The following is a 280,567-nucleotide window of genomic DNA, read 5'->3' as shown; positions in this document are numbered from 1 at the left end:
TGTTCATAGGCTTGAGACCACTTGACTACTGGGGACTCCTTGTGGAAATCATCAGTTTTATCAACATTTATGAAGTGTATCCTGGCTACCTAGTAGTGTTATGAGCATAGGGATACAGCAGTAGTCAAAGCAATGTCCTTGCCCTTAGGGATTTTTTATTGTGATAGACATGGGGTTGGAGAAGCCAGGGTAGATTCTGAGAACAAGAGTTAGGGTGTCCAAGATACATTCACTATAGTAAGTAAATACCGTCTATAATAAACCATATGCCACTTGTGTAAGTGCCAAGGACCTTTAATAGTCATATTATGAACTGCCTATTTTTCTTTTTGGAGCATTACGGATTGAACCCAGGGTCTTGTGTACACTAAGCAAGCCCTCTACCACTAAGCTACATTCCCAGACCTTAGGATGAATTACTTTTAAAAAGAGGATTTATTTGATAAATAAATTTGTACAGATTAAATTTCAAGTATAATTTACATAAATATTACTTCTCAATGAAGATAACTTTTATAAGGTAGAATCAAATGCATTTAATAAAAATAGAAGCTTTTTGGCACCATCATAAATATCTGGGATAATCAACGTAGAAGAAAGTTGTTGTTTCGTTTTGTTTTGTTTTTACAGTTTTGGAGGTTTCTGTCCATGATTGATGGGTCCTGTTGATTTGGGTGCATGGTGGCACTTCATGGCTGGAGCAGGTGGCAGAACACAACTGCTGTCTTTGTGGTCAGGATGTGAAAAAGTGCAAGAGACCAGAGTCTCATGATCTCCTTGATCTGAAGACCTCTCACTAGGCCCACCTCTTAAAGGTTCTACCACCTCCCAGTAGTGCCACTCTGAGGATCAGGCCCCTGATAGATGCAGAACATTCTAGACCAAAACCATAGGAATTGAGCACCACAAAAAAAAAATAAATTAGGGAGATATTAAACTTGGCTGTAAAAAACCCCCATAAGATCAGAGCATTTCCAGATAGACTGGGTGGTTAGTGGGGAATGGAAAGCAAAGAGGGGTAGGAGGGCATACCTGCTTGTAGGAGGCACTTGATGATCAACCTTTTAGGTGATGGGCAGAGAGGCAGGGAGGCTTCAAAGTGGGGTGGGCAGTGTGCAGGTGTTCATCTGAGACATCCTTGAAGGGTTTCCAGGAAGGCTCCACAGGTAACCTCAGAGAAGACGTACGTTTTCCTGGTAAAGTAGTGCTCTTGTGTACATCTGGAGAGATGGTGGCACATCAGCTGGTGTTGAATCTCAGTTTCAGCATGAGGGGCCAAAATGATGAGCTTCACATTCAGACCTGGATGGAAATTTTTCTTAGGAAAGGCATTTAATTATCCCAAGTCTTTGTTTCATCATCTATGAATTCAAGAATAGAATCAATCTCTTAAAGTTATAAGAAGGCATCTCTTTTTTCTTTAAAACTTCCAATCATTTGTTTTGTTCTCAGATAGGGAATTGGACAAAACTTGGCCATCTCTATTTCCCACCATGCCAGCTGAGGCAGAATGATAGGTGCACTCATTTGGTGTACTCAACAGCATCATGGTGCTGGTTGTTGGCTAGTAGCTCAGTTGGAACTTGTCTAGGGCTTTGGTTCCTCTTCATGTGGGCCTCCACACTGCTGCTTGAGCTTCCATACATCATGGTCTCCAAGAGCAAGTGTCTCAAGCAAAGTCAAGTCTGTCTATCTATCTATCTATCTATCTATCTATCTATCTATCTATCTCTATCAAATATCTATCTACCTCTCTGATTCCCCCTCATTCCACCTCCTTTTCTCTTACTCCCCCTGGCTTGACCATATAACCAATACAATTCTCTGAGTTCCTAGTCATTTAGCTTTTATGAACACATTCCTCCCCCTTCTGATATCCAACCTGGCATTAGTCTGTTCTCAGCTTCCTGCTCTGGCTGACATCTTTCTTGACTCCCTCAGTCTTGATTTCTGGTATTTATCTTTGGCTTGTCTCCAGTGTCAGCTTTCACATATTGGGTAGTAGTTTGATTTCCTCCTTCACCCATGATTCTTTGGAACTGATCTAGTTTACTTTCTGGTTTTACTCCACACACTCTTCTTTCCAGCAAGTAGTTTCTGCTGGGTATTTGCTTTCATTTTGCAGCACTTATGTGGGGCAGGAGCTTGCAAACAACAACAACAAAACAGTTGGGTAGTTGTAAGTAACAGTACCAGAAGGATCAAGGATTCGGGTGCACTTGTCAATATGTTGGGCAAGACATTTACACTTTTAGCCTTGATTTTTTTTTTCATTTTAAAATGGGTCCCAGGTGTACTTGGACAGGAGGGATGACTTCTAATGTTCTATAACACCGTAAAATAACTATGGTTCACAACACTTAATTGTATGTTTTGAGCAGAGAGGATTTTGAATGTTCCCAACACAAAAGATGATCAACCTTTGAGGTGATGGGCGTGCCAGCTGGCCTGATCATCAGACCAGGGTATGCATTACATACATGTATTGAAATACCATACAGTACCCCCCACAAATATGTAGAATTATATGCCAATTGAAAATTTAAAAACAAGCAAAACTCCCCAATACTAACAATTATAACAAAAAAAAATGAAGAATACAATCCACTTGATGTGCTGTTATGAGGGCTGAAGGAGATAGTTCATGCTATGAGCCTAGTTGGAGGTCAGTGAGTATTCATTTCCTCCTCGTTTGCCCTCTCCTCCTGGCACATGGAAGAGCCAAGTGCTGCCTCCTAAGCAGGTTGTTCTTGTCAATGCTGTCTGCATCGAGGGGACTTGCTGGGGTGAAAGTGGTGGAGGTGGCAAAGGTGTGGTCAAGGCTAAGCACAGGGATGCTGGGGTGCCACTCAGCAGAGCCCATAGGGTGTGGGTGTGGGTCTGATAGCCATCTAGGACTCCAAGTCAAGGTTGCAGACCTGGAAGTGGATGTGGCCATGACAGCACTAAGGCTGGACCCCTGCAAAGCAGGATGTGAGCAGAGCCCCTGCATCCTGGCTGATGAGGAGCTGAGTTGCTTCAAGCATCACTGGGAGCCCTGCAGCAGCGTCAGGGTGCATAGATAAGAGGGTTCAGCTGGTTCCTCCTTAAGATCAATTGGGGCATCAAGTTTGTTGTTGTAGGTTGTGAGGGACTCGGAGGGGAGAGGAAGTTCTCAGTCCTCCAGTTGGTGACCTTGGTAAAAGAGCTAGCGGGGATATGATTTGTAAGATTAAGAGAAACAAAGTCAGGGACAGCTCTTGGTCCAGGCTCCATTCTTCTTTAAAAGCTTCTACAAATGTTTGTCTTGTACGTCTCACTGTAAGACTCAGGCAATAAAGGCAAGCAAAAATAGAAAATCAACATTACCTGTATTTAAATGCGGATTCATATGCAGACAGTGAAACTCCACAGCATGTTCGACCACAAGATTGGGATCCTGATTAGAATAAATTTTACTCCATGTATGTATAACTTGTCACAATGCACTCTAGGGTCATGTGTATCCAAAAAGAACAAATTTAAAAAGATATAAAATTTAAAAGATGGTTCACAGCTTTCCTTCCTTTCATCTGCACATATGCCTACATAGGATTTCAGTATATGAATTTACTTAATTATTCATAATTAATTAATTTTTAAAATTTACTTTTTGTGTACCATTTGTTTAACCGACTCTCCATTTTGAACATCACATTTCCAGGTTTTAAACATTCCAAAATATGACTCTTAATTATTCTTGGGTCTGAATCTTAAGGCACATCCCTGGTCATTTTCTTAGAATAAGTTCACAGAATTAGAATAGCTCTGAAGGCATTTGACATCAAGTGACAAAACACCATCCGCATGTTTGGACTAATTTATATTCCCTTCAGCAAAGTGTGAAGCTGTCAGTTTCTTGATGCTCAGACCACCAGTTAATTTTATTAAGAGTTTTTCTCCCCAAATTTTGAGTGAAAAATAGCATGGATTTGTTATGGATGAATTGTGCTTTACCAGAATTCATATGTCAAAGCTGAACCCTGGATGTGACTATAGGTGGAAATGGGACCCTTGAGGAGGAAATAAAAATTAAATGAGGCCGTGAGGCCAGAGCCCTGATCGGAGAGGGCTTGTGAGAAGAGGAAGAGAAACCAGAGTGCTCTGTCCCTCTTCTTATTTCTGTCTCTGACTCTATCTCTCCATGCCTGGGGAAAGGCCATGTGAGAAGGTGGCTGACTGCAGGCCAGGAGGCAGGCCCTCAGTGGAACCCACCCATGCTGGCAATTCGATCTTGGATTTCCAACCTCAGAACTATGAGAAACAAGTACTGTTGTTTGAGCCATCCACTTGTGTTGCGGTATTTTTGTTATGACAGCTTGGGCTGACTAATACACACTTTGTTTTACTTGCATCCCTTTGTATGTTCATTATGTTCTGGATACAGGTCATATTTACTTATGATCACCTCATTGTAATAAAGGCCTAAGTTCAATGCTTCTGGGAAGCAATGGAAACTTTTACGAGGTGGGGTGCAGTGGGAGGTTTTGGGGGCATACTGTTGCAGGAGGTTCTGAGACACCAGCCCCCTCCTCTTCCTTTCTTTTTTATGCTACCTGGGATCTGGCAGTCTTTCTCTGCCACGTGCTCCCACCATGATGGGCTGTCTTGCAACTAGCCCCAAAGCATCAGGACCAATCAGTCATGATCTAAAACCTCCAAAACTGTGAGCTGATGATCTCAGTTCACTCTTCCTCCTGTTCTTCATCATAAATGATGCTGCCTGCCATCTGTCTCAGCATGTTTAGGAGCATGAAAAAGAGCAAGTTCTAGAGGTATCTGGCCAGTACCTGGCCCTGAAGTTTCCCTCTAGAACTGCTTCTCAACCTGCAGAGAATAACACACAAGAGTCCTCTCTGAATGCTGCAACCACCACACAAGTCCAAGTGCTTATGGTGAACTTAGACTGACCCGATGGGGAGAGAAAAACTCGGGTTTAGGGTTTTCAAGTGGATATTTATTTAAACTGCATTTTCGTTAAGCAGAGAGTGAGTTCACAATCATCGAGTGAATGATTTCAATTTAGAAAACTCATTAAAACTGTGTTGACAGTAATGCAATTCAGGCGTGAATCCAGCCTGCTGCATCTGCAGGTGACCAGTGTTCCTGCAGGCAGAAGCCACACAGAGGCCTGGCCCTGTGCCACTGTCCTCATTGGACACCCTGCTGACAGCAATTGAAAAATGCCCTCCCTCCCTGCTGGACTGCTCCATGGGGTGGTCGTGACATTGGAGCTGGAGTCACCTGCCTGCAGAGCCATGCCGGGAACCTCAGGCCACGCACTGGCCTGTGGCCAGGCAATTCTCTCCTCTCTCTGGGGCCTGCTGCTCTCATCTGTAAATAACTTGGCCTAGGAAGGGGAGAGAACGAAAGAGGACTCAGGACCTGGCCTTGTGCTCTCCCTGGCTCTGGGCTCATCCTCCTGAGACTGTCTCTGATGACACTTTGATAACACTATGTCTAGAAATCACATTTTTTCCCCTTGAGATTTAAGACTCAACACATACATGCACATGTGTACTTGGGTGCTCACAGACAAGCACACACACACATACACACACTCACAGGTGTGTACACACATCCACTCACCCACATACATGCTCACACAAGAACAGCAACATCAGACCTGAGACCCAGATTCTGATTTAACTGATTGGAGTTGGGTCCTGGGGAATATTTTTTTTTGTAATGGAGCATGCACACAGATAAACCCCTCAACACCATGAGTGTCACAGCAGACACCCCATCAAATGCAGCATGGTTTTGCATTATTCACAGATGTTTCTCACGATGGATTGGTCGGAGAAACCTAAGAATGACACAAGTCTGGCTTTGGTGGTAGCTGCCTCCCAGGAACCCACTTGGTTGTGTGCATGTTGGATTAAATTCCTACTGTCTGGATTTACTGCTGCTTACAACATAGAACACAGCCAGGCCTATACCATCCCTGGGTCCCCACTTTCCTACTGTCCCCAAGGCTTTCTCCAATGGGCTCACCAATGGGGAGCACTGGAGAATGGGAGACAGGTGAGGGGATCAGGATACCATAACCTGGCTGGGTCCCTCTGCTGCTGGCCACTTCTCTCTTTTTAAGGGCAGTCCTTTTTATAAGACCCCTCTTCTTGGGCCCAGAGGGGTTCAAAGCTGCACTGTGATGACCCCAGGATGTTTTGCACCAGTCCCTGTGGTTTCCCTAGGCCATATTTTTTGCACACTCTCTTTATTAGACCCTCCTCCAATCACCTTCACGGAAGACTTCTCATCCACTTTATGCTGGGATTCTGACCCATAAGATTGACTGAAGTGAATGACGCAGTTGTCCTTGTCCCTGAGACCCACTGTGGACTGCATGTCCCAGAGGAATCTGCATGCAAGCTGGACAACCCTGCTCATGGTGCCAGTGGTAGGATGAGGCAGTGTTTTGATCTTGTGCAGGAAAGATAATCAACATAGAGAAGGTGCTTATTTTGAAACGCATGGGGAATAATTTTTTAAATGTGGTACCCAAAAGGGAAAGCCAGAGGAGAAAAGCTCAGAACCATTGTATGAATGAACACACACACACACACACGTGAACACACACACGTAACAGCGCTACAACACAGCAACACATCTAAGCCTAAGACACACTCCTTCAGGAGGTGTGTGCAGTAGGCAATAGAGAAAGAAACAGACAGGCAGGCAGCTCTGAGCAGGACAGCAACACAGAACAAGAGAAGCTTCTTCAAACAGATGCTGATCAGACCCTACACATTAAAGAGTATGACAAATTCAATGCACTTTGCTTAGAGGTTCAAAACATGCATTTTATGAAGATATGCTAGGTGCTGTTTTGTGGTAGTCTGTCAATCACAGAATGCCTGTATGATGTTCTTACAGAATACCTCTTCCGATATTTTCATTGTCTTTGTGTTTTTGCAAGAGGCTCAATTTTGCCCAAAGAACCTGGAACTGATTCCTTCCACTCTGTGTCATGGCAAAACATGTGTCACCATGGTTTCCTAAAACAAAATTTCAATTAGCAGATGGAGCTACAGAGAGGAAAGTGTCTTATTGGTGCAGAAATTTGGAACAGGATTAAAGCTAAAATAAACACATTTCAAAAAGTCCTACCATTTAGAATTACAATGAATAGCTGCCAACAGCATGGTGGTATATTAGTTATTGTGTTAAACATTCTTAATTGATATGTATCTTATAAAAATTAGCAAAGTCAGTACTGAAGTTTAGCTTACAATATGTTTTATGTTAGTCAATAATATTTTTAAACTTAAGAGAATGTTGGATGGAGGTAGATAAAATGCAGGAATTTATTTAGAATTCACTGTGGATGATTATAAACCATTGGAACATTTTGAAAATGTTGAAATGAATCAATGGAGATAATCTAAATTGTCACCAGAATTTCAATTATTTTATCTTGTAAACTATTTTAAGCATTCAGAAATTACAAGGTGAGACTGATAGTCTATGAGTGGTTTGTTATCATTCTGTCCTCCCAGAGCAAAATATCATTTTAGCTGAACACATGCCTATTTAGAATGAGGACTCTATTTCCCCGCTTCCCTTGCAGCTACACATGGTCATGTGACCAACCATGCAGGCCAGGGTGCTTCACCTTTTTGGAGGCTTCCTTAAGTTCTGCCAACCTGCACCTTCTTTATTCACTTCTCCTCTTTGGTCTCATGTTGGTGGGTGTTGCTCAAGCTTCTGGGTTTGGTTTCTCTGTGAGGACAATCCATTTCTACCTAGAGTAAGCAGAAACTATCTTGCGTCTGCTTGCCATTTGCAGAGGTTCTCAATTCTAACCACTGCAAATTCCTTCGTCCACTCCATAGGGTTGAGAATATAAAGGAACAGCTGGTGTTCTTAACAAGTTCTCCCAGGAGAATATGATTAATATTGCAGTTCTGAGTGACAATGGTGAAACTCAGATACCCAGGGTTCTGGAAAAAAAAAAAAATACCTGGTCCCAGCCCAAGGTTCTGTGAGACCTGAGAGAGGCAGACAGATCCAGGATTGCACAGGGTGCGATTTACTGGGGAGACTCATGGAAAGAAGTGAGTCCTGGGTGTGAGCAAGACAAGTGGGTCCCTGTGATTTGCATCAGAAGGACAGGGCTTATAAAGTACCCAGGACAAAAGTGATTTCATCCAAACTTGAATGTGGCTGGTTTATCTTAAGCGAATAACATCAGGCACATTTCTGGTGCTGATGTCAACCAGGATCTGGTTGGTTGTGAAGCTCCAGGTATCACTCCAGTGGTTTTGCTGACTTATAGGTTTCTAGGAGAACAGGTTCAACACTCCTCAGGAGCACACATGTTGGTTACAGCGTAAGGTGGCTGGGTCAGGTGGATCTTGACTGCTGCATCCCTGGCCTGGTAGCCCACTCTCCCACTGTCTCGGTCACCCACTAGGAATGGGAAGGAGCATGACTATGGGGCTGGGTTGAAGAATTGGGTAGGAAGCCACTAGCTCACAGTTCAGGCAGTCATGTTTGGGGTCAGGATTGGTGAACAAGATGAAAACCTGTGTCACAATGACTCTGCTGGGAAAAGGGGTCTCTCGCATTCGATGGGGTCTGTTGACATCTGCCTCTGATTCTCCGCAATTTTGCAGCCACATTTCGCACATCCCAGGCTGATCCCTTCCAGTGCCCTCCTGCCAGCACAGGCTGTGGCCACTCATTCAGTGGGGTAAGCCAAAATCCCAGGGCTCACCCTTGATCCTGCCTTGACTCCAAATCCCTCCTCCTTCACATCATGACTCCCCTGAAACAGTTGCCTTCTCTCATTTACAGACTCAGGACTGGACCAGGGTACCCCAAATCGCTGACCTGGGCACTGGCCTCCTGCAGGAACCAACCTGCATCCTCTCTTGTTCATCTCTGACCTGTCTCCACACATTACACAGTGACCACATCACTTCCTGCTCAACAGCCTCTAGAGACTTCCTCTTACCACCAAGATCTGCACCCCTCAGCATCCACAAGGCCTTGCCTGGCTTGTCCCGTGGACCTCTCTGGGATCCCTTGGCTCTACTTTCTCTTCCTCTCTACTTTTCAGCCACACTGGCCCTTTTCAGTTCTGCCTGTGCCTCAGGTCCCCGCCACTAGGGCTTTGCGTGAGTTTTTCCCTCTTCTGGTAACCCTCCTCTCCCTACGTTCAGAGCATCCAAGTCTCATGTCCCATATCACTTCTTCAAGGACCCTGGTCAGTCTCTCCTAATGAGGTTATTTTAATCAATAGAATGATTAAATAAATTCCCCACCCCGTCTCCTATCATATCTACCTACCTATCATCAACTGACCTTCCTACCTAGCTGTCATCTACTTATCGGCTATCTAGACTCTATGTATTTATCACCCATCATTTACCTATCATGTCAGTCATCTATCTTTCATCTCATATCACCTAACTATTTCTACCATCTACCTACCTATTTATCGTTATCACTAGCTTTAAAACAGATCCCAATGTAAAGATTAGCAGACTCATAGAAGAGGAAAAACCTCTCACCTCTTCTTCAACTGAATCCTTAACCTGACTCTTCTTTCCTTTCTGGCCACAACCTTACCTTGTACCTCTCTTAGATTCACATTATAAAGTCCATAGGAAATACTCTTATAAGCTTGGTCTCCATGTCTGGTCTCCATGTCTGGTATGTATGTATTGGTACCAGGGATTGAACTCAGGGACACTCAACCCCAGAGCCACATCCCCAGCCCTATTTTGTATTTTATTTAGAGACAGGGTCTCACTGAGTTGCTTAGCACCTCGCTTTTGCTGAGGTTGGCTTTGAACTTGAGATCCTCCTGCCTCAGCCTCCAGAGCTGCTGGGAGTACAGGTGTGCACCACCATGCCTGGTGGTCTCCATTTTTTAACTCCTGTTGTCTGTGGAACCAGTGCAATCTGCCTTCATTTAGGTCACCGAGGAGCATTCACATACCCCAATCCTGGAATCCATTCTTGATTCTCGTAGAACCACTTGAAAGTATATACTATTTTCTCCTCCCCTTTTGCCTCCTGTTCCAGGAATACTCCCCCAAATCCTAGACCTTGGAGTGCCCAATAAATTCAGGGTTTAGATTTTGTTTTCTTTTCTGTCCACTTTCAGGAGTTGATCTTCTTATGATTTTAAATACTGCACAGTCTGATCATTCCCAAATGTTCATGCCTAGTCTTTCCTTCTCCCTTTAGATTTTGACATGCAAAATGCACATCTCAAATTGCAACACAGAGCGTGGATGGATGGGGGTTTTGTCTCGCAAATTTTTAGAATGAAATCTGTGGAAACAAGGGAGAAAGCACACAATAACAAGATTCATTAGAGTGATAGAAAGAAAGTGGAGCTCCAGGAGAGGAAAGGGTCCCAGCAGAGGGTTGCCAACGGGTGGGTGGCTGTTGTCTAGGAGCTCCATGCTCTGTTGATGAGGAACTAACTAGTCTTTCATTAGAAGGTCCCTCTGTCTCAATGGAAAGCATACAATTTTAATTTCTTCTTCCCATAATGGGATGGCTTAATATCTTTGTTGACCTGAGTTTGTTCCTTAAAACAAAAGCACCGCTTGTGTTAAAAATAACTCTTTGAAGTTGACTAAGGTGAGGGTTAGGGAACCCAAGCATGAGTGGAACTTTCAGTTAGGCAGCCAAAAACAAAGAACGAATTTTAGCCTAGGGTTTCAATCTGGGGTGGTGGGACCCCCTTCTCTGGGGTCCCTGTTTCTATCTGCCTACATAAAACCTATCCTTTGCCTCAGTGTGGGAGCAGCTCATAGAAATTCCACACACTGAAACTCCAATGCAGCCAACATCAGGTGAGGAACTAGAACTTGACCAGCTCCCCAAGACCCACGGACCCCTTTGCAGTTGTTAATCTCATCGAGTTAACACTCTCCCAACTTCTGACAGCAATACTTCTGCCTGTTTTTAAATTCTGTGCCAGTAGAATCATGCAGGGTGTATTGTTTGGAGGGTCTCAAGTCATTGGCTTTTATCAGAGTCCCACTGGGCTTAAGCTAACTGTTCCCATTTGACCAGAATTGAGGTGGGTACCTGGCTCATGGATCTTTGATTTTTAAAACTGGTAAGATCCTGGACAGATGGCACGAATAAGTCTCCCAAGGCTTGAACCAGTCGACCATGTGTTCAAGTGTGAGACAAGAAATGCCATTAGAATCACAGGTGGCGAGTTGGATTTACCCCGCAACTCTGTCTAGATTATTTCCCTATCACACTCGGCTCTCGGAGAACATGAGGCTGAGGGCTTTGGTATTTGCTTGTGCAGATGTAGGCACTTCTGAGAAAGCTTCTGTTAGTCAGTTTTTCATCACTGTGACCAAAATACCTGACATAAACAACTCAAAGGAGGAAAGATTTATTTTGGCTCACGGTTTCAGGCATTTTTCAGGCCATGGTCAGCGGACTCCGCGTCTTTGTGCTTGAGGTGAGACAGGCTCTTCAGATGCAGGGACTAATGGCGTGGGACCTAACGTTGGCGTGGGACCTAACGTTGGCATGGACAATGATGAGCTCCTGTCTCAAAACCCAGAGGGCCAGGGAGCCCCAGCTGCCCCCACTCCATGTCCTCTCCCTGCAGTGTTCCAGGGAGAGGTGTGAGTCAAAGCATGTCCCCTTCTCAGTGATATTTTCCATCTTTGGAAAAAAGATTTCTTCTAATCAAGTACATTATGGGATTCAGGCTTTCAATGACAAACATTATTATTCTGTAGACACCTTTTTTAATTCCTGCCCTTGAAAGGGATGAATATAGTTCTTGCAGGACCCTAGTTAGTGTCTTGAGAGGAATGCTACAAAAACTGTGACTAACTCCTTCCTGTAAAAAAATAATAATAAAGAGGTGACGCAGAGACAAGGTGCAGAGGCAGGGAAGGTGGCAGAGTGGCCCTTTGTCCAAGCGGCCACGTTTATCTATACCAATAAGTCACATTAGGTCGTTAGTACCGTAACCACACTATTGTTTAGAGTATCAGTTAAGTTGCTTATTCTGCAGTTACATTTCACAGTTACAATATGCAATGTCAGGAGCTTTGTGCAGCTCTCAAGAAAGTCCATTGTCTGAAGTTACTGTTAGGTGGGCAGCTCCAGGAGCACGGGATCTTGGTGAAACATTGTAGTTTTTAAGCAAAAAGTTCCTTTATTCCCAGGAGTTATGTGCCTAAGATTAAGGTCGAAGCTGATAAGACTCTAGCATGGAGGGCATTACCATGGCAACCAGGCATCCTATGCCTTTGCCCAGAAACTGTCCCAGGCTCCAAGTATGTCACAGCCATGAAGTTATCAAGGACCCCAATCCCAGACACAGAACCCCTATACCTTCCCCCCTGGCTTCATGTCTCACAGTGTCTCTGGCATGTGCTCCTGTTGTGATTCCATCTGCCATGATGTAATGGAGCCAGGTGGGCCCTGGCCAGAGCCAGTGCCATGCTGTTTGGAGCTTCAGACTCCCAAACTATGAGATAATAAATTTCTTTACTTCAAAGTACCCAGCCTCAGGTATATTTTTACAGCCATGGAAAATGACAAATACACTGTAATTTAACGTGTCATGAATAATTTTTTTAACACTGGTTGCTATCAGGTTAGATGGATCATTGTCTTAGTCCGTTTTGTGCTGCTATGACTGAGCAAGTTATGAAGAACGGATATTTATTCCTTATAGTTCTAGAAGCTGAGAAGTGCAAGGTGGAGGGGTTCACATCTGAAAAGGAACCCCTAGCTGTGTCACCCCATGGCAGAAGGTGGAAGGGCAAGAGAGCATGCCAGGCAGAGAGACTGGAGACAGGAAGTGTGAGTGCAAGGGAGAGCCAACCCACTTTTATAACCAGCTCATTCCCCCATAATAATGTCTATCCACCCACCACGACAAAACACCTCTATTTGGTCCCATCTCCCAATACTTTTGCATTGGGGATGAAGTTTCCAAACTATGAACTTTGGGGGATACATTGAAACTATAGAAATCTTGAACCCAATTGCCTTCTCATAAACTTTAACACATCCATCCACTGAGGAAGCCCAGATGCAGCTAGGAGCCCCTCTGCCAATCCTTCTGCCAATCACTCTTGTTCTTTTCACTTGTTGGGTGGGAGGTGGTGGATCCATTCTTGCTTTCAGATCTTAAGCTTGTGCTCCCATGGTGAAATGGTTTATTCAGCTAGTGTGCAGTGACCTAGCTTGTAAACTATGGAGATCCGTGAATATGCATGTGTTACTAAAGATTAGCAGTGAGTATAAAATAATAGAAGTTGAAATCCCTATATTAAAAGTCCGTGACTGAGACTTAAAACATCAGTCTGGGAGAGTGTTACTTATGTTGTGGGTCTTTTACGCATCCGCACAGGGAGTTCCTTTGACAACTGGGTCTGTTCCTTTAAGTGGATAGAACAGGAGGACTGAGTCTATGGAGATGATTTTATGTATTTAGATTTTTACTCTTTGGGGTTAGTATTCTATTTAGTGTTTCTGTATTCTTTGTTTTAATTATCTAAAAAAGTTTTCTGGCTGGATAAAGTAGGAGACAAATAAAAGCAGATGTGTTAGGGTGGGGAAAGTAGTCCCTAGCTGTCTCTGGCCTTCTTGGTCTAGCCTCTTAAGAGAGAAGAGCAGGACCCAGCAAGTGAAGGTCCCCAAATGCCTCCTGGAGAGTGCACCATGTGCCACTGCCCGTGTTTAGTTCTCTAGCCCTGTTTGTAACTGAATGTGATCTATTTTTCAGTGATTGCTTCAGAACTTACATAATCAAGCTACTGACGTTCGAAGTAGGCATTAGGAAAACTGCGTTTTTTATTTTAATAATTTTTCCTGATTTGCCAAGACATTTTCAGAACCGGCTGCTTTCTTTTTCTGTTTCCTCCTCTCCTTCTCTCTTCCTTCCTCACTTATTGACTATTTACTAAGTGTTGAACAAAGCATATAAAATGAACATGATTTGATTTTTCACCTCGATTAGGTCGCATTTCCCTGTTATGGGGTCAAACAACGGTCTGGATGTCACCCATGGAGGTGTTTTTAGTGGATCGACATATAAGTCAGGGGACTTGGAGGGAAGCAAGTTATCCTCTGTAATATGGCTGGCCCTCATCCAATCAGTGGAAGGCTTAAGAAAAAGACTGATCAACCCTGAGAAGGAGGGAAGTCTGCCTCCAGAAAGCCTTTGGATTTGAACAGCAGCACCAACACTTCCCTGGGTCTCCAGCCTGCCCTGCAGATTTTGGATTTCTCAGCTCCATCATCAGGAGAGCCGATTCCTTAAAATAAATCCCCTGTTCGTCTCTGTGTCAATTTTGGTCTCTGTCTCACGCATATACTATTCGTCTGTTTCTCTGGAGAATCATGAGTAATAAAATGAGTGAATTCAGTTTCATTAAGAAGTATCTTTCAGGGCTGGGGATGTGGCTCAAGCGGTAGCGTGTTCGCCTCGCATGCGTGCGGCCCAGGTTCTAGCCTCAGCACCACATACAAACAGAGATGTTGTGTCCGCCGAAAACTAAAAAATAAATATTTTAAAAAAAAAAAGAAGTATCTTTCATCTGGAACTACCCTGGACTCTTCATATGTACATGCAGCCAGGGAACAGTGTGATGGATCCATAGTGGACATGTGCAGAGGACCGTGGGAGCCCCTGTCTAGAAGTGACTGTGCTGGCTTCAGTGAGAGAGAGCTTCTAGACAAAGGCAGTGACTCAGCTTTGGTTCTGAGTTGGTGCTTGTGTCATAGAGGAGCAGTAGTTGTAAGGATACCAATAGGAAAAGAAGAACTGAAACTAGCAGTATTTGCTGATGACATGATTCTATACTTAGAGGATCCAAAAAATTCCACCAGAAAACTTCTAGAATTAATAAATGAATCCAGCAAAGTAGCAGGATATAAAATCAATATCCATAAATCAAATGCACTTTTATTTATCAGTGATGAATCCTCTGAAAGAGAAATTAGGAAAACTACCCCATTCAGAATAGCCTCAAAATAAAATAAAATAAAATAAAAACCTTGGGAATCAATTTAACAAAAAAAGTGAAAGACCTCTACAATGAAAACTACAGAACTCTAAAGAAAGAAATTGAAGAAGACCTTAGAAGATGGAAAGATCTCCCATGCTCTTGGATAAACAGAATCAACATTGTCAAAATGGCCACACTACCCAAAGTGCTATACAGATTCAATGAGATTCCAATTAAAATCTCAATGTCATTCCTTATAGAAATAGAAAGAGCAACCATGAAAGTCATTTGGAAAAATAAGAGACCCAGAATAGCCAAAGCAATCCTTAGCAAAAAGAGTGAAGCAGGAGGCATCACAATACCAGAACTTAAACTGTACTACAGAGCTATAGTGGCAAAAATGGCATGATATTGGCACCAAAATAGACCAATGGTAGGCCAATGGAAGACACAGAACCCACATAAATGCAGTTATATCATACTCGACAAAGTTGCCAAAAACATACATTGGAGAAAAGAGAGCCTCTTCAACAAATGATGCTGGGAAAACTGGAAATCTATATGCAGCAAAATGAAACTAAACTCCTATCTTTCACCATGCACAAAACTCAACTTAAAGTGGATCAAGGACCCAGAAATTAGTCCAGAGACCCTATGCCTGCCTAATAGAAGAGAAAGTAGCCCCAAATCTTCATCTTGTCGGATTAGGCCCCTACTTCCTTAACAAGACTCCTAAAGCTCAAGAAATAAAATCAAGAAGTAATAAATGGGATGGATTCAAACTAAAAAGCTTCTTCTCAGCAAAAGAAACAATCAGTGAAGTAAAGAGACAGCCTACATCTTGGGAGCAAATATTTGCCACACACACATCAGAGAGAGCACTACCTCCTGGATATATAAAGAACTCAAAAAACTTAACACAAAAAAACAAGCAATCCAATCAATAAATGGGCTAAGGAACTGAAAAGACACTTCTCAAAAGAAGATATACAATTGACCAATAAATATATGAAAAATGTTCAACATCTCTAGTAATTAGAGAAATGCAAATCAAAATTACTCTAAGATTCTCACTCCAGTCAAAATGGCAGCTATTAAGATTACAAACAGCAATAAGTGTTGGTGAGGATGTGGGGGAAAAGGTACACTCTTACATTGCTGGTGGGACTGCAAATTGGTGCAACCAATCTGGAAAGCAGTATGGAATTTCCTCAGAAAACCGGGAATGGCACCACCATTTGACCCAGCTATCCCACTCCTAGATCTATACCCAAAGGACTTAAAATCAGCACACTACAGGGACACAGCCACATCATTGTTTACAGCAGCACAATAGCTAAACTGTGGAGCCAACCGGGATGCCCTTCAATAGATAAATGGAAAAAGAAACTGTGGTATATATACATAATGGAATATTACTCAGCATTAAAAGGGAATATAATTATGGCATTTGCAGGTAAATGGATGGAGTTGAAGAATATAATGCTAAGCGAATTAAGCCAATCTCAAAAAACCAGGGACCAAATGTTTTCTCTGATAAGTGGATGCTAATCCATAATGAGGTGGCATGGGATGAGTGGAGAAAAACTGGATGGAGCAAAGAAGAGGCGGGGGAAGGGGGTAGGAAAAACTGTGGAGTGAGGCAGACATAATTAGCCTAGGTACATATATGATTGCACGAGTGGTGTGTCTGTACTTCATGTACAACCTGAGAAGTGAAAAATTCTGCTCCACTTGTGTGCAATGAATCGAAGAGCTTTCTGCTGTCATGTATAACTGATTAGAACTAATAAATAAATAAGTAAAAGCACCAGTTGTGACCCTTACTTAGAAGTGAAGGATATTGTTGAGAGGACCCAGGGGACTAGTAGAGGGTGAAAGAAAATTGCTCAGCTCACAGAAGCCAGGAAGCAGAGAGACATAGAAAACAGAAGTGCATCCATGAGGATCCAGGGGCAAGGGTCCACCTTCAGTGACCTTCCTCCAACATGCCCCACCTGCCTACAGTTACCACCCAGTAGCAGACGGTGGCATTGCTTGGTGCACAGGAGCTTAGCACAACCAGTGGTGAAAGTTGGATGGTGCATTCAGAGTCAACCAACCTGTCAATCCTGACCCTCTAGTGTCTGTGATCTTTTACAAATGAACTTACTCTAGCTGGAGTGAATCCAGGATAAAACAGGCAATAGGCTGAGTTCTTGGGAAGCACAGCAGGCGTGGCCTAGTGCTACATAGAACAAGCCACGGTTGGCAGAACCACCCACCCGAGTTACAGGCCCTGCCCTGGGATAGATCCTGACCTCTCTCCCAGTCGTCCCTTCCTGGACACATCTGCACCATCTTGGTCACCTGTATCTTTCTTCTGTCAAGCATTCTGCACTTTGTAGAGGGAAGAGTGTGGGAAAAGCTGACAGGGGCTGTGTTAGCTTTTTAACACTGTGACGAAAACATCTGACAATAGCAACTTGGAGGAGGAAAAGTTTATTTGGGGTTCAGGGTTTCAGAGATCTTTGTCTGTGGCCAGCTGATTTCATTGCTTTGGGCTTGAGGTGAAGTAGAGCATCATGGTGGAAGGGCATGGTGCAAGAAAATTGCTCAGCTCACAGAAGCCAGGAAGCAGAGAGACACAGAAAACAGAAGTGCATCCATGAGGATCCAGGGACAAGGGCCCACCTTCAGTGACCTTCCTCCAACCATGCCCCACCTGCCTACAGTTACCACCCAGTAGTCCATCCAGCAACCAGTGGATTAGTGGATTAATCCAGTGAATGTATTAACCAACTGATTCCATCAGGGCCCTAATCATTGCCTAAAATCCCTACCTCTGAGTTTTCCAGTTGGCAATAAAGCTTTTGAAGAGCTTGTGAGGGGACACAGCAGATCCAAGCCATAACAGAGACTGTCCACAGGATATGTGTGTGGCCTTCTTCACCCTAACTCAGTGAGAGCCAAGGCCACAGCCATCATCCCACAGCCTCTTTTTAGGTCTCGCTCAATATACAAACCCTGCAAATGCTGCTCAGCACAAGTTCTGATTATAGGAGGAGGTTCAATTTGCAAAGATAAGTACCTTAGGCTCATTGTTGTGTACCTGCTGAGTGTGCTCCAACCCAGCGTGATACCTGCAGACTGTGTTGAGGAGGGATTCCAGAACACCCAAGGGAGACTCTCATTAGACATTACACTTCCTGCCAAATACAGCAGAAAGAGATGCTATTAAAGCACAGAAAACTTTTGTTCCTAATTCTAAGCCACTTTATCTCCATTGATTATAAGTTCTTATTTTTTCATAATGTAAAATTTGAACACTACATAATTCTAGTGATTTAGCTATCACTAGAGAATTGTTTCTGTGAATGCATGAGTTCATCTATTTTTTTAATATATATATTTTTAGTTGTAGATGGACACAATACCTTTATTTTTTTATTTTTATGTGGTTCTGAGGATCACACCCAGTGCCTTACATGTGCCAGGCAAGTGCTCTACCACTGAGCTACAGCTACAGCTTCATCTATTTTTATGTCTAGGTGCTCCAGGGTTTATTTATTTGGTGAAAAGACTCTTTATACTTAGGTAGCATCATATCCCAGTATAATTTTGATGTCACAGATTTGTGTTCCCTTAGAGTAGATATCTGCCTGATCTTCCTTCTGGAAATGGACCCCCAGTCTATCCCAGGGAATACTGGGCAGGGGAGTTACTCACATGCCCCTACCTTCCCAGGTGTGACTCGAGGCCTCAACTGGCCACACTGAGTTATCTTCAGGGAATAATGTGGCTGTTGGCAAAGGGAGAGTTTTTATCTTCTATCTGGAGGCTATTAATTCTAAACAACAGGAAACTGCACTTGTCCCTGGCCATCTGTGCTCACAAGTAGAGAGAACTGGCCTGAAATGAAGGTGATAGAGTGAGTAGCTGATCTGAAGATGTCTGATGACATCATTTGAACCCCTGCAGCCAGCCATACCTGACATAACCCCATGCCAGTGTAAGCCAGTGAATTACTTCCATTCTTCTTTACTTAGGCTAGTTGTTTTTATTACTATTAAATTTTAAAAATGTTGAATTGTGGTAAAATGCACACAGCATAAAATTTACCATCTTAGCCATTTTTAAGCATGGCATAGTACATTTGACATTGTACATTCACCAACATCTATCTCCACAACTCTTTTCATCTTGCAAAACTGACACTCTGCATCGGTTATAGTTTAGACATGTGGCTTCCTCAAAAAACTCACATGTGAGACAAAGGCAGGAATGTTCAGAGGTCATATGGGAAGAGCTGTAATCAAATCAGTAGATTCATCCATTGATGGATTAACAATTTGAAAGAACTACTGTACTGGGTGGTAAGGTAGGCAGGTAGGGTATGCTAGAGGAAGTAGGTCACTGGGGGTGTGCCTTGAGATTTACATTTTGTCCCTGGTGAACTGAGCTCTCTCTGTTTCCTGGCTGTCATGACCTGAGGTTCCTCCACCATACCCTTCTACCTTACCCCAGGGCCCAGAGTTATAGAATTGGCCGACCATGGACAGAACCTATGAAACTGTGAACCAAAATAAACATTTAAGTTTATTTTGCAAATAATGCTGCTACAAATATAGTGTCTATTGTTAAACCTTAAAATTCTGAGATTATTGTAGATTTGCATACAGCTGTGAGAAATAATATAGAAAGATCCTGTGCCTTTTCTACACGGTTTTTCTCAATGGTAACATCTTGGCAAAACCGTAGAACCATATCACAGCCAGGAGATGGACACTGATAGAACGCCCTTATCTTACTGAGATTCACCTAGTGTTATTCGGACTGTTTTGTGTGTGTGTATGTGTTCAGTCCTGTGCAAGTTCATCACCAGCCGTGAACAGTTCTATCACCATCAGGAATCCTGTGATCCCCTGCCCCACCCATCTCCCTCCACCCACTGTCCTCAGTGCCCAGCAACCACTAATCTGGTCTCCATGGCTATAATTTTCTCATTTCAGGAATGTTATACAAGTGAAAACATACAGGAGATAATCTCTTGGTGTCAACTTTTTCATTTAGCATAATTCTCTGGACATTCATCCAAGTAGCTGCTTTTTAAAAAATTTTTTTTAAAAATTTTTTTAAAAATTTTTTTTTAAAAAATTATGTAGTATCCCATGGTATACCACATATTGCCACAGTTTAAATTACTCATTTAATGACCCCTGAACTTTTTCTGGATTTTGGCTATTACTAATGAAGCTTTTATAAATATTGATTATAAATATTAATGTGCAGGTTTTGTGGATATATTTCTCTGAGATACATGTTCAAGTATACAAGTTGTGGGTCATATGGTAATTGCATGTTTATCTTTGTAAGAAACTGGTTACCAAGGTTTTCTGTTATTTAATATCCCAACTGGCAACAAATAAGTAACCCAGTTTCTTTTTTTTTTAGATTGAAATCGATTGCATTCTTTTTTTTTTTAATTTGTTCTAATTAGTCATACATGGCAGTAGAGTTCTATTTTTGACACATCATGCATAAATGACACATAAATTCTTATTCTTCTGGTTGTACATGATGTGGAATTACACCAGTGATGTAGTCATATATGCACATAGGGTAATAATGTCCAATTCATTCTACTGTGCTTCCTACCCCCATATCCCCTCCCCTCTGCCTAATCCTTACTGTGAATTAGCCTCTGTATATCAGAGAAAACATTCAGCCTCTGATTTTGGGGGATTGGCTTATTTGGCTTAGCATGATATTCTCCAGCTCCATCCATTTTCCTGAAAATGCCATAATTTCATTCTTCTTTGAGGCTGAGTAATATTCCATTGTGTATACATAACACATTTTCTTCATCCATTCATCTGTGGAAGGGCACCTAGGTTGGTTCCATAGTTTGGCTATTGCGAATCCAGCTGCTATAAACATTAATGTGGCTGCAAAGGGAACCAGCTTCTCTGCATCCTTGACACAGTTTGGTGTTATCAATAGTTTTAAGTTGCTCTGATAATGTTTCTTTTTCCCTCCCTCTTTTCCAAATTCTTCTCCACACTCCTCGTCTCTCTCTGGAGGTTTCCTCCTTCTGGAAGAATAGAGGAGTAGGGGAAAGGGAAATAAGATAAAGGGGAGACTGAAGTAGTAGGCTTGACAATTAGCATGTGGAGGAATTAAAATTGCTGTCCAACGTACAGATCATCCCTGGGAGGGAACTTAAGGAACTGGGAGGAGTCGGTGCCCTGGGGAGAGACACTGGGGGATGGGTACATGGATGGATTCGTGATTGAGTCAACCTTTGTGATGTGCTACTTAGTTGTAAAAATATCTGTCTCTCTTTTGTCTCTGTCTTAACAAAAGCAGAATACAGCTTCCAAACAAGTATATAAAAAAAGAATTTGAAGAAAATGTCACCAATGTAACAGAAGGTGGGGTGAACAGAAAACCACATCAAAGATATGTGTATGTGTGTGTGTATACACACATGTATATATACATGTATATGTACAAATACATATATCTGTAATCATAACAAATAAAAATAGGTTAAATGAATCCAACAAAAGACAGAAATTTTCATTCGGAATAAATAAAAATCAACCAGGATCTATGGCTTATGATAGAGACACCTAGAACATAAGCCACAAATATTGACAGTGATGTGAGACAAACTTTTTATGTTAGTAAACAAAAGAAAGGTGATATAGCTATATAAATTTCAAATTAAGTAAACAGTGTAGGGGAAAAATCTTGAGGACTAATAAAAGTTGTATTAGTTAGTTTTCTGTCACTGTGATGAAGCACCTGAGGTAATCAACTTAAAAGGAGGAAAGGTTTATTTTTGTTCAGGGTTTCAGAGGTTTCAGCCCATGGTCACTTGGCCTTGTTGCTTTGGGCCAAGTGGCACAGTACCTCATGGTGGGAGCCTGTGGCAGAAGAGGCCTGTTTACTTCATGATTGGGTGTGAAAGAGAAGGGAAGAGAGGAGCCAGGGTTCTGATAGCCCCTGTAGGGGCCTGGTCTCAATGACTGGAAGACTTCCTACGAGGCCCTGCTTCCTAAAAGTTCTGCCACCTCCCAACAGTGCCTTTAACACATGGGCCTTCAGAAGACCCCTACCCAAGCCAAGGCAAGGGTCATTACTTAATGAACAAGGGACCCTTTATCAGGAAGATTTTCCTAAAACTGTATGACCTAACAACTCCCCTTTGGCTTATCTAAATATACAAAGACAGTGGCAGATTTTAACAAGTCTCTTTCATGAATGGATGTATCCATTAGACAGACATTTAGTCAAGACACAAAATATTTGAAAATCAAAAAAACTGAAAGTAAAGCACATCCTTAGAGCCCCGCATCAAATAAATAATAAGTGCTAACATTTGCAGAGTGCTCCCTGTGAGCTAGGAACCGTTCTAAGCTCACAGGGTTAGCTCACGTTGACCCATGAAGAGGAAACTGAGGCAGGGGAAGGTGAACAATTAACCCAGGGTTGCTCAGCCAGTAAGTGGCAGTGCTGGTGTCTGAGCCATCTGTCTCTGGAACACAGCCCTTTCTGCTCGTCCAGAGGTCAGCGAACTTCTTCTACCACATAGTATCCTAGGCTTTGCAGACTGTGGTCCCCGACACACTGTTCAACAATGCAGCCATAGGAAATACGTAAAAGAAATGACCTGATGTGTTGCAGGAAAACTTTTTTCACAAACCTAAGGAGTTGGCTGTGATTGGCTCGTGAGCTGTAGTCCAGTCCCTGCACTAGACTGTGTGATCTGTTGTACCGTGTCTTCAGCCTTTGCAAAACAGTTCCAAAAATTGAGAACATGTGGACACGCCCTTAATCCCAACAGCTCAGGAGGCTGAGGCAGGAGGATCTCGAGTTCAAAGCCAGCCTCAGCAACTTAGCGAGGTGCTAACCATCTCAGTAAGACCCAGTCTCTAACACACACACACACACACACACACAAAAGGCTGGGGATGTGGCTCAGTGGTTAAGTGCCCCTGGGTTCAATCCCTATTAGAAAGAAAGGAAGGAAGAAAGAATGAATGAATTTCAGTTGGCCTACAAATGATTAAGAAATTATGTCCATATTGAAAAGTCTTCCCACCACTTTTAAATTTCACCCTCCACCCAGGGAGAGATAATCTTATGAGTGGGCATTATTACCATTAAGGAACAGCCAGTTCCTATTTTTTTGGAAACGGTTTTGGAGAATTCAAAATGAACTACTGTTCCCTAAATCATGGGGTTGGTATACAATCATTTTCTTTAAAAGATATAAAAACTTGGCTGTTGTGAATATTGCTGCTATAAACAGTGATGTGCCTGTATCTCTGCAGTATGCTGATTTTACTTATTTTGGCTAGTTCTGAAACCAGTCCAGGTGCCTGTCAGCAGATGAACGGATAGAGAAAATGGGATGCATACATACACAATGGAACTCTACTCAGCCGTAAAGGAGAATGGAACGTGGCATTTGCAGGTAAATGGATGGAACTGGAGACGATCAATCATGCCAAGTGAAATAAACCAGACTCAGAAAGCCAAGGGTCAAATGTTTTCTGTCCTTTGCAGACACTTGAGCAAAATAAGGGGGATAAAAGAAAAAAGGAGGACCCTGTGGAAAACAGAACCAAAATCAGTGGAGCAGAGGAAGGGGATGAAGAGGAAAGGGAAGAGAGAGGGAAGGGGGTGGGGGATGGAGAAGAAAATGCACCAAATCATGCTGTGTACATACACGAACAGACCACAGTGCATTTCACCCTGATGTGTATCAATAAAACATGAATTTTAAAAACCATACATAAAGAGCAGGAATACCAGTAGTGTAGGCGAAGGGGAAACAGGGACTGGACTACAGCTCACGAGCCAATCACAGCCAACTCCTTAGGTTTGTGAAAAAAGTCTTCCTGCAACACATCACGTCATTTCTTTTACGTATTTCAGACTGAAGAAAGAGACAGACAGATCCAGGATAACACCCAGCACAATTTACTATGGGACTAACTGACAGAAGTATGGTCCTGAGAGGCCAGGCCAACTAGATCCCTGTTATTTGGGTCAAAAGTAGAGGCATATATATTGGCCAAGACAAAAGTGAATTTATGAGCTAGGCCTCATGGTGCCGACCTGTAATCCCAGCTACTTGAGAGGCTGAGGCAGGAGGATCTCAAGTTTGAGGCCAGCCTTAGCAACTTAGCCAGACACTATCTTAAAATTTTAAAAAAGGTTAGCAATGTGGCTCACTGATCAGACACTTGTCATGTGAGGTCCCTTGAGTTCAGTTCCCAGTACCAACAGGGAAAAAGGTAACTTGCTCCAAGTCCAAATATACCAGGTTTATGTCAAGCTAATATTGAAGAGTCCGGCACATTCTGGTGCTAATGGTGTCCAGGCTCTAGTCACAAAGCGCCATATAGCTCTCCAACATTTTGTCTATTTACAGTATGCTGGGAAACTATGCGGGGAACCAACTAGGCAAGAATGGCGGTTACACTGGAGTCAGCTGCAATCAGGTCAAGCTGGAGCCCTACATTCCTCACATGGCAGGTAGCAGCCGGGAGCAGGCTCCCTCATGACTTTTCTCAGGGCATTGATCCCATGCATGAGCCTCTACCCTCCTACCTCATCTAATCCTAAATGTCTCTTAAAGGTCCCACCTCCTTATACCATCCCATTGGGAGACAAGAGTATCAACATATGTGTTTGGGGAATATACAGACATCCAGTGTATAAAAGCACTTATCCGAGAAGAGCAGGTGTTTGGCAGACACCCGTCCCAGAGAAGACAAAGCCATTTTGCAGTTGTTTCCATGGTGGGGTTGGGGAGTGGGGGGTGGGGGGTCCTTTCTTCAGCTAAGTCCAGAGAGATCAGAAAGAGCCAATAGACACGGAGAAATCAGCCAACAAGCAAGAAAGAAAAAAGGACAGCAGTTCTCCCTGCAGCCCAGGGCAGGGAGAGAGGATAGGGCTAACAGAATGAGACCATGTTGACCACGGAAAATGACCATAAGATTATTTTTTAACTTGGGAGTGGCCAGCAAGTTTGGGGCTTGTTAGATCAGGGACAGTGTTGACTATCCCCACCGAATAAATATGTAAACAGAAAACAGGAACGCTGCATTTTTGTTCATCACACTGGTTGTGCTAGCTGTGTGTGTTTTACAGCCCTGTGCGGCACATGCATTCTAATGGGGTCTCTAATACCCAACACACAAAGGCATTGTGAGAGGCTTTTACTATCTATTTAAGGCTGGCTAAGTAAAGCACAGCAGGGACTACTTGAACGGGATTTTTCCTCTGACAATTCTCTATTACTACTATCTATACATATACGCAGAGTGTTTTTATTTTCATATGACATTGCACATGTGTTGTGAGGAGATGACAGTTGCCATTTCTCATTATATTGTGGGAAGGGGAAGTACTGGGGGATATCGGAGGCTCCCCAGGGAGAGCCCAGAGTAGATGTCCTCAGGGAGGGAAAAAGCAATTTGCAGGAGGCCCCCGAGGAGGTAAGAGAGGAAGACAGGGAGAACAGTGATCCAGGTGAGCTTCAGGAGAGACAGCATCTTCTCTGGAGGCCAAACACTGAGTGGCAAACCTCAAGCTGGAGGGAGGGCAGTTCCAAAAGCCCAGAGCAAGGAGCAGGATCCAGGGCTTGCAAGCCAGACCACCTAAAAGTAAACTTCAGATGGTGGAAAGAAGTTTAGTGGTATTGTCCATCTATCCTTCCCGATTTGTCCCTCTCTTTTGGGGTCCCCACTTTCTGCCTCTGGGAATTTTTTTTTTTTTTTGGTGCCAGAAATTGAACCCAGGGACAGTCAACCACTGAGCCACATCTCCAGCCCTTTTTTATATTTTATTAGAGAGAGGGTCTCATTGAGTTTCTTAGAGCCTCGCTAAATTGCTGAGGCTAACCTTGAACTTGTGATCCTCCTGCCTCAGCCATTCAAGCCGCTGGGACTACAGGTTGAAAAAAATTTTTTCAACATTCACCCACTCAATTTTGTGACACATTATTGATACGTGTTGATATTTTCTCAACCATTGAATATTTGCATAACAGGTACTTAAGGTGCTTAACATCAATGAAATTCTTGGTTCCAGATCTTCCTAGGGCAACAATGGAGTGTTCCAAATCACATCACCAATAAGTAAAACATGGAAACTCGTGTCTGTGGAAGGAAAAGGTTGGTGGAAGAGTTTGCATCTTTAATCTCTCATCTTGTAGGAAATCCAAAGAAAGGACGCCAAGCCAAATATGACAAAGATTCTACAGATTCCCACAAGCTTCACCTGTGACAGATTCCGTCCTCTATATTTACTGTCCATTGAAAATTCTGCTTTAAACTCGGAGCAGGCCTGTAATCCCAGTGGCTAGGGAGGCTGAGGCTGAGTTCAAAGTCAGCCTCAGCAATGGCAAGGGTCTAAGCAACTCGGTGAGACCCAGTCTCTAAATAAAATACAAACTAGGGCTCTGGGTGTGGCTCAATGGCCAAATGCTCCTGAGTTCAATCCCTAGTGCCAAAAAATAAAAATTCTGCTTTAGCCAAGTGCGGTGGCCCGCACCTGTAATCCAGCCAACTGGGAGGCTGAGGCAGGAGAAAGCCAAGTTCAAAGCCAACCTCAGCAAGGCCCTAAGCCACTTAGCAAGACTCTGTCACAAAACAGAAAATAAAAAGGGCTAGACATGTGTCTAAGTGGTTACTGGGTTCAATCCCCAGTACCCAGTGGGGGGGTGGGGGGTGGATTCGTGAGAAAGACCACCGTGAAAAGTGGGCCCATTTTTCCCAGGAGGAACATTAAGAATGGAAGCGCATTTACAACTTCAGAAGTGAATTCCCTCCCCAACCTTGCCCTTTCTTTCATCTATAATAATAATAATAATAATAATGAATTAATGAAGCAAGCCGATTTCGATTCATGCCTGTGGTTGGTGTGCTGTATGGCCTGGACTCCTCGGTCGCCGGAGAGACCTCAACTGAGGACCTTAGTCTCTTTGGAGACGCTCTCACCACAGATGACGGGTCGGATTTCGCTATGTCACAATTCCTGCCCTGTCGCGTCAGCAGCGCCGACGTTTCCCTGGGGAAGCGGTGAAACCGCTCGTCGGCACCCTGGGGTGGCGTGCTCCCCGGGCTCCGGGGGTGTCTGTGGCTTTGGGCGACGGGGAGCCGCGCTCTGCCTCTTCGCGGCGGATCTGCTGCTGCGCGCTGCGCGCTGCGTGCGCCCTGCGCTCCCCGCGGCCCCCGGCGCCTGCAGCGACACGTGCGCCCAGCCTCCGCCGCCCGCCGCGCGTCCCCCGGGGAGGATCCCGCAGCGAGGAGCAGTCACGACTCGGCGGAGGAGCCCCACGCAGGTCAGGCTCCACTTCCTTAACAACCCGAGACCAGCCACGCCAGGAGCCCGGAGTCCAAGTGACACCCCCGCGCCACGAAATGACAAAGACGGGCGGCCAATCGGAATCACTGAAGAGTCGGACGAGCCCGTTTGGGCGAAATTAAAATGGATCTCATCCTCATGCTAATGAGAACTTGGAAGCGATCCTGCTGCCACAACTCAGAGCCTGCTTTGGGCGGTGACAGGAGCAGGGACATTTCCAGAAGACCAGGGGGTCCTGGGGAGGAAGCAGTCAGATCTTCCCCCTGAACCCGGCTGAATTGGCCGCCGTGGGGGGCGGGGGGGAGCAACGATTCGAAGCACAGACCTAGAAAAGGGCTTTTTGAAAAACTGCTGCTTTTTCCAAAATGTAATTAGTATACGAGAACCAATGTGCGTATCCGCCTAAGACGCAGCACTGCTAGGGGCGGATTGAACCGTTCAAATTCCTTGCAAGTAATTCAACTATTTTGCATCCTCGAGTTTCTTTTAATGAAGTTAGTGAAACCATATTCGACAATGACTTAAAAAAATAGATGTTTTAAGAATGTAAAGATGTATGTGTAATGGAACTGTTTGAATGTAGTGCCATGAATACCTTTTTTGAATCATTTGTAATTTCAAATAATCTCATTTTGATTCTGAGGTCAGTTTTGCTGGTTTGGCTAAGAAGAAAATAAGTAATATATTAAAAGTGTCATTTATATATATAGGTAACTATGAAAAACCACATAGTCTGTTAAGATGAGAGGTTTGCTAATATGATTTTCCTTGCCCGACAAGGAAATCTATTAAGTATCAATCTCTAGTGGATGGAAATCTTCATTATTCCTTCATAATTTTTGACTTTTTTTTTAGCATGTTCACAACATGAGAGGGTTTTTCAGTTCTTCCAATCACAAACATCTTTTAAATAAGAAAATAAATATTTTCTTAAATGTGGCTAAAACATTTTAATGGCTAAGTAGATTACAGAAAATGTTTTAATTTCAACTTGAATGACAGACTCTAAAATTAGCTGACTCTGGTTTTCTAGAACTGGCCCTATTGGTCCTGCTGCTCTGGTGATTCCCTGTGTGTTTCCAGAGAATCTTTCCTTCCAGGTAATCAGGACATCACAAAGAAGTAGAACCAAAGCATTATGACACATCTTTTAATTATTTATTTGTAAGCTATTAATAATTTTTAAATATTTGCCCTTGGGAGATTGGTTTAGATCTCATGTATAGTACTTTTAGAAAATTATCTGAAAATGCTAAATATTCTTTTGTGTGTTGGATATTATAGACTCTTAAACTGGGCTGCTGTACATGTTTATAAAATATACCTAAGCACAACAGGTGTAAATGTGATTTCATTTTGTTTTTTCATTCTCTAGGAATATTCTCAGTAGGGGATGTTCCTCCAGACCTTGTGAGGAGTTTAAGTGCAGGATTACATTTTGTTTTATGAATCAATAACATTCCTTTTGGTCGTATTCCACAGCATGGATGTATCACAACACTGCACATTGAAAGACATGTGGGTAGTTTCCTGTTTTAGATTAAACAAAAACAGTTATGTTTCACTATCACCCTTCCTTCTGTCCTACCCAGCCTCTGATAACCACTGGTCAAAATTATAGTTAGACAGTAGGAAAAAGTTCTAGTGTTCTGTCACATGGGAGGGTGGCCGTAGTAACAATAATGCCTTGTATATTTCAGAATAACTATAAGCTTCTGGATATTCTCACCACAAAGAAACGATCAATGTTTGAGATGATGGATATGTAAAGTCATCCTGATTTGATCATTACACAGTATATACAAGTATCAAAACATCACACCATAAATAGGTACAATTATGTACTGTAAACTTTTAAAAGATTTATCTTCAAATAGCAAAACAAAACATACTGCTATGAACATTTATGTACAAGCGTCCACATAAAAATGTTTTCACTTGCTAAAAGCATGACAATCCAATTGATTTTTTTTTTCAAAATTATTTGTTTCCTTCATTTTCTCTGTTGTTTTCAATTTCATGAATTTCATGTTTCCTGTTTTCTGTCTTTTTGTAACAGGGATTTAGAGGCTGTTTTGGTTAAAACCACCGACTTTTCACCCAGGACATGGGATGTTTTATGGGTAGCTAAAAACAGGATAAAATCTTAGCATCTCTGTTTTCATATCACATGACTCATTTCATACCATAAACGTAGGGTCAGATTCTTGCCCAGATCTATGTAGCTATGTCTCCCTCTACTGAAGTCACCTTAGGTTCCAGGAACAACAGGTCTGATGGAGAACCATCTAGTGACAAATTAGAAATGACTTCCCAGAGAGCAGCAGCAACTTTCTCATCACCATCAGGACCCCATCTGACCAATCCTGACATAGTGATCAGACCATGGGCTGACCAAGTTTGGTGGCTATGTGAGTCCCCAACCCTTACTCTATAACCCTGAGACCATTGTTAGCCCCATAGAGAAACAGACTTGCAGTCACCAGACTACTGTTTTTCTCCCCTGTATGACCACACAGAATAAATTAATTTCTTGCCATCATCCCATTTTTCTCTCCAACTGGCTTTTTTGGGAGGGATGTTCAGACCTGGTTCACTGGGACCCCAGAGTCAGGCCCCTAACCTAGGACTCTGGTTATACTTTTACTAGTTCCTCAAGGGTTAGAATCAAGATATTTTATTTCTGACCGTCTGTATTTTCTAATGAAACCCTCTAGTCATATATTTTTTTTTAAAGAGAGAGGGAGAGAGAGAGAGAGAGAGAGAGAAAGAATTTTAATATTTATTTTTTAGTTATCGGCGGACACAACATCTTTGTATGTGGTGCTGAGGATCGAACCCGGGCCGCACGCATGCCAGGCGAGCGCACCACCGCTTGAGCCACATCCCAGCCCCCTCTAGTCATATTAATATAACTCTTGGCTCTGTGTTGGTTCCACAAATTTGACACATGACTTTATTTTGTCTTTCCGTTGTCTCTGTAAGAATTTATTCAGCAGGGGATGTTCCTCAGGACCAAGCAAGGAATAAGTGTCCAGAATTACCTGAGATGATTTATTTTCATTCAATTGTCTGTGTGTATTGTGTGTTTATTTTAAGACTTCTTCTTTGCCCCATGACTAGTTAAAGTGCATTTTAAAGTTATAAGTGTTCAGAGATTTTACTGGGCCTTTTTGTTGTTGTTGTTGTTAATAATTTCTAGTTTGATTCCATTCTGATCCAAGAATACATTCAGTGTGATTTTAATTCTTTTAAACTTTAAGGTTTGTTTTTTGACTGTGGATATATCTATCCTAGTGAATCTTTCCTGGGTACTTGAAAAGAACGAAAGTTCTACTTTAGTTGGGTATTCTGTAGTTTCATTTACATCCTGTTTGATGGGGTTGTTCACCTTTTCTGTATTCTTGCTAATATTTTGTCTAGCAATTCTAGAAATTGCTACGAATGGGGTATTAGTCCCCAGCTGTACTTATAAGTTCTTTCCTCTCCATCAGTATGTGCTTTATGTGTTTTGAAACTCAGTTGTCTGGTGCACACACGTTTAAGACTACCATGCTTTCTTGGTGTACTGATCCTTTACATTGTCTGAAGCTCCTCTTGCTCCATAGTAATGTTTTTTGCTCTGAAGTGTTGTCTGATATTAATATATTTATTTTTTTCTTTTTTAAAAATTGATTTGTATATCTTTGCCCACTTTTTGTTGTTGTAACTGAATACCACAGGGTAATTTAAGATCAAAGGATTGATGGTACAGCTCATGCAACTCATCATTCTGGAGGCTGGGAAGTCCAAGACGTTAGCACTGGCACCTTCTCAGCATCTGCTGAGGGCCTTCTTTCTGCATCATGGCATGTGGAGGGGGTCACAGGGCGAGACCAACAAAGCTGGTAAATTCAGGTTAGTTGACAATTCTTTTGTTTCAAAACTTGAGCCGGGTGCGGTGGCACAGGGCCTGTAATCCCAGCAGCTGGGGAGGCAGAAGCAGGAGGATCATGAGTTCAAAACCAGCTTCAGCAAAACTGAGGCACTAAGCAACTCAGTGAGACCCTGACTCTAAATAAAATACAGAATAGGGCTGGGGATGTGGCTCGGTGGTCGAGTGCCCCTGAGTTCAATCCCCGTTAAAACTTGAAACTTTTGTTCATCTCCTTTAAGCCTAGTAGTTTTTTATGAGAATACTACTGTCCTCTATAGATAATACATCATTTCTTTCTGGCTGTTGTTGATATTATTTACTTTTCTTTCATTTTCAAGCCTATGATGTGTTTTGATATAATTTTATTGACTGTCAAATTTAGATTTTGCTCAACTTCTTGAAGTGCAAGTGTATGTCTTTTGCCAAATTTAGGATGCCATCAGGCATCATTTCTTTGAATACTTTTTCATATTCTTTCTTGAGACTTCAATAATGTTAAACGTATTTTGTACACACAAACACACACACACACACACACACACACACTGCCTCATAGATCACTGAAGCTCTGTTCCTATTTTGAGTATATTTTATCTCTGCTGTTCAGGTTGAGTAAATTCTATTGATCTGTCCTCATGTTCATTGATTCTATCTTGTCATCTCTGCTCTACAATTGAGTCCATCCAGTGAGTTTTAAAGAAATGAACTATTGTATTTTTCAGTCATAGTAATGCCCACTAGATTATTTTTGTAGCTTCTATTTCTTTGCTGAGATTTCCTATTGTTTAAAATTAGCTTCAAGATAACTTGTAATTATCATCCGTGGTTCTTGGTATAATGAATCATTTTCATTTGGGTGGGGACATTTCGGTTCTTAGACTGGAGACTCTCGATCCCATGCAAAGCCCTTTCTTCTCACACACAGTTGCCCTGTTTGATTTTACTGTGGGGGTTCTTCCTACTTTCCTGGTCTGTAGTTCCGATGGCAATTTTGCCCTCAGAATTGGATTCTAGTTTAGGTCACCTTTTGGTGGTGTTGGGACTCTCACACCATCCCTGCCCTTGTCACCTGTAGGGGAAGAAGCCCCTCCATGATCTGCCTGGTATGCTGGGCCACTTTCTGAGGTCAGAGTGGACTCTCCTGGGCCTGGGTCTCCTTCTCCCACTGGCTGGAGAGTCAGCAGATGCTGGGCCGCAGAGGGATGGTCCCAAACACTTCTGCTGTGGTGGTGGAACAGGTGGGGCTTTGAAGCTACCTCTGGGTATAGATCAGCCAACAAGGCCAGGGGGGGGTCTCTTCAGGGGGTTTCCGTTAAGTCTCTGTTGGGTTTGTCCTTTCCTGGACCTTTAACCAGAAAGAGAGAAAAAGGTCTATCTTTATCTTGCATTTGGTTATCTTTTTATGCCTGTTTGTTTTGTTTTGGTTTTATCTATACTGGTGTTGGTGTTTCATCATTGGGAGCAGAATACCTGATGAAAACAACTTGGAGGAGGGAGAGTTTATGGGGGCTCACAGTTCCAGAGGCCTCAGTCCATGGCTGACTGGCGTCATTGCTCTGGGCTTGAGGGAGGCAGCACATCATGGTGAAAGGGCACAGTGAAGGAGAGCTGTCATCTCACGGCAGCCAGGAGGCTGGACAGGAGGGGCTGGGCTAGAGGAGCCCTTCCAGAGCACCCCCTCAGTGACCTCCCTTATCCAGCGAGGTCCCACCCACCGCAGTCCATTCGGTTATCAGTGTATTAATCCAGCAATTGGATCCATCCCCTAAGGAGGGCAGAACCCTCATCACGGCCTACAGTCCCTGACTCTGGGCTTTGTCACCCTGAGGGCTGGGCTTTCAACACAGGCTTGAGGGGACATTCCAGATGCAGGCTTCAGGCCTCTCCAGCACTCAGTCTGGGACACACGGAGGGAGCAAGCAAGCCCAGGGAATTTACCAGATTACCCTTCCTCGGGTCTATAGGTCCATAATGAGTCGCTTTCCTCCTCTTAGGCCAGCTTCAACCAGGCTGTATAACTGAGAAGGGAATTCATGGCCCTGAGGGAGGGAAGGATATTGTGTGAGTGGACAAGAAAGGGTCATCTGCAGACCCAGAAAAAGGCCAACAAGTCAGCAAGCTTTAGGGAGAAGTGGAGGGGGAAAGGACTTGTCACCTGTAGGGGAAGAAGCCTCCTCCATGATCTGCCTGTGGGAGGCATGATGGAGCCAGAGTCCAGGGCTTCCTTGAGCAGACAGAGGCTAAGTTTCCCCAGCAACAGGACCCTCCCTTCCCTCCCCTCCAGCTGTGAATTAGGATCTGAAAAGCTACACACAGATGAAGTAGCTGAGCAAAGAGCCTGCCCGCATCTGAGTCCGCCTCTCAGAGAAGGGCCAGGGATGCAGCCATCCAGGACGGTGCTGATACCGGGAAACTTGAGGACACAAGATGGGAGCCTGGAGGAACCTGCTCGGCTCCGCTGACTTTGGCGGGGACACAGCCTGGGTTTGTGCTGCCACCTGGCCTGGTTCATTTCACGCTGCATGTCCTCATTTATGGAAGAGATGCAGCTGAGGCAGGCCACCTGACCACAACTGCTATCCTAGCCAGTGGCAGACGAGGATGCCTTCTGCTACCACACCTATCCTCACCTGGACAGTGACACAGGAAAGAGAAACAGAAATCCTGTGCCTACACCCTGAGCACTGTTGTGTTCTGTTTGTACGGGCAGACCTCAGGCCATCCTCCCAAGCATATTGTCTCCAAATGCAGAGAAGTCCAGCCTGGGCAGTTGGTGGGTGTCTCAGACTACATGATTGAAGGCAAGGGAGCAGTCAGAGGCTGCAAGATGATGAGATCTTGCCAGGGTTCCTCCAAGGGAAAGGTGGAAAATACTGCTGCACAGCAATGTTCAGGTGTAACCTACAAAATTCTGTGACATCAGAGAACATTTAAAGAGAAAGTCCTCAAAGACAAGGAAAGAGGAAAACCAATGACTCATGTCTGAAACATTTCCTTCCATTATATGGCCTTTGCAGGGAGCAGGAGGTAAATGAATAAAATGTATCCATTTCCTCTGCTGAAAATATGATAAGTCAAAAAAATGGGATAAATCAATAATGATTCATATTCATGAGGACCTTGGAACCAATTAAGAAGTCCATGTGTCCAGTTAGTTTGAGAATGTAGACTCTACTCACCAAAGATACTGCCTGGGTGTGAAGGACAGAAGGGCCCAGGGTCATTTTGGGGGGTCAGGGAGGAGTTCCTGTTGGCCATTCTCAAAGTCCTACTTAAACTTTGGGTTTTTGTGCTGTGAACCCAGTCCTGAGCAATCGGAAAACCCACCTTCTGGCCCCGGTGATTGGCTTAGAGTCTGGCTTGTCACCCATATGAGACCAATTATCATCTTCCCTGGGAATGTAGCTCAGAAAAACCCCTCCCTTCCTCTGGCAGGTAAGAACCAAAAGGACTCACGGGAGTCGGGAGTTAATGGGGTGTCTTGCTGCCGTGTTGAGAAGACCAGCCTCAGGATGGGGCCAGGAAAAATAGTGGGAGTGAGAGTAAGGTCACCACTGAACACCTGCATCTAGGTGTGCCCCTTAAAACAAGCTGGTTTGAATTGGGTTTCTGTCACTTATTACTGAATGAGCTCAGGCTAGGAATGATGGTGCACCCCTGAAATCCCAGTGACTCGGGGCCCGAGGCAGAAGGATCACAAGTTTGATCCTTCTTGTCATGTATCTTAAATAGTGTTACGGATCACAAGTTTGATCCTTCTCCATCAACATCCTTCATAGAAGTGAGTGATCTGTGAACCCAGAAAAGAGCTCTCACCAGGACCTGACCACGCTGGCATTTGACCTTGAGCTTCAAGTCTCCAGAATGCTGAGAACTAACTGCGGTGTATGTCCCCGGTGTGCTACAAGCCCTGGCAGCCTGTGACATGCAACTTAGGGAAGTCCCAAGAATGAGAACTGGACTCTTATATTCTTGATATGCAAAGTCCTTCACTTGAGGAAACAGTCCTGCACTTTAGAGAGGAGGCTTCCTTCCGAGGACATTGGACTCAGGGTGGTGTGACTCAGGCCCTTTCTAGTGACCATTCCCTTCCATTCCATCCCCTTGTGCTGTGGCTCCTGCAGAGACGGAGGAGATGGCAGGCAGGAGCCAGCATCACCGAGAGAGAGAGGGAAAGGAAAGAACGAGGCCAGTGTGCAGTCTGTGACGTCCATCAAATGATGATGCCCATGGGCTCCAGGGATGTGAACAGCCCAGGGGAGAAGGGCTGCCTTCCAGAAGTCCTGTCTTCTTCCCACACTGGAGGAGCTTGTCCGAATCACCTGAGCTCCCAGTGTGCTTTTGGCCACGGAGTGTACGGGAACATGCCATGTCCTGGGTTTGCTCTCCACTTCCCTCGAGGAGACATCTCCCATGGAGAAATACAGTCATTGAGTGTCTACCCCATTGCTTGGGATAGAGCAGAGCCTGGCAGACCTTTTGGTAAAGAGGCAGATAGTGAATACTTTAGGCTTTGTGCAGTCGTTCAATTCAGCCGCTCTCACGTGGGCAGTACACAAATGAGATGTAAAAAAAAAAATGGGCAACGCTATGTGTCAATCAAACTTTGTTAATCTGAACTTTCTATGATTGTCATGTATCTTAAATAGTGTTACGGTCTGGATGTGGAATGCCCCCCAAAACTCATGCATTGAAAGCTTGGTCTCCAAGGTAGCAATGTCCAGAGGTGGGCCCTTGGGTAAATGGTTGGATCAGGAGGACTCTGCGCTCATCAGAGATTAATCTGTTGATAGCCAAATGGACTTATGGAAGAAGATGGTAATGGTGGACAGGTGGGGTATGATGGGAAAAAGCAGGTCACAGGGAACAAGGCCCAGGGGACTATATCTTGTCCCTGGCCTTTTCTGTTTCTCTCTCTCTCTAGCTCTAGCTTTCCCTCTGCTTCCTGGCTGTCTGGAGATGAGCCATGCCCTTCCTTTCACCTTGCCCTTCCGCCATTATGTCCTACCTTGCCTTGGACCTGGAGCCAACTGACCGGGGACTGAAACCTCTGAAACCGACCCAAAATCCACCTTTTCTCCTCTTACTTGTTCTTATCAGATATTTTGGTCACAATGACAAAAAGCTGACTGACACAAATGGAATTCTTTTGATTTTTTCCCCCGGCTATTTAAAAGTGAAAACCACTGTTTCACCGCCAAGTTCATGACATTTCTGAGACTTTTCTTAGTTTTCATCATTTCCTCCAAGTTGCCTGCTCCTGTTGGTTTCTATTCCGTGAGAGGCTTTCCCCCAGATGCCTTTTGGCACTGGTTATGGCTCACTCTGAAGAAAGCGCCACTGATAAGATGATCGGGGCTCTAGGTCTTGGTCTAGGGCATTGCGTATGGTGCCACATGAGAACTCAGAGAGCTTTGTGGGGGAATCCCCAATGTCAGCATCAGTCTTGGCCAGTTTTCTGCTACTATAACAAAATACCTCTAAAGAGAAAAGTCTTGTTTTGGCTCATGGTTTGAGGTTTCGGACCATGAAGTTAGCCCCGTTGCTTTTGGGAGTATGATGAGGCTGCACATGTAGATTAAGATATACTCAGAAAAACCCATTTGGCTCTACCACAGAGCAAACTTTGGGAAAAGACTCTATGCCTTCCTACTAATCTCCTTCCTAGCATCGGGTCCACTGATAGACCCAACCTGATCTTTTCTTAAAATTGGGAGCCATCTCGCCACAAAGCCATGAAAAGATAATTTCGGCTTTACTATAAATTACTGCAAATTCTGAACCTGCTTGCAATGCCTGCCCGTGCCTTGAACTCACCCATGCCTGGCTCTCTGACCAGATAGCAGCCCTCTCTGAAACTTTAGTGACACCTCATAAATATTAGCCTTCCCTGGCCAGACAACGACCCTCTCTGAGGCTCTAATGGTCCTCATAAATTCTGATGTTGGGGCCAGCAAAAAATGTAAACTACCGTTAGTGTGATGCTTGTCAGAGTTCTGTTATCTGTAACCCCCCTTTGTGTAACTTTCTGGGCTATAAAGCTGGGCTGAAGGAAATCGACTGCTGCTGTCTTGTTCCCATGGTTTTGGGAGGGAGAGGCAGCCCGGCCGGTCAAAATAATAAGCTTGCTTTAATTTGATTTTAATTGGAGTCAGTGGTCTTTTCTTTCGTCCTGGTCTAACACCACCTGAGTACTAAGTGCTCAATCTCTTCCACACTGAGGATGAGTCTTGGGGTAGTCTTCCTCCAAAGCCTTGCCCTCTTCCCCAGTAGAATCTAAATCCAATCAGATGCAGGAACCTCAGAAAATGACATAGAAGTGTGTGTATGTGGTATGTGTTTGTGTGTGTGTGAATGATTCATGTATGTTTGGTGTGCTTATGGCATGTGTGTGTGTGTGATATGGGGGATGTATTGTGAAGTTTTCTGTGTGTGCTATATACAGATGATATGTGTGATATGTGTATGTATTGTACGTGTATATGTGTGCATTTGTGTGTGTGTGTGGTACACAATGAGTGAGGTGTGTAAGTGGGTGTGCATTTGTGTATGTTGACACAGTTATGCATGTGGGCACATGACACCACCTCTGGACTTAGGAGGTGATTGTGATTTGGGGCCATCACTTTTTTGGAGAAGGAAGGAGAAGTCATTTGAACTTGGAACCATTGGATGATCAAAGCTCGGTGAGCTGTTGATATTGTTTCCACTGCAGTTGTGTGCATCACAGGTAGAAACAGAGCCTCAGCATCACACCTCTGTAGTGTGTCTCACCATCCGGGAGTGTACTGGTCCTCTGGCAGCTAATCTTAAGGAAGGGGTCACCTGGAGATGGGGATCTATCTCCCTTAAAGCTGCTAAGTTCGAATTTGAACTCCAACCACCTAAGTCTACCGCTTTGTCCCCACACATCAGGGGCAGTTTCCTCACTCAGTACACCTTCGGGTAGGGTGTCCACTGCCCTTTCAGCTTGTGAGAATTCTGTGAAGCATTCCATGAGGGCTGAGGGACTTGGCAGACTTTCCATGGGGTTGTGCTTGGCAGAGAGTTTCTGTTTTTGGTTTTATTTTCAGGGCTGGTGACAGAGCAGCTCATGAGTCTATGAAAGGGATGAGTCCCAAGATCCATGCAGCCTGATGTGGGGCGGCCATGACACCCTCTCTACAGTCTGCATCCTCTCACTAGGACATGGCCAGCTGCAATCCTGGGTCCAGGAAGCTCCAGTCCTCGGGTCTTTGGTTGAGAAAGTTGTCCTCCCAGAGATCAGCAGTGTGAGGGAGGGGAGGCTGGGCATGCAGGGCCTCCGCAGTCACGAAGCACCCGAGACAGCCAGGGCTCAGCAAGCCAGATGCAGATAGTGGACCCCCAAGCCCGTGGCTTTGCCTTTTGCCTTCCGGGGACTTGTCTGTGGGACAGGTTCCCACAGTAACACACTGACCATATTTTCCTTCCACAAATTAAAAGACCAGATAATTAATTAAAAGGGAAATACTCAGGAAATTCATTTTCCCTCCTGCCTGCGTTCAGTTTTCATTTTGCAGGTGTATGGGTACGAGTGCACTTTGAATCTGGGCAAACTCTTTCTGAGGGAAACTGGAAAATGACCACCCAGAACTGGACAAGACTTAGCAGAGAAGGAAGGTCAGGAGTGGTGATAAAATTGTCAACTCTATCAGGCAGATTCATTGAGCTGCATGAAAATCAGAGGAGCCTTGGAGGGTCCCCTGCACTGGGGAGTTTCAGGCACGCTGGGTTGGTTAGTCACTGTTATTGTTTAGATGTGAGGTTCCCCCCCAAAGCTCATGTGTGAGACAAGAAGAGGTGAAATGATTGGGTTATAAGAACCTTAACCCAATCAGCACATTATTCCCAGATAGGGATTAACTTGGTAGTAACTGTAGGCGGGGGGGGGGGGGGGGTATGGTGGAGGAGGTGGGTCCCTGGGGCTGTGCCTTTGAGGTACATATTTTGTCCTGGTTGAGCAGAGCTCTCTCTGCTTCCTGGTGCAATGATGTTCTGAGTCACTTTCCTCCACCACACTCTTCCGCCATGATGTTCTGCCTGGCCTGAGGCCCAGGCCAATGGAGTCGGCCATCTATGGTCTGAGACCTCTGAAACCGTGAGCCCCCAAATAAACTTTTCCTCCTCTACATTTTTCTGGTCAGGTCTTTTGGTCACAGCAATGAAAAGGCTGATTAAAACAGTCACCCACTGGACGAATGCCTTGACCAAGTCAGAGCTTTGTTCTTCCCCAGATTTTCCAAGGACCCCATGGTGTAGGTATGCAGGAATGGGTCCCCAGGCAGCAGGGAACAGGGTGGAAGGAACAAATGCCCAAGAGGTAGAGTTCATCCTGACCCATCTGAGGTCCAGTACTTACATCTACCTGGACATTCCTTGTGTGTCTCTGGCTTGCCCAGCCTGTGGGAGCCACCTGTCCTGAGCTCTTCAGTTGCACCCCCTGGCTCAGGAACGGGCTCTCTGATAAAGAGGTGCCCATCTTTGAGTACTGCAGTCTGATGGCTCTCTCTCCTGTCACTCAGGGGGTGATAGAGGGTTGGAGGTGTAGCCAACATGGCTGTTCCAGGGCATGAGTGAACACAGCAGCCAGCACTGGTAAACCATTTCCCAACTCAGCAATCTCCCCCATACCATTAGCAAAGAGTTTTCCTTTTCTTATTTTTTTTCCATTTTTTCTTGCATAGTTGTAGGTGAACAGCATGCCTCTATTTATTTATGTGATACTGAGGATAGAACCCAGTGCCTCCCTCACACATGCTACGCAAGTATCACTGAGCTACACCCCGGCCCCCTCCTTTTCTTATTTTTTATTTTATTTATTTGTTTGTTTGGTTGGTTTTGGCCTCAGAAAACCACCTTGGTACCTCCAGGAATATTCTTTCTCATCACATGCAGTCAGGGGTCATACAGAATCAGGAATCAGGAAACGGGCTAGTTTAAGGAATTGTTATTTACATCAACAAAACATGTCCCCAGCACATCAATGAAAGTTGGCTTGGTGGAAGATTCTGGATTCCAATCAGGATTTCTGATGAGCTGTTACAATCTTCTTGCCAGAATATGATTTCAGAGACATTGAAAGGGAGACTTCAAAAATATTTTGATTTGCTTCATTTGGGGCTTTCTAAACATTTACTGTTTAAAATCTTTGCGATTAATGATTCAAAATGCTGTTTATTGCTGACAACTTATGTTTGGTGTATACTTGCCATTTATAAATGTTCAACAAACCAGTCTCATGTGGCATCTTAATAATGTTTGTAATTGCTGTTATTGTTTTTGTCTTATGATCCTAGTGTCTAAGTAACGAGGGGGATAGTGGAAGGTCTTCAAGGAAGATCGATGCAATTGTAAGTGCACAAAAAGTCAGAGGAGAACTAGGGAAGGGTATGTCCTTCTCCCTCCTACATGGAAAACCTCTTACAGTTTCTGGTGGATTCATTGTGAATAGATGGAGGAAAATAGTCCTAAATTAAATCTAAATATTCCAGCCAACCCTGCCTCTCAGCCTAACACCATCTCCAAGCTGCAGATAACACACTGATGTACTTATGGGGTCCCCCTTAGCAACAGAGTTGCCATGGAAACACATTGTGAGTCTCTGAGAGGAAGCAAAAGAGAGCAGGCAGGAGGAGTTCACAGGCATTTCTCATTGAAATAATGACAGTCGTTCTCAGTGTGCTTAAGAAATGAATACACCATGAATTTTTAAAATTATTTTTCGAAGCGTGTTTCTGACAGTCTTACATCCAAAGAGTTTAGCTCAAATGTTTACCATTTTAAATCTCAATCATATTGTATTTTTTGCAAAGCATTTTGGAAGCTCTTGGCGGCCAATTTTTGTTTTTTTTTTTTTTTCTGGGATGTAAGGAGTCCTGTGCATTTAAATGTTTATCCACATAAAAATCCCACCGAGGGGGGACTGGTTATGTATGTGTGAGGCAGAAAGACTGGGTGTGGCAACTGTTTTTTAGCAAGTTCATCAAACTGCAAGTAATGATATTCACCTGTAATCCCAGGTACTTGGGAGACTGGTGGGGTGGGGGAGGGGTCACAAGTTCAAAGACAAGCCTGGGCAATGTAGCAAGAGCCTATTGCAAAAAACATAAACAGCTTCACCACAAATTTGATAGAATTTTCTGTTAACTGTGTATCTTCTGTGCTTTGGTCAATTACCATGCATAATGATTTTTTTCTTTTATTTTTGGTTGATCAATTTATCCAGCATAGGTAGCTCCTATCAGTGCTATAACTTCTGAATGTCTTGTCATGTAGGAAATTCTAGGGCCACTATGGGAGATTTTGTGTATATTTAGAGAACATCAGGTGCTTGTCTATATTTGAACTAAAATAATAATAACATGCACTTAGCGAGTTATTCCTAATATTCTGCAATGGGCACGTATTTTTATTTTAAAAGTAGCCTCTAATTCTGGAGAAAAATGTTGACTTCTTCCTGGGAGAGTTTTTTGTCAATGTATTTTTAAAAGTATGAGGATTCCCAGAAATCTCACCTCTGAAGAATAGAACACCAATAAGATTTTGGCATTCTTCCTGGAGTCCTGATTCTAACCTTTTGTGTTGTTTGGCTGGTTGGTTTGGGGTTTTTTTGTTTGTTAGTTTTATTATTTTTGGTGTTCTATGTTAGTCAGCTTTCCGTGGCTATCACAAATAACTGAGAAAATCCATTTCAGGAAAGAAAGGTTTACTTTATTTGGCTACAGCCAGGTTCAGAGGGCACTGCTTTTGCTGTAATCAATTACTTTGGCTCATGGTTTCAGAAGTCTCAGTCCACAGTTGGCTGGGTGTGTGGTGAAGCAGAACATCATAGTGTCAAGAGCATGTGGCAGAGGCCCCTGCTCATCTCATTGCATCCAGGAAGCAAGGAGATGGAGCAAGAGGAAGGGACCAGGGACAAGAAATGCCCTTCAATGAGGTGCTACCTCCTACCATTTCCATCACCTCCCAATAGTTCCTTCAGCTATGAATCTGTGGATGGATGAACCCACTAATGGAGTTAGAGCCTTCAATCATTTCCCAAACCCCCACATCTGAACAGTGCTGCGTTGGAGACTCTTATGGGTTAGATACGAGGTGTACCCCTAAAGTTCATGAGACAAAGCAAAAATGTTCAGAGGTGAAATGGTTCCCTTATGAGCTGTAACCTAATAGCTGGATTCATCCATTTGCTGGATTAATAATTTGAAAGGATTACTGGTGGGAACTGTAGTAGGGAGGGCATGGCTGGAGAAATAGGTCACTAGGGGCGTGGCCTTGGGAGTTACATTTTTTGTTCCTGGCTCCTCTCTGTCTCCTTCCATGGGCTGAGCAGCTTTCTCTGCCACACCCTCTGCCATGATGTCCTATCTCACCGCAGGCCCAGAACAATGGAGCTGGCTGATGGCCAGGGGACAAAAACCTCTAAAATTGTGAGCCAGAATAAACTTCCCCTTCTCTAATTTTTTTTTGTCAGGTATTTTGTCACAGCAACGAAAAGCTGACAAGCACAGGGATCAAGCCTTCAACACGTGAGCTGTTAGGGGACATTCCAAACCCAAACCATACATCTACTGTCTTGGTGCCCCAAAGAGGCAGGGCACCAAAGAGAGCAGGAAACAGTTTTATTTGGCTGCAGCCAGGTTCAGAGGGCACCACTTTTGCTGTAATCAATTAATCCCCTGAACCCCGAGTTCAGGTAGTTTCAGAACTTTATAGCCAGCGTGTAAGGGTAGGGGCTCAGAAGCTCCCAGTCTGCAGAAGTTCACATAAAGCAGCTCTTCCTTTCGCTGTTCTGGGCAAGTTAACCCTTCAAGGACAGCACCTGAGAAGGGGAGAGCTGCTCCTCCCCTTTCTTTCCTCCCCTGCCAGCTGTTACCATGGAGCCCAGTGGGTAACTTCTCTCATCTTAGAAATTATCTCTGTGAAGCTCCACCTCAAGGCAGAGGCCTTGTTAAAGGACTTGTCTTTTTGTTTTTAATCCCACTTTACATTTGCAAACACACTTCTACAAACTATGATCCTGGATAAATGTTTGTGAAATACTAGTAAAGGGGAGTCCAGCACCTGGAGTGCTGATTTCTTCCAGGCCAGTGGCCAAGTAAAATAGAGCAACAGGAAAACAGGAAGTTTACCTACACTGAACTCTTTTGTAGACTCTTCTGCTGACAGTCCTAAATCAACGATGGTGAAGATTTCTGGAGAAGCTTAGTGAAGATTTTCTGTGGAGGAGGGGGTGCCACCACACTACTTCTCTGCAGGGTCCTTTCAATAGCATCCTTATTTGGACAATTGCGGCCCTGCTTCTGTCTTCCACTCAGCATCTCCATCTGGGGGTCCAAGGGACGCTCAGACCCTCTCCCTCCAGATGTGCCCCCCTCCCTGCTTCCTTCCTGTTGGTGCACAGAACACCTACCCACACAGGCACTCATAGAGACATGATGGGGCAGCCCGGATGCCTTCCTTTTGGGCAAAACATCTAAGTCAATATGGACTTGTGAATAAGTAGAGGTAAGAATGTTCTAGAGTTGGGGGGCACATGGAGATGACTGTCGGTTCCTCTTCACAGGGCAAACTTCCTGCTCCGGCCTGAAGCCCTTAGTGCAGGCATGTTCGGGTCCACCCATCTTCTTGGCCCTCAAGTCACACATGCCAAGAACCCAGAAAATAGAAAGAGGTCTAGCCTTTTCTGTACTTTTTTTAGAATATTGCTATCTTTTATATCGACTTTCTCCTTGAAGAAAGAGAAAAGAAAGTCTGCAGTCCTCACTTTAAATTTAATGCAAGGGATATGGCTGTGGTTTGAATAGCGTGCATCTCCTCTGAGACTCATGTTGAGATTTCATAATTATTAGGAGATTTTAAGAGTGGGACAGGTAAAATGTTTAAGGGGTGATTAGGACTCTGCCCTCGTGCATGAATTAATCAGGAGATTAACAGATTAATGTATAAAAGAGGTTCTGCTACAGAAGCCATTTTTAAATACCCATGCTCCCTTGTAATGTATCCCACTGTCATAGATAGATAGATAGATAGATAGCATGCCCCCTGTTTCCACCTTTCCCTGCACCACCTTGGAACCCTGCCCCTCTACCTTGAACCCAAATTATGAGCCACAATAAAACATTTTTCTTTATAGCTTACAGAAAACAGACTAAGACAGACCTGAGCATTCAAAAAATCAAACTGAAATTTCTAGTTTTCCTAAAGGCAGAGGAAGGCCAATGAATTCATGTATATTTTAAGGATTGGGACATGAGATTAAATAATGTGGTCATTATCCATCACTTTGTAACTTACAAAGCACTTTGGATTCATTGTTCTGATTCAGAAAAAAAAATAGCTTTCGGGGAATGGGTTTGTGATTTTCATTTTATAAGTAAAGATAAAGTTTGGAACAGTGAAGAAATGGGAGGAGCCCACCTGGGGAGTGGCAGGTGGGCAGTGGGGTGCCGGTAAATGTGGTAACCAGCTTTCCGGGAAACAAACAAACCCTGATGGGTAGCGTTTGCCAGTTTCTGGAATGTAAATGTTCCCCCAGGACCAACTTCAACTACTAATTTAACATGAAGCTTGCAAAACACCTGTGAATTCAACAACTGGTTCTTGTGAGCTGGAGAAGTGCCCGCCATTGCTGGGCAAGGAATTTGAGTCTGTGGTGGTCCCTCGACACCTCACTGCCAAAGAGAAGGCAGGAGCAATGGGGAGGTGTTTACAATGCACAGGAAAATTGGCATGAAATGCAACACTGCTTGGGTCGGCATTTCTGGAGCTTTGGGGGCTTCCTTCCACTTGTGTTCTAAGGCCGCAGAGTGGTTCATTTATTCGAGTTGTGTGGACCCTCCCTTGAGAGTTGCTGATGACCCTTTTGCTGTCACTGCGGGGGTGGACTTTGGTTTCTGTCAAGTGCAGCTGTATTGCCCACATTTCTAGGAGCCCGCTTGCAGCCTGGGAGGGGGAGGAAAATGGCTGGACCCCTTAGGAGGCATTGGGGCGGGTTTTCTGTCTGCACAGAGCCACTATCTATCCATGTTTGGGTTTGGGGACACTGTGGTGAGCATGTTGCTAGGGAAACAGCCAGCGGAAGGGGGGCCATGGGAGTCGTCATTCAGAGATGCAGAAGCTGAGGATAGCTGCACGTCCTGTGGTCAGCAGGGCCTCTGCCGCGGTGATGCAAAAGGTGAGGGACTCACTGCTGGGATCTCAATGTCCCTGCTGCATGGACGAGATGAGGCTGTTCTGGATGTTTCACCAGGGAAGGTTCAGATCCTTTCCAAGAGAAATTCAGTACACCACTTCCTCGGGGCTTTGACCCTTCGGGTGGTATTTTGGTAGTGTAAAGTCATTGTCAGTCCCATTCAGGCCACTTTAGGAAGAACATAGAGGTGGTCAATCACTTGCGTTTATGCTTCTGGTTAACCTGAGCCCAAGATCTGGCTTCCTGACTACACCCTACACATCTGCTTCTTTTTTCTTTCTTTCTCCCTTTTTTTTTTGGAACTGGAGATTGAACCAGGAGCCACATCCCCAGCCTTTTTTACTTTTGTATTTTTTGAGACAAGGTCTCTCTAAGTTGCTTAAAGGTCTCACTAAGTTGCTGAGGCTAGCTTTTCAAAGCTGGGGTCCTCCTGCCTCAGCCTCCTGAGCCACTGGGATTATACACACGTGCCACGGCTCCCTGTTGCTTCTTTTGTTTTTGTTGTTTGTTTTGGGGTCTTTTTTTTAAAGATTTTTTTAAGTATTTTTCGTTGTAGACAGTCAAATGCCTTTATTTTATTTAATTTATTTATTTAATGTGCTGCTGAGGATTGAACCCAGTGCCTCATACATGCTAGGCAAGTGCTCTACCACCGATCCACAACTCCAGCTTCTTTTGAGGGAAAAAAAAATTTTTTTTTAGGTGTTCCCTCTATCAATTAACTGGTTTCATCCCCCAAAACCTAAAGTAAATTGAAAATACCACAAGCTGAAAATGCACTCAGTATACCCAGCCTCCGGAATTTCACGAATAGCCTGATACACATGCTCGGCACAAGCAGCCTATAGTTGGGCAAAGTCACCTCACATAAATCCTCGTTTACAGTAAAGTGTTGGTGCTCTCCTATAGTTTATTGAATGCTATACCAAAAGCAAAAAGCATAATGATTGTGTGGAGATTCTTTTACACAGTCATAAATTGGGGCCATCTGCGTACCTATATCACACACTTCAGTCAACAGTGGGCCTCACATGTGACAATGGTCCCATTAGAGCAAAATGGAGCTGACAGATTCCTACCATGGCTGGGCATGCTGGCACAGGCCTGTAATCCCAGCAGCTCAGGAGGATGGCGAGTTCAAAGCCAGCCTCAGCAACTTAGCCAGTCCCTAAGCAACTTAGGGAGACCCTGTCTCTAAAAATACTTTTTAAAAGGGCTGGGGATGTGGCTCAGTGGTTAAGCACCCCTGGTTTCAATCCCTGGTACCAAAAAAGGAAAAAAGAAATCCTACCATTTGGTGACATCTGGCTGTTGAGACGTCATAGTGCTCCACCCAGCCCGGTGTGTCTATGGTGATGCTGCTACAACAAGCCTACCGTGCTGCCAGTTGAATGAAAGCCCAGCACGTCCAACTGTGTAGAGTCCGTAATGCTCAATAATGACCATGAACAACTGTTACATCTTGGGTTTATTGTGTCTCTTCATCACATCATGTTCTCTCATTTTTTATTTAATCTCATCTTGTGCTGTCCGTCACGGCTCTAGGGGCTGTAGAGAAATTTATTATGAGAACTGGCTCGTGTGCTTCTGAAAACTAAAAAGTGCCACAATATGCTACCCATAAATGGAAGACTAAGAAAAGCTGGTGGTATAGTTCCAGGCCATCCAAAGGCCCAAGAACTAAGAGTCTGGGCAGGAGTAGATGGATGTCCCATTACGGGACATCCAACTAGAATAATTACGGTCAATGCAACTAGAAGAAGCTCATTGCTCTGAATGACTCCAACTAATCATATCAAAGGTGATTGTTAATGTATGTATGCTGAAGCAAAACTGCACTGTCCTCTGAGAAATATAAACAGCAGGGACATATTCCTGGAACATGAAGCATCTCCCATTGTTCCTTGGACTGTACTTGGAAGATGATTATTTAAGGAGCCAATCCAGGTCATCCAGAGGAGGGTTACTTGGAAGTGAAGATATTTCTAGTGCAAACTTGCCGTACTAGGTAGTATCCTGTGTGCTTTCCCAAAGAATCAGCACTTATAAGAGGCATAAAAACAAGTTTCAGGTCAGTGAGTTTCTGTTCCTGACCTGGGCCACCAGGAAAGTTTAAAGTTAAGTGGCATTTGGAGTGAGGTGTCTGGGGACCCTGACTGCACAGGAAAAAGAAAGCACACTTTTGCTCTCCACCCTTTCACAAAGTTGGTCCAAGTTAGGAACCCAAGGACAAGTTGAGGGACAGGCCCCAGGGCAGGTCTGAATACCAACCGCAGACCTCTTGTTGTGACTCCTCCCTGAACTTGGCTTGTTTCTGCCTAATTTCCTTACTCTCTTCCCCTGGCTCAGATTTTTGAGACAGAGCATTATGATTAGCTACTGGATATCGGGAAGCCTTTGGATGGGTTCCCTGTGATCCAATCAACTATTGCCAGGTTGGGGGTTAGGTCTGAAGACTGGAATGAGCAGCTGTCTCCTACTAGAGCTGCTGCTCCTAGGTAACTTACCTGCTCGATTCCCAGTGTCCTTAAGATAGGCCTGAGCTCCTGCACACAGTTTGCAAGGTCCTTCTAGACCTGTTTGCTGCCCAGGCATTGACCAAGTCACACGTACCATCCAGGGATGGCAACTAACGTGCAGGGCCCAGGGCAAAGTGAAAATGCTGAGCACCGTGTTCAAAAATGCAGGAAAATGAGGGAGTAATGGCACGCTGAAGGTTTCGCTCATCTTCTGTGCTTCCTTCCCACCCTCTGCCCTCAAATTTTTTTTTACTATTTAATACTTTTTACTATTTACTGTTGTTCTTAAGAAAAAAATAAGGGCTGGGGATGTGGCTCAAGCGGTAGCGCCCTCGCCTGGTGTGCGCGCTCGCCTGGCGTGCGTGCGGCCTGGGTTCGATCCTCAGCACCACATACAAACAAAGATGTTGTGTCCGCCGAAAACTAAAAAAAGAATAAATATTAAAAATTCTCTCTCTCCCTCTCTCTCTCTCTCTTTTAAAAAAAAAGAAAAAAATAAGTAAAATTTAAATTGTCATCAGCTTTATCGCTCATCTTTTTACTGTGCAATGCTAGTTTTACATGCATATACCAGAGCCTTTCATTTGTACACAAAATCATGGAAACGCACAGCTAGCCGGTGTTTCCTGGCCAGAGGGAAAGCACAGTGAGGCTCCGGGAGGTTGGAAGTGGGGTGGAGGGGATCCCCTGACACAGTTCAGGGCACACTCTCCTGGCCCACATACTCCAACCTGGAACTCAGGGTGTGCTGGCACTGCCACAGCTTGAGGACTACTGGTTCTATGCTGGGAAGCTGTGGACTGATACCTTGAGCCCCAGGGGGGGCAGATCTGAGGAAGTAGAGTCAGGCAACTCCTCTTCTCCTGGGACTACTCCTGGATACAGAAAATGACAAACCCTAGAATAGTGTGGCCTGGGAGAGGGAATGAGGAAGAAGGCAATACATTGATTCTTTCCCAATATATTATTTCCCAATGACAAGACAGACCCTGGGAAGGAGATATCCATGAAGTTGGAATGATATCCTTGGGAAGAGGCCAAAGCAGTGATCCTTCCCCAGACCCTCCATCTGGCTCAGTAAAGACAAATCCCAGATACTGACCACCAACTCCAGATGCCTTCCATCTTGGCCAGTAAAACAGATCCCAAATTCCTGAATGCCCAAACTGACATGCTCATTAATTAAGTCAACTCTCAGAGTACCCTAGGTAAGCACAGACTCCCCCTTTTGCCAGTGGCTCATTTTCCACCAGGAAAGTGGGTCCATCAGAGGGGGGACTCTGCTCCTGAAGAAAGGCTTTTGCTGATCCTTGAAGTCTACACCCTGCTCAGTCCTTTTGTGCTAACTGTCTGGATCTCTTCCTAACTGGATGAGAGTCTCATCCCATCCCAGAGGTGATCCTCAGCTGACTGCCCACTGGTGTGAGGTGGTACAGCCAGACTGCAGTTGTGTGGCCTACAATGCCTCACCCAAGAGGCTGCAGGGCACACCCACCAGTGCCCAGGCTCCTGTGAGGTGGTCAGATGTGAATGGCGGGAATGCCGGGTTAAGAGAATAATAAGATCCCAGAATGTGGATGGGAGAGATGGGACAGATCCAGCCCAGCATTGGGAGACCAAGAAGCAAGCGGTCCAGACCCCCTGGGGAGAGAGAAGGAGGTGGTAAGATAGGAATTTGGGGGGACAGAAAAGGAAAGGTAGACTGAGTCTTAAAACATAAGCTCCCAGGAGCCCCTGGAATGCAGGAAACAAGCATTCCCAAACCACCCAGCCTCTGCCCTTGGCCCTGGGTTACCCTGGTTACCCTTCGAAGGTAACCTGGGGGCAATATTCAAGTACCAGAAAAATAAAATTGTGTAACTCTGCCCTGACTCCACCCCTAGTTCAGCCCCTAGCAACTATCCCTCTAGAGATGTTAACAGCCTCCCTCACCAAACATGTATTCACCTAATGCTGAACATCACCTTTTTTACAGCCAGTTTTTCCAAGGCATTTTGGAATCTTCCTCAAAATGTAAATCAAATCATCACTCACTAAGATTAAGCATTCATGGGGGTAAACAAATAAAATACAATGTTACCACCCCACACCAAAGGGTTGCTCTCTCTCCCTCTGGAGTGAGATGGCCTGCATTCTCCTTTGAATGTGTGGTCTTTTTTTTTTTTGTGCCACTGGGATTATACTCAGGGGTGTTTCTCTTACACCGAGTTATATTCAGCCTTTTTTTTTCTTTTTTTGATACAAATTCTCACTAAATTGCCAAGGCTGGCCTAGAACATGGGACCCTCCTGTGTAACTCTTTCAAGTTACATGTTTTCCCCAAAAGCTTCTCACCCCCAAGATGGCCAGCATTCTCCCACGAACATGAATTTCTTACTTTACCCAAAAAGAACATCTCTCCCTTGAGATAGGCTGCATTCTTCCTTGAAATGTGTATCCACTTTCCTAAATAAATCTGCCTGACTGGTGCATGCTGTGATTCTTTTTCTATCACAAAGGGCAAGGACCTCTCTTGCACTGAGACCAGATTCCCCTTTCCAGAGCTGGGGCCTTCTGGGAAACTGAGGCAGCCCTCAAACCCCAATTCTTGTTATCAAGTCAGAAAGATTTCAGACATGTTGCTAAAAACAACAGGAATGAGTTTATTGAAGGGACAAGAGAAGGGAAAGGGGACACTCTCAAGAGAGAGACTGGGTCCTCTCAGAGAGGACAAGGACAGTGGACAGTGTGCCTCTCCTGCTCCAGTTTTATTGGGGATCCCTGAGAAGTCTCCAGAGTCCCACCCAGGTCCACCTCTTGACTTCCGACTGACAGCAAGATGACATCCGACATCAGAGTCTCCCCCTCAGGGTAACTTCTGCTTATCAACATTCCTTGCATGCCTCCTGCAGAAAACAGGTAGTTTGCTGAGAAATGTGACCTCGCTTGTCCACCTAGGCCAGGCAGGGCCGCAGCAAAGTGCCTTGGGGAAAGAAAGCCTGTGGAGTCCGCACAGTGGTTCCTTATCATAGAATTATTCTCTTAACCTGGCATTCCGGCCATTCACATCTGTCTGTCCCCTGTCACAGACGCTCCCCTGGTTCAGGCAGGACAGCTTAGGGACCCTAGTTCCAGGCCCCGCCACCACAATCCAATCAGCAGAACTGACAGGAGCCTGAGGACCTCTCTCCTTCATCCTGTCCTGTTGCATTATGGGAGGGGCTAAGTTCCCTGAACTGTAAACAAGATCCTGTTTTCAAAATATTGCCCAACCATTGGGGGAGCTTGTGCAGAGACCCCAAGTTCCACTTACGGTAACCTAAGAAGGAAAAGCCTCTAACAACCACACATGTTACTTGCATCTAATGTCAAACCCGAGAAAGAGCATTCGGCATATGTGCAATAGGCATTATGGGCAAGGCGCAGGAGTCTGTCAATCACCCCCTCGTTTGAAATAATCCACCGCTAACAAAAAACCCCTTCAAGGCCAAGAAAGAACTCAGAAGCGAATTTAAGCCCAGATCCCTGTGAGGCTGCAGGCAGGTAGGTCTCGGTCATGGTCTTTCCTCCAAGAAACTCTCTTTTTTTGTTTTTTTATTAGTTGCTCATGACAATACAATGATCTTGACATATCATACATTTGAATCAAATGGGGTATAATTTCTCATTTTTCCAAGTGTACAGGTTGCAGAATCACTTTGGTTATACAGACACGTATATACATACAGCAATACTAGTGTCTATTTTATTCTGCTTCTCTTTGTCTTGATGAATCCTTCTCACTGTGTGTGCTCTGCCTGCCACCTAGGTCCCACGACTCTGGTGACAGTGGTGCCATGTGAATTAAGACCCCAGGTCCCAAGGACGGCTTTATGGTCTCATCACCTTCACTCACAAAAAGACAAAGATAAAAATAAACATTTCAAGATGAGGCCCATGGAACATGAAAACTCCAAACATGGACCTTTCTGAGATGGGCCTTTGCTGCAGCTCTGGGTACAGCCCAGGAGGCTGGCTCAGTGGTAACAATGTCCACTTTATGCTTGAAGATAGCCCTTGCTGCTCTGCCTCTGTGACTTATTTTTAAAATGGACCTGTTTCTTTCTCTTCTCTCTCCCTGCTCCTCCCTAATCTCTGGCTCTCCCTAATTTTAGGGGAAACAGGATTACTTTTCTTCCCCAACCCAGGCTGACTTATCTGTCCCTGAGCACACACCCACCATAGGAACAAAGTCATCCAGACCTAGTGGATGGCACCAGGAGATCTCACAGTTGACTATGTCCCAAATTAACAAGTAAATTACAACTCCAACAGAGAATATAGCCCTGAGTCACCTCTTTAAAAGCCCCCTGTTCCTGCTGATGGGTAGACTCACCGCCTCAGGGATAGGAGTCCCCTTGGTTTCTCCTTTGCTGGCAAAGCAATAAGCCTTCTTTTTCCTTTTTCTCAAAACCATGTCCTCATTATTGGATTGACATGGGGGATAAGAGCTGAGATTTCAGCAATAGTGAGAACAGATTTTAATCAGTAATAACAATTTCAATAGAGAAAAGAGAACTGACTCAACATGGATTTGTAGACGTGAAGAGGTCTCCTAAAGGAACCAGGAGGGAACAGGGAATGGGAGAAACAGGACCTCAGCAGGGTCAGGAGCATGAAATTTAAAAAGCAGGAAAGGGAGTCGGCCCATGTGAAACCTATCTAGATTTGCTCCAAACACTTAGAGACGTTAGCCTCTGCTGTCTGCACCCGCCCCCGCCAAGGCTTGGAGACAAACACTCTGCCCTTAGGCTTGGTTGAAACTACAGTCAAGTATTTTTAGAGCCTTGAGTTATCTCAGGCCAGCACTTTAGTAGTGGTTAGGCCCATCTTCAAGGTGAGGCCTTCAGTTGTTAGAACTGGTTAGTGTAATCCCCAGGATACATAAAGAACTCAAAATATTTAACACCAAAAACAAACAAACAAACAAATAATCCATAAGTGGGCTAAATAACTGAACAGACACTTCCAGAAGAAAATATACAATTGATCTATAGACATATTAAAAAAAATTCAACATCTCTAGTAATTAGAGAAATGCAAATCAAAACTACTCTTAAGATTTCATCTCACTTTAGTCAGAATGATAATTATCAAGAATACAAGCAGTAATAACTGTTGGCAAGGATGTGGGGGAAAAGGCACACTCACACATTGCTGATGGGACTGCAAATTGGTACAACCAATCTGGAAAGAAATATGGAGATTCCTTGGAAAACTCGGAATGGAACCACCATTTGACCCAGCTATCCCAAAGACTTAAAATCAGTATACTATACTAATGCAGCCACATCAATGTTTATAGCAGTTCAATTCACAATAGCTAAACTGTGGAGCCAACCTAGGTGCCCTTCAATAGATGAATGTAAAAGACACTGTGGTGTATATACACAATGGAATATTACTCATTATTGAAAGGGAATAAAATTGGCAATTGCAGTTAAATAGATGGAGTTGAAGAATATCATGCTAAGCAAAGTAAGCCAATCTCAAAAAACCAGAGGTCAAATGTTTTCTCTGATAAGTGGATGCTAATCCATAATGGGAGGGGGTGAGTGGAGGAAATTTGGATGGGGCAAAGGAAGGGGGGGGGGGCAAATGGGTAGGAAAAAAGAGTGGAATGAGACAGACATCATTAGCCTAAGGGGATTATGGAAGGAACTTTGGATTGGGCAGAGGGGAGTGAAGGGAGGAGAGGGGTATAGGAGTGGGAAGGATGATAGAATGAAACAGATATTACCTATGTACATGTATGATTGATTGCATGAATGGTGCAACTCTGCATCGTGTACAGCCAGAGGAATGAGAAGTTGTGCTCCATTTGTGTACAATGAGTTGAAATGCATTTTGCTGTCATGTATAACTAATTAGAATAAATTTTTAAAAACTGGTTAGTATTTGTTCAATTCCTCCTAGAATTCTGAGAAGAGCCTGCCTAGACCTTGGTCAAGGAGCATGTGTTATCTCAAAGCACATGCCTTTCTGTCTGCTTTGAAGAATCCCCATCCAAATTTTCTTCTACTCAATTTCAATGAGGCTTCCTTCAGAGGGTATGTCCTGACCCATTTTAGGCTGGATTAAGGTTCTTGGAATCCCTATGAGATAGGGATTTGGGGTTATAGGGAAAGAAACATTGAGTCTCAAAAGAAGTGTCTCAAAAGAACCACCTGAATGCAGGAAAAAAAAATGCACCCATAGAATACAAAGCAAGCAAATCACGAGCAGTCATGCCCTTGACCCATGCCCTTGACCCATGCTCTTGCCTGCAAAAAAGTAGCATGATAGCAATGAATGAGCCCTGAAAACATCCCATGAATTTGCATTACTCCTCCCTGGCTCCACCTCCTGTCCAGCCCCCAGCTACTGTGCCTCTGCAAATATTACCACCCCAGACCAGGGAGATGCTTCTCACTTTCTAGACAGCCTACATTCTCCCTTGAATGTGCCTCTGCTTTCCTAAATTAATACTGGTCTCGGACTGGTGTGTGCTGAAATTCTTTTTTTTTTTTTTTTTGTAATTTCACGTTTATTTATTTATTTGTTTGTTTACTTATTTTCATCACATGCATCAAGGACTCCAGCTGTCCTGAGTTGAGAACACCTCTCCAGGAACTGCTCAGACCTCTAGTGACCCCTAGGTGTAACTGCTGTTTCCTGAGTTCCCTATGAGCCTCTTCCTCCCTGTATGCCCAGCGTGCAACTGGCCCATGGAACATCCTGTAAGAACTTGCCGCATGAATGAACGAATGAATGAGGGTATCGAGGACGAAGGGGCAAAGGAATGTGCCCTTGTGGCCAGAATGTTCTGCCAGCATCTGGTAGTGCATACAGGAGCATGAATCTAGAGATGCCTTTGTTTTTTACATTCTAGAATTCTGGGGTCCACATCCTTCTCTGGCTGGACCATGACCCACAGAAATAAATTATCAAAAGGGTTTTTTTCCTTGAATGGTCTGATGAAAAGGGATGGTATTAGTTAAGAGGAATATTTAATTTTTTTGGTAAATTAGGAAGATCTAGACATTCTCTAATCATATAGGAAGAATCAAAGCACATTTATGTCAAAATGATAACAAAATAAAGCATCAACAACTTAGATTTTGTGGAGGTATTTTGACGTTTTGTTCAATCTTCATAACTTTCAATCTTAATAACTTTCTATCATGAAAAATTTTAAACACAAAAAGACAGAGTAATATGATAATATCACATATAGGCTATAACGTCATGTTACTATCATTGAGATTTCTCCCTTATCAATATTTTACCAATCTAATTTCTTAAACCCCAAACTTTGTTTTCCTGGAGCGTCTTCAAGGGAGTCTCATATTTGGAGTCAATTTACTTAGAAACATTTCAAAATAAAGCTCTAATAAGACAACTGACTAACAGTCTAGTCCTGTGACTAGATGCTTCATACTTCTGGAAGTGCCCCTTAAACATGGAGATATGCAGGTCCTTAGCTCTACCTGGGGAGTTTTCCAGTCCCACTCTTCATCCCTTCCAGCAATACGCAATCTTCCCTGTGACTGGGACTCAACATTTGGCTCAGAGGCCTGGTCAGCCTTGATTTGGTTGAACCTGTCCTGCCTTCTTGAGGCCTCTGCTGGGCCTGACCTGGCCCCTGCCAATACAGTTGCCCCTCCCTGCTCTTTCTCACTGTCTCTTTCTCTCCTAAAGTCCTTGGTGCTCTGTGAAACCCCTCTGCAGGTACGCACCAGCTGCAGTGCCCTTACTGACTTTCCTGGGTGTGCCAGACTCTCTGTGGATATTTCCACACACATAGTGCACGGCCTGTGCAGTACAGAGGCAAAGAGGTCAGAATCCTGTGACATTTCAGAGGGAACTAAGATGGGCATATTCACTAGTGCAAGGTTCCCTGGGCCAGCACCTCCTCCTCCTGTAGGAAGCAGCACAGATACTCAAAGTGAAGAATGTGCATCCTTCTTTATACCTATGCTGTGTACTGCATACCCATTCACCTGCGGATGGACGCTTGGGTTGTGTCCACACTTCAGCAGAGACGAGTAATGGTCTGGTGAATGTGAGTGTGTGCATATCTTTTTGAGTTCCTTCATTCACTTCTTTTGGATATGTATCAAGAAGTGGAGGGCTGGGGTTGGGCTCAGTGCTAGAGCACTCGCCTAGCACATGTGAGGCCCTGGGTTTGATCCTCAGCACCACAGAAAGATAAATAAATAAAGGTATTGTGTCCATCTATAACTAAAAAAAAAAAATTAAACAGTGGAATTGCTGGGTCACCTGGTAATTTTGTGTTTAATTTTTGGACAAACCATCATGCTTTTCATAGCCACTGAATCATTCTGCATTCCCAACTGCGGGGTTCTGGGTCCTCCCCAACACTTATTTTCTGGACAGATTGATAGATAGATAGATGGATAGATATCTCAGTCATCCTGAGGAGTGTGAGGTGGAATCTCATTGTGGGTTTTGCTTTGTATTTACCTAATGATGATTAGCATTAAACAACTTTTCATGTGTTTATGAGCCATTACTACATTTTTGGAAAAATAACTTTGCCTATTTTAAGATCAGATTGTTGTGGGTGTGTGTGTGTACGCACGCACAGGTGGTTGAACCCAGGGGCACTTAACCACTGAGCCACATGCCCGTCCCTTTTTATTTTTATTTTGAGACAGGGTCTTGCTAAGTGACTTAGAACCTCAGTAAGTTGCTGAGTCTGGCCTCAAACTTGTGATCCTCCCACCTCAGCCTCCCAAGTTGCTGAGATTACAGGTGTGTGCCACCATGCCTGGCTAAAATCAGATTGCTTTTGTCGTTGTTGAGTTGTAGGTGTTTCCTTATATAGTATAAATATTAATATTTTACAAGATATCTGATTTGAAAATATTCTCTCTCATTCTATGTGCCATTTTACTGTGTTGATTGTGTCTTTTGATTAACCAAAATTTTTCATTGGGAGGAGTCCAGTTTGTCTACTTTTCTCTTTGGTTGTCTGGATGTTTAATTTAACATCCAGGAAAACAATTGCCAAATCCAATGTCTTGCAGGTTTTTTCAAACATAACTCTTCTATTCTAAGAGTTATGCCTTATGTTTAGGTTTTTGATCCATTTGGAGCTAAATTTTGTATTCTGCATATTGGTTTGTGTATTTTACTATAGACGGTAACTTCATAAAAAGTAGGTTTAAGTCTAGGGTTGCAGCTCAGTGATAGAGCATTTCTTTAGCATGTATAAGATCTTGGGTTCAAATCCCAGCACCACAAAAATATATTTTTTATATTAAAAAAAAAATAAGGGGCTGGGGTTGTGGCTCCGTGGTAGAGTGCTTGCCTTGCATGTGTGAGGCACTGGGTTCGATCCTCAGCACCATGTAAAAATAAAGAAAAAGATATAAAAGTAAAATAAAATAAGAAGAGGTTTATTTTGGTTCATGGTTCTGAAGGCTGAGGCCCCAGGTTGAGGGGCTGCATCTGGCGATGATCATCTTACTAGCAAAGTTCCAAGGTGACACAGCAGCACATGGTAAGAGACAGCAGGTAAACATGTATAGGTCCTCTGGTACCTCTCCCTCCACCCCTCCTTATAAAGCCACCAAAATTCGATCCTGGGGGCTCCGCCCTGATGGCTTTATCTAATCGTAATCAACCGCAGACACCCTGCCTCTAAATGTTAGAATAAATGTTCACCCTCTTAACACCTCAAGATGGAGATTAAATTTCCCTGCATGAACTCTTGGGTGACACTCCCAAACAGTATCCAAACCATAGCATGGTGTGAGGTAGGGGTCAACGTCATGCCTTTGCATGTGGATATCCAGATTTCTCAACACCACTTGTTGAAAAAGTTGCGTTTTTCTCCTTTTGTGGAACTATTTCTGAGCTCCCTATTTTATTCCATCCATTTTTCTTTAGGCTAGTTCAGCACTTTTTAAAAATTGTTCTTTTTAGCTATGCATGGCTCATGCAGCACTTTTTATTACTATAGCTTTGTATTATGTTTTCAAATCAGAAGGTGTGAGATCTCTCACTTTGGGGTTCTTTTTCAACATTGTTTTGGCTCTCGGGTCCCTTGATATCCTGTTTGAGTCTAAGGAAGGGGTTTTTCTGTTTCTGCAAAGCCAAAAACTGAAACAACACAATTCCCCCTTTGAAAACAAAAACAAACAAACAAACAAAAAAATGGCCAGATACAGTAGCCAACACCTGTACTCTCAGCAACCTGAGAGGCTGAGGCAGGAGGATGGCAAGTTTGAGGCCAACCTCAGCAATTTAGTGAGGCCCTTAGCAACTCAGCAACACCATGTCTCAAAATTTAAAAAAAAAAAAAAATTTAAAAGGGCTGGTTTTGTGCCTCAGTAGTTAAATGCCCTTTGATTCAACCTGTGGGACTCCACACACACACACACCAAAAACAAAGAATCAAAAATAGCACTGAGAGCTTGGATAAGAATTACATTCAATGTGTAGTTCACGCTGGGTAACATTAACATCTTAACAATATTGCTTCCAATCGATGCACACAGATTTCTTTCCAGTATTTGTGTCTTCATTTCTTTCAGTGACACCTTGTAGTTTTCGGTGTACAATGCTCTCACCTCCTTGGTTAACCCAACTCCTAAGTATTTTATTCTATTTCAATGCTGTCTTGAATGGAATCAGTTTCTTAATATCCTTTCTGAATGGTTCATTGTCAGTTTCCTCATCTTACACCTTATACTCAAATCTGCCAGAAACCTAAATGGAAGAGTTAAAATTATCAAAACTCTTAGAAGAAAATATGGGGAGAAACCATGGAACATGCCTGTAATCACAGTGGCTCGGGAGGCTGAGGCAAGAGGATCTCAAGTTCAAAGCCAGCCTCAGCAACAGCAAGGCACTAAGCAACTCAGTGAGGTCCTGACTCTTAATAAATTACAAAATAGGGCTGGGGATGTGGCTCAATGGTCGAGTGCCCCTGAGTTCAATCCCTGGTACCAAAAAAAAAAAAAAAAAAAAAAAACATGATCATAACATTACATTGGTTTTGGCAAAAGTTTCTTGAATGTAAAACCAAATGTACAGGCCACAAAGAAAAAATGGATAGGGCTGGGGTTGTGGCTCTGTGGTAGAGCGCTTGCCTAATATGTGCGAGGCCCTGGGTTCGATTCTCAGCACCACATAAAAATAAATAAATAAAATAAAGGTATTTTTTTAAAAAAGAAGAAATAGATAAATTGAATTTTGTCAAATTTAAAAATATTGAGGCCCTGAAAGTCACAATCAACAGAGAAAAGTCAGCTCACAGAACAGGAAAAAAGTATTTATAAATCACATGTCTGATAAGGGTTAGTATTCAGACGGCATAAGGTACTCCAACAACTCAACAACAGCAAAACCACAGAGTTTAAAAGGGGCCATGGGCTTGAACGGACGTTTCTTCCAAGCAGATACAAATGGCAGTAAACACACGGAAATGTGCTCCATGTCGCTAAAAATCAGGGATGTGTAAATCAAAACCTCAGTGAGATAAGAAGGGCCACTCTAGCATCCTGTGTGTGTGGGGTGGGGGGAGACAGAAAGACACCATGTATGTCCCTGGAACCATAATCCCAGTAACGTGGCCAAGTCAAGGGAGACCGGAGAGCAGACCTGGGTCAGGAATGTCCCAATAAACTCGGACGCTGACCTTCTCCTGCCTCTTCTGGGAACCAGGCCATCTTGGTATGATCTGGAGAGAGCTGGGCTTTGACATGAGTATCAGGACAGCTGCTCCTTGGGATTCGCATCCTACAAGTAGCAAAGCAGCTGATGCTGGCCATGCCCCTGGTTCTGAAGCCTGATTGATAAACGCCTTTCCCCAGAGGGGTCAGAGAGCCCAGGAAAGGGAAGTGCCTGTCCAGGACAGAGGTGGACAGGGACAGGAGGCACCGCTGTCTTGCAAGGTGCAGGCGACTCTGCCTGGAGCCGAGGTGAACCTGTCCAGCCCGCCGCCCGTCCCCGTCACACGCTTCCCTAAACCCTGTGTCACGCATCCCAGCTCCAGATGTCCTCCTTGATCTCTTGACGACCTCTCCCACTGTCTGGAACAACGGGATGGCAGATGGTTCAGCCACTATCAATGGAAGGAAGGAAGGATAGAAGAGAGGAAGATCAAGAACGACAACATCAAGTGTTCATGAAAATATGGAGACACTAGGACCTTTGTAGATGGCGAAGGTGAAGGCAAGATGGTGCGACCACTGCGGAGGGCGATTTCTCAAGTCATCACAGGATTCTGTAAGTGCCCTTCTGAACACACACCTGAATGTACGGAAAGCAGGGACGCAGAGGGAGACGCGTGCATCCGTGCTCAGAGCGGCACTGCTCCCAAAGGCCAAAAGGTGGCCCCAAATATCCATCAGCAGAAGACTTCCTTAAAGGAAGTTTTGACATGCTTACAGGGTGGCTGAGCCTTGAAGACAACTTTCCAAGTGGAATAAATAGTTACAAAAAGGCAGATTTCGTGTGATTCCACATGTATGAAGGACCTGGAGTCGTCAAATTCAGACACATAAAGTAAAACGGTGATTTCCAGAAATTGGGGCAAGGAAGGAATGGAGAGTTATTCTTTAGTTGGTCAAGAGTCTCCAAAGTTCTGGAGATGGATCGTGAGGATGGTTGCAGAACAATGTGAACATGCTTTAATGCCACTGAACTATACTCCAAAAAAATGGTTAAATTGGTCAATTTTATATTCTGTAACTTTTACCACATTTTAAAAAACAATCAAAGCAAACAACAAAAAAAGAAGACGAATTTCTGAAGCATTCACTCCTCCAGGGACTCAGGAGGCTGAGGTAGGAGGATCTCAAGTGTGAGGCCAGCCTCAGCAATTTAGCAAGATCCTGTCTCAAAAGAAAAATATTAACAAGATAGTATCTCCACATAAAGAATAAGGAGGACTAGGGATGTAGATCAGTGGTAAAGTACCCCTAGGTTCAGTCCCCAGTATAAAAAAAAAAAAAAAAAAAAAAAAAAAAAACTTGGTTCCACCTCTACTCCTGTTCCAGGTGCCAGGAAACATCTGTTTCCCTTGCTGGTTTCTGTTGCTTGCAATTAAAGTAATTGTAAACCAGGCACATATACCTTCCTGTAATCCCAGTTACTCAGGAGGCTAAGGCAGAAGGATTGCAAATTCAGGATCAGCCTCAGCAACTTACTGAAATCCTCAGCAACTTAACAAGACCCTGTCTCAAAAGAAAAGAAAAATTAAAAAGAACTGGGGATGTAGCTCACTGACCAAAAGCCCCTGGGTTCAAGCCCCAGTACCAAAAATAAATAAATAAAGTGATTCTAAGATCCCTACTGAGATCCTAAGGATTTGAGACTGTGGCCTGGCTTCAGCTTTCAAATAATGAAGAATAGATAAATATTAAGGAGGGAAAAAAGATTGTCATTTTTATAAGCTCATCTCTGCTAGACATCTTACACACTGCCTATATACCAGTTCTTTTTATATATAGTGAATTGGTTGATTCAAGGGTGTAAGATAAGAGATAAGTTCATCCAAATTTTCTAGCATGCCAAAAATGCTTTCTCCCCAGAAAACTAGCTGCTCGAGCGTGACAGTAACAGGGAGATGAGGCTTGGGAAAACATTTCAGCACATCTGCAAGTTGGCACCACCTGAACCTTTCTCAGTAACCATGGTAACTACTGATATGTGGGTAAAAGTGAAACAAAGGCATTGACTTTTAATGCCTGTATAGCTAGTTTAATCAGTCTTTGCCTGAGCACCAGATAGTTTTGCAAAAGGAAAAGGAAAGAGGGAGGGGAGGGAGGGAGGGAGGGAGGGAGGGAGGGAGGGCTGAATCATAGAGTTTCAACGAGGCCCTATGAGTTGCAACCCGAATCTGAAGCTGTGGGTAATTAAAACTAATGTGCGTCAACCTTGAACCAATCAATAATGTGGACTCCGAAGTTTACAAAAACAAAGAATTTTTTTTTTAATATTTATTTATTTTAGCTTTCGGCGGACACAACATCTTTGTCTGTCTGTGGTGCTGAGGATGGAACCCGGGCCGCACGCATGCCAGGCGAGCGCGCTGCCGCTTGAGCCACATCCCCAGCCCCAAAAACAAAGAATTTTTAAGGAAACACTAACTCAAATAGAATGTCGATGAGGATGAGCACGCTATAAAGGAGACCAACCTGAAGTTACGCAATAGATGAAAGCTGTGTTTTAACCTTAAAATGTTTGTCTAACTAATACTGTGAACTCGGAAGTAATAAAAAATTGAGATTTTTATAAAAATAATATCTCAAAGCCCAATATCCTCTACCCTGAAAAGCAATTGCTTCAAGATGCAACAGACAGTTCTAAGGTACTGGAAACATTCTAGTTTCTAAACTGAACGGCAGGAGTTACATCTGGATGTGGTTTGTCCCCCACAGGCTGAAGTCCCTAGGTGGCGCCAAGGGAAGGGAAGTAGACCAGGTAATTCCAAACTCATCAGTGGATTAATGCTGGTCTCATGGACTGGGTTGGGTGTCCCAGAAGTGGCTTAGTTCCTGAGACATTGTATTGTTATAAAAAGATTAAGCCTGGTCCCTCAGAATCTCTTTCTTCCTGCCTTATCATATACATTCCCACCTTTAGGATACCATCTGCCATGTGGCCCTCACCAGAGCCAAGCAGATGCCAGCACCATGCTCTTGAACTTCCAGAACTGTGAGTTAATTAAAACCTCTTTTTTTATATAAAGTACCCAGACTCAGGTGTTTTGTTATAGCAACACAGAATAGATGAAAATAGTATCTTTTGTCTTTTTGATCATGGCCATCTTAACATATGAGTTGATAGCTCTATGGTTTTCATTTGGATTTCTCTCATGTTGAGCACTTTTCATCAATCTGTTGGTCATTTGTATGCCTTCTTGGAAAAATGTCTATTTATTTAGGCCCTTTGCTATTTGTAATCCCTTTTTTGCTATTAAATTAGTTGAGTTCCTTATATATTTGAATATTGCCCTTTATCAGATTTATGATTTGAAAAAAAAAATGTTTCCCGTTCTATAGGTTGTCTTCTCATCCTGTTGGTGGGTTTCTTTTGCAGTGTAGACATTTGTTGTTTAAAACAATTTATTTGACTATTTTTGCTTTTGTTGCCTTAATTTTTAGGGGTTAAATCCAAAGAAATGATTGCCCAGACCAATGTCATAAAACATGTTCTCTAGGTTTTCTTCCAACAGCTTCACAGTGACAGGTCTTGTGTTTAAATCATTAATTCATTTTTGGTTTATTTTTGCAAACAACCTGAGATAAGGGTCCAGTTTCCTTCTCCTGCTTAAGTGCCTCCACTTTTCCCAGCACCACTTACTGAATGAGACTCTCCCTTCCCCACTGCATGTTCTTGAACTCCCTGCTGAAGGTTGCTTGACTGTAAATGCATGGATGTTTTTTGGTCCATGTAGCATTTTTTAATTTATTTTTAAATGCATCTTTGAGCTCTCTCGTCTGTCCTGTTGGTCTGTATGTCTGTTTCTATTCCAGTACCATATTGTTTCTGCTACTGTAGTTTTATTCTTGCTCAAGATCGCAGTGATTATCCAGGATCTTTTATGGCTTCGTGTGAATTTTAGTATTTTTTTAATCTCTGTGAAAAAAATGTCACTGGAATGTTGAGAATGATTGCCTTGTGTCCATATTACCACTTGGGAAGTATGGCTATTTTATCTGTACTAATTCTTTCAATCATGAGCACAGAACATCTTTCTATTTATTTGTGTCTTCTTCAATCATTAACATCAATGATTTGTAGTTTTCAGAATACAAATCTTGCACCTCCTTGGTTAAATTCATTCCTAAATATTTTGTTCCTTTTGATGCTATTATAAATGGGATTGTTGTCAGATAGTTTGTTGTAACTGCCTGGAAACACTACTAATTTTTTTTTGTGTGTGTATTGATTTTCTGTTCTGCAACTTTACTGAATTAATTTTCTTGGTGGACTCTTTAGTGTCGCTGATCACGTCATCTGCAAATAGAGAAAATTTTGCTTCTTTCTGATTCACATGTTTTTTATTTCTTCTCGTCGAATAATTGCCCCGGCTAAGACTTCTTATCCTATGTTGAATGACAGCAGGAAGGGCGACTCCTGGCCTTGTTTCTGATCATAGAGAAAAAGCTTTCAGCTCTTCACTACTGTGTGGATACGCAGCTGTGGGCTTGTCATGTAAGGCTCATGCTGTATTGAGCTACCATCCTTTGACACCTAATTTGCTGAGAGACTTTTTACCATTAAAGATGTTGAATTTTCAGACACTTCTCAGATGGTGATATACAATCAATCAACAAATATATGAAAAATGTTCATCCTCACTAGCAATTAGAGAAATGCAAATCAAAACACCTCTAAGATAACATCTCACTCCAGTCAGAATGGCAGCTATTATGAAGACAACAATAAGTGTTGGCAAGGATGTGGAGGAAAAGGCACACTCATACATTGCTGGTGGGTCTGCAAATTGGTGCAGCCAATTTGGAAAGCAATATGGAAATTCCTTGGAAAATTTAGAATGGAACCACCATTTGACCCAGCTATCCCTCTCCTCAGTCTAATACCCAAAGGACTTAAAAACAGCATACTACAGGGACACAGCCACATCAATGTTTATAGCAGCACAGTTCACAATAGCTAAACTGTGGAACCAACCTAGATGCCCTTCAGTAGATGAATGGACTAAAATATGTGGCATATATACACAATGGAATATTACTCAGCAATAAAAGAGAATAAAATCATGGCATTTGCAGGTAAATGGATGGAGTTAGAGAAGATAATGCTAAGTGAAGTTAGCCAATCCCCCAAATAACCAAATGCTGAACGTTTTCTTTGGTATAAGGAGACTGATTCATAGTGGGATAGGAGAGCGAGCATGAGAGGAATAGACGAACTCTAGATAGGGTAGAGGGGTGGGAGGCGATGGGAGGGGGCATGGGGTAAATAATGATGGTGGAATATGATGATCATTATTATCCAAAGTACATGTATGAAGACATGAATTAGTGTGAATATACTTTGTATACAACCAGAGATATGAAAAATTGCCCTCTATATGTGTAATAAGAATTATAATGCATTTCACTGTCAATATAAATTTTTAAAAAAGATGTTGAATTTTGTCAATTGCATTTTCTACATCTATTGAGATGACCATATGCTATTTATCCTTCTTTCTGTTCATGTGGTGTACCACCTTCCCTGATGTGTGTGTGTTTTGAACCATGCCTGCAACCCAGGGATAAACTCTGCTTAATCACGGTGTACAATCCTTTTAACACGCTGTATTCATCCTGCTAGCATTTCATTGTGAGATTTTTGCATCCTTTCTCTTCAAAGATGTTGGCCTTTAATTTTCTTTTCTTGTAGCCTCTTTGTCTGGCTTTGGTATCTGGGTAACGCCAACTTCATAAAATAAGTTTGGAAACGTTCCCTCCTCTTCAACTGTTTGGAGGAGTTTGAGAAGAATTGGAAATAATTCTTCTTTAATGTTTGTAACATTCACCAAAAAAGCCATCCAGGCCTGGACTTTTCTTTGTCAGGGGGTCTTTGATTAGGAATTCAATCTCCTTAGTCATTATGGGTCTGTTTGGATTTTCTATTTCTATATAATTCAGTCTTGGGAGGTCATACGCTTCCAGGAATTCACTCACTTCATCTCAGTTGTGTGATTTTGGGGCATATAATCGTTCATAGCAGTCTCTTAAGAGCGTCTGTCTTTCTGTGGTATGGGTCGTGATGTTTCCTCTTTCATTTATAATCACATTTCTTATGGAAATCCTTTTTTCTTAATCTAGCTAATGTGTCCGTTTTATTGATGTTTTCTCTGACTTGGTTGTTTTTGTTCTAGTCTTTATTTCTTTCCTGTGATAGCTTAGCTTGTTCTTGTCTTTCTGGTTACATGAAGAGTAAGATCAGGTTGTTTATTTGAGATATTCCCTTTTTCTTAGTGTAGACATTATCACTGGTAACTTTCCTCTTAGAACTTCTTTTGCTGCATCCCATACATTTTGGTATACTCAGGAATTATTTCTGTTTGTCTTGTGATTTTTTTTTTTTTTTTTTGCTGTACTGGGAATTGAACCCAGGGGTACGCTATCCCTGAGATACATTCCCCAGGCCTTTGTTTTATTATTTATCCTAATTTGTCATATGTAATAGCAGAATGCATTTCAATTCATATCACACATATAGAGCACAATTTTTCATGTCTCTGGTTGTTCATGAAGTAGAGTCACACCATTTGTGCCTTCATACATGTACTTAGGGTAATGATGTCCATCTCATTCCACCATCTTTCCTACCCCCATGCCCCCCTCCCCTCCCCTCTCTCCTCTTTGCCCAATCTAAAGTTCATCTATTCCTCCTGTGCTCCCCCCTCCATCCCCATTATGAATCAGCATCCTTATATCAGAGAAAACATTCGGTATTTGGTTTTTTTTTTTTTTTTTTTTTGGATTGGCTAACTTCACTTAGTATATCTTCTCTAACTCCACTCATTTACCTGCAAATGCCATGATTTTATTCTCTTTTATTGCTGAGTAATAGTCCATTGTGTATATATGCCACATTTTTTTTATCCATTCATCCAACTGAAGGGCATCTAGGTTGGTTCCACAGTTTAGCTACTGTGAATTGTGCTGCTATAAACATTGATGTGGCTGTGTCCCTGTAGTGTGCTGTTTTTAAGTACTTTGGGTATAGCCTGTGGAGAGGGATAGCTGGGTCAAATGGTGGTTCCATTTCCAGATTTCCAAGGAATCTCCATACAGCTTTCCATATGGGCTGCACCAATTTGCAGTCCCACCAGTGAGGTATGAGTGTGCCTTTTCCCCCACATCCTTGCCAACACTTATTATTGTTTGTATTCTTAATGAACTGCCATTCTGACTGGAATGAGATGAAATTTTTTTGATACAGCCTCACTAAGCACAGGCTGACCTTGAACTTGCAATCCTCCTGCCCCAGACTGCTGAATAACTAGGATAATAGGAATGTACATGCCTTTATTTCCCTTTTGATTTCTTCTTTGACTCATATTTTGTTCGGGAGTATGTTACTTCTCATATATATTTTTTTTAATTTTCACTTTCTCCCTTTTATTTATTTCTAATTTCATATTATAATCAGAAAAGATACTTGATTTCAATCTTCTTAAATTGGCTAACAACAACATTCTATTAATTTCTGGACTAACACATGATGTCTCCTACAGAATGCTGTGTGTGCCTGAGAAGAAGATGGACCCTATAGCTAAAGTGGGAGATTCTGTGTGTGTGTTGGGCTCACTTGGTCCAGTGTGTTAGTCAAGTGCGCTGTTTCACTATTGATTTTCTGTCTTGATGATCTCACCATTGTTTTTTTTTATATTTATTTATTTTTTTAATTTTGGGCTGACACAACATCTTTGTTTGTATGTGGTGCTGAGGATCGAACCTGGGCCGCACGCATGCCAGGCGAGCGCGCTACCGCTTGAGCCACATCCCCAGCCCGGATCTCACCATTGTTGAAAGTGAGGTATTGAAGTCCCCTACCATGACTGTTTTGTTATTTTCTCCTTAGATTCTGTCAATGTTAACTTTATGTATTTATGGACCCTGATGGCAGGAGCATACATATTTACAATTGTCATGCCCTCTTGAAAACTGGTCCCTTTGTCATTACATAAAAGCCTTTTCTGTGTCTTGTACCAGTTTCTGACTTAAAGTCCATTTTGTCTGAGGCAAGTATAGCTCCTCCTGTTCCCTTTTGTTCCGTTTTGCGCGGAATGTCCTTCTCCACCCCTTGGCTTTCACCCTATGTGCGTCCTTGAGTCTTTTGTGGATTGTATGTTGTTGAATCTTGTTGTTTTTCATTCTATGTCATTAGATTGGATCATTTAATCTATTTTGTTAGAGTCTGTAAACAAGTCTGGATGGCGCCTGGCAAAATGCCAGAGGGAGTGGTTTGTGAAGTAACGCCAGCGAGCCATTGGCCATTAAGTGTGGAGATTCCTTATTGGTTGACTGATGTATCTAGTTTATGCTAATTAGATAAGCTGTGTGGAAGGTATAAATACTGCTCCTGTCCTGCAATAAACGGCTCCTACTCCTGCTGTATCAATCTACACAAGTTATTCGTCACCCCCTGGGTTATTTTGCTGCAGCCGGACTGCAGCACTATTTAAAGTGATCACTGATAGGTAAAGACTTACTACTGCCACTTTGTTGATTATTTTGTTTCTCTTTGCTCTTTCCCTGCCCGGACCCCACCTCGGTGCTGGGGATCCGACTCAGGCGTTAATTGCATACAACACCCTCAGCCCTTTCCCCCCACTCTTTATGTGCTCATTGGTGATTCAGTGGGGCTTTTTTCTTTTGCCTTTCTATTTTTCCAACAGTAGTATTTGGTTCTTTGTATCTTTCATGTGTCTACCACAGGGTTCTCCTTATGTTTACCACGAGACTTATGTAAAGCATGACAATCTATGGCAAGCTGATAACTTAATTTCAATGGCATACTCTGCCCTTTACTTCTCCCCATACCTACAATGTATCTTATTGTTTTCATAACTTACATCTTCTCATATTGTGTATCCATAAATAGTTCTGCCTTTTAACTTTTTAAGATATTTTATCAGTTATTGATGGACCCTTATTTATTTGTTTGTTTACATGCGGTGCTGAGGATCGAACCCAGTGCCTCACATATGCTAGGCAAGCACTCTACCCCTGAGCCACAACCCCAGCCCCTGTTTTTTTTAACTTTGATGCTAACATTGAAAGTGACTTATGTAATCATCATCGCAGCGTGAAAATCCTCTGAACTGGAATATCAATTTACTTTTACCCATGAGATTTAGATTTTCAAATCTCATGTTCCTAAGTTATCATCCTTCCATCTCCACTTGAAAAACTCCTTAGTGTTTTCCATAATGTAAGTGTAATGATGATGGATTCCCTGGGTTATTTTTCTGGGGAAGTCTTTATCTCTTGTTCATTTCTGAATGATACTTTTCTGGATGTAGAATTCTTGGTTGAAAGGATTTGTTTTTTGTTTTTTATTTTGTACCGTTTTGAACATATTACCCCCACTCTCTCCTGACCTGCAGGTTTGGCTGAGAAATCTGCTGAGAGCCTCATGGAGATTCCCTTTTCTGCAATAGGATCTTTTTCTTCGGATGCCTGGGAAGTTCTCTTGGTCTTTGCCTTTGAGGATTTGATTATAATAGATCTTGATATAATTTTTTTTTAGTTGAACTTATTCAAAGAGCTTTGAGCTTCCTGGATCTAGATGTCTCTGGTCCTTCTCCTCATGATTAGGGAGTTTCAGCTATTATTTCTTTAAGTTGTCTTTCTTCCTCCTTCTCTTCCTCTTTTCTTTGTGGAGCTTGTGCAATGCATACATTTGTTCATGTGCTGATGTCTCACAAATCTTATAGTCTTTTTTCACTCGTTTTCATTCAGTTCTTTCCCCCTCTGACTGGTTAATTTCAAATGGCCTTTCTTCAAGTTCATAGACTCATTCTTCTATTTGGTCAAGTCTGCTGTTGAAGCTCCCTTTTGCTGTTTGAAGTTTTAGTTATCCTATTCTTCAGCTCCAGAATTTCTGTTTGGGTCCAGATTTTTTTTTTTCCTAAACTAGAAACTGAATCGAGCACCTGTATATGCTAGGCAAGCACTAGACCACGGAACTATAGCCTCAGCCCTTTTTAAATTTTTATTTTATAAGACAGGGTCTCACTAAACTTCCAGGTTGCCCTTGAACTTGAAATCCTCCTGCCTCCGTCTCCTGAAAATCTGGGATTATAGATATGTGCCCCAACACCCACTTTTTGATTCTTTTTCTTTTTCTTTCTCTTGGTTGAACTTCCAATTTTGTTTGCACATTATTTTCATTGTGTTCTCTATTTGTGTTCCCCTATAGCTCACTGAGCTTCTTTAAAGCCATTATTTTGAATTATTGGAAGGCCATTCACAATCTCCACTTCTTTGGAGTTTATTTATTGGAGACATTACTGTGTTTCTTTGGTGACATAAGGTTTCCTTAACTTTTTTTGTTTCCTAAAGTCTTGCTATCTTCACACTTGAGACAGGAGACACATCTCCTCTATTCGTTATTGATTGACTTTGGAAGAGAAAGACCTCTGCTAATTAGTTCAGCCAGGCATTCTGGGTGTCTCTCTGTATATCTACCCCCTCCACATCTCTTGTGTCCTCTTGGGGAAAAAGCTCAATCTCACAAAAGCAGGCCAAGTGCTTAGAGACTCCTGATTATTTTCCCTGTGGCAGTGCTCTGAAGTGCTGGAGGTTAATTGTCTTCCCCAGTCCTGTGGAGCTGAGCTGTTTGTCCACATGTGCTTCTGTATCATCTGGAGGGATGCTCAGAAAACCCCAGCTACTGGGGATTGCAGAGGCAGGGGGGCACATCTGGGCTGTTTCAGGGGGGTCGGCAGGGGATGCATTCTGTAAAGTTTGGGGGTGGCTCTTGATGGAGTTTGCAAGATGGTCATAGAACCCAAGTCCCTTTGTCAAGTGAAAGAAATCACTGGCTTGTCACTGAGTAGTGCCATTGAGGTGAGTTCATGTAGGTCAAGTGCACCTGTTCATCTTCCCCTCTTTAATGGGTCTGTTCTCGGATTTTTTTTCTCTAGTGGGGTCCTGAGGCCTCTCCCCTGAACTCCCAGGCTCCCACAGAGGTACTCTTGTCCAGGGATAGTTGCCAAAATCAGTGTCTGTGGGAGGCTAGGGGCTCAGGTCGCCTGTTGTGTCAAACGCTAACATCATGCCTCAGTGTGCTGGTTTGTGAAGGATGAACCTAACACTCTCCTTTTTCCTTTTGCTCTAATATTCTTCCTTGAATTTTCATTTTTATTTTGGTTTTGAGTTTCACATGCACCCACTTTACACAGCCAAGTTATTAGAAAATCAAATAATAAAAGACTTTTCTTTTCATCCAGCATACTTTGTTTTTATAAGAAAATAAGAAACGTATTTATTATAACAAAATAAACATTCCAGGCTGGGTTCCGTGGTGCAGTCTTGTAATCCCAGCGGCTCCGGAGGCTGAGGCAGGAGGATCATGAGTTCAAAGGCAGCCTCTGCAATGGTGAAGCACTAAGCAACTCAGGGAGACCCTGTCTCTAAATACAATACAGAATAGGGCTGGGGATGTGGCTCAGTGGTAGAGCGCTCACCTAACACGTGTGAGGCTCTGGGTTTGATCCTCAGCACCACATATAAATAAATAAATAAATAAATGTATTGTGTCCAACTACAACTAAAAAATATATATATTTTTTTAAAAAGATAGGCCTGGGGATGTGGCTCAGTGGTCAAGTGCCCTTGAGTTCAACCCCAGTACCCAAATAAATAAATAGTCCATTCTCTGAAGTTCTTCTGTTGATTTGGCTACTTAATAAGCCACTAACACAAAATCTGAAATAATTCTAATTATGATAAGTTAAAACGATGTTGTATCTTATTAGAAATTGATAATAGGTGCATATGATGATTCAAGGTACTTATCCCTAAAAAGGGCATATAGTTTCCCACTAAATATCCTCACTACTGGATTAAAGAAAGATATCTTCTTCTTGTTTCACTTTTCCGGCTGTCTCCTAGTATTTCTTCTAAACATCTTATTTACTACCTTAAAAGAGTTATCAATGAGAAAAGCCAACTTAGAACTTTTCCAGTTAGCTTCTCTTATGTGTGGCTTCATCCCCTGAGGGCACCTGATCATCTTCTACCACACCCAGCCTACTCCTTGCACCCTACAGCAGGTGATAGGCTGGATTGATCTGGCCAGACCTGCTTCTGCCAATGGTGAAATTATTAGGAATCCTGTGAGCCTATTGCTGAGCAGCTGGTGACTTGGAATCTGATAATTGGGGAGTATCAGAAATCAGCAAATGTTACTAGGGCTTCTTCCACCTCTCCAGAGCGGGTTGTTAAATGTGGATTTAGGACAGAATTGCCTACAAACCTACAGAAGGAGAAATGCTATCGCTAAAGCTTGTAAACCTTGGGAGCAGCAAGCCCTCTTGTGGCTGTTGTCGGAAGTGCAGAGGCTGAGAGGGTGAGATCAAGATTTCTCCCACCCTTTATATAAGGCGTTCGAATAACAGTACTGATTGTTGTGGTTCAATGTCACCTGACTCTGGCCAGGTTTTCCTCAAACCACCCAAGGAACACCACTAAGATGTCATTCTCAAGAGCTGTAAATATCTTCTTAGTATAATTTTCTTTGTGTATATGTAGCAGACTTATTTCTTTTGAAGACCAGCCATCTTTTTTTGTGGTTCACTGGGACATGTCCTCAGGAAAGGTGACATGTCCCAAAATTGTCTAGGTCCCTTAGCCGTACAGTTAAGCCATGTGAGAAATGCAAACTGCATACTGAAACACAAACCACATCAGGACACCTTCCTCTGCAATTGTTTCCTGTCAGATCTAAAATAAGGTCCAAACTGCTCACCAAGACCCTGGGCCTTGGGCAGTCTAGTTCCTGCCAGATCTTGGGCTCTTCTTCCCCTGGTTGACCCCTTTCTGTTTTTCAGGTGTCGGCTCAGAGTAGGGCTTTTTCTGGGCATCTGTTCTAAACCCATGTCCACCCACACATCTGTGCATTGATCACGTCAGCAGGCTGGACTTCTTCAGACCCCTTATCTCCACCTGAAGCTGCCCTGTTTGGAAGCTCCGTATGGACAAGGCCCATCTGTCTTACTCATAGTGCTTTTCCCACAGCAGAACTCTGGGATGAGCAGATGTCTAGAGTCAAAACAATTGAGAATCCTGAACCCATCTGCCTTCCCACCACAGGTCTCATCCTGGCGTAGGGTGACCAACTTCACCCATTTCCTTGGTAAGTCCTTGTTGTGACACTGAACATCACCATCCTTGGCGATTCCACAGCCCCAGGAAGAACCAAAAGGTTGCCATCCTAGTCCGTTTTCTGTTGCTATAACAGAATACATGTGACTGGTTAATTTATAAAGGAAAGAGGTTTGTTGGAGTTTACAGATCTAGAAGTCCAGGAGCTGGCATCTGCTTGGCTTCTGGTGAGGACCTTACACTGCTCCATAGAAGGGCAAGCAGGCCCGAGCACAGAGGGGAGCAAGAAAGAGCCAAGGAGAGCCAAGCTCACTAGGTAACAACCCACTCTCTGGGTAACTACTGCAGTCCCACCAGAGGGAGAGCTCATTCACAAGGAAAGGCATCAACCCATTCATGAGGGCTCCTCCCAGGGACCCAAACTCTTCCAAAGGCCCCCCCACAACACTACTGCATGGAGGAAATAACCTCAACATGAGTCTTGATGGGGACAACAGTACCCAGTGGCAGCTGGTCACCTTGGAACTAGTCACCTAGAATTACCATGTGGAATGATTTTGAAAAATACCTTAAGGGGCATTAAATTTTTTAAAAAATATCAAGAGTAGGGCTGGGAATGTAGCTCAGTTGGGAGAGTGCATCCCTCACCCTCTGGGGTGGATTATTTGAATCATCAGAGTCAAACTGTCTTAGCACATTCATCTGTGTTAGTCTTAGAACTTCAAACATATGCAACACACTGTTTCCTTAAAAAGGATCAGATGGCACATTTTGCAGGTAATGTTTTTAATATTAAATGTCTTTTCAGAAATAATGTGTTACAAATACCATATGCATGACTCATTGCTAGTAAGGTTAGGAACTGCCCACATGAAGTCACTTGGATTTCTAAAATAAGTCTATTCATATGTTTCGTTTACATGTTCCTGATTTCAAAAAAAAAAATCAAAAATTGAGTTTTCCTTGTTTTATTGGCAAACCTTTCTATTTCTCCTTGAACTTGAAGGGAAACAGTCATCCAGAGAAGTCATCCCACTAACACTGGCTGAGCCATCCAAGATGTCTAAATTAGGAGATATGAGGTAGACCCTGGTTTGCATTTGTCAGAATGATTCAATGAAGGAACAAAACATATCAAAAGATGAGTTTTAAATCTCTTTAGTTAATTAAAATGCAACCACGTGTTATGTGAAACTATCCTTGGTGTGCAGAAGAACTGTGTTCTCTGTCTTGATGCTAAATACATGTTGGGGGCCAGCCAACCACTTCTGGTTGCTGTATTGTCTCATTGGCCAGAAGACAGCTGACAAGAGAGACACCAAGGCCACCAGCCATCCCACCTGCTCTTTCCAATCCCCATTCCCACCCTTGTCAGAGTTCCCACCTGTCCTCTGAAATCACGGAGAGCCAGCAGGGACAAGGTCACAGCTTCCCTGTGCAAGTTCCTGTAATCCATGCTGATGACTAGTGTTGGAGAGGGAACCTGTGGGTCTCCTTATTTCTCATCCGAAACACTGTTGACTACATTCAAAGACCAACAGGGAATCTGCAAGACAGAGGTCTTGAATCCAAATCCGTGATGTCACCCACCTGGTTCACACCCATGGCACTCCTGAAAGTGTGATTCAATGAATACACACCCCAAAGTCATGGGGGTGCTTATTAAACATACAGGTTCCTGTGTTCTACTAGATCAGAATCCCTGGGGCTGTGGGGTAGGAACTTGCATTTCTAACAAATTCTTTGATAGTTTTATTCTGTGTCAGGGTTGAGCCTCAGTGATCCTCTCCTGGATTTGAACACATTCCCCAAATTTCATGTATTGGAAATTTAAACCCCGATGCAGCAGTGTTGGAAATGGGCCCCAGCAGGAGGTATCTGGGTCATGAAGGTCCTGCCCTCATAAATGGATTGATGTCACGTAAAAAGAGATGGCGGGAAGGGCTCATCTTTTGCTCTTCTACCATGTGAGGAACAGAGTCACATCTCTGGCCCTTCCTTCCACCATCTGTCGCATGAAGACACAACAAGAAGGCCCTCAGGCAATGGCCATGACTTTATCTTGGACTTCAGATCCTCTAGAACTCTGTTTTTCATAAATTACCCAGTTTAGATGTCCTCTTTCACCACTTATACTCAACATAGTCCTTGAGACTGTAGCCAGAGCAATCAGACAGATGAAAGGAATTAAAGGACAGAATAGGAAAAGGAGAACTCAAACTTATCACTATTTGCTGAGGACATGATTCTGGATCTAAAAGATCCAAAAAACTCCACCAGAGAACTTCTACAATTAATAAGTGAATTCAGCAAAGTAGCAGGATATAAAATTAACCCTCATAAATCAAATGCATTTCTATACATCAGTGATGAATCCTCTGAAAGAGAAATTGGAAAAACTACCCCATTCACAATCGCCTCAATAAGATAAAATAAAATAAAATAAAATAAGATCTCTATAACGAAAACTACAGAACATGAAAGAAAGAAATTAAAGAAGACCTAAGAAGACGGAAAGATCTCCTAAGTTCTTGGATAGGCAGAATTAATATTGGCAAATTGACCATACTACCAAAAGCACTACACAGATTTAATGCAATTCCTATTAAAATCCCAATGACATTCCTCATAGAAATGGAAAAAGTAAATGTGAAATTCATTTAGAAAAATAAGAGAACCAGAATAGCCAAAGCGATCCTTAGCAAGAAGAGTGAAGCAGGAGGCATCACAATACCAGACCTTAAGCTATACTGCAGAGCTATAGTAACAAAACAGCATGGTATTGGCACCAAAATTGACATGTAGACCAATGGTACAGAATAGACAACGGAGAAAAACCCACATAAATACAGTTATCTCATACTAGACAAAGGTGCCAAAGACATACATTGGAGAAAAGATAACCTCTTCAACAAATGGTGCTAGAAGAACTGGAAATCCATATGCAGTAAAATTAAATTAAATTCCCATCTCTCACCCTGCACAAAACTCAATTCAGAGTAGATCAAGGACCGAGCAATTAAACCAAAGACCCTGCACCTAACAGAAGAAAAAGTAGGCCCACATCTTCATTATGTTGACTTAGGACCTGACTTTCTTAACAAGACTCATATAGCACAAGAAATAAAATCAAGAATCAATAAATAGGATGGATCCAAACTAAAAAGTTTCTTCTCAGCAAAGAAAAGACTTAATTACCTACAAGACAACCTACAGTTTGGGAGAAAATCTTTACCACATGCATATCAGATAGAACAAAGATAGAAAATCTTTACCACATGCACATCAGATAATATATATATATATATATTTAATTTATAACATTAAATGTTTATAATCTCCAGGATATATAAAGAACTCAAAAAATTCAACACCAAAAGAATAAATAACCCAATCAATAAACTGGCTGAAGAACTGAGCAGACACTTCACAGAAGAAGACATACAACTGATCAACAAATATATGAAAAAATGTTCAACATGTCCAGTAATTAGAGAAATGCAAATCAAAACTACTCTTGAGATTTCATCTCACTCTAATCTGAAGGGTAATTATCAAGAATACAAGCAACAATAACTGTTGGCAAAGATGTGGGGGGAAAGATACACTTGCATTGCTGATGGGACTGCAAATTAGTGCAATCACTATGGAAAGCTGTATGGAGATTCCTCAGAAAACTTGGAATGGAACCACTATTTGACTCAGCTATCACACTCCTAGGTCTATACCCAAAGGACTTTAAATTGGCATATTACAGTGACACAGCCACATCAATGTTTATAGCAGCTCAATTCATGATAGCTAAACAATGGGAACAACCAAGATGTCCTTCAATAGATGAACAGATAAAGAAACTGTGGAATATATGTTCAATGGAATATTACACAGCCTTAAAGAAGAATGAAATTATGGCATTTGCAGGTAAGTGGATGGAGCTGGAGAATATCATGCTAAGTGAAATAAGCCAATCCCCCCAAACCAAAAGCCAAATGTATTCCCTCATAAGTGGATGCTGATTCTTAACAGGGGGACGGGCAAGGAAAGAATGGAAGAACTTTGGATTGGGCAGAGGGGAATAAGAAGAGGGGAAGGGGGCATGGAGTGGGAAAAATGGTAGAATGAGACAGACATTATTATCCTATGTACATGAATGATTGCACAAATGGTGTGACTCTGCATTGTGTACAGCCAGAGAAATGTGAAGTTGTGTTCTATTTGTATAAAATGTGTTGATGATGCAGCCTGCTGTCAGGTAAACTAATTAGAACAAATAATTTTAAAAACTTACCCAGTCTTGGGTATTTTCTTATAGTAGCACAAAACAGACCCAAACATCCTTGGTCTTTTGAGCAGGACTAACTCTCAGACTCCTTCTCCCCTCTGGAGACATCTTTTCAGGAGATTTCCTGTCCCAGTCTTGCCAATGGCAAAGCCCCTTCTCAACAGCCTTCTCTTTGGGGAAAAAAAAAAATTCATGAGCCCTGAGGATTTGAAATTAGGTGCCCATGAAAGTGCCTCGCCGGCCTCATCTCCTGCAAAGCAAAGAATGACCTGCAGGGAATGACCTGCGTAAGTCTGTCCTCTGAAGGACTTCACCTGACTTCTTGCTTTCACTTGATTTTGAGGAAGCCAGACCTCGGGTTTGCCTTTTGCTTGAAGCTCTGACAGGCTATGAGCTACTGGTCAGGTGCAGAGGGGAGTGAGGGGAAAGATACGCTGTATTATACCTGATAAATGGGGGTGGGGGGGAGGAATATTCCCTCATTCCCCAGTGAAACACAACCCAAAATGACATCTAGCAATCGCATCCAGAGGTGAAATGGGACCCAATTGGAGATTACAGACTGGATTGTGTTCCTAACAAACTGGATACTTGGTTGTGGCCAGGTGAGTCTTATCAATGAGTCTTACTATGTTTGTGTGCACAAGGTACCAAAAAAATTTTTTTCATAATTGGTTGCTGTGTTAGCTTTCCATAGCTGTGACAAAATACCTGAGGAAAATAACATAGAGAAAGGAAGATTTATTTTGGCTCAGAGTTTCAGAGGTTTCAGTCCGTGGTGGGCTGATCCATCACTGTGGACCTACAGTGAGGCAGACGTCAAAGCAGAAGAACATGGTAAAGAAAATTGCCTAACTCCTGGCAGCCAGAAAGCAGAGAATGAGAGGAAGGGGCTAGGTACAAACTACAGTCCCCCGGGCCACACCCTCAAGGACCTACTGGTTTCCCTAGTTCTCACTGTTGTAGTTTCTCACCTCCCAAGAGTCCACTCAGCTATCAGTGGATTCATCCACTGATGAGGTCACAGTCCAGTCACTTCCCACAGCCTGATCTCTGAACACGACTGCCCTGGGAACCAAGCCCTCGACCCATGAGTCCGTGGAGGACACTTCATGTCCAAACCCAGTCCACGTCATTGTTAAGTGTCTCTGTGGCAGACAACAGTAGGTTTGGTCTGTGTCCCTGATTCCTGGCACAGAGCTCCTCAGACCCTGGAGCTCCCTGGGTGTCATGGGTTAGATATTAGGTATCTCCCAAAATCTCGAGTGTGAGACCATGAAAGAAGGTTTAGAGCCGAAATGATTGAGTTGTACGAGGTTTACGATCAGTGCATTCACCCCCGATGGGATTACTGTGGTGCAACGTACAGGTCGGGGTGGCTGCTAGGTCCCTGGGGGTGGGTGTCCTTGCTGAGCAGAGCTCTCCCTGCTTCCTGGCCCTAGGCCCCGCTGCTTCCCTTCACCACCCCTCTGACCAGGATGTCATCTTCTGCCTCATCTCAGGCCCCAGGGAATGGGGTCGGCCGTCTGTGGACTGAGACCTCTGAAACCGTGACCCCGTAAAGGAACCTTTCCTTCCCTAATTGTTCTTGTCGGGTCCTTTGGTCCTAGCATCAAAAAAAATGTGACTGAAACACTGAGTGACTGCCTTCTTATTCACAATAAGCCATTTCCTACTATACCCGAGTTTATGCTAATGAGTTGATTTACAGTGGGGTCCCTAGCTGTCCTCAAGATAGGACTGATTACTTACCCACTGACTTCCCAGAGACTGAGGGACAGGTAGAGGGGGTTGTAAGAATTCCTGAAAGGTCTGTAATGCCAGCTACTCGGGAGGCTGAGGCAGGAGGATCACAAGTTTGAGGCCAATCTTGGCCCTTGGCAAGATCCTTGTCTCCCAATAAAAAGTAAAAAAAAGGGCGGGGGATGTAGCTCAGTGGATTCAATCTCTACTACCAAACAACTCTTGAAGGATAGTGGGTGGGCTTCTGGGTGGGACGGTGAACTCACAGAGGTGCTAGAAGGGTGGCGCACCCTCAGAGGTGGTGAGAGTCCTGTGCCACGCACCCACCCCATTCATTTCCTTTCCTATACATTTCTCTTCCCCTGGGCCATTCCTGAGTTCTAGGCTTTCTAAGAAACCAGTGAACATTAGTTGAAGGTCTCTCTGAGATCTGTGAGCAGTTTAGCAAATTATGAACCCCGAAGAGAAGGTTGTGAGAACCCCAAAATTTTTAGTCATCCTGGCAGAAGTATGGGCACTCTGGGCACCCCTTTGTGGCTTGCATCACCAGGAGGGGGACAGTCTTGGGAGACTGAGTCCTTAACCTGTAGGATCTGTGATAATTCCTATAGTGTCAGAATTTAATTGAATTGTTGAACACCAGTTTGGAGAACTGGAGAATTGGTGTTGGAAAATATAGTTGTCTCTTGATACCCAAGTGGATGGATCCCCCGCTCCCAACACACAGGCAGGATGAAAAATCTGGGAATCCTAAGTCCCTTATATAAAAGGCACAATATTTGCATGTAACCTAGACACATCCTCCTGTACCCTTTAAAACATCTCTAGACAACTACAATACAATACCTAACTCCGTCAAATACTACATAAAGGGCTATTGTTCTATTTTGTTGAGGGAATGGTGACAAGGAAATTAAAAACCTGCATAGGTTCAGTACAGATGCAGTTTCTTTCAAAATATTTTCCATCCAAGGTGAATTGAACCTGTGGTTTCAGAACCCACTGGTACAGAGGGCTGAGTGTTGGGGGGGGGGGAGAAATCCCTCACACATTCCTAGAGGGAGGGACTTCAGATTTGCATTCAAATTGAGGACTGGTATGCTTGGATTCTGGGCCTGTCCCTTGTGATTTAGCCACATATCCCTGCCCCTAGAGTCTTCTGGCCACCAGACCTTGAGCTTTGGTCTTTCCAATGACCTGACCATTGGGAGGACCAGGGTAAAAGACTAAAGAGCCCTGACAGTGGCTTTTCCCCTTGCCTTCTACCTTTGCCCCTTGACCCCTTGAACTCTCCTCTCCTTCCCATGACCCGAGGCTAGCCAATAAGTCACCAGGTGAGGAAAAGCAGAAAAACAAGGTCATGTTGCTTAATCATGGGAATTCTGAGAAATGGCCATTAGGTGACTTCCCTATCATGTGAGCACCAGAGAGTGAACTTGCACAAACAGAAATCACTGTGATGGTACTAGGTGACGTGATCTTATGGGACCACCATCGTATGTGTGATCTGAGATTGACAAAAAGTGTGATCGATGATGACTGTGTCCAGATGGGATTGTTATCAGGGTTGTACAAGGGCAGAGACGTAGTTCCGTGTTAGAGCACACGCCTTACATGGGTGAGGCCCTGAGTTCAATCCCCAGCACCACATATGCATGCACACACACACACACATACACACGCACAAATATTGTACCAAACAATATCACACTCCCACTGGGCCACCCTTCCTGAAGGTTCTGTTATCTCCCAGTAGCACTAAAGCTGGGACCACGCCTTCAAAACACGGAACCCTGGGGGACATTCAACATCCAAATCATCACAAAGTCTTCAACCTCTGTTGGGTCTCTTGACTCATTTCCTTTTACACCAGAAAGCTCTGGCCATCTGGGTTTGCAGGCTAAGTGGATGCTGAGATTTTCTATTCAAACTGAAGCTACCTAGAGAACTTTCTCCCTTTTCTATTGTCCTCAAACCCACCTAAAATAGATACAAAGCTTCAGTGATTCATGGCTTCACACCAGGCTCCTTTATTTTTCTTTTACAATGTTCACTTGGCCCCGGGGCTGGCCCCCTGGGGCCCTGTGTGTGGGTTGGGCAGCATGGCAGGTACCCTAAACAATCCCCTGACTTTTAGATGGTGACTCATGCTTTCAGGAACCTGCCAGACCCATTTCAATGTCGACCACCTTCACCTGATGCTGCAGTGTTCCAGGAACAACTGACTGCGTGGACAGGTCAATCGACTGGACCCGATTAACAAGGGGTAGCTGGACCACTCGGATCCATGATCAGAGGGGACGTCCACACTCATCATAGGTATATGTATGCATGCCTTTATTCTGATGTTTTAAAATACTTTCCTCTACGTTTTATGCCAGGATTTCTGACATTTGAGATAAATGATTAGAATGTAACCAGCTGCAAGTTGGCACCTTGAAGGCAGAACTTCTGGTGAGGACATCCACCTAAACAGCAATGTCATCCCTACCCCAAATCAGGCTTGCCCTTCTTGGTCTACTGCCCTTAAAAATCACGTCAGTCACGGGGCTGGGGTTGGCTCAGTGGTGCAGAGCTTGCCTGGCACCCGTGGGGCACTGGGTTCGATCCTCAGCACCACATTAAAAAAAAAAATGAAATGGACATACGGTGTCCACCTACAACTAAAAAATAAATATTAAAAAAAATCATGTTAGTCAAAGTAGACTTGAAATTTCTCGCTTTTCTCATCCTGATCATGTAGTTTATAAACACTCGTGCACACATGCACATACACACTAACGCACATGTGACCCGTGCACACACACCAGACGGTTTGAATCAAGTTTGAATCCTGGTTGCTCAGTTGAATGGCAGGGGAGGTCAGAGCAGGTGATGATATTTGACTTTGTCCACACAGGGAACAACTTCCCAAGCTAAAGAAGCCCAGGGGAGGTACTATAATTCGGATCTGAAGTGTCCCCCAACGTCCCACGGGTAAAAGCTTGGTCCTCAGACTGAGGTACTATTCAGAGGTGGCAAAAACCTTTAAGAGGTGGGGCCCAGTGAGAGAATATTAGTCCATGTTGGTCATGCCCCTGGCTATTGGAATGCTGGGTCCTTCCTCTTTTTGCCTTCCAACTGCAATGAGGTGATTAGTTTTCCCCAACACCTGCTCCCCGCCATGACAGGATGCCCTCCCACACACCCAAAAGCAACCAAGCCAACCAATCATGGACTGAAAGCAGGAGCCACAATAAAACTTTTCTCCTTATAAGCTGATCATCTCAGGCATTTGTTACAGTGACAGAAAGCTGACTAACCCCAGAGAGGTACACAAGGGGGACTTTGAGACTCAGGGTTCTCCAGAAGTTCCACCTGGCCCCAGAGAATGCCAATTTCAGGAACTCACCCTTTGTAGTCAGAGCTGAAACACTCACTTCCAAACCCTGGAGAGATAATGAGGTCAACTTGCACTTTAAGAACCTGCCAGATCAATCTCTGAGATTGGTTTTTCAGAGATGTCAAGGCCAAAGTTTGGCAAGGAATCTTTGGGGACACCAAGGAAAGTCCCTGAGATTTACTTTATGTCTCACAGGAGAATTGAGATTCACAGTGTTTTTGTTTTTGTTTTCTTACTGGGAATCAGCTCTCAGTAGAAAACAATCACAGACTCCAGTGATCCCCCAGTTCCCATCTCCTTTAAGTGGCCTGTAAAGCAATTAACTGGGACCTAGAGCTCTCCCCGCAGAAGTCTCAGAGCCCCAGGCAACCGTAGGCAATAAGTGGACTAACTAGCTTAATCGTGAACATCTCAAGCCCAGAATGAAATCAGAATCTCATCTCACAGCCCATCTCCCCACCTTGGTCAGGAAATTCTGACCATCGTGTACTTCCTTCAGGGTGCCATTAGCTGGTAACCCAAGCCTGGCCAAGTTCAAAACTCATCACTGTTGGGGTACGCACACTATTAAAGAGAAAAGTAGAATTCAAGAGCAAGAACCAGGGCAGCTCAGGGGTCCTGGGAAAGGAGAGCCTGTGGCCCGTTTCCTTGGGACACTACCGTTGGGAGACTCGGCTTCAGTTACCATCAGCCCTGAATTTGCTCAGTTGGTGCCATATTCCCCTGCAGTGGCTAAAGGTCAGGTGGGTTAGGTGGCCAATGGGACTCCCATAGGCACCTCTCCAAAAGAACGGATGCTCTCAAGGCCAAAAGGAAAGGCGGCGTCCAGGAGAGGGCCATTCCAGGGTGAATAGAAAGTAAAAAGGAGGGGAGAGAAGGCGATGAGGTCAGTGGGGGGAGAGGGAGGCAGAACTAAGGAAGCTTCGTGGAGACGCGTGGGAAGTGCCACACAGGAAGTGGTACGGAGCTGGGGACTTCCAAGAAGCCAAGGTAGCCTGAAGACGCCCCTTCAAACCCCTGTTCTTGTGATCAAGTCAGAAAGATTTCAGACATGTCGCCCCGACATGTCGCTCGGTCACGGGTGAGTTTTACTGAAGGGAGAGTGGGTCCTCTCGCAGAGAAGGTCAGCGTGCCTCCCCTGCACTCCAGTTGTATTGGGGACCCCAGAGAAGTTTCCAGAGAGTCCCATCTTGACTTTTGACTGACAGCAGGGTGACATCAGACTTTCAAGTCCCCACGGCCATGACAATTCTATGTCACCTTGGTCCATTGTGAGTCGTTCTAATTGGATTCTTAATCGTTTTCACAGGTTTTATGATTAGGAGGAATTATCCTCATCTTTCCGAATATGGTCTGAGAAAAGGGTCACAGAATTCTCTCCCCTCAAAGTAACTTGGGTTCCTCTCAGCAGTGTTATTTCTCGCCTGCATTTCCTAGCAGATAACAGATAATTTGCTAAGGAATGTGACAGATCCTGTCCACTTAGGCCAGGCAGGGTGGCAGGTCAATTGCTTTTTGCAAAGAAAGCATGTGGGAGTCAGTAGAGCAGGCCCATTTTATAGAATTATTCTCTTAACCTTGTGTTCCCACCATCCCCATCTGTCTGTCCCCGAACAGAAAGGAAATTTTGGACCAACATAATCCTCAAAGACAGGCACAGCGGTGCATTCCTGTGATGGAGATAGATGTCAGAGACTCAGGAGGCTGAGGCAAGAGGATCACAAGTTTGAGGTCAGCCTGAGGCAATTTAGTGAGATGCTGTCTCAAAATAAAAAATAAAAGGGGCTGGGGATGTAGCTCACTGGTACAGCACTAGCCTAGGCTAGCATGGGTGAGGCTTGGGGTTCATCCTCAGCACAGGAAAGAAAGAGAGAGAGAGAGGGAGAGAGAGGAGAAATAGAAGAAAGAACAATGACCCCGAAGCCATGTGCAACAGTCCTCAATAAACTACAAAGATGGTGATCAAAGGAGTTGTGTTCAAGTTCACATCCCCCAGATGGTGTCCAGGTTGAAGGTGAAGCATCGGCTTCGGTTCCCCTAGCCTCCGCCAGTCACAGCATTCCTTAAAGTTTCCTTGGTCACTCGTTGAAATAAGGAATGTTCTGCAAAGGACACAAAAGCATGAAGAAAGAGCCTAGAAATGGAGGAAAATCTTTGCCAGTTATTCTTCTGTCTGGGGATTAATAACCTGAACTCAAAAAACACCAGAAAAATGAATAACCCCTCACTCAATGGGAAAAAGATCTAAATATTTTTCAGGGAAAAAAAATATTACAAATGGTCAACAAATACACGAAAAAGTGTTTAGCATCCTTAGCCATGAGGGAGGTGCCCATCAAAACTTCACTAGATTTCATCTCCCCCCAGTCGGAATGGCAGCCTTCAAGAATACAAATAATGACAATTGCTGGCACGGATGTGTTGGAAAGGGAACACTTACACTTGGTTGGTGAGACTGCAAATTAGTACAACCACTTCTGCAAGCAGTGTGGAAATTCTGCAAAACACTAAGAATGGAATCCCCTTATGACCCGGCTATCCCAGTCCTTGGTATTTATCCAAAAGATCTAAAATCACATTCTGTAGTGATATAGGCACACCAATTCACAATGGGCATGTTATGCAATCAGCCCACATGCTTGTCAACAGATGAATGGATAAAGAAAATGAGGTATGCAGCCGGGCCGGTGGCACACACCTGTAATCCCAGCGGCTCAGGAGGCTGAGGCAGGAGGAGTTCAAAGCCAGCCTCTGCAACAGCGAGGCACTAAGCAATTAAATAAGACCCTGTCTCTAAATAAAAATACAAAATAGGGCTGGGGATGTGGCTCAGTGGTCGAGTGCCCCTGAGTTCAAGCCCAGGTACCAAAAAGAAAGAAAGAAAGACGTGCATGTAGGAATTTATAGCGATGCATTCCGATTTTATATTTAACTGTAATGTACCAACTAAAAAATAAATAAATAAATAAATAGAAGGAAGACCAATAGTGTAGAGCAAAAATATTGGGAAGAGGATAGTACTGAGGACTGAAATGGAAAAAAGTATGTCATATGTATTTATGAATGTCAAAGTTAACTCCGCTATTATGTATAACTACAAGGCACTTAAAACAAACATTAAAAGAAAAGGAAAAAATAAGGACTCCAAAGTGGGTGTCCAGCCAAGGAAAAGTAGTATGTCGAGAAGGGTTATTAGGAGTGATATTTTAATATTTAATTTTATTTAATATCTAATTTTATGGAATTAGATATTAAATATCTAAATTTATGGAATTATTCCACATTTTACCCACTGTTCCTGGCTTTTGATTTCCTCATTGGCTAGCACAGTAAGGACGTTTTTTTCTTTAAGTATTTGGCCTTTCCTCTTTGGTTCCTGAAACACCTTTAGAAAAGCCTCAGACCATAAAACAGAGTTTTTTTTATGATGTACAACAAACACTTTCAAATACACCTGAGTTTATGTTAATGAAGTGATTTTTGGAAAATTTCCAGATAACCACTAACAGAGGTTTGGTTGCTAGAGGAACCAGTTTTTGCTCAGAAGGATGGAAGTTTGGGGTCCACCTCCCAATCTCTGGGGTCCCTGGAGGATATGAAGGTTAAAATCACCAATGGCCAGTGACTTGATCAATCGTGGTTATGTTATGAAGCTTCCATGAAAACCCCAATAGCTTCTAAGCAGCTATTGACCCCCATGCCCACATTAACATGGGACTGACTTGTAGATGAAGCCCCCCTAAATGGGATGGCCACCAGGACAGTTCCAGAGAGGACCAACTAAAGTCAAAAACTCCATCACCACGTGAATCACCACCTGATTGGCAGAGTCCAGGGGTGGTCCCCAGCTCTCCTGGAAAACATGCCACAGTAATCAATCTGGGGACACTATCACCTTTGTCCCTCTCTGCTCAGAACTGGCCCCCTCTCCCTCCAGAGAATGCTCTCTGCTTGAGCCTCCCTTGGCTTTAATTTTACTTTCACCTCACTTTCTCTTCTAATAAAGTCCTCCTGCACGGCTTTTTGGTGTCTGACTTTAAATTTCCTTTCTTGGAAACACAAGAAACGAGGTTTAGAATTTCTGCTCCTTGCTTTTCCGTGACAGAGGGGTCTTAGCAGATACAGAAACGAGTGGACCTTTCTGTCATATGGACTAGTGATTTCTTATGAAAATATTCCAAAGAAGTGGGGAGATTTGGGGAGCTCTGACTTCAAGTAGAAAAACAGGAAGTGCGGCAGAATTGTTCAGCTGCTGGCCATGACGGGAGTCATGGACACAAACCCACACGCACTTGACCCTGGCCAACAAGGCCAGGCGGTGGCTGAAGGCTGGACCCTGGTTTTCTGCCTCCCAGTGTTCCGGGTGGAACTCCTACTCCCTCGCTGCTCAGGCAAGAGGCTGGACTCCACAAATACTTAACTACTCAAATTGGCAGGAAAATAGGTTTTATTCAAAGTCAGCATTGCAAGAAGATAAAAGAAACTTCTATGTTTCCAATTTCCATCTTTGGAGGCTGTGGGGCCAGGAAAGCTTTTAAGAGAAGAGGCAGCCTGCAAAGAGGGACAAAAGGCAGGAGATTTACATATGCAGAGTTAGTTAGCTGGTGCTGGACAGGGCCAGGGGCATCTCCATTCCAACTGCCTGGGCCTCCCTCAGCCAGGCAGGGGCAGAAAAGCAGCTATCAGGAAACTGTTTTTGATTTCTCTCTGTTTCACCAGGAGAGTACATACAGGTGAAACTTCCCAAACCTATACCAGTTTCAAGGTAGGATACATTATAGTAACACGATTTTTATGAAACCATGCTTGATTTTATAATTCATACTAATTTGGGAAAGTGTCTTACTTTGAAATAATTTCATATTTACAAAAAAGTTAGAAAAAATGGTACAAAGAATTCCCCTGTCTCCTTTACCCTAGATTCACCAATATTTCACATTCTGCCATGTTTACCACGTTATTTTCTCTTTCCAACCCCTCCCCCCTCCTTATATACTCACACGAGACAGAATGCCCCTGTTGTTAGGAAATACGCTGCATGTATACATAGATAGTGATAAATACACACGTAATGAAGTGGGCCAGAGGAGGCTGGACACCGAGGAATTTTCAAGAAACAGATTTATTGACAGAGGGCTATTGCCCAAACATTCTCTGGACAAAGATTTTGGAAATTCTTTGAACTATATACCCTGTGGGAGGAGGGGCTTGGAGGTTTACATGACAAAGGTGCTTTTTGTTCCATTTTTTTCTTTAGACTAGAAAGAGTTGTTGTTTTTTTTTCCCCTGACAATCTGACATTTACAAAAAAGAGGAAACTACCAACCACAATGCCCTTCTGTAGAAGTTTTTGTTGATAAAAAGCTTTCTGACAGGGTAAGAAAGATGGTGAAGTGAGACAGACATGATTACCCTAGGTTGGTGTATGATTGCACCAATGGTGTGACGCTACTTTGTGTACAACCTGAGAAGTTAAAAATTGTGCTTCATTTGTGTATAATGAATCGAAGAGCATTCTGCTGTCATGTATAACTGATTAGAACAAATAAATAATTTTTTTTAAAAAAAGCCTATTATCTAAAAAAAAATAAATAAAAAGCTTTCTGACATGCTAAGAGGAATTTATATGCTCACAAATATGGTGGGGGTTTCTGCTTAATTATGGTAAGGGTCTTGGGTGGGGGACTCTGGCCTGCTTCAGTAATATCCAAGTGCCGTGTAATAATGCCTAAGTATTTTGAATCACTTGAAAGTGGGTTACAGACACGATCTGCCTTTACCCTGTGACCAAAGGGAGTAATTTCCTAAGATCAGGGACATTCTTTTACCTAACCACAGTAGACTTTTCAAAAGAGAAAAGTTAACATTGACACAGAACTTTGCCTACTCTACCACACTTTCAATGTCTCAGATCTCCTTGAGAGCAATTTTTCTTTTTCCTGGCACTTCTGAACACACATGAATGTTACGTCCCTTTGGTGTCCTTTAATCTAGACCCTTCTTTGTCCTCAGTCTTTGTCTTTCATGTCCTTGACATTTTAAATATTACCATTTATCTTCTCCGTTACCCCTTCACTTGTTTGATGTTTCCTCAAGATTAGATTCATGGTATGCATTTTTGGTTGGAATATGGCTGGAGATGTGGGTAACCGATCTCAGGTTCTATACACATCTAAAGGTGCAGGATTTTCATTTGCTCCATATAATATTAATTTTGATTATATATTAATTTTGATAACATGGTTAGGGTGTTTTTCAGTTTCTCCTCTTTATTTTATTTTTTGATCCCAGGGGTTGAACTCAGAGGCACTTGACCACTAAGCCACATCCCCAGCCCTATTTTGCATTTTTTTAGAGACAGGGTCTCACTGAGTTGCTTAGCGCCTCATTTTTGCTGAGTCTGGCTTTGAACTCAGAATCCTCCAGTAATCCTGAGCTGCTGGGATTACAGGTGTGTGCCACTGTACCATGCTAGTTTCTCCTCTTTATAATTATGTTTTTTTTTTCTCTTTGTAGTTTATACACTGTGCCAAGAATTGTCACACATTTTACCAAACTATCAGAACAGGATTTTTAAACATATATCTTTCTGCAACATCTTGGCAAACAAAAATTACCTCCTTAAATATTTAACAGAGTGAGAAATGTGGTGTGCCTCCGTGGTAGAGTGCTTGTCTAACAAGCAAGAAGCCCTGGGTCAAAACCCCAGCACTACCAAAATAAAATAAATGAAATGAATAACAGAATCAGAGGTGGAGACATTGTATCCAAGTTGCAGATTACTAAGGACACAGTTCTGTAGCTCTGCCTTTCCAACGTCTTGCGAAGTTCCAATAAATGAAAGATTCCTTGTTCCTCCTCCTCGGATCTGACGAACTTCAGGTGCCACTTTAGGCGGACAGATACATGAAGATGGTGAGAACACAAGGTTAAGAGATTAATTCTATACCATGAACCCACTATACTGACTACCTACTACTACCTATTGCTTTTTTTTGCCAAAAAGCAATCTGCATGGCCTGAGGGGACAGGATATGTCACCTTCCTGGACAAACTGAGAAACTGAGGCAGGGGTGAAGGTCTGGCAATCAGTGTAGATAATGAATGGTGGGATGCAGAGAGGATGAAGACTGGTTTTCATTGGTTATCAAACAGAGAAGACAACGGGATGCTATCAGTTAACCTCCTCCCTAAGCCTTAGGCACTTACATGGAGAAGAAAGAGAAGGTGGGGGTTCTGGGGTCTATAAAAGAGCAAGACACACCCACTCCCAGGGACACCCCACTCTGGGCCTCCTTCTCTTTGGAGAAGTCTATTGCTATCTTTTTTCTTAAATAAAACTTGCTTTCCACGTTGACCCGGAGGTTTCCAGGGTATTTGATGTTCAATAACCCAGGGAACAAATACCTGTCTCTGATCTCCAAGACTGTGTCATTACCAACTCGTGATACCAGCACAATGGAGAATATTTTTCTTTATTTTTTTAAGGGTTTTCAAATAGAAAAGGAATTCTAAAAGAAAAGAAAAATAATTTGTAATCTGAGTGATTCTTCACTAGGTATTTGATATCACAAAGAAATGACCAGCATTCATGGAAAGGATGCTGTGTGAAGGACTCTATGAAGCACTGGTATTCATTATTTTTACCTAATCTTCACAATTCTGTAAAGAAAGAACAAGCTCAGTGAAGTTCCAGACTGTGTCCAGGGTCACAGGGCTTGTGAGCCCACAAATGGTTCCAGAGCTGTGTGTCGGAAAACCCACGCCCTGGCTATGCGTGATATGCCAGTGGGATCCATGCCTGGAAATTAGTTTTTAAATGATTAGCTTGCAACTCATTTTTCTTTTTCTTTTTTTTTTTTATTGGTTGTTCAAAACATTACAAAGCTCTTGACATATCATATTTCATACATTAGATTCAAGTGGGTTATGAACTCCCATTTTTACCCCAAATACAGATTGCAGAATCACATCGGTTACACATCCACATTTTTACATAATGCCCTATTAGTGACTGTTGTATTCTGCTACCTTTCCTATCCTCTACTATCCCCCCTCCCCTCCCATCTTCTCTCTCTACCCCATCTACTGTAATTCATTTCTCTCCTTGTTTATTTTCCCATTCCCCTCACAACCTCTTATATGTAATTTTGTATAACAATGAGGGTCTCCTTCCATTTCCATGCAATTTCCCTTTTCTCTCCCTTTCCCTCCCACCTCATGTCTCTGCTTAATGTTAATCTTTTCCTCCTGCTCTTCCTCCCTGCTCTGTTCTTAGTTGCTCTCATTATATCAAAGAAGACATTTGGCATTTGTTTTTTAGGGATTGCCTAGCTTCACTTAGCATAATCTGCTCTAGTGCCATCCATTTCCCTGCAAATTCCATGATTTTGTCATTTTTTAGTGCTGCGTAATACTCCATGGTGTATAAATGCCACATTTTTTTTATCCATTCATCTATTGAAGGACATCTGGGTTGGTTCCACAGTCTAGCTATTGTGAATTGTGCTGCTATGAACATCAATGTGGCAGTATCCCTGTAGTACGTTCTTTTAAGGTCTTCAGGGAATAGTCCGAGAAGGGCAATAGCTGGGTCAAATGGTGGTTCCATTCCCAGCTTTCCCAGGAATCTCCATACTGCTTTCCAAACTGGCAGCACCAATTTGCAGTCCCACCCGCAATGTACAAGAGTACCCTTTTCCCCACATCCTCGCCAGCACTTGTTGTTGTTTGACTTCATAATGGCTGCCAATCTTACTGGAGTGAGATGGTATCTTAGGGTGGTTTTGATTTGCATTTCTCTGACTGCTAGAGATGGTGAGCATTTTTTCATGTACTTGTTGATTGATTGTATGTCCTCCTCTGAGAAGTGTCTGTTCAGGTCCTTGGCCCATTTGTTGATTGGGTTATTTGTTATCTTATTGTCTAATTTTTTGAGTTCTTTGTATACTCTGGATATTAGGGCTCTATCTGAAGTGTGAGGAGTAAAAATTTGTTCCCATGATGTAGGCTCCCTATTTACCTCTCTTATTGTTTCTCTTGCTGAGAAAAAACTTTTTAGTTTAAGTAAGTCCCATTTGTTGATTCTTGTTATTAACTTTTGTGCTATAGGTGTCCTATTAAGGAATTTGGAGCCCGACCCCACAATATGTAGATCGGAGCCAACTTTTTCTTCTATCAGACGCAGAGTCTCTGATTTGATATCAAGCTCCTTGATCCATTTTGAGTTAACTTTTGTGCATGGCGAGAGGAGGGGATTCAGTTTCATTTTGTTGCATATGGATTTCCAGTTTTCCCAACACCATTTGTTGAAGATGCTATCCTTCCTCCATTGCATGCTTTTAGCCCCTTTATCAAATATAACATAGTTGTAACTTTGTGGATTAGTCTCTGTGTCCTCTATTCTGTACCATTGGTCCACCCGCCTGTTTTGGTACCAGTACCATGCTGTTTTTGTTACTATTGCTCTGTAATATAGTTTGAAGTCTGGTATCGCTATACCGCCTGATTCACACTTCCTGCTTAGAATTGCTTTGGCTATTCTGGGTCTTTTATTTTTCCATATGAATTTCATGACTGCTTTATCTATTTCTACAAGAAATGCCGTTGGGATTTTGATTGGCATTGCATTAAACCTATAGAGAACTTTTGGTAATATCGCCATTTTGATGATGTTAGTTCTGCCTATCCATGAACAGGGTATATTTTTCCATCTTCTAAGATCTTCTTCTACTTCTCTCTTTAGGGTTCTGTAATTTTCATTGTATAAATCTTTCACCTCTTTTGTTAGGTTGATTCCCAAGTATTTTATTTTTTTTTGAGGATATTGTGAATGGAGTGTTTTTCCTCATTTCCGTTTCAGAAGTTTTGTCGCGGGGCTGGGGATGTGGCTCAAGCAGTAGCGCGCTCGCCTGGCATGCGTGCGGCCCGGGTTCAATCCTCAGCACCACATACAAACAAAGATGTTGTGTCCGCCGAGAACTAAAAAATAAATATTTAAAAAAAAAAAAAAAAAAAAGAAGTTTTGTCGCTGATACACAGAAATGCCTTTGATTTATGCGTGTTGATTTTATATCCTGCCACTTTGCTGAATTCATTTATTAGTTCTAGTAGTTTTTTTTGTAGACCCTTTTGGGTCTCCTAGGTATAGAATCATGTCATCTGAAAATAGTGATAATTTAAGTTCTTCTTTTCCTATTTTTATGCCTTTAATTTCTTTCGTCTGTCTAATTGCTCTGGCCAATGTTTCAAGAACTATATTGAATAGAAGTGGTGATAGAGGGCATCCCTGTCTTGTTCCAGATTTTAGAGGGAATGCCTTCAATTTTTCTCCATTCAGAATGATGCGAGCCTGAGGCTTAGCATAGATAGCTTTTACTATGTCGAGGTAAGTTCCTGTTATCCCTAGTTTTTCTAATGTTTTGAACATAAAGGGGTGCTGTACTTTGTCAAATGCTTTTTCTGTGTCTATCGAGATGATCATATGGTTCTTATCTTTAAGTCTATTGATGTGGTGAATAACATTTATTGATTTCCGTATATTGAACCATCCTTGCTTCCCAGGGATGAATCCTACTTGATCATGGTGCACAATTTTTTTGATATGTTTTTGTATCCGATTCGCCAGAATTTTATTGAGGATTTTTGCATCTAGGTTCATTAGAGATATTGGTCTGTAGTTTTCTTTCTTTGAGGTGTCTTTGTCTGGTTTCAGAATCAGGGTGATATTGGCCTCATAGAATGAATTTGGAAGAGCTCCCTCTTTTTCTATTTCCTGAAATAACTAATTGTCTTCTGTATTTCTGTAGCATCTGTTGTGATATTGCCTTTTTCATCCCGTATGTTAGTAATTTGAGTTCTCTCTCTTCTTCTCTTCGTTAGCATGGCTAAGGGTCTGTCGATCTTATTTATTTTTTCGAAGAACCAACTTTTAGTTTTGTCAATTTTTTCAATAGTTTCTTTTGTTTCAATTTCGTTGATTTCCACTCTGATTTTAATTATTTCTTGCCTTCTACTACATTTGCTGTTGTTTTGCTCTTCCTTTTCTAGGGCTTTGAGATGAAGTGTGAGCTCATTTATTTGTTGGTTTTTTCTTTTTTTGAGGAATGACCTCCAGGCAATGAATTTCCCTCTTAAAACTGCTTTCATTGTGTCCCATAGATTCCGATATGTTGTGTCTGTATTTTCATTTATCTCTAAGAATTTTTTGATTTCCTCCTTTATGTCTTCTGTAACCCATTGATCATTCAGTAACATATTGTACATTTTCCATGTGATGTAGGATTTTTCCTTCCTTCTTTTGTCATTGATTTCCAGTTTCATTCCATTATGATCAGATAAAATGCATGGTATTATCTCCACCCCTTTATATTTACTGAGGGTTGCCCTATGGCATAATATATGGTCTATTTTTGAGAAGGATCCATGTGCTGCTGAGAAAAAAGTATATCCACTTGATGATGGTTGATATATTCTATATATGTCAGTTAAGTCTAGGTTGTTGATTGTGATATTGAGTTCTATAGTTTCTTTATTCAACTTTTGTTTGGAGGATTTGTTCAATGGTGAGAAAGGGTGTTGAAGTCACCCATAATTATTGTGTTGTGGTCAATTTGATTCTTGAACTTGAGGAGAATTTGTTTTATGAACGTTGCAGCATCATTATTTGGTGCATAAATATTGATAATTGTTATGTCTTGTTGGTGAATGGTTCCTTTTAACAGTATATAATGTCCTTCCTTATCCCTTTTGATTAACTTAGTCTTGAAGTCGATTTTATTCGATATGAGGATGGCCACCCCTGATTGCTTACGAGGACCGTGTGCGTGGTATATTTTTTCCCAACCTTTCACCTTCAGCCTGTGTATGTCTTTTCCAATCAGATGTGTCTCCTGGAGGTAGCATGTTGTTGGATTTGTTTTTTTAATCCATGTTACCAGCCTATGTCGCTTTATTGGAGAGTTTAAGCCATTAACGTTTAGAGTTACTATTAATATATGGTTTGTACTTCCAGCCATGTTTGATTATTTATCTTTTTTTAATTTAGTTTGTTTCTCCATGATTAGCTTTCCCCCGCCCTTTGTCTTTACTGAGGCACTTCCCACTGATGGTTTTGGTTATTGTTTTTCATTTCTTCCTCGTGTAGTGTTTTGCTCAAGATGCTTTGCAATGCTGGTTTTCTGGCTGCAAATTCTTTTAACTTTTGTTTATCATGAAAGATTTTTATTTCATTGTCGTACCTGAAGCTTAATTTTGCTGGATACAGAATTCTTGGTTGGCATCCATTGTCTTTCAGTGTTTGAAATACATTGTTCCAGGATCTTCTCGCTTTCAGCGTCTGTGATAAAAAAATCCATTGTTAACCTTATTGGTTTACCCCTGAATGTAATCTGCCTCCTTTCTCTTGTAGCTTTTAATATTTTCTCTTTGTTCTGTATATTGGATATCTTCATAACAATGTGTCTTGGCGTTGGTCTGCTGTGATTTTGTGTGCTCGGTGTCCTGTATGCATCTACAATTTGTATATCCGTTTCCTTTTTTATTTCTGGAAAGTTTTCTGTAATTATTTCATTCAGCAGGTTACTCATTCCCTTGGTTTGAATCTCTATACCTTCCTCTATCCCGATGACTCTTAAGTTTGGTTTTTTTATGTTATCCCATATCTCTTGGATGTTTTTCTCGTGATTTTTTACCAGCCTTTCTGAGTTGGCTAGACTCTTTTCAAGATGATATATTTTGTCTTCATTATCTGACATTCTGGCTTCTACTTGCTCCACTCTGTTAGTGATACTCTCATTTGAGTTTTTAATTTGGTTTATAGTTTCCTTCATTTCTAGAATTATTGTTTGATTTTTTTTTTATAATCTCTATCTCCTGATAAAGATGCTTAACTTCTTCTTTTATCTGTTTATGTAATTCATTTTCAATGTATTCTTTCACTGTTTGAATTTTCTGTCTCATATCCTCTTTAAGGTTCCATTCCATCTGTCTAAGGTATTCCTTGAGTTCTTTATTTGACCATTTTTCTGCTGACTCTAGGTCCTCCTGAATATTTAGGCTGTCCTGCATTGTTTGTGCTCCTTTTCTTCCTTGCTTTTTCATGCTGCTCATGTTACTTCTTGTTCTGTTTGACTGCTGAGTTACTGTTTACTCCTATAAATTTATTTGATGCTTGGGAGGAAAGGTATTAGAAGGGAAGGGAAGAAGTCACTAAAGAGAATGAGAGTAAGCAGGTAGAATTCAAGGAAGGGGGAATAAGAAAATTGAAAAGAAATGAAAAGACAAAAGAAAAAAATAGAAAAGAAAAAAAGAAAAAAAAATTTAAAAAAATAATAAAAAAAAATTAAAATTAAAATTAAAAAAATAAAAAAATTTAAAAAAACAACCAAAAAAATGAAAATGAAAAAAAACCCAAATTAAAAAAAAATTAATAAATGCAGTCTTAGAGTTTGATTAACTTTTCTTCCAGTAGGTGGAGCTGTGCCCACCGGGCCAAGCTTCTCCTCTCAATATGCAGGAACCAATCATGTGCAGCAGCTCTTCCTCCCAGACTGGGCGGGTCTCCAATCCTGGGTGCCTAGGGCCTTCTCTTGTGTCTAGTCACTTCCCCACTTTTCCTCAAGCCAGGCCCCGCTCACCGGTGACGCTCACCACAATACTGGCTACACGCCAGGTATGCTGCTCCCGGAAGCCCTGTTTTCATGAACGACTGGGCACACTCTCCCTGTTTGCCATTCCCTCAGACCCTAAGTTTGTAGAGCTTGGGGCTGAGAACCCTCAGCGAATTTTCCTTGCCCTCCGGTAGCCACGCCCCCGGTAGCTGGTGCAAGAGACCTCAGTTGTCAGCACTGGTGGGAGCGGTAGCCGGGAGTTCTGTGCCGCGGGTCCCGCGCCACTCCTGATTCCCTCGGTCTGGCTATCGCGCTCACGGGAGAGCTGGGAGGGGCCCTTAAGGTTTCCCCGCTGTGTGGAGAGGGAGGGCTAGGGGGTTACACACCTGTCGCCGCTGGTTTCAATGAAGTTATCTCCTCCACCGCATTCTGGTGACATCAGTTCTCTGCCATGGTGGTATCCCATGCAAATGGCGACAGTTCGCTCCCTTTGCCGGGTGACCAATGCAACGGGTGGGTCCTGTCTCTCCCAAGCCCCGTTTCAATCCTGTGACCACTGCCTATGAAGGCTCGGTTGGCATTAACCTCCACAGGTTCAGAAGGGCCGACCAGTTGTTTCAGCGGATGCAACTCATTTTTCCCAGAAGATTTCTCATGAATCAGTTCTACGACTTAACAGAGACCCTATTAAGGGGAGAAGTAACTTCGCAAGGTGCTTAGAAATGCACATTCTCATCCCTGCAATGGATCCTGGTTGGAGAAACACTGACTTAGTCTATAAATATGTCTCATAAGCGCAATTTATCATCCATTAAGGCTAAGATTGTAGCCTGTGTAGGCTGGGTGTGGTGGGGCACTGTCAGAATCCCAGTGATTCAGGAGGCTGAGGCAGGAGGATCACAAGTTTGAGACCAACCTCAGGAATTTAGTGTAACCTTGTTTTAAAATAAAAAATTTGCACCTGCCTGTAATCCATCCCAGCAGCTTGGGAGGCTGAGGCAGGAGGATTGTCAGTTCAAAGTCAACCTCAGTCATTTAGTGAGACCCTAAGGAACTCAGTGAGACCCTGTCTCTAAATTAAGTACAAAAAGGGCTGAGGATATGGCTCAGTGCTTAAGTGCACCTGGGTTCAATCCCTGGTGGAAGGAAGGAAGGAAGGAAGGAAGGAAGGAAGGAAGGAAGGAAGGAGGAAAGAAACGAAATGAGGATGTTGCTCATTAATGAAGTGTTCTGGGTTCAATCCCCAGTACCATTAAAAAAGAGAGAGATTTTGCCTGTGGAACAGATGCATCTATTTATTTATTTTGGTTTTCATCAAAATGAATGCACAACACTAATAGTGTTCTCACAGAGCTCTCAAACTTTGGAGTGTATATCCATGGATGTAGGTATGGGGAACTGCAATTTGAAAACACAGTTTAGACATGGTCTTAATCTGCCAGAACTATTAGTTATCATTACTTTTGATTGCAAATAACAAACACTGGGCTATAGAGGCTTATCCAGACAGGTGTTGATTTTCCTCATGTGACAAGAAGCCCAGAACTGAGCATCCTAAGGCTAATGCAGCTGCTCCATGATATTAATCGACTGCTGTCCTCCACATGTGTCTTTCAGAGTTGCAAAATGGTGGTTTCACGTTCAGGCTTTGCATCAGTATCCCAGGTAGAAAAACTGTGAGAAGGACAAAAACACTTATACCAAGGGCTTTGTCCTTCTGTTCTAGAGGAGACTCTTCCCATGGAACATCTCCTTGGTCCCTCTTACAGCTCATAGGCCAGAGCCGAGATGTGTGCCTATCCCTAGCAGCAAGTCAAGCTGAGGAATCTGAGTGATTTAATGCTCAGCCTCAATCACTGGAGAAAAGGAAGGAAAATGGGTAGGCTAGCCCATAAAATCCAGCTAACCCAGGGACCCTTGGCCACTTTTATTTTTATTTTTTTTAATTTTTTGTGGTGCTGGGGATTGGACCAGGGCCTTGTGCATGCGAGGCAAGCACTCTACCAACTGAGCTATGTCCCCAGCCTCTTGTTCTCTTGCAAGCCATGTGTCCTTTTGTCACCCAGTGAAGCCTATGAACCCTTTCTTAGGAAAGTTCTTTGCATAAAATAAAATGCATATTCAGAATGAAAACCAATTAAAACTGAAATACAGTCTTATGAATCATTTTGGGCTATTAAACAACACAAAATTATTTTCTCACACTTGTGAAGGCTGGAAGACCAAGATCAAAGTGCTGGAAGATTTGGCTCTTGGCTAGAGTTCTCTTCCTGCCTTGTAGAGAGTTGCAAGTTGCAACCATAGGCATGTGGGTGTGATCTTGTTCTTTTGTTACAAGGTCACCAATCCTGTCAGATTAGGACCCAGCCTCATGGCCTCATTTAACCTTAACCACAGCTTAGAGTTCTTATTTCCACATACAGCAACTTTGCCAGTAAAGTGAAAAACAATTCAATCCACAGCAACAGTTAAGAAAATACTTAAAAACTAGACATGACATAATAAGAGTATGTGTACTTCTTGAACAGATCATATAACAAGCAGCATCCAACAGTCTAATCAGTATTGTGAAATAGTGTGTGAGGATGGCCTTAGGCCTGAGCCTAAGCAACTCCATTTTAAAAACTCCAGTTTAAAACGTACAGTCTCACCAGGCACACCCACAGATCCCTCCAGTATGGCCTCAGACAAGTCACTTCCCCTCACCCTGATAAACAGAGTGAAGCCCCTGGCAGGCTGTCCTCACCTGATAAGAGGGAAAGGCGAGAAGATCAGGGTGGAGACTACCAGACCAGACATTTCTGACCCCAGGGTAAATGATGTCATGGAGAAATCTGGTGGAGCTGATAAGGATTGAAAGGGGGGGTGTCAAAAAACCCCAAATTTAGTATACGTAATAGAGCTGATGAACGGGGATTCAGCAGCCGAAACAAGGATGCACTTGAGCTGGAGGGCCTGCTGAGGACCTGACATCCCATCACTTGTCATGGTTCCTGAGCCTCTGCGTGATCCTCACCGCTCTCAAACTCTACAGCCTGGTCTGGACCTTGGTGAGAGCCAACTCCTCCCTACGACCCCCTCCTCAACTGGTCGTCCACTCCACGCCAGGACAAGCCTGCCTAGGTTCCCCACCCGATCACCGCAGTCTGAGTGAGTGTGCATCTGCTGGACATAAAGCCTAAGGCTTAAGACTTTTGAACTTAGCCTGCAGAGGGAATGTCTGTCCTTAGCCTGTCATGATTGTGTTTTCAGTGCTTAGAATTCATCTAGAATTGTTTGATGTGAATTGAATTGATTATGTCTATTGCAGTTCCTAGCATTAAGGATTGTCATTTTCTTGATTAAGAACCTATAGAGTGAACCTGTATTTAGTAATAAAGCATTGAAAGGGGCAGAAGGCGTGGACATTCTTTATTTCTCACCTCTACTGCAATTTTGCCCCCTCGCCACATAGTGATAAGTGAAAACGGGACCTTCTCCGAGTATCCCAACAACTGTAAAACAATGTAGCTAATGTTGCTCTGTCTTATCCCATATGGAAGTTTTCAAAAATCAAAACGGAGTCACTCTCATTGTCACTGGAGAAGAGGTATCTTAGAAAGAGGGTCCTGAGGACTTGGAGACGAGATAAATCTCAACTTAGGACCAATGGGGTCCAATGGGGTCTTTTAAGTACCTGATAGAAAAGAATTTCAGCACATGGCACTAGAGGTGCAGGCAGATTTATTTAGGAAAGCAAAGAGTATGTGTTCCAGGGAGAATGTGGCCAGTTGGAGAATAAGAGATACATTTTCAGGGTTGCCAGCTCTTTTGTTAAAGGAAACTTTGTAAGGGGTGCATATGGGAAGGTGGGTAAGAATGACATCGATCTGATAGTTCTCAGGATCCTTAACTGATATGGTCTTTATTCTCTGATCAGTAGATCACACTGGGAAGTCCTCTGAATTATAGATTGCTTAAGATATTATCTCTCTCCTTGCTTAATCTATTTACCGGTGAGCTAATTAACAGTACACAAGGTAGTTATTGTGAGTGGATGAATTTACAGTAACTAAGATTTACAGAAATTTGGGAGCAACAGGCTTGGAAGATCGACTAGCTTGATGAGTAACAGGCCTGGAAAGCACATAGGACTTAAAATTACATTTCCTTGGCCTTCCTATATGGTTGCTTCTTACCTTTTTCTTTTTATTTCTTTTAACCTACCTCAATGTCAACTGTAACAACTGTAATAAATGAAGTCAGGAAGTTATGTGGGAAGGGTTCTCCTACACAATTGCATGGTAGTAATCATTGCAAAAGACTCTGCCAGTACCACAACCTTGCACAAAGGCCACCATAGCCTACATCAAAAATGTTTCGCCAGAAATGCCCAACAGCTATCTCTTCAACCTCAGACTGATACCACTCTTGTTACTAATCTTTGTGGCCAGGTGTTGTTTCAAAGTATCTTACATGATTCCTCATTTTTGCTTTTTGCTCCTTCCTTCAACCTTCTTGAATAGGCACATAGCTCACTGTGTCACACATATTCTGTTGCAATGTTCTGCTATGCCCAAATGAGTGTCATTATTTGGAGAATATCTCTCTGATGTTTAGATTGACATTCCCAACATTCACAGTGGAAGAAAACACTAAGTTTCAGTTATTCTAGGTAAGATCTGGATATCAGTTCTCTGTGGGTTGAAGTGTCTTGCCAATGTCTTGCACCAAGACCCTGATTACAAATATATTTTGTGGAAATACTATTCTTGTAGTCTAACCCATCATCTATTGGTCTCATAGCTACACTTACATAACTGTCCTGCTTCTTATGACTCTGGGGTCATGAAGGTGTTTTCCATTTTTAATCTTTGTATGGAACATTTTTCTCAACTATATACTTACCCTACCATATGTGGTTCCATGCTTTTCAAATATTTACCCCCATATATACTTGAATTTATTTCTGCACAGCTTATTCTGTTTTATGGTTTTCCTGGGTTCCTTTATCATTAAAAAATCGAGTTAGCTCTTTATGTACCTTTATTCCTCCATATAAATTTTAGAATGAATGTTTCAACTTTCTCAAAAAAAAAAAAAAAAACTCTCTAGAATTTTTTCTGGGATGGCAATGGATTTATAAATTTATTTGGGGAATACAGACATCTCACAATAATACATAGGCAGTACCATAAACGTGTTATACCTTGATATTTGTACAGGTTATCTTTTGTTTTCATTCATTGTGAGATTAAATCTTACTTTGTAGCCGTGCTTGCAATCTTTTTTACATCATGGTACACATGGAATATCTGCATGCAGTAACAGTAGGCATCTTTGTACTATTCCCAGTTTTAAAGTGGGTATGTCTCAGGTTCTATTATGGTTTGGATGTCTGGTGTCCCCCAAAAGCTCACATGTGAAACAATGCAAGAATGTTTAGGGGAGAAATGATTGGGTTGTGAGTCTTAACCCAATCAGCGGATTAGTCCGATGATAGGAATCAACTAAGTGGTAGCTGAAGGTGGGTAGGGTGTGGCTGCAGGAGGTAGGCATTGGGGGTGTGGCTTTGGGGTATATATTTTTGTATCTAGAGAGTGGACTCTCACGTGCTACTGCCTGATCATCATGTGAGCTGTTTCCCTTCACCGCACTCTTGGGCCATGATGTTCAGTCTCATCTCACCTTGAGCCCCAGGAATGTAGCCAGCTGTCTATGGACTGAGACTTCTGAAACCGTGAGCCCCCAGATACACTTTGCCTCCTCTACAATTGTTCTGGTCAGATCTTTTAGTCACAACAGTGAAAAACCTAATTAAGATGGTTTCTCTACTGAACATGTGCTGGCTGTAGGTATTTGTATATAGTTTCTATCAAATAAGGTTTTCTTTTACTCTAATTATTTTTATTATAAATCAGGGTTCAACTTTATAAGAAGCTTTTCTACATCTATTGACATGCTATTTCTGGGTTGTTTTTTTTCTTGTTGTTGTTGTTGGGGTTTGAACCCAGGGCCTTGTGCATGTGAGGCAAGCACTCTACAATTGAGCTATATCCCCAGCCCACCTTGCTATTTCATTTTTCTTTTGTCCATTAACATGTTAATTATATCGATAGATTGACTCATGGCCATTAAATTCATCGTTATTAAGTTTTGGAGACAAATCCTTGATAAAGGCAATGTTGGGTTCAGTAGCTAAATTTACATCTGTATTTAAAATCCAAAGGACTCCACTTTGGTGTTCATGAACTATTTCCCTTCTCTGAAATTTATGCTAGCCTCATGAAATGAGTTGGACTGTTTTCCCTCTGTTTCTTGGATGTAAACTGACTTTCTGAAAGACATATTTTGAGTAGGGTTTCCCATTAGTTTATAGCCTAACAGTGTGTCTTCTTCATGATCTGTTTCAACGCTCTTCCGATGCTACAGAGGTTGGAAGATGAAGAGCGCTTCCTGGATCTCGGTGCTGCTGTGATTCTCAGGGTTTACTTGGGTAAGACTTGAATTCAGCACAAAGATAAAAGGGATCCGTTGTCTGTTGCTGCTTAACAGACTACCTTCCCACATTAGTGACTTAAAATAATTGATTCCTTTTCAGGCTTCTGAGGGTTGCTGGGGCAGTCACATCCCCGTTTCCCTTGCCCTCCCTCAAGGTGTATGCTGTTTGGTGCTAATGGACACCTAGGCAACTTAGTGCTTCCCTACATATCTTCCTGAAATCAATCACATTCCTAGACAGCATTCCAACAGGTAGAAACTGCAGTGCTTCCTAAGGACTAGCCTCAGAAACTGCTGAATGCCACTTTACCCATAATCTGTTGGTCACAGGAAGTCAAAAGACCAGACTAGAGGTGAAAAAAAATTGATTTCACTTATCTAAGGAAAGAGTGGTGAATTCTCATTGTATACTAGGAGGAAGGGTATTTGTGAATACTTTAAAATTTACCCCAAACAGGGATGTGGTATTTGAAACATCTTGTTTTGCTACTGCAGATGGTAGCAGAAACAAAGTGACTGTAGCTACCAGTTCTGGTAATGGATTCCTAATCTCTTTCAAATTCCTAAATTTATTAGTAGCTGTGAAGTTAAATTCCTTAGCGAGGACCCTTCCCTCTGGTCACCTCTGTCCCAGCAATCAACATTGCAATTTTGCAGGAGGTATGGTAGTGTATGCCTATAGTCCCAGATACTCAGGAGGCTGAGCAGAAAGATCGCTTGAGCCCAAGAGTTTGAGGCCAGTTTGAGCAAACCCAAACAACAAAAAAATTAATCAAGTAAATAAATAAATATTTAAATTTTAAAAATAACAGTTTTCCTTGTTTATGCATGAACAATAAACATCTTTTTACATCTGTGCCTTTTAGGACTATACATGTGCTAAGTACTGTTATAAATTGAATAAATAATTGTTTTTTAATTATGAATATAAGTTTTAAGAAAGAGATGAAAGCATATTAGTAACTGCAGTTTTAACAAAGACTGCTTTATTTCCATCCTCCCACCCCCACCCCATATTGGGGATTGAATCAAGTGATATTCTACCACTGAATGATATCACTGGACCTTTTTATGTTTTTTGACACAGGGTCTCACTAAGTTGCCACAGTTAGCTTGAACTTTCGCTCCTCCTGCCTCTGCCTTATTTCCAATACATTTTGCATTGTTGCCCTGTATTTATTTTTACTCTTGCATTCAACACTTTGTGAACAGTAACCATTTTCTTCTTGAATCCAGGGCCGCTTTTCAGGTTGTCATTGCCAATCTATTCTGGTTGCTTTGTGTAACCTGCAATTTTACCTTGGGAGCTTTAAGAACTTTCCTTGGTCTTTGATCTTCTGAAATTGCACTATCATCTTTCCATAGTGACTGATACACACACACACACACACACACACACACAATTTGGTGCTCTATAAACCCTTTCAATCTGAATGAAGTCTTTTATCTTCTTTAAAAGTTGGGAATTCACAGCCCTTCTTTATATAAGTATTTCCTCCCCTCTCTTTGTTTTCCCCCCTCCCTTTGGGACTCTTGTAAGGACTTCTGTCACTTCCGATTTTAACCTCTGTTTTTTTGCTTCATGTTTTCCATCTCCTTCTCCCTTCCTGATGCTTTCTGCATCTATTGGCTAACCTGATCTAGTTCACTAATTTGTTCTTCATTTGTATCTACTGTGCTTTCAGTCTACCTATTAAACTTTTAAATTTCAACTATCTGGTTTTCAATAATATTTCTGTGTGACTCCCTCAAGACTGCAGTTATTTATATCCTTTCATATCCATTGATATTCATAATTCTAAAATAATGAATCAAATATATAAAATAAAAAACTTAAGCCAGGCACAGTGATGCATACCTGTAATCCCAGTGGCTCAGGAGGCTGAGGCAAGAGGATTGTGAGTTCAAAGCCAGCCTCAGCAATGGCCAGGTGCTAAGCAACTCAGCAAGACCCTGTCATACAAAATAGGGCTGGGGATGTGGCTCAGTGGTCTAGTGCCCCTAAGTTCAATCCCAGGTACCAAAAAGTTTAAAAAATAAAATAAAATAAAAACATATATTGAATGAAATACCACATCTATTTATGATAAAATTTAAGCAAACTAATAGTGTAAGATCTTTAAAATGATAAAGGGGACCTACAAGGAAGCTACACTGAACACTATACAGAGCTATTTATTCCAGTCTATCCCCAGTCCCACATTCTCTTCTTTTTCATAAGCTTAGTGCTACAATAGAAATTTATGGATACAGAGGGAAAAAGATATACTGTGTCTTAAAAGAAAGTCCTCATGATCCCTTGGAATGCAAAAGAAGCAGCTCCTGAGCAGCCTGGCCCAAGTGCATGTGCCCAAGTCCTTCTCTGTAAAGAGCAGCATGAGGCCAGGGTAATATTCAACCATAAGGAAAACTGGGATGAAATAACTTACTCCGCCCGACATCCTCCTCTAGTTCAGCCCCTAGATACTGTCACTCCATATATAAAACCCCACACCAAGGAATTGCTTTTCACCTTCAGAAAGCCTGCATTCTTCAGGTGCATGGTCCTCACTTGAAGAACATCTGACTCATGCTGAACATTTTTTGTATCATGTATGTGAAGGACCCCATCGTCCTGAATGAGGTCCCCCTTTCTGGGACCTCCTCAGACCCTCCTCCTTTGACAGAGCCACACTGTCTTCAGTACTACAGCTTCTTAATAAATCATGCTCTCAAAGTCCACTCAAGTGTGTTTGCTCTTCTTGGCCCTTTTGAGATCAATTAAGGAAGTTCGTTGAATGGGATATTATTGGAACCGTATTGACAGATGAATCTGGAGAAAATTTATGTCTTTACCATACTAAATGTTCATAAACATGAATATATTTTTTCCATTTATTCAAATCTTTTATGTCTCTTAAAGTTTTATAATTTTGACTGTTAGGGTTTTGTCTATCTTAACTCCTATGTTTGTGACATTTGATACAAAAGTCACGGTATTTCTTTTTAAATATGCTTTCTAGCTATTTGTTTCTGGTATACATGAATGTAATTTACTTTTATTTGTATGTTATCGATGTCTAAAACATTGATCTCACACTCAGATTCACAGACAACTGTGTCAATTGCAAATGACAGCTTTATTTCTTCCTTTGCAATTATTATGCTTTTATGGGGGGGGGTTGAACCCCCAGAGGTGCTGACCACTAAGCCACATCCCCAACCCTTTTTATTATTTTGACACAGAGTCTCCTAAATTGCTTAAGGTTAATTGCCAAGTTTCTGGGATTACAGGTGTGAACCATGGCCCTCGGTGCAATTATTATTCTTTAAATTTCTTCTCTTTAGGGTGCTAGCTAGTTTTCAGTATTACTCAATGTAATTGAAGCTAAAGAAACAATTAAAGGGAATGCCTTTAATGTTTCCCTCATAAGAATTATGTTAACCCTTTTTTAATAGACACCATTTCTAGGCTAACAAACTTTCCTCTTACTTGTAATTAAATCAGTGAGCAGTGGCTTTATTAAGAGTTTGTACTATAAATATGTGGTAAATTTTATCAAATGTTTTTCTTTTTGCATCTATTAAATTTTTTTCTTTATACTGTTCATGTTGTGAATTTCACTGTGATATTATGAAACATATTTGGTCTTAGTTCCCTTATTCCTGGCATATTGATCCTACTAAAATCCTTGGAATCCCTGAAGCACTGGTGTCTTTTTGTATGCTAATGTTGACTGGTGACTGGCAGCCTTCATCGAGCTTCAGAATGGGGGCTGGTAACTGGAAAGATCAAGGGTGGATTAGAGGGTCAGGCATTCCAGTCCCACCAACCACCTCTGGGGAAGGGAAAGAGACAGAAGGCTAAGTTGATGACCAATGGCCAGTGATTTAATCAATCTTGTCTTTGTAATGAAGCTTTCAAAAAAACCAAAAGGACAAGGGTGGGAGAGTTTCAGGATAACTGAACATGTGGGGTTCCTGGAAGAAGGTGTGTTCCTGGAGAGGACTTGGAAGCTCCGTGCTCCCCCCATCCCACACCTCTCCACCTGTGTGTCTGCATTAGGAACTAGTCAGCATAAGTGTTCCCTTGAGTTCTACAAGCCACCTGATCAAATCAGTCCAGTTCCCAGGGGGGGTCATGGGAACCCAGATTGGCTTGTTGATCAGAGTAGTTGGTGCTTTAAGTGTGGGAAGCAGTACTTGGGACTAAGCCCACAACGTGTGGGATCTGACGCTGTGTCCTGGTGAGCAGAGTCAGAATGGAATTGAATTGACGTCTACTACCACAGAAGAGTGTTCTTGCTGGTGGGGAGAAATTCCTTCACTTTTGAAGTCTCAGAATTCTTCTGTACTGACTACAATGATATTGTAACAGAGTCTTGTGAATGCTGGAGGGTTCTTGTCTCACACACCCAAAGAATGAAGCATGCAGACAATGGAGGGTTAGAATTCAGTAACAGATTTGTTAGAAGCAAGCAAGGAAAGCTCCCACAGTATGGGAGGGGTTCCCAAAGAGGGTACCATCAGTGACTCTCTGTCAGGGGTTTTTATATGATTTTGATGAAGAACCAGCCTTTCATTGGAAAATCTCTTGATTGTTTTTCTGACTCAATTGAAAGCATACAATTTTAATTCCTATTCCCATAATGAGATGACTTAATGTATTTGTTAACCGAGCTTGTCTTATACTTGCTCCTTAAAACAAAAGAACTGCTCAGGTTCAAAACAACTCTTTGGTGGTGACTAATGTTAGAGTAGTCCAGGAAACCTGGGGCAACAACAGACTGTGTGGGCATTCAAACATGAGTGGCTTTGCAGTCAGGCAGCCAAAAATAAAACATAAGCTCTAGCCCAGGGTTTTAATCTGGGATGGTGATCCTGCCTCATGATGAGTGGGTAAATCTGTGGTAACAGAGGAGGGATCATCTGATATTGTACATTCCTTTTAAATTAGTAAGGAGAGTATTTTAATTTTATTTCTGTATCTTTAAAACAAAATTGAATAAAGCATACTAGGAAGCGTGCTATGAGTTAGGTGGGAATTAAGTTTTTAAATTGAGTTATATATAAATGTACAGTAACATATTGAACGGCAAGGGTGCAGTCACTGAAATGGCACATACAATCTGCTTCTCCCTCATGCACAGACATTAGCTAAAAATCAAGTGTGACAGACAGTAAGCAGTTGGAGCTCTACCTTCAGTTTGACTCTGTACTGGTGGTTCTAAAGTAGTCATGACCTACCTTGTGCTGCCTACATTAGTAGGGAAAGGAGAACACGTTTTTAATTATGTTCTTGATCTACTCCTTACACATAGAATTCCCTGTTATAATTCACTTCTATTGACTCTTTTTTTTTTTTTTTTTTTGGCGGGAGGGAGTTTACTAGGGATTGAACACAGCAGCATTTTTCTCTTGAACTACATCAGCAGTCCTGTTTATTTATTTATTTTTAAAAAAGGTCTCACTAAGTTGTTGATGCAGGTTCAAACCTGTGATCCTTCTGCTTGAGCTTCCAGAGTTGCTGGAGGTGTGTGCTGATGCACTGGTAACATGTTTTTTATTACCTACACACATGTAAAATTTTGTCTTATGTAGATTCAGAATTTTTAATCAAAGAAGGCTTTGTAGCTGAACTTCTTTTATGCACCCTGCCCATTTTACATGGTTGATGTAGAGGTTCAAATGGACAATGAACAATGTTTATGCAAAATTTAAAGTGCCTTCTAAAGAGTTAGCACTTTCATTCGGAGCAGTAGAATCAAGCTATGCCTGGGAATAAAGCCCTCCTAAGACCCTGCGCGGCACTTTGCTTGGTAAGTTATTTGCTGAATGAATATGCACCAGCTGGAGATACTTGGCCATTGGCCTCTTTATCACGGCACTAATGATCTGCTAGTGAAGTCAAGAAGTTCCAGGTAGTAGGTTGAAGATGTGATAACTTCATCATGCTCTAACCTTAGTTTAGGGTGGGCCAATACTTTTCCAACAGAAATTAATTAAACCCTAAACTTACTGAAGACTCATTAAAAAAAAAGCAGGCGGGGGTTTGAAGACCTGGTTCAAGCCCTTCCACACCCCCTCCGACCCGTCCCCCACACAGCAGAGACATTTAATTCTACTGGAATTAGAGCTACTCTTTCCTAATCAGCCCTGCTGTCATGATGGAGATTCTCATTATGACTAAACATCCTGCTAACTGCCACAACTTCCTAACAGGTATCACCTGCAGTTCCTTCTAGTACATCTTCCACATTCCTCTCAGTTACCTTTATCTCATCTGATCTGCTATTTCCTTGCTGACACTATCAGAAAGACTGACAGTAATCTACAGGAATCGATTTCTTAGCAGAGAGTCCAAGAATCCTTTCCTAGGCTGACACAATGCACGGTCTTACTTTACTATTGTCATTTTAGCAAATGATCATGAATTCAATGGCTTAAAATGAGCTTAGAGTTATTGGCTTAGAGTTCCAGAAGTCAAAAGTCCAAAATAGGTATTACCATGATAAAGTCCTGGTGCCAGGAGAACTGAGTTCCTTCTGGAAACTAGGGAAGAATCTGTTCCTTGCTTTTCCCAGCTTCTAAAGGCCACCTGCTCCCTTGCCTCATGTCACATCACTTATTCTTGCTCAAGTCACAGCACTTTCTCTGACCCTCTTGTCTTCTTCCCATCAGGACCCTTGTGATAACATCAGCCCACCTCAATAATCCAGTATAATCTTCCTATCTCAAAATCTTTATTTAAAAATATTTTTATAGTAGATGGACACAATACCTTTATTTTATTTATTTATTTTTTTATGTGTGGTGCTAGGCAAGGGCTCCGCCAACTGAGCCATAAACCCAGCATATCTGTAACATCTCAAAACCTTATTTGGAGCCGGGCAGCAGCGCACACCTGTAATCCCAGTGGCTCAGAAGGCGGAGACAGGAGGATTGTGAATTCAAAGCCAGCCTCAGCAACAGTGAGGTGGTAAGCAACTCAATGAGACACTGTCTCTAAATAAAAATACAAAATAGGGCTGGGATGTGGCTCAGTGGTTCAGTGCCTACTGAGTTCAATCCCCAGTAAGGCCCTCCCCCGCCCCCCCGGAAAAAAAAAAACTTATTTGGAAAGTTCTTTGGTGTCTAAAGTAACATATTCACAGGTTCCAGAGATTAGGATGTAGACATCACTGGGCAACTTTCTACCACATCAGTCCTCCTAGATTCATTTCACATCACTTTCTCTCCATGATCTCCACATCCTATTCCCCTGTCCTGGTTTATATTCTCTCTCTCCCTCTCCTTTAATTCTTAGTACTGGGGATTGAACCCAGGGGAACTCTATTATTTTTATTTTCCAGATGGAGGTCTTGCCAATACTGGCCTTGAATTTGACATCCTTCTGACTCAACATCCTGTAGCTGGGGTTAGAGGCGTGTGCCAACACACCCAGCCCTCGGCTCTCTCCTGGTTTTCTACCTGTGGAATTTTAAGAAACAGTATAGAGTAAGAAACCTAATTCTGGGTTTGGAATGTAGTTCAGTGGCAGAGTACTTGCCTACAATGTGCTAAAGTCTTGCTTGGGCTTAATCCCCAGCACTGAAAAAAGGAAAAAATAAAAGAGAGACAGGGCTTCATTCTGGAGCTGGACTCCTTATTAGTCTACTACTTGTTTGTTACTTATATGTTTTTGTTTTTTTTTTATACCTTAGTACTAGACTTTAATACGGGAAATATGCTGGGCACAGTGGTGAACACCTGTAAACCCAGCTACTCAGCGCCTGAGGCAGAAGGATTATAAATCCAAGGCCACCTGGGCTACTTAGACAGATCCTGTCTTCAAACTTTTTTTTTTTAAGGAGGGGTGCATGATATGGGAAGGTAGTTCATTCAGTACTTGCCTATCACTGCAAGGCTTGGTTCAATCCATAGTACTGCCAAAAAAGGCAAAAAGAAAAACAGGGGGTAGAAACAGTAAATTATACAAGAAAGAAATGATAAAAATCCAAACAGTGGAATGCTTTAGACAGATGACCTGATTTGATAAATTGATACTTTAAAAGGTGGTGTGTGTGTCTGAGATTGTTGAATGATTAAAAGAGACAAACAAAATACAACGAATTTTGGTTGAATTTAGATGCAGATTCAAACCAACTGTAAAAAAAGTATTCTGTGAGATAATCAGGGAAATCTAATTCAAACCAGCTCTCAGAGAATACTAAAGAACTCTAAACATAATAATAACTGGTGAGTAAACATTTGAAAATTTTTTTCTTGAGATGCACATACACAAGTAGAGATATATCTGAAAGTATTAAAAGTGAAATGACCTGATATCTCTTTATAAAGAAAAATAAAAAGCTTGCCCATGATTGGCAAAATGGTAATGGCCAAAGCTGAGTTATGGAGTTGATTATTGATTACTGAAATTTTCCACATCTTTTTTTTTTTTTGTACAGGGGATTGAACCCAGGGGTGCTTTACCACTGAGCCATATCCCAAGCCCTTTCTATTTTTTTTCTCATGAGACAGGGTCTCATTAAATTGCTTAGGGCCTAGCAATATGCTGAGGCTGGCCTCCAACTTGCTATCCTCCTCCCTCAGTCACTGGGATCTGTGGCATTTGGGTGGTGAGCTCTTTCAAAAGACTTGCCCTAAGAAAACTTTTCCTGGTTCTGCCATAAAGTTCATAATTTCGTTATCTCCCTTAACAGTTAATTCACGTCTTTACTGCCACAGTACCCGATGCCTATTTAGGCATATTCTACTACTGTATGCTTCTCCTGTGCAAAGGACTCTGGTATTGTGCTAGGCATGGAGTGGGGAACGAAGCAGACATGTCCTCTATAGTGGACATAGGAAGAGTATATACAGTGCAGATCCAAGAAAACAATACCTAAGCAAACATGCAATTTCAAAGTGTAATAAATGGTGGGCCAGAAGCCCACAGACTTTTAGCAACAGAGAGTAAAGGAAAAAAGCAAGGTAATTTCTCTAAAGAGGGTGATTTTAAGACATTTCATAGGAGGGAATTCTTAAATGGAGACCTGAAGGTGTTTTGTTTTGGGGACTGGAAGATTAACCCAGGATGCTTTACCACCGTGTTACTTTCCCAGCCCTTTTTATTTTTGGGGGACAGTTCTTGCCAAATTGGAGATTGGTCTCTTACTTGTGATCCTCCTGTTTCAGCGTCCAAAACCGCTGGGATCACAGGCATGCACCACCATGTCCAGCAGAGATCTTAAATTCGAGTGTTAAGAACCGTTATATGTCATCACATGCTCGTTAAAAACCCTAATCCCACTTCCAATCCCAGGTGACGGCATAGGAGGTAATTAGTGCCTTTGCATGCAGTCAGAAGAGCTTGCTTCTTCCCTCCTCTATCTCTAAGTTAGAGGACGAAAGTGGGCTGTGAAACCTGGAAAAGGCCTCCATCAGAAAACACCCTGCGGGCACCTGCCCGTCCCGGCACCGTCTCCGTACTTCACCCGGCGGCCCTGCGGTGTGCGAGGGCAGCCGTGAGGGCAGCGTGGGGCTGGAACCCACACTTCTTAAAACTTTACGTGACCTGGGCTGATATTAAAATGACGCATGCTCACTGCGGAAAACGGGGCCCTTTACCGCTCTTCACCTCGTGGCGTGCTTTCGTGGTTAACATGAACGGAAGTTTAAGGCTAGGACTCGACACCAAGGCGAGGGGAGACGCATTTCTAAAATTACTTTAATCCGTCAGCGGATCAGAGCGTCGTCACCGAGGGCCGGGGCGAACACCTAAAGGCCTGAATTCCCCACACCTGGGTGGCGGGGCGTGGCCAGAAGGGAAGGCCCACCACCATTCCCGGCCTCCGCCGCTTCGCAGACGGCGCGCCGGAAGTCAGGCTCGGGGCAGGCAAGCACACCTGGGGACAGGTGAGCCGAGAGGGCGGCGCAGCCTCCTCAGACCCTCTGCCTTCTGCTTCTCAACCCTCTTCAAACTAGATTGAGCGCGAGAGGCCGGGAGCACCTGGCATCACCCAAGGGATCCCTTCCGCACAGAGCCCCGCAGACAGCGCTTCCGGTCCCGCCAAACCCCGCGATATTTCACCCACCCACAGGTCCGCGCACAACGGCTCCGCAACCCTGGAACTTTCTAAAACCCCGCGCACGCTCCCTGCTGCTCTTAATGTCCTGGTTCCGCCCTCTTCTGACCACGCCCCTGTCCGTCTGGGCCGCCCACTCCGCGCCTAACCAAACTTTTACTTCCTCCCCTGGGTAACCTCGCAACAGGCCTCTGATTGGCTAACCGGAAGAGAAGGCCGTGGAGAAGGAGCAGTGAGAGGCTGGGCGCTGGCTCCGCCCTCTAGTGGTTGCTTGAAACGTGATTGGTCGGAGCTGCTGCCCAATCAGCGCTGGGCTGTCGGATTCAAATCCAGAGCGTTGGGCTTGCGGTCGTTGGTTTTAGTCGAGTCGTTGCCCTGTCCTGAAACGGACGTGCGTTCCGCTTCGCCCGTTCTGCAGTCCGGTTTCCGCCTCGTTTCCGCCCCGCTGCGCGCCGGCAGTATGGCCCATAAGCAGATCTACTACTCGGACAAGTACTTCGACGAGCACTATGAGTACCGGTGAGCGGCTTTCGCGGACCCCACTTGGCTTCTTCTGGCGGGATGGCGTGGGCCGAGGCGGAGGCGGGAGGTGGCGAAGGTGGGCTGCAGCGGGAGGTGGAGGGCTGGGGTCGCTCCGAGCCCTCGCCGCCCCGGAGTCGGGGCGCATGGAGGATGCCTTTGTTCGCCAACCCTGAGATGGAGGAGCGGCGCTCACGGCCGGGGTTTCGTGCCCAGACCGGAACCGGCCCGGGAGGCTCCGCGCCGCGGAATCAGGGGCGGCGGGTGCCGGGCGCGCCGTGGGCAGTAAGGGACGCGGCCTGGCGGATCAGCCCAGTGCGGGCTTTGCCGGGTCGCGGCGGGCCCTGGGGAAAGGCGCTGGCTTGCTTTTGAAGTTGGCGGTACTGAAAGTTAGGCTGAGCGGAGTCCCCGAGAAAGGAGCCCCGCGGGGATTTGCGACTGTTTACCGGAGCGATGGCGGAGGCCAGGGTGCGCTCGCGCAAAGCACAGTGATTGACCGGTCCTCGTTCCAGGACCCAGTGGACAACCCGAGTGGATTTTAGGCACTTTCCCCTGCTCGTATACTGTGAGCAAATTGCGTTTTTGACTTGCGAATTCTGCAGCGGTGCACTAGAAAGTAGAGGCTCAACTGGAACCAGTAAAATTCAGCAAATGGAATTGTGGGAGGTGGGGATGCTTAAAATGTGTTGGCCTTGTTGTGTATCGAACTTAATTGGGGCGTGGCTTCAAGGACCAGGCCACCCCTTGTCCTCCTGGGTCATAACTACAATGCTGCATTCTGGGAAAAGCTGCCCTTGGCCACGGTGACCTTGTTTTTGTTTGCCCTCTTGGAAGAGATTTCCAAGAACGCTGTTTGAGGAAGAAATTTACGTTTTGAGTGGGTGGTCTTTTTGCCCTCAACCTTAGTCAGGGGGAGGTTACAGGAAGAAAGCAATATTACTCCAGGCCGTTTTAACTGTTAGTATTATTTGAATTGCTTCATATTCTTAGAAAAAAAAAAATTCTCACTTTTCTGGCCATACATGCATTTGAAATCTTTACGTAGTAACTATACATTGCTCAGTGGTAATTGTGGGATGATGTTAACCAAGAGCCCAACTGGGGATATCCAACAAGGGACTGAATGTAAACTAGTATCTTTCTAAAATTTGGCGAATTATAAATTTTGGAACAATCTGGAACCAAGTATTTAGAGTAAACTTTTATGGGTCTATGTAAATTTCTTCTAGGGCATACTATTAAAATTAGACTAAAATACTTCTCTGACATCTGTTAGTGGTCTCTTCATTTTTAATATACTCAAATGATCTTCTATGATACGCACTAAATCTGATTTACAACGTTGTTTGTGGTAATGTATAGAATAATATCTTGGCATGTCTGAAATACTTTATTCTAACCCAATATAGTTTGTTTCTGGTTTTATTTTGCTGATATTGGGGAATTGACCGTAGGAATGCTTTCCTACTGAGCTATTCTTCTGCCTAGCCTCCCCAGTGGGTAGGATTACAGGTGTGTACCTGCACACCTGAAGGAACTGATCTTAATTGACCAAGCCACTTAACCTTAAGTAGGTTAACAATCTCCTGAAAGCTGGGAGTACATACTGATAATTCACCACTGAGGTGTGAATCTAGGGTGGTTTGTATATAGTGGTGCTACATGCAATATTTCTTTTTTCTGTGAGCAGTCTGTTTTTTTTTTTCTTTTGTATTTGCAGACTTAATTTTCTAGTCCTTTCTCTTGCACTTGCATACCTTTTGTAAAGGCTATAAATTAGATGGATGCCATATCTTTTCTAGGATCATGGGAGTCTTGTCTTTGCAGGAAGAAAACTGAGGATTATTAACTCTTGGTAATTATTAATACTTGGGCTGAGATGTATCCAGGGGTTAAAAACTGTTCTCACATGCATGAGGGATCTATCCCCAGTGGCAAAAATGATATCTGTACTGTTATTTCAACTGAAGTAAAAGTTGGATGCAGTTATTTTGGAAACTGTCACCATGTAGTAAAATACAGGTAGAATCACTATGGGAGTTTAAATCTACTTAAAAATTTTTGCCTCAACTCCAACAAAGGAGAGCCAGTTTATATGGTTTATGAAGATAAGACTTGGAAACTTACATTTAAATAATTCTACATTTATGTAGATATTCTGTTCATGAAAGCAAGTGTACAAAAACATTTCATTGTCTTGATACTAATCAACAATATACAAGGTATTGAATATACAAGGAGTTTTTGTAGAGCCTAAAAAGCTAAGCAGCTTTTCAAGAATGAGTGATTATTGATGTGTACTACAAATCCCCTTATAATTCACTGGAATTGGTGAAAATTCTATGGTCTGCGGTAGTGAGCATAATCTGTCTACATAATTTACTCTAAGCCTTACTTTTGCCTTGCAAATAATACTAAATTGGTACATAATTAACTGACCATAAAATTAAGTTGATAACCAATTTTAAGCACTAAACTGTTATGGGTTCAGTTTTTACATATGCTAAAATGTGACTACGTTGTACTAATCACCTAGCCAGCAGACTTACAGACAGGTTAGATAATCCCATACTGGTCATAAAAATGGGTTAGTGAGTGGTTGGCTCTGTATACAACTCTTACTATCCCTGGAAATGATAAATATGGGGCTGAGGATTGTCTTTTGTAAAATCTTTTTATGGAAATTAAATGCTCTAAGGGAACACGGGGTGTGGTTTTGTTTTTAAGAACTTCATCAATCTACAGTTGTACATAGTCTTGATTTGACATTGAAGACTAATTTTGGCTATAAGTAACTTACTGGAAAACTGAAGGTCTATATAAGTTGTAAATACATGTAAATTGTGTTAGTATTTTTTTAATTTTTATTTTGAACAAAGTACTTGATGCCTAAAGCAATTTCTGCAGTATACAATAACTTGTTTCTGCTGTTGATCTAGTGTTAACAGGACACAAAATTTAACTACCCTAAATTTTTGTTCCCATGAGGTAAAAGTCCAGTAGTCCAGGGCAGGAATGAGAGCTTTACTATCAGGAAACGGGCTTCTTACCTCTTTTGCTTTACCACCCACCCTCCATTCCAACAGGAAGAAGAAAAAGAAGAGTTGGTTAAGTTCTTTTCCTTTGAGGGTATTTTTCATGAATTTGTGTGTTTTCTGATTATCTGTTGGTCAGAATTTGGTTTCATGACCAAACCTAGCTGTAGGAGAGGCTAGGATATGTAACCATGTGACTTAAATGGTGATGTTAACTGGAGAAGATTGACTTACAAGCAAGCATTCTGTTAAAAAGTTTGCCCCAAATAAAATGTATTCTGCTTAGAGACAACAGCATACTCTTGACTCGTTGTATACTCAATGACATTAAAGACATTGTAACATAGAGTTGTTTTAAAGAACTTTGTTTTGAGGGCAAAACTCAGGCTATTAGTGTCCTTGTTTTTTGTGATGCCTGGAATCTGAACCCAGAGCCTCCCCTCATGCCAGGCAAACACTACTGTTGAGCTATACATACTCCACCACGCAATTTTTAATAACTTAAAGGTACATGTATAAAATGGTAATTGTATGAAAGATGCAAATCACTAATATTTGGTTATATCTTCTAACAGGCATGTCATGTTACCCAGAGAACTTTCCAAACAGGTACCCAAAACTCATCTAATGTCTGAAGAGGAGTGGAGGAGACTTGGTGTCCAACAGAGTCTAGGCTGGGTTCATTACATGATTCATGAGCCAGGTAAGTTTTGCTACAAAGTGGCAACTGAATTTAAAATAGTGGCTGTATCAAATTTTAGTAACATTTTAGTAACATGAACATTCAGTGATATCTTAAAGTGATTCTGATAAACTTGGCTTTTCTAAATGACTGAGCCCTTCTGTCCCCGGAGATCATTCCTATTCCATAGGAATGAGAATATTACATTATTCTACCTGCAAGAATAGTTTAAATAGTTCTGTTTTAATATTTGTCATTGTTAATCGTATCTAAAGTATTTTGTCATTACCGGGAACTTCCATAGCTCTTCATTAAAAAAAAAGGAATTTGCTACATTAAGAGTAAATTAGATAGCTTATGATCATACATGTGCCACCCATGTTCATATGTTTCTTGGTATTGGGGCACCTAATCAAATGGGCCTTTCCCCCCAAAATACAAAAGCAACTAAGGAACTGAACTGCAGATTCTTGGGGCTCCATCTATTGATAGTGGGTTCTATGCAGGTAGGGGTTCCTGTTTTTTTGTTGTTGTTGTTTTGGGGTTTGTGGCGGGGTAGTATGTGTTTTTTGGCACTGGGGATTAAACCCCAGGGAAGCTTTACCACAGAGGTTCGTCCCCAGTCCTTAATTTTTTAAAAATTTCAAATAGACTCTACTAAGTTTGAGGCTGGCCTCAAACTTGGACTCCTCCTGCTTCAGCCTCCTGAGTCTCTGGGATTATAGGCATCTGCCACAGCACCTGGATCCTTGGTTGTTTTTAATGTACAGTAGTGTTGAGAGCTAGTAGCTGAATTGAAGGGAATGTATTTTTCCCAATAGAATATTTTTCTTTTCACTGGAATGGAGATTGTAAAGGTAGAAGGTAAAGCTTCTCTACTTACACTTGTTTCCAGGCTAAAATATCAGAAGAATGTTCTAATTATCAGCAAAGTTTTCCTTCAATAACTGTTAATAGTGACTTTGAAGCAAAGTTCATTTAGATACAATAATCCCATTAATAGTTGAATCAGTTTAGTAGTTTTGTTAACCATATTAAACTAAACATTTTTTCTTTTCACAGAACCCCATATTCTTCTCTTTAGACGACCTCTTCCAAAAGAGCAACAAAAATGAAGTCTATCTGGGATCATCAATTAAATCTTTCTCAAATTTAATGTATATGTGTATATAAGGTAGTATTCAGTGAATACTTGAAAAATGTACAAATCATTCATCCATACCTGTGCATGAGCTGTATTCTTCACAGCAACAGAGCTCAGTTAAATGCAACTGCAAGTAGCTTATTGTAAGGTGTTTAAGATAAAATTTCTTCTAGTCAGTTTTTCTCTTTAATATAAGTGCCTATTTGACATTACCTGTTACTTTTGTTAAATAAAGTTTGTATGTTGCATTTACCACCGTTTGAAGTTACCGAGGTATATTTTTTTACATTTAACTTGTGACTATTGATATTTTCATTTTATAATTTTAACCCTGAGGAAATAAACTTACATGAAAGAAATGTCAATGAGTTTAAAATAGCTTGGTATGGTGGGGGGTGACACCATTGAATTTACTTGAAGAAACAAAAAACAGGTGTGTGATTAAACTAGAACCAAAGTAGATTTAAAGCTTTGTTATTAGTGTGTAGAATCTCCAAGTGAATGGAAAAAAGCCCTCCTCAATACTATTTGGGTTCCTTCCACTTATCTAAAAAAAGTGCCACTACTATTGGGTTTTCAGAGAAACCACTATCTCAATTTGCCAAGTGGGGATAATTTTTTGTTTGGTTTTCCCCGTATTTTTTATTGTGCATTATAGTAGGATTTGTTTTTTTAATCATACGTGTATCAGTATAACAATTACATTGTCAGTATTAAAAGTTAAGCACTGTACAACATCTTCACGTTATATTTTGCATTTTTTTAGATTGCCTTTTTAGCTACTAAAAAAATAATTGCATTAAAAGCAGATACATCTTAATTGATGTGCTTAGTGATGAGTTGGCCAGGGAACACAGGCACTTTTATTTAGAAAGTGTATTTAATGAACACAAAATATATTAGCTGAGAGGGAATGGTGGCAGGCAATGGTGACCCTTCAACCTTCAGCACAGATTTCCTGTCAGACCTTAGGCTTGGGTTTATACAGGCAATTTTAATTGTAACAGTCTGAGAACCCATCTGGACAGAAACATGAACAAGAACTGCCAGCATTTATAGCTTGAAAAAAATACCTGTATTATTCAATAGTCTGCAAGGGATTTGTTTCAATTTAATTAGCCCCCAGTCTTTAAGTGGTCTGCATTATAGGCAAACATCTTCTCATCTTTAAATTAGCATGCGCACTCTCAGACTTCTTGAGCATCTTTTGAAATCAGCTCTGTGGGCTTCCAGCATGTCTTCTGTCCTCCCTGTACTTTAATTTTTTGTGGTTAACACATTCACTTGTGGAGAGCCTTTTCCTCCATCCTGCAAAAATCTTATTTTTCCATCTCTACCCTCCCCTGGCACATTTTTTAAATGTTCAAAATTGTTGAAATAACAATTTTGAGGTCAAATTCCTTTCCATTGTAACTTCCAAACTGCTAGGTGTTTCTTAAATTTAGGGCACTAATAGACTTTCAAACCTACAGGGTCTCTGGCAGGGGCAGGGTGGGTGGCCTGTAATTCCGGCAGCTCAGAAGGAACTCAGGGGTGTGGCTCAGTGGTTGACTGCTCCAGAGGTTAATCCCCAGTACCCCCCAAGCCCTACAAGGTCCGGAAGCCTCTTCACATTGTATAGGAGACACCCTCAAGTCTTCTATCTAGAGGGGATCTGGGAAGTGCGGCGAGGCCACCGTGGTCAAGGGCCTTTGCAGGGTACCCTACCGAGGAATCCTCGTAACCCACGGCTTCCCGCTAAGCCTTGAGTCCTGCACGTGAAGACAGCCGAGTTCCTGTATCTCACCCTTGGGCCGCGCCTCCTCACCCGGGGTGACTTCCGCTGGCTGCTCCCAGAGGCTCCGGGCCTCCAGTTCTTCCCGCCGGAAGGCGGGGGAGGCGCTGTCGCGTTTCACTGACGCACTTCCTGGCGCCGCCTCCGAAGGCGGAAACGCTGAGTGATCTGGGACCTGCGGCTGTCCTCGCTTGGTGGGGGCTCCTCAGAGCCGCCTGCTATGGCGTCAGAGGGGCAGCGGGAGTCCGAAGGCGAGGTAAAGGTCTCAGGGGCTTCCCGCCATGGCGGGCGAGCTCTCGGCGGCTTTAGCCTGTAGACGTGGCTTCCTTTGGGGGAGTCTCAGTCCGGAGGTGTCGGGGTGGCCGGCGGGAACGGGCACCTGGGGGTCCTAGGTAGTCCTTGAGGCGTCGGCCACTTACCCCAGGTCCCCCGGTGGTCAGCGCCGCGGGCGGGGTGTGATGCCACAGAGGCCGGCGTATGCCACCCTGCCCCGCGATCCGGGGGCGAGAGTTGGGTCCTCGGCAGCTGGCCGCGCTCTGGGGAAGGAGTAACTGGTTTTGTAGCTCCCTGGGTTTTCTTAACTTCGACCTTCGCCCTACACCCTCAGCCGCTGGAACGAGCCCTGTCAAAACGTAAATTGGCTTTAGACTTATTTTAAAAAGTTCTTGGTGAAAGTAAGTCACTTACTACCTATTTCTAAATACTACCTATTTCAAGAACCTCAAAACAAAACAAACAAACAAAAAAACACTTTAAGTTCCGGGGGCTCATGACAATAGGATAATGTTCTACCAAATCAAATCTTGTTTTTCTAATAAAGCAAGAGACTTAGTGCTCTGTTGAGTAACAAGCAAATGTTTTGTGTGACTTTTCTGAGAAATTTAATGGAAATAAACCTATGCAACAGTGTGGTGAGTGCTACAGTTAAGTGTTTCCTGAGGATATTTGACAGCAGTTAAGTCCAAGGAGGCGCTCTGTTATACCTAGTTAAACTGATATAGGTTAAATGCCCGTATTCCAAATTTAAAACCATAGAAACAGCAGTTGTAATCCTTATTACATAATATAGGCTTTATTTATTTCCATTTTAATTGATTTTCCTTATTTTTCACTTTTAACATTTGAAAAATGTTTTTCTAATAAAGCATTAGTAAAGAAATTCTTTGCTAGGAAAAAATACAAGTATTTTTTAACTGTACTGGGGATTGGACCCAGAGGTGCTCCACTACTGAGCTACATTCCCAAATTTTTTTTTTTTTTTTTTCCCCGAAGAAAGGGTCTTGCTGAGTTGCTGGCCTCAAACTTGCCATCCTTCTGCCTCAGCATTCTGAGTTGCTGGGTTCTAGGAGTGCACCAGGTGTGCACCATGACACCTGACCTAGGCAGAAGATTTTAAACAACAGTTGTGGGGTTATAATGGAGTACCTCTTTGGGTTTTATTTTTGTTTGTTTGCATTTGGTTGCTCTTAGAAGGTATGTAGCTCAAATCCACCTTTTTTCCACAGGGCAGCGTCAAGTTGTCAGCAGATGTCAAACCTTTTGTCCCCAAATTTGCTGGGCTCAATGCGGCATGGTCTGAGTCCTCAGCAACATGTGTCTTCCCTAGCTGTGCAGCAACTTACTATCCATTTGTACAGGAACCATCTGTGACTGAGTATGTATTTTCTAAACATCTTGTCTTATGTAGGGGCTTATTTCATGGATTTAACATAACAGTGATTGGATTTTCATACATGCCACAGCTACCACATTAAAGTCCTGCAGATGGTGAGAGCATACTCTCTAGATGAAAAACATCTGAGCCAGTTGTACAGCTTAACTATATCCTGTGATAAAAGCTGGAACTTTGCCTCTGCCCATCTTCCATACACAGAGTTCATACAGTAACTGTATCATGTATCTAGGGGCAGGGACTATAGTTCAGTGATAGATGCTTGGCTAGCATACACAGGGCCCTGGGTTTGATCCCCTGTACTGGGGGGAAAATCATATATCTGGGATGGAAGAAGAAATGGCAAGGAGGGGTAAGAAGAAAAGGACAAAGGGAGAATCAAATAGATAACATGTTCTTTATTTTTAAGGGTTAACATTTTAAAATCTTGGTCAGGGAAGGGGTTGGAATGAGTAACTATGGCCTCTTCTATGTGACTAGGTTTTTTTTTTTTTTTTTAAGAAATTTCTGGCTTTTGCTTTTAATTATTTTACTTTATATATGTTCTATAGATGAATTTTACAAATTGTGGTTTTTAAATTCTTTTAATTGAAAGAATGCTTATGTTTTTCTTTAGATTCTCCTTTTCCTCCTCAAGATTCATTCTCTTGATATTTACCAAAATGACTCATTTTTTGCTGAATTTGGAAAAATAAGTGTTAACCTTTCACATAATTATGTAGATTTATTTGTATCTCTGTTTTTAAGGTCTGAATCAGCTCTAGTGCTTATGTACAAATCCTGTGCTTCGTGCTCCTTTTATACTGTATATAAATTCCAGAATTATTTTCAAGGATGAAAACTATAATGAATAAGAAAATCATTGATTTATCTGTTGTATTTCAGAAACATCAGAAGGTGTAATTGTTGACAAAAGTTGAAACCTAATGTGCTATAATTGGTCTTTGGTGGGTATATGGGGTTCTGCATGGAGTCAGAATTAGCATTTAGTTCTTTTGGCTTGAGATTAATAGTAGTATTTTTCAAAACTGCTACTACAGTTGGCAAGAATTGGTTGAACATTTTTAGCATCTTGCAGTATACTTTGGAAATTTCAGAGAGCAGTGGCTGATGTGTTTAGTTAAAACCAATCAGCTTGGAGAAGAACTCGCACATGGCTTAGCAATATCTAACAGCTGAACTTTGCTTCGTAGAGATTGGAAGCCTAGATAATACTGCAGAAAAGTTTAGGTTTGCTGGGTAGGAAATAGGGAACATTTGGTGGTGTTTTGAATGAGGTAATAACTTCACCTTCAATTTTTAAGGAAGAGTGCTTGAGGATTTTCATTGGATTCAGGCACGGGAAATAGAGAAAAAATTACTTAGAAACCTGCTAAAAGAAAAACACTCTTCATGATTGTTCACATGTGTATGTGTGTGCGCACACACGTGTATTGGTGGTGTTTGAGAAAGGGTCTCAATAAGTTGCTCAGGCTTGCCTGGAATTCGCCATCCTCCTGCCTGAGCCTCAGCTGTGAGCTGCTATGCCTGGCTTCTGTACATGTTTTGTTGAGAAAGATATAAACCTGTGCCCCTCTTTTGAAGAACAGATTCTTCACCTTCACTTGCCCTTCATTAGAATTTCATTCTTTTTCCCTTTTCCTTCTTTTTTTCTTTTTGGTGTTCTGGGGGTGGAACCTAGGGCCTTGCAAATGCTAGGCAAGTGCTTTTCCACTGAGCCACATCCCCAGCCGTTCCATTAGATTTTCTGAGGCACAGAACAGAATCAAGCATAGAATTCACAGGAGCATGTAGGTAGTGGGACAAACCTTTGAATCTCCCTCTTTTCTAAAAGAACTAGTTCCAGTGCAGTTTGAAGCAGCAATAGGTCAGATGTTCTGTGGAACAGAAAAAGTTCAATAAGAGGGTTTTATTTGGTTTTTAGCTAGGAATATTTCATTATTAGAGGTAAATGTCTATAAATAAAAGCTCTTACCAGATCTAAGTTTATTATAACATCATGAAATTAGTACACCGTGATACAAAGCAGTATGCACTGAAGGGAAGTGAAAATAGTAAAGCTCATTCTTGTGTGGCAGGCAGAGCTTACAATGACCCCCTTTTTTACTCCACAGACTCTACTTTCAACAGATTACATATATGGTTTCTGGTAAGGGGTGCCTATGTTCATAGCCCCCAACGGGGAGACAGGAAGACTGTATAGGATGTGTAATGACTAGACTTGGATTTTTCTACCTTTCAGTGTGGGAACAAGGAGGTTGTGATTTGTATTGTAACTTGTCTGCTTAGCATTTTGTCATTGCATCAGCTTTCTTTGGAAAATAATTGAAATCTCCAGTCTTACATTAACGTTGCTTAAGTCAGTGATAAGCTGTATTTTGCTTAATCTACCAGCTGAAAAAATTGACGCAATAGCAGTTTTCAGAAATGGCATCTGTGTTGTTTGTAGGGGTGTGATTGCTGACCTCAGTGCCAAGAATCTGTCCCCTTTGTATTCTGGCCCTCATAGTCAGCAAAACACAAGTGTTGTGGAGAACTTGGAACAGGGAAGGACTGGAGGAAGATGATCTGCAGGAGCCCATGGCTCCAGGAGGAGGGTGTGCTCTGCAGGCTATTGAGCAGCCTCTCAGCAGAGGGCGTGAGTTTTTAGTCATTTTGACCAGGGTTGCAAAGAGAGGCGTTTCCAAGTACTGGCCAGCAGGAGAGTGGAAAGCTGCTGGAGCGGGTTCCTCTTAACATTGCTTATGGAGAAAAATACACGGAAACAGGTCGGCATCTTTATTTGTGAAATGAGAAAGATTTTTAATTTAGCTTTTTTTTAATATTTTATTTTTTAGTTATAGTTGGATACAATACCTTTATTTTATTTATTTATTTCTATGTGGTGCTGAGGATCAAACCCAGGGCCTCACACGTGTTAGGCGAGCACTCTACCATTGAGCCACAACCCTAGCTACTTTACTTGGCTTTTAATTAGTGCTATCCAATGTTAAAGTGAATGATCTAAAAACTTAAATGATTGAGTTTATTATGAAATTTTAAGCTCCTTGGTTTATATTATGAAGTCTTAACTGTAATGTGTATTTTTTAGACAGAAGATATATACTGAAGAAACAGCCTTTGGACCATCAACGTTTACACCTCAGTATTTATCTTCAGAGATAACGCTCCATCCATACGCCTATTCTCTTTATACCCTTGAGTCTACACAAAATGTTTGCTCAGTGCCTGCCTCGAAGTATGATTACAACCAGCCCAGCTGTTACCGGGGTTTTCGGACAGTAAAGACCCGAAATGAACACAGGTGCCCCCTCCCACAAGAAACAAAAGCTTTGCTTAAGGTGAGGAAATGCTATGGTTTTTTTATATTCTTGAGTTGATTGCTTTAATGTTTAAAATATAAGGAACTGGTTTATTTTTGCATGATATTTAAGCACTACTTATCATTTTTTCTTTTTTGATACTGGGAATTTACCACTGAGCTATATCCCCAGATCTTTTGTTTTTTTGTTTTTAATCTTTAAAAATGTTTCTAAAATTTTGAGACAGGGCCTTGGCTAAGTTGCAGAGGCTGGCCTTGAACTTGCGATCCTACTGCCTCAACCTCTGAGTCACTGAGATTACAGGCATGCACCTCTGTGTCTAGCACACATATCTTTTTGTGGTATTTAGCCTCTTAAGAAATTATTTGGGGCTGGAATATAGCTCAGTTTGTAAAGTTCATGGCTTGCATGCACAAAGCCCTGGATTCAGTCCCCAGGGACACAAAAAAAAAGAAAAGAAATGATTTGGTATAAACTTTTTAAAAACAAATTATGACTACTTCCTAATTTGCTATTTTAAACTTCTTTTTATAGTGTTGGCTTTCTTATTTCATGATGCTTTTAAATCTTTTCTGCAGAAAAAAAACTGTGATGCGCAAAAGTTTAACAGTAAAAAGGCTGATGGTACAATATCATCTGAAATAAAATCAGCTAAAGGTTCCCATCATTTGTCCGTTCATGCTGAGAACAGTTTGAAATCAGGTAAAAATAACAAACTATGTGTACTGTCCATGTAACTCCATCTGCCTCAAAACATCAGCTATTTCTTTGGACTTGTTCATTGTGACTTTTTAAGAATTGAGACTTGGAGCCTGGTACAGCTGAGGGCATCAGACTTCCTGTGAGATTCTGGAAGTCTTTTCTCCCAGGTGGGGAATTACTATGTGATACGCTTTACCTTGTGTATTCAGAAGGGAACCTTGCTTTACACATGAAGAACTTGTCTGAGATTAAGTGACAATTGGGTGATAACCACAAGCTTCAAAATATGCTCTTAAATAAAAGCAAATCATCACCATATCCTTGGTATTTGTTTCACCATGTTCATTTCTGAAGTAGCATCTCTGATGTTCTTCTGGGAAACTTTTAGTAGGTGAAAGAGGTTTTGGTTAAAATCCCATCCTAAAAAATACCAAATTCGGGCATGGTAGTTACTCAGAGGCATGGTTTTTATTTGTGCCACAAGTCACATCTACTCTTAGCTTGAAAACTTCTGTTCCAGTCTGGTTGAAAATGAGTGATTCTGTGTGATGTCATATTTTATAAGCTTTCTTTTTTTTGTTTATTGCTGGGGAATGAACCCAGGACCTTGTGCAAGCACTCTACCAATGAGCCACAACCCCAACCTGTGGTGTCCTATTTTGTTTCTGTAAATTTTTTACTAGTACAGTTTGATCATAAGCATCACCTATTTATATGACTTAAAGCTTTTATAATTGTGTAATTTCTGGAACTACCAATTTATTCATGTGTCATTTATATTATGTACTTTGGAAATTTATCTCTTTTCACTGACTTCACTCATAAACTATCTGGCACATGGAAAGATGAAAGGAAAGTTTTAACTGTTAACTATAGTAGCTCTGGCCTCACAGTTTATCGAGGGGCTTCATGGTGCTGCAACCTACGTCATCCGTTGCACTTAAAGAAAATGATGGGAAGGAGGCTGTAAGTTTCATTCTACTTGCCTTCTTCCAGTTTGTTCCAGAAAACTGAAAGGTAGAAAGTTTACTACATAAAGGAAGTTTTGGTAGAATCTCCTTAAACATGCAAAACTCTAAAATACATATTACAAATAATTAAAATGCTAAGCTGTACAGTCAGGTTGAAGTAACTATTTCATCAGCTTTAGAATTACTCCCCACATTTGAAATGCATTTCACATTTGCTTATGATGATGAAACAAGAATGATCCATGTTACTGGTCATTTGAGTTTTATACTACTGTAAAGAAAGTAAGCAACACCAGCACAGTTAGGATGTTTTTGACAGCAGCCCAGTACATCAATAGCAGTAGACTTTCTACTCTGAAATTTAAGCTGAAATATTAGTCATCAAATTATATCTTTTCATTCTGTAATTACAGATGGTTATCATAAACAAACAGATAAGAAATCCAGAATCATTGCAAAACATGTGTCTACTTCCAAACCTGAATTTGAATTTAGCAGATTGGATTTTCCTGAACTGCAGAGTCCACAGAATAATAATATGGCAGAGATACAAAAACAACCCAGGTGGGGACCTTTCCACTCGACCTCGACCAACATCTCTCTCCTTGGAGAAGTGGGAAAACCAGTTGCAACAGTGTCAGAGGTGAGTTGGGGGTTCTGTGTCTGTCTATCTCTCTGTCCTCAGTATACACCTTTTCAGTTATGTCATTTCAACCACCACCTTATCATGATCCTGATGAGGGCTGTGAAGTCCACATCATTGGGGAGGCCTTTCATCCCTCACTTAGCTGACCTTCTCAATTATTTGAATTTTTTAACAATGAGGCTGCTACCTCTTATTATTTTTTGAAAGAACCTCCTAAAATCATTTTATCTTTTAGATGAAAGGTATTGTAGTGCCTCAGAAGAAAAAGTTTCTGGCTTAGTCTAATTGCTTTGACAGCACATTTAAAATATGTCATCTCTAGCATTGCATTCTGATAGCCATTTTCCAATATAGAGAAAAAGGACTTTTTTTAAGTAGTATTTAAAACTACATATTGTAACTTCTTAATTTTCAAACTTTATCTGCATCTGTCTTGCTAATTATACAGCAGATTCAACAAAATTCATTGCATTAGAGCTGGGCACAGTGGCACACACCTGTAATCCTAGCAATTTGGGAGACTGAGATAGGAGGCTCACAAGTTTGAAACATAACTAAGGAACTTAATGTGGCCCTAAGTATCTTTGTGAGATGCTCTCTCAAAATAAAAAATAAGAAGGGCTGGGACTGTAGCTCAGTGGTAAAGTGTCCCTAGGTTCACTAACCAATACCCAAAAAAAGAAAAAAAGGTGCAATAGGTGCTTTCAGTTTGGCTGCTTTATAATTTTAAATTACATAGTATTCAGCATTTGGTCTCAGAAGGTTTAGTCCAAAAAATTGAGACATTTTCCTTGAATGGATTGACTTCAGACTTCCAGGAAAAGATGGTGTTGGGTTAGTAATCTCTAAAATGATTTTTGATAAATTTCCACTGACGAGAGAGATGGAGTACAACTCAGTATGAAAACAGGAGGAAGAAGAAGGGTAACAAAGAAATAGATCTTTCATTTACCCTATGAACATAAAATAGGTTCATCCATTTGTGGAAGAAGATTTACATACTGATTCCCTCATTATCTTGAATTCTGTATGTTCTTTTTTTTCTTTTATGTTTTTCTATATGTTCTTATTTTTATTTTAAATAAAATACATACATACATACATGCATACATGGCTGGGGATATAGCTCAGTGGTAGAGCACACCTGGGTTTAATCCTCAGAACTGCAAAAAATTAGTAAATAAAAATTGGACTTCAATTTTTAGAGCAGTTTTAGGTTCTCAGTAAAATTGAGAGGCAGGGACAAAGACTTTTCATGTACCACTGTCACCACAAATGCACGGCCTCCCCTGACTATGAGCATCAACCCCAGAGTAGTGTGCTTGTTACAGTTGATGAACCTACATAAACACATCATTATCACCTCATAATTTACTTTAGGGTTCACTCTTGGTGTTGTACATTCTTAATTAGACAAATGCATAATGACATGCAACCATCATTAGAGCATACAGTGTAGTGTCACTGCCCTGAAAGTCATCTGCTCCACCTGTTCGTCTTTTCCCCCAAACCCTGCCAGCCACTGGTCTCTACACTTGTACCTTTTCTAGAATGTCATATCGTTGGCATCATACAGTAGGTAGCCTTTTCAGATTGGATTCTTTCTCTTAGTAATATCCATTTCACTTCGCTTCATGTGTTTTCATGTTTTGATAGTCATCTGTGAGAAACTGCCAAACTGTCTTTCAAAGTGGCTGTGTTTTGCATCCTCTCCAGTGAATGAGAGTTCCTATTGGACCACATACTTTCTGGAATTTGGGGTTGTTGCTATTACAATGGATTTCTGCCATTCTAATAGGTGTATTATAGTAAGCTATTCCAATAGTATTATGACATTTTTTATAATTTGCTTTTCCCTGATGACATGTTATGTGTTTTCATGTTAGGGTGAAATGGTGGTGAAAAATAATAATTCAACTGAATATGTAACTGATAATGCTGCTACCAATTCCCCTTCATGTACAACAGGTAAGAATGCCTGCAAAACATTATTTTTAAAAATGTGTCATATTTTCTAAGTTCATTTTTAATTCCAGTGGAATGAAAAAGATTTTTATTTTGTTGCCCAACTAATAGTGTTGGTGTAGAAAATTAAAGTCAATGAGATTCAACATCTATGCACAAGGATTGTAAAGAGATGAGAATTCGAAGTGAAATAGATGTGCAATTAAGTGAGAAATTATGAACTCAGAAAAGAGTACTTCCTTCAGTATTACCCAATTTAAAAAGTTTTTGATCTCAGGACCCCCAATACCTTTAAAAGATAAAGATCCCAAAGAATTTCTTTTTCTTTTTTTAAAAATATTTATTTTTTAGTTGTAGTTGGACACACTATCTTTATTTTGTTTATTTATTTTTATTTGTGCTGAGGATTGAACCCAGGGCCTCGCACATGTTAGGCAAGCACTGTACCGCTGAGCCACAACCCCAGCCCAAGAATTTCTTTTTATTTGGGCAATATATGTCAAGATTTACTATATTTAAAGTTGAAGAGATTTTTAAATGTTACTTCACTTAAAAATAATGAGAAATGCACTGCATTTTCACATAGTCTGTTTTATGAAAAATAAGTATTTTCTAAGATTAAAAAACTAATATGAGCAACCTTGCATTACAGACTTGTAGCTCTTTAACATCTAGCTCTGTAGATCTGCTTTGGCATTTCCTGCTCCATAGTTGCATGTCATGTAACCTTTGGAACACTCCAGGGTATACTCGGGGGAGGGAGGGAGAGGCAGGAGGCAACTGATGCTTTTCTACTGTTAGGAAGACAGTTTTGACTTCTGCGCCCCTCTGAGCTGATCTGTCCTATCCTGGCCAAGAAGTAACATAGTCAAAAAGTAGAATAGGACCCTATTTTTGAAAATTTTATAGTAGCTTGTTCTAACAGAAAACTTGAATTTATTCATTGATGTGTTTTCTTGTGTTTACAAATGTGCTTTTGTATGGGTCTCCACTTCTGAGGCTGCTCTGAGGATGTATAGCTCTGTAGTGATACAGAGAGCCTCCCTTGATGTTAGCCACAGCTGCTGACAGGTGTTCATCTGCCCATGTCCTGATGGATGTCCTTTTGTTTTGTCTGTATATAGAGTTTCATGGGCACCTAAGGAGTAGTGTTGCTGTACTTATACCTGTGTTCTAAGAGAAATAAATTACCAGTTATTGTGATAGCTGAAGTCTAGTGATCTTTGACTTCTGATGTTAAAGGTACACATCAAGGTTAGTAGGGCCAGAATTTGATCTTTAGCTCTTTAATTCTGTTTGTTTGCCACATGGATGTTATTGTAGATTTTTTTTTTAACAAAACTATTGTTTGTCTCCCCACCTCCATCCTCCCAAGTTAAAAAGCTAGTTTCTAGGAAAAATCAGTCTTTAGGGGAAAAATTTGTCATGCATGCTCCCAGAAGAAAGACAAGTTTAGCGAATACCATAGTTTCCAAGGGGATGTTTTGGACAATAACCTAATTTTAATTATTGTCTGAGCAATTACCTCATGTAATGCATGTTTGAGTAACTATGAAATTTCTGATTTACTGTTGAGGTTGTTCAACAATTTTGGTTATCTTTGAGCAGAGTTATCTTGGACACCAATGGGTTATATTGTTCGGCAGACGTTACCTTCAGAACTGTCACCAGCTCCTAAAAATGTTACTTCCGTGATAAACCTAAAGACGTTTGCTTCATCAGCAGATCCTAAAAGTGTTAATTTGTCATCCTCTGAAATTTTATCTTCGGATCCTTCCTACAACAAAGAGAAACACATTCATCCTAATGAAAAGGTGTGCATTACCGGAGACAGAAAGCAAGATGGTGGCCAGGATCCATGGGGAAGAGGAATGAGAGTTAGTGTTTAATGGGAAAAGTTTCAGTTTTCCAAGAGGAAAAGAGCTCTGCAAGTAGTGGGAATGATAGTTGCACAACAGTATGGATGTGTGTAATGCTTCTGAACTGATCACCTAAACATGGTCAGGATGGCAGATACTATGTATACATATGTAAAATGAATTGGAAAGTAAGAGGGATAATCTATGCCACTGGATGATTCCCCATCCTAGTCCTAACTGTGAACATGCTTCATTCCATCCTGTATTCTCTAGTCTAAGCTATTTACTTGCACCTTGAAAAAAGAATAGGATATTCATCAAGGAATTCAAATGATAATTTTTCAACATGAGAACCCACGTTTTAGACCCATACCTTAAAATGTTTGTGAACTGTTTTGAATTCTTTTTTTCTTCCTTTGGTGCTGGGGATCAGACCCAGCTCCTCACAGCAAATGCTGTACCACTGAGCTTCACCCAGCCCCAGTCTAGATATTCTTGATTTTCATTGTATAGAAGTCTGTGAAGTTGAAATATGGCCTTGTCTAGTAAATGTATAAGAAGGGCAGTCTTTTTGAGTATGAGGATGCTTTTTGATATCCAAAAATGTCTTTAGATTCTCCCACATGATGATGAGCTATGTGTTTGTGATGCCCTTACAAGAAGGTGTGATGGTGACTGTTAGAGCAGAGTGAGACTGCTTACTTGTCACCGCTCTGTGTAGAGACCTTCTCTTGTATGCGTACACAGAACTTGGCTTTTACTGGTACCTCATCCCTGTTTCTGGGTTGCTCCAGGTACTGAGCACAGCACAGCAGCCCACTGTCTATTTCTGGGCTGCAGCTTCCAGGTGGCTGTGCAGGCCAGTTTTCCTACTGTGCACTTAACATTCTGAGTTAACAGCTCTTGTTTTATTTTTCTAGAATCTTTCTTTAAAAATATTTTCTTAGTTATAAGAGAAGTTTATTTCAGAAAGGTTCTAGAGTAAAAATAAGAAAATTAACATTTCCTATAATCTTATAACCCAGATGGCTTTGCAGTTTTCTTCTGAAACTTTCTGTACTGTGACATTTTATTACAGAAAATATAAATGTAGCACTGTAAAGATCTAGTGATGTAAAAGATCTTCTTTCTCATACCTCTTTACATTTAAATTTGGTGCTAAGGATTGGATCCAGGTCCTTGTGCGTGCTGATTGCCTACTCCCACACCTATATTCTCACCTCTTACAGAATCCCACGTTAGTAATCCACGATACTTCCTGCCTCCGCTTGCAAAACATTAAACAAATTGAGAGGGATTTCTCTTATTTTGGGTTCTTCATTTTCTTTTTTGGAGGGGAGGGGGAGATCTACCATTGAGCTATACCCCAGCCATTTTTTTGGACAAAATACAATCACATTGTACACATTTCCCTTAAAATTTGTCTTTTTTACTTGATAAAATACTGAAAACAACCCCTCTTGGTCAGTGGAAAAGCTCATTTTCTTTCTTTATTTCATAGTACTGGGATTGAACCCAGGGGTGCTCCACCACTGAGCTATATCCCTAGCCGTTTTTAAAATTTTATTTTGAGACCAGCTCTAACTATGTTTCCCAGGCTGGCCTTGAACTTCCCATCCTCCTGCCTCAGCCTCCCAAGTATCTGGGATTTAAGACCTGTACCACTGTGCCCACTAGGCTGAAAAGCTCATTTTTAATAGCTGCTAGCCGTTTTACTCCTGAAGGGTGAATTCCCTCTGGGATAGAACAGGACCCAAAATATAAGAAGTCTCTGCCTTGTGGATCATTCTGATGGAGAGAGAGGCTTGGCAGTATGTAGGCAGATGGCATGTCAGAGAGTGGGTAGTGGTCTCAAGGGAAAACTAAGCAAGGTCAGAGGACACAGAGGGAGGGGATAGGTAGAGATGGGGTGATTTTTACCAAACTAAAGGAGGTAGATGTAGCCTCACCAGATCTGAATGTTAAGTGCAAAGGCCTTGAGGCCAGAGCACACCTGCCCTGATTGAAGATGGAACAAGGGCTGGGGGACTGGGGGAGTCAGTTCAGCGTGTCCATGTTGGGTGAGGTTTTTGCCTGATGGAAGGGTCAGTCATGATTGTGATGCTCAGGCAGATCAGATTAGGAATCCCAGGCCTTGCTGATAGAATAGATGTCTGAATGAGCTCAGGTTGATATTAGTAGGAATACCGATAACTTGATCTCCTCAAGATGGAAACTAGGTCATGTTCAAATCCATAGGGTTTTCAGAAAGAATTTGGCTTTACAATTATTTTACCAGATTTTATTTCTTTCATAATTAATCTACCAAATGCTGATTCTTTCAAAAACAGGGGATAAGGATAGAATTCCTTATCAATTCGAGTACAGTTGATATGGGATTATACAACTTGATATCTTAATTTAGTTCTGATGTTTGGTGTTAAAGATTCTATTGGATCCCCTAAAAACCCACAACTTTTGCATTGTTTTTGTTCTAGTCCAAAGCATCACAAGGTGGTGACCTTGAACAAAATGAAGCCTCAAGGAAGAATAAGAAAAAGAAAGAAAAGTCTAAATCAAAATATGAAATCCTGACAGTTCAAGAACCACCAAGGATTGAAGTACATTTATGTTTATTATTTACTTTGTGTGATATATTAAATGGGTCTTTGTTAATAGACACATGGGGTCATTACTGGTTTCCTAAGGGAGCATCTTTAACGTTTTCTTTAATGATCCTTTTCCTAGTGCTAAAGAGAATAGTCATCACTCATTGTCTCCACATATTCCTTTGGGCTCGCCAGCTGTCTCATGGTGGGCACTCAGTGAACATTTGAGTGAATGAATGGTCTAAGGAAATAGAGCTCCTTGTATCAGGTGGAACAGTTGGTGTGCCATGTCACTAATACATCCCCTCAGCTCTCTTTCTGTTGTTTTCCTTGCTTTAGAATGCCGACTTTTGTAGGGTCTCCTTTTCTATCCAGAAATCTTGTAAATGCTTTACTATGAAGAGATATTTGGAATATTGTAGATTTATTGTGGGCCCTGATATTATGAGAATTCCATGAGTTTCCAGAACCGCTCATTGTTATTACAGGATACTCTAATGAAAAAGGGGCCAGCCTGGGTCTGGCTGTTTCTTGGGGGCTGGGTTGTCTGCCTCCTACTGCTCTACCAGACTGCAGCATCCTGGCTGCTATGCAGACACAGGTGTCTTGCAGAAGTGCTGCCTGGGTGTCCCACTTAGGGTCAAGCCCAGGACATTCCCACAAACCTTGGTTCCCAAGGCTCTGGGAACATCCATTTGAGAATAGCAGTTATGTGTTTGAAGATCACCTGCTATGGCAGTACATTTTGGTTGGACCAATGAGCAGTTCCCAGTTCTGCCTCATATTTCCCACATAACTATTTCAAAGGCCCCTAAAATTTTGACAAAATTACCTAAGATGTATTTCAAACAATTTAAAATAGTTTCTCAGCAGGCTTGGTGCCTTTGTTTCCATGTACTAGGCTGGTTCAGCACAAATTCAAGAATAGCTAAATCTAGATTTGATAGTTTCTCTAATGAAAAACATGTTCTTTTAAAGAACAAGTTCTTAGCCGGGCACAGTAGCGCACACCTATAATTCCAGCGGCTCAGGAGGCTGAGGCTGCAGGATTGCAAGTTCCAAGCCAGCCTCAGCAAAAGCAAGGCACTAAGCAACTCAGTAAGACCCAGTATAAATAAAATACAAAAAATGGTGCTGGGGATGTGGCTCAGTGGTCGAGTGTCCCTCAGTTCAATCCCTGGTGCCAAAAAAAAAAAAAAAAACAGTAAAGAACAGGTTCTTAATTACTCTCAGTCCAGGGTTGGGTTCAAGGTCAATTCCTTAAATTCTTGATGTTATTCTCTTTCTGGGACAGGGTTATTAGAATGTGGTCTTGAAATTTGCTCTAAAAGTTAAATAAAACAGAAGCTCTTATATTCGTAGTTTGGGGCTGTTTTGTATCACCTTTAAAAACTTTTGTGGAATCTTACTAAAGAAAAAAATATAAGCAAGGAAAAATTGTACTTGGCATATTTGCATTCTCCTGATGAATGAAGAGCTAAAGGGGTGTGTGGTTTACTTAGGATGCCGAGGAGTTTCCCAATCTGGCAGTTGCATCTGAAAGAAGAGACAGAGTAGAGTCACCGAAATTTCAATCTAAACAGCAGCCACAGGTAATTTTTAGATTGAAACCATAGTTGCTTTAGGCCTAACGTTTCTGGCTAAACTAAACTCTTGGAAAATCTCTCTAAATATCTTTGTGTACTAAGACAGGTGGTTTTGTTTTGATTTGTTTCTCCTGGGGGAACTGTATCCCATGTGTTGAAACAGAATTGCTCCTAAGCTGAAATGTTTTGTCCCTTTTGTAATAAAGTCTATTGTAACTGCAGTTGCTATGAGAGAAAGGAGGAAGAAGCAAACTAATAAACTGCCTTATGAAACTTTGAAGAAAAGAGTTGGCTTAGTTTATTCAGGAAAACAGAATTCTTTGCCAAGGCAGGATGTGTGACAAAGAAAAATAAGAGGTGCACCAAAATTTCTAAGTCAGTACAAGCCAAGGGGGAAGTGAATCTCCTCATACCCCAGCCCCCTCCCTGCCTGTAGTTTTGGGAAGGAGTTGTGACTCATTATTTAAGTGAACTTTCATACTTTGGGGCATTTAAATTTCAACACATTTATTGTTTTATCTTTTAAAGAGATTGTCTGGAAATAGTTTTACATTTATTTAAAAAAGACATTTTAAGTCGTGTTAATTTACACTCTTGTGTGAATTAACTTGGAGTTTGTGTGATGCCGTTTGCTGTCCTCTGTCCCTGGAGCCCGTCTCCTTGCCTGCCTTTGTTGAATGGGGTGCTCTTTCCTATTGGGAGCCCCCAGCCAGTAGGTTGTTGGTTCCGGTAGGAGAATAATTTGTAGGAGAGTAGGGGAGGTGCTGGAGCAGAGGACGCAGTCCCTGAGGGAGGGTCAGGGGACTTTCTAGCAGAGCTTGTTTTGCAGGGAGGGGTATGGGCTTTTTAATGCTTTCTCAAGATACAACTCACTACCATTACAAAAATGGTATATGTTTAGAATATGTCAAATTTTGGGCATACATTTAGTATTTACTTGGTTTTTAAAAATTTTAAGGCTTTTATAGCTGGGAGCAGTGATGTGTGACTGTGATCCCTGCCATTGGGAAGCTGAGGCAGGAAGGTGGCAAGTTGAAGAAGGCCAGTGCAATTTAGCAAGACCCTGTCTACAGATAAAAGGGCTGGGGATAGAGCACAGTAGAAGAGCGCCCCCTAGGTTCAATTCCCAGGACTTCCTAAAAAATAAATAAATAAAGTGCTAGTTTCTAAGTCTGTTCATTTAATCTTTAGTTACATGAGTTTTTTTTGTAAAATGAAAAGCTTATTGTGTGAAATATAGTAGTATAACTTACGACTTTTGAACTTTCCAGAATAATTTTAAAAATAGTGGAAAGAAGAGCCAGATTCCAGTGCAGTTGGACCTGGGAGGCATGCTGGCAGCTCTGGAGAAGAAGCAGCATGCCAAGCAGTCCTCCAGACCCATTGTGTTCTCAGGTAGGAGACTTCTCACCTCTGCACGGGGTCAAGGTCTTTTTGAGATATTTATTTTTGTAAATATTTTCTCTTGTAATCAAAAGATACTTATATATAATCACAACAGTATGGTACTAGAATAAATATAGACATAGACCAATGGAATAGAATTGAGAATGCAAAAATAAGCCTATGGCCAATTTATTTATTTTTTTTAATTGGGGGTTGAACCCAGGGACACTCTATCACTGAGCTAAATCCCCAGCCCTTTTTACTTTTTATTTTGAGGCAGGTTCTCACTAAGTTGCTTAGGGCCTTACTAAGTTCCTGAGACTGGCCTTGAACTTGGATCCCCCAGCCTTAGCCTCCTGAGTTGCTGGGATTAGGCATATGCCACTGCACTTAGTGATTAATTGATTTTTTGACAAAGCTGCCAAGTCCATTAAAAAAACAAAGAACAGTCTCTTCAGAAATGATGTTGGGACTGTGGATTTCCAGGTGCTAAAGAATAGTCAGACCCATACCTCACACCATAGAAAAAAATTAACTGAAAAAAAAAAAAGGATCAGCAAGCTAAGTATAATAGTACTTTCTAGTGGCTTTTAGTGAAAGCCTAGAATACAACCTTAAAACATGTGGATGCAGATGAAGCTGGCCAAACTGCAGTACCTTAGGTACCAGTAGACAATGTATGTTGAAAACCAGTCTCTCTTTTGTATCCTGTGTTCTGAGGATTGCCTGCAGAGGCACTACCTGGGTACAGCAGAAAATATAGGTGCCAGGCATACCTAAGACCTACTCATTAGAACACTTGGAATGGAATCAGGCAATAGGCATTTTAACAAGTGCACAAACGGAATGTTTTGTCTGGTCTTTGTTTTCACTTTGCTTGTGTTTACTTGCATGCACTAGGGATTGAACCAAGGGACTCACACATGCTAGACAAGTGCTGTATCACTGAGCTACATACCTAACCCCTTTAAAAAAAGTTTATTTTGCTGGGTATTGTGGCACTTACCTGTAATCTCAGTGACTTGGGAGGCTGAAGCAAGAGGATCACAGGTTCAAGGCCAGCATCAGCAACTTAGCCCTAAGTAACTTAGGGAGATCCTGTCTCAAAAAGGGCTGGAGATGTAGCTCAGTGATACAGCGCCCCAGTACCAAAAATAAAATAAAACAATAGAAAATAAAAAATTTTAATTTTCAGATAGGGTCACTAAGTTGCCCAGGCTGGCCTTGAACTTGTGATCCTGGGATTACATGTGTGCTACCACACCAAGCTGTTTTTCACTTTTTTATTATGGAAAATTCTAAACCACCAAATGTAGAGGAAATATAACGTACCCTCCCACAAGGTGCCCGTTACCCAGCTCCAAAATTAACCTTGGTCAGTCTTGTCTCATCTGTAATGCTACTTTTTTTCCTTAAATATTTTAAAGCAAATTATAGGTAGCATGTCATTTCACCCATAAATACCACAATCTGCATCTCTTATTGATTTTTTTTAACTAAGCTGTTTTGCTGTTACTCCATGTAACAATGTGGGTAAATTCTGTGCAAATATTTCAAAATCTGAAAAACTCTGAAATTTGAAACATTTCTGGTCCCAAGCATTTTGGATAAGGGATACTCAACTTCTACATTAAAATCCATTCATTTTCTTTCTTTTCTTTGGTATTGGGGATTGAACCCAGGGATGCCTAGCCCTTTTCATGTTTAGAGTCAAGGACTTTGTTTCCCAGTCTGACCTTGAACTTGGGATCACAGCATTTCACTTTTTCAGGAGATAGCCACAGGCCAAGGTTTCATTCAAGGTTGACACTGATTTCTCTGAATTAAACTGCAGAGTTTGTGGGCTTGGTTCTGCCAGACTGCCCCAACTTAGAGGGCAGCCATCCTCCAGGCTGTCACCTGATTATGACTGACCAGCTGAAATTTGGGGTTCCTAAGGACTCCCTCTTCAGGTTTTATAATTTTCTACAACAGTTCACAGAACTCTGAAAATCAGTTCCCTAGCATGTTGATTTATTATACAGGATACGACTCAGGAACAGCTGGTGGGGCGAGATGTGGCACTCCTGTCCCCTCTTCAGGCAGCTGTCCTGCAAGTACCTCCACATGTTCACTGCCTTGGAAGCTCCCCAAAACCTGTTTTGAGGTTTTTATGGGGGTTCTATTATGTGGTCATGGATTAACTAAATCATTGGCCATCAATGATAACTCAACCTTCAGCCCTTCTCGCTTTTCCAGAAGTCCAATTGGGATTGAAAATTCCAACTCTGTCACTTAATTGGTTCACTGGTAACCAGCCCCATCCTTAGGCTATTCAGGACTCCCCAGGGAACAGTAGTGACCGAATTACATTGTTACATTGTGTGCATGTACAAATATGTAACAACAGATTCCACCATTCTGTGTAATTACAGGATACCAGTAAGAAATATGGGAGGGGGAGAGCCACTAGTGGTTGCATTACTGTGAAGTAAGGTAACACTGTGGTGATTCCAAGGGTTTTAAGAGCTCTGTGCCTGGTAATGTGAGCAAAGACCAAGTGTATATTTCCTGTTATGTCACAATCTAGAATTCAGTTTGTATTTAAATTTTCTTGATTATCTCATTGATTTTAGTAATTTTATTTATATCAAGATTTCATGCATTGTATGTTTGGGTAATTCTTATACCAAAACTGGAGCCTGTCACCCCCTCTCAGCTCCACTTCACTTTGGTAAAGGCCAGGAAGGCTGTTACTGGGCATCAGTGTTTTCAGACCAACCCAAGTGCTTTGGTGAAAGTTGATTTTCATCTGCTGGTTACCTGTGGGCATAGGCAGCTTTTCCTCAGTAACTCTCTTTGGGCTTCTCCCATGGATTACAGTAGAAATTGTTTTAGCCTAAATGTTTTCCAGAGCAGGTGTTTTGAGTAGCCTATCTCACCCTTAGAAAAGTCTGGAAAGTGTTCTTCCACACTCTGATTCTACAGAACATATAGCTTCCTGGGGAGCTGACAGGGAAGTGTCTTGTTGAATGGTGTTCATGGTAAATCTCCCAGAGTATTTGGTGTTGAGTAGTTGAACATTGAGGAGGGCTTGTGGCCACACTTGTGACTATGGCTCAGTTGCTGGGAGTATTGAATCATAAGTAGCGGTGGGTAGAGGGGAAAGCCAGCGATGTTCAAGATCTCCTCTGGAGCTAGGATTTTATCCTAAGTCCAAAGCTGAGACTGGTTTTATACATTCAAATATTGTGTTTTCCAGGGCCTGTTTGTGTTTGCCTGTTTTCTCATGGTGTTCCTGTGTACTGACACTGTACAACTACCATTAACAGTAGAGACACACAGTCCTCTCAAAGCAGCCCAGTAGGTCAGCTCCCAGGGGCCAGGGTCTGGAGTGGGACATGGCAGTGCCAGGTGGTCTTCTGTCTGGCAGATATGTTCTGGAGGTCATAAAGCTGTGCTAACAATGTAAGATGGAGTCAGTACATCTAATGCCTGAGAATTCCTTTTGACCAAGGTTCCACACCTCTAGAGGAGGATGAAAATAAGAAAAGGGTGGGTCTGTCTTTGAGGAAGTAGCAGCCAACTCTTTTCGACTTAAGTTGGACCTTTCAGGGGGAGTTGTGCATGAAATAAGGACTTAGTAAAGAATGGGAGCCCTCAGAACAGATTTTTAAATAGTTTGCGTGATGAGATTGTGAGTCTGGGATTTTGGTAGCATGGCAATAATATTTAGACCAGAAATCCCAGGGGGACCCAAATCCTAACCTGCCCATCGCCTTCTCCTTTGAGGTCTCTAATGGAGACATCCTTACAAGAAAAGTAAAAATTAGCAAAATGGAATTCAGATTCTTTTTTATTGTTAGTTGAGCTAGTGCTAAGCGCCACCTCCCTGTGTAGGGTGAGATCTAGAAAACACCTCACCTCGAAAGCCTTCCTGGAGTTTTATCTTTCCTGAGCCCCATTGGGCCTTCCACTTGGTTGGCCAGTTCATGGAAGGGAGGGGGTGTGTGTACCAGAGTGAGCCCCAGTAACCTAACAGACAGTTGTTAGGTCTAAGGCAAGTGACTCATAGACAGCAGATGATCAGTCCTTCTTTTTTCAGTCTAGTCTGCATTTGGGTGGTGTGGTTTATTCACATTTAATGTACTTATCACATTAATACGTTTTGCTGGCATTTTTTTCATGTCATTTGTTTCTTCCCCTTTAATGTCTTTTGTGTTAAATATTTTTAGAGTGCCATTTTGATTCCTTTGTTGATTTCCTTTTTACTTTAAATTTTTTTCCTATTGGTTGCTCTAGGGATATGATACGTGCTACTTTATAGATGGGAAACATTTTACTTCAGTGTATCTTCCCTTTCTCACTCCCGTTTTGTGCTGCTGCTGTTTATGGATGTTATGAAAGTGTTAGAAATCAAACAATAGTGTTTAATTATTACTTTATACAAGAAGTTAAGAGAAGAAATGAAGGAAAATTAATCAGTTTTCTGGGATTTTGGGTCTTCTTTATTCCTCAGTTTGATGTCCATTTTTTTCTCTGAAGGGCTCTCTTTAGTATTATACACAAATTCTACTGCAGTAATTTTTCCCAGTCTCTGTTTATAAATCTCTCCATTTAAAATTCATTTTTTGGAGGCTTACTTTGCTAGATATGTAGTTCTTGAATGAGAGTTTTTCGCTTTCAAGGCTTTGGATGTCATTCCACTACCTTCTGGCCTCTTGTTCCTAATGAGAAGTTAGATGTGAATGAGAAGTTTAGTCTATTATATGTGATATATTTTTCTTTTATTCCATATTTTTTTTTCTGTTTTGATTTTCAACAATTTGTGACATGGGTAGGTATGGATCTCTCTCTATACTTAATATATATGTATTTTTATCAAACCTTATTAGTGCAGGGATTATTTGAAATTTTTATTTATTTATCTTGGGTCATTTTTCTCCTTGCCTCTGGTATGCCTGTTGTATTCATGTCAGTGTGCTTCATATTGCTTCACAGGTCTCTGAGTCTCTGCCCCTTTTTTGGAGTGGGTGGGATTGAACTCAGGGGCACTTAACCATGTCCCCAGACCTTTTTTATATTTTATTTAGAGGCAGAGTCTCACTGAGTTGCTTAGTGTCTCACTAATAAGTTGCTGAGGCTGGCTTGGAATTCACAATCCTCCTGCCTCAGCCTTCTGAGCTGCTGGGATCACAGGCGCGCAGCACAGCGCTCAGCTCTGTCCTTTTTTTTTTTTTTTTTTTTTTTTTAAAAAGAGAGAGTGAGAGTTTTTTTAATGTTTATTTTTTTTTTAGTTTTCGGCTGACACAACATCTTTGTATGTGGTGCTGAGGATCGAACCCGGGCCGCACGCATGCCAGGCGAGCGCGCTACCGCTTGAGCCACATCCCCAGCCCTCTGTCCTTTTTTCCTTAAGACTTGTTCTGTATTTTTTTTAAATTGAATAATTTCCATTGATTTGTCTTCATTCCAGAACAGCTGGCCACAAGGTATGAGAACTGACCCCACGTATTCAAAGACCAAAGAAAGAGTCTGGCAGATCTAGGATTGAACAGTGCAGTTTATTGGGGAATTTACTGACAGAAGTGTGGTCCTGGGTGGCAACAAGACAAGTGGATTCCCATCATTTGGGTCAGAAAGAGATGTGTACACATGGGTTAGGATAAAGGTGATTTCCTCCAAGCTGGAATGTTCCTGGTTTATCAAAGAATGAAGCACATTTCTGGCACCTGGGTCTGGTTGTAAAGCTTCGCATACAACTCTAATGGGTGGGTTGTTCGATTTGTTTGTAGATGCTGGACAACCGTGGGAAAGTCCAGTTAGGGCCTGAGTGTGGTGGCACATATCTGTAATCCCAGTAGCTTGGGCTGCTGAGATAGGAGGATTGCAAGTTTGAGACCAGCCTTGGTAATTTAGTGAGACTCTGTCTCAATAAGAAAGGCTGGAGATGTAGCTCAGTGGTAAAGCACCCCTGGGTTTGATCCCCAGTGTCCCCACCCCTGCAAAAAGAAGGACTAACTAGGGTGTCTGGGGCTGTCATGGTAGTTGCAACTCAAGCTGGCTGCACTCATGTCAACCCAAATCCTGCTGGTCTTAAAGTTTACTGATTTTTTTTTTTTTTTTTTTTTTTTTTTTGAGGTAGTGGGGATTGAACCCAGAAGCACTCTATTGCTGAGTTACATCTCTAGCTCTTTTTATTTTTTGATATGATGTCTCCAAGTTGCCCACGCTGGCTTCAAACTTGAAATCCTCCTGTCTTAGACTCCCAAGTAGCTGGAATTACAGGCTGCACTACTGCACCTGGCATCAAGTTTACTGATTTTTCTACATTGCAAATCGTGAGCTATTTTTGGTATAATTTCTTATTTTTATTTGTAGATGGACACTATACTTTATTTTATTTATTTATAGTTTTATATGGTGCAGAGGATGGAACCCAGTGCCTCACGATTGCTAGGCAAGTGCTGTAATACTGGGCTGCAACCCCAGCCCTTGGTATAATTTCTAGTTATTGAAATCTCTGTTCAATTCTATTCTAATAGTTGCCTTAAAAGTATCCGTCTGCTATCTTGGGCACTCAGATAGTTACTCTTAATTGCTTTTTTTCCCCCTAAGTATGGGTTACAGTTTCTTGTTTCTTTGATGGTCTTAAAATTTTGTGTTGAATACTGAAGATTTTAGTTAATGTATTGTAGCAATTCTGGATTCTGGTTTATTCCCTCTAAAAGTGGGTGATGGTACTATTTTGATGGTGCTATTTTTTTTATTCTACTTTTTTGTTCTGAGGATTGAATTCAGGGGCACTTTGCCACTGAGCTATATCCCCAGCCCTTTTTATTTATTTATTTTTGAGACAGTCTCACCAAGCTGCTGAAGCTGTCTCAAACTTGGGATCATCCGAACTCAGCCTCCCTATTCACAGGGACCCTAGATTTGCACCACCGTGCCTACCTTATTTTGCTTTTTAAGTAACTGGCCTGGTCTGAATCTGCAGTCTGCTTTCCTCACAGAGTATAATTGCTGCTATCTTTGCTCAGTTACTTTTTCTTGTTTTATCTTTTGTCTGTCTGTCCGTGGATGTCACCAATGTGTCTCCCCAGCAGAAATGGGTCACAGGCATCCACTTTCAGTTGTGTGTGGACCGGGTGCATTCAGCTCTCGGGTCCATCTTTCAGGCCTGCCAGCTCAGTCCCCCCAGGCCTGCGTACAGGCTCTATTGGCTGCATGCATAGGTGGCTGGGACTTGCTCTTCCCCTGCACCATGCACACTCCCTGGGGTCAGCCTAGATGTGTGGAGAACTGGTCCCTTGGCAGAGGCTCCTCTTGGAACTCCTCCAAGTCTCCAGCTGATCTTCTGGTCCGTTGCCTACCTGTGGAGATGGCAGTCTCAAGCCAACCTTGCTGACTCCCATCCCCCTGCTTGCTGTGGCCCACTGTGAATGAGCATGTTCTCAGTCCACCAGGCCCTTTTGGGCAGTGACAGAGTACAGCTGCTGGTGTTCGGGGCCTTCCCACCTATGGATGAGCTGGAGAACAGGGAGAAAGCAAAGCAGCCTGGGAAGAACTCTCAGACACTGAGGCTCCTGCCTAAGGCTGTTATCTCAGGAGTGAATGCTGCTCGCTGCTTGGTTGGCCCTAAGGCTTTGGTCTCTTTCCAGAGGGCTGACCTGATGGTTTTCAGCAGTTTTGTCCAACTTCTTGACTGCTTTGGGGGAAGGGATGGTTGATGACCTTGCTACTATGGGAACAGATTCTCCTGGGCCCACTGTGTAGAGCTCTGTGTAGAGCTGCCTGGTGGTGGTGTGTGGGGGCTGCAGAACTGGAGGGCCTGGTGGCAGATTTTGCAGGAGCTCAGGTGAGGGGCTGAACTTGGTGGTGGCATTGGGTACCAGGTGAGCAAGCAGATGTGAGCAGGGGCCGAGCCAGACACATGTATGTTTCAGACACTGTGCAGGAATGAGGCTCTGCAGATGCAAGCAGCTGTGCTGTAGCTAAGGCGAGAAGCAGCCTGGAAGGCAGGTAGAGTCGTCTTGGACAACTTGTGCAAATAAAACGATTTGCACTGAAGCAGGGAATTGTGCAGGTGAGATTTTTAAGGGCATACCTTATTGACAAAACACTGAATATATACCAAAAAACATATGCTAAAATAAAAGGAGGGTGGGTAAAAGTACATTTAGAAAAATAGGTGTTGTTGAAGCTGAATGATGGATATGTTGGGGTTCATTATTGTCTTTTTTGCATTGGTATGTGTTTGGAAATTTTCCTAATTAAAAAGTAGAGGTAGGGCGTGTGGGTGGGGTCTGGCTCAGTGGTAGAATGCAATCCTAGGACGCTCGAGGCCCTGGGTTCAATCCCTAGTACCAAAAAACTAAAAAATAAAAAGCTATAGCCAGATAGGGACACATGTACAGAAATTAATAGCTAACTTCTACAAAGGCAGTGCTAGCTGGAATATGGTGGAGGGGACTGATTCCCAGTAGCAGTGGTAAATACAAACCACCTAGAAATATTCTGAGTCGAAAATGATGATCCACACATTATTTTGTTAGAATTTATTGAGAAGCAGCAGATTTGATTTTATGAATAAAAGGTAGGTCTTCCCAAATTAATGGTACAGTTTTGGATCCTGTCCAAGAAATAATTTTATTTAGAATATTGCCCGTGAAAAGAATATGTAGGAGGTTGACAAAGATGAGAAAGGTTGTGAGGTTAGTCTGAAGGTGGCCTAGGAGGTTCCTTCCGATGTGTCTGAGAGCCTCGTAGGGCTGCTGAGAGATAACTGTGAGGCACTTGTCCCCCTGTGTTTGCAGTCGGAGCTGTGCCTGTCCTCTCCAAAGATGCCTCCTCAGGGGAAAGGGGCCGCCGCTTCAATCAGGTGAAGACACCTCACAACCCTTTGGACTCCAGTGCCCCACTGATGAAGAAAGGGAAGCAGAGGGAGGTCCCCAAGGCTAAGAAGCCCACCTCATTGAAGAAGGTGTGTAGAGGGCTTCTTTCAAAACAAGGCACTGGATTCAATTTCACATACTTGCACTGGCTTCTTCCAGCTTGGATTCTTAGATTTGAAAGTTTATGTTACTTAAACGCGTTGCGTCGAGTTGTGTTCATGCTTCTCTAACAAATGCTCCTTCACTCTCCCAGCGTGACATGACGGAGTATGTTGAAGCAGAAATCATTCGAGCTCTCTGGAAGGAAATTTTTTTTTTTTTTTTTTTTTTTTAATTTCGCTTTGCAATGATGTGGATGGAAAACCAGAAGGGTGTGGGGGGGTTACATTGTCTTCTCTCATACCTTCTGCTTTGGCCGCCACCACATGACTTGTCCAATGTTCACAGCTGAGACTTGAACACTTGTGTGCAGGCCTTCGACTAAGAGGGTGGTACAGGGCCCTGTGGTGTGTCCTGGTCTCTGTTCTCATGCACGTTGAGGTGACTGCTCAGAATTGTCTTCAGAGCCCTGTGGGGAGGGGTGCTGCTCCCACAGTAGGGGAGGGGAGGACTGGGGAGCAGGATCCCCCAACTTCAGACTCCTGACTGGGCACATTCAACAAGATGAACTTGGAGTTGATGTTGCAGAAGAGTTCTCTTTTAGGTACACATATTTAGATGCTTTATTCCTTCATTTGATTTTTAAGATTATTTTGAAAGAACGGGAAGAGAGAAAGCAGCAGCGACTCCAAGAAAATGCAGCTGCTGCCGGGGATGATACACCAGATGCAGAGAGTGGTGCTGACGACCAGGCCCCTGACCAGGCCGACCCCACAGGTACCGATTCTGTGTGTTTGTGCCTAAAAGAACCCTTCAGTTGGGAGCAGCCATGAGAACAGAACCGTGTGCAGGTCGATGTGGAGCCTCGGGGATTCAGAAGTTTTCAAGTTCCCAGCTTTTCATTGAGAGTGAGCCCTACGGATAGGAATGGCATCCAAGGCCTCTGGTTCTGCATCTGTGAGGGGCAGTGATGAGCACCCCCTTCCCTAAGTGTGACCTGTGTGACACTGGGTGTTCCTTTAACTCAAAATGGTCATGAGAATGTATAACACTGACTGCATCATTGCTTACCAACAGTGTTTGAGACATGGGCCCATAAAAATGTGTGCATTTCAAAGTAAATTTTCATTCAGTTACACATTTAGGAAAGTACAGAGCACAAGCGTACAGCTCGAGGACTTTTCAGAATGAACGCAGCACCCAGGTGACAAAACGGAACAGAGCCCAATGATGACTCACCCCAGGCCCTCAGGTCAGAGGTCTCCTCAAAAGCTTGCTGTCCTAATGGCAGAACCAGCAGCAAGATATGATGGAGCTTTGAACTTGGCGCTGGTGGAGCTGCCCGGCATGTTCTGCTCTCCTATGCCTCCTGTCGGTGATGTTTTGTGACAGGGAGCTGCTATTCATTATTATCATTATCATATATTCAGTTGAATGAACGGGCCACCGAGGCACTGAGGAGGCACTGAGCAGGGGCCCTGAGGCAGGTTCCTTCCCGGCTCAGAAGGAAGGTCGTTGTGGACCACTGGGAGAACTGTTGGGATAACACGAGCTCTCGCTTCACTTCTGCGGATGTTTCCAGGAGCCAGACTGCTCCCACTGCTCCTGCCACACAGTGTTCCAGGTCCTGCGAGTTACACCCTCATAGGAGATCTGTGGGTGCTCCTGTCCTTGACAGCCATAGGCATTTCTTCCTGGGCTTGCCACCCCAGAGGGTGCGTTGTGTGTTCTTGAATTCCTTTCCTGAGATCGAGTTACCTTACTTGCAGTCAGTCTGGGTGTTTATGTAAGTAACTAGTTGGAGACAGTGAGTTGTTTTTGAACCACCCTGCTAAGGGTCTCCAGTGTTTTGTTTGTGGTGCTGGGGATGGAACCTCATCCTGGCTCAGGCCAGGCAGGCACAATCCCCCTGAGCCTTGTCCCATCCTGAGGCACTCATACTGCAGATGTCTGAATTCAGCTCTTGGAGATTGTTTGAGAAAGGAATGGCCTCGGGCAGTTAAACTTCATAAACTTAGAACTCTAACCCTGGTTTTAAGACTTCCTGATACACATTGTTCCAATTGGATTCCTAATTTAAAAGATAAATTTGGGTAATGAATTGCATACTTATTGATTATTAAAATAGTAACTTTTCTGTATAGATTGTCTCAGTGAAAACGCGTGAGCTGGTTGGGAGGAGGCACCCGTCCTGGGAAGACAGACAGCCGTCCTGCCTCCACTGCTTTCTGTTGTCCCGGAGGCTGCACCAGCTGCCCTCTCTGCACTGCTTCACAGTATTGGGGGTGGCCGCTGTGTGTGAGCACCGGTTGCGTCTGGGGGACCATCCGGGCTGGCATCATCTGCACACAGGCCCCTCTGTGTGCACAGGGCCCCATAGAAGTGAGACAATGACTTTTTCCTCCATGAAGGTCCAGAGGATATGGAAGAATCGGTCTCCTCCAGTCCTGCGGTTGAGGGCAAGTCAGAAGAGGGCCTTGACACAGAGCTCCAGAGGGACACGGACGCCTGCCCGCCTGCCTCTGACCTGGCCACTGTCCCCAAGATCCACAGCCGGAGATTCAGGGAGTGAGTGAGCCCCGGCCCACTGGGGCCCGAGGAGAGGGGGCCTTGGGTTTCTCCTACTCTTCCCATGCTCAGCACCGTAAATCTGTGTGGTTGGGCCACACTGTGCTTCAGTCCTCGTGGTTGAAAGTGGCCAGGTACCTAGGTGTTTGGGAATGGCCTAATCCTCGAATTTGTGATTCCTCTTCTTTTGTCAGTATTGTCAGTGTGCACAGTTAAACAGCCCAAGACTTTGGGCTGTTTCTTTCTCTACCTCTAAAGTATGTTGTGAGCTACTGCTTTGCTTTGTCAGCTTCCTTTGGCAGCTTTCCTGCTGGCAGTAATGGAGGAGGTGCCTTGGTCCTGGTTTGAGGTGGGGGGTGGGGAGTGAGGTGGCCATGATGGCGTTTGGATCCCCTTTCATGGTTGAGTTTCTCCATATAGTTTCTCAGGAGGCAGAATATTTGCAACTTGTTTTGCTCGATCTTACTTCTTTTCCAGATTGGTCAGTCCAGGTGGGGGGATAGCTAAGAGGGGGACCTGTGGAAGCTGTGGTGGAGGGCGGGACCCAGAGGTGTTTTGTTCCTTGTAGTTGGAAGTGGGGGAGGTGCCTCACTCTTTCCATGAAACACATCTTCCAGAATCCCATGGTTCTTGCCAGTGTTGTTCTTGCGCTGGGATTCCTGTCTTGGGCTGTCTGCTGTGTCTCCTCTCCCTGGGGTTGGACAGTCTGAGGGCCGCGGTTTTGGAGCCAGTGGGCCAAGTTCATGGTGTCCTGTGTCCCTTTCAGTTACTGCAGCCAAATGCTCAGTAAAGAAGTGGACGCTTGTGTCACAGACCTACTAAAGGAGCTGGTCCGATTTCAAGACCGCATGTACCAGAAGGATCCGGTCAAGGCTAAGACCAAACGCCGGCTCGTGTTGGGGCTGAGGGAGGTTCTCAAACACCTAAAGCTCAGGAGGTTGAAATGCATCATCATTTCTCCCAACTGCGAGAAGATCCAGTCGAAAGGTAAGGGCCTCCTATTGTCCTCCATGGCTGGGAGTCTGCTGTAGTGCCCGGTACGCTGCCTTTGCACTCACCTGTGCGCCTCACCTGGTTGTGGACCAAGCTGCACCCCTGCAGGCCTTGGCAGCTCATTCTTGTCTTTGTTTTTCAGGTGAGTGATTTTCTCACTAAGTGCCCACAGCGTGAGGCAGCGGGTCTCGTAGTCCTGTATGTGGGCTTCCAGCTGTCCGACTTGGGCCTCTCTGGCAGCAGGAAAAGATGATGTTCCTCTATGATGCAGGCTGCTCCTGTGGAGCTGGGGAGGGATGCTGGTCTCACCCAGAGCTGTTGTGCCTGGCAGCCTGTGGAGGGCTTTCACCGGCCCATATCAGGATGTTCAGTGTGTGAGCAGATCGTCTGCTCACTCGTTATTGCTATGGGTTTGTCTAGTTGCCACTTGACCTAGGCTGGAGGGTGTGTTTTGCTGGTCAGATATTGTATGTGAGGTGATGCTGAACTCCAGTGTGTAAAGTCTGATGTTAGCCTGGTGCTTGTGCCATCATGGCCCCCAGAGAACTTGCCGGTCCTTGCATTTAATAATAGAAGAACTGGCACTGGACTGGGGTGTAATTGAGCAGTAGAGTATTTGCATAGCATGTGCAAAGCCCTGAGTTCGATTGCCAGCCCTGCAAAAAAGAAGTAAAACTGGTGGGTGCAGGGCGCCACCGCTCACACACACCCCTTCTCCATCACATTAGGGCTGGGGAGAAAGAAGGAACATCTTTGAACACAGAAGTCCTTTCCCCTGCCATGTAAGCATCAACTTGGGCCAGTCTAGATCCTGGAGCTCAGCCCTGATCTTCTTCCTGTAATGTTTCATATCTGAAGCCTGGAGGTGTCCTGTCATGTCTGAGGCCCCCAGAGTGACAGGAGTAGCCGCTGAACCTCCTCATCCTCATGCCCAATTAGCAGCTTCTTCTTGTTCTTGGCTTGGTTTTGGTCCTGTGTCACTGCTGAGCAGAATACGACAGGACTTCAGTGACCTGTCATCTGGCTATGCCTTTCCAGATCTTTGGAGGGGTCAGGCCACATGTTTTTGTTCTTTTGTCACCATTGTCAGTGTGCACAGTTTAAAAGGTGGTCTTATCTCACGGTTTGGTTTAAGGAGAAGGCAGCTGTGGTCTTCTTTCCTAGACACTCTTTGGCCAAATTTTGGGCTGTTTCATACCTCTAAAGTGTCTTGTGAGCTACTGCTTTGCTTTGTCAGCTTCCTAACAGAGGAAAGGCCTGTACTCTCATCCCCTAGCATCCTAATACATAGTGTGGCTTCTGCCTGTTACTTTGGGGTCCTTGCTTAATTTTACACATACTTAACATTAAGCAGAGCCACCGCCTCAGTGGGCCTCAGCTGCCTCACGGCCGTGTGCTTCTCAGGGAGTTCGATGCACTGGGTGGTCTGCTTTCCCAACTGCTGAAGGAGTACTTGTTTCAGCTCTCCGTGCCAACCAGTCAGCTGTCACCTGGGCAGGCGATGCCTTTGTTTCCACCCTGCTCCTATTGGGATACGTTGTTTGTTACAGAATCCTATTGCCACCCCTTTTGGGGTACACTCTTGTTTGACTGGACACGTCCTCTGGTGATCAATGAGGAAAGGGTGCATGGGAGGCACGTGTCGGAGATCCTGCTGGAAATCCAGAATCTGCTTTCTTTCTTGTTGTCGTCATTGTTTTTAAGGGTCTTGGGATCAAACCAGGGCCTCATGCTTGCTAGCAAGTGTTCCACCACTGGGCTGCACACCACCCTCCAGAATCTGGTTCTTAGTCCTTTGTCCGTGGTCTTTTTCTGTTCCCTTCCCTCTGGGGTTCTAGGATTCGGGGCAGTTGGCACCTAGCACCCAGCACCCTTGGCTCTGCCATGGGGGAGTTTTTCCTCTGAGTCCTCTCCTCTCTCGCTCAGCTCCCTGGAGCTGTCCATCCTGCCTCCTGAACGGGCCTCTGTCCTTTGTCCTCCACCTCTTCTCATCTCACTCTTTGTTTATTTTCTATGAGGATTCTTCAACTATCTTTCCTAAACTTCCTGCAGATTTTTTCGTTTCTGGGGGTTGTTCTTGTCCCCGAGACTCCTTTTTGTTTCTGCAGTGCTGCAGCCTCACAGTTGACCTGAGGGTTGCAGTGATGCAGATTCGTGCCTCTGTGGATCTGCGTTTCCTCCACGTTCTTTGCTGTTTGAGTCTCATGATGAGGTTTTCCATAGCTGTCTGCTGGCCCTTGGTCATCTGTCTGAAAGGAGTCCAAGTTAGACTCCGTTAGAGTCACCCAGGAGGCTGGCAACACATAGACTCAGTTTCTATCTGAGCAAGGAGCTGGGGCTTTTGGGGAGCTCCTGTGCCCCCGCCCCTGCCACCCCTGCCTCCCCTGCCCCGAAGAGCCCATTTGAAGAACCTCTGGTACGGATTGGGTGGCTGTCCTGTTGGAAGTGCTTTGGGATAGCTTCGTCTCCCTGTTGAGCTGATGGCAGGACTCTAGGCTTGCCCTCTGTGAGCCAGTACTCATGCCCACCAGCAGAGGTGTGTGGCCCTGGGGACCTGCAGACATGGCCTTCCCTCACCAGAGGCTGCCCCTAAGGGGCTGCCACCCACTCGCCTCCTTCCCACGATCAGCTTGCCCTGCCTAGGGCCTCTCTCTTGTGTGTGTTGCCCTTTGCTGAGCTTTGGGAGACCCTGGGGTCCAAGACTGTGGCTGCAGTCAGCTAGCTCAGTTGTCTTTCGCATTTTAGCTTTCAGAACTTGCTGCTCTTGTCTCTCAGAGATCTTGTGGATTTGTGTCTTTAAAAAGGTGGCTCTTTCTGGCCTGGGTCCACAGTCCACTGCCTTCCTGGAAGCATTTCCTCTTCTCTGATGGGAGGTTGGGTTTTTATTTGATTGTCATGTTGAGGATTTGTTATACAGTTGAACTGTATTTGTCCAGTCATTAGTTTCTGGATTTTTCTGCTTTGCAGCATAAAGAACATGGTTGTTGTGTGTCTTATAAACTTGCTAGTTGGTTAAGATATCATTTTAAAGGTAAAAATTAATAGTATTAACTTGAACTGTGTTACAGTGCACTGTATTTGCTCATTAGACATTTTACCTAATAATTCTAAACGTAAGTGGAAGTTGTTTATCAGGGTGGATTGTTATGCTTGCTTCCCCTGTGCTCTCTGGTGGGACCACAGCCAGTTAGCCTTGGGGTGACCATGCTTTCATCTCTTATACATAACCGTGGCTTTGAGGTTGAGCAGATAGTCTGGACTTAGCTGCTTACGTTGGATCCTGAGGACCACTCCAGGCTCAGTGGTCATGGGGCGCACCCCCGTGTGTGTGGTCCTGCTCATGGCTGTTATTTATTTGTGGCAGAGGCTGCAGAGCAGTGGCAGTGTGGGAAAAGACAAGAGGTGGTGGTGGGGAGAACGGGGCAGGCAGTGAGCTTTGACAGCGTGTGAACTGCTGTCTACCAGGGAAGCCTGTACAGACACAGTGCCCAGCCACGCAGGTACCCTGTGCCTGGCACATTCTGAAGTTCCACATTGCAGAAGCAGGGTGCAGCAGGTGTGGAGCTGAACGCACACATAGAGGAACAGGTTGCTTCAGCTAAGGGTAGGGACGGCCCTCCCAAAAGCCAAGTTCACACTCCAGCCAGGGCCACCCCGACAGGCAGGCCTTTAGAGGATCAGGCTGCAGTGTTAAGTCTCTTCTATACGCTGCCCACATGCCATTGGTGACTCCCAAGGGCTGGCCAGACACTGGATAGAGGGAGACCCTCCACTGAGGGGCATGAAGGAGACTTGTCTGTCTCCCTGGTAAGTTGAGAAGATCCTCATTGTGGTGTTTCTCAGGAACACAGCCATCACCCTACCTCTGCCGTCTCCCTCTTGACCCAGCCCGACCAGAACTGGTATGCTTCCTCCTCTCACTCTCTGTTCTCAGGCGCATCTAGGATGGGTGGAGTTCATAAGGGTGGGCCATGGGCTTCACACTGAATTCAAGTCCAGCCCAATGCAGAGGTGAGGTGTGTCTTTGAGAAGCGCCTCTTAAAAATGAGATAAGCAGGGGCTGGGGTTGTGGCTCAGTGGTAAAGCAATTGCCTAGCACTGGTGACGCCCTGGGTTCAATCCTCAGCACCACATAAAAATAAATAATTAAATAAAGGTTGAATTCATTAAAAAAATAAAAAAGAAAAGAAAAAATGAGATAAGTAATATCTAGTTAGATTGCAGGTGAAACTCTCACAGGTGTAAATAATTGTAGTAAACCCCTGTCGTTTCTAAGAGTTGGGAAGAATTGTGTATCTTGCAGGTTCAATACTTGTCATAAAGGGCAGTGTAACTCTAAAGTGCATGTCCTGCTACATTCCAGGGGCCACTGCCACCCTACCACATCAGCCTGTGTGCTTCCTTTCACTGAACCACACCAGTCTCAAGGAGGAGTTTTTATTAGCATCTTTCTTAAGAGGGATGGTCAGCATTTTCTCACTTAAAAATGTGGCATTTCTGTGAATTATTAGTTCATATTCTTTGCCCATTTGTCTTTGGAGAGTTCTTCTTTTTACTCATTTTCTTTTTTCTTGGATGAAGGTGATACCAGGGATTTAACTCAGGGGCACTCAGCCACTGAGCCACATCCCCAGCATTCAGCCCTATTGTGTATTTTATTTAGAGACAGAGTCTCACTGAGCTTAGAGCCTCGCTGTTGCTGATGCTGGCTTTGAACTTGTGATCCTCTTGTCTCAGCCTCCTGAGCTGCTGGGATTGCAGGCGTGCACCGCCGCACCCGACCTCATTTCCTCTGTTTTAATATATGCTTTTTTATGACCAAGTAGAGGTGCTGTAAATATTGATACTTTAAATTTTTAATTTTTTTGCACCTAAGTTTCATTTCATTTCTCAGCCTTCCCACTCTGAAGTTTTTTGTTTGTTTTTTGCCCCCTTCAGGGATTTCATGTTTAGGTAGACTATATTTCAGTCTAAGATGAGTCTTAACTGGATATTTCCAGGAGCCTACCTAGTTGCCCCAGGATCTTGTCCCCACTGATGGCCAATGCTGTTCCTCGCATACTCAGTTTTCATCTGTTAGGTGATTTCTGCACCCTTTATTCTGTCCATGAGCATCTCCTCATTTATGTTTTTGGAGTTTTGTAGCAAATCTGGAACCTGGTGATACCAACCTCACATTTTCCCATATTATTTTTCTTCATTTTTAATTTATTGGGAAAATTCCATTTGTAGTAAGTCATTCTCTTTTAAAGTTTTTGCTTAATGTAGAGTTGACATTTTATCATCTTAGATCATCTTACCTAGCATCGATGCCTTTTTGTTTGGCTACACTGTTTACTTAGCATATTATTCTGTAATCTTTCATGTTCACTGATAATTTATTCCTGCTCACTGCAGTCATTTCATTACTGATATAAGAGAAAAGAGTCATCTGTTCCATCGTACGTTCTAACCAGCCGCTACTGGAGCAGAGAGAGAGGTGTGCTGTCTACTTCCCTTGTGCTGGGAGTGCTTCTCGGGGGCTGTCAGCTGCAGGTGGCCAGGCGCGTCGCCTACATGCATCATGCAGTGCTCCTTCCGCCTCTCTGCCTCACTTGGAAGTGTGCCCAGGTGGTAGGGGCAGTGAGCCCTCAGGAGCCAGATCCCGGGTCTGACCAGAGGTGTTCCCTGGGTTAAGGAACTTCTCCTTTCTGGACCTCTGGTTATCCATCTGCAAACAAGGGTTCAGCAAGTGGGGACAATGCAGAGCTAACACGTGTGAGCAACTGAGCAGTGGCCTGGCATGAAATACGTAGTAATGTTAGCTAATACTCACTTTTCCCCTTGAGCACAATACCAGCTGTGTATTATCATGTCACAGAGGCGACTCTTGGAGAACTGATTCTTCCTCTCCGTGGAATTTAGCAGGGAACACTGACCTGAGTAAAGTCAGGTGGGGCGTGTTTCTGTCTGTAGACTCAGTATTAACCCCATGCTGCATGTGATATGTCCTTGTCCTCTCACCAGGTGGGCTGGATGACACTCTGCACACCATTATTGATTATGCCTGTGAGCAGAACATCCCCTTTGTGTTTGCTCTCAACCGCAAGGCTCTAGGGCGCAGTTTGAACAAAGCAGTTCCTGTCAGCGTTGTGGGGATCTTCAGCTATGACGGGGCCCAGGTGAGAAGGGGCTCAAGTCTCATTGGTCCCTGCCCATGGGAGGAAGTTGGGGAAGAGTAGACCACGTACCTGCCTGCAGGATAGTCCTGAACCCCTGGAAGGTTGGCACTAAGAAGCCACCACTGAGGCAGAACCTTCTCAGTGGAGCAGTGGTCTCTGGCTCAAGGCTTACTGCCAACATAGAGGCTCTCACACAGGCCTGCGAAGTCAGCCTGGCCCACTCTTCAAGCAGAATCCTAACCACCTACAGGCCCAGAGGCCACGCTGCCCATGTTGCCCCTGCTCCCTGTGGAGGGTGCTGTAGAGTGTGCAGGGCAGCTCTGGGCATTCGGTGGACATCACCTGTGTGCTTTCACTTTGCTCAAGGACCAGTTCCATAAGATGGTCGAGCTGACGATGGCAGCCCGGCAGGCTTATAAGACCATGCTAGAAAACGTGCAGCAGGAGCTGTCCGGAGAGCCCAGGCCTCAGACTCCTCCCAGCACCCCCAGTCAGGGCCCCTCCGCCACCACTGGAGAAGAAGAACCGCACTACAGTGAGTGCTCGGGGATGGTCTGGTGTCGGGGTGAGTGTCCTGGAAGTTGCTTGTCAACTTTAATCAGGGTCCTTAGGAGAGCAGCTTGGTACCAGTGCTACAAGACCGTCTGCAGTGGGGTGTGGAAGGCCCGCCCAAGACCCACAGCAGTAGGGCCAGTGGTCCAGGCCATTGCCTGTGGGATGTTAATTATCCGACTTTGGAAGTTGTTTCAGACAGGCTTCAACAGAGGGGTCCTTAAGGGAACTTCTTCCTCCCACCTTGGGAGGCTGAGTTTCTCAAGATCATTAGTCACTGAGGTGTGCTCCCACAGGGTATGATTGGTGCCGTGCCTTGTTGGGGTACTTGGCCCAGCAGGAGGGGAGGAGCGAGGTGGAGCCTGCTGGAGACTCGCCTGAACAAAGCGAGCGCTGTACTGGCAGCGTCTGTCACTTGCTCCACCACGCTGATGGTTTCTGATGGAGGAATTCTGTGACTTGTCATGTCTGCTCATCACTTGCGCTGTTTTCCTATTTTAGTTGAAATTTGGAGAAAGCATCTGGAAGCATACAGTCAACATGCCTCGGAAGTAGAAGACTCCCTGGAGGCTTCAACCTCTCAGATGATGAACTTGAATTTATAAGAAAAGAGTTCTTCCTTGTGTGTCTTTGTGTTTGGGGCAAGGAGGGAGGAGGCTTGAAAAGACTTTGGGGCTTTTTCGTCTCAGTTTTTACTGACCCAATGTATTTTGTGTGACTGTTGAATTTGGAAATTAACCGGCATGAAAGTGCATGTGAACTGTGGTCATAGGCCCTCAAAGCAGTGAATCCCATCAAATGGATGCTCAGGTATATGGCAGAAATCTTGTCTGAAAGCTTGGTGAGGCAGCTCTGCCTTTCTGAGCATACTGTGGATCTGGAATGTGCTGGAAATGGGGTACTTGAGTACTGGGGCTCCAGGGAAATTTTGCATTGCAGCGTAACTGAGCCGTAACTGAACTGAGTGGGGTCTGCAGCAAGCAGCGGTTGTGCTCTTGCCTGCAGGGGGCCCATGGTGAGGTGACTGGGGGGAGGTGCCAATCCCTTCACAGGATCACTGACATAGGAGCAAGAGGGCACTGGGGAGGGCCCTTTCTCAGGGGACATAGCTCTTCACCTTAACCATAGAGAGGGTTTGCTAAAATGAGCCTCAGAAGGAAAATTGGTTTTCTAACCTGTGACGTTTTTAACCTGCATTATTCCTTTAGTCTTTATTTTCCAAAGAAGCAATGTACATTGAAATTCCTAGTTTCAGTTTAATAATCTACAAATCTTTCTTAAGTCAACATTTTCTGAATGTGGTTTCTGTCATAGAGGCCAGGGAACAGAGCTTACTTTCATATTTTCCCTGTAAGTAAGAGGGCATATTTATTTTGAATAAAGAGTGATTATTTAATCTTGTATCAGATTCTGGTGATCTCAGGCTCAACAGTGGACTCAGGCTTCCTGACCCTTCCTCCATCCTGATTTGTCCTTCTTGGACACTGGCCCTTGAACTGACAGGACCAAGCAGGGGGAACCCGGCGGCCCCTGGCTTAGAAGTAGTGACTGCTGAAGTCTCATTCCTGCTCACACCTGCAGGGCGGGGTCCTGCTCAGCCCCACTCCTCCCCACATGCATTATTTTGGCCAAAGTCAGTTACAGAAAAGGATTTTTACTGCTGCTTGCTTGTCAGGCAAACAGCTATTATTTTGATTCAACATTCTCTTAATTGAAATCATCTGTACCTAACATTGCACCTCTGAGAAGTGGCCTGTGATGAGCAAGGACAATTGAGCAAGTGAGTTACGAGTGGCATGCTGCCTCTTGGGAGCTCACGGTGACCAGGGTGTGCCCATTTGTACGTTCAGAGCTGCCTCAGTGTGGGAGATGGATGTGGGTAGCCAGGTTAGTAGCACAGAGGAGGGGTCTCCTGCGCCCCCACCACCACATCAGTAGGTAGCAAGTTGATTGTAGTGGGTTTGAAAATAGACTGCTTGAGAATCAAGCCCCCCAAATTAATTTGTGGGCAAAAATTTAAATAGCATGTCAACTAGAGTCAGCAGCTAAAATTTTAGAATTTGATCCAATAGAACAGTATCTTAAAATCTCTGTTGGAGGCAAAAGCCATTTGCCCAAAAGCCCTTCTTGGAGGTCTCCAGATCTGTTGTACTTGTTCTGCTAACACGGGCATAAATCCAGGTTCAGTAGAGGGAGGACGTGTGGTTGGATTTTAACCTCTCTCAGCTTCCAGAGGTTTCCTTCTCATTGGACTCAATCAGGTTGACAACTGAGGGTTCCCTCAGCATGCCATTGCTTTCTTGGCAGAGGAGGACTCCATTTGCAGCCAGCACCGCAGGTGACTTCAGCCAATGGCACCATGTAGGGTACTGGGGGCTCCAGGACTAGCATCAAACTGGACAGGCAGGCAGCTCCTGACTTTGAACAGTGCAAGAAATCAGATTCTCCCTCATGACCACATTTCCCAGCAGACCCTCCCTATTCCCTTAAACCTAAACTCCAGACTACAGGGAAGATACAGAAAATGCACCAAGGGACAGGTCCCAGCTGACAGCAGTTTCGTCAGTTGTTGGTCGTGGTTGAAGCCACATCCCTGCATGTGAATCACAGTGAAAGTTGATGGAGACTTAACGGGATTTTAAAGTTTCGTATTAAGATGGTTCTGCAAGCAAGATCTGTGTTCCTTGGCCTCGAGGGCGAGCAGGTGCCCAGGCAGTACCTGGCCCTCCATTCCATGGGGAGGAGAAGGGGACAGTGTGTGGCATCTTGGGCCCTGGCCTGAAACTCATCTGTGTCCAGGATCCTCGTTCATGCTGGATCGTCGTGAAGTTGCTGTCTGGAACATGCACGCTGATCCTATGCGATGGCTGGTCCCAGACTCCTCGGCTCCAGAGAGGAGGGACACAGAGCCAACTGTGGTGCAGCCAAGGTCTCAAGAGGAACACTTTATTTTTAACAGAGGTTTTGGTTTATAACAGCTATGAAAATCATCTGCCGACGAGAATTGACACGTCTCTGAGATTAAAGGCTAAGCAACTTCAGGGCCAGGCCTACACAAGTTCACACTCAGCGACAGGTTCAGAGTACAGCTGTAATAATTAGAGACCTGGAAGCAGGCATAACAAAGCACTCAGGACTCAGACCTTTGTCAGGAAAATTTAATATGGCACCAGGAGATTTGCATAATTGACCGGTTTGGCTTTCTACCTCAAGCCTGGTGTCCCATTGAGAAGCGGAGCACTTGTGGGTAAACACAGGCAGGAACCACGACACGTTAGAAAACAGAGCCCATGTTCTGAGGCGAGTGAAGAGCGGCACAGGTGGGACAGCTCCGCCCTGGCCCGGCCCTCCTCATCTCTCACGTCTTAGGCAAAGGACTCTTCCTTAGAATCTCACCCTCCCGTCCAGGGAGTGGACCTTGAAGTTAAATGGCTAGGTGTTTGGGTGGGCACAGCCGCTGACTTGACTTAATCTGTAAAACCAGTGGTGGGGGCTGGGCAGGAGCCCGCCAGCTCTCGGGTTGCAGGGTGGGTATAACCAAGTCCTAGGGATCCTGTAGGGGTGGCCACTAGGGGAGGAGGAGCCCTGACACTTGCTCTTTTGCGACAGCTGCCTTGGTTTACAGTTTCTAACCATCCTGGTCACCTGTTTCTGACAGGTCCTAAGCACCTAATTAAAGTAAGTTCCTGGTTACAGTCCCAGGCCCACTTGGGGTTCAGTGCTTCTCCACTACCCAGCGTCTGCAGGGACCAGTCAGGTGGTGTCCTGAAGGCTGTGTGCATAGCTGGTCAGGGTGCTGGGGCCTTCTTCAGGGGCGACCGTGGCTGGTGGCAGCAGGATCTGCTCAGGGTCTTGGCCGGAACGTTCCTCATGCCTAGAAGTTATCCTCGCTACAGCTTTCCTGCAAGAACAAGGTGGTCTCTGAATTCCTGCAGAGTGCTGTGTGGCCTGCTTTCTCCCACACTGTCACAGAGATAATGGTGAAGGCCTGACACTGGTGAGATTCCCCTTTGGGGTCCAAGGAGTGATTTTTCCCATAGATGTGAGAAATCCAAAGAGACCTCCCATTTGCCTAATTCCTGGTCCTGCTTCTTCAAACAGGCACTCTGCAGCCTGGACTGCTCACCCAGATGTCCCCAAGGGCTAGGAGGCGCTGCCTCTCCTCCAGTATGAAGGACCAGCTGTAAATGCCATCAGTTCTATTGGCAACAACTGCAGGAGCTTTCAGCAGCCGTTTAATCCACACCCTTCAAGACCCTTGGCCTGTGCTAGTGGGGACCTGTGTGGCAACACATCCAATAGCCTCTGGCTTTGCCTTCTGGTGGCAGCTAATAAAACACAGTGACTAGGAGCAAGGGCCAGACAGCCCCTGCCTATGTGGGGGAGTCTTGCCAGGGATGCCACTGTCCCATGGTTGCTGCAGCTGTGGTTCTGGGGACTGACCCTGCCAAGACTAGGTGTGGCGCATACCTCGCCCCAGAAACACCCAGCACAAGGAGGCAGCTCAACCTGTGTAGGTCTCCTGCACTCTTCAGAGAGCTCTGCAGTGCTTTGACATGTCCATGGGCAGCCACTGGACTGTGCCTGCCTCCCTGATCCTGCCTGACTTGGTCACCTTAAGGGTCTGTAGGTCCCCTGCAGCCTCAGTGACAGTACCCAGTATTGCCCCAGGGATGCAGTATTCAAAAAAACAGAGCCATTTGCATGCTGAGAGGCAGCAGGAAGGGCCCATTGACAGAATGGGGGCCCCTGAAGGATCCTTCCTATGGCCAAGTACATACCCAAGCTTTTCTCCAGCCCCGCATCAGCCGGTCATGCTCCCCGACCACAGCCCTCCAGGATGCCAGCTCCTTGCTCCACCTCTCCTGCTGGGCTGCCTCTGGAAGACAACCAGGTCTGTCAGCTCTGCCAGCCTTTGTAGCACTGTTGATGCTCACTGTCCACCAAAGCTGTGTCCCAGGCTAGATGGCCAGGGTGAGCCCAGCTCTGACCTGCACTCGTGGCCCAACCCCCCAGGAGGCCCCTTGCTGGGTGAGCAGGGCTCCCAGTGTCTGCTGGGGGCCAGCTGTGTTGCTTGGGTGAGTTGGGCCTTGCTTTTAGAGTGCCGACCATAGTCAGGATGTCCACCCTCCTCCTCTAGGCCACAACTTTGGTAGCAACTGCTCTCCAAGGCCACAGCAGCCCTGTCTGCGTCTCGCATGCCACCTCCTGTCCCTGCATGGCAGAGGGCTGACTTGCCACAGCCATGCCAGGTGGCACAGGTCACGAGACTCAAATGGTGAGGCTTGCAGCTTCCTTTAGTTCCCTCCAAACTAAAACATCTGACAGCATTTCAGGTAGCCAGCATGGCCATGGGCTTTGGAGACATTACGTCCCTTGCCACTTGGTCTCTGTGGCCTCCAAGTGTGTGGGCTTTATCCTGGACCCTGAAAACAAGTCACGAGCAGGACAGCCTTGGTGATAAACCTGACAGCCATGCAAGAAAGAACGACGTCATTTCCTGAACTACTGGCTTGACACTGACTTCAAAGGCAGGTTCTAAGAACACGAGTCCTTCAGGGGAGAAGCAGAACAGAACCCAGCAGTGCCCAGTGGTCAGTCACAGTGCCAGGTACCACACAGTCTGTGGCGCAGGCCTCCACAGAAGGACACAGCAGGTAGAAGTAAGTGCCCCCTCGGCAATCTAACTCAAAAGGGGCCCTGCAAGGACTCCTGATTTAGTGAAACTTGGGGTAAGCAGGGTGGGGGACGTCCTCCCCATGTTTCCTCTTGTTCTGTAAACACATCCTGTGGGGATGGGGATGACGGTGTCCTCCACCTGCCTCTTGGGGGCTTACAGTAACTGGGTATGAAGTCGCCTGTGTTCAAAGTCAAGTCCTGCTCTTTGCTGGCTGCTGGCTGACCTTGGGCAAGTCACTTGGCCTTTCTAGGCTTTGGTTTCATCACCTGCATCCATCTCATAAGAGAACTAGGTGCACTGAAAAGGACGGGCTTCAACCTCCTGGCAGCTCCTGGTGGTGACTACGTAGCCATCTGCTGACTCCTGACTCCACTCTCACAACTGATGAGTCCTTTTCCTGCTCACTCTGTTTCGTCCTGGCAGCAGCCTGTGGAGCAGGATGGCATGGGAATTCCATGGAAAGGTAGGGGACCGAAGTGCTGCAGGAGGGAGCCTGACAACTTTCCTCCCAAACCTCCACTGAAAGGACGATAGGGGACCACATCCCTGCATGTGAATCACAGTGAAAGTTGTGTGTGTGTGAGAGAGAGAGAGAGAGAGAGAGGGTGTATGCAAAGTGGCACAGCAGACCTGAGAAGGTGGGGCGCACGGCCAGGCACAGGGAAGCAGGGACTGCCTCAGAGCAATGCACTCGGCATCACCAGCCCCCTGCGGTGGGCAGAAGCAGGGTACTGAGGTGCACGTGGCTTCAGATGTCAGCTGCAGCACCCCGGAGCCCAGCCAGGACAAAGGACCACTGGAATGAGTGGCCACTTCCATGCCACTTGAGTGGGGCAATCTAGAGCCCCCAACCTTGACCCTTTGGGCCCTGCTACTGGCCCTGTGTGGGCTGCAGTTGCTTAGAAATGCTGAGTCCCAAGCTCCAGGTCAGACTATTCTAGCAAGAGCCTGCGGGGTAGAACATGCTGTGGAGAAGAGCTGGACTCAGGCGGCTCCCTCATTATGCCTGGGAGTCACCTGGACAGAGCCTGAGTCCCTCGTCACAGGAGCCAGAGACCACACCTTGTGGGAGAGCAACAGGCCAAGATGTGGGGATCAATACAATCAAGGATCAAACAACAACTTGAATGCACAGTCAAACAAAAAAGTAACTTGGAGAGAGAAGGAAACTTTGCAAAGCAACAGCAACAAAAATCCGGTCAATTCATCTGTTCTCAGCAAAGAGAAGATGCTGTATCTGTGAAACCATGCAGCACAAAGAACAGAAGAAGGCTCTGAGAAACCAAAAGGTGATCCTAGAAATGAAGACTCATGAAGGTTTGGAAACAGGAAGTAGAGGGGAAAAGTAGAGATGACAAGAAAAAGTTGGAACAGTAGAGGGGGAGCCCAAGTTGTGTCACCTCTTGGAAGTTCCAGAAAGAACAGAAGATGAAGAATAGTGACAGGTATTCATTAAAATGACACAGAATTGAAGGTCAGGGGTTTCCACATTTAAAAGGTGAGTAACAGCATGAAAAGACCAGGCCAGCATGAGATTTCAGTGCTGGAGAAAAGAGGTGAAAGAAGAAAACAGGAGATCACAAACCCTAGGGAAGCAAACAGGCTCCCAGAGAAACACAGTCCCCTGAAGGTGTGGAGCAGCCTCTCAGACACTGCAGGTAGTGACCTGCAGGTCAGAGTTAATGCCTGGCAGACTCAGGAGGGTGTCAAGACAAAGGGTTGAAAGGTCCTCACCTGCCTTTTCACAAACAGTGGAGTAAAGGGAACGCCTGGGAGACCCAGCACCTGTCTCAACAGGAGAGAAGGGAGCTTCCAGCCTCAGGCAAAGGCAGTCCCAGCAGGACACACCTGGGCACAGCATGCAGGCAGTTCGACAGGAGCTGGCCAGAAGGTTCTAGGGAGGCTAATGACACTGATGTCACTTGTGAAGGGATTTGGGCAACGGCAGAATCTGGTATTGAATTCGTGATTCAAGCAAATGGAAATCAGCACAGTGATTAACCACGGGGGGGGGGGGGGGGGCAGCTCAGGAAATGAGCCCTGAGGGCTCAGCAACCCGAACAACAAACACAATTCCCATGTGAGGAAGGGGGAGACTACTGGCAGTGGGCGTGTGTGCCTGTGTGCGCGCATGCGTGTGTGTGTGAGAGAAGAGTGAAGCAACTGCATCATCTCCGTGGAAAGCCAACAGGTAATCGCAAAACTGAAATGCCACCACCCAAGCGTGCTTTAGAGACCAGGGTGAACAGCGGTCACCGGCCTGCTGCACTCACCGGGTCTCATCACAGCGACCCGCACGTTCGAGGTCTGGTTCCCGGCCGAGGAGAGGGCGGAGCAGCGGTACTCCGTGCTCTCCTGGATGGCATCCCGCAGCCAGCTGAGCGCGTGGGCCCTCCCGTCGGGCAGCGCGTGGGTCTGCACGGGCACGCACGTCTCCAGGGCACGCCCATTCTTCTCCCAGACGAAGCGGATGTCTGCGGGACCTGTGGGTACGTGAGCATCTCTGCCTCTCCCCGAGCCCCACTAGGAGCCCATGCGAGCTGCCCCAGCAGGGGGCAGAGGTTACCCGGCTGCAGGGCCTTCTTCGGTCCCAGCCGGGCTGAAGGTGATTTGAGGCAGCTTCCAGTTCAGTCCTGGGCTTCCCTCCCACCAGGTGACCACCAGGAGAAAAGGGCTGCAGGTGTCCTGGACTCCCCTGCTCCACGGGCTTCCTGCTCCTCCACCTGGGGTGTCTTTATTCAAAACAGACCAGCACAGCCTGTGTCCCCAGGACACAGAGCCTGGGACCCCCGTTCCTGGTTGCACTGGGCACCCATGTACACTCCCCAGTGGCCGCCTTGAGACAATGCCTGGGGCTGGTCCATTCTGCAGATGGTTCTTAACCCTGGAATGGCATCCTGTCCCTCCCTGGTCCTGTGGCCACCTCTTTGAAAAGACCCCAAAGTTACTGCCATCCCCAGGGCCACAACTGCTCTCTATCACACCGACAGGCCCAGAACCTGGCCTGCCCCATGCCAGGAGCTCAGAGAGAGGGTTGGGGCTTGTCACCAGGGCACTGGGTAGGACCTTGAAAGCTTCTCTTGTCCAAAGGAGGCACGAGGACTTCGGGGAGGGCTTGGAGACACTTCCGACTGCAGAACTCAAGTCTTGGTTGGGCTTGGGCATGTCACCCCAGCATCCCCTCCACCCACTGGGCTCCACACCTCAGCAGGCCCTGGACTAAGGGAGAGCCAGGCGACAGCAGTCATGTTGACCGTCTGCGTCTTTATCTTAATTGCTTATTAAAGAAATGAAGGCTAGGGATACCTATTTAAAACTCTGACGTCTCACCGTCCAAGGTGGAGTCCTGCATCAGGCAACCCAGAAAGTGAGTGGGGCAGGAACAGGAGCCTTGGCCCAACCTCACCTGTGGAGGCTGGCCTCTCTCCAGGACCTCCCCAGACAACAGGCTATAGGTGGGAAGGTTGTGTGGCTCCAAGTACAGGAGGACTGAGGCCCAAGGCCAGGCCAACCTTGAAAGGTCACCCTCTGACCCCACATTCATTCCAGGTCAGCCAGGGTAGGGGCAATGAAGCCTTTGTGTGGGAAACCATTAGGAAGGTCCAGGTCCTGGTCCCAGAACCAGAGCCAGCAGTGCCCTCAGCAAGTCACCTTGCCGTGTGTCTAGCCTGTGAGCCTCAGAAACATCTGAGGCCAAGACTGCTGGCTATGCTGGGCAGGGCCCATTCCCTGAGCCCCAGAGGAAGCAAGCTGGGGCAGCTGCACCTTGGCGTGTTTCCACAGGGGCTCCAGCTCAGGACAGCAGAGGCAAGGGCTGGGGCCACTGGAGCCAGCGCAGCCGCTCAGCTCGCTCAACTGCGCAGGTGTGAGCAGGGGCTGCAGCTCGGCTGGTGTGGCTGGGAAAGGCCAGGACCCACGGGCAGCCCTGCACAGAAGTGTGGGAGTCACTTCTGGATGGGGTGGGGCTTGGGCCAGGCCCTGGCTCACGCTGACTCCTGCATGGCACGGCTGCCTGGGTTAGACTGGGTATCCCAACACTGGACAAGGGGGCCTCTCACCCAGGGCCCTCGCTCCCCAACACACCTGCTCTTCCTCCTCACCTTCCCACTCCCCAGAGGGGCTGAGAGGTCACCCAGACCAGTGCAGCCACAGCTAGTCCTGAGGGCAGCCCCCACTTGACCGTAACCCCTCGTGAGGATCAGTCTTCAGAAATCAGTTTCCCCAGATGCCTGTCCACCTGGAGTGGCAAAATGTGGTATCATGGAGGACACTCAGCAGGGAAAGAAGGAACCACCTACCTGTAACTAAAGTTCAAACACTAAGCAGGAAAAACAACACAGAGATGAAGGATTTCTGGTGTCCTCATGTGTGCCTCCGGGGTAGTGTAGGTGGGCAGGCGCAGGGGTCCGGAGGTGGGAGGACTCATACCTTCCATTCTGGTGCTGGCCAGAGAGGTGCTGGGTTTTTAAAGAAACAATTTTGCCAGGTACAGTGGCACAAGCCTCTAATCACAGTGCCTTAAGAGGCAGAGGCAAGAGAATTACAAGTTCAAGGCCAGCCTCTGCAACTTAGCAAGACGCTGTTTCAAAAAATAAAAAGGGCCAGGGATATGCCTAGCGGTTAAGTGCACCTAGGTTCAATTCCTGGTATTAAAAAAAAAATGATTCCTAATTTAACTAAGGTTACTTTTGTGATGAATTTTCCTGCTGGATCAACCTTGGCATCTGTCTTACTTTGTCCCATCCCTTCAACAATCCCCCACCCTTCAGGATCGTCAGAGCACTTCCAAGTGCCAGAGAAATGCAGATGCCTAACTGGACAATCTTAGGAACGGGTTCCAAGGCCATGATGGGAACATAGTCCCCAAGGCCCCCTTCTGTTCAAGGAGTTGGGAAATGTCCAGTGAGGAGGGGGTGCATACATGATGTGAAAACCACACTCATTCATTAGGAATCTCGATGAGAACATGTCAAAACAAAATGTGGTACTAAAGTGAAATGGGAAAATATGCAAGGGCCTGCATGTCGGTGTACGTATGTACGTAGACATGTCCATGCCCGTGTTGTATGTCCATGGACATGCACAGAAGAGGCCTAGGAATGGCTATGAGGATGGCTACAGTTGGGGTAGTTAAAATTTTTTCTTTGTGTTTTCTTAGGGTTTGTAAATTCACTATAACAGATATTGCTAAAATAATAAGTGCTAATTTGACAGATAGCCATACGCTCTGAGGGGAATTCTGAAAGTTGTTCCAAAAGCATTTTACACAGAAGCACATCTGGCCACGGCCCTTGTAAGCTTGTGTGTGGATATGAATTCTTTTTTTATTCAAAGTTTTTTCTAATCAGTGTTCTGAACTCTAACCCAGGTACCTCTGTTTATAAAAGTGTATGAATGCATGTCTACATTCATATCAACACATCTTTCTCTACGTATGTAGATGCCCATCCAATAGGGAATATCCATCTTGTCCCTCAGTATCAGCGAGGGATTGGGTCCCGAGGAGGCCACCATCCACAGCCATTAAGTCCCTCATAGAAATCAGGGGAGTGTTTGTGTACTCCTCGCGCTCACCCTCTCATACGCTCTGAAGTAGCTCCAGGTCATCTATAAAACCCAATATGAACGCTATGTGAGAAACTGTCACAGTGCATTGTCCACAGCAGTGACAAGCCTGTACGTACTCAGCATAGAAGCAATTTTTTTCTGGATATTTTTGATCCACAGTTGGTTGAGTGCATAGGTGTGGAAGTGGTGGGTACAGAGTTGACTATTTCCCCTGCTGCACGTCTTTCAGGATACCACAGTTTACTCAGCCCCTCCCCCAGCACCCAGCTAACATCTGACTTGATGAAACTGATCCTCTCGAGTCTGATGATCAAGTGATGAGGACTTTTCTTTGAATATCAGACACTAAAGTCAGTTCTAAAAAAAAAAAAAAAAAAAAAAAGCCCAGCCTCCTCCCTCATTCATCAGCACCACCCAACAGAAGCTTCTGGAAGGGTCTCATGACCAAACCCCAGGGATGAAGAATGGAGCCGAAATGGAGCACCTCCACCGCTACAACCCCATGCCCCATGGGTGGGGACCTCCAACTGTGAGATCCCCCCAAGACCCACTCCTGGGGCAGCATGGAACACGCCAGGTACATACCCTGCCATCAAGAGGACGCGCGCCCTAATATTACTTAAAAATGTGCTAACTCATAAAACACAAAAGATGTTAAAGAAGTACTTACGTTCCATTCATTCTTTTTAAACTAGCCACCTCATTCTGAATGCAGAGATTAAAGAGAGAGGGAAAGTAGAGTTAAAACCAGCCTACAGAACCATCCCTTCAGCGCCATGCCATCAGTGGGGACAGGGGAGGTGGCTACAAAACTGAATCTGTCCCCCAGGGGCTGGCTCAGGCATGTCTGGGTGCTGGGCGCATCTTTCTCGCACCTTCCAGCTGGGCTCTGCTGAAAGCACCACTCGTGCCTTGGGCCAACATGCTCTGAATCCCCCACCATCCAATCCTACCAGTTCAAGGTCAGCCAAGCTGGGTGCCACCCTGTCTCCCCCAGCAGCCCCTGAGAAGTGGGTCAGGCAGAAGACTCAGTCTGGCACAGCAGTGACCAAGCCACCATCAACCTGGACATGTTCCTGGCATCAAGTGAGTGGACACCCGTCATTGTCTGACCTTCAGAGGGAAACTGCTCTGGCTAGGAGGGATCTGACTTGATGGCTACCTGACCTCTGTCCCCAACATGACAAAGGCCAGGCTTATCCATGTCCTGCGAATCTCTACTCCAGCTCTGGAAAGGATCTTGAAGCTTCCTGCAGATTTGGGCTCAGCACCGTCATCCTGTGCCCATCCGCCCGTGCCACCCCATAGGACTGAGGGTGCCTTGCAGATGTGACTGGAGGCTCACAGCTGCTTCTGCTGCAACACACCAGCCTCCTTCCAGCAATGGCCTCCCTGGGGGAGGCTGACAGGCCTGGAGCTCTGAGGCCCTGAGAAGGGTCAAATGTGAGAGACCCATCCCAGGCCACTCCCCCAGCGAGTGCCACACTGCTGTTCTGTGTGGCACCTGTGTCCTCCCAGTGGTCACCCTGTATGCAGCCTGCCCTGTCTCCATGCTCAGGCCCAAGTGGCTCTCCTGCAGGTAACAGGATGACAGCTGCACCCCAGTGGGAGCTGTCCCCTGAGGACCCAGTGCAGGCTACTGAACATCACGGCCCATCCCTGCCAGAGCCCATTGCCAGGGTAGCCCCAATACCCACTCCCCCAGCCTCTCTTCTCAAAGACTCTCTGGCCTACTTGCCCACCATTGGGCCCCTCCCTGGGGCAGGGTCTCTTCCTTTCCTGGGCAGGGGTTTCTGTCTCCTCCTCTTCCAGACTCTGCTCCTGTGGGAAGGGCAGTGTGGCCAGGGGTGTACCCTGAGGTCACCTGGTGGGCTGTCCTGCCCACTCTTCCCTGGAGGCCTGTCACTCCATCCTGCTTCACTCAGGCTCACTCTGAGCTGCCCAGGGGCCAGGGTGGAGCAGAAATGTCAACTTCTTCATTTTTTTTTCCCTTCCAGAAATTGTCTTTATACCTAAGAACTCATGAGCTGCTTCAGCAGCCACATCACATTGGCACAGCACTGTGTGGAGTGTGTGCCTCCAGCTCAGATGTCACCTTCTTTTGTCCTTGGCAGGCTAGGGTTCGGAGACACAGGTCAGAACTGAACCCCATCCGGGTCAAACTTCTGTTATCCCCAAGGGGATGGAGCCCAAGTCCCAAGTGTGCCAGGCCCCCTCTGCAGCCTTGATGATGGGCACTGACCAGAGGGACGGCCCTGAGCTTAACATTCCCCTAAGACACTCCAGATTCCAACCAGTGGTCAGGATGGCACCTGGAGGTCCTGGGAGGCGATGGCCAGTTGTCAACAGGGATTCTTGAGGAGCCTGGGCTCTGGGCCCTGGGTCCAGAGGAACCTGAGGATCAGCAGGCCCGCTGTGCAAAGCGATCCAGGCTCAGGACCCTGGGTGAACACAGCTCACTCCCCAAGAACACTCGTGATTCTCTAGTGTCTACCTGAGCTCAGCAAAGTCAATTCAGCTAACAGGCAGCCTGGAGCCAGGCATGGATCCCTTTATCAAAAGCCAGCAAATGTCACCAGGCACCTAGCCCAGAGCCTGCAGGCAAAAGCAGTCATGTGATCTTTACCACCTCCCAGCGAAGGGAAAGAACGGAGAGCCAGATGGCTGGAACATTTGTCAATGGCCACAGATAGGATCCTGGAGTGGGGAGAAAACCCTGGAGGGCGCCTTCCTAGTATGCCCCTACCTTCCTGGAGAAGGGGGCAAAGGCACAAAATGACCAGGAAAGGGGCCATCAAGGATGCTGAGGCTCCGGCCCCACCCACCCGGTGGCTCACAGAGGCCGCTGTGAGGGCTAAGGACAAGGGGGCTGGGGACTCAGAGCCTCGCAGGGTCTTGGGGTCTGCAGTGGGGAAAAGGGGTCTCTGTCCTGGTCTCCAGTGCCCCAGTTCCTCAGCTCTCCTCCTCTGGGGCTCTCAGCCCCTTCCCAAACTGCCAGTGTCTTGAGGCCACCTGAACAATGACCCCAAGAACCCAGGTCCTAATTCCTGGAGCCTCACACTGGCAAAAGACACTCTGCAGATGTGACTATGGAACAGGTCTTGAGACGGACATTGATATCACCCTGGATAATCTGGTGGGCCTGGCTGTGCGGGGTGTGGTTGTGCCTGTAGTGTGTGTGTGTGTGATGCAGATGTGTGGTTTGTGTTCCTTCCTGTCCCCCGCGGTGGCAGCACGGTGAATACTGCTTGGGAAGCAATCACAGCGCACTGCAGGGCAGTCCCCAGGGAAGCAATCACAGCGCACTGCAGGGCAGTCCCCAGGCGCTTGGGTCTCATTTAGTGCCTCAGGCCACTGTGAGCTGCTCCAGGGCCTGGTGGCGCCCTGGTCTCCAAGGACTCAGGCATGAAGGCTGAGGAAGGGCAGAGCATGCTCTGCCCAGCATTCCTGTCAGTAAGCTCAGAGGCCACTGGGGGCTCAGGGACCAGGCCAGGCTCACTCTTCCAGTCGCCATGCTTGGGGCCCACTCTGGAGTCACCTGAGACCACCTGTCCTGTGGAAGGGCATCCTAACTGCTGTCCCGCCACAGGAGACATCCACGTACCCAGCCTGCACAGCTGCTCCTCACCCCGCCACTCCACGTCAGGCCTCCCTCCGCTGGCAACTCTCCCTCCGCAGACCATGGGACATTTCAGGTGGACCCACCCTGACCCCTTTCAGCAAGGCTCTGGCCTCCCCCCTCCTACATGGCTGAGTCCACAGGGATACGTCCCAACCCCTGGCTTGGAGCATGTCGGCAGGTGGGACTGTCTCCAGGTGCCACACAGGCCCTGGGTGGGAGCAGGGGAGGCCCTTTCCTCAAGGACAGGCCTGGCCTTTGGCCAGCGAGACTCTCCCTGAGATGAAGGGTCTCCCAGTAGAGCTGGCAGGAAGCAGCCGGGGAACTGCAGATTCCACATTCACCCTCTCTGTAAGTTCCCATCCTAGAAACCCTCTGCTAGGCCCTCAGACAGCCCCAAGCCACTTAGGACAATTACCACAGAAAAGCTGTTTAGGGAAAGGGGAAAAACTGTCAGGGTTCCAACCCCCCACCCCTTGCCTGGAGGCAGCAGGCGGAGGCTGGGAGAAGGCTCTGCATAGAGGGAAGCCTGCGCCTTCAACCTTCGGAGCCTGGGCCTCACCTGGAATAGCATCTGCTGCTTCCTCGGGGTCAGTGCCAAAGACAGAACACAAGGCACAGCTCCAGTTGCTCCTAGAGGCCACACCAGGGACTCTGCTCCTGGAGCAAGCTCAGCCTGCAGGCCCCATGGGTCCCTCTGGGTGCACCACAGGCCAAGCCTGCCCGGGATTTGATCCTCTCTGCACAGGACCAAGGCCAGCCACCCTTTCCACCCTTTCCACGGAGAACCCCACAAATGAGGCTACAAGGGAACAGAAAACAAGGGTCCCAGATGAAGCCAAATGTTTCTGGATGGAGAATAACGACCACAGGAGGAGGAGGGCAGAGGAGACTGGAGCCTGTTTCCAGTCTGGTTCCCCATCCCTTCCAGGTTAGGCTCCTCCATCCCCCAGTTCTCGGCCATGCCCTGAACACTGCTGACCGCAGCTGCACTTCACAGATGCCTGGCCACCAGCTTCCTGTTAGGTCTGGTCCTGGGAGCACTGACAGGAGACAGGAGTCGGAAGGAAGAAACCTGTCTCCAGCCCAGGACCTCTTGCCAGCAGAGGGAGGCTGCAGGTTCCGAGGCCCAGTCTCAGTGGCTTGGCAAGTGGGGCTGGGCAGTGCCATCTTCCTTCTGCTCATCCGGCCCATGCTGGTGGTGGCTTCCTGCAGCTCCCGCATGTTGGTCCTAGCCTTCCTGCCACCTTTGTAACAAATCCCCTGCATTAAATTCTCCATGTGTGAAGTACCTGGAGTGGTTTCTGCTGATATAATAGCAAGGTACCAATCTTTCATTTGCTCCCACACCCAGGTGCTTATATGAACACCTGGCCAACAGGTAACAACCTGAGAACCTGTCGTTTAAACAGGTAATGATCCCCTGCCACAGAGCCTGCCTGCACCAGCCAGTGAAGGAGCCCTGGGTCCTATGCCATGTTGTATGGACCCAATGTTAGCTTCCTTGGCTCCCCCACACCAGGGGGGTACCTGAGTGCTTGTGAAGGACTCCACTTCTGCCACAGGACACAGGCCACAGGCCACCCAGCCACCTGAGGGACTTTCCATCCTGCCTGTCCCAAGGTAGAATACTTGACTGAAGGGCAGGTGTCTAAGTCCAGGTTTGGTCCACAGCACTAAGCAAAAGAGCCTGGGCATTCTGGGCACAGTGGTGCACACTTGTGGTCCCAGCTACTGCGGAGGCTGAGGTGGGAGGATTGCGTCAGCCCAGGAATTCAGGGTCATACCAAGCAAGGTAGCAAGACCCCATCTCACAAAACAAAGAGCTTGGACCACAGGAGTCAGTCACTCAAAGATCTGTCCTTGCAGCACTGATGAACAAGCAAGTCCTGTCCCTCACCTGGGACCTGTCCAGTGCCACCAGTTGAAAACTGGCATGATGCCTTCACAGCGGACACAGGCCACCCAAAAGCTCCCAAAACTTTAACAAGAAGTGAACGACAGCTTAAAACTGTATAGGTTATTAAAAAAAAATGTTTTTTAAAAGTTAAACTGGGTTTGTTTCCCTTTTTCAAGTTCTCTCTTCCTCTCTGTGCAGGGGCCCAGGCCACCATCAGACAAAACCAGAGCACTGGACACTGCCTAAGCCAAGGACACATGTGGAGCATGGTTTTAGCTGAACTATCATCTTTCTAGATGTCCCTTCAGAATATTCTCCAACACACGCTAAAGCCCTCCTTTGGGTAGGACACGAGATTTTCAATATTTTCTGCCTTCCATTCCTCCTGCCCCTGTGGAGCGTGGTGACTGTGACCAGGAGTCCCTGATTGCTTCATAGACGTGGTGCGCGGAATGTTTCTGTCCAAGGACACAGGATGCCCAGTTGTTCTGGTGATGCCCTGCCTGAAGAGGCTCTGTCGAGGAGTCTTACTGATCTCAGGCACATAGCTCCCAGCATACAGGAATTCTGAGCAGCACAAAACAACTACAATGTTTCACCAGCGCTGCTGTTTCTAAGCCTGCTTAACAGTAACTCTGAACAATGGGATTCCTGGGTGCCACAAGAAGCCCCAAGCATTGCAACAGTGAAATAGCTGCAAGAATGTTTCTAGCCCTGTAACATTCTAGTGCCCAAAGAACAATGTTTTTACTTCATGATGAGACCCTAGAAAAATAACTTGCTGAGCCAGCTCTTCACTGTTTTTTCCAGCAGAGTGCAGTATCTCACCTGATCCCAGCTTTTCTTAATGTCTCCTTCTGTGTGTGTGGGTTTCTCTTAATCCCTCATTGTCCCTAGCCGGTTCCTTGGGTGCCCTCCCCCCACCTTTCCATCAGGTGACCCAGTGCAGATTTAGCTCATAGCACTGAGCCCAGCTACAAGGGAGGTAGAAACCTCATGGAACGAATCATCAACACAATTTCCCTCTGGAAGCTCTAAAGTTACTTATTAAAAATTCCCAAATGCCCCATCTATTAACCTCCCATTTGTTAGAGAAACAGTAGCAACCCCCTACACAAGTGGGCAAGCTGTGGCTTTGGGGCCAAATCTAGCTCACTGCTGTGTTTGGTGAATAAAGTTTTACTGGCACATGGCCCCACCGACTCCTTACGGATCATCCATGGCTGCTTCGAGAGTTTAAGTGCACAGCCAAGTGATTGTGACAGAGACCTTGTGGCCCACAAAGCCTGAAATAGTTAACATCTGGCCCTTTACGGGAAAAAGCTGGTTAACCCCTGCTGTATACCGGGAATAACTTCATGCTGATTGCTTGCAATTTATCTCAGGCTGGACCCACCACGAAAGCATGAGAGAGCCACAGCCAGGCAGGTGGTGGGCAGTAAAGTCAGCTCATGACCCAGTGAGCATGGAGGAGGCCCCGCCCACTTGCCTCTGGGAAGACAGAGCAACGGATGGGATGACTGCAACTCACCTGTGGCTTGGCAGAAGAGGTGGAAGGTCCCCAGAGCATGCACCTGCTGTGCCTGGTCACTCAGGAAGGGCGGCAACAAGATGACCCGTGTGCGGCTGTCGGGCCCTGAGCTCAAGGCCGGCCAGGGGCTCCGGGGAGAGGAAGACCAGTCGGGACCCAGACAGGACAGGGAGGAGGAGCCAGGAGGAGGGAAGGGCTTAGGAGATGAGGCTGCGAGACAGAGGACAGAAAAGAAAGGGTACTGAGGCGGAAGTCGTCAGGAACACACCCCGTGCCGGAGAAGGTGGTACACAGCAGGAGACAGACACGTGGGGGTGAGAAAGAAAGTTCCCAGGTGACCCCGCCGGGGCCACTCACGGGGAGAGGACACATGGCCTCTGCTAAGTAACGGCCTGCCCAACTCAACCATGGAAGCTTCTCGTTTATTCAGGTACTTTCCAAATGTATACAATTCAAAGTAGAAAAATAAAAACAACGTAACTTTTATAAAACACAAATGTTTACACCAAATGGTCAAATCATAGCAGGCTGGAAGATGAGACTGTCCACACAGGCACACAAAAATCCGGAGTTTATTGCTCTTTGCCATGGAAATAAAAGCCTCTTCTTACTGGGTATTCACAGAGCAGGGAGATGGAATGGAAGAGAAATAAAGGTTGAGCTCCTCCTGCCTTACACACGGTGGCAGAGCTGGTCGGGAAGGGCGGCCACGTCCACAGGTGGCTGGGATCACGGTTGCTTCTGGTCCAGGGTGGACAGCTCTGTTAGACTTGGGGCATGTCTGGGCAGGGCAGTGGGGGTGAGATGGAAGAGACAGGAGATGATCAGAGAGCCAAAGACGTCCTTGTGAAGTGCCATCCGCCTGGACGGGAGGGTTCCTCCGGCAGCCATGGGCATCGGAGGATGCTCTTCCCCTCATGGGCCAGCCCGATCGTCGCAGGGAGCCATCGATCCACCTTGCATCATTCAAACCCGTCTTGTGGATGTGGGACAGTCCTCCTCTTCAAGAGTGAAGAAAGAAAAAAATAAAGTCCAGAAGCACAATCTCTCTGGAAGTGATGCTTCCCTCAAGGAATAAAGTTAAAAAAAAAAAAAAAAAGAGTGTGTTCAAGAGATGGTTTCAGGTCTACATTTCTACAAGCCGAAAGAATGGATTTAGCAAAAGTAAGTCTATCCCTGAGAATCTTAAGCAACATAAGCCATATTTTATCCCAATATATAACAAAATCTGGAAGATGCACATCTTCTAAATATTAAAACATCTGCTCCAGTAATTAAAAAAAAATGACCTAAGACATTAATACCATCAAAGCAAAACTTCTAAAAAATAATTAAATGGAAGAAAAGGTTCGTGCCAATCTGGACAACAGGCGATAAGTTACCAATCTGATAAACTAAAACCTCATTTCCAATCTGGAATTAAATTATCTTTTAGTGGCTGCTACAAGGAGGGGAAGCGGAGGGGATGCTCTTCTCAGCCGACAAAGTCCAGCCATCTCTCCCCCACGACACTCAGGGCTCAGGTGAATCGGTGCCGCTGCCCACGGGCACATCTTAAAGCTCCAGCCAACTGCGGGACTCAGACCGGGACACGTGACACTTGCTGTTTTCCAAGAGGACAAAGAGAAACAAGCCACAGACTCAACCCAAGAGAACACAGAGGACTGAGGTTCGCTGCACGGTGACAAGACTCAGCTACAGCACAGGTTAAACACAAGACTTTCCACGCAGGGACTCGAGACACCGGCAGGGATGTGGCCGGCCTCAGTCTCCGTCTGCGTCTGAGTCGGCGAACTTCAATTCACATTTGACGTCGAACGGTTTGTCCCTGGCAGAGAGCTCGTCGATCTTCTGCGAGTCCTCCCTGTCTGTGGGGACCTTGCTCGTGATGGTGTCCTGCTCCGTCTCATAGCCAGTGTCCAGGGCTGGCTTGGGCTGCTCCCCGTTCTGCTGGGAGAAGCTCCCTGGCTCGACCAGTGTCTCCTTCACACTCTGCTCCAGATCAGAAAAATCCGACTTGGGCTTCTTCTTCCCAAGCAGCAGGGCTGAGCGGAATTTTAAGCACTGTCCCGGCAGGTAGCCCTGGTAGCAGTTGTAGGAAACGAGGCAGAGGAAGAGGACGAAGATGAAGAGGAAGAGAGACATGAGGAGGCGGTTGTCGCTGGACTTGAGATACATCGTCTTCTCCGAGTGGAGCTGGGGGACAGTGTTGAAGACGATCTTTGGCTCGCAGGACGTGCTGGTGGGTGCAGGCTTGGGAGGTGGGGTGGTGGCCCCCGGGGAGGTGGCACGCACAGCTGGGGTGGGAGGAGAAGACCCCAGGGTGGATGCCACAGACACTTTGGAGGTGATCCTACTCTCTTCCGTCTGGGTGGCCTGTAAGGTGGGGGTGGCTGAGGTCCGCGGGACCACCTTCACCTCTAGGATGTGCTTGGCCACCACCTGGGAGACTGTCTTGTTCCTGACCCTCTCCTCTGACAGGCACTGGTACACCCCACTGTCGCCTTCTGATAGGTTGAAGATGAGCAGGTTTTTCCTGCCCATGAGACCGTACTTGGGGCTCTCGGCCTTCAACACGCCGTTCTGGAACTTCCACACCACCCGGGCCAGGTTGGACTTTAGGGCGCATCTGAGCTCTGCCGTGCCGCCGTGCTTGAAAAAATGCTGCCGGTAACTTTCTTTAACTTTATCTGGAACATCAAAATAAACGTGCACAGCGTCAACAAACTGTTCGTTTACCCAACTTCTTTTAAAAATAGGTCAACACCCACAAGACGGCACAAGAGTTTCACCCAGTGGAGCAAGATGGAATCTTCTAGAACAACTAAGGAAATAAAGACATGCGCGACCGGAAAGCAAAGATGAGCCCCATGTGGCAGCGGGGGGGGGGGAGGGGACAAAGGAAACTGAAGACAGCTCTGAACTGCAGAAATCCCGTTTCTCAACCCTGTGTCCCAGGAGAAGACACACAAGGCAGGGGACGGTGTGCACAGGCCAGCCTGCACCTGCACCCAGCCATCAATGCTCCTGCTAGTGGCAGCGGGAAGGCTGGCTGTCGGTCTCCCTGGCACCCCGCACCTGCACTTTTCTTCCTCTCAGGACAGCTGTTTTGAGGAGGAAGGGCACGGAGCTGAGGGCACAGGTGGGTAGGACGTCCTGGCCTGATCCCTCCCCTGCCTCTGGTCACTTCGCTACTTCCCGAAGGCTGGCGGCAGGCAGTAGCATCCTCAAGGGGAAAGCCAGCCAGCCCCACTAATTCTAGGCTGTGTATCACTTGTCTGAAATGCTGGGGACCACACGTGTTCCAGATTTCCAGTTTTGGAATATTCGCATATATACAATGCGACGTCTTGGGGAGGGGACCCAAGTCGAACCACAAAAGTCACTTACATTTCACATGGAAATTATACACACAGCCTGAAGGTGATTTTACACAATATTTTAAATCATTATGTGCATGAAACCAAGTTTTCGTGACATTTTCCACCGTGGTATAGCTTGTGGGTACTTGGAAAGTTCCGAATTTGGGGCTTTGGGGGTTAGGGCTACTCAACCTGTGGTCACGGGCTCCTTTCTTCCCATTACTAAAGTTCAGGTTTTGTTTAACAAACCCCAAGCGAGAGAGAGAGAGAGAGAGAGAGAGAGGACAAGAGAGGACAGTTTGGGATGCAGAGTGCTTTCCCACGAGATGACACAGTCCACGCGCCTCAAAGCCTGTTCCAGCAACCAAAGGGACAGAGAAAGGTCACGGGTCTCATACAGGACACTTGACCTCTGTTCTGAGTGGAGAAAGAAAAACACAACGCACACAAAAGCCACAGAACCGAAGTGCCTCGAAATGGTAAAGGGACCCGGCGCTGCTGAGGGGACTGGCACTGAGAACCCACTCACCCGGGCACAGGGACGTGTCGCCGCTCATCTCCTGAATCCAGCCCCTGCAAGACAACCGGCACTCGTCACTCACCTGCCCAGGCACCGGGGCATGCGCATGGGTGCACCCGCCTCGTACCTGTGGGGGCCCTCGGCCTGGTGCAGGGCGACGCAGGCAGCGGTGGCCGGGCTCCAGGCGCAGTAGGGGTCCCGCGCCAGCACGCAGTCCGCGCAGCTGCTGTGCTTTTCACAGAAGGCCAGGGGTGCCTGCACCACTCCCGAGTTGGAGCCCGCGTAGACGAACCTCCTGGCCTGGGTGGGAGACAGAGGTGGGGCCGGGTGTTAGGAAGGCGCTCCACAGCAGGGGCTGAGCTTCTTCAGCAGATTCTGGGAACGTGCAGCGTCTGCAAGCACCGAGTCAGAGAAGAAAGGTCTCCCTAATGGGAACCAAAGCAGGCCGCCGAGGCCTAAGGGAAACGCTAATTATAGCCTGTCCAAAAGCAAAGGCGATGGTCCATGATCAAGCAGAATCCAGCTGTTGCTCTGACTCCTGCCCTCCCCTGTCTAGGCACCTGCTGCCACCTGGGTGCCCCCTGCTTTCCTGAACCTCTCTCTTTTGGGGGTTGAGGCCGCTCAGACTCCTTGCGGGTCCCCCCTGCTTTGGAGGGGGACCCCTGTGCCCAACACTCCAAGCTGCCTCCTGGCCTCACTATAGGTGAGCTGCGAGTCTAAAGGCTAATCTTAGTTCTTCCTGCCAGAATGGGATACCTGCAGAGGGACAGGGCTCCCGGGCCCAGCACGTAGGTAGGAAGGAGATGCCGATTAACACTATGCAAAGAAAATCAAATCAAAAGGGAATGACATCACCTGCTTTCCATACATCTATCTTTATAAGGAAGAAATCCATCGCCGAGCTCCAGTGTATCTGTGCTCAGAGCAGGCCTTCCGTAGGTCAACGCCCGCTGCCCACCTGGTACTGCAGAATACCCACACACGGCATTCAGGACAACTGGTATTGGCAGGGGTGGGGTGGGGCAGGTACTAGAGATTGAACCCAGGGGTGCTTGACACTGAGCCATATCCCCAGCCTTTTTTAGTTTTTATTTTGAAATAGGGCCTCACGAAGTTGCTGAGGCTGGCCTTGAACTTGTGATCCTCCTGCCTCAGCCTCTGGCACTGAGTTAGAGAAGTCCACCACTGTACCATGCCGACTGTTTTTTTTTTTTTGTTTTTTTAATATGAGTAAACAGAGTTCAAGGGATGGTGCCCCACAAGGACACACAGGCAGTGGTTTCTGGTCTTTTCTCCACATTGCCTGGGAACTTCACGTTAACATCCTGGAAAACCTTTTGGTTAGCACCAAAGATTCCCAAACACATACATGGAAGTATTTTAGAGTCAGACAAAGCGTGATCTGTACCCTCCGAGGTCACAGTCTGCATCGGCCTCAGGCTGCCTGGAGCCTGCAGTCCCCAGCGCTGACCCAGGGCCCATGTGCTGGAGGTTCTGAAGGTCCCGGGCCACATCCCTGCCTGAGCCAGCACGAGTGTGCACACCCCCACCCACACACCAGGATGCAGGCTGTGATGACCAGATGCAGCAAGGGCCTGGCCTGGCCTGTCCCTGTCATTGCAGACCTGAGCAGATGTGACCACACGCTCACCACCTAACAGAGGGACTAACAGGGAGACCTTGTGCACCCTGAAAATGCACAAATGCTTCCCGGGGCAAAGGCCAAGCTGAGCCCTGCCTGAGCTTTCCCCCCCGCGAGAGGCGGCTGAGGGCCACAGAGGGTGGGAGGGCCCATTCCAGGGAGGCCCCTGACCTCCCGCTCTCCAGGACACTCCGCCACCTTCTCCCTGAGAGCTGGGCTACAGGCTTCCAGAGAGCCACAGGGAAGAGCAGGCAGCCAGAAGCCTCCAAGGAGACCAGCGCCTGCTGCCGCCCGGGCCCACCGGTGGAGGTGCAGTGGGCAGGCGAGAGGGAAAGTGGCGGAGTCTTCTCTCCTTATCGGTCGGGGGCAGGTTTCCGGACCCCCCCTCGACATTCCAAAACCTGGGGATGCCCAAGTCCCTTCCCTAAGCACAGACCCTACACACACCCTGCTGAATGCTTTAAATCCCGCTGGGTGACTTGGAACACCTCACAGCGTAAAGGCTCTGCAAACAGTTGTCCTGTGGTACCATTGGGGGAGTCACAACAAAAAGTCTCTCTACGCGTTTTGCTCTGGGATATTTCTGGCCCGAGGTGGGCTGGATCGTGAAGGCAAAGCCTAAAGATATGGAACCACAGACACAGAGGACCGACCGCAGCTTCCCCGTGTCACAAGTCCCCAGAGACAAGTAGACAAGTTGGGTGACCGTGGGCTTTAACATGTGCCCACAGTTCTTTGCCATGCCTCCCCTGTGCGGGGCTTGACTTCCCTTCCCTGGGTGTGGGCTGCACTCACTGATGCATGGAGCAGGCAAAGGACAGAGGTGACTTGGACAGAGAGTCCACGGTTGAGGGCACAAGCAGGAGACATTCCCATGGCGTGCTCCCCAAACCCACCACCCTGGGACAGTCAGGAGGAAACGGCAGACACTTTGCAGAACACCTGCCAGGTCTCGTCAGGCAGGCTGGGACCAGGGACAGGTGGAGACGTGAGAAGGTGTGACGTCCCAAAGCATCCCAGGCCCTGGGAGGAGGAGGGCAGCGTGAAGGGTGCAGGGTGTGGGGGCCAGTGAGCGGCACTGTGTCCCCCACAGCTCCTGGTTGAGGCAAGGACACACTGCCTCTGTGACCTGCCACTCAAGGTGAGGCTGGGTGGGGGCACAGGGACCCCTGTCTATCACTGCTAGTCTGCGGAGATCCAAATCACCTCAAAATGAGAGCCGTACCACGGCGAACGAGGGGAAAGTGGGGGGGGGGGTGTCACAGGGCCAGTGGGGTGCACTCCCCTGCTCCCAGCTGCCCAACCTCTCCTTCCCCTGCTCTGGTGACTGTCCCTGCTGGCTCGCGTGCGCACGCAGCCCTGGGGGCGGTGAGGTGAGCAAGCTCCGGAGCTCCTTGGCTCCCCAGGCCACACGCTGGGCCTCACCATCACAGGGCGTCCTGGCGAGCACAGACGCGCCTGGCCTCTGACTCAGCGGGCCGACACGGTGCCCTAGCTACGTGTGCCCAGGGAAGCGCAGGAGGGACTTGAAGAGACCAGTGCGCGCCCAGATTCAGAGCAGCATCACGGCCTCGAGCCAGAGGGCCACAGAACCCAGGCTGCTTGAGCACGGGTAAGACGGTGACCTGTCCCACGTGTTCGCCACAGCAGAGCAAGAGGCCTCGCTGCCACCAGAGAGGAAGCATGTGAGGAGTGGCGCATCTGCTCCAGCTGCAGGCCAGGGACAGGGAGGGCACTGGTGCCGGCCCTTCTGTGCCGGGCCTGCGGGGCGGAGGCGCTGCCCGTCAGCTTTCTACAGACGAGGGCTGCTGTTGCAAGGGGCGGGGGGACAGTCCTTTACCGCTGACCATTCCTCTCTGCTGCCGTGGTGGTACCAAGCCCCTGACACCCACCCAGGCCGAGGAGAGTGTGGGACCCCATGGCGGATGAATGCTTTCTTTCCTGCTCCTGACAACTGAGCCGTGTCCCCGGGTACCAAGGCTCCTACTGGGACAGTCAAACTGGTGGTCCATTAGGACACACAGCCACCAGCCCTTCCTCCTGGTGTTCTGGCTGAGGGCAGCCACAGAGGACTGATCTGTAACCGCCCTACACAGGAACCCACCCCCATGCCTTCCAGAACTGGCACCCACGCCCCCACCAGCCTGGGTCCCTAAGTGACAGCACAGAGCAGAGCTCTTCCGCAATGGACTCCCCTCTGCGGAACACTGCACGTTCCAGAGGCTTCCGGGGTGCTCACCCCAGCCTGGTTGAAGCAAAGACCCCAGGAGGACTCCTAAGGATAGGCCTGGGTGGGGGCTGGTGAAGCACTTCCTGAGCCCCCCAGGCCCCATATGCAAGGGAGGCTGAGAGGCCAGGCCGGGCCGGGCACGGGCATCTGGTGGCTGGTGACTGACTGATGTGGATCCATTTCCTTTCCTCTCAGTACTGGAGGGGCAAATGCACTCTAAGTGGCTGGGAGGGGAGGTGGCCAGGGAACAGGAGTTTGAGAACCAGTCCCAAGCTTCCAAGCTTTGCGACTCACTTAAAGGGGAGAGGCTGGGAGACCCTTGAGGAGTGTTGCATCTGCAGGAGACCAGCTCTGTGTCACCCAGCCAGAGGGATGGAAGCCCCTCCTCTGCCCACCGCTGGGATGAGCTGGCTGGTCCCCACCACGTGGGTAGAGGCCTTTGGCAGGAAAGCCTGGGAGGCAGCCCCTCAAGCCCCTGTGCACGTCCACCCACCCCTGCTGAGGGTGCAGGGGAACTGCAGGTCTGACCAGAGACTCCCAGCCTCAGAGGAAGGCGGCACACAGGTGACATCTCAGCTTTGTCCCAGAGCTGAGCTTTGGAGGTGAGGTGCTGGCGAGACGGGCCAAGCACCAGGGCCAGCACTGGACACGGCCATGTGGCCCAGGGTCCATCTGCTCAGTGTCACAGCATGGGGCCTGCCCAGCCGCCGGGTTCTCCAGCACCCTGCCCTCAGCACTTCAAGAGGCTGATGAACCCTCGAAGCCACCCAGTGAGGGGGACTTCCTCTCACTCCCATGCCCCAGGGAGGAAACTGGGGCACAGAACAAACAACGGGCCTCCCAGGTCACGGCCACATGCAGCTGACAGCATCTGGATGGACCAGCCAACATTCTGCTCCTCCCTGCTCTAAACCTGCTGCAGAACAGTGGCACCTCCTCCCAAAGACAGTGTGGACGTGTGACAGGGGATGGCAGGCTTCAGCCAGAGGGTGACTCCAGCCCCCACCCCTGGCTGCTTCTATGAGCTCAGGGGGTCCCCAGTTCCAAAGGGTTGAGAAAAACCTGATTAATATTTTGTGACCTATGAACATTTCAGGATGTGTGCCGCTCACCCAGCTGGGGCTTGGCTTCTAGCCCACAAAGCCTCACGTGTCCACCATCTGGCCCTGGACAGAAAACGTCTGCCCACCCTGATGCGGGAGGAAGCACCCTGTTGGCGTGGAGAGAGAGCTGTGTGGCGGTCGCCTGTCACTTCTCTGCTGATGAGTCACCAGTGTCACACCCCTCTGACAGTCTGCAACCTCACCAGCGCCGGGCACCAGGACGTGTTTTTACAGGCAGTGCCCACCTCCCTGGTACCATCCATGTGTAACGACGAGGCACTGCCATTTCACCTCCCAGCTCCGTCCTCCCTCCTCCCCAGACTTCAGATCCGCTGCTCATGGATCGACTCTGGTGCATCTGAAGGCCAGTTCATCTGGGCCAGGAGGCGGGGATCTGCCCATCCCAGGCGCCTGACCCCAGTCCGGCCAATCGCGGATGATAGAGACGCAAAGCCTCCCAGCAGGACGGCCACCCCGCCTGGCTGCCCAGGCCACTGTACCTTCTTTGAGGACAGAAGCAGAGTCTGGATGGGCTCGGAGTCGCGGAAGAGCTGGGTCTCCTCGATGACGTGCACGTCGTTCTCAAGACTCACGGCCTTGTGCAGGGCACCCCGGTCTGCAAGGTCAAAGCCACAGGTCAATGAGACAACCATGCCGGGACACCCGCCCCAGTGGCAAATGCTCCCTCTTCTGTCCTCTCAAATCACTCCCTCTACAAGTGTTTAGAAAAGCTTCACGCTGTTTTTAAAAAGCCTTTGGCAAAATAAATAATTGGAAACTCCAGTTGTGGGTTATTCCAATTTTCTTATGAAGAATAAACCCCTGTTCCAAGGTCAGTTCCAACAACCATGACGTTGAAGTCAGAGCTCTCTGGGGCGGCTGTGGCCCTCCGCCCGGGCTCTGGTTGCTTGTGGGGAGTGTCAGGAGGGGTCAAGGGCAGGCAGGCGAGGGTGGGGCCCAGGCAAGGTCAGCTGCAAAACTCAAAGCTATTATGGCTGCAGACCACTGTCCCCATTCCAGAAACACTGGTAGGGGAGGCGGGCCTCCCTCAGCAGGTTCAGGCATCTCAGTCTGGTTCCTGGCAGGGCAGGAATAAGTCTCCTGCCAGCAGACAGGACAGGCCACGCTGACGGTTCCTCCCAGGCTGGCAAAGGCAGCTGCAGCACGGCCATCACCCCAGCTCTGTGGCAACAGGGACAGCTCTGCACCGCCCAGCCCAGATTCGGGTCATGGTTCATGAGTGTCCCGGGTGCCCTGATGGTCACAGAGATCTGGAAGCTGAGGCATGGCGACTTCTTGGAAACCCTCTCATGCCTTCACAATCGGCTGGGGCCATCTGGAGGTAGACGCTGCCTCTAGTCGTACAAAATTAAGGACATTTCCCAATTTCCTTACCCCAGGACAGACACGCTGAGACTGTCAGGCCCTCGGGACCCACCTGTGCTGACAAACATGACGTCGTAGACGGTCCCATCCAAGGCCTGGGTCCTGTCCACCACAATCTGAGTGTAGTTCACACCCTGTTTGATTAACCTGGGTCTGTTGTCTACTGGGGTCACCGAGTCGTCCATCAGAGGGTGGTCTTTGACGAACTGCAGGGTCTTGTCTGGTAAGTTCAGAGAGCTGGTGTAGTTGGCGGCCCGTGCCTCCCTGTCGATGCACTGTGGGGGCAAAAAGACCCGTCGTCAACGTGCAGCCGCCGGCAACCCAGCACGGCTTCCGTGTGGCCTCTGGAGCTCGGAGCTCACGTCAGGCCCAAGACGGGAAGCCACACACCAAGATTCTAGGAAGCAGGAAAAAGTGAGTAACTGAAGTGGCCTTTTCCCAGGAACAAGGGTACACGGTTTGAAAGCACATCCATAAGATATGACTGTGTTCTGGGACACCTGATCAGTGCAGGAATTATCTATTTCACTTTATTTTTTAAAAATTTGTTCTTCCCAGTTATGCTTGACAGCAGAATGCTCTTTGATTCATTGTACACAAATGGAGCACAATCTTTCACTTCTCTGGTTGCACACAAAGTAGAGTCACACCATTTGTGCCATCATACACATACCTAGGGTAATGACGTCCACCTGAAATCATCTATTTATGAACGAAAAAGCTTAGCTTTCCCCTGAGAAGAGAAGCACGCTAAACACTGCCCAAAACCAGCCCGGTCCAAAGCAGCATAAAGGATAAGAGGCTGGAAGGATTTTTCCAGTTCTACCTTCCTGATGTGGAGAAACCAAAATTGATGACAAATGACATTTTACTGCACACAAGCAATGATGGTGTGGGCCGGAGGCCCCACACAGGGAGCGGGGCTGGGGGAGCTCGCAGGACCAGGTCACAGCCCCACGCGAGAGCTGGTCACAGACACCCAAGTCACCAGCAATTCACCATGCGGGTGCCCAGATCAGACTAGAATATTTTCTTTATGCCTAAAATTTACTTTTATCGGAGGGGAAAAATGTGACTTCTAGTGATTAGTGGACAGCTCAGCTCATGAGGGTGCAGAGGTCTTTGCCAAGAAATCACGATCCTCTGCAGGAAACTGAAAACGAAATGGACCTAACTGTCTTATGCAATGTTTATTTCCCAAGATCAGCCCACGCCGGGGACACGCCTCCTCATTTTGGTTGTGTGTGGCAACAGCGTCACACAACCAGCAGAAGAGAAGGACACTCGAGGGCGGGGGCTCCTCGGCCCTCCCGGGCTCCGTGGGCACCTGGTCTGGTGCAGAGACTCACCTGGCCAGGTGACCCACCTGCCAGGAGGCTTGGGCACCTGCATCAGGTTCACACTGTGGGCCTTGAACCCTGAGTGGGACCAACAGCCCTCCCTGGGCCCTGTCCCTCGCTCACCGCTCCGGGTCGCGGCGTGGGCACCGGGCCATTGTAGCGCACCCACTTGGTGTGGGACTGCTCCACCGTGGCACTCTGCATGTACTTCCCACCGGAGAAGACGGCCTCCACCGTGGACAGATTGTAGACACACACCGCCGACAGCCCCACGTTGTTCCTGGGGACAGGGAGGCTGTGTGAGCGCCTAGGGGTCAGCGGGCAGCCAGGAGGGCACGCACCCCATCTGCTAAGGGCACTTACAGCTGCGGGGTGAAGAGGGCGTAGAACACAGGCTCCTTCAGGCCCGGGGCCCGCAGTACGAACACATCCTGTAGCACGTTGAAGACCAGGCCGCTGTCCGGCCGGGAGCAGATCAGTCTGGCCTTCAGGAAGGAGGTCCACTTCTTCTGCAAGGTCCTCAGGCCGCCCTGGTCCCCCTGAAATCCCAAAGACAAGACATGGAGGGGCAGTAGAGACCACTCCCCAAGGACCCTTGCTCTACCCTGAGGTCCCCACTGCATTCACTCAACAGGAGGCCACGTGGCAACTGTGTGTCCAAGGACTTCCACGGGGGACAAGTATCCACCAGCTCCGAACTGAGCAGCTGGCCAATGGCCACTGCTGCTGTCTTCCAAGGTTCTGGACGGCTCTTTCCCAGGCCTCTGGCCCTGCCTCCCTGAAACTGCCATGTGAGCCCCCTCCTAAGCTCTACCCTGAGGCAGCTCTCTCGTGCTAAGAACCTGCTAAAGCTCCGTATTTTGAAAGCATCCTCGCTTCCTGAGTGAGCACTCGAAGCTTTGTGTCTGTCACATTTAGTGCCAGTTCTCGCCTCTTAACTATAAACCATGAGAGAAAGATGGTGAAATTCCAATTCCAAAAGTCTGGTGAATACATTCAACAAAAACTGACTTCTCAGCCAGGTGCGGTGGGGCACGAAACCATGTCCCAGTGGCTTGGGAGGCTGGACAGGAGGATCTCAGTGAGGTGCTAAGCAACTCAGAGAGACCCCATCTCTAAATAAAATACAAAAACGGGCTGGGGATGTGGCTCAATGGTCGAGAGCCCCAGAGTTCAATCCCTGGTACCACCCCCCAAAAAAACCCTGGCTTTTCACAGCCTGGGGTGGTCTGGGGAGGGTGCATCAAATCTCCAAATCCCCTGGCCAATCAGTCACATGTTGGGTGCCAAGGCCCCCTTGTCCCCAGAAAAACCACCAGAATTCCTCAGACAGGAAGGCCTGGCACCCGAGAGGCCCCAAATGGAGGTACAAAGGGGCACAATGGCAGGGAAAGTGACCTATCAGACCAAAGCCGGGAGGGACCCCATCCAGGCGCATGTCACGCAGGCGGGCACCGCGGGCATGCGGGAGGTGGGCCAGCGCTCACCCTGCACACTCTGGCCACACGCGGGATCATGAGCTTGAAGACGAACTCGTACTCCACTGAGGCCTCCGTGAAGAAGAAGTAGACCCTGTCGTCCTCGCCCTCCTCGGGGCTCTTCCGGATCACGTCAGAAAACACGAAGCTGGGCTCTGCGGGGACCACACGGAGCCGTGTCACCGTCCGCTCCCCAGCCAGCGCAGCCTGGAGGCCGGGGGCCTCCCTGTGGGAAGCCTGTGCGTGCCTCCCAGACTCCAGCAAGGAGCCCAGAGCGCAGAGCCCTGCCTCCCCGGCCTTGGAGAGGCGCCCCCTGGTGGTCCCGCGGAGCACGGGCCCAGGCCCACCTGTCCTGAAGCAGCCTGGGGACCTCATGGAGCCAGACCTGGGCTGCCCCACAGCGAGGAGCAGCCAGCCGTCTTGCATCTCAGGCCTCGGAATCTCTGCCCTCAGATCAAGAGACCTCAAAGAAGCCCAGAGGTCCACCAGCCACACCCGCAAGGAAGGCCCCCACGAGGGGTCTCTCACCTCTGGCACCCCAAAGCCAAACATCAGACCCGCACTGTCTGCAGCGGCAGGGCAGCCCGACCCCTCTGACTGGGCGCTGGGGGCCGGGGATTGGGAGCTCCATCTTTAATGTCCTGCTGGGAACCTCACCACATCCCAGTCTGATTATCTGAGCTCTCCTTTTACTCTCAGAATCTCACTTTTTGGGGGGATGGGGTAGTACTGAGGATGGGACCCAGGAACCCTTTCCTGAGCTACCTCACAGCCCTTCTTAGAAAGACAGGGTCTCCCTAAGTTGCTGAGGGCCTAAGTGGCTGAGGCTGGCCTTGAACTTGTGATCTCCCTGCCTCAGCCTCCCGAGTTGCAGGGATTACAGGCTTGCACCACCACACTGGGCTCAGAGTCTCACTTTTATGAAACCCTCCCAAATCTGTTTTCTGGATGGACTCAATGGGATGCCCCCAACTCCAGTGTGGGTCCTGAGTAGCACTGGAGACATCCCCACTGCCCAGGGGCTGGCACCAGCTGGGGACCCGACTGAGAGGCAGCCAAGGAAGAAATGGAAGGTGCGCCCCTCCCGCCAGGAGGCTGGGCCTCTTACCGTTCAGCCAAGGGATGGCGTACTCCGTCCTCAGAGGACTGTGGGAAGAGTTTCGGGAAATGATGGGTTCACTTCCCAAAAAATTATATGATGTCCCAGAATAAAGCTCTCCATCTGCAGCAGGCGGGAGGAAAGGGGAGAAGGGAGTCAGCCTCCCGCTAGGCATGGAGGCCCGGGACCATCTTCAACGCCATTTCTCTGTCACCTGGGCAACCCCCCCACCCCCCATCAGGAAAGTCAGCTCCCCATCTCTGGGGTACGTGCCCGCACTTCCTAGGTCCTGTGCTTCCCCTCGACCTGGATGACTGCCGGTGCCACATTCTACGAGTTAAGAGGCGATAACCAACCAACAGCAATGACTGACAGCTCCTCGATTTACGATGGGGCCATGCCCAGATAAGCCCCGGGAACTGAAGACATCCTACGTCAAAAACGCACCGACTCCGCCTCCCCTGCCCAACCCCGTGGCTGGGCCTCGCCTGCCTCACGCGTGTGCAGAACGCCATGTCAGCCTGCAGCTGGGTGCAGCCATCTAACGGCCCACTTCCCAACGAGGTGATGCCCCCCTCGGGTGCCTGCGTGGCTCCCAGCCCTTGCCTCCGACGCATGAGACCCCCGCGGCAGGTGTGTCTGGTGGCAACTCTGGTCTGCAACAGGGGCATCCACTCCACACATCCCAGGACGTGGTCCAAGGACACACATAAAGCAAGGTGTCACACCACGGTGGCTGGTTATGAACCTCGAGTCCAGATGCCCTCACTCAAGCGCCTGTTCAGAGGGACGCATGCGTCCCCCCAGGGTAGCAGGACTGAGCAGGGAAGAGGCACCGAGTGTGCCATGGGGACGTAGCCGTGCGGGTGCAGGACTTACCAACCATGACGGACGTGTAGCTGTGTGCTGGGTCAAAGGGACACCTTCCTTTGCCATCTTCATTTTTTCCCAGAAACTTAAAGGATGCTAAGTCCTAAAATTGAATAAAAAGAAAAAGCATCTAAACCATCGGAGTTTCCATGGTGATGATGTGATTCAGGGCCATTTAACTTTACAGATTGTTATTCTCGCCAGACTGAGAGGGCAGAGCAGATGGGTGCTGCCCCATGGGTCCTGCTCAGATCTGTACACCAGTGCCTCAGGCCCCTGGCCTCGGCTGACCCACCTGTAAGGCACAGGAGGTGACGCTGTGGCTCTAGGACAGTCAAAGGGCCAGGGCAAACCAAACATAGGACATACTCAGCAAGCCGCCAGAACACCGTGGGCAGAATTTATCAATAAAGACCGGAAGCCGGGTGCAGGGGGGCACCTGCCTGAAATCCCACAGCTAGGGAGGCTGAGGCAGGAGGATTACAAGTTCAAAGCCAGCCTCAGCAACTTAGCAAGACCCTGTCTCACTATAGAACATAAAAGGGGCTGGGGTTGTGGCTCAGTGGTTAAGCATCCTGGGTTCAATTCCTAGTACCCCCCCCCAAAAAAAAAAGACAGGAAGAACTACAGTATCCAATAAACAGGTTACACAAACCGAATGCAGAAACCCTACCGCCCTCCCACCGTAACCATGCAGACAGATCCATCTCTGAATATGAAGAGCAAACCCAGTCTGCCTCGCAAGAAACTCAGGCAAGAATCTCCACCTCAGGATAATCTCACTGACAAAGCCAAACCTGTACCAGGCAAAGACAGATCAACTACATAAAGAACCGGAAAGCTGCTGGGCGTGGTGGTGCACACCTGTAATCCCTGCAGCTCAGGAGGCTGAGACAGGAGGACAGAAAGTTCTGAGGCCAGCTTCAGCAACTAAATGAGGTTCTAAGCAACTTAGTGAGACCCTGTCTCAAAATAAATAAAAAAAGGGTTGGGGACGTGGCTCAGGGGTTAAGTGCCCCTGGGTTCAATTCCTTGTACAAAAAACAAAAACAAAAACAAAAAACCCCCCAGAAAACTCTCAAACAGGGAAAAACAGGACAACATTAAATGACAAATTGTGGGGAATTCCTGCAAAATGACAGATGAGGCGTGTCCACCTCTTCATATACGAGGGTTTGTAGAAATGCATACGGAAGATCGCTCAGGATGACAACAGGTAGAACCAGCAGCTGACCAAACAACCAACCCTGGGGCGAATCTGCAGGAAATTCAGGGAGCGCTCAGACAGAAAATAAAAGTGGGATGTTGCTGTAAGCCAGTAGCCTGGGAAGGCTCAGGAGGGCTGGCATTGCCCAGCGAGGCTGGTGAATGACACTGGGGAATTATGGTACATTTTCTTAGCTACTGTGATAAAATCAGATTTGTGCAGGAAAATGTCATTATCCCTAAGAGATGCTCATAATGACAACTGGGAGGCATGGGTCATGCATTAGCATGTACACACACTTGCACACACAGCCACGTGTGTGCACACACATTCCCAACTGTCCCATCTCGGCGGTTCCACTTTCTGTAAGTCTGAAAAATTTTATTGAAAGCATCAGGAAAAGCTATAGGTAGGTTTAAACCAAACACACCAACCACAGACATCTCTGCAGAATCCATGTTTCAAAGATAGTTCTGCAAGCTTCTCCATAGCTAGAGGTCAGCCTGGCTATGTGTTTCTAGTACAACTGCACTTTTTTTCTTTCATTTTTTGCATTAAAGCAAAAACAAAACTGCTGTCCTTGAAGACTGGGGATCACACCCCAGAAGCTCCTCACCTCCTTCCCATATCAACTTCTGCTGTCAGCATCTGTCTGTGCTGCGTACAGACGGCCAGACAGACCCGTGCTGTGGGTCTCACCAGGCGTCTCTGTGGGACTGCCAGATTGCCAAGTGAGTTTCTCATGAGTCCAAGCTTTGTCTGGTTCTTTCTGACTCAAGGTTAGAGTTTTTGATTGTAGTATTGGGGATCAAACTCAAGGTCTCCTGCAGGCTGGGCAAGTGTTGCACCTCTGAGTCCCATGCCTCAGTTGTATTCCAACAGCAAATGAAGCTTTTCATGACAGTGGTCTCCCCCACCCACGATTTCGCCTTCTGCAGTTTTAGTTAGCTGCAGTCAACAGTGCATTCTGAGTAGGTGATGAACTCACACACCATCAGTCACTGGGCAGCCACCTTGGTTATCAGATGAAGCCTCTAGGGTTTCACCACTATAGGTCATGGGACTACACCCAGCAGATAAGGAGGAAGTACTGATTAGCGAATTTTTATATTTGTCAGGTACTCGTTAATCTAGGACCATCAGTAGAAAACATGCTTGGTTTTTAGTTCTTCCACGTACTTACTTAAAATGCTCCATCTTACAAAGAGACAAACTCATGTGGACACAGTCATCTGGTCCTTGACAAAAGGTGCCAAAAAAATACACTGGAAAAAGCACAGCCTTTTAAACAAACAGCACTGGGAAAACTGGAGCTCCGTCTGCAGGAGAATGAAACTAGATCCCCATCTCTCACCCTGCACGAAAGTCAATTCAGAATGGATCAAAGACCCAGGAATAAGTCTAGAAACGCTGCAGCTGCTACGAGAGAACCCAAGGGAAACACTCCAACACAGAGGCGCAGACACAGACTTCCTCCACAGGACTCCTAAAACCCAGCCACAATAGCAGGAACCAATCAATGGAATGGCATCAGATTAAAAAGCTTCTGCACAGCAAAGGAAACAGTAATGGGAAGAGAGAAACGACAGAAGGGGAGAAGACCTTTCCCAGTTACTCACCCCACAGAGAATTAATATTCACAATATATTAAGAACTCAAAAAAAAATCAACACCCCAAAAAACATTCAATAAATGGGCAAATGGCCAATGAAGACCTGAAAAAAATGATCAGTATCTTTAGCCACCGGGGAAATGCAAATTAAACCTACACTGAGATTTCATCTCCAGTTAGAAGGGTAGCCATGAAGAATACAAATAGCCCTAGATGGAGGTGAGGATGCGGGAATAAGGAACGCTCGTGGACTGTGAATCAGCACGGCTGCTGTGGAAATCAGTATGGAAGTTCCTCCCAATACGAGGAATGGAACCACCACACGACCAAGCTATCCCCTCTCCCCGGGTATTTATCCTGAAGGATTCAAGGCAGCATGCCTCAGTGAGAAGGCATACCCAGGCACACCCTCCAGCCCTGCCTCAAGCCACACCCTTAGCCACAGACTCCAAGCTCAGAGGAGACATGAAGGCTGTGTGCCCTTGATCACAGGCTGGTTGGGCTTCCTGCAGGGCCAGGAGCTGCTTTCAAGTCCTCACACAGCTGACCTGAGAAAATCCTATCGTTTGGGGGGTCAGGGATCGTCTCTATGCCCTCCCCCAGGCTCCCTGTCTGCTGTAACCCCGGACCAGGCTGCCCCGAGTTCATCTGGTACCAGGGATGCGTCCGTGGCCTTACCAGGTGGTCACAGGTGGGCTGGAACGCGTTGGTCCCACAAACATACAGGGTGGTGGCGCTGAGCGGCTGGAGCACCCGGATGTAGTTGAGACATTCTGTCTGCAGGAGAGAAAAACAGCTCACAGCTCCGGCTGCAGGAGCCTCCACTCTGCAAGCCGCGAGCCCCGCTCACTCGTCCCTGGGCCTTGCTCTCTAAGTCCTCCCCTTCACACCCGGGCCTTCCACAGAGTGGGGGTTCACTGACACCCCATATGACCCCTGGCACACCTAAACCTCAAGCTGGCCTGTAATTTCGACTCTGCAGTGTCCACAGGCTGTTCAGGTGCCAGACAGAGTTCAGTTCAGTCCTTAATTGACACTCTGCAAAGATCTGGCAACCAAACGACGCCGTGTGAGCTGACCTCAAATGGTACTGGGGACACCCGCTAGAGACAGAGATGCAATTTCCTCTCGCTGAACACACAGACCATTTGTCTTGCTGCTGAACCTGCCAAAGACTACACTACACCGAATCCCTCTGCTTTCCTGGAGACCCACCCTCTGCCCCCTGCACCCACTAAACTGGAAAAAGAGTCTCGGGATCCAGGCCCAACCATCGCCCAGGGGGGAGGCGGGGCCCCCGGGGGGAAAGCCAGCTCAGCGTCCTAAAAGGGCCCCTCGGGAAGACCAGGAGCCTTTTAAGAACCCACGAACTATTTAGGGTGAAAGCACTTGGATTCTACGTGCCACAGGCTGAGACTGTCTCAGTTCAAGGAAGTCTCCCTCTGCTGTGGCTCTTTCTAAACTGGTCATTCACAATCTCCTCCCGCACTGGGTTGGGAGGGCCTGTCCATGGGCAAGGCTCTCGGTCTCACTCAGCTCTACAAGGACTCCCTGCGGCACCCGTGACCTGTCTCAGAGCCTGCTTTCGCTCATTTCCTAAGCTAACACTGGGTGTGGGGACAAATGACCAAGTAAGCGTCTAGCGCTTTGCAAAAAAAAAAAAAAAACTTGTTAAAAAAAAAAAATCTGTTTTCAACTTAGCCAACAACTGCTGAAATCTGCCCTGATTCCACTGCCACGACCAAGGATCAAGGACGACTGGGCTCTTGTCATCTGGGAGTGGACATCTGCATGGCCTCAGGTGGGGGACACAAAGGCGCAGAGGATGGTGAGGGTGACCCAGAACTCCTGGCAGGAAAGGACACTCGCCCAGCGTCCCCTGAATAGGCCTCTCACTGAGTGCCCAAGGGACGCACATCTGCCAGAAACCCCCAGAGCCTTTGTCAGGTTCAAGCCCAAGTCTGCTGGCCACAGAGGGAGCACAGTGAGTCCCACGGCTGACACCATTTGCCAGTGGCCACTGGAAACGCTTTCTCTGGTCAAAGTCTCAGGCCATGTGAATGATGAATTCAATTCACTAAACTAAAACAATGTTTCATGAACGCCTCCTGTGTTTGGCACTGCTGTGAGAGCCAATCCCAATACTCAGGAGCACAAGAGACGAGGTGACCGTGTCCACCATTCAACCTGCCACCACGCCAGCCTGCAGGAGATGACCACCAAGTCGTACGCAGGTGGCCGTCCTGCAGCTTGCAAGAGAGATTACCTGCTTCGATTTCCCCTTATCTGCACATTTTGCTTTCTTGTCTTCTGAGACCTTCCAGTACACCTGTGAGGGAGAATGGGCCCGTTTTACTGAATGTTCTCCTGTGAGGCCTTCAAACTGATGCCGAAATAACAACAGGCCAGATATGGTAGTGCACGCCCGTAATCCCAGCTACTCAGGAGGCTAAGGCAGGAGGACTCCAAGTTCAAGGCCAGCCTCAGCAACTTAGTGAGGCTGTCTCAAAATAAAAAAAATAAAACAAAACATTAAAAAGGCTGGGGATGCAGCTCAGCAGTGGAGTGCTTGCACAGTATGTATAAGGCCCTGGGTTTGATCCTCAGTACCACAAAAACGATAATCAAAACAACAGGACATTTCTTATGACCCAGAGACTCTTATAGATATTGGGGGTCAGCAGTCAGGAAACACACAGAGCTTCTTGGGCAGAGGGGGACCCTAGGTGAGGTGAGGATCACCCTGAGCTAATTCAGTAGGCTTCCACCACGTGCCCGTGTGGCAAACACATCACACCGGTTGCAATTTTCACAGCAATGGAGTCTTAACTGGGACACAGGAAGGCAGAACCCGGTCTCAACTGGAAGAGCACCTTCCTTCAGAAACACCAGGGCAGATGAGGTTCGAGGTCCTTGCATGACACCCACGAGGGCAGAGGAACGTAAGATTAGTCGTGTGCCCTGCTCATGCTCCCAGGGAGTCCCTGAAGACAGAAGTCCCTCTACCTTCTCTTTAAGAGGCACCTCAGCTTCTATGCCCTCCTGGGGAGCACAGAGGCCATTCACAGGACAGTGGCCGGCACTTGGTGTCTGGCTGTGGTCCAGCTCATACTGGACTCCACGCTTCTCCAAGATGATTCTAGAGGCAGAACCCTAGACCAGGTGACCACAAGGTGACAGGGCCTAGAGCAAAATATCTACCAGACACACAGGGAGGAAGGGGCTAAGCAGGAGGTGAGAGCACCTCACCCTTCCCCTCAAGTGACTTCTGACTATAACCTCTGTCTTCAAAGGATGATGCTCGGAAACTCATCTGCATGTGCAACAGAAATAAAAACGCTAAACCCTGGAGATGAAGAGAATATAAAACAGAGAGCTCCAGGGCAGACACGCACAACACAGGCCAGAGCTGCCTCCTTCCCCAGGGCAAGAAAACTAGCCAACAGCTAGGCCTCGGGAGCCAGCCCAGGGGCTGCCACTGGCCAAGAACAGGGCAACTTGAGCATCAAATAAGGACAGGGCCAGGGGTGCAGCCCAGGGGTACAGCGCTTGCCTGGGTTCCACCCCAACATTGCAAAAGAAAAAAAAAACTCCACCCTGACACTAACAATCAAATAACTTAAAAACTCACTGTTGCCCTCAGGATAGAATCGAATCGTTCATAGGAACAATGCCCAGCATCTGTCCTGTCCTGGCACTCCCAGGACCCAAACAGGTGACAGTGGGCACTCTGTCTGACAGATGAAAAAGGAAAGGCAGAACCACACTATTTTGCTGGGCGCAGTGGCAACGTCTGTCATCCCAGCTGCTTGGGAGGCTGTAGGAGGGAGACCGCGGATACAAAGCCAGCCTCAGTAATTTAGTGAGACCCTAAGCAACTCAGCAGAACCAGTCTCAAAATAAAATATAAAAAAAAAGGGCTGGGGATGTGGGTCAGTGGTTAAGCATCCCTGGTACCTACCCCCTGCCCCCCAAAATTGCCTTTTGCAACACTTAACAAGACACTGGACCTTGGCTGGGTGGGTCACAGGCCACTGAGGCCCAGGAGGGAGGACCCCACCTGCAGGAGAAGTCTCCCTCCCTGGCCTGCACGGACAAACCTCTGCACCCAACAGGTGGCTGAGAATGTGTACAAGGACAGACCCAGGCTAGACGCTATGAGGACACAAGGGGTGGGGCCACGGCTGGGGCACCAGACAGGCTGCACGGAGCACCTTTTCCAGGAAGGAAACTGAGGCTGGGCCCTAGAAATGGAGGCTGCCTGGACAGTGCGGCCAGTCACGTGATGCGGCTGATTTCCATCTGACTCCAACTAAACGTGCAAACGAACCCAAGAAACGCCTTCCGCACGCGATTCTGCGAAGTCTGAGTGCTAGCTGAGCCGGCAGGACGCGAGGTCGGAGGTGGTGTGATCAGAGAACAAGGAGTCCCTTCCCTAAGAGCTACACAGATGAAGGGGGCCGTGCTGGGGTTTGCTTCAACGCCCCCAGAGGCGGAGAGTGTCACAGGCAGCAGTGAGGGACAGCCTGGCTTTCCCGGAACCACTGGGGATGCAGGGCACGGCCCTTGCTTATGGGCATGGTGGAGATTCTTCCCTAATAGAAAGTTCAGGAACAAAAGACGGAAAGCGGCAGGTCTCTGGGTGAGCTGCTGTGGGCAGGAGCCCAGGCTGGAGGGGCACAGACAGGGAGTCGGGGGTTCAGGGCAGGCTGCCCGGTGTGCAGAGCCCCAGGGCCGAGGGCAGGACCTACCTCGTGCTGCTTCCTGGAGATGTCCAGCGCCTTCAGCGCAAAGACGGCCTCCCGCGCGCCCACGTACAGCGTGTCCTCATCCTCACTCATCAGCAAGGCCGAGTAGTTGTAGATGCCTGGCTCCTGGAACTGCACCAGACCCACCTCTGCGGGAGGCCAGGGGAGACGTCAGAGCAGGGAGACGGGACCCAGGGAGTCACTCTCGGTGACAGGGAGCATCTGAGCAAATGCTTGCAAGTGCCAGGTCCACGCCCCACACAAAGGGCCGAGCAGCTTACCTACCTTCCTTTCCCATCCCTCAAGACCTGCCAAGTGGTCTTCCAGGAGACGACAGGCCAGCACTCCATCTGCCCACCCACCTCTCCCCTACTTGTCTTCAATCGCTCATGGATAAAGCTTAAGAATATCATAACTTTTTTTTTGGGGGGGGGGGTGGGCAGCAGCTACTAGGGACTGAACTCAGGGGCACTCGACCACGGAGTCACCTCCCCAGCCCTATTTTGTAGTTTACTTAGAGACAGGGTCTCCGTGAGTTTAAGATTTTCTTTTGCAGGAGATGTTTTATTTTGAAACCTATTTTTTAAAAAAATAATCTTTGGAGAATATAGCCCTCAATCCACGAAATTCCCGGTAATCTCCACCACAAACTCCCGAGACGGAGACAAGTAACGCTTTTTCCACTTGTTGGGTGACTGCAGCAAGAGCCACGCAGTGGCACAAGCTCACCCAGTGGTCAGGGCTCACGCTCCTCATCTCCTGACTGCTTCCTTCTGGCCGTCCTGACATCCACCCGAGGGACTGAACTGGACTTCCACCTTTTTATTACCAAGTGGGCACTTGGAGGGCTGGTGTTCTGGAAGTGTCTGCAGTTCCTGATGGCGCCTCACCTCCAACGGTCCCTCCGCTGAGACGCCACTTAAGGCCTGTGCGGAGCTCATCCTGAAGTCCCTCCTCAGCAACCCTCCCTGCAGCTGTGACTGATTTTGACTGAGCTGATGTCTCCCTGTTGCTCAATCATTGGCTCTCTATGATCTCTGCCCGTTAAACCATGTGCCCTTGAGATCCAAAACGCATTTGATACAGTCCCCCAGGACCTTTCCTGGCTTTCCAGGAACCACTGGGGATGCAGGCCCCAGCGCTTGCTACCTGAGGTTATCATAGTGCCTAGTTTATGGCAGATACCCAGTCAACTATCATTCAGGTCAAAAATATATATAAAGGAGCCAGGTGCAGTGGTGCATGCCTGTAATCCCAGCAACTTGGGAGGCTGAGTCAGGAGGATCCAAGTTTGAGGCTAGCCTCAACAATTTAGTGAGCCCCTGTCTCAAAATAAAACATAAAAAGGGCTGGGGATGTGGCTCAGTTGCAAAGCGCCTCTGGGTTCAATCCCCAGTGCCCTCCCAACCCCCTCAAAGAAGAGACTCAGGTGTCAACACTTCCTGATCTCCTGATTTTTTCCACTGGAAAGAAGGGCCACGCGCACACAGCACGCAGGCCTGTCTCGGTGCACAGATGGCCAGTGAGCAGCACCTAGCTCAGCACCCAGCGCTTAAGCTCTCCACCCACTGAGCCAGAGACGGGGGCCAAGACACCTCTCCCAGGGGCGGGGATAACTAAAACCCGAACCAGCAACAGCAAGTGAGAGTCGCCGGTGGGAAGCTGGGATACAGGAGCTGTCCTCGGGGTCAGCCCTGTCCTCGGGAGCCAGGGGCACACGCTCAGCCGGGGCTCGGCCTCCGAGGTGACCAGGTAGGAGGCAGGCGAGCTTCCTTTCGGGGGCCCCAGTTCAGACACCAAGTCAGGATCCTGAGCAAACCCTGTCCGTGCTCCGGTCACCAGAGCAGCCTCTGAAGCCGTCGCCTGAGGCGGTCAGCTGGTACCACAGCTCCAGGGGCAGAGAACCCAACCAGTGAAATGCCGGGATGCCAGCCGTCCGCCTGTGTCCGCCTGTGTCCACCCGTGTCCCCAGCGTGGGGTCGCCACTGGCACCCACTCAAGCATTGGCTCTCACCTCTGTGCTCCCAGGTGATCCGGGGTATGGGCGCGAAGGCCACCGCCGTCCCAAACACCAGCGCCAGGGCCGCGAGCAGCCCCCCGATGGGGGCATGCATCCTCGTGGGCGGGGGCCACCGGGCCTTCAGCAGCCAAGGCTCATGGGCAGCAGGAGGCTGCGGGGAGCAGGGGTCGGCGGGACGCTGCTCAGAACCGCAGGGCCACAGCCGGCAGCACGGGTCGGAGCCACGGAGCGGCGGGGCGCCTCGGAAGCCGCATGTCCCTGCTGGCCGCTGAGCGGAGGGCGCTCACCAGCTCACCCTCAGGACCCGGGCGTTCCTCAGGCTCCGGAAGGAAGCTACAAGACAGCGCAAGGAAAGGACATGAGGCCACCCGCCCCCCGGACTGGCTCCACTCCTGCTCAGACACACAGAGGGACGTGGGTACGTGGGTGGCTCCTGGAGGGACAGCCTGGTGCACAACCCAGGGGACAACGCTGGACCCACCAGCCACGAGCGTTCCCCGCCCTTCCCCACAGCAGCCAGCCCCACAGCGCGGGACCAGACCACAGGCAGTTGGCCACCGGGCTTCCTTCCTGCACGGCTCTGGGCGCAGCTGGTGGGAGATGAAAATGAGCAGAAAGGAACTGGGTTTCAGCTTCCCCCGGGGACCTCTGCTTCCCCATTCCTGCCACGCTCACCCGGGAATGGCCAGAGAAGGACCAGGCTGCCGGGGCTGGGACACACACCTGGGAGGGACACCGCGCCCAAGCAAGCATGCACCCGTGTCGGCACAGGCGTGCACACGGGACACGCACACACGCTCATACAGGAACACGCACACACACAAAAACACACGCTGGAGGTCTCACCAGGCAGGAGGCACTGATCTACAGGACACAGCTGTCCTAGCTGGGACGGCGGTGAAATGTCCCAGCCTCACTGTGAGAGGCCGTCACTCCAGGGAAACCCTGGTCTTTAGTGCAGATTTGCCCAGTAGGCAGGGCGCCCGTTAGAACAGGCCGATGCTATTTAGTGAAAGTGGTGAGACTGGAAGCCACGTGCGCCCAGAGTTCCTGAGCCCATCCCTCCCGTCCCCAGCGCACTCCAGTGACGCTGTGGCCTTCCACGCTGAGCGCCCTCCTGTTCCCCGGGCCCTAACTTGGCCGAGCAGAGCCAAGCAATCTACCAGGGAGCCTCGCAGATGGCAACAGGATGGCATCAGGGCACAGACAGGGGCCAGCGGCAGCACGACCCAGATCCCCCTGGCCAGGGCCTCGGGCTGCTGCTGGCTTCTCCGTCCCCAACAGGCCATCGAGTCTCCCTCGTGATGTGATTCTGAGCCCCCCAGGTTGGGAAGGCTGCGACTCCCCCCTCCCCTCTGGGGACAGCCTAGGCCAGGGCTGGTCTTCCCGCAGGTCCGACACGGCAGATGAGCTGTGCAAGTCCACGGCTTTCTCACTGGAACTGAATCTGGGAGAGCCACCCTGGTCTTGAATGTCACTCTGGCTTGTTCCTGACCAGTGACATGTTTTGTTCCTGGGCCCACAGCTTGGAGCCACTGAAGTGCCCTGAGCTGGCACTTAGGTAATTGGGCACTTTCACGTCACATTTCACCCCAAACTGCAACGCAGGGTTCTGGGTCCCTTGTCCCCCTTGCAGGGGCCATGTGAGGGTCACAGCACATGCCCCTCTGAGCTCCAGGCTGGACCCCCCACATTGTATTCCTGCACCTCAATCAGGCAAAGCCAGAACAAGAAGCCTGGTTCTGCTGACAGCCAGTCCTGAACTCCATGTCCTGGCCCCCCAAAGGGCACCTCCTGTCCCTGCATTCTCAGTAACAGAATCCCGAGCTTCCTTGGGTTGGAGGTGTGCCCAGCCCACCACAGTTCCAAGCTTTCCTGCTTCTGGCTGAAGAACTGTAAGTGGAAGTTATTAGACAGGAGTTCCATGAGAGATCTTTAAAGGAGGCTGACTCAGCGAGCAATTATGTTTCCGTCCTCAGCCCTCCCTCCTCTTGCAGCCTGGAATTCCGATTGGATGTCTGGCGCTCTGGCAGCCATCTCATGATCCATGAGAGTAAGGGTTCCACTCTGTAAATGGCTAAGTGGAAACCCCCAAGAGCCAGGGCCCAACACAGCAGAGACGCTACTTCGGCTTTTTACTTCCCACGATCTGTTCCAGACTCGTTCATAAATGGTTCAACTCTGTCAATGACTTGCTTTCAGATTTTTGTTACCAACAGATCCAATTCCAGACTGACACAACCTTCCTGGAACGCATCCAGCTCACAGCAACCGCAGCCAGGTGATGTTTTCACTATGAATTCAGATCAAGTCGCTTCCCCGGGGACAGCACCTTTCCACGTCTCTCCTGCATCTTCAGGGACGGCTAAGGACAACCTTGGTCAACCTTGTCTGACCTCTCAGGTGTGGGCCCCGCCCACCTGTGAACCCACCAAGGTGGCCCCCTGCAGGCCCTGGGCAGCTGCCCATCTGCCTGTCCACGCTCCCCAGAACATTTCCAAGTGCATCCCCCACTGGTTCCTGGGCCTGGGCACGCGCTCTCTGGGTGACTGGCCAGGATCTGGCCACCGAGCCCACCCTTCTCCCCTCTGAGCTCCCACAGAGGCGACGGTCTCCCCCGACGCCCAGAAAACTCACCCCTAACGTACAGGTTCAGCTCCTTCCCAAGTGTCAGGCACACCCATAGCTCCTGGATGTGACAATGTCCTCTCCCAGGTCAAAGAGAGGAAGAGCCACGGGCCACAAAGCCACCGTGAGGATGAGCTGGCGTTGGATTGTCCCCCAGGAGACACCAGACACTGACACACAATCCCACCGTACGCGGCTCTCACAAACGGAACTCGCGCGGGCTGGAAGTCTAGCCCTGACCTGGGGAAGCATGGGGTGGAGGAGGGGCCTCACAGAGGCCACCCGCCCAGGGCCTGGCCCACAGACACCCCGAGGACCGTCCTGCTGCCTTTGGTTCAAGTTCTCCTCGCTCGCCCCAAGGCCAGGTGCAGAGGAGGTGGCAAAGATGTCCACCGGGCTCCCTGAGAGTGCCCGCTACCTCCCAGCTGTCCACCCACCTTCTGGGGCAACTGTCCCCTGGCCTTGGAGGGCTGTGGCCTTTCCCCAGTTCCCTGTGACGGACATGGGCTGTGGGCACAGGCAGCAGCGTGGCCACACGGGCCCGTCCCTCTCGGCGACTCCCCGCCACAGGGCCGAGGGGGAGCAGGCGGCTGGCTGGCCGAGGTCTGCACGATTTCTGGTTGCAGACGGAGCCAGGACCCCGGGGCCCAGGAGGAGGGCACAAAGTCCAGGCCACACGTGCCCCGCCCTGGGCAGCAGCCAGCGCCCCCCAGGCTGGGTGAGCACCAGGCAGAAGCTGGAGGTGCGTCCCCGGGCGGCCAAGCTCCACACGACCCAGACAGGCTGGGGACTTGGGGCAACTCGTGACGCTGCGAGGGGCCACGGCACAGAGCGGGATGCTCTTCTGAGGGCTGTCAGGGTGCCAGCCAGCGTGTCACAGGAAGCCAGCGCAATGACAGCCAGAGGCTGGCGGCAGACACACCAGCTGCGCTCGCTCCAGACACAGGACTGTTACTCAGGCGAGAGAGAAATGCGCCACCAGCCGCGCAGGCCTTACACGGGGCTAAGAGAAGGGTCTGGAAGGGCCACATCGAGACGGCTCCGACCCCATGACAGGCAGCTGCGTGTGGTAAAGCCACAGAGGGGCCGAGGGGAGGGGAGCAGAGGGCTGCGGGGCGGTGAACCTGCTCCGCACGACTGCGATGGTGGGCACGTGTCCTGCAGGCGGCACGACACCACGCGTGACCTTGATGGGAACCTACAGGCTATAGACCATGACGAGGTGTCAGTGTAGGGTCTTCGACTGTGGCCAACGGGCGGCTCTGCGTCGCAGCAGGGGACATGTGCAGACTTCTGTACCTTATGCTGAATCTAAAGCAGTCCTAAAAGCTCCAGCCTATTAAAAGGAACAACAGGGCTGAGGTGTGGCTCGGTGGCAGTGGCTCGGTGGCACCGGCTCGGTGACAGAGGCTCGCCTGGCACACCCAAGGCCCTGAGCTTAATCCCCAGCACCATGAAACGAGGACAATGATAATAAACAGCCCAAGGAGGTCCTGTGGGTCAGACAGGGAGTGAGCGCACGGGCCCACGGCCTGGACACCAGGACAAGCCCCGGCCACGGAGCCCACAGGCCCCGGTCATCTCAGGCCAAACACCCCAGAGAAGCCCAGTCTCTCCTGGAGGACAGTGGTTTGCAGAGGTCCTATTCTACTCTAGGGGTCCCACGGCACGAGCTAAGCTGGGCTCAGACCCCAGACTTAGGAGATGAGAGACTCTCTCCTGGGAAACTGGGACCGCAGGTCTCCCCTCCGATCCAGGGAAGCGACACAGAAAAGGAGACAAACTGGGAGATGAAAATGGAGGTGGTGGCCCCAGTGGTGTGTGGCAGGCCTAACAGCCGGGTCTCCCAGGGGCGTGGCAGAGGGTCCCCTGCTCTGGGCAGGCGCGGATTTCGCAGCGTCCATGCTTTTGTCAGGTCCCAAGGTGACGACAGGAAGGGGAGCCGCAGTGCCCACCGGGGCCCGGGCATGTCCACCCCATGGACAGGGCAGCTTGTGAACACACCTGACTGCAGAAAGCACGAGCGATCACGGCAGTGTCACTGTGCACCACTATTAGGAAGTCATGAGCTCGGGCATTTACCTTCGCTTTCTTTTTTTAATCTTTCATTTTTTTCTAGTTGGAGACGGACACGACACCTTTGTTTCATCTCTTTACTTTCTTGAGGGCTGAACCTGGGCCTCACACGTGCCCGGCCAGCGTCCTGCCACCCAGCCCTCCGTTTCCTTTCCAACGAACTGATCTAGCTTTGGGCCGAAGCGACTTCATCTTCCGTAAGGCTCCCCAGCCGCAGCGCTCATACCCCGCGGCGCTGAGCGACACTTCAGACCAAATTGAGCAGAAACCGTAGCCTGAGAGGGGAGCTGTCACCCACAAGCAGAGAAGATGAAACGGAGCTTAAAATGCCACTTTTGGATGAAAGAAAGAATACGTCCTGCTGCAAGAACGGGGTTCCTGCCAGTCAAAAATGGGATGGAGATGGAAGAAGAGATAAGAAAGCTGGAGGCCCCAGTCTAAGCAGCACTGGTAGAAAAGAGTGCCAAAAAATGAGGAATTCTCCCAGAAAGAACCAACAGAAATACCCAGGACAAAGGGCGTGAGTCTTCACAATGGAAGCGCCCAGCAGCCCGAGTGACCTAAGGCCACCCGTTTGGACCCGTTTATCAAGAAATCGGAGAGCCCTGGGAGGTCAAGAGAGGATCTCCTAAAGGCTCGAGGAACAAAAACTAGTCGCACAGACATCACCGTGGCCCTGCTGAGAGCCAGGAGGCAGAGCTGCCTTGAAACCCGAGGGAGAGGATGTCTCACGGAGAATCTTGAAGCAAATGACTGAGCAGTCAGAACGTCACACAGAAACACGCCTCAAGTGCTCAAGCAGCCTTACCTCTTCCATCCTTTCTCAGAAAATTACTGAAGGATTTGTTCCAACACAACAAGGGGGAGCCGTGTCCTGGGCCTTCTCTTTCAGGAGTCAGGCTGTGCACACGGAGGACAGGCACACACCGTGGAGAGCTGGGGGGTGCAAAGACAGGGACCTCACAGGGGCGCTCGATGGGTCACCCACCACGTCCCCGGGCTTTGTTTACTGAAATGTCTACGGCTCTGGAGGAGTCTGAGGATGAATCAGTAACAGATACACAGATTTAAAAAAAAAATAAAGATGCACACTGAAAATGAGGCAATTAGTGACCCCCGGGGAACAAGAGCGGTTCACAGATGGAAGTGTGATCAGAGTGCATTATCCCGGCCCAGCGCACGGCCCGGTAACAAGAACTGGACGGTGGAGGGAAGGAGGAGGCAGAGGACCAGAGGATACGACCCTCAACTCCACGCAACACGGTCTCTAAAGGGGTCAAGTCAGGAAATAGGTCAAACCAATTTGATGGAAAAAACCAAAGGCGGTTAGAACAGCTGACACTCGGGGTCTCAGGGCAGCGGAGGTGGGCACAGAGAGGAGCCTGGCGGGCCCAGCTTTCCGTCACTGACTCTATTGATGGCAGGACATGAATTAAAAGGTTCTGGCCGCATCGAGTAGGGCAGCTCAGCAGGCCGAGGCAGGGTGGCCACCGCGGGAATGTCCTCCCAAGGACAGGAAGAGTGAGCCGGCTGGACAGCAGGTGCATTTGGACAAATGGGATCATTCACCAGGCAGCAGAGTGTGCTGCCTGGCCCGGCAGGGTCGGTGTCCAGTGTCAGGTCCTAGAGGAGCCTGCAAGGCCCAAGTGACCTGGCCTGGCCGCCCTAGGACTTCGCCAGCACGCCTGGGCCCCTCAGAGCACCGCGCCCCCCTCCGGGCCTTCTGCATGCAGCTCCCACTTCCTGAACCTTCTCCCCCCAGGGTCTCTGTGCTCCTGTAGGGATCCCTTGCTCCAAGGCCACCTCCTTGCCGGCCACCCTCCTCTTCTGCTCTGTGGCTTCCTCTGCACATGGCATATGGGCCTGCACAGTGTCCACCCTCCGGTCCCCCCCGAGGCAGGGCAGGGCTACTCTGCTGCCAGTCCTGCCCAGGCCTGCTGCGCATTTATCTCATCAGCAGATACGAGACTCCCGGGGTCTAGCCCAGGCCCTGCCGCCTTCTCTAAGGGCCTTTAAAGCCGGCCACAAGGGCCTGGAGAGTCCCGAGCGGCACAGAGCTCCAGGGAGGACTGCGGGGTTCACCTTCTGCCATTAGAAGCCAACGGTTTGAGGCAGGGCACACAAGACACCCTCCGGCCCACTGCCACCACCGCTGGCCTTCCAGGAACAGCGCTCCGTGGCCAGGGCGGAACGCCGCAGGCAGGGCCGCCCTCTCAAAATCGAAATCACGACAGCCGGGTGGGACGCCCCTCTGTGCTGGCTTTCTTGAGCATCCCTGGGAGCTGAGGGTTGTGAACGTGCACTTTGCGGTGACAGCGTGAAATTGTCGCCCTTTGCATTCAGAAAGGACGGCCTGACAAAGGAGCCCATTAGAGAGACGGGTTACGAATGTCACTCCCTCTCACATGCGTAATTAAGCGCACCGGCCCACTTCAAATGTCAGAGAGTGGAGCTTGGGGGGTGGCGCTGAGCCCCTCCATCCCGCCTGTCGGGGCCTGTCAGGTGGCAGCGCTCCACCTCCAGGACCCTGGGAATCAAAGGGGCTGCGGCGGAGACAAGAGCAGCTCCAGAAACCAGCGGGGGCGGGGCTGGAGCACGGGGCTGGGGGCACGTGTCTGCATGCGTGCGTGTGCACAGCTCTGTGTGCGGAGGCGTCACTTGTGTGTGTTCCCACATGTGTATGCGTCCATGTGAGCAGGTGCATCTGTGACGACATACGTACACGTCTATGTGCACCGTGTGAACCTTCTGTGCACGCATACATGCATGCCCATGTGCGCCTGCAGCTGTGTGCATGTGCAGGACACAAGTGTACATCTGTGCACACACAGGCATCTGCGGGTGCCTGCACACGTGCACATTTGGATGTCATATTTATGTGTCTCATACACGCTGACCTACATTGCCTCTTGGATGTGGCTCCTCCCTGGGACCTGAGAGGGATGGATCACTGAGGGGACACCCTCACTGCCACTCAGAAGGTGCCGGGGCTCCAGCCGGGAGCAGGATGCCGTCCTGATGTGAAGGCACCCTCACCCACATCCCGGGGAAACTGCGACAGGGGACGTCGGGTGAGCTGGGGACACACTGATGTGAGGAGAGGGTCACCTTGGGCCCCCAACCCTCTGTAGACGCCCGGCTGGCGGAGCCTGGCTGGATCCCTGTTCATCTCCCGGGTTTGCCCGGACAGGGCGCGTGAAGGTCCACACCCCTCTGGGCCCTGCGGCTGCAGCGGAGGACACACTCCCACACCTTCCCTGAGCTGTTGGGTGGCAGGGAGGAGGGAGCACCGCGGCCCTCCCCAGACACACCCTGCCCTGGCGAGCCCTGGCAGCTCTTCCCTGCGAGGTCCTGCCCAGGTCCCCTCTGCCTCCCCGTCACAGTGCTGACTTCTCCATGGTGCACGCTGAGGACAAGAAGGGCCTTGTCCCTTAGACTGCGGAACAGGGGTCAGGGGCTCCCTGAGCCGCAAGCTATAACCATTCACTGTTCCAACTTCGGTTTTCCCAGAACCGAGAGCCAATCTCAGCTCTGCAGGGGCATGCTCAGCCCTGTCACGGCCTTGTCCTGGACACACCTAGCAGGGCGGCCGGCCAAGACCGTCTCTGGGACGCCCTCTCACCTCAAGCCACCTTGCAGAAGCGAGCAAGTCACAGCAGGTGTCTGAGAAGCTCCCACCCCAAACCCAAGCTCAGGTCCTGGGCACCTTGCTGGACGGGACAGCGGGGAAGGACACAGAGGCTGGGAGGAGGGAGGGACACCCCCCCCCAATCTGAAGGGCATGAGCAGGTGTGTGGCAGGAGGCTCCTCGAGCAGGGGCCACCACTGCAGAGAAGCAATCAGTCTGATGTCACCCCACTCTGTGTCTGGGATGAGTGCTGACCATACTGTCTCCCACAGCGTCTGGGTCCCTTGGCGCAGGAGGCTGAGAATTGGAGAAATGATAGCCCATTTCAACTTCCACTGGCCTAGAGCTCCCCCAACCCCTCCAGGAGGCCAACAGAGGCTCCGAGCAGGGCAACGGCTCCCAGGGACAGCGTGGGTTTGCACTGGGCAACGGCCGGCCCTCGGAGGGGATGGTGCTAGCCACCCAGCCTGGAAAGGATCAGCGGTGCTGTACCTTTGTAAAATTTTTTCCTCGTGTGTGTGACAGTGCTACACCCACGAGTGAACCCAGGTCCTGGGCCGTGCTGGACAGGCGCGCACCACCGAGCGGCAGCCCCAGCCCATGCCGCACCTTGCAGTGGTGGCTATAAATACTGATGTCAGCCCGAAAATTCAGTCTCTGAGTCCTAACCCCAGCGTGATCAGCCCAGGAGGGTGGCGTCCTCACCCATGGGATTAGCGTCCTTACAAAAGAGGCGCCAGAGAGCTGCGCCACCTCTCCTCTCCCATCCCAGTGAGGGCACAGCAAGAAAGTGCCATGCACCAACCAGGAAGGGCCCTCGCCAGCACCGACTATCCAGCGCCTTGAGCTTGGGTTTCCAGTTTGCGAAAGAAAGGGTGGAGGTGAGTTTTTGCTGTTTAGCAGATGCCCAGTTTGTGGCACTATATCACGCACGGCAGCCCGTGCCGATCACTCAACCTGGGGGCCCGCTGAGACCATGGGGATCTCAGTACCAGGCAAAGTATATACCCAGGGAGGTCACTTGAAATGTCCCTGAAAGAGAGGGTAAACTCATGCTTAAGTTTGTTTTAATTGGAATTTACTTCCATTCTTAATTTTCCCACATTATGAAATATTTTGATCTTCAAACATAATTCCACTAACCAGGCGCGGTGGGACATGCCTGTGTAATCCCAGTGACTCGGGAGGCTGAGGCAGGAGGACCACAAGTTTGAGATCAGCCTCAGCAGCTTAGTGAGGCCCTCAGCAACTCAGCAAGACCCTGTCTCAAAATAAAAAAATTAAAACATGGCTGGGGATGTGACTCAGTGGTTAAGCATCCCTGGGTTCAATCGCCCGTCTCCCCGCCCAACCCCGTCAAAAAAAATTACTCCACTAAATAAATGAAAACTAAAATAAGAGACCACTCACTAATTATCCACAAGGCAGACAGAAATTGAAGACCTCTACCTGCCGTGCTGGTGAAGGTGTGGTACAACGGACTCCTGTGGGCCATTGGAATGACCCCCTTCACCTACGCTCCCATCCCGGCATTCCTGGGCAGCAGCCCCACGACAGGCAGAGGTCACCCCAACTAGCGGTGATTCCTCAACCAGGGGCCAGGGGCGCACCCTAGGGAGACAAGCAGCTGCTGCAGGTGGACAAGGACCACGCCACCACCACGTGCCAAAGCAGGCACTGGGCATTGTGGGAGCTGTGGCCCACGCTGTGTGGAGGGAAGGTGTGCTACCACACACACACACACACACACACACACCCAGGGAGTGCACACACAAGGATACAGACACACAAAGATACAGTGGCAGACACACAGAGGTGCCAAACATGAGCACACACAGGGACACGCATCCAGCTGTTTACAGACTACCTGGAGGAAAAGGGGCCAGGGGACTCACCTTTTACGTTTGCATTTTAAAAACCAAATTGCATTTTTGCATGTATTGCTTTTGCAAAACAAAAAAAATTAATTCACTAAAACTGGACCCCTCTCTCAACTCTATGGAAGTGTGTTGGCAACCTCAACCCAACACAGGAACGTGCGGAGCGGCCTTCAGCGTCGTCTCCATGTGCGAACCCATTTTTGGGTGCAGGTGGGGCATGCATTTCTTTGGCTCTCATGCATCTATCCAAAAAATGAGCAGTACTTCTTCCTCTGAGCAGACCTCAGGCTTTTTATGACAGCAATGCAAAAAGTAACAGGAAGGGCCTCTCCTCCTGCCCCCCCCCCCCGCTGGACCCTCCTGCAGCTTCTCTCGTGGAGCAGCCTGCTTTCAATTTCCTTATCCCTGAAGGTTCCGAGGCATTTCTTTAAAATAAAGAGGCCAACACAATTCAAAGATAAACCACCCAAGCAGGGAGGAAAATGATACTTGGCACTCAGATAAAAAGTGACCTCCCAGCTGGGCGTGGTGGCGCACGCCTGCAATCCCAGGGGCTTGGGAGGCTGAGGCAGGAGGATCGTGAGTTCAAAGCCAGCCTCAGCAACAGTGACGCACTAAGCAACTCAGTGAGACCCTGTCTCTAAATAAGATATAAGATAGGGCTGGGGATGGGGCTCAGTGGTCAAGTGCCCCTGAGTTCAATCCCCAGTACCAAAAAAAGAAATAAAGTGACCTCCCAAACTGATATGAAGGCCCCCGCCACCAAAATGTACCCAGTAATTTATTTAAAAAAAAAAAAAAAGTGCATAAAGCCAGTTCAGTACACATCAGAATCACAGCAGTCCCCCTAGAGATGACGGTGCACTAGGTAAAGGCAGCCTACCAAGCTGGGAAATGTGCTCTCGTTTTGGTCCCTGGTGGACCAGCAGCAGAGCCTTCCATCATCCCACCACCCGAGGAAGAACAGGGGACCAGGGATGGTGGTGCCTGCCTGTAATCCCAGCGGCTCCGGGGACTCAGGCAGGAGGATCCCAGTTCAAGGACAGCCTCAGCGACTTAGTGAGGCCCTGTCTCAAAATGAAAGACAGAAAAGGGCTGGGGGTGCAGTTCAGTGGTAAGGCAGCCCTGGGTTCAGTCCCCAGTAGGAGAAAGAAAAAAGGAGGGATATGGAAAGGATGAGGGAAGGATGGGGCACGGGCTTTCTTTTGGCTTTCACTCACTGAGCGACTCTGTCTTTGCTCAAAACCAGAAAGGGCATGGCTAGGAACTGACCCCGAACAAGAGTAATAAGAAAATGGCCCCCATCTAGGAAGGGTGTATCAAGAGCCTCCGCTGACCATCTCCCTACAGCCCCCCAAAGAGGAGAGCAAGCTTCCTGGAGCTCACCCTGGGGTCCACCCTGTGGCCACTGCCACCACCCAGTGGAGAGGGGAACCCAAGAGAAAGGGAGTCAGGAAACGTAATGGGAGAGAAGGAAAAAGGACACGGCAGCCTCAGGGCTCAGTACCCAGCACCCACCCAGCACCCACCCAGCCCGGGAGCCAAGTCTGAAGTGTGTCCCAAGGGAAGTGCGGGTACCAAGTATCCCCACCCCCCAGATCCACCCGAGCCCTCTACGAGGTCTCCTTTTGATTAAAACAAAATGATTTACCTGCATCTTGTGCCTCTGAAGATTTCCACTTCTAGAAAGGAGTCCTCAGAACCTCGACTCTGAAAATAATGAAAAACCAAGACAGGTAAGCCCTTGAATTCTCCACCCTGGAGGAAACCCAGCGTCACTCCTCGGAAAGCACTGGAAACACATTCTTCCCACTTTTTTAAACCTCTGGACCCCCCAGGCTGACCTTCTCACCCAGGACCAACTTGGCCAGTCTTCCGTGATGCAAATGGCAGGGAGGTGGCTGGGAGGCCCCTTCACCAGCCCAAGGGGAAGTGTGGTCCCATGGGTCACCTGGCGCAAGAGCCCTGACCACAGCAACTCTCTTGCAAAACAGGTCATTTGAATACAACCACCATCCCAGTTAGCAGAGTTCAAGTATCCACTGAGCACATCTCATTGGCTAGTAGTTTCCCATGTGTCCCTTACGATTCATCTCCACAGGGCCACCAAGGGAGAAACCAAGATGGGTGACATGCACAAGAACCAAACCGAGTCCCTCTTCCTTTTGATTATCTGTCTATGGGGATGGAACCAGGGCTTCCGGCGTGCTAGGCGAGTGTTCGACCACTGGGCTACATCCCAGCCCTCCCTTTGTTTTTGATGGTAGTTTTTAAGCCAAACAGAAACATGTCCACCATGACGCAAGCAAGGGGCCTGTTACCCTGCTCAGAGTCCTCCAAACAGGGGTCCCTGGGCCCAGTGATATCACCAACGATCAGAACAAGAGCACTGATCTCACAGGCTTTGCAAACCTGGAGGCCTCGTGCGGGCTGGAGACGGGTGGCTAAGGCGATGCTCCCTGATCATAAATGGCATCTCTCTCGCCCCAGACTCAGAGGCCAGCGTTATGCAGAGGGTGGGGTTTGGGTTCTTCCCTCTTGCCTTCCAAGTGACTACAACCACCGGTGACACCCCAGACCTTCCCCCAGACCCCTCACTCCAGTTTCTCTGTGTCAGCAAATGACCACTAGGGCAATGTGCAGAAATGGTCACCATCCATCCACTCCCACCCACCCCCAGGGCTGCCAGAGGCAGCAATAGCTGCTTTTTTTCTTCTTCTTTTGGATAGTGGGGATCTAACTCAGGGGCACTTAAGCACTGGGCCCTTAAGCCATCTCCAGCCCTTTCTGAGGCAAGGTCTAAGTTGCTTAGGGACTCACTAAGTGGGTGAGGCCCTCCTTGAACTTGGATCCTCCTGCCTCAGCCCCCAGAGATGCTGGGGTTACAGGCCTGCACCACCAGGCCCGGTACCCTCCCCTGAGCAACTCTGCAGGGGCCTGGCAAGGGCCACGGGCACCCAGAGCTGGGAGCCACTGTTCCCTCTGGAACGCCAGGGAGGCAGGTCTGCACCACGGCTGGGCAGCAGTGCAGTGAGGTCCACCCTGTTGTGGGCATCTGCAAAGGTTCCACGCTGAGCCACTCAAATGGGCCTCGCTGTCAGGGAGGGAGAGGGCACAGCAGCGTCTGGAGACAGTGCTAGAAAAACAGGGGTTCACGCATCAAAACGAGGTTCGGATAAACATCGCGAATGCCACGATTCTGAAACCGAAAAACTTCTCCAAAAGTAAGTTCACCTTTGTCACTTTAACAAATAAAGGCCAGACCTAGAACTGCTTGTCCTGTGACTAGACAAGACGGGTGGCCCGTTTGCCATCATTTCACAGTGGAGAAGAGCAAAGGACAGCGGATGGGGAGGCTGGCACATGGAAGGCCCTGGGTTCCATCCCTGCACTGAAGAAGCAAAAATCACCCACAGGGGCGGAGTACCCCGTGGACGTCTAATCCTCCAGGGGCTCCGACAACCCAGCTTGATGACTGGTGTCCCTGCCTCCCGTCCTCCGGCCCCAAGTCTGGGTCAGACATCCAACACCCTGCTTCTAGCCCGAGCTTCTGGGCCGCAGCACACTTCCGGCCTGGGTAAGCCACCCGGGACCCAGGCTCGTCTTCGCCCTTCCCTCAGACATTTTCTGCTTCCTCAACACAAACCCCACAAGCTATAATTAGCTATCACCCCACCAAGAGCAAGCAACAGCAAGACACTCTCTGAGTAATTACTCATCACAGTGGTTTAACTCTGCACCTCCCGGTTCCTGTAACACGAGGAAAAGCACGGCCCCCATCCTGTTCACAGACTAAGGCGAGGTCCTAGGGAGAGAGCAGGGGCCCTCTCCCCCAGGATGAGCCTGAAGGTCCTCCCCTCACAGCACCCACAGGAGGCAGGCCAGTGGCACTTAATGACCTTGAATGACGACAGCCGCCTTCATCCTGCCCCTGTTCTGCAAATGCGCGCCCTCCTGTTCCAGCAGAAGCACCCAGGTGTTCCTCAGCCCCTGCAGGAGGGGTGGGGCAAAGCATGGGGCTCTGGGGTGGGGACTACCCAAGCTCCAGGTCTGCTTCTGCAAGTGACTTGGGGAAGTCACTGGGCTCTCTGGGCCTGTTTCCTCATTCAGTTGGCCGTGGTAAGGATCTGAGATGATTCTACAGGAAGAGCTTTCCCTACCACCAGGCCCCTAGAGGAGCACTAGCCAGCGCTAACCACAGTCAACTACGGTCAACTACGCAGGTGGTACCAGCCAGAGCTAGCTATGGTCAACCATGCGGCTGCTCACACCTGCCCTGCGGAGGCTGAGCAAGACATTTTAAAAAGCAGGGTTTGGTCATTAGCACATCTCATCTCTGTTCCCAGTGACCAGGGGCCACCAGCCTCGTCCTACTCACAGGGGGTCACGGTGCTGAGGCTGCCTGTGTCTGTCCATGCCCAAAGAGTGGCTGGGAAACACCGCTACTGGCTGCCTCGGCTGTGGCTGGGGAGGGGCTCAAGCCCCTCTGCTCAACTACTTCACCCCAGCAGCATGCCACGGGGCACCCTCCACTGGGACCAGCACTCCAGGACCTGCCCCACAGGGGTGGGGACGCACACTGGAACACACTGCTGCTTCTCACCAACACCACTGCAGCTAGCAGAGTTCAAGTATCAACTGAGCATCAACTGACCGCCGGGCAGACTGGCCTTGAAGAGCAAGGTGAGGAGTGGGGGCCAAGGTACTGCACGTGCACCCTCTGACCCGGCAGCCGTCCACCAGGACTCACTTCATGACGGTTCAAAAGTGACACACATTCCGCAGGACCATACCTAGAATTCTGGTCTTCTCCCAGGCTTGCAATATGTGGGAGATCCTCTCCCAGGATGCTAGGCAGCATCCGCAAGCCACAGCTCCGTCAGCCACCCGATGACCTGGGGGGCAGGGGACAGGGGACACTCTGCAGTGTGCTGTGTGGCTAAGCTAGGAAGGTCAGCAGGTTAGGTGTCTCAAATGCATTATGTACTTACCATAGTTTCAACTTACCACGGATTTATCCAGACATAACTGCATCCTAAGTCATGGGGCATACTTTTCTTAATATGCAAAAGTCATGCCCAGCCCTAGGGTGCAATACTAGGCATGGTTAAAAAGAATAAAGCTGCCATTGGTAAGAGAGGGTGCTAAGACCTACGGTTCCCGGTGGTGTGTGTGGTACGTTCCCACCGTGAAGGCATACGGTGGGTGGCCACTCGCCTGTTCAAAAGAACGATCTGTTAGACGAAAACTGAACCCAGGAAGTGAACAGGTCTGGCCTGCCGTGGGGAGCACCTCACCTTTCATAATCTGGATTCTTTAAAACTACCTTAACTCATATCTCACGCACCAACTTTTCTAATTAGAATATTTTTAATCGGAAGCCAGGCTGAGGCAGGAGGACTGCAAGTTCAAGGCCGGCCTGGGCACTTTAGCAAGGCCTTATCTCTAAGTAAAAATAAATAAATAAATCAAAAGGGACAGGGATACGGCTTGGTGGTAAAGGGCAAAGGGCCTTGCTACAATCAATCCCCACTACAAAAAGAGAATATTTTAAACCTGACATCAAAAGATAATGTAATTGTAGAGATTTTCAGAACTCAGAAAAGGCTAGCAAAGAAAACATTTCTGGCAATGTTTTCTTTCTTTTTAATATTTTTTAGTTGTCAACGGATCTTTCGTTTTATTCATTTATTTATATGCGGTGCTGAGGATCGAACCCAGGGCCTCACCCATGTCACACACTGAGCCCCAGCCCCAGCCCCAAAATGTTTTCTTAACAAAGAGGTAATAACTATTAAAAAAAAACACCTCCCATTTCTGGCGTCTTCCTAGAGGAACTCTACTAAGTCAATCTCATCTAAATGGCCGTTTTCCCCACCGGCAGGCAGACGTGCATTTCCGGCAGCTGGATATCTGGTTGGAATTTCTCATTCTAAGAAACGAGGGCACGGTTCACGGGCAGCACCCCAGCCCCATCCAGGAAGGGCAGCCCGATGGCCACACTGGACGGCAGGGCCCCAGTCACTCCACTGTGACCCAACAGGCAGTTTGTGACCATGTCGCTGCCAGACTGAGACCTGAATTTCAAGAAAGAGGAAGGACCTGGGGCCTGTGGGTGGCAGGAAGGAGGTGGGACCCCCACGGGTGACATTAGGTCCCTGCAGTCCTGTGCACCCCACTGCTGACCCCACAGCGCCCCTGAGCACCGCATCATGGCTACTGTTCCATGATTAAATATGACGATGCTGGACGTTCAGGTCACTTCCAATGTTCCACCTAAATTCACTTTTAAAGATTGACTCGAGGACTGGGGTGTGGCTCAGTGGCAAAGCGTCTGCCTTGCGTTCTCAAAGCCCTAGATTCGACCCCCCCCCCCCCAGTTTCAAAACAATAAGACCAAAAAAAAGAACACCACCAAAAATATTTAAAAAATTAAAAAACTGACTTGAATCACCAGCAACACTTGACCGAGAACGTTTTCTATCCAGAATGTTCAAAGTGACATTTACAGAGGACACCAGGGCAGGGTCACAGGGTGGAGCCTGTTGGGCGGTGACACAGGTTCGGGGCTGGGTCCCATGCCCACAGGGAAAAAGAGCACACGACTCCCTTCATGTATTTTCATTCTGCTTTCTTCTAGATTTTTCCAGTTGGTTCAACTCAACTAATTTTTGAAAATGGAGCTATAAACCACAAGGCGCCTGGCGTAAATATTTTTTATACTTCTTTCAAGGCAATTAGGCACCTTAATTAAGTGCTTGTTTGTTCTCCCCAGAAGGGGTTGGGCAGAGTCCTGCAGGACTGCAGAGTGGTTTCCAAGGCCAGCTCAGACCACCTGCAGCCACATCCTGCTGGGCCACCTCCAGCAGGCCACTGCCCACCCCCACAGTGGCTTCCACAGCACCCCCCCTTCCCCAGCACCTCCCCCACTCTGGCTTCTCCCTCAGCACCTCCCTCTGAACTCCCCCACCCCCAGCTACTACATCAGAAACTTCCATCCTCCAGCCACTGCCCAGCGGCTCCACCTTTCCCAGCTACTCCCCCAGGGATGGCACCGCACCAATGAGGAATCGTCACTTCAGAAGTGGACATTAAATGCCAAAAACAGCAACCCACAACAGCACTGTCCCCCACGACACGGGAGGCTCCCACTTGGAGAAAGGTCTGGGAAGAAGCTAGATGACCGCACCCCAAGAGAAACAAGCCTGGGTAAGACGACGGTCTTCTGCGGCCAACACTGACCTCCTCCCTGGCCTTCACTCTGTGATTTGTGCCTACATCCCAAGTTCCCTTTTTAAAACTCATGACCATGACATTAGCCTTGATCACTACCCTCAGCTCAGCGCAGCTTGAATCAGGCACGTTCCTTGGACTCTAAACTCACCCAGGCCCTTCCTTCCAGAACCTCCCGCCAACCCCACCGACCAACAGTGACCTCTGCTCTCTCCTCCCTGAGCGCTCTCAGGTGGACACCCCAGCAGCCCCAGGCCTTGGGGTCCTCTGCCACCTCCCCTCTCCTGCACCTGACACCCAGAGGGCCAGTCACAGTGGACAGTCGGCACCTCCAGACCACACAGGCCTGAGGTTCTGGGGTTCATAAGGCCCCGCATCCGTTGTGACGGACCTTCCCAAGCCACCTGCCTCTCTGATGGAGACCCCATGTCCTCCCTCCTCCGTCTCCTTCCCCATCAGGTCCTGAGCAGCCTTGGCCTTCCTTCCAGGATGCCCCCGTCTGTCCTGACCCCACTCTCCCTTCCCTCACAGCCATGTCCCACCCAACAGCACACCCCACCAGGCCTTCCACGCATGGCCGCCGTCTGGCTCCTGCTACTCACCAGGGAGTGAGCACCAAGTCCCAAGAGCAGCTCCTCAGTCTCCCCAGACAGGTCACTCTTGCTTACGGGATGCTTGCATCTCACTAACACCTGGCTCCACCCCTTGTCTCCAGGGCCTGCAGGAGAAGGGCCCAGCCTCCAACCCGATGTCCCCAAGGGTGCCCCACAATTCCCCAGGCAAAGCTTTTCATCCTTCTTGTGCAGCGTGACAACACACCACCGCTAAGACCCAGCCCCCAAATAATGACTAAGCAGTGTCCTGACCCGCCAGGGCCCGCATGACCAGGAGCGGCCAACGCAGAGAATCAACCTGCACCCCAAAGACCACTGCCCCCCTTCCAACGTAACATCCCCCTCCGGCCACCACACCAGGGGCTCAGCCCGGAGATCAGGGCCAGCACCGACCTATCCTCTAGGAAACAGAGCCTCCCTTGGCCGGCTTTCAGTGAGCAGAAGGGTATTAACATCCGCCTTCAGGGAAGGTGACCAAGTGACAGTGACCTTTCACGAGGCGCCCTGCTGGATTCTGCATGTCAGGCTGCCAGCCACCTCAGCGCCACGTGGCACAGATGAATGAGCTATTCCTGACTCCTGGAGTGTGCACGGAACGGACCTTAATAGGCCATAATTCCACACACCCCAACCCCTGCCGGGGCCCAAGCAAAAGGCCACAAACCTGCTGCCCCAACCTTGGGGACCGAGGCACACCAGCTCCACTGTGTGGCCCCGCTGGCCACCCCCGGGAGCGGCAGCAACACGTCCAGCCCCGTGGCACCGCCGCCCAGCACACCCGCTGAATGCTCGCAGAGCGGTCCCCGTGGGACAGGTTTCATGGCACTCCTGGGACGAGGAAAAACAGGCCCATAAAAGTCCAGCCTCGGTCCAGGGCTGCGGTAAGAGCTGAGACCCAGGGCGCGCTCAGCCTGGGGACTTCAGGGCTCCCCGGCCAGAAAAGGCGCAGGAGTGCGCTCTGGGCACGAGGGCTGCAGGAGGTTTTCTCCTCTGCTGTGTTTTGAGCTGACCCCTGCAACCCGGACCCCTGTCAGCAGCTCCCACCCCTCCTCCAAGGACCCCTGGGCAGACGAGGCACTTCAGAAACACCTCCCTTTCTCCCCCACTTGCTGGTAGTACTAACACCCCAGAATCTGCTGGGTGTGGTGGCACACACCTGTGATTTCAGGGACTCGGGAGACTGAGGCAGGAGGCAGGAGGACTGCAAGTTCAAGGTCAGCCTCAGCAACTTAGCGGGGCCCTAAGCAATCTGCGAGACCCTGTCTCCAAATACAAAAATAAAAAGGCCTGGGGATGTGGCTCAGTGGTCAAACACCTCTGGGTTCAATCCCCAGCATCCCCATGCAAAAAAATGACAGGATCTTCCAGAACCATGGCCTGGTCTAGGACTGTGGGCCACGGGATGGAACCCCAAGGGGCTCCTGGAGCCCTCCTGTCCGCACAGGGGGAGTAGGATCACGCCATTTCACCAGGGGCCCAACTCTCCTCTAGGCTGGGGTCCTGCCTTGTAGCTCCACACCCAGCCCAGCTGCAGGGTGACAGGAAGCCTCCCCTCACATCATGGTGCGGGCCCAGTAAAAGTGGACAGGCCCAGGTCAAGCAGGGACTTCTTTTTTAAGTCTCAAAGCCACAAAATGCCAGTCTCCCTGCTTTCAAATCTTTAGCAATTCCTTAAAAGTACAGCAAAATGACACAGTGAGCCAGCGTGGTGACCACAGGTTACAGCCAAGACTGGGTGGGCAGGGGCCAGAGCCAACGCGAGGCCCCCCCTTACAGTCCCCTCCCTAGGACACGGCACACCCATTAAACACACCTGCTCCAGCCAATGCTTTCGGGGATGCCAGGTCCATCCGACTTTTAGTGCCGACTTTTAACTCAACGTCACCGCTCTCCAAAGACCACAGGAACTGTGTGTACCTCAGGCTTTGGTATCAGGTGAGCACTGCAATATTGCTTGTCATTTTGAGACTCTGGGTTTTTGTTTTGTTTGTTTGTTTTTTTTTTTTTTTAATGAGGTCTTGCTATGATGGCCAGGCTGGCCTTGAACTCCTGGGCTCCAGTGATCCTCCCACTCAGCTTCCTGTGTAGCCAGGACCCCAGGCATATGCCACTGCACATGCAAGTTCTTAACCACACTGGAACCAAACCAGCCCACACCCCATCAGCAGCCCACTGCACGGTCACTGTGGCTGGTGGACCCACTACACCCAAGCTCAGCCACCCCCAGCACTGTGACAGGAGGCAGCAAACACTGCTAGCCCACAGCTGTGGCCCTGGGGAGACCCAGCCTTTCCCCAGCAGAGAAGTACCAGTTTCCCTCCCGGCCCTAAGAAAATTACTGTGCAGCTGCTGGCATATTTACGGCCAGAATTTCAATTAGTTTCTAGTTTCCAAAGACCCGTGTGACCCTCGAGCGAAATGTTGTAAGCTGAATATTGGATTAGAGGCTGATTCACTGTAATCCTGTGAATTATAACCAATCCTCTTAGCCTGTTCCCCGTCGCCCTGATTTCTCGCAGTTCATGGGAGCTGATGTTTCTCCTTGACTCACTCACTCACTCCCCAGGGAGTCACAAGAGGCAGGGGACAAGCTAAACCGTGACCTGGAGGGGCCCCGCTAGTCCGCCTGAGCCCACAGAGTGCAGGGGTGTGCGATCCCGGGGAGCCAGCTCACCCAAGACGGCAGAAGGACCAAGGAGTGAGCTGGCTGACCCTCTGGGGGAAATGCAGCCCCCGAGGGGAATCACCCACCGCTGTAATCAGGCGGATCACAAATTATGAATCAGGTGGATCCCAGTTCCACGAGTCTGCTCTGCATCCTTCAAATGGAGACTCCCCACCCCCACCCTGGTTGATGGCAACTGGCAGGTGTCCTTCTGTCCGGGTGAGCTCAAAGGCTCAAGGCCTGGACAGTCTGGCCGGGGCCAACAGTGACTGTCCTTCCGTGAGACAGCAATTCCACAGGGAGTGAGGGGGTCTCCTTTCCCTGAGCTGTGTCACCTTCCAAATGACTCAGAATGGGTAAGGATGGCGGGTCACTCAAGGGGGAGCTGGTGAGTCACTGTCACCAGATTCCAACAGAGTCATCTGAGCTCAACAGCTCTGGCAGGACCAACTGGGTCCAGGAAGGGGGTTGGACCCACAGCTAGGGGACAGGTTAGGAATCACACGTGGATAAGGCAGAGCCGTCTCCTCAAGCCAGAAACATCAGCCTTGGAATTCACAGGAACACACAACTTGGAAAAATCCAAAGAGGTTCTAGAACATTCTTACACCAAGACAGGCGAGGCTGTACCTACAGCTGGACAGATGGCCTGCCCCCGGTCCCTGCCTCAGGACAATGACTGGCCCACTCCTGATGCCCCACAGGACCCTCCCCACCCCCAGCCACCTTGTAGGAGCCTGTGGCAGGAAGCCTCAGTCTCGGGGGACAGCATCCGAGGGAGCAGACTTCCTGTAGAGCCAGAGCCCTGTCAGGCTGGGAAGGAGAGCGTTCAGGTGACAGGCCACGCACAGGGTCCAGAGCGGGGGGGGGGGGGGGGGGGGCAGCGGGTGCTGCTGAGCACCCTCAGGGCCCAGGGTTGATGCCAAGCTCCTACAGGAGGAGCCTCCCACACCCCTGGGAGCCGGGAGCCATTACCGTCTGTCAGCCCCGTCAAGCAGGTTAGAAAACCAAGGTGACCAAGCCGCTGACCCAGGCCCGCCCGCAACGCCAGGGCAGGCCAGGGAAGCAGAAGCTGGCGCTCTTCTTGTCACAGGGGATCCCAGGAGCCGAGTCAAGTCATGGACACACTTGGGCTGAGCTGTGCTCCTTGAAGTCAGTCTTTTCCTCAAAATCTCCAGTTCACCTCCTAAAGAACGGGTTTCTGGGCCCCAGCTGTCAACCACGGTGGAAGCCAAATCTCAGGGCCGGGGACTATGTGCCCGGCCTTGGATGGCATTCTCTACCCACCCAGAAATCCAGGAGGCACACCTCTCCAAGTCACTGCCCGCTGCTCCCCGGGTCCTCCAGGAACGTGCCACACACAGGCAGCCCTGGGGTCAATCCCCAGCACTGGCCAAAACAAAAGAAAGAGAAAAGAAGAAAAGGGAGGTGCACTCACGGGGCAGTTTCTGAGGTTTTCCCTAGCTCTACAGAAAAAGCCCATAAGAGGAAACAAACCCACTCACAACCTGAGGTGCACGGTACTCACGTTTCCAGCGGTCACTCTGCCCTGACCTGTGGCTTTGCAGGTGGCAGAGGTCACAGACTGGCTGAGGGGCACACGCTGAGCGGAAGAGGATGACAAAACACACCAGAAGCATGTGCCAGTGACAGAAGTTTCTGGAACGATTTCAGCTTCAGGAAGGGGGACCACTCACAGGTCAGGAAGGACCTCACTCAACTTCAGAACCAAAGGAAGCTTCTAGTAGCACTTTCCCAACTAGCAGCCGGAAACACCCAGCACCCGCCTGCCCGCCCTGCCGAAGCGCCTCTCCTCCAGGGGCTCCGCGCACCCTTCTCCACGCCCGCCCCACGCACGCGCACACAGCCCTGCCACCCAGGCCTGCCAGATGCTGAGTGGGAGACATATGCCGTGACCGCCACTCTGCGGGTGCTGCTCCCAGCACCAGGCGCCAACAGGCCACATCTTCCCAAGTGGAGAAAAGGCAACCTGTGGCTCACCAGGAGGGGGAGACGGGCCATGGCCAGGGGGGAGCCTCCCGGGGTCTGCCACACTCACTTCCATGGCCAAGGATCCCCACAATCCCACCAGTTCCCAAGGAAGCCAGCTCCAGGATGCTCACAGCCAAGGTGCCTTCAAGCACCTCATGCAAATGCACGTCCATCGGGGCCCGTGACACAGGCCAGGCCAGCCGGGGTCCCTTGGCAAGTTCAGATGAGCACAGTGTGTCCTTAAATGCAAAGAGACGAGAAGTGCTTAAGAGCAGGCTCAGGTGATAAACCCAGAACCTGAGGGGACTGCTCCTGGCCGGAACCCTCCCCTGCCTTTGCAAGGGACACCTGGGTCTCAGAGCTGGGACACCAGCACACTCAGAGGAACCACCTGAAGCAGAGATGCCCCATAGAGAAGGCCCCGAATCCCCCCACAGCACATTTTTCCTGCCATCCTGCCAGACACACTGCACCCTTGACACCCGACCGTGAGCTCTGGTTCACCTCCGACGGCTGAGCTCTCTCAAGGGCGGGCCTCGGCTCTCCTTTATAACTGTGGGGCTCTGCTCTGCCCTGTCCATTCCTCCCCCAAGACAGTCACAGACCGTGGTACCCAGTTCGAGTACGGGGCCCACCCACCCAGCTGTGCAACCAGGGGTGGCTCATTTGGGGTCTATAAGGTGACGCTGGCCTCCAACAGTGCCCAGGTGATAGCATCACCACTAACTACTAACATTAGCAATACTCCATTAAAATTAACTGTGATGGAACACCTTGGGTCAATAATTAAGCTCAACCAGATCATCCTGACCTTCCAAGGACAGCCACCGACTGTCCCAAGGTGGATGCTGTCTCTAGAACGACTTTCTCTGGAAGAAACTAATGAGAGAAAGGAAGAGGTCGCCTCTGTCCTCGGGGCCCAAGGAAATCCAAGTCACACCGCCCAATGGCTCTACTCTCGGCCTCTGACTGTTGTGTCCTACCCTGGGGGCAGCACGTGCTTGCCTGGACAGCAAGTGACCACAGGCACTGTATACCAAGCACCTGCAAAGAGTCCGCTTAGGAACCCATGCGCATGCTCACTGTGGTCTCTGAAAGACCCAAATCCACGTTCTACACCAAGAGCAAGGAAAACCACAGAGGGACGGGCCAGCGGCCAAGGCGCAGAGGGTGGCCTGTGGAAGCCAGGACCAGGTGGGGCAGCCCTGCCGGCATGCTGCTGATCTGCATCCCCGTCCCCAGGCAGAATCTGCGGTCAGCCTGGAGTAAGGTCCTCTGCAAGGGACAGAAGCTACTGCCCACCACGGACACCTGCACTCACTTGGTGATCACGTCATTGATTTAACTCTTTAAATTATTCAGTAACCAGAATGTGCTGGCCCCAGCTGTCAAGGAGACTGCCAGGTGTAACGGTGCGCTCCAGGAACCCCAGCTACTCTGGAGTCTCGGACCGGAGGATCATCTGAGCCCAGGAGCTCAAGGCCGTGAGCTCCCCGTCTCTAAAAGGAGAAAAGAGATCCTCTCCAGTCTCGGCTGAGGCTGCTTCTGGATAACTAAGTTGTAAAGTAGCTGTGAGTAGAGTCCCGGAGAAAGTAAGCAATTGGAGCCCAAGATGGTGAGAGCCATCTGACCAGCGGCCAGGCACAGGGGCTTCTGCCACACCCGGGTTTGTCCATCCCTCCAACCTGGCACCTACTGAGAAGCCCACCAAGCGCCAGCCCACGCCATGCACTGGGGTTCAGTGGGCAAAAGACACTCCTCTGTGTGCTCTCCAAGACACTGGGGATGGCCTAGAGGCAAAGACACTAGTGGACCTCACACAGTCAGCAGGTGACCAGCTGCACAAGAGCTTTGCAAAAACAGCAATGTCCGCTGTGCTCTGGCGGGTGGGTAAACACGCCTGGCCCCCTCCGGGGGACTTGGGAGCCAAGACCTGAGGACAAGAGACCAATAACTGATGGTACAAGTTCAAGCCCACGGGGACAGCCACGGGAGGGTCCCGACACCCGGGGTGAGGCGCGTCTGCAGGGAGCCCGCACTCTGCCCTGTCACAGCAACCAGAATCCCTGGTCTTCCTTCCAGGTGGCCGACCTCGAGAGCCCTGGTCACCAGGGCAGCAGGGCACAGCCACTGGGGACTGGCAGATCTGGAGCAGGAGGAAGGCACTGTGTTGCAGGAGGACGAGACCACGGGAAAACGAGGCAAGCGTCCACATGACACTGCAGTTAAAAAACAGACAACCACCTACCACCCGTGGGGTGGGCTGCAGACCAGCTCCAGGAGGAGGGACATCAGCAGAAGGGGCTGGTCCTGGCCTAGGACTATCTACACCAAGATCTGCTGACCACCAAGTCCAGGCTGATGGCCAGAAGAGATGTGAGGGGGCAGAACACAATGCTGTGCCCATGTGTGCACGTGTGGGAGGTGTGTGCAGATGTGGTGAGGTGCAGGTGCCTGACAGGTACAGTGTGCGTGGCATACGGTGGTGTGTGTTCACGTGTTGTATGCATGCACACAGGTGTGGTATTTGTGTGAAACGTGGGTGTAGCATCTGTACGGGGTGTGTGTGCAGGGTGCATGTATGGGGGGGTGCAGGGTGCATGGAACTGTGTATGTGTATATGTATGGGTGTGTGTGTGCGTGCAGGGCACATGGTACTGTGTGTGTGTATATGTGGGGGGGTGTGCAGGGCACATGGTACTATGTATGTGTGTGTGGGGGGTGCACATGTGTGCAGGATGCATGGTACTATGTATGTGGGGGGGTGCACATGTGTGCAGGGTGCATGGTACTGTGTATGTTGGATGGGTGTGTGCGTGCACGTGTGTGCAGAGTACACAGTACTGTGTACATGGGGGTGGGGTGTTCTGAAGTAAGGATGACGAGCACTTGGGGAGCCCGGAGTGGCTGCTCCACACATCTGCCCCACAGCCTGCAGATGGGGGAGGGGCATGTGACCCTGGGTGGTGACCCAGAGGGTGCACACAGGGACCAGCTAAGGTGACCCTGAAGAGGCGGCCACTGTGCTCAGGGTGAAGTGCAGGAGGATCCCTCCCTGCTCCCTGAGGGCGCAGAGCCGACCCCCACCACAGACAGGACTCTGTCCATGGAAACCAGCGCTGACCCTGCTGACCCTAGCCACACACCAGGGAGTCCCTAGGAAACATGTCACACGAGCCAACCCACGAGGGAAAAAGGACTTGAGAACACAAAGCGCATCTAGGCTGTCGGGGGTGGGGTGGAGATGGGCTGAACCTCGGGGAAGGACCGTGTCTGTAGCAGGAGAGGACACACAACACCCCCCGGGATGGGGGGGCGGGAGCTTCCTGTGTGCTGGGCACAGGGTGGGGACTGGCCGAGCTGCTGCAGGGAGCCGGCAGGGGCCCAGGTGGAGCAGGGCAGCAGGCCAGGTGATCAAGATGGCAACGCTCAGTCCTGTCTCCTACAGCGCGTGGCAAAGAGGTCCTGGGACGTCCCGTTCCTGCCCGTCCCGACGGCGCTGCACACGGTGGCTGGAGCACCACCCTCAAGAGCACTGGCCAGCGGCCGGCTGTAGCCGCACTGGTTGCGCTTCCTGGTGTGCCCAACAGGAACACCGGGGCTGGGAGGCTGGGGGGTTCTTTTTCAGCCCTGTTTGCACTGACCTCTGCATTGTGCAGGCCCAGGGCCTGTGGCCGCGTGCCTGGTCCCCAAGGAATGGATGGCTGGAGCACAGTGCACACCCCAGGCCATCCCTGGGCCAGAGGGCTCTGCCGGACAGTGGGGGAGCAAAACCCGCCTGTGCTCTCCCCCGCTATCTGGCCAGCAGGATCTTTTTTTTAAGGAGAGAGAGTCTTGCTCCATTCCCCAGGCTGGCCCTGAACCCCTGGGCTCAGCCTCCTGTGGCTGAGACGGCAGGTGCGGGCCACTGAGATTAGCTTCTGGACTAACCATTGTTGGCCACACCTGCTGCCCGTGGAGGGGTCTCCCTCTCAGTGGATGTGAGGCCAAGGAAGCCCCCACCATACTTCCTGCTCCCTTCCCAGGAGCCCCCCCAAGAGGCAAACCTTACAGCCTCCCTCCTGTTCCTAAATCCCACCTCTCCTGTGCTGGCTGAGACCTCCAGTCCTCCAATCTGCCCCCCCCCCCGTTCCCTACACACCCCGTGGTCCAAAGGGTGCCCTGCAAGGCTCTCCCTGGACCAGCGGGTGTCCACACCATGTGGACGCACTCCGGGTCAGGTCCTCCGTGACCCCTACAAGCACTGCAGTTTCAAGGACCCTGATCTAGGCAAGGCGACTCCGCACATCTGATGCTCCGCTGCCTCCCTGCCGAGCCTCCGCTGCCTCCCTGCCGAGCGCTGGGGCGATCCTCTGCAGGCAGGGCCGTCTCAGGGAGCTGAACTGACCACGAAAGGGGCAGGGTGCTCGTCTGCAACCCCAGCTCACAGGAGGCTGAGGCAGGAGAACTGCACCTTCCTCAAAATTAAATATGATTTTAAAAGCTGGGAAATGTAGATAAGGGGCAGAGGTCTTGCCTAGCAGGTGCAAGGCCCTGGGTTCAATCTCCACCACTGCCAGACAGATGGACAGACGGAGAGAGACATACATACATATATAAATGGGAAAATGGATGTAAATAAATACACAAATAGACAAAAAGTAGATAAAAACACACAGAAAGATAAGCAAAAATGTAACTAAATAAACAGAAGGACACACAGACACCACGAACTCAGTGGCTTGAAACTACACAAATCTATTCTCTCTGTTTTGGAGGCCAGACATCTGGCCGAGGGCTGGGCTAAAATGGACCAGTCGGCTGGGTTCCCTCTGGTCTCCAGGGGAGAGTCATCTCCTTGTCCTCCCACCTTCTAGAGGCCATAGGCATCACCTGGCCCCGGGCCCCGCCTCCACCTTCAAAGCCAGGACTGGGATTTAAATACGCCAGGCCAGGATGTGCCACTTTGGCACAAGGATTATTTTCAGCTGAAGGCAGACAGCAGGCTCAGGGAGAACTCTCTGCCTTCCTCCTTTCTGCCTAAAAACCGGGCATGAATTTCCTTGTATAAAGATGCCTCTCATCCCACACCAGGAAGACTGGGGACAGCATCTTTGTCAACCATCTTCACCTACCGTAAATTTCCTAGCCACCCTTCACACAATCCACCATTCCTGGGAGCCCAAACGCTCTTTCCTTTGTCTGGTTACTTCTCAGGGCATATAAACCTGAGTCAAACTACTTCTTTGGATTTTCACATCTTTTCTGTGAAGCAGATACGCATAAAAATATTAACATCTGACTGCCGAATCTGTTTTTTGTTATGTTAATTCACAGACCCCCAGGAACAGAGCCTAAGAGGGTAGAGAACAGTTTTCTTCTCTCCTCTACTAGCAGTGTAGCATCTTTCCCTCTGCCCTCCTGCCTCTGTCTCCTCAGGACACGTTGGATGACATTTAGAGCCCACCTGGATTATTCAGGATAGCCTCCCCACCTCAAGGTCCCTAAGTGTACCCACAAAGTCCCTTCATCAGGTCACAGAACATATTCACAGGCTCCAGGATGCGGGTGTCTAACGGGGAGGGGTCTGTTAGCCTCCTGCAGAACCCTGGCATAGTGTTACCAGGAACCCCTGAATCAAAGTTCTAGGGCCCTCACAGAATATTTTTCAATACCAGGAAGTCTGCACCAAACCTGCCTCTCTGCGACCATCCTGAGACCTGGCGGCCGGGGAGAAGAGGTGGCAACAGCCAGGCAGTGGGCAGGCAATGGCCGTACCCCTCCACAGCATGCCAGGTCCGGGGACTTCAAGGAAGAAGGCTGGCTGAGAGCACATGCAAATGACCCCCAGGAGCACTGGGAAATCTCAAGGAAACTCGCATTCCTCAGGAATCGGGACTCGATGGGTCATTCAGATGCAAATTCTACCCCAATTTTGGAAGGATTACAGCACCCCCATTCACAGCCCCCATTCCTATGTAAATTCTAGCCTGGGGACAGTCCCCTCAGCAGTTCCCAGCTGCGGCCTCCAGGCTCCAAGGTTTCTGCCCCAGAGGTTCCTAGGCAGACCTGCAGTTTTGTCCCCGTCCCTGTCCCCCACCCTCCAGGACAGCACCACCCCTAGATCTGGGACTTTCACACACATGGGCCACAGAGGACATGGTGCCCAGCGCGCAGCTCCGTTCCCAGCCCCTGTGTCAGCCATGGGGCCACCCTGGGCCTGTGTGTCACGGGAAGTCCTCAGGAGCAGTCACACTCAGGTCCTGCAGGTTCTGTCACGCCCGCCCGCCCGCCAATCCCTTGACAGCCAGGTCTGGACTAGCCTTACCAGGGTCACACCCAAGGGGGGGGGGGGCAGGCCAGGTGCCCAGGGCCACCACCCCTCCCCGGCAGGGTCCTGCCAAACTGAAAGAACAAGGAATAAACACACTCACACCACACGGAGGGGGACAGCAGCAGCCAGCCACACTGTGTCCATACAGATGTCCTATGTCCTGGGGGACGCTGGACGTCCCAGGGAATAGAACCAGGTGAGGCCCTGGAATCGCACCTATCGCAGCCTCTAGGTGCTCCCAGACCAGCTGTGTGAGGAGGGACCGCTCAGCGGGTGTCCAGCTCCCCTCCTGCCTTCCTAGCACCACCCCAGGCAAAGCCCGAACATCCGCTCATCCTCCAGGTCAGCTGGTCACCTGGGCCCTGACCACCTTGGGGTCAGCCACTCTCACTCAACCCTGGTGCTCAGGGAGAAGCAGACAGGCCACCTGCTCAGACAGGAAGGAGCCAAGTCCCCAGTCCCCACGGCTGGCCTTACCTCTCCCCGGGTGGCTCGCTGACCCAGCACGAGCCGCTGTGTCCCTGGGCCACAGGAGGACGGGCACTCAGGACACTGGCTGGTCTGGCTGCTCTATCCTCACGCGGGGTCTCTGCCTGCCGGGGACGTCTGTCCTTACCTCAGGGTTTCAAGGGCTCTGTTGTCGTTTGGGGTACAGTCTGGGGTGGGGTGAGGGGACGTGCTGTGGACAGCCGGGGTCACTCAGACCACAACAAGGCGCCCTTCAGCAGCCGGGACAAGGCGCTGTGGTGAGTCTTCTCTGCAGGTCGTGGAACAAGCCCGTCTCCATTCTCTGCCCTGTAAATGGCAGGGCTGTTTGCGGATGTGGGCCCGATTGTTTTCCCGTGGGGGCTGAATCAGGGCGTGTGGACAGGGCCTGGCCCCAGGGCCGGGGAAGGAGGAGAAGGGCTCAGGCCTAAGGAAAAGGGGCTGTTCCGCCCAGCACCCAGGCTGTGCCCGTCAGTGACCACCAGGCGGGCAGAGGCCACGCCCAGAACCCCATCCCGAGGACCAGCCAGGCCTGGCTGGGGCATCACGGAGCACTCAGGGCTGGAGGGGACATCCTAGAGGTGCAGACGTGGTCCTGTGGGGCCCCGGGCCAGTCCCTTAGCCCCTCTGAGCGCCAGGGTCCAGTCCTGGACGGTGATGACCCAGGCACCTTGGTCAAGCAGGGCTAAGGTCAAATTCAGAGGTAATGTGCTCAGAGTGCTGTCCCTCAGGCAGCATGGAGGCTGCTCCAGCTGGGCACAGTGACCACCGAAACAGGACACAGCTGCCCTGGACTGCTGGGTCCCCCCATGGGGGCAGCTCTGGGTCCCCCATCTGCAAGAACCACAACATGGGGCATGTTGCCCAGCCACCCTGGGTGTCCACACCCCCCTCAGACATGGGACGATCATACGCGTGACATCAGGGCAGGGGCAAGGCTCCCCGGGTCTCCAACCCAGCAGGCTGCTGGTCCAGCCGAGGGCCTCTGCCCCACCCAACCCCACTCCCTCCAGTGCAGCACTGGGAGCTCGCTCTGCCGCTGGGGGCCAGGCAGGGCCCTCAAGGGGAGGGCACAGGCCAGGGACACCACCAGTGTTCAGCGCAAGTGCTGAGCCACGTGTGCCGCCAGCCAGCAAGGGGTGCAGGTAAGCTGCCTGTAAACCGAGCAACCACGTTTCCTGCCCAGCCCAAGGAGGGGGGCACCCAACCGGCACCCAGGGCCACCACCCCTCCCAGCACAGCAACTTGTCCTTCCACTGGAGGCCTTTGACAAGCACGGGGCCAGAGTGGGTAGGGCCAAGCTGCGTCAGATGCAGCAACAATGAGAAGAGGAGGAGAACGTGCTCAGCTCTGCAGAGAAGGGCCCATGTGGGACGCTCTAGAGACGTGATGGCGACCCTTCCTTCCCTCTCGGGAGCCTTTGGTGAAATGCATCCAAGTTTCAAGTGTGGGGACGAGACCGGGGCAGGGAAGGCCTGCAGGACTCTGTGCTCATCAAGCTTGATGGCATTCACCGCAGGAGCCAGGGCTGGGGACTCCAGCTAACAACAAACAGCACTGGGATCAGGAAACCGGATAAAATATTAACCCACTGCACCACCAGCAGAGAGCTGGGCCCGTCCAACAGGCAATCCCAGAGCGTCTTCTTCCGTCACTCACCAAAGACAGTTTCTAGCTTCAGAGCGATCTCGAGGCATACCCCCAGGTATTCTTGACCAGAATTGAAGATAATTCATGTCCTTTAAGAGCTTCTGAAAACTCCACAATACGCCACACAACGTCAAGGCACGTTGACAGACATGTCATCTGGCGTAAAGAACAAGATTTCCCTGAATCCTCTGTAATGTGAATCTAGAGGCTGAGATTAGAGACCACTCGACCCTGTAAATTACCCAGGAGGACAATGAGCCCGGATGGCAGTTTTCTTAAAGCGTCTGTCATATTAAGAGAAACACCATTACCTAGGACAAGGCGTGGGTGATTCAGAGACGCCACATGAAACAAATATGAAGGTCTTTAATCAGCCAAAGGAAGCTGCTGGTTTCAAACATCAGTCCACACGTCCACATAAATAAGACGGTGCAAAACTGGATTCCGTTGTCTAAGCCTGGATCTAGAGATCCCGGCTAACCTACACCCCAGGTCAATTTGATTCACGGTAAACAGCAAAAGTCTTTTTTTTTTTTTTTTTTTTTTTTTGCGGTGATGAGGACTGAACCCTGGGCCCTGAGCCTGCAAGCGTTCTACCACTGAGCTGCGCCCCCAGCCCACAAGTGTCTATTTTTAAAAGCCAATTGACAGGCAGTCTACGTTTTCTTTACAAAAAGAAAAAATTATTAGTGATGAATTCACTGCACCAGCATTGGCCAAAGGAAACCTGGCTGACCCACGACCAGGCCCACCAGATTTCCGTTTCCATCTTGAGCATCCGGGCCTCTCAGGTGGCCGGAGAGCACACTGGGGAATAATTCTGCATGGGCACATGGCCCCTCGGTCACTCTCTTCAGGGCTGTGTGGTGGACATCCAGAGGGACCAGGCCACGGGGCCCAGGCTGCCTGGCAGGTCATGTCCAGATGGTACATCAGGATGCCCCAGACCATGAGAAGGAGCAGGAGGCGAAGGGGACGCATGCCACCACCTTGCAGCTCCTTGGGATTCTGGGGTCCCGAGCTCTCGGCCTCCATCTGTCCCACGTGGGGGCTCAGCTCGGTCTCCTCCCTTCAGCCCCAACACCCAGCTTGGCTCCCTGGGCCCTGGCCTCAGGGGGAGGCAGGAGGGGAGGCCAGGCCTGTGGACAGGGTGCTGGAGGCTGAGGGATCATCATGTGCAGGAAACACCTGGGATAACTCTGACAGCCGCTCGCAGCCGTCCTCCCACAACTCTGTCTAAACACTGGTCCTCCCAGCAGGCGGGGAGGCCTGTTCTTAACACCCGCATCCTACGCGGCGCTTGGGTGAGTGGACGACACCCAGCCCGGCTGCAAGCTCAGCGTGTTACCGGCCTCCTCCTGCCAGGGCACCCAGGGCGCTACGGCTGTCTCCTTCCTTTCCCCACTGGCCAGGCCTGGGTCACGATGCTCCCTGGTCAGCCGCCAGACAATGGGCGTGGGCTCAGCACGAGGGTCCTGGGGGGCTGAGAGAGCCCCCGGCTCAGCCCCACGGGCCCCCCTGCCTGGTCTCTCCAAGCTGGTGAGCAGGCCTCCAAGAGTTCTCTGTTGGAGGCACACAGCTCTGCACAGGTGGCGGGCGGGCTTCAGTCACGGGAGCAGGTGAAGAATGACGAGAAAGTCAGAGGGTGGCAAAATCTCTCAGGAGAGAGACGCTCAGCGGCAGGAAGGGCAGGAAGGGTGGGGTGAGGTGAAACCGGTAAACCGCGCGCCTCACCAGGGTCCCGCTTCGCCCGCTGGTCAAGGAGGGCTTGGGAAAGACAGGCGCTGTCACTTCCGCAGGCCCCACCAGCTGCCACAGTGAGTCCCAACCTCCATGAGCGGTCCTGGTGCATGCACAGGAGGATAGGGGGACAAGCCACCATGGCTTCCAGCCCTGGGGAAGGTCAGCACTAGAGGGTGCCCCACAGGGTCATGGCCTCCTCCCTCCCTTCTTCCCCTTTCTGGAGAGAAAATGCAAGACCCCAGGCCGATGCCCACTGTCACTCAGGCCCCGGGCAGGCACGGGCAGCATCAACCGCAAATCTGCACCACTGCCTGGACCGGCCAAGCACAAGCCCTCAGCACACAGACTATGACAAGTCACTGCCCCTCTGGGGACTGGAGTCACAGGTGATGCCCTCAAGGGCCATGCTCCACGGCAGGGGGCATCCCTACAGCTGCCCGCGTGGCCTCTGCAGGGCCCAGGACTCAGTGCCCAGGAGGAGGCTGGTTCCTCTTCCCAGGATGCTCCTCACAGCCCACTCTGCCCGACCTGCAGGGCTCTGCCTGGCCCCTCAGGCCCCACGGGGACTTCCACACTGCATCAGGAACATGACCACCCACCCAGGGCAGAGCCCAGGACAGGGCGAACCCGCAGTCCACAGCTGTGTAGCAACCTGAGCCAAAGACCTCAATGGGAACCTCCTGGTGCTAGGGGACCCACTTCCCGCCCCCTTCCTGTGGGGCCTGGCCACTCTGTCCACCTTCCCAGCAGGCCTGGGTGCCAGTCTACCTTCTTGCTGACCAGGAGCAGGTGTCTCACCGTCCAGTTGTTCCGTGGAACTGCCAGGTGCTGAGGAGGACGGGTCCTCCCTGCATAGTGCAGCCTGAACCCCACCCGCCTATGACCGCCACCTGCGAAGCAGGCTGGGCCGGCAGCCACTGCTGACTGACGGGGACCCTGCCCAGGGCGGGCAAGTAGCCAGACGGGCCCGGCTCTGAGTGCCTCGGCCAGCCCCGCCCCACCCTGGAGCGGGTGCTGAGCCTGGCTTCCTCGCCTGCCGGTTGCTGGTCCTGTATGGGATCAGGTACCCGAAACTCTCCACACCTCCTCCTGCAGCTCGGGCAGGACCAGGGTCACAGGCGGGCAAAGGCAGGCCCTGACCCCACTGTGCTCCCAGCATTGGGGTGACCCGCCCAGCTTGGGTGACACCAGGGGCACCAGCCAACAGAGGGCCCCAGCAGTGCCCAGTGTCCTGCTCTGAAGGAGGCTGGAGCCAGGCAGCCAAACGTCAGGTCCACACGCCCGTGACACAGTGACCCACATACCCACCACCTGGACATACCCCATGCTCACACCCCAGCCAAGGGCAATGGTGCACACTCGGCCCCACACAGGTGCCCGCCCACCTGGTGGGGTCTCAGATCACCACACCCAGGACCTCCGAGCCACAGGCAGGTCCCCAACACGAGCCTTACCTTTTCCCCACTTCCCCTGACAGACTCGCTCTCCACGAGGTGCCAGATGGCCTCGGACACTGCCATTTCCCCTGCTGAATGACCTCACAGAAGTTCCCCCCATGCCACGTGTGATTCTGCATGCCACGTGGTGTCTGTCTTCCCCTTTCACCTGGTCCCTTCCCGGCATCCACAGCCCCCCAAGTGGCTGCCCCTCATCCTCCTCTGCCCAGGTACAGTGGGAGGCAGGCGACATCCTCCACGTACGCTTAGGCCCCCTCCTCTGATGGTCACCTCATTGTGCCTGAATCCCAGCCGCTTTGTCTGCAGCAGCAGCAGATGCTACCGACGTGGCTCAGGCCCACGGGAAGGCAGGTGGGCCAGTGGGGAGGGGTGGAGGCTCCCGAACAGAGGCCAGCTCGCACAGAGGCCAGCTCACAGCAGGGTAACAGACCACACAGCTGAAGTTCACTTCAGGGACCAGGGATGGGAGAGTGACTCCTGGTGCCAGCGCCCTGGAAGGAAGGAGGGCTGGACTCCCTCTCCTGCAAACACGGTGGGGAGGTGGGGGTGCACTGAAGAATGAACCAAGGACCTCGGCACCCTAGGAAGCGCTCACCCCTGAGCCACATCCCCAGCCCTCCATTTAAATGCATTTTATGCAGAACATTCTAACTCAGAATTCCATTCAAACACACAGAAGGACAAAACTCTGTGCCAGAAAATCAAGGGGGCAGCCCGAGCAGTCTGAACCCACACTGGGCCCTACCAGCCTTCAGAGGAAAGGAGGACGCTTGGGCCAGTGCAAAGAGCTCATCCAGATGGCCAGAGAGGCACTAAGGAAACTAACCAGCAGACAGCAGAACCGGGCAGAGGCCGGTGACCACGACACACACGCGCGGCCCTGCAGACAGGAAGAGAGGAATGAAGGTTCAGAGAGGAAACGGCTCAAAGAACCCCGGAGGAGACTCACAGAAGGACCTGGACGGCGGGAGCACACAGAGCACAGACACACACTCACCAGGACTCGGAGACGGAGCACTGTCACGAAGCTGTCCCCCTGCCCTGCTGACAGATGCATCAAAAAAAAAAAAAACAAAAACAAAAAACACCTGGAAGAGGGCCCCCCACGTCCTGTTTCGGAAACTAATCTGGGGAGATCTATCAAAGAGCCACACACCCAGTGACCCAGCGGTGCCACACCCTGAAATCCAAGTCACCGAATGACAGCTCTGACACTGCGCCCGGGTATTTAGGGAAGTGCTGTTTACGCTGAGGGCATTGTCTTCCTGTGGCGGCTCTAACCCAGCACCACTAACTGGTGGCTTCCAAACAAGAGAATGTATGCTCTGCCCTGCTGCAGGCCAGAGGTCTGAGATCAGTTTCCCTGGACCCAAGTCAAGGCCCTGGAGACTCCCTTCCGCCTCTCCTGGCCCTAGTGGCTTTAGGCTTTCCCTGGTTGGTCGGGCTTCTCCAAGACACAGAACTAAGAGATGTATCATGGGGACCCGCTCATGTGATCCCAGAGAGCGGCGGTCCCCCGAGACCTGCTGTCCGCAGGCTGGGGGTTCAGGGCAGGAGCAGGGGGCTCTGCCCTGACTCTCCTCATCCTATTCAGGCCCTGGATGGACAGGGAGAGGCCCACCCACACCAGGAAGGCACCTGCTTCCTCTGCACTGACTGACATGCCAACCCCATCCAGAAACACCTCCTGGACACACCCAGAGCCACGTCGGACCAGGTGCCTGGGCTCCCCAAGGCAAGGTGACACCGTCACGGCCCATCCCTCCAGTGTCCCCTCCGCTTCACACAGCCTTCTCTCTCCCGCGTCTTAGCGCCCCCTGCTCCCCTCTTCCAGGGACTGCGTGGGTGGCCCAGCAGGTGATGCAGAACGACCCCCGACCTCTAACTAACCTCTGCAAAGGCCCCGCTTCTATGAGGCCTCACTCACAGGCTCCTGGGATTAGAACCCGGTACCTTTGGGGGTCCTGACTCCATCAACTACAAGGGGTAAAGACAAAAACAAAACCTGAAGCTGAGTGTCTCTGAGGTGGGGCCGAGGTTGTGTCCCTGCCAAGGTTGTGACCCCACCTCACCCACGGCAGCCTAAGAAAACAGGACGCTTTATCCTGTCTCTATAATGGGCACATCAAGGTCTCGCTCCTCTCACCCCCTTCCCAGACCTCCTGCTGCCCCCCCATTCCATACCACATACAGTCCCAATGTGGCTGTAGGTGGCCTCCTTGTCCACGCTCCCTATCCTGTGTCCAACTCAGCTGGGGGTGTCCCGGGGATCAGCACTGTGCCCCAAGACTGCAGGAGACTAGACAGGTGTGGCCCACACCCCTGCAGCCCCTCCTCTCCCCATCTATTGACCTCACCTCCCCCCTCCCCACCCATCACCCCCACAGCCTGGCGGCCACTCTGAACCAATCCCCAGTCCCTCTCCACCTCTGCTCACCTGCATTGCTGCCTGTGACAGAGGCCCTCGGGGGCCACTCCCTCCTGGCGTCCCCCACGGCCAGCATGGGTGCAGGAGCAGGTTCTAGCCTGTCTCCATCTGATGGACAGGTGACGGAGGACATTCCCAGTCAGGTCAGGGAGAACTCCGTGTTCTGGCACCAGCTAGGACCCAGCCCCCAGGCCAGCCCTGGGCCACCTCCCCAGCTTCCTCCCCATGAATAAGCAGCTCCGGCTCCAGTGTCCCGGAATCACCGAGCCTGACGCTCAGACCCCTCCTCAAGAGCCAGGCAGAAGCCTAAGCAGAGCCCCAACCTTCCCGACTCCTCAGATCACAGGGTACCCCAGCCCCCAGAACCCACTCCAGGCCACCCAACCTACAGCAAGTCCTCAGATCCACCTCCAACACACCCCAAGGGCCACCTCCACTGACACAATGTGGCCGCCCGCCCAGCATCCTACCTGGTGCCTGGAACCTCCCCAGCAGCCTGTGCCCCACCCCCGTGTCAGCATCCCTGAGCACCAAGTCCCCGTCCAAGCGGCTCTGCTTACCCACGCCCTCCCTGCGTCCATCTGGGCCCAGACACCCCCCCATACACCCTGAACACCACGGGTGAACCCCACCTGCCTCGGCGTCTTGAGTCTCCTGTTTCCTGTGCGAGGAATGCCCTCCCCCACCACCAGCACCAGCTGATGTCCCCGCTAAGAAAGGCCCCGGTTGCCCTTCCACTCACATGGGACCTCGTGATCCTGCTGGGGTCGGTCTTCACCTGGGGTTTAGTGTTGGCTGCTCCGTAGAGGCTCTACTGCCCCAGCATAATGGGCCACAGAGGCCCTGTCCCTCCCCAGGTGACGGGTGCTGTGGATAGCAACAGGTGGGCAGGACCAGCCCGCTGAATGGGCGGCCCTGGGGGCTGCACGGTGCCTCAGCTCCGGCGAGCTGCCGTCCGCACCCTGTGGAAATGCGGGCATGGGTCCCCGAGTCCCGCTCACATGGGGCAGAACGTGCCAGAGGGCTGCTCCATGAAAGGCTGGCTTCACAGGCCCCACTCATGGGCATGACAGCATGGCCACATGTCCACCCTTCGCAAAGAAAAATGGGTCCTTTGTGGGCTATTAATAGCCCGGCCAGATGTGGATGCCCCACAGCTGTGCAGGCAGCAGCCCCTCCACCCACACCCCAAAGGCTGCCAGAGGCAGTGCACGTGGCGGTGGGGGGGGCTACATGGTGGCCCTCCTCCCCCAGGGCACAGGATGGACGCATCACCATCACCGCACGCAGAGGGTGGGCAACTGACGCGCTCAGGACGCGGCAAAGTGGAAAATCAGCTGCAAGCGAATGCGTGGTCGGTTTTCTTACCCACAGAAAACAAGGGGACAGAGGCCTGGACAATGAGGGGTCGTCGGGGGTGGGTGAGCTCACCAAGGGCTGGGCAGAGCTGGGTGCACTCTCCACCAGGAGAGTGGAGAATTGCTTTTCTCTGGGAAGACCCAGCAGGCTGGGCTGCAGAAATGCAAGAGGGGGTGAGGCAGGTTTAAGGCATCCAGAACATTCTAGATCAACACTGTCCTACACACCAGGCGAGCACTGCGTCCTGCTGCAGGTGTTCCTAGAAGTCACATTATCATGCATGAGCAGGTGATGGTCATGTCAGTGATACAGCTCGCTTGGCCTGACGCACAGGCAAAATGCGATCCTTGCACATGTAATTAACAGTTACGAAGAAGGTACCCCGGTCCTTCCTGCATGCTGAGTCTTCACGGCGTGCTGTGGATCCGACACCGAGGTGCCTCCCGGCTCTTGACCACAGCCACGCTCCCAGCACGCCGTGCCAGGTGCGGAGGCCGCTCCAGGGCCATATCTAAAGCGTGAAGAAGCAGTAAGGGCCGCACACAGCTGCCGAGGTGAGGAACTGGCACAGACCTAAGCGAGCTGAGGGTACGGAACCTTCTGATCACTAGAGATGGGCCAGCAGCTTGTGGCCCAGGGAAGAGTCCTGGATCAGGGCTGGTCTGTGCTCCGGCGGCATGGTGCTAATTCTCCACGTGGCCTGTCAGGTTAGAGCCACGGTGTCCACTGTCTCACTGCGTCCCAACACCTGCTGTGCCTGATCACCCCGTGTGACTTAAAGACAATACGTGCGCTGATACCACACAGATCCACACCAAGGACAAGGCTGCTTACAAGGACCCTTGACATCAGTGAACCCATGAGCCTTCAGATCAGCACCCACAGGACCCTGGGTGCCCGTGGGGGAGGGCCCTCGGCATTTTTCCAGGTGACAGCCTCCTGGGGCCGCCGTCGGAGGACCAGAGAGACCCTCCCAGACCTTCTGAAACAGGTAGAAGTAATTACCTCCCATTTCAGTGTCATTTAATTAAATCTGCAAGTGTCCTACTCTGGCTTCTGAGTATTTTAGTCACTTGCTAAAAATAAAGCACCTCCCCTAAGGAGCAGGGGGCCCCATGGCGCTGCAGGTGACACAGCCTCGGGGCTGGGGCACACCCAACCTCAGGGCAGCACTGGGGCACACATGTGGTGTGCTGGGGAGATCTCAGGGTTGTTTTCAACTAGTGTCAGGAAGGGGAAAGAGAAACCTAAATTTCAGGCGGCATCGAAACACCACCACTCAAAAGCGACTCCCTTCTGCACCCAACTTCTCCTGATGAGCACATTCAAGTCCCAGAGTCTGGGTCCAAGCCTTTATCCTGCCCCTCTCACTGCCCCAAGATGTCCCAGTGAAGCCTGTCCTCCACCCTGAGGCCCTCTGCCATGTGCTTGCATCCCAGCACCCTAGCACCCCCGGCACCCCAGGACTACTGGGCCACTGCCGTCACTGTGTGGTTACACCAGCTCCCTGCAGAGGCCACCCTTCCATTCTTGGCTGAATTTCTAGACGGTCCCATGGGAGCAATGGGAAGGACAATGGCTGCTTTGTCCCCAAGCCAAGGACTCCCCAAATGCAAAGCCGTCTGTATGGACCACTTCACGTTGGAAACAGATCCCTGAAAAGAGTTATTTTTGCTTCCACTTCACTGCAAGTTCTAGAATATGTGTCTTCATCTTCTGGAGTATTTCCTTTGAAAATGGCCTTTGACATGCAGATCATCGTCATGCACGGGGTCGATTCCCAGACTCCCAGTGGAGGCCTGCAACCGTGGGCAGCACCGAGCCCCACACCCTCTGGGCTTTTTCCTGTACGTGCATAACTATAAAGGTATACATCAGGCACAGTAAGACATTAACAGCAATAATCAATAAAAAAAAAACCAGAACAATCACAACAGCATGTTGTAATAAGTTATGTGAACACGGTCTCTCTCTTCTCTCTCCTGAAAAACATCTCACTGTACTGTACCCACTCTCTGGCTGACCACGGGCAACTGAAACTGCAAGGTGAGATCACAGATAAGAGGGCACTGCTAGAGCCAGGCGGATCTCTAAGCACAGACAAGGACCAGGAACGTGAGACACTAGTGGAGGGGGAGGACAGGGGCCTGGCAGACGCTCAGCTAGCACAACTGGGCTTCCCAGACAGGATGCTAGGACTTGAACATCCCGCTCGTTACTGGGGAGTCACATCTGGAAACTCCTTTGAACACAGACGTGACGGCATGAACCTTTCCTCCAAGCCTCGGGAGCAGCCCCGCATGGCGGAGGCCTGAGTGGCCGGTCTCCTCACAGCAGCTGTTTCCACAAACGAGGAGATGGGAGCGTTTGGCCCCGCCCATGTCGGGCGCAGAGGCTCCCTCTCCCTGGACCCCTCTTCTCTTCTGCTCCATCCCAGCAAGTGGACAAGCCAGAAACGTGACAGCCCCCCAGGTGGCCCCATTTCTGGGCCTGCCACAGATGCCCACTGACAGCTTCGACTCCACTGTGAGCTAAAGGCCACCGAGGTGACTGCAGGCGTGAGGCTGAGAACAGAGCCCAGGGCTGCTCCCAGGCGGTGGCCCCTCGTGGTGACAATGTGGGTTAGCTTACACCCTGGTACTGGAAGCCACCCTTCTGCTGTCACAGGGAGCTGGGATCCTGCACAGGGCCATGCTCAGGGGCTCCAGATGCCTTCAGGATTGCGAGGACAGAGGGATGCCCCCCCCCCCCAGCCGGCCCCTCCAAGCTCACAGGGGAACAAACTGAAGCACCAGAGGTGAAGGTCCAGGCCAAGGTCAATAAGCACAACAGGGAGGCTGCCAGGCCAGCGGTGGCCCTGCAAGGGGCTGGGCACCTCCGCTCCTCTGTCAGTGCATGGCCACACGCCCGTGTGCAGCAGGGCGCTTGCACACCAGCACTGCTGTGCCGCCAACACACACTCTTGCTCCGCCCTCCACCCTGTGCACACTGGGACAGGAGTAAGGACAAGAGGCCAGTAGCCCAGAAGCCCTCCCAGTCCCCTCGGCCCTCCCCAGCCCCAGCTAAGCTGCTGCCTCCCCCAGATTCCCCTGATGACCAGGGGCAGGGCTGCAAGTTGGTGTGATCCAAGAGAAACAGGGCCACCAGCTCCTTGAGATCTCCAGGAGGTGGGGAGACGCGTCACAGTCAAAGGCCCATCTGTTCGCCTGAGCATGCAGTCCTGTCCCCGGGGAACAGCAGGAAGGGACCCAGGCAGGGCGCAGCCTCACAGGCAGGGCGCAGCCTCACAGGCAGCCCCTCACTCAGGCCCATTCCCACCCAGCCCAAGGAAGTCAGTGCTGACCCCAAGTGCGACACTCACCATCCAAAACGAGCCTGCCCCATGTCACCTTGCTGGTGGCCCCTCCCCGCCCACACCACGCAGAGCCTCAGATGCCCTCTGCGGTGCATCCCCTGACCACGATCCCTCCGGGCAGAAATGCCTGAGCTTGCTGAGACAGACATTCCTTCCTAGCTCTCCAGCCGCCCATGGGGTCAGGCACCGCTGGACGGAGCACCAAGAACAAGACCTTCTGAAGAGTCCCTTCTAAAGGGAACTGTCACCCACAGGCAAGTTCCTCACTCACCTAATAACCGGTGTCACGGTTTCTTCCCAATGGATGGGTGGATTCTGAAACAGAGTTAGAAAGGGGCACTTCAGCAGTGCCAGCTTGGAACCAGATCCTTCACTACACTGACTCAGACAAACTCCATGCTAAATATGTCCCTATGACCTCTGCAAGGGACTGTCCACTCACCTGGTCAGGTGAGACCAGAGAGGCATTGGAGCCAATGGATGGTCACTAGCAGGAACCGAGAAGGAGGGCATCGTCCCCACCTTCCCTGGCTGACTGTCTCCCCTCCCCTCCCCTCTGCTGCTATACAAGGACACAGCAGACAGCAGATAAAATAATCAGAGAGCAAATAACCCGAGCTTGGAAGTGCATAGGGGAAGGGCCAGGGTGGCCCAGGGCTCGCCGGAAATGCTGTGATCGTAACCAAGTCACAGTAAAGAGCGACACTTCCGCACAAAGCTTCCGACTCAGCCCCTTAGTTAGAATCACATCCTAAAACGACGTCGATGCTACCTCGTGGCGTTTTGACAGTTTCCAAGTTTTAAAGGACATCATATACTTAAAAACCAAAAGAAGTGGCAGAGAAGGAAGGTCAAAGAGAGATGATAAGAAGAAACCAAGAAAAAAAAATGTAGCAGAACTTGTAGGTTTTAAAAAATCATCTTAAAGTCGCAGAAGGATCACTATGTGTCACACAGAGACACAGAGGGCTCCCCGGCTTCCCAAGGACCCCTACCCCTGGCACTAAACGGCAAATATCAAGTCAGGGGAGGGAGCTGTTCAATGTCATTTACAATGAAAGAAACCCAAATTAAAGCAAGATGGGCATGTTCATCTTTCAGACAGGCAGGACTTTGAGGCTGGGCACACCAGGGCCAGCAATGGAATGGTGGCCTTGGAGAACGTTAACTCCAATGTGGGGGACGGAGGAGACGTGGTGGCTACCTGACCCCACACTCAGAATGCGTCTTCCAGCTCTGTCTGCTGTAGCTCCAAAGTGTCCCACCAAAGTCACGCATTGAAACCCAGTCGCCATCATGAAGGGGGCAGAAACTTAGCCCCCAAATTCACGTGCTAATCGTGTTTGGAAGAGGGTATCTGGGAGGCAAGGGGGGTTAGATGAGGTCCTGATGCCCACGATGGCATTAGTGGCTTCACAAGAAGAGAAAGACCCCCGCTGGCGTGCTCACTGTCTTGCCTGGTAACCCTCTCTGCCGTGTTAGGACGCTGCCACCGCCCCTGCCTGATACCAGCCTCATGCCCTTGGACTTCCAAGAGCCAATCTCTATTTTTTATAAATTACCCAGTCAATGCAACAGAATGGACCAAGACATGTCCCTACTCAGACACAAAGATGGGGAAAGGGCATTCCCTCCAAGTCCATCGGTGGCTGGCCAGAGAGTGACCAGAGGGTCCGTGCGAACGCTTGAATCCTGGGCCTCCTGTGTGGGACCAGAACTGCCCAAGGCAGAAGGAACAGGTGGGCTGTGAGGGACAGCCAGGGTCTCCATGTTCGCCTTGCACATGTATGTAAAAGGCCACCAGAAGGAGCCAGCACCCGGGGGAGGGCATCAAGGAAGCAGCAACAGGTTTTCACTGTAGAGTGGGCCTGGGGGACAGAGGGCAAGGTGGTCACTGCATTTACACACTCTGTGGTAGTGACTTTTCTGCCCTGCACACACTGCAGCAGACATGTGCCACGGTCCCTCACTTAGCAGCCCCATTTGTTTTGAGGCTGCCAAGTTGTCATGGTTCTCACAGGACTCACCCACCACACGGGCACCACAATGCACACACCTTGACACCCACGGACAGACACACACATGTGTGTTCAAATACACGCAAGCCCATACACACAGACACACGTACACACATACACACCCAAATACATGCACCTTACACATACATGTATGCCACACTCACACATTCACACATACACATCTCATATGCACACAGGCCCAGACGCACACTCACATACCAACATGTGCACACACATGCACAGTGAGTGGTCCTTCCTACCTCACACGCTGACTCTCAGATACAGATTCTGAGCCAAGGCTGCTTCCTGGGGACCCCAAGAGCCTCTGGTGGGTGGTCATCACAGAGAACCCGCAACAGAACCCAGGACAAGGGCATGAAAAGCAGGTCCCTGGGGCCCAGGGGGAGCCCTGGGCCTGCAGAGCTGTGGGGTGAGCCCAGGAACATGCATTTCTTACAGGTTCCTGGGTGAGGCTGCTGTCAGCCGGGCCACACTCTGGGAACCACAGTTCCTGAACAGCATGGGGTCACTAGGGACGCCTTAGCGTGTCGGGGAACAGATGACACCAGCCATTCTATCAGTGCATATACCTTGTGCTTCCCGTGTGCACCAGGCTGCAGCAACAGTTCCTGCCTCCTAGAAAACAGCACGCTGAGGGACACAAGCCAGGCTCAGAGATCAAGGGCCGAAGGTCTTCTCTCACATGTAGACGCCAGAGGAAGTGGGGTGGGGAAAAGGCATGAAAAGGGATCTCATGGAAACAGAGGGAGGGAATGGATGGGACCGGGGGTGGGAGAAGTACTGGGGAATGAAGTCCACCAAATTAGGCCAAGTTCACGTACGGACATACCACGGCAAATGCTGTGTTTACATAGAATTATAATGCACTGATTAAAAGGTAATAATTGAGAGCCGGGCAGGGTGGTGCAGCAGCCTGTGATCCCAGCAGCTTGGGAGGCTGAGGCAGGAGGATCACGAGTTCAAAGCCAGCCTCAGCAACTTAGCAAGGCCTTAACCAACTCAGTGAGACCTTGGTCTCTAAATAAAATACACAAAAGGGCTGGGGATGAGGCTCAGTGGTTAAGTGCCCCTGATACCAAATATATATATATATATATATATATAAAATAACAGAGGAAGCCCAGAGACCAGTAGAGTAGAGCAAGGAGATGGGGGGGGGGGGGGGGGGGAGCGGATGGGCGGTAAAGGGAAGGTACAGGGAACAAAATGGATCAAATTGTGTACAAGTAGGAACATGGCACAGTTCCCACAATTATGTGTAATGTAACACCAGTAAATATAAATTTTTTTAAAAAAGAAGCTGTATGGTGTCTCAAACTTCAAGATGACTTTGACAGCACAAGAGACACTTTATTAAGAAGTCGTGGGGGGTGGGGGGCATAGAAATAGTCAAAGGGGGATGAAGGGAACGGAGGGGGATGGGAAAAGAAAGACAGTGGGATGGATCAGACGTCACTTCCTTCCACTCATATATGAATACACCACCAGAGGAACTCCATGTCATGTACAGGACACAAGGAGGGGCAGTCACCCTCCACGTACGTATAATATGTCAAAATACACTCTACTGCCATGTACACCTAAAAAGAACAAATTAAAAAAAAAAAGTAGTAGTCTTGGACTTGACATGGTCATGCCCATCTGCAGTACTGCCCAACTCTCTCTAAATGTCACCATTTTATTTTCCATGCTACTGATGAAAAGGGATGTGCGTAATTTGCTCATGGGTCCGAGGCCGTCTGCTGGCCCACTGTTAGAAATAATCAAAATAACCAGACATTTAATGACGCTCTGGTATCTCTTCAACTGGTCACAGTGGAACCCCGATGAACTGTAACTACCGTTTTTTTAATACGCTTCCGACTGAAGAAATACTGCCAACCTGTAAGATATTTACATTCCAAACCACAACTGGATGTGTATTCAATTGTATAACCAAAGTAGAGGACATAAAATGGCAGCTTCGAATAAGTAACATTAAAGCAAAGGAACTGGGTGGAGGGAGTCCCCCCGACCCCACCCCAGGATGTAAAGAAGAAGGGAATTTCAGGGACCCAGACACGGTGAAGGCCAGCAGACAGTGCCTCAGGGTGCCCCGTCCTCCTGGAGGGTGTAGGTCCTCCGGATACCTCGCACCTCTCACCTCGCCCAGGCTCCTTCCTCTGTCACTGTACAGCTCAGACACCACCCTGGGAGTGGAGGTCGGGGCCTCGCACCAGGAGGCTGGCGGAGTGGGGAGACAAGGCCCGTCTGGCTGAAGGAGGGAGGCCAGACCAGCAGGTCACCCACACCCCGACCCCCACCCTGCACCGAGCTCTGCTGGGAAGCACTCACTCCCCCAAGCCCGTGCCAGTCAACAGCCACAGGCAAGAAGGCCCCACGCTGCCCGTTCCACACCGCTTATGACTGAGGGTTCAGAGGGCCTCCATCTACCTGGGCACAGAAACCCTCCAATTCCTGATCGGTGACCCGTTAACAGTCACACTGCTGTCCCCACTGATCAGCCACAACACATCCCTCAGGACCAAACTTCGGTTTGGCTTCTCCTTCCCCAAGGCCCTGGGGCCCCCAGAGCCAGCCGCAGCCCCTCCTGGGAACAGGCCAGGAACTCCATGTTCCCCAGCACCTCATGCCCCACACCTGGCCCTTCTCCACCTGCTCTAACGCCTGTGACCGTGATCCTAGGGTCACAGCGTGCACAGTCCCGTCCCCCTGCAATAACCCTTCCTGAGAAAGTCCCTTCTTATTAAGTCCTGATTTGCTTTTCATTTGAATGGCTTGCAAATCACAAACCACTCAAGCCCAGTGCACGCTGCACACCCAACGACCACCCGGGACATGCAGGTAAAATCTCTGAGGGCCGCGACCCTGGGGACAGGTGCTCACAGGTCTGGGTGAGGTCCTCCCATGGCATTTCCACATGCACATGCACAGACCCTCTTCAAGAGGTGGGTGGGTGGGGGGTCCCGCAGAGCCAGCTCAGCATGACACACAGCTACGAATGTGGCCCCGAGAGGAAGGATAGAGCCAGGTCACCTGTTGTCCATGCCCCCTGCCTCGGAGAGCGGTCCCCAGGGCTGGAAGACCTTCGCCACTCAGCCACACACAGCCTGGTGCTCAGCGCTCCCAAGGACGTCAAGATTCTCCTTGTTAAAATGATTAACTAGACAGCGACAGAGAAGGCTGGTTTCATGGCAATCAGAAAAATGCCGATTTCCACATGACCACCTCCTCCTCCTACAAGATGGACAGAGAAACAAAGAAAGAAGGCTCAAGGGTAGGAGAAGGTCCGAGCCCCTGCCCACCATGCAGGGCAGAATTCTCTAGAACCCAACATGGCAGGGGTATCGGGAACCTTCAAAGGATCAGCTGTAGTTACCGGCAATGACCAGAAATAGGGACAGGTGACCAACAAAAGCTCTCACCCCAGTAAACTCTGGTGAGTGTCGAATGGCAAATGTCCCCAAAGGATAGAGTACGTGAGGTACATAAAGTGCCAGACTGTGACATGTGTCTTTCCGCCATGTGACCGCGAGCAAACCGCGGCAGTTCTTTGATGTAGAGGCTACAATTACCTGGGGAGGCAGGGGTGACCCTGCACCCTCACACCAGTGTGTGTGCCAACCAGGAAAGTGACAGGATAAAGTTCTATTCGTTTTGTCTTCACTGGGAGAGCAGCGCACAGATGAAAGTCACCGTGTGCTGGACACCATAAAACCTCAGAGTCTGGAGATGCCGGGGCCTGGCGGGGTTCATGGATAGCAGACAAGTCAGTCGAGAAAACGAGAGCGAGCGTCAAGAATTCTCTTTTTCTAGCAGCTCATTAAACTGGATTCAGTGAGGAAGGGGAATTCTGGGGCTTTGCTGATTGCCAAATTGTAGACTGCGGTGCTGAAATCTTCCTTCCAAAGAAGAGTCTGTATACCCCCAAATAAATGCCTAGAAGCTTCTAGACTACATTGCAAACCCCTGAAATGTGATGGAGCTCAAAGCATAGATGCTGGGACTTCCTGCTAAAACTTCAGTCCACAACTTAGCTCCGGGGCCACTCACAGTTCCTCACAGGGACCAAGGTCCTCTCCCTGTGGTAACCCACAATATCAAACCCAAATACCTGGTTTCTGCAGAGAAGAAGGCTCAAGGGAAGTCACACGTTGACCTTTCTCTTTCAGATCAAGGTCACAACCACCCTTAGCCGCTGCTGGTTTTTGTTGTTTTGCAGACGTGGGGGAACTACACTGGCTGGCATCTCCCTGCCGGATTCCACAGCAAGCTCCCTGTGCTGTTTAAAAACAAGGCCACCTAGGGCCCTGGGGCATAGCTTCAATTCCTGGGGTCCCTGGGACGCTTTCCTGGGGCTCCACCTCAGACACAGGTTTCTGGGTTCTACTTGATAATCTCAGAACCAGAATGCCAATCACAGACACAGCAGGGGATGTACCTCCCCAGACAACTGCCCCAGGCTGCACAGAGAGCAGGGGTACTGTGCTCTCAGATGACCCACTACGGGATTTTTTTCCCCCTGGAATCATGTTACAGATGTCAAATAAAAGTTAAAAACTGAATTGGGGGGGGGGGGGGAATAGTAAAAAAGAAATGGTCAGAAATCCTGCCTCTCTTAGACCAGAGTGACTCTGGCCACTGCCCCAAAGGTCCAGGATCTATAAAGAAAAAGACGGAAACTCCTCATTTAAGGACAGGACCCCAACTGGGTGTCAGAAGGAACAGTCAGGGTCACCACGTTCAAGCTTGCTGGTCCCACAAGGGAAAGGGCTGGTCTCTGTTGGACTGAGCTGCACTGGAAAAAGTCCCACCTTGTCCTTAGGTGTAGGAGGGATCAGGGCACACACAGGCGGCTGGAGGGTCCCCTCTGCACCGCTCACACTGACAGCCAGAGAACAGGAGGCTGGCTCCAGGTTCTCCGGGATTTCTCTCCATGTGGCTGCATCTCAGTGTCTGGGGTCACGCCCGTGCACCACTGTGTGCACCCCCACACTCCCTGACCACGGCCCTGCGAGCACGATCTTTAATAATCACACAGCGCCCACACGGCACGGGCAGAGGGCCAGCCAGGGAAGGGCTCTCTCTGGACACATCGCTCGAGGGCCCCCCATTCTGGCACAGACCACAGACACGACTTGGAAAGCCAGCATGGAATCGTCCCCTGTCCTCCAGGCCAGGATTCTGCCACCGCTGCACCCCTGGACACCGCGGTACCTGCGCCTCCTGGTCACCAACACCATGAGCCAGTGAGAGCACTAGAGCTCATCCAAAGGTGACAGCGACTAAGGGCCACTTTGAACACATGAGCACACATTAAAAATGTTATTTAACTCAATATTCATGGGAGAAGCGATGAAATGTTATGTCTGTCAAGGGAGAAGTCAAAGAATTACCAAATAATATAAAGTTGGCAGGGAGCAGAGGGACTGGGGAGTCGATGCTTGGTGGGCAGGGTTCCCTCTGGGTGACAAAATGTCTTGGCACTAGACAGAAGAGGTGGTTACAAGACCCTGGGAGGGCACTCAACATTGCTGTGTTGCTCGCTTTGATGTGGTGAACTTGATCTGCCTGAATCCATTTTCTGTTCCTGTAACTGGACACCTAAGACTGGGTAATTTATAAAGAACAAAGGTTTATTTGGCTCATGATTCCAGGACTGGGAAGTCTGAGAGCATGAGGATGGCGAGGGCATCACATGGGGGAAATGGAGCCACAGTGCCACCCTGGGAGCCCTACCCTTGTGGCTTCATCTAACCCTATTACCTCCCAACGGCCCCACCTCCAAACACCATCCTCCTATGAAGTTGGGGACTCCGTTTCCAACATATGACCTTTATGGCAGACACTCCAATCAGAGCATTGCTGTGTGAATTTCACCTCCACAATAGGAAAACTACACCAAATAGAGGAACACTGAACTGAATTACAGATGCATTCATACAGAAGCACGGTTTTTTCCATGGGGGACCACCAACGGCCTCCCCACTGGACAGAAGCCATGTGCACTGCTTGCTTGCTATCACTGCCTGCATTTACAGAGCTCTTCAGGGACAGAGGAGCCTGCCGGCCCTGGCACGCCACTCAAAGGCTTTATCCCAAAGCCCGGGGCTGGAAGAGGAGGCCTGGGATCCTGGGATTCAGGAGGACCAGGCGATGGTGGAACGAGACCAGGGAGGAGTGGGAACGCGTCAGGAGTCAATGCTCCATTTCTAGGGAAATGGGGTGCCAGGGGGTGAGGATGGCCTGCCCCGTGGCTGTCACCGAGGTCCAGGAAGACATGGGGCGGGGCCCTTGTGGTTTTGAGTCTGACTTTAAACTGCACCTGAGTTGGCTGGTGCCAAACCGGGGGGCGGGGGGCATGCACCAAGGGACCAGACACCGGGAGGAGTGGAAGACCTAAAAAAGTCCCCTGATTCCAACTAAAAACTACGGAGACTGCAGACACGGGAGTTCACACAGCAGAGATGGGGACTCGCTCTCAGCAATGCCCTCTCTCCCCCGGCTCCTGGGGACCCCCTTCCACGGCACCTAGCTGCTCGGGCCTCCATTGGCTTCTTTGAGTGAAAGCCCAGCTCTGGGAGGCCACAGAGGACCGGCCTCTCTACACCTGCTTCCAGAGTCATTGCACACACACAGCTGGACACACTGACACTCACAGACCATGCAAGCATAAATGTGGTGCTCATGCACCCAAGAGGCCACCTGGGACCTCAGCAAGGGTCCCAACTGTCCAGAATACATGCAGTGTGACTCCCGGGGGACACCAGCCTGTCTGCACCTTTCGTCCACGCGCACAGACCAAACTCCTCAGAGCACAGCCAACTGCTCTTTCTCATGGCAATGAGCCCACGGCACACAGTGACCACCCACGTGACACAGAGGAGTGCTGTCCACAGCTCTGGCCCATGTGCACGTCCAGGTAGGCACCGTCATCCTCTGCAGGAGGGTTGCAAGCATTCGTGTGACCATGCCAAATGCGAGCTCGAAGTCAGTAACTGGGACCTTCCACCTGGGTGTCACTCCATGTTTGCAGCACTCTCGTTGTGACACAAGCAGAAGGCTCTGTGTCACCAGCTCAAAAGGCAGAGGCTGTGTTAGTCTTTCACAAGCAATCGGCAGACACTGAAATGTCACCAACCTCCTGGAAAGAAACTGAATCATTCATCTTCAGAGCGCACAACCCAGAATGTGAGAATCCACCACGGTTTCCCCTTGTTGTTAAGCTCAAAGTCTCCAAGGGCAGCACAGGCCACTCCTCTCACACCCGACTGCAGCCTACACATCCCACCCGCCTCCTTCATGCACATGAACCTGACCCTGGGACCGCCCTGCTCATGCCCGCACGTCCCAGCCGCCCACCTCCTGACACTACAGGACCGGGATGACCCGACCCCACCACGTTGAGAAAGAGAAAACACCCACACGCGCACACACACCTCACACCTGGCAGACACCCCAGCACCCCAAGTGCTCATGGACAGCCTAAAGGACACTCGGACTGTGAGCTCCAAAAGGACCTACAGACCTCTCGACCCAAGGGTTCCGCCACCCACAGAGTCAACCAACCATAGACTGAAAACATTCAGAAAAGAAGAAAAATGGTGTATTGAACATATAGACTTCTTTCCTCATTGCTACTCCCTAAACAACTGCATAACAACTATTAATAGCATTTAAGTTGCTCTAGATAATGACAGGTACCTTTTTTTTTTTTTGTACCAGGGTCGTTTTATCACTGAGCTACATCCCCAGCCCTTTTTGTTTTAATATTTTTTTATTTTGAGACAGGGCCTCACTAAGTTGTTGAGGGTGGACTCAAACTTGTGATCCTCCTGTCTCAGCCTCCCAAGTCACTGGGATTACAGGCATGTGCCACCACGCCCAGCTTAGAGATGATTTAAGGTACCAGGGAGGGGACACGCAGGTTATATGCAAATATCACACTACTTTACATGAGGGATCTGATCTGTGGGTCCTGTGGCCACAGGGGGTCCTAAACCCACCCGCTGTGTGCCTGGACACCCAGGAACAAACGTACATTCCAGCGCAGCTCTCTCCATGAAGGAGCTGACCTTCCCCTGACCTGATCATACTGTGAGTGGACATGGGCCACTTTAAAAAGGGGGGTCGGCATCATAATCAGGAACATCGTGAGTCTTCCAAATCCTTGCGTGGGTGTGACGGAGGCTGTGACGGAGGCAGTGAGGGGGAGGCCAGCGATGGCTCATTCCCAGCCCCCCTCCAACAGAGCAGCCCCAACTGCCAAGAGCCGTGGGAGCTCCGGCTCAGCCACCTGGGACTTTCCTGCCTAACCAGACCGAGACGCCCAGGGCACACCTGTGCAGTGACGCTGTACGCGCAGCCCCAGGCGACAAGCCACCTGCAGGAAGACACAGAAAAACCAGGATGGTCCCTGTGCCAGGCCATCAATCCCACAGCTCAGAGTCCCCACGGGCCTGCGCCTCCTGCCCCAGCAGGGACTTCCAAACCCCGAGCATCTGCAAAACCTACTTTTCTCTGATTGCTCGTAAATCACTCTCCTATTTTAAAGCCCAGCTTGACACAGATTTTTTAATTAAATAAAGCTAAACTCATCTTGGTTGAAGAACAACCAAAAAACAGTGACCTTTTCATTCGCCTAAGATGCTGCTGAGATATGTCAGAGTCAGGAACCAAAAGCCATAGCTCTGACATTCTGCTTTACACCTAAAGAAGAGACCGGATCAGAGAGAAGGACCTACTGTCCATCATCCCCGACGCCCCAAAACAAAGCGACCTCTGATTAAGTATCACACGGAAGCTCACCCCTCCCCTCAGCCTCCTTTGCCTGGGCTTTTCAAGTAGACTCACGTGTGACCTTGACTGAGAACAGACAAAACATGAATAAATCTGTGTCCCTTAACGTACCACTGGCCACAATCACCTCAAACACCAGGAATGAGGGGTGGAAATCTCACCTACCCTCCGGGATCTCAAAGGCTGAGGGTCCCTTTTCACTCTGGTACAAAGCCAGCCAGATTCTCCATGTAATTGCTCCCAGCAGCCACCGGGCCCTTGTGAAGACACCAAAGCCATGCAGGTCACCAACGTGCCCTGTATTAACTTCCCAGCCCTGGGGACACATGCTACCCCAGGGCTTCAAGGCATCGGTGTCCCTCCTAATGGGCCTCATTTGCTTCTGCCCAGGGAGCACCACGCAAACCCACAGGGTCCAGCCTCCTGAGGATTTGGCGGGTGGTGACTACACTAACCCTAAGGTCCCCAGGATGTCAATGGGTTTCTAATTCCCAATATCAGGAACAAAAGGAGCGATCATTGCAGAACCCACCGACATCAGAAGCGAATACTATAAACAAGCCCATGCACATAAAATCCACAACTTGGAGAGAAATATCACATTTCTCAATAACTACCAAGGACCAAAACTCAAGATAAAACAGATGACCTCAACAACACGATAAACATTAAGAAAATTGAATATGTAGTTAAAAACCCTCAGAGGAAAAAAAATCTGAAGAGGCCCAGAATGTTTTATTGCAAATTCTACCCAATATAACAAGGAAGAAATAACAGTAAGTATCCATAATCTCTTCCAGAAAGTAGGAAAGGAAGACACTTTTCCCCACTTAAATGAGTCTCGCACAAAGACAGTATAAGAAGATTCTAGAACTATATTGTCCCTCATGAACACAGATGTAAAAATCCTCAACAAAATATTAGCAAACTGAATCCAATGATTAAAAAAAAAAAAAAAACACCAAAACCAGATGGAGTATATTCCAGAATGTAAGACTGGTTCAGTATTCAAAAATCAGTAAATGCAACGTACCATATAAACACAAAGAATAAACATGAGCGTATCAACTGGAAAAGAAGACACAACTTGTCAACATCGCACTGGAAGCACTAGCCAGTGAAATAAGGCAAGAAAAAAAAATAAAAAGCACACCGACTAAAGAAGAAACCAAATGGCGTACCCCCTGACAACATGCTCACCCATGTAAGAAATGCCAAGGAACTTTTTTTGTTAAAAAGGAGCTCTATAGAAGTAATAAGTTTAGCCAAGTCAGAAAGAACACAGGTTAACAACACAAAATTAAGTCATATATCTATGCATTCTCTAGTAATAATCTGTAAATTATAAGTTAACTTTATTAAAATTGTTTGCTCTGTGAAAGACACCATTAAAAGAATTCAAAGACAAGCTAATAGACTGGGAGAAAGTATTTGCAAATCGCACGCCTGACAAAGAACTTGTATTTAGAATACACTAAGAACACTCAGAACTCATAAGAAGAAAATAGCCCAATTAACTTATGAGCAAAAGGCTGGGTGTGGTGGTGCACGCCTATAATTCCAGCAATTCAGGAGGCTGAGGTGGGAGGATCACAAGTTTGAGGCCATTCTCAGCAACTCAGTGATGCCCTAAGCAACTTGGTAAGGCCCTGTCTCAAAATAAAAAAATAAAAAAGGGCTATAGATATGGCTCAGTGGTCAAGCACCCCTGGGTTCAATCCCCAGTACCACCACCACCCCAGAAAAAAGCAAGACTTGAATAGATACTTTACCGGGACATACAGACCAAATAGGAAATTCAAGTTAAAAACCACAAGATACACTGTACACAAACTATCTGTTAAATAAAGACACATGGTATCAGGCATGGAGAGGACCTGCAGCAGAGTGCAGAGGAGGGAAAGCCACTGTGGAAGGGACTGTGGCAGTTTCTTATGAGTTACACACACGTTTGCCACGTGACCTCGCCACCCCACTCCTGGCCCTTTATCCCAAGGAACCGAAACCACAGGCTCACAGAGAAGCTTGTGCACGAATGCTTACAGCAACTCTTCAAAAAGACAACAGAAGTCCGGTGCATGGCACACCCCTGTCATCCCAGCAGCTGGGGAGGCTGAGGCAGGAGGATCGCAAGTTCAAAGCCAGCCTCAGCAGAAGCAAGGTGCTAAGCAACTCAGTGAGACCCTGTCTCTAAATAAAATACAAAATAGGGCTGGGGGTGTGGCTCAGTGGTCGGCTGCCCCTGAGTACAATACCTGGTATCAAAAGAAAAAAAAATACAACAGAATGCTACTGAGTGACAGACTATTAAAACATGTGACAGCTTGAAGGAGCCTCAAAGGCAGTGGGAGCAGAAAACCAGAAAACCGCTGCTGCCTGGCACGGCATACTTCGCTCTGGGAAAGGTAAACTGTGGAGGTGGAGGGCAGTTTGACTGACAGGTCGGCTGACGTCACGGCTGGGGGCGGGCGCGAGGCTGCAGGGAAACGTGTGGAGCGTGAAACTCTTGTCCTCACTGAGGTGGTGGTTACACAAATCCATACGTGGGTCAAAACCCACAGAGCTGTCTGCCAAACTAATCACCAATTCTTCATTTTAAAAACCAAAGGAAAAGGGGAAAGAGTAAAATGACTGCATTAATGTCACTGAAATGTCTTTTTAAATGCTCCTTATGTTTGGAGTCATGTATGTCTCCAGAAAGAAACAGGTGTGATGCACTGTGGGTAAATTTCACCTGGGATGAAAGTCATAATAATAGAATCTTACATTAAAACTGGTGGTGTTTTTTTTTAAAAAATACACCTGTCAATGTTTTTTCCTTTAAAGTGTAAAATCACCTTTTATATGATTTCATTAGCATGTTATATGCACAAAAGGGAAAAATAACTTACAGTATATTTAACTACTTAACTCTACTCAATACGTGTGTATATACTTATCAAAAGTCAAGTCTTAATTTTCTTTTTTTTTTTTAATATTTATTTTTTTAGTTTTTGGCGGACACAACATCCTTGTTTGTATGCAGTGCGGAGGATCGAACCCGGGCCGCACGCATGCCAGGCGAGCGCGCTGCCGGTTGAGCCACATCCCTAGCCCCTTAATTTTCTTAATGTACTCAGAAACAATAAGGAGCCACTTCTTAATCTGTGCTACCAGACTGACCCAAATCAGGTTCCTTTACCAAAAGGCCTTTTATGTGGCTTGATTACATCTGACTATTTAATAAAAATTAATTTGGGTTGTCTTATAACTGCACTTACAAAAGGGGACATGAGTCAACCAAAACCTAAGGATGAACGTTTTGGTTAAAATGAGAAGAAAATAAACTCAACTGACTGCTCCTCACTAGAATCTAAGTTCCCTGAGAAACAGGGGCTATTTCCAGCTGTGCCTCCTCATACAGTTGTGCCAATATTATGGAAAATAAGTTCAATTAACAAATGACAACGTTAAAAAAAAGAACTTTTTTTTCAGTTGGTCACAAAAGGACGAATACTCTATGATTCCAATTATTTGGAATACAGTCAAAACTATGGCAGTGGAGGGCTGGGAGGGGTGCTGGGGCAGGAGAGGGCGATGGGGAGCTATTCAATGGGAACCAGCTTCAGCGTGGAAGAGGGAAGAGTTCTGGAGGAGGAGGAGGGTGGCGGGGTGAACGCACTTGGTACAAGTGAACTGGACACTAAACACAATTAAGATGGCAAGTCTGCTATGTATATTTGGCCACAGTAAAAACACAGCCTTATTTCTTTATCAGAAAAGTAGATCTACAAAATTCTATATGTGTAAAATAAAATAGAGCTCAAAATGCAAAAAGCTAAAGTCCCCCGCCCCCATCAGCCTCTCCAGACGTCTGAGAGCAGCGGTTTATGTGCACGCTTTATGCATGTCGTGCTCATGGCTCAGGTACACACAGGACAGGAGCTTCCAATCCTGTTAATCACACAGGAAACAGAAACCTCCGGCCAATCTGTCCAATCTTTTTGCCTTAAAAAAAAATAATAAATAATAATAATGCTTTTTCCTTGCCACCGAGACAGAAGCAACCAAAAAGTAATAAAAATATATCCCAGGCCTGAACAAGCAGCTTGCATTTTTAGTCATGCAGTAGACTCCCCTTATCAGAAATTTGCTTTCTTCACTTTCCATCAACCAGGTCCAAAAATATTGATAGAAAATTCCAGAAATAAACAATTCTTAAGATTCAGATTATGAACCATTTTTCATGGCATGATGAAACCTCACACCATCCTTTCTGTCCCATCTCAGGTGTGAATCATTTCTTTGTCCAGTGTATCTGCACTGCGTATGCTACCCACCCAATAGTCATTTACATTAAAAAAAAAGAGAACTTCTGCTTTTAGTCAGTTACAAAAGTAGTCATTTTGGTTATCAGAGTGTCTCCACGTCACAGTGCTTGCATTCAATTAGCCCTTATTTTTACTTATTAATGACTTTGAAGCACAGGAGTGGTGATGCTAGCAATTCTTATGCCAAAGAGAAGTTGTCAAGTGCTTCCGTTAAATAAAAAGGTTAAAATATGTGTATAAAACTAAACCCAAGGAAAGCAAAAAGGTCACCTGCCGAAAGATGTACAAAACAATACTTTCAGAGAAACATCACATTCACATAACTTTGACTACAGTATATTGTTATGACTGTTCTATGTTATTATTAGTTATTGTCATTAATGTATCTTCCTGGGCCTAATTTACAAATTGCACTTTATCACAGGTATGTACATATAGGAAAAAACCAATATGAGCAGGGCTGGGTACTAGCCATGGTTTCAGGCACCCACTGGGGGATCTTCAAGGGCTCCCTTTGTGGGTACTGCACTTTGAACAGACCAGAACCTTCAACAGGAAATGAACTTGGACAACCAGAGAGCTAGAGAGACTCCAGACCAGCCGCTCAGTTACAGAAGGTGGGACACGTTTCCTCAGGCTGGACCACCCAGAGAAATGGGGTGCTCCCCAGGGCGGCGGGACTTACTGCACTCACCGTGGTTATTCTGGATTCCAACGGGGCCTGAAGGGTCCCTTCCCCCACACAGGGAGCTCCTCCCCACCCCTGGTTGCCAAGAAACCTCGCTCCAAAGATGTCCAAGTACAAATGCAGATTCTAGATTCACCTGGCACAGTAAACCCTGGGGATAAACACGGCCTGACTCACTCCCCACTCTGTGTACCCCAGGCAGCCATCAGTGAGTCACCTCCACTTAAACTCCGGGTCTGAGGCTGGGGCTATGAAAGTACTAGCATCTCAATCCAAAGAAGAGCATCCGGAGATTGTGCTGGGCACATAAACGGATCCTTACGTCTGTCTCTGTGCTCCTGGTTTCCAGCCATCCCTCTTTGTATACCCAGATGCAGGAACCCAGTAAATAATCTACGTAAATTGTGCTTCAAGTAATTTCTCTCCCTACCTGTGGGACCTGTGGGTTCAGAACCTGTGCCTTATTACCCTTGCAATGGGTGCACTTGATCGCCTTTTCCAGGTTTGATGATTACCAGATCCTGCTGCCTGAGGGCAGGCCTGCGCTCCCAGGCTCCTCCTGACCTTCAGAGAGGAGAAGCATGCCAGGCAGGACGGTCACCTCAGCCCACATCCTCCTGCTCAGCCCTTCTGTAGTCAAAGGCCGAGATGAGGTCAAAACGGAAGATTCTGGTTTTAAGTGACAGTTGTCCTGCCTTGGAAAATAGCAGAAAGCACTTCCACGAACAGCAGCCCTCGCTTCAGGACCTGGAGGGAGAGGAGCCGCAGGCCCGCCTAACTCTGCCACACAGGCTGAATGTCACTGGGCACAGCCCCCCGGGGAAGCTCTGGGGGCCAGGTGCCAGCCCTTCAGGAAGAACCTGCAGACAGAGGCAGGCCGGCCACAAACCCCAGCATGTCCCCAGCTACCTGGAAAGGCCTGGCTTTCTGAGAAACATGAGATGAGGCTTGGCAGGAAGTCCTCGAGGCTGGTGCCTGGGCCATGCTGAGGCCCGTGCCCCCACACACCCGGGGGATAAGGATGGGCCACGGGGGCCCTAAGGCCCTCATGGCATCCACTCTCTGAGCCTCAGGCAGGACGTGGAGCACAACGACCCACTGCCAGGCCATGCACAAAGCCTGCTCCTGTCAGCCCACTTGCACAGGTGACAGCCCTGTCACGGGGCCCCAGACACTGGCCAACCACCCGGCCAGCCGTCAGCACGTGGCTCTGGGCATCTCCATCCTCTCCCCCGCCCATCCATCGTCCATTCGGCTCCAACATCACAGTGGATGGAAGGGGAAGAGAGGAACCCCGTGGCCATCCTGGGGGCCTCCCCGCCCCTCTGCTCTGCTCTCCAGATCCACTGGGCAGCCCCTGCCCAGACCATCAGGAGGCCACGCTGTGCCTTTCCCGGTGCCAGGGGGTTATTTATGTCAAATTAACAGTCTGACACAGAGGGCTGATAAGAGCCCCGGAGACCAACTTCCGAAGCTCACAGAGGGGAGGGACATGATCCCAAGGCCACCACTTGGCGGAGTCCACTTCCCCAGGAGGAGGGAATCTCGCGGAGCACAGCGCCACCGCACGAGCAGGAAGACAGGCCAACAGGGCGCAAGACACCAGCAATCACTCCTCAGGTGCCTAAGCAGCTAGCTCCTTGTGCCTAAATGTGGGACCAGAGTGACAGGCACGAAACGACAGTCCCAGTTCAGCAGGAGGTCAGCCGCGGTGTGGGCCCCACTTCCAGCAGCCACCGGAATGCAAGAAACGCCAGCCTTCGTCAACGCCGATGCCACTCAGACCACGGTGGGGATGACCGACAAGCCCTGCCTGCTCCTGGGACAGATTTCCACGAACAGTCAACCCCTGGTTCCTCTACCCCCAGGAAACGCCTGTGCTTCTCTGTAAGACACATCAGGTCATGGGGCCCAGGCACCTGGGAGTGTTGACCAGTGATGATTAATGTTTGGGCCATGGTGCCCAAACGTTTGGCCAAACATTATTCCTGATCGTTCCAGGAAGGTGTTTTTTGGAACGAGATTAAATATTTTAAGTTGAGACAATGAACAAAGTCTGTGACCCTCCACAATGTGGGTGGGCCACATCTGATCAGTTGAAGGCCTACAGAAAGAACAGAACTGGCCTCCCTCAAAGAGGAGAGAATTCAGCCTCAGAGAGGCTGTGAGGCACTGGGTTCGATCCTCAGCACCACATATTAATAAATAAAGGTACTGTGTTCATCTACAACTTAAAAACAAAATTTTAAAAATAAATAAAATCAACTCTGGCTTCCAAAGGTCCCAGACCTGTGCCCTCCTCTTCACTAGACCATGCAGGGACGTCCCAGGCAGTGCTGAGGACAGACTGCCCCACAGAAGGCTGTGCCCGTGAACAATCCAGGCACCCACGTAGCATCTGGCTGGGACCGTGGAGCCAACTCCCAGAGAAACACGCCAGAGACCTGTGACACCCCGTGGACGCTACCCCTCCCCCGCTCCCGCCATCGTTCTGGACAAATGAGGGGCACAGGGAGGAGTGAGGGTAGCTTTTCATCTTTTGGCTAAAAACACAGTTTAGATTTCTGAAAAATAAAATAGCTGCTGCCTAACGAGCAGGAGCTCTGAGTCCAGGAGAACCTTCCAGAATGCAGACTCCCAGCTGGCTGTGCACTGGGGACCGGATGTGTGTGCGCACACGTGCAGGCAGGGGGGTCACATGTGCAGAGTCACAAAAACATACTCACACATGAATATGCATGCACACGCGTGCACGCCCCTGCTACTACTGACACCATTACAGGGGCCATTACCACACACCCCCTGGGCAGGTGGCCAGGCCAGGCCAGCCAAGCTGACCACGCCCAAATAAAAGCGACCTGCACCCAGAAAAATGGTGAGGGGTGTGGCCGCCTGGGGACACCGAGAGGGGCTGGAGGGCACGGGGTGCAGGCCCTCCCAGGGCCAGGCACGGCCCAGAACATGGAATCCATGCGTAAAGCGAATACAGCAAGCTGCAGAACCCCGCACCACGTGACCACAGCTCTGTGGCCGGGCTGTGTGTGCACACACACTTGTGGGACCGTGCACTGCTGAGCCTCTGAGAATGGCACACACACAAACACCCAGAAGGCTAGCTGTCAACGCACCAGCCCAGCACAGGGAGGAAGCTCTTGGCTTTCTTTCTCCATTTTCTAAACAATAAAAATGCCATTAGAATAAAGAAAAAGTGAGTCAGCACATCTCACTTCCTGTCCCACTAAAGATCCAACTCGTACTTTTGTGGAGACACAGCGGAGAGGCCCAGCCCAGCCCAGCCCATCCCGATGGAGAAACTGACAGGGAGCCGCAAAGAGGGCTCCTTTCTTTCCTGTTTCCCCTCTGAGTCAACGGGCCACAGTTTCCACGGCTTCCCACAAGTGCAAAGAGCATCCACAGTTTCCATCTTCCTGCTGATAAAGCTCTGTCTCCACAACCCAGAGAAGGGGCCTGCCTGACACCCTGCCAGCCTGCGTCCCCACCCACCGGGGCCACCCGCCAGGCCCCAGCGGCAGAGAGGGTTCCAACTGTCTCTTCCTGTGCTGGAGGGGATTGAAGGGGCAGGACCACCACCACCCATGGCTGCAACCTCAGGTACAGAAAGGGTCTTCTGCAGACGTGACCCAGTGAAGGGTCTTGAAATGCCCAGGTGGGCCAAGTGTCCCCAATGACAAGTGTCCCCCGAAGAGACATGAAGGACGGAAAGACAAAGAGGGGTGAGCCAAGGGATGGGACAGGGACTGCGGTGATGCGGTCACAAGCTGAGGAACACCTGATCACAAGCTGAGCCATGAAACCCGGAGAGCCCTGCCGTCCCCAAAGGATCAAAGACGGAAACCGCCTGCTGTGTGCCAGACACCCAGAGCCTCCCTCGTATCGGCCCCGAACAGGAATCTAAACAGCACGGGTGCGTGCGTGTGTGTGTGTGTGTGTGTGTGCGTGCGTGCGTGTGTGTGTGTGTGTCTGTCGCACATAAACGTGCACAGGCTGTCGCAGACCCACAGGATGGGATGCAGGTTTAGTCTCCCTTGCTCCAAGAGCTTGTGTTTCAGTCACCTGTTTCCCTCCTGCGACTAAATGACCCAACCACAACAAAGGAGGTTGGCAAAACCTCCGGGAGGCAAAGTTTGAGGGCTCACCGTTTCAGAGGTCTTAATCCATAGGAGGCCGGTTCGACTCCTCGGGGCTCGAGGTGAGGCAGAGCATCACGGCAGAAGAGTGTGACAGAGGGAAGAAGCTCACCTGGTGATCAGGAAGCAGAGAGAGGCTCCACTCTCCAGATACAAAATACGTCCCCCGTGGCCACGCCCCCAATGAGCCACTTCCTGCAGCTACACCCCACCTGCCTCCAGTCACCACTCGGTTAATCCCGTCAGGGATCATTTCACTGATTAATAAGACTACAACCCAGTCATTTCTCCCCCAAACCGTCCTGCGCTGTCTCATACGTGAGCTTTTGGGGGACACTTCATATCTAAACCGCATCACAGCTTGGGACCAGAAGTGCTTCACGTTTCTTTACTTTTCTTTTTTTTAATTTAATTTTGGAATATCTGCACATGCCTAATGAGACCCAAGTCTGAGCACGGAATCCACCTGTCTCACATACACCCTGTAACAAGGGGCCTGAAGGTGACTTTGGATGATATCTCGAATAACCTTGTGCACGAAAGCTTCATGGTGTGCGATTTTCCAGTCGAGGCAACAGGTTGAAACTCAAAATGTTGCAGATTTTGGAGCATTTCGGATTTGGGATCAGGGACGGTCAACGCGTACTAGGTAGCAAACTAAGAAAAAGCCCTTTGTGAGCCGAATGTCATACTCAGAGACCGAGCGGCACGTGGGAGGACATGCTGCAGGCTCCCACGTGCACAGAGCTGAACCGGCCACGGCGAACACTGCTGTGATCAGCTGGAGGGTTGGTGGCAGGCAATGAGGGGCAAGGGGCTGGCGGGGCATGCCCCCGTGCCGGACCCCCCACGCTGGTCTCTGAGTGTCAAGTGCCAGGTGTACACCGAGACCAGATGCATTCCACGGGGTTCTGCAGACATCTCAGCGTGAAGAAAGGAGAGGACATGAAAGGGGTGGGGGGCATGGAATATTGTAAGAGCGTTTCTATACCATCCTGCTGTCTCAGGTTTCTGACCTGCCCTGGAATCCACGACAGGACAGGAAGCTAGGGGAGGCCTCCTAGCTCAAAGTGACCCCCCACTGCAAAGCTCTGGAAACCCAGCAGACTCAGGCCACTGGGGAGGCAGGCAGCCAGAAGCCACGTGGCCCCTCTCAGGTCAGGGACCCCAGCTCCTACGAGCTCAGGACAACCACAGCACCCAGTGGACACCAGTGCCTGCTGGCTGTCACTGGTTTCTGCTGCTCTCCTGGGACAGTACCCAGAGCATGCACATCTCAGAGAGGCCGAGAAGCAGCCGCGCCCCACCTGGCAGAAGACACCAGAAGGCCACAACCTTGGACCCCCAAATCTGCCTTTGATGTCACCTCTGCTCTGAAGCATCAGAATTCAAAGACAAGGAGGCCACAGGTGCAGGGCATTATCCCCAGCATCAGGAGGCCAGCTCCACGGGGACACGCCCATGCCACTCACCCCGCCAAGCCTGCAAAAAGCACTCGGCGAGAAATGTCTTCTGCATAGCAGGAGCCACACTCTGCTTCCTAGAGCAACCAGGAGGTCCCCAGCCCAGCAGGTGGGAGAGGATGACACCAGCAAGAAAGGACTCACAGCCTCCGGAGTATAAATGCAGCTATGTTTGGGAGACTGTCCGCAGCCACCGCAAAAGGGCCGGCCAATGCTTCTGACAGTGCTGACACACAACCTCCGGGCAGAGCCTCCGAATGACATCGACGCTTATTTTTGAGAATGCTGACACACATGGGCTCCTGCGGGTCTCCTCTCTGCAGGGAGGATGTGAGAGAGCGTGTTTGAGTTCTCTGTGCTTCATCTCTGCAGCGAGATGTCTGAGCAGAGACTTCCATCTCTCCTGCAGAAATGAACGCGCTCCTCACACAGGACAGTCTCGCCAGCTGACATAAGCCCTGCGCCCCAGCTCGCAGAGTCACCGAGCAGGTCCCCGTAAATAAACGGGGATCTCCAACTCCCCAGAGGCTTGTCCTGCAGGCCCTTCTGTGATTGGAATCTACATTAAAGATCACACTCTGTCCGCCTCCCTGGTTTTGCTGAGCTGGCAAAAACCAAGCCCTCCTAGACAGAGATCCTGCGGATGGGCCTGCCGACTGTGGGACCCACCCAGAGAGACCCATCCCCACCGACGTCGGGAGGAGGCTGCGGCACACAGGGGCAGCCAGCGGAAGCTGAGTGGCTTCACAGGAGTCCTGGCTTGAAACCCGAGCCTTGGGCTGCCCCGGGTTTTCAAACACACACAGCTATCCAATTCCGCCTGCTCAAGGGCTTTGCTCTGACCCAGTTTCCTGCCCTGTGTGCAGTCCAAACCCGGCCCCGCGGCAGCAGGCAGCACACGGCTCAGACACTGTGCTGAGGCTCGGCCCCAGGAACCCAGGAGGAGCCAGCGATGGAGGAAGGCAAAGGGAGAAGGAGCCACAGGGAAAGGTCAGCCCACATGCAAAGGGCACAAGGCACGGCTCCCGATGCTCACTCCAAGGCACAATTATAAAATGTCCACTCAGCGCTCAGAGCCAGGTGTCACATGGGCTCAGTAGTTTTCAACTGGAGTACAAACAGTGGGGTTTTTTAATTTTATTTTTTGATGCAACTGAGTAAAAACACCAAAGTGCATCCTCTTCAGATAAGGGTGACTGTGAGCAACAAAACTTTGGTTGTAGTGTGTGCGAGCGAGTGTGCCAATGTGAGTGTGGGGAGTGTGCATGTGCAAAGGTGCCCGTGGGTCACCGTCAGGGTCTGAAAGCCTCAGCCACCTTCACAGCCAGGCTTTCTGACTGGCTCAAAGTTTTCATTCTAATAAAAAACGTCTCAGCGATTCTGTGCCCGCACTGGAACCTCTCTGATGTCTGGTTTAGAGACACTGAATTTCATGTGTCCTAACACAAACTTTGCCAAGAAGGGATATGAAAGGAGTCACGTCACCTCCTCACCCTGAAGCCACCCCCCCCAGGAATCACTGGGTCGACCCCACTTACAGAGAGAGGGGCTTCTGGTCAACCCCAGGCCCGTCCATTAACAGGCCTCGAAGGACACCGGGGCCTCGGAGGGGACTTCCCATGGCACACGCCAGGCCCACCTCCTCTCATGGCCCCCACACCGGCTCACTCCCGCCTCCCAATGTGTGGGGGAAGCAGGTGCCGCTGGCTGGCTCCTCACGACGTGCCCTTTAAAGCACAGCACGCTGTCAGACACCACCCACTCTGCCAACAAGCTGGTGTGTCACGGCTAGCAAGGGTGCCAGGACTCCCCGGACACGCCACATGAGAGTGAGTGTGCGTATTCTGTGTACTTATGTGCGTGTATGCATGCTAGGTGTGCGTGACATGTGGTACGCATGTGCTAGGTGTATCCCAGTGGTATTATGCACTTGTGCGTGTGTCATACGTGTGAGAAGGGGGCATGTGCACTGGGGTGCTGGGGATGCACCTGAGTGCAGAGTACATGTGGTGCGTGTGGCCTGAGCGCATGTGCAGGACGCAGAGGTGTGAGCAGTGTGTGCTGCATGGCGGGTTGTGTGTTTCTGTGTGTGATGTGTGTACACTGTGAAAGGGATGGTGTGGGACTGTGTGCCGTGTGTGGTATCCGTGTTTGGTAGGTCTGTCTACAGTGTGGTGTGTGTGGTGTGGGGTTTAGGAGCGTACAGTGTGCGCAGATGAACACTCGTGTGTGTTGTGGTGTGTCTATGTATATGGCGTGGTAAACGCCACGTGTGGTGTTTGTGTGTGTAGTAGTGGTGAACTGTGGGGTGTTGCGTGGTGTGTATGTTCTGTGTGACACACATCTGGTGTGTGGGCTGTGTGTGTGTGTGTGTGTGTGATCTGAATCTGACAACCAAGAAGCAACCGGGGGCCCCCACGGGCCACACCTCCGACTGGCACAGGACGGTCCAGGGGCCTCGCAGGTGCTGCTTCATGGACTGGTCTCACCTGGTGTGCCCTGCTAGTTCCCGTCCCACCTGCTGACTAGGTCACGACACCACGTCCTCCCTGACCCTCACTCAGTCCACACCTGGACTTTCTGCCTATCAACTCGGAAAGACACCCTTTTCCTGCTTCTTTGCTTCCACGATTGTTGAGGAGGAATAAAATTTTTACGCCAAAGGGCGCCTGCATGTGGAAACCCGCTGAGGGCCCTCACCAACGTCACCACGCGCTGCATGTCAGGCAAGCCACATACGGACAGCATGCCTCGTCCCATATCCAAGCCACCACTGGGAAGTGCTAGAGCCACTCTGAACATGGACCCCATCGCTTCAGTGTCTGCCCAGATAAGTATGCTGAGAAAGAAGCCACATCTGCACAAGTCCACCCACGTGACATTCTAGAAAAGTCTCTACGGACAGAAATGAGCCCGGCTTGCCCAAACTGGAGGAAAAGAACTGACTTCAAAGAGGCCCAAGAGCACTTTTTGAAAACACTTTTTGCAAAATTCCCCTATCTTGATTTGTTGATGGCGACACAATTCTCACATTTATCCAAACCCACAGGATGGGAAGGAGCGGCCCCTCACCTGCAGTCCCAGCTGCCCAGGAGGCTGCCTGGGCCACAAGACCCCAGCTCAAAATGAAAACAGACAGGGCTGGGGATGCAGCTCAGGGTAGAGGCCCTGGGTTCAATCCCTAGTACCAAAGAGGGGGACAGTCAATGTGATTCACTGTATTTACAGACAAAATAAGAAAAAAAAACCCATATAATCATTTCAGTAAATACGGAAAAAGCATAAGATGAAACTCAGCATCTATTCATGATAAAAAGTCTCAGCAAACTTAAAACTTCCTCAACCTCATAAAAGGCATCTAGGTGAAAGCCTCACTTCATACCACAGTTGACAAAAAAAAAAAAAAAAAAAAAATGAATGAACAAATCAATTCTTTCTGCCTGAGGTGGAGAAGAGGGAAGGATGTCCACTCTCACGACTTTTGGCAAACTCTGTTCTGAAGTCCCACACAGTCCAGGAAAAACAAACCCACAAACAAACAAGAGGAGAAGGAGGAGGAAAAAGCATTCCCACTGGAGAGAAAGAAAGAGAAAGGAACGATTCATCCCAGGCAGGATTATGGGCGTGGAAAGCCTTCAGGGAACACAGAAAAGCAACTCGAGTGGGTTTGGAAGTTTGGAAGGTCCAGAGGATCAACAATAAATGGATTTCTACACACCAGTCATGAGCACATGGAAAAACTCTTTTAAAAAAGTCCATTTAAAATAACATTCAAAAAATACGAAGCACCGAAGAATAAAATGTGGTAGGATGTGCACCAGACCTGCACAGTCGAACCACCAGACAGTGCTAAGGGAAACCCCGGGAGAGGAAAATAAGACAGATGTGCCGGGCTCTATGGTCCAGGGATTGGAAAACTGCCCAATGTCCATTTCCCCCAAAATGGACTTGAGACATTAATGTGACTCCGGTCAAAATCCAAGCAGGCCTTCTGTAAAGAACTGACAAGACATTCCCAGTTCAGGGGGAAAGGGAAGGATCTGGAATGGACAACACAGTTTTGCAAAGGATGGGAAACTGTCCCACGACCTAACTCAAAAGAGTCATTACAAAGGAAGAGTCAGGAGTCCGACAGGGTCCCTGGCCCTATGGGGAATAATGAGGCACAGAGAACAGAAGAGAATCCAGAAACCGAGCCACACGGGTATCACCAACGACTCTCCAAAGTGGATGCCGAGATGCTTCAAGGCAGACGCGGATGGAACAGGTTTATTTGAACAAATGGCACTAGAACAACTGGATACCCGCTAGACGATGAACCTGGATTCTTAGCTCCTAGTTAAAAAGCAATTTGAGATGGAGAATAGACTCAAACATACAAGCTGAAACCATAACATTCCCAGAGGGACACACAGGCGAAAATCTCGATGACCAGAGGTTAGGCAAAGATTTCTTCAAATAGGAAACCAAACGCATGAACCATGAAAACAACTGGTCTTTAATCAAAACGTCAAGGCCTGCCCTCTGAAAGATGTCGTTGATGAGGCCGGAGGGCAGGACACAGATTAACAGAGAATACCTGAAATGCAAATGTCTGACAAAGCACGTGAATAGGTAAAGATCTCTCACCACTCAGATCCAAATGACCCAGTGAAAAAGTGTGCCACAGTCTGACCCAAGACTTCCCAGAAAAACATTCCCAACTCATGAGTTGTGCATGAGAAAATGCACAACTAAAACCTCAATGGAGAAGTAATGAGAAAATCCCACCAGAACAGACTAAATGAAAAGACGGGCAGCAGCAAGCGCTGGCAAGGGTGGGAGATCAGAACCAACCGCAGCTCTCACGCAGGAGGGGACGCAGCAGGACAGGACCGCTAACCACGCACCTACACAAGATCCTGCAACTCCGCTCCTAGGGGGCTCCCAAGAGACATGGAAATGTACGCACCCACTAAGATCTGCCTGTGGGTGTTCACAGTACTTTTGTATCATTTTTCACTGTGGTAAATAAGATACACATGAATTTTAACATTTCAAAGTATGCAATTCAGCGGCATCTAGCACATGCACAAGGTTCTGCAACCACGGCCACTATCAAGTGTTCCAAAACACTATCATCAACTCAAAGGGAAACCCCGCAGCAATTACTCCCATCCCATCTCCCCACTCCCTGTCCCTATGGATTTGCCTCTTCATAACATTCCCTAAAAATGGAATCATATACTGTGTGGTCATTGCAACTGGCTACTTTCACTTAGCATGATGCCCTCAAATGTGATCCCTATGGCAACATGCATCAGGAACTCATTCCTTTTTATGGCTAAATAATACACCACATTTTGCGTACCTGTCCATCCAGGGACGGACATGGGGCTGTTTCCACCTTTTGGCTTTTTGTGAATAGTGCCACGATGAACTGTGGGGCGTAAGTTCTGTATGAGTCCATTTCCAACTCTTTTAGGTATGTACGTAGAAGTGCGACTGCTGGGTTAGAGGGTAACTCTATGTTTAACTTTTTGAGAAACCTCCCAACGGTCTGGCAACACTATCGCACCACTTCAATTCCCATCAGCAACGTATGCGGTTCTGATTTCCACAGCCCCATGGACGTGTGCTGTTTTCGCTGGTGAGGTGTGAAGTGGCGTCTTATGGTGGCTCTGATTTGCATTTCTCTTGTGACAAATGAGGCCAGGCATCTTTTCACATGCGTCTTGGGCCATCTGCACTCCTTCCCTGGAACCATGTTTACTCATGTTTTATTGGTTATTTGTCCTTCTGTTGTGGAGTTTTAGCTCATAGCCTTTTAATAGGAAACAATTCAACCATCCACCCATAAGTGGATAAATAAGCCACGGTTACAGCCACACAATAAACTACTATCCAGCCATTAAAAAAAGATACAAAGTACTGACTTACACAGCAATAAAGAAACTAGACACAAAAGAATACAAAACATACAGCAGTTCCCCCTTATCCCAGTTTCCTTTCCTGCAATTTCAGTTACCCACAGTCAACCATGCTCTAAAAATATTAAATTGAAAATAAACAATTCCTAGGGTTTAAAGGACACACCATTCTGAGCATCATGATGAAATCTCACACTGTTCCACACCACCCACCTGGAACATGAACCATTACTTTGTCCAGAGTATCTACCCTGTATATGCTACCCACCTATTAGTCACTTAGTAGCTATCTTAGTGATTAGATCGACTATCACAATACTCCAGTACTGTACCCCTTATTTTACTTCATGATGACCCCAAATCACAAAAGTGATGACATATGCAACTTAGATATGCCAAAGAGAAGTCATAAAATGCTTCTTTTAACTAAGAAGATGAAAGTCCCAGAGCTGGGGTTGCGGCTCAATGGTAGAGCACTTGCCTCGCACACATGAGGCACTGAGTTCGATCCTCTGCACCACATTAAAAAATAAATAAATATTTTGTCCATCTACAATGAAAAAAAATTTTTTTAAAAAAAGAGGAAAATCCCAGACTTAAGAAGAAAGAGCATATGCTGAGATTGCTAAGATCTACAGTACAATAAGGTATTTTGAGAGAGAAAATACACATCACTTTTATCACCATATATTGTTATAACTACTCTATTTTTATTATTTGTCATGTTTGGCTCTTTCTGAGCCTAATTTGTGGGTTAAACTTCCCCATAAGTATATATGCATAGGAAAAAACATAGGCCAAATAGGGTGTGGGACTAATCATGGCCCCAGGGATCCACTGGGGTCTGGGAACAGATCCCACCAAGGTGGACACTGTGTGCTTTCAGCATGAACATCTAGAAGAAACAAATCTGATTTACAATAACCTAAACTCATCAGCAGTGGGGGGGGGGGGCGGGGAGTGAGGCCAAGGGCCAGAGGGAATTCTGGGGGAGGCTCAGGGCCAGCTGGTCCCTGGGGGCAACACTCAGTCCTGCTGCAAGGGCACAGAAGTGGCCAGGGACCCTGAGGAAGTGAAGGGGCCTGGTTCATCTGACCTGCCAGGTGAAGTCTTCCAATGCTGCCCCTGGATCCCGATCACAGTGGCCAGCATAGGACCTCCCTCCCCAGGCAGGCTAGACCAGGTGCCCCAGAGGCCTGACCCACCCCAATGCTGGCTCCCCCTTCCGGAGGGCAGGTGTCCTGGTGCTGTGGGTCTTCAACATCACCTGCAGGCCCAATAAAGCAGACTGCTGGTCCCACCCAGAACCCCTAGCTCAGGCCCCGCTGCGTGCATTTCCCATGAATTCCTATGGACACTACGCTGCTGTTTGGGGGTCACTCCTGGAGAAGCACGCTCAGTCCTCCAGCAGACACCCCCTGACCACCAGGTCCCACGTCGTCTTCCCAAGCTCAGACACAATCAAGGGTGTCCCTCCACCAGACCTGGACTCCAAGAGGACAGGGCCTTGTGTCTCTGGGCTCCCAACTCTCATCCATTCCCACTGAACGCTGGCTGGGAAAAGCAGCAAAATTCCATGAAGAGCATGAATCCGAGGGGTATGGAGACCCTTGAAGGTACAGTGGAGCCCCTTTATCTGTGGTTTCATTCTGTGCTTTCAGTTTTACCCACAATCCACCATGATCCAAAAGCAATGGAAAATTCCATAAACAATTCATGAATATTATGTAATGTTTATTACAGTATATTGTTAGAATCGCCCTATTTTATTATTATTGTTGTTCATCTCTTCCTGTGCCTAATTTGTAAGTAGAACTTGATCATAGAGATGTATGTAGAGGAAAAAATGTAGCATCTATGGAATCTGGTATCACCTATGGTCTCAGGCATCTGCTGGGGTCTTGTAAGGTGTCCCCGTGGACAAGTGGGGACTCTGTACTTCAAGAACCTGAGACATTATGGTCAATGACCAGGGCCCAGAAGGGTGGGACCAGGACCACTAAGACTCCCTAGAATGTGCAGAATGGTCTGAATGGGTTAAGAGGTCACGCATTCACCCAGGGACACCCTGAGGAACCCAAGCCCAACCCTAGAGGATCTAAGTTGAGAGCCAGCGGCAGTGGCCTGCTGGGCCCTCCTGGACCCCAGAAAAACACGCGCTAACAAAGATGACAATGACAAAGTCAATATTCAAAAGCTCCTAACACACACTCAGAATGGGTGGCCAAGAGCAGGCCTGATTGGGAACGTACTGTCCCTTCTCACAAAATAGAACACACACCAACCAAAGGGCCAAGCAGCCAGGCTCCAGATCAAAGCCGATCACACTCTCGCTGTCCACGCAATGCCAGTTTCTTGCAATGGGAGGGTCAGCAAGCTGGACAGGGAGCCCCACAGAGGAAAACGGCCTGATCTGCTCGATGGATGCACCGAATAACACCAACCGGCGTCAGAGGAGGCCACTGGCTTCCCCCTCCGTCCGAGTTAGAGGGTATTCCCTCCCACAAACCTCTTTTCCTGCACTACCTTTTGACAGCAGTCACACAAAAGTCCCCAGTAAAACCTGTCCCTAAAGAGCCTGCCCTAACCAGTCCATCTCTTGGGCTATGCCCTGAGTCATCCAGGGGCAGCAATGGCCCTAGACGGAGACAGCACGGGGCACACCTGCCCAAGCTACACTTGCTAACCCAGGACAACAGACCGAGGCCCAGGGGAAAGAAGACCTTCCTCCGGCCCCTCTGACCTTTCCCTCTCACCCACCCTATTCTTCCTCCAGGAACTCAACACTAGTGGCCCCAGCTGGGGACCGCAAACAGCAGCCTTGTCCCCAGGGATGATCCAGGACCGCCAGCTATCAGGTCAGCGTCAGTCCTGAGCTGGGGGAACAGGGCGCATCAGCCTGAGCTGGCGGACGTGGAGGTACTGCACGGTCAACACATCTATCCAAGAGTCCCTTTAACCAAGCAAATTCTTAGGGGGGAGGCTGCTGGGAACAAGACAATCAGGAAGCAAATTCTCTTCCAGGGCTTGGCAGAGCTAACCCAGGACCAGTGGTGACTGTCCCAAGGGGGAACAAGGGTCCCAGCCACCCTCCCAGCCACACCCAGCCCTCTCTGGGCAGACTCCCTTCAGAAGCACAGTGGAGGGATGGAGAAATCCATTGATCTTTGCAATGCATTATTGATCGTGCTATTGTGCTGGCACCAGCCAACATTTCCTCCCTCCTCCTCTCGGGCCAGCCGTTAGTATGCATTCCCAAGCATGGGCCACACACACCCTGCCTGGTGTGGAGAAAGGAGCTCTGGATAACATCTGCACCAGACAATCCACTTGGACTATCCACAAGTGGATGATGTCACCAAGGGCATCTCCTGGGCCCCAGACCCACTGGGCAGCTGGGGCAGCATGGTCAATGTGTGCACCCCAAACCTTGGCCCAGAGCAGGGCGCCACCTGCCAAGACCTCAGCCACCAAGGGAGAGGTCTGCGTGCGCCAGTCAAGAGGATGGCTGGCCAGGCGTCCATAGCGGGCCTGGATGCTTCTATTTTGGAGAGCAGACAGGGGAGCGGTTGGGAGGGGAGGCAGTTTGCTCCCCACAGGAGTCCCCTACTCCCCTGCCAGATTGAGATCTCAGAACAAGGCGCAAAGGGATCCAGGCAAAGAAGCTTTATTTCTTTGTCTTACCAGCTGCATGGACTATGGACACTCTTATGGGTCTGAAGGTCTACCTTTCTGGGAGAGAGGACAGTTCACATCCACAGGACCATCCCCTCACCATCCCATCCCATCCCCCCCAGGGCTGCTTTCTTTTTCTCCACCCACAACTAACAAGACATGATGTGCACAGGCACCAAAGTGACAATCAAGCCATTATCGTCTCTACCAAGATCTTCCCCAAGCGCTGGCAGGGGCTGCCTGCTTAAATAACCTGGCCTGGGCAGCCGGCAGGAAGGCCCCAGGCCTGGGGCACGTATGAGGTGACAGGCCACTGGTGTCACTTCACCCCCTGGAAAAGAAACTTCCGTTTGGTGGCGCCTGGTGGACTTGAAAAGACTCAACAACAGGGTCAGATGGCTGGCCACAGGCCCCAGGTCCAGAAGGGCTTGGCCACCCACGGGCCTGGGATGTGCCCAACACAGGGAGGTTTTCAAAACAAAAGCAGAATAACTTCATGTGGCAAAATGTTCCAGAAAGGAGGGGCGGGCTCTCCATACAGGCCTCATTTTAAGTGACCTGACCATCCACCGACTCCCATTCACCCAAACACCCTCCGAAATGGTAAATCTAATAAATAAAAAAGGAAAACTGTCCGGGCAACCCTCCTTCACCCGCTTTTACGGGGAAAACCCCAGCAGATCCAGCCCCTCTCATGCAGTTCACCAGGCGCCTGCAACAGGTGCAGCCTGGGCTACCGCCGGCGGTTCCGTGCGGTTCTAGAATAATGCAGCCCCAATGCTGAAGGAAGCTGAGGCCTGCAGTGCCCACGGCCATCGCGGCGGAGACCTGACCGCTGCGGCCCGACCTGCCCCACCTGTCTGAGTGCGCGGCGCTGCATCCGGCGCACAGAAGCCGCGGCCTCCGCGACCGAAATAGAAGCCGGCGGCGGGGGCCCAGAGCTCTGCCGGTGGCGGCCGGGCCTGACGGAGCCCGCCTGACCCCGGGACTCGACCCCGCCGGCCCGAGCGCCGTGGGGCCTGGCCGAGCGCGCCGCCCCCTCCCCAGTCCGGGTCTGCAGCGCGCCCGCGCCCCCGCGCCGGGGGAGCCACCTGCGCGCCGGGCCGGGCCGGAACCGGGGAAGGCTCCTGGGGGGTCCCAGGGTTTGGGCGAAGGGTCGGGGTAGGAGGCTCCCGGTGGCGTTCCGGGAAGGGCTCGGGGAGGAACCCGGGAAGGAGTCCAGGGGGTCCGAGAGATCCCGGGAGGGGGCTCCCGGAGGGGCCCGGGGTCCACGGAGGGCGCTCCAGGGAAGAGCCCGGGGGTCCCAGGGGCGCGGGGAGGGGGCTCCGCCGCGGGCCGCTCCGCCCCCGCGCACCTGCCCGGCCCCGCGCGCCCGCCCTCCCGCACCGGTTCCGCAGCTTACCTGGAGCGCGCGTTCTGCCCGCGGCGGCTCGGCGGGGCCCGGCCCGGCGAGCTCGGCGCCAGGAATGGCGGCGGCGGCGGAGGCCAGGAGCTCGGGGAGGGGGCGGTCGGCAGCCCGGCGGCGCGGGATGCTGCGGCGCGCGAGGGCGCGGAGGCCGGCGCGGGGACGGAGGGCGCGGGGCGGGCGCGCACGCCCCTCCCCCGCTCCGCGCCCCGCCGCCTCCGCCCCCTCGCCCTCCCGCCTTCGCTCCCCGCCCCTCGTCCCTCCCCTTTCTCCCTCCTCCCCCCTCCTCTCTCCCCCAACCGCTCTTCCCCTCCCTCCCCTTTTCCCTCCCCCCATTCTTCACCTTCCCAAGCTCCTCTTTTCTCCCTGCGCGCTTCACCTCCCTGCCCTCTCCACCCTTCGCTCGCTCCCCTCCCCTTCCTCCCTAACTCCAACCTTCCTCCCCTCCCTCCAGGCCCCCAGCAGGGCCCAGAAGCTGCCCCCTACCCTGGTCTGGTCTCTGCTCAGTAAAACACAGATTCCCAGCTAGATGCCCCTTCACTTCTCTCCTCACCACCTCCTAATAGACCAGCTTGTCCCTTCTGGGGGCCTGGATTCGCCCCACCCTTTCCAGGCTGTCCCCCAAATCCCCAGGGTTTTCTGCACTCAGCCCTAGGGCCAGTCCCTGCCTGACCTGGGCAAAGTATGCAGGCACCCAGGATACTGGGCTCTTGATTGTGGACAAGAACATTCCAGACCAGGCCCTTTGCATTTTCCCAGAGTAGAGCTGGCACCTCCTGAAGTCTTGGTTTTCCCACTGTCAGGCCATGGTCACGAGCATTCTGCCCTGGAGGGAGAAATGACTGTGACTTACTCGGTGACTGCCAGGGGGGCAGCTCTGCCCACAGGGATATCCCCTCCCAAAGGGATTCAGTTCCAGAATGAAGCAGCCAGGATTTTCCCCAAGTGTGAAGAGTCAGGGCCAATAACCTCCTGGTCAGGGAGGCTTGCCACTTACCCAGATGACCACAGGCTGCTTCAGAGTGAGCAAATGAGGCTGTTCCTAAGTGATCAGATGCCCAAGTGCCAGGGAGTTCCCTTCCGGAGTTTTCAGTGCAGGGGGTGGGGGTGGTTAGAGAGCAAGACCTGGTCTAGCAAAGGTTAGGACAGCAGAACTGGCACCAGGTGGGTGGAATGCAAGCTCACCACTTCTCTGTCTGCTGAGGAGGGGAAGTGACCCTCGGGCTGAGGACTCTGACAACTCAGCTGAACTCTGTTGCTTCCAAGGTGATCTTGGGTCTCAGCTCTTCTTCCTGCCCAACCTGAGGATAGGGTGGCCACTGGGGAGTGTTCTGGGGACACAGGGAGAGTGGTAGGTGAAGCTGGAGGCCCCGCGTGCCCAGCGTTCGTTCATGGGGACTATTACAAGAAAGAAATGGAGATCCCTTTTCCAAGCTCCTTCCCAGTTGTAGAAGTCCGTGGATCCATGCCTCCACCCCATTTGAATGACCACATGACAGAAATAGATGAGGCCAAGCTGATTAAACAGCATCCTAGGTCCTGAGAAGGGGCACACACTTAGGATGTATAAATGCGAGTATTGCCAAGGACTCACCTTGATTCCTCACAGGTGAGGTACATCTAGAACATTGTGCCCTTGATTGGTGTCTGGGGCAGCCACACCAGCATGCCTGAGATATTAGCTAACCTGCCAGGAGCCTTCTTCATGTGAAGCACAAGGCTATTTGCAAAATTGTCCCAGGAAGATGTATTACCCTATAGGATTATGAAGGGTAAAACTAGGACAGATGGGTGGAAATTAGATGAGAAAGTGGATTTGCGCCCACTGTGAGCACTTTCTGACCTGCCCTTTCAGGGACAGCGTCTAGACAGATCTGGGGTCGTTGCAGAACGTCTGGAGGGGACCTTCAGAGGGTGGGCAAGGTGGGGCTTCTCATGACTGTGGAAACCTCCCCTAACTTTGAGACCCATGTGCTCTGAGCCTGATAGAGGGCAGCCCAGGACAAAAAAAGAAAGAGGTCATCTTGGCTGTCTGAGCCCACACTTCTGATTTCATGACCTTCAAGAACCCTAAACCTCTCTAGCCTGTTTTCTTATACGAACGGGGGAGATGAGAGAAATAAATGAAATCTCCAACAGACACAGCAGCACCCAGCTTATGGGGGACGGGGCTGTGTTCCTGTTCCCTTCCTTCAAGTATGAGAGCCGGGGGCCCCCAAAGTGACCCAGTTTGTCTTCTTGTTATTTAACCTCTTTTTTATGCCACATTTTGAGCACACGTGTAAGAACAGCAAAATGAACCCCACTCTCTCTAACTCTGACCCACTTATTTTGCCGCTTGGATATTAAATTCAAGCATATCAAAGACACGTACTGCCTCATTTGTCTTTGAGTTTCCCCATAAATGCTGAGTGGTTGGCTACTCAAGTCAGGATGGGTGAAGTTTGTTGGCACTTCCCTATCAGAACACCCACATCGCCTCTCTTCAGATGAGCAAGGGAACCAAAGTGATCATGTTTTGAAGTCCCAAATGAGAGAGAAACTCAACTGAGGCAGCTCAGTCTCAATGGCACAAAGAATTCTCAACTTCGAACATCATCGGAGCAGATGTGCAGGGAGACACGGGTTTCTCTGCTTCTGGTTTCTGAGTGTTGGCCGGGGGCTGTGTTCAAGTTGTCCAAATGGGGAGCATGTCATTTCTGGAAGAGCTGACAGATGGTTTGCAAGGGTTGGTGTCCAGACTACACCTAAGGGAGAGGATTGGCACAGTGAGTGGAGAAATGGGGCCCTAGGAGGGAGCTGAGACCTGCTCAAGGAACCCCGGGAGATGTCTTTTCTCCCCGTATTTTTTTATTGGCGCAATACAGTTGTACACGGTGGTGGGATTCGGTGTCATGTATTCATATGTGCACAAAATATAACCACATAATTTAGCCAATCTTTTTTCTCCAGGATTTCCGCCCTCTCTCCCCTCCTCCCTCCTTGGCGTCTTTGAATGTGACCACCAAGTGCTGTACAGCTGGAGCAGCACCTGTGCTCCTGCACAGGGACTGCTGATACTGTGATTGCCACCCCCCCCTTTCATCCCTGCCCCTCCCCCACACCAGCTCTCCAAAACCAAGCACCCTCACCCTCACCATTCACTCGTGCCACAAAGAGGCCTCCAGATGCCTCTACCCCCTCCTGTGACACCATGACCCCCACAGGCCACGGAAGGCTATTTTCCTAAAAGCCACACCGGGAAATTTGGGGTGGCAACGGCAGCAGAATGCCAATGAGGGCCTGCAGCACTGCCTGTTGTTCTCTGCGCCCTGCAGTGTCTTAGCCGTCAAACCCCTGAGTACCAACTAAATTGGGTTAGGGCTATAATCTACCCCTCGGCACTTCCCACTTCCCTGAGCACACAGCATGGGCTAGCAAGCCTTCCTCTGTCAACTGGTAGGGTATAAATATTCCAGAGAGGCTGTGCATCGCCCCCATTCCAACCAGGAGAGTCTGAAGTCCGCGAGGGCGGGGCAGGGTGCTGCCCGGCTGCTCTTTCTTGGCTCCCTTGGGTCTTGTGCTAATTTCAGACAAGGATGTGAAACCACCACGAGTCAGAGGTGGGCTGCAGGCCTCCACCTGCCTCAGGGCATAGTCTAGAATCTCAGAGAACCACGGGGCTGGGAGAGGAGCAGCTCCTCAGTGGACAGACGGGTGTCTAGCAGACAGAATAACACATGCCCAGGTGTGTGAGAGCCAGAGGGCACAGGAGGAGTCACCATGTGATCATCTGGGTGTGGAGTTCCCTGTTGTAATAAAGTAAAACATAGTGGTTTGGCCAAGGTCGACAATTTCTTTACTTGGTGTGTAACATGGCTGGAGGTAGACAGGCAGCCCAGGACTGGGGGGCAGTTCTGCCATCCTTCCTCTGAATGCCATCACGGACCCAGTTAGAAAGAGGAATAGCATGATCCCTACGCCTTATAAACCAGGGAGAAAGTGATCAGTGAATTCTACAGGTCAGGAAAACAAGATTAATAGCTCCCATAGGCCAGGAAGAGCCCCAGTCAAAGCCTCCATGAAGAAAGAACAGCATAATCAATAGACTAAGAATCAGATTTCACAGATAAGGAACAACCTGATCAGTACATCTAGAGACCAGGAAGAGGGAGACCAGTAGACACGTGGCTTCTGTCCCCTGCCATCAACCAGAACTTGCTCACGGCCCCACATGGAGCTAAAGGCTGGATATTAAGGAAGAGAAAACAGAGAGTAGCGGATACTTAGGACCCTGCCAAACACCAGCACAATCAGTGCTATTATAAATTCAAGTGGAAAATTGCTCATCTATTAGAATGTCCAAAATTGAACATACCCTGTGCTGGAAAGAATGTAGAGCAATTGGGATGCTCATTGCTGTTGGAAGTGTAAAATGGCGGCGGGGGGGGGGGTATATATATTGGGAAAATACTTAATAGTTTAAGTATTTTCTAAACTAAATGTAAATTTGCCTTATAACCCAGCAATTTCTCTTTCAGGTACAACAAAATCAAGTGCTTATGTTCACCAAAAGACATATACAAGAATGCTCATAGCAGCTTTGGTTGTAAAGCAATCCATCAACAGTAGAATGACAAAACTGTGGTGTATTCACACAATGGAATACTACCCTGCAATGAAAAAAGAACCGCATGCTTCAAAATGAGTGGATCTTTTAGTCATAATCTGAGTGAATGAAGTCAGATATTTAAAAGCCCCCATTGCTATCTAATTCTGTCCATGTGAAGTTCTTAAACAGGCAAATATAACCAAGCGAACAATGTCAGAGTAGCAGCTACTCATGGTAGGATCTGACTTAGAGAGGACACGTGCTGGGGAACAGAATCTTGACGCTGTCGGTGATTACCTAAGTGTATACACATGTGAAATCCACTGAGCTCTTTTGCAAGTTATACCTCCCTGGAAGCATACTCAAATGCAAGGGAGGAAAGGAAAGTCTATGTATCAAAACTGATGGTGTGCTCAACTCTCCTTAGAGGCCCTGCTCCCCATATTTTTATATGTCACATCAAACACAGGATGTCAGTCAACTTTCCATCACTTTCCATCCAATGTACCTGAGAAGATCAACTTACAGGTGGAAAGATCTGTTTGGGGGTCACCGTTTCTGAGGTTTCAGGCCATGGTCATTCGGCTCCAGTGTCCCTGGGCCTGCAATGAGGCAGAACATCATGGTGGAGGGGTGTGGCTGAGCAAAGCTGCTGAGCTCATTGTGGCCAGAAAGCAGGGACAGTGGAGGAGAAAGCATGCTTTTAGAACGCGGCTGCTCCCCACAAACTCATTATGGCCTGAATCCATCGATGCATTAGTCTGCAGTGAGGTTAGGACCCTCAGGATCCCATCGCCTCCCCCAACCTCACCTCTAAACACCACTATTTGGGGGACCAAGCCTCCAACACATGGTCCTTTAAGGGACCTTCCAGATCTAAGCCGTAACACATACCCAAAGTCCTTCTGCAGCCTCCCTGACGGGCAGCCATGGCCTGCAGGCTGAGCCCCGCTCCTGACAAGACCACAGCTCTAGAGCGGGTTGTGATGTCCTCAGTGGTGGGGCCCTTTCTAGGAAGGGTTTGGACCCCAGTCTTTGACCTTCCTATGGGACCTTTCTACACCCATTTTAAGGTCTGCCACAACTTCCAGCACGCAGTGGGGCCACAGCCACTGCTGTGCACCCTCATCAGAAGCTTTGGCACAATCCCAGCAACAATGGCACCCACCCTTTGGGTCAGCCCCTTGGTAAGGTAGACTTGGCCACCCGAGGGCCACTCTTTGGCAGGGAAGGTGCCTTGGGCTCAGGAATGGGAGACCCAGAGATTCTGGCTCGCCTTTGGTCATGTAGACGTTTGCAGAGTACAGAGCGTTGGGTTCTTTGGAGAGAAATGTGGAAGATACTGATATTCTTAAGACCTGCATGTTTTCTCTTCTCTGGGTCTGGGACTCATGCAGGTGTCTGGGGATCAGACAGCCTTCCTCCCCGGCATCTGGAGCTCTGCCTGCTCTTTGCCCCGTGTGTCTCTGCACCTCCTTTTCCTTCCATCAAGATCCTTCGTCATGGCCGGGCACGGTGGCACACATCTGTGATCCCAGCGGCTCGGGAGGCTGAGGCAGGAGGATTGTGAGTTCAAAGCCATCCTCAGCAACTTAGCCAGGCCCTAAGCAGCTCTGTGAGAACCTGTCTCTAAATAAAATACAAACTGGGCTGGAGGTGTGGCTCTGTGGTTAAGCACCTCTGGGTTCAATTCCAGGTACAAAAAAATGTCTTTGTCATACTTGGCTAGAACCCGAACCCAGCACCAAGTGTCGTGCCGTAGAAGTTGCATGCCTTCCCACAAGTGACCGCAGCGCCTGACCCACCTGCCCACTTAGGATCCAGTTTTGAAACCCTAGTGTAGGAGTCATCTCCCTCAAAGACTCCAAGAGCTCTGGGTTTGGTAGCAGAAATAAAATGTATGTTTGCATGAGGCCACTGTCTGAGCATCCTCAGACAACCTGCCACCTTCTGACCGTGCCAACGGGCGGTCCACAGCCCCTCCCTCAGGGACCAGAACAGCGACCTTGGAGGCCTGTGCTTTGTTGTGTGAACGTACTAACGCAAACGCGATAGCCAACACCGAGGGGTCTTTTGTGTGTGCTGGGGATGGACCAGGGCCTCACCTGGGCACTGAGCTATGTCCCCAGCCCAGCTCTTCATGCAATCAAGAGAGGCCTAAACAGTAGAAGGAGGCTGACCAAATGACACTACGTAATCTACGAATATGGCACAGTGAACCTCGCCTTTGTGCACTGTTGAGAGCCACAGCGGTCAGAAGGACGCCTGGCATTTGCCAGAGGGAACCATTGAGATGATGATTGAGTTAAGCTGTACATAACTGCTGTGGTGCTGGATTGATTGCGTCGTATATTTGACCTTTACAATGGGGCAATGGGGCAATGGGGCGGCTCTTGCTGCCTCAGCGCCCGCTACTTTGGAATTCTCGCGGGATTCCCGGAGAGTTCCCATTGGTTGGGGAAGTGCCGGAGGCGGGATTTCCGGTGTGGGGGTTTGCTGGAAGGGCCGTGTGGGTGGCGTTGGGGAAAAGCGCGTGTGCAGTGCCGGTGAGAGCTGAAATAAAGTCGTGGCTGTTTGAACCTACACGGCTTTGTGGCGGCTCGGTGATTGGTGCCCAGCCAGACTGCGGCAGTGCGTATCTACAAAGTTGTTTGTCCATTATCCTTATGGAGTGCTGTGGAGCGTGCACAATTGTGTGTGTGTGTTGGCACTTCTACGTGGCTGGCGCACAGTGGGTTCTTTACACCAGCATCACCACAAGCACACGAGTGACATATTACAATATGAGGCCACAACCCCTACGATGTCAGCAGGTGGCAGGAATTTTTCAGGCCCACTGTGATCTGGTGGGACCACTGTCCACGTGGTCCCCCGTTGAGTCAACGCCAACGTGGCCTGCATGACTGCGCTGGCAGATGCCAACCTCGAATGGGGTCTAGCGGTGCAGGCCTGTAATCCCAGGTACTCAGGAGGCTGAGGCAGGAGGATCGCAAGGCCAGCCTGGGCAACTCTTGGAGACCCTGTTTCAAAATAAAGTTTAAAAAGGGCTGGGGGCGAAGTGCCCTCACCTGGCATGGACGACGCCCAGCTCAGTCCTCAGCCCCAAAGCAGAAAACCAGCTGAGCCTGAGCGTTCATTTTCCCGCTCTCGGGGGCAGCTTCTTTTGATTCCCACTGTTCGTGAAACAGAGAGAAACGGAGCCAACTGATAGTCATTGAGAGAGAGATTATGATGGGAGATGGGCTCCTGTGCTCATGGACACTCCACGTCCTCCCACCTGCGGCCTGCAAGCTGGAGACCTGAGAGAGCTGACCGCATGGTTCATTCCAAGTGCAAAGACCTGAGATTCTGTGCCAGTTGTGTGACCCTGTTCCAAGGGCAGGAAAAGTGTGATGTCCTGGGTCAGTCAGGCAGGCAGGAAGAGGACAAGTCCTCCCTCTTCCTTCTCTGACTTCTACTCAGGCTATCGAGGTATTGGACGAGGCCCACCCACACTGCTGAGGGCCACCTACTTCCCTGGGTCCCCTCATCTCATCCTGAATCACTCATAGACACACCTGGATGTGACGTTTAAACTCGGCATACTGTGGCCCGGTCCCGTGGACACAGAACTACCAGCCACACCCTCTAAGTAAGAT

The 280,567-nt window shown here is 48.2% G+C and overlaps 3 protein-coding genes across 15 annotated transcripts; 2 read left to right on the top strand and 1 right to left on the bottom strand.

Moving 5' to 3' along the window:
- Positions 1 to 112,696: 112,696 nt before the first annotated feature.
- Positions 112,697 to 118,127, top strand: Cks2 (CDC28 protein kinase regulatory subunit 2). Its single transcript, XM_046454104.2, has 3 exons — positions 112,697 to 112,901; positions 116,512 to 116,639; positions 117,681 to 118,127. The coding sequence occupies exons 1-3, from the start codon at positions 112,843 to 112,845 to the stop codon at positions 117,731 to 117,733; spliced, it is 240 nt and encodes a 79-aa protein (XP_046310060.1). The 5' UTR covers positions 112,697 to 112,842; the 3' UTR covers positions 117,734 to 118,127.
- A 1,525-nt stretch (positions 118,128 to 119,652) lies between these two features.
- Positions 119,653 to 156,881, top strand: Secisbp2 (SECIS binding protein 2). Of its 4 annotated transcripts, none has more exons than XM_046454085.2 (17): positions 119,653 to 119,792; positions 121,042 to 121,190; positions 124,300 to 124,549; positions 125,110 to 125,233; positions 126,618 to 126,847; positions 128,737 to 128,818; positions 130,538 to 130,629; positions 133,152 to 133,274; positions 134,765 to 134,854; positions 136,120 to 136,243; positions 145,030 to 145,196; positions 145,854 to 145,983; positions 147,618 to 147,774; positions 148,541 to 148,761; positions 154,774 to 154,928; positions 155,295 to 155,463; positions 155,982 to 156,881. In XM_046454085.2, the coding sequence occupies exons 1-17, from the start codon at positions 119,757 to 119,759 to the stop codon at positions 156,083 to 156,085; spliced, it is 2,403 nt and encodes an 800-aa protein (XP_046310041.1). In that variant the 5' UTR covers positions 119,653 to 119,756; the 3' UTR covers positions 156,086 to 156,881. The 4 variants fall into 4 exon arrangements, with proteins under 4 accessions (XP_046310041.1, XP_046310033.1, XP_058438775.1 ...); XM_046454077.2 differs by having other exon boundaries at positions 130,424 to 130,629; XM_058582792.1 differs by lacking the exon at positions 134,765 to 134,854 and having other exon boundaries at positions 130,424 to 130,629.
- A 1,743-nt stretch (positions 156,882 to 158,624) lies between these two features.
- On the bottom strand, positions 158,625 to 273,030 carry Sema4d (semaphorin 4D). Of its 10 annotated transcripts, XM_058582780.1 has the most exons (20): positions 259,896 to 260,028; positions 210,259 to 210,317; positions 198,390 to 198,728; positions 196,379 to 196,524; positions 193,894 to 193,956; positions 192,306 to 192,404; positions 188,818 to 188,911; positions 187,948 to 188,061; positions 186,849 to 186,994; positions 185,725 to 185,900; positions 185,485 to 185,641; positions 184,074 to 184,296; positions 183,136 to 183,251; positions 177,788 to 177,960; positions 177,670 to 177,713; positions 173,779 to 173,988; positions 163,434 to 163,643; positions 162,895 to 162,945; positions 160,262 to 160,359; positions 158,625 to 159,381 (listed from the first exon to the last, which is right to left on the bottom strand). In XM_058582780.1, the coding sequence occupies exons 3-20, from the start codon at positions 198,487 to 198,489 to the stop codon at positions 159,355 to 159,357; spliced, it is 2,247 nt and encodes a 748-aa protein (XP_058438763.1). In that variant the 5' UTR covers positions 198,490 to 198,728; positions 210,259 to 210,317; positions 259,896 to 260,028; the 3' UTR covers positions 158,625 to 159,354. The 10 variants fall into 10 exon arrangements, with proteins under 10 accessions (XP_058438763.1, XP_058438765.1, XP_058438768.1 ...); XM_058582782.1 differs by lacking the exon at positions 162,895 to 162,945 and having other exon boundaries at positions 259,896 to 260,027; XM_058582785.1 differs by lacking the exons at positions 158,625 to 159,381; positions 160,262 to 160,359; positions 162,895 to 162,945 and adding an exon at positions 161,547 to 161,587 and having other exon boundaries at positions 259,896 to 260,027.
- Positions 273,031 to 280,567: the final 7,537 nt, after the last annotated feature.

This window comes from Marmota monax, unplaced genomic scaffold (assembly GCF_021218885.2).
Source record: "Marmota monax isolate L192 unplaced genomic scaffold, Marmota_monax_Labrador192_F-V1.1 WCK01_AAM20220418_F8-fsc00217, whole genome shotgun sequence".
In the NCBI taxonomy this organism is placed as follows: domain Eukaryota; kingdom Metazoa; phylum Chordata; class Mammalia; order Rodentia; family Sciuridae; genus Marmota; species Marmota monax.
This window is presented reverse-complemented; position numbering and strand designations above follow the sequence as displayed.

Bases quoted from the DNA above. Each gene is read 5' to 3' on its own strand.
- Sema4d (XM_058582776.1), bottom strand. From the start codon at position 198,489: ATGCATGCCCCCATCGGGGGGCTGCTCGCGGCCCTGGCGCTGGTGTTT. The intron at 196,525-198,389 runs GTGAGAGCCAAT...GGCCTCCCGCAG, and splicing joins GATCACCTGGGAGCACAGAG to AGGTGGGTCTGGTGCAGTTC. The intron at 192,405-193,893 runs GTAATCTCTCTT...TCTCTCCTGCAG, and splicing joins ATAAGGGGAAATCGAAGCAG to ACAGAATGTCTCAACTACAT.
- Cks2 (XM_046454104.2), top strand. From the start codon at position 112,843: ATGGCCCATAAGCAGATCTACTACTCGGACAAGTACTTCGACGAGCAC. The intron at 112,902-116,511 runs GTGAGCGGCTTT...ATCTTCTAACAG, and splicing joins GACGAGCACTATGAGTACCG to GCATGTCATGTTACCCAGAG. The intron at 116,640-117,680 runs GTAAGTTTTGCT...TTCTTTTCACAG, and splicing joins TTACATGATTCATGAGCCAG to AACCCCATATTCTTCTCTTT.
- Secisbp2 (XM_046454077.2), top strand. From the start codon at position 119,757: ATGGCGTCAGAGGGGCAGCGGGAGTCCGAAGGCGAG. The intron at 130,630-133,151 runs GTGTGCATTACC...TTTTTGTTCTAG, and splicing joins ACATTCATCCTAATGAAAAG to TCCAAAGCATCACAAGGTGG. The intron at 155,464-155,981 runs GTGAGTGCTCGG...TTCCTATTTTAG, and splicing joins AGAAGAAGAACCGCACTACA to TTGAAATTTGGAGAAAGCAT.